The following is a 284375-nucleotide window of genomic DNA, read 5'->3' on the forward strand; positions in this document are numbered from 1 at the left end:
ATTCAGATCAGTATCATAGTTCTGCAAAACCAGCATGTGTTTAAAATATTTTCTACATATTTTTGCCTGTGGAAGCTTGAATTCAAGAACGTGTTTCAGTTACCATCCTTTTTCGCTGATGGTGGGGAATTGTATTTCAGAACGTGGTGGTAGATGAAACCCCACAGAGAATGGCACAAACAGATGTGGCTCCTTAGAACATAAGAACATAAGAACGGCCGTACCAGGTCAGACCAAATGTCCATCTAGCCCAGTATCTGTCTACCAAAAGTGGCCAATGCCAGGTGCCCCAGAGGGAGTGAACCTAACAGGCAATGATCAAGTGATCTCTCTCTTGCCATCCATCTCCATCCTCTGACGAATAGCAGCCAGGGGGACCATTCCTTACCCAGCCCGGCTAATAGCCATTTATGGACTTAACCACCATGAATTTATCCAGTTCCCTTTTAAACGCTGTTATAGTCCTAGCCTTCACAACCTCCTCAGGCAAGGAGTTCCACAAGTTGACTGTGCACTGTGTGAAGAAGAACTTCCTTTTATTTGTTTTAAACGTGCTGCCTATTAGTTTCATTTGGTGACCCCTAGTTCTTGTATTATGGGAATAAGTGAATAACTTTTCCTTATCCACTTTCTGAGCATCACTCATGATTTTATATACCTCTATCATGTACCCCCTTAGTCTCCTCTTTTCCAAGCTGAAGAGACCTAGCCTCTTTAATCTTTCTTCATATGGGACCCTCTCCAAACCCCTAATCATTTTAGTTGCCCTTTTCTGAACCTTTTCTAGTGCTAGAATCTCTTTTTGGAGGTGAGAAGACCACATCTGTACACAGTATTCAAGATGTGGGCATACCATGGATTAATATAAGGGCAATACTATACTCTCAGTCTTATTCTCTATCCCCTTTTTAATGATTCCTAACATCTTGTTTGCTTTTTTGACCACCTCTGCACACTGCGTGGACATCTTCAGAGAACTATCCACGATGACTCCAAGATCTTTCCTGACTCGTTGTAGCTAAATTAGCCCCCATCATATTGTATGTATAGTTGGGGTTATTTTTTCCAATGTGCATTACTTTACATTTATCCACATTAAATTTCATTTGCCAGTGTGTTGCCCAATCACTTAGTTTTGTGAGATCTTTTTGAAGTTCTTCACAATCTGCTTTGGTCTTAACTATCTTGAGTAGTTTAGTATCATCTGCAAACTTTGCCACCTCATTGTTTACCCCTTTCTCCAGATCATTTATGAATAAATTGAATAGGATTGGTCCTAGGACTGACCCTTGGGGAACACCACTAGTTACCCCTCTCCATTCTGAGAATTTACCTAATTCCTACCCTTTGTTCCTTGTCTTTTAACCAGTTCTCAATCCATGAAAGGACCTTCCCTTTTATCCCATGACAGCTTAATTTAGGTAAGAGCCTTTGGTGAGGGACCTTGTCAAAGGCTTTCCGGAAATCTAAGTACACTATGTCCATTGGATCCCCCTTGTCCACATGTTTGTTGACCCCTTCAAAGAACTCTAATAGATTAGTAAGACACGATTTCCCTTTACAGAAACCATGTTGACTATTGCTCAACAGTTTATGTTTTTCTATGTGTCTGACAATTTTATTCTTAACTATTGTTTCGACTAATTTGCCCGGTACCGACGTTAGACTTACCGATCTTTAATTGCCGGGATCACCTTTAAAGCCCTTTTTAAATATTGGCATTACATTAGCTAACTTCCAGTCATTGGGTACCGAAGCCAATTTAAAGGACAGGTTACAAACCTTAGTTAATAGTTCTGCAACTTCACATTTGAGTTCTTTCAGAACTCTTGGGTGAATGCCATCTGGTCCTGATGACTTATTAATGTTGAGTTTATCAATTAATTCCAAAACCTCCTCTAGTGACACTTCGGTCTGTGACAGTTCCTCAGATTTGTCACCTACAAAAGCCAGCTCAGGTTTGGGAATCTCCCTAACATCCTCAGTCGTGAAGACTGAAGCAAAGAATCCATTTAGTTTCTCCACAATGACTTTATCATCTTTAAGCGCTCCTTTTGTATTTCGATTGTCCACTGGTTGTTTAGCAGGCTTCCTGCTTCTGATGTACTTAAAAAACATTTTGCTATTATCTTTGGAGTTTTTGGCTAGCCGTTCTTCAAACTCCTCTTTGGCTTTTCTTATTACACTCTTGCACTTAATTTGGCAGTGTTTATGCTCCTTTCTATTTGCCTCACTAGGATTTGACTTCCACTTTTTAAAGGAAGTGTTTTTATCTCTCACTGCTTCTTTTACATGGTTGTTAAGCCACGGTGGCTCTTTTTTAGTTCTTTTATTGTGTTTCTTAATTTGGGGTATACATTGAAGTTGGGCCTCCATTATGGTGTCTTTAAAAAGCACCCATGCAGCTTGCAGGGATTTCACTTTAGTCACTGTACCTTTTAACTTTTGTTTAACTAACCCCCTCATTTTTGTATAGTTCCCCGTTTTGAAATTAAATGCCACAGTGTTGGGCTGTTGAGATGTTCTTCCCACCATAGGGATGTTAAATGTTATTATATTATGGTCACTATTTGCAAGCAGTCCTGCTATAGTTACCTCTTGGACCAGCTCCCGTGCTCCACTCAGGATTAAATCTAGAGTTGCCTCTTCCCTTGTGGGTTCCCGTACCAGCTGTTCCATGAAGCAGTCATTTAAAGTGTCGAGACATTTTGTGTCTGCATTTCGTCCTGAAGCGAAATGTTCCCAGTCAATATGGGGATAATTGAAATCCCCCACTATTATTGGGTTCTTAATTTTGACAGCCTCTCTAATTTCCCTTAGCATTTCATCATAACTATTACTATCCTGGTCAGGTGGTCAATAATAGATCCCTAATGTTATATTTTTATTAGAGCATGAAATTTCTATCCATAAGAGATTCTATGGAACATGTGGATTCGCTTAAGAGTTTTACTTCATTTGAAGTTACATTTTCTTTCACTTATAGCACCACTCCTCCCCCTGCACGACCTGTTCTATCCTTCCAATATATTTTGTACTCCGGAATGATAGTGTCCCATTGATTGCTTTCAGTCCACCAGGTTTCTGTGATGCCTATTATATCAATATCCTCCTTTATCACAAGGCACTCTAGTTCCCAATCTTATTATTTAGACTTCTAGCATTTTGGACAAGCACTTTAAAAACTTGTCTCTGTTTATTTGTCTGCCCTTTTCTGATGTGCCAGAATCTTTTTTATGTGACTGTTTATCATCTGATCCGACCCTTACATTATCCTCTTCCCTCCTCTGCTTCTGACTATAACCTGGAGATTCTCTATCATCAGACTCTCCCCTAAGAGAAGTCTGTGTCCAATCCACATGCTCCTCTGCAGCAGTCGGCTTTCCCCCATCTCCTAGTTTAAAAACTGCTCTACAACCTTTTTAATGTTTAGTGCCAGCAGTCTGGTTCCACTTTGGTTTAGGTGGAGCCCATCTCTTCTGTATAGGCTCCCCCATCCCAAAAGTTTCCCCAATTCCTAATGAACGTAAACCCCTCCTCTCTACACCATTGTCTCATCCACGCATTGAGACTCTGAAGCTCTGCCTGCGTACATGGCCCCTCACGTGGAACTGGGAGCATTTCTGAGAATGCCACCATAGAGGTCCTGAATTTCACTCTCTTCCCTAGCAGCCTAAATTTGGCTTCCAGGACATCTCTCCTACCTTTCCCTATGTCATTGGTACCTAGATGTACCACAACCACCGGCTCCTCCCCAGCACTACACATAAGTCTGTCTAGATGCCTTGAGAGATCCGCAACCTTCGCACTAGGCAGGCAAGTCACCATACGGTTCTCCCGGTCATCACAAACCCAGCTATCTGTTTCTAATGATCGAATCTCCCATTACTAAAGCCTGCCTTTTCCTAGCAATTGGAGTTCCATCCCCCGGAGAGGTAACCTCAGTGCAAGAGGCAACCCCAGCACCATCTGGAAGGAGGGTCACAACTATGGGAAGGTTTCCTTCTGCCCCCATTGACTGCTCTGCTTCCCTGGGCCTTTCTTCCTCCTCAACAGCATAGGGGCTGTCTGAGCGGAGGTGGGACAATTCTACAGTGTCCCAGAAAGCCTCATCAACATACCTCTCTGCCTCTCTTTGCTCCTCCAGTTCCGCCACCCTGGCCTCCAAAGTCCATACGTGGTCTCTGAGGGCCAGGAGCTCCTTGCACCGACTGCACACATACGCCACCCACCCACAGGGCAGGTAATCATACATGCTACACTCAGTGCAATAAACTGGATAGCCCCCACTCTGCTGCTGGGCTTCTGCCTGCATTGTCTCCTAGTTACTGAAAGGGTGGTTTAAAGAAAAAGGTTTTGAATGTAGTTTGGTTTACAGGTTTTAAAGGGACCAAAGGGGCAAGGATAGGACCAACAAGGGAACCCTGCTTCCTTCCCACTCCCCTGCCAAACTCCCTTGCGAAACTCCCTGTTAGCAGCCCCTGGTCGCAAAGCTCCCTGGTCGCTTGTGCGCGGCTTTATAAAGCCCTGGCCTGAGTGAATGCCCCACCCACTGATTAAGGCTCAGCCAATTACCAGAGGCTTCTAGCTTTCAAAACTTCCTTTGAAGCTCACAGCCTCCAACTGCCAGCCACAGCACATGGTCCTTCAACCAGCCAACCAAACAAACAAAGAGACTGACAAACACAAGCTCAGCATACAGCAAGTAACCCCCAAACACAAACAAACACGCACTACAGACAGTCACTTACCCCACAGATGCTGTATTTGCTCCTCCTTCACCTGGAGAACTCCCTTGCGATACTCTCTGTTAGCAGCTCCTGTTCCCAAAAGCTATCCCTTAGGTGTAGAAAGCTATCTGGGAGCAAGGCTTCTGAAGGGGCCATCCATTTAACTGGATTGGTGCCTGTCCCTTTAACTGAAGTGGTATTAAAAAGCACGAGTTCAGACTCATTAGTAATCCAGGGGAAAGGTGGTGAGAAATGGAAAACTGACTACAGCAAAACCAGTAGAAATCATCACAAATATTTTCCTCTGCAACTAATAGATAAATAATGTATATTTTCTTAATTGCCTTTAATACATATGCATGTCTGACTGAAATATATGAGCTTGTCTAGCAGGAAAATAAATGCCACTTAAAACCAGAGGAACATCTTGGAATGCAATTTCAGTTAATTGATGCAAATTGTGCTTAAGTGCAGTGTTTTGTAATTTGCTATCAGAAGGAATAGCAGGCTTCATCAATGCGAATGATTCAAAGTCGTCACCTCCAGTTGTGATACCTCATCATGACTTTCTTTCCTTGTAATGTGCCATTTGTGTGCTGTGTTGTCCAGAACTGAATAAAATTGTCCATTGGTGTGCTCTAAGAGAAGTCTAGAAATAACTAGGCATCTTTGAGATGCTCTCTTTCCTACTGACAAAATGTTATAATTGGGCTTTCTGAAAATGGAAATGGAAGTGGGCCTTCATGTTTAAATTGGGCTTTCTGGAAATGCATCAGGAATATTTATGTGCAGGACTGAGCACCTTCTAATTACTAAAAATGGCAATGCCCACGCTTACTTTGTGATTCACCGCCCATTGTTTTGATGCACAGTCTGGAGTAGATCTTTCTTGGCTGCTGTCTCCTAAACATTTTCATCCTTTCAGATGCTCAAATATTGTAATGAACCTGCTAGTTCATTACTATGCACTATACAACACAGAGAGCTTCTAGAGAGCACAGGAAAAGGAAGGACCACACTCAAGAGAAGTGAAAGCCAGAGGCTGAAAGATCAGGTGAGAGGCAGCATCCTGGGAGCAGAGAGAAACCTGGGGAGTAAGCAGCTTTGGAACTGGGACCGAAAAGTTGAGAACCTGATTTGTTCCCTCTGCAGACAGGAGAACAGTGTGAAGAGGTTATTCTTATACATCTCTATTTTAGGGCCCGGTTTGTCTCTGACTTTCAATGAGAATTAGACTCCTAAGTGCCTAAATCATTTTGAAAATGGTACTTTGGACAATTTAACCCCATATCTTTTGTATTCTATTTGTTCTGATTGTATTTTTGGATAGACTGAATAGTGCTAACATCACATAAAATCAGTGTAGCCGGTGCCCTAATTTAGGAAAAGCGAATAACCAAAATATAGGGAAATTCTTCTCACACTTTGAGAAGCAAAAATGACATTATATGTTAAATCTGATTATCATGGCATTTTAAAGCACTTTTATGTTGGTATGCATTAGGGAACATGCACACAGTTCCTTTGTAGTGTGTTAAGCTCAACCCTGCAGCCATTCTGAACAAGGAACTCCCATGAGCAACTTCCTATTTCTATGCACTAAGTGGCTACAAAACTGAGTCACTTGTATCCCTTATATAATATTCAATATTTCAATTCACTTTTTCTCTTGCATTCTCTATACCAAGAGTGGCCAAATGTATTGACCCTCCAAGCTGAATAAACAATCTTCAGAAGTTCGAGGGCAGGGCCACGCCTGCCAGGGCTCAGGGCTTCAGCCCTGTGGTGGGGTGGTGGGATTAAGGGCTTCTGCCCTGCAGGGAATAGGGGCTCAGGGCTTCAGCCCTCTGTGAGGTGCCTGCCAGGGCTCAGGGCTTCAGCCTTGAGGGGAAGGGGTCTTGGGGTTCCAGCCCCGCTCCTGCTGCAGCCTTGAGCCCTGGCAGGCATGAAGTCTGGAGATGCCCCTCCCTGCTGGACAGAAGCCAGAAGAGATGCACGTGGGGGCACATAGAGTCACGTGCCTCCTCAGATTTTTACCAGGGTTTGCTGGCCCTGCTCAGACACATGGTGTCACTGGACCCCCTCCCTGCACAGCAGCTGTTGGAGCTGGCAAGCGGCCATGGGAAGAAGCAGCAGCAAACATCTGGGAGCTGCAGGGAGAACTGCTGAGGATAAGGGGGTATATGCCTGGCAGGTGTGTAACTCAAGTTGTTGTGGGGGTGAACCCTGAAATTGTGCCCCCCCTTCTCAGCAGTCATCTCTGGCAGAAGCCCTGAGCCCCAGAACCCCACCACAGGGCAGAAGCCCCGAGCGCCCCACTCCCAGTCTGGTGGGTGGAGAATGGGGGGATGAGAGGGCTCCGCCAGCCGCACTTTAACTCTAAAAGAGCCACATGGAGCTCACAAGCTACGGTTTGGCCACTCCTGCTCTATATGTTTCTGTTGCATTAATGAAAAATAAGTGTGCAGGCCCTCTGGTGGAAAACATAATAGCTCTAAACTCCCATGGCTTCTAACTAATGCTGGGCAAATTGTTATTCAGTGCATTGTTTTTTCACCAAGAAATGCTTTTTTCCAGGGTCCAAAACTCCTAGATTAGATCAGGTGGGGGAAATTATTTTAAGAGTTGAAATCCTTTCATTTTAACTATTTCTTTTGACTTTTCTCTTTAAAACAACATTTCGATTTTAAATTTGGTGGTTTTAAAAAAGAAAACACAAAGGGTGAAAACCACCCCAAATGGCCAAATAAAAATGAAAAACTCAGTGTCAAAAATTTATTTTCAATTGGCTGAAATGAGATTTCCCTGACACAGTTTAGGAAGGCGGCAAGCTGATTCCTGGTATCAAAAAGGTTGAGAAACACTGCTATTAATTTTGCTAGTCCCCGCTCCTTTCAAAAGGCAATTTTCCATGAAATAAAGAAATGTAAGTGCCGCCTCAAATTCAGTTCAAAACAGGAGATATTGTCCTGGAATTTGAGGCAGTTTCTCAATAATTGGGTTGGCTGGCAAACAACCCACACTGTACCAAAAGCATCTACTTTCTTTACATAACTGGGAGAGGTTCTTTTCTTTGGCAACTGATCTGTGTGAAGCTTCAAGCCCCCAGTCCCTCTCCCTCCACTCCATTGAAAATAAAGAGCAGTTCCCTGCTGGGACATCTTAAGGCTTGTCTTCACTACTGCGCTATGTTGGCTATCTGGGATCTGAGATATTTTTTTCTATGAATTAGGATTACAAACTTTTTCAGTGAGCAGCACTGGCTTTGGGGACTGAGTGACAGCCTAACATGTGACTAAACGGGCAGATTGGAGGTTACTTGAGAGAAATCTGTCTTTGAAAATAAAGAAATAAATTAAAACAGTGAACTACCAATCTGTTGCAGCTAGACAGTTTATATCAGACCTAATGTTTTGTGATATGTTATAGCACATCCATGACTTTATGATTGATGCTCAGTCACTGGGAAGGAAATTAAATTATGAAAGATTGTGTTCCAAAGAAAACAAAAGACAAAATAAATGAACATTTGCTAATTGAAAAATGCTAATGTTGGTAGCCAAATAATGTTTGTGTTTATAAGAGGATGTTACAAATGTAAAAAACAGAAATAAATGTCTAAATTCCCTTCTGTAACCTCAGGATGAAGCTAAACTCCGTTCGAAGGCAATAGACAGGCTCCCTTTGATTTCAGTGTGAGGTGGATCAGGACCTAAATGTCAGAACTCCCACTGATATTAATGTGAGTTCTACACAAAGCCTTGATGAGCTCATCCCTGAAAATCAGGAAGAAGAATTTAACCTGAAAACTAAAATAATAACTTTAAAAATTAAAAATTATTTACCATGCTTCTGTAAAAATATTTATAAAACTTATTTAAGACTTTATTCATGAGTTGAATGTTCAACTGGTTCTATATGGGTAAAATTTCCTTTAGAAATTGAGGGTAGTTTCCACTTCTTGCACTAGAATTGGCTAGTGAAGTAATAAGAGGATTTGGGCAGAACATTCATAAAGTAAATCTTTTAAATTCTGTACATTGCATATTTTCAAAAACCATCACCAATGCCACATGATAAGCCTTCAGAGAGTAAAAACCAGTGTGAATAGGCTCTTTAGTGGTACTCTAAAGGGACCATTTCTGTCCTCTGGGTAAATAATTTTAAATTTTAAACCATGAAAGAAAACTTATCTTCCTATAGGCTTGAGCTTTTAGTCAATACCACAACTTGATGTGGACTGAGCTACTTTTTACTACCCACCTAGCATTAAGTATTTTAAACAAATGCCATAATAGTTGAAGGGAGAGGCTTCAGCAAATATGCACCAAAGAAGATCTGTCTAAACAAGATGAATTCCTTTTCTTCACATCCTAGTCCAATATTTCTCAAACTGGGGTCGCCACTTGTGTAGGGAAAGCCCCTGGCGGGCCGGGCCGGGCCGGTTTGTTTACCTGCTACATCCACAGGTTCGGCTGATCGCGGTGCTCAGTGGCTGAGGTTCACTGCTCCAGGCCAATGGGGGCTGCTGGAAGCAGCGGACAGTAAGTCCCTAAGCCCACGATGCTTCCAGCAGCTCCCATTGGCCTGGAGCAGCGAACTGCAGCCAGTGGGAGCCGCAATTGGCCGGACCTGTGGACGGGGCAGGTAAACAAACCAGCCTGGCCCACCAGCTTTCCCTACACAAGCAGCAACCCCATTTTGAGAAACACTGCCCTAGTCTTTTTGCCTTAATCTCACTGCTGTCCTTTAAACCTGAATGACAAGCTTGATAGATGTTCAAAAAAATCAGATCTTCACTAGGAAGATCTCCCCATCTTGGCAATATTTTCTTAAAAACAGAGGGAAGGGATAGAAACAGAAGATAATGAGAAGCTGGATTATATGGGTTATTATTTTATTTCAAATGCATGAATTAGTTTCTTGAGCATTGTGGATACCTAATGTAATTTTAAGGGCATAATTTACCACAGAAAAATGATTTGGATAGGTGAGTTCATATCTTGAAATGCTCAGTGATCACTGTCAGGGTAACTGAACCTATATCACTCTTCCCCTGGTCCACTCCAAGAGTTCCCCTTCTGGTCTCAGATCTCTTAATGTAATCTGTCTCTGGACAGGGAGCCTTGCTCCACTCCCTTCTGACTGGGGTTTTCTAAGGCTGAACAGCTCCCTGCCTTGCAATGTGATATCCTCAGCAAGCTGGCTGCCTAACTGCACCTGTGTATTACTTCACTGGTTACCACAAAGCTGTTTCTAAACAAGCACAGTTATTCATGAAGTAAAAGCATTACAGAGAAAACAAATAAAAACAACAAACAGATTTAAACACTAAATGCACCAGGAGTCACCCATCAGTCTTATGGAGCCCTAGTCAGCCAAAATCTCTCCAACCCTTCCTCAAAGGTTCGGGTCCTCCCTTAGACAGAAGGTCCAGACCATTTTCTGGATCAGAAAGAAGGCCTGAGTCAGTTTAAACCCATCCCCTTCTTTGTCTGTTGGTCTCTGGAAAACCCAGTTTGAACCAGTATATGCAAGCCTCTCTTTCATGTGGTGCCTCTCTGGAGGAGTTTACAAACTAAGGGATTCACTTTAATCACCCCCATTGTTTTTGGTTCCTGGAGGAGCTTTGGTAACACCCTCTAGAAGAGCCTTCACAGTACAGTTAAAGGGACACAGCAGTTCAACAGTTCCGATTGAACCCTGGGGAATGTCATAGTGGTGCAGTGAACAGATATTAATTTGTACAGGACTGTTGAACTGCTGTGCCCCTTTAATTCTGTAGCCCAGCATGTCTTTTACATTGCTTTGCTAGTGAAAAGCACATCTCCTGGCTTTGCTCACACAGAGCCATTAGCATGTAAAGTCACTCCCAACAAAGGTCCATGAATGCTTGCCCAGCCTCTCATGAACTACATACAGGATGACACCTGAAAATTCTTAGCCCTAGCCTTGCACCACAAGAAATGGGCATCTTGTCCTGTCCAGCACACTACTGAGCAATGCAAGCTCATTAATAGTCTGTCATTTCATCAAAGAAAATGATTTTGGGCCAGCCTTTGTACCAGATTATGCACCAGCTAACCTGAGAAGAGATTCCCCAAACATTTCAATCAAAACACACTAGTTTAGCTAAAACAGTAAAACAAGTTTATTGACTAGAGAAAGATAGATTTTATATGATTACAAATGGTAAAACATAAAAGTCAAAATTGGTTACAAAAGATATAAAAAGCTAAAACCGCAATCTAATTCCTAATCTTTCCCAAGCTAAGTAAGATTTGAAATAAAAAAGGATTCTCTCACCCAAAAACCTTCAGCAGTCCATACTAACTGGAAGGCCTTCCATCTAGGACCACTCTCCCCAATTCAATGATGCTCCTATTGTCTTTCAAGTGATCTTGCTGCCATGAGTAGAGATGGGGGAGGATAAGTGACCAGAGGCCTTTTTTCCTCCTTCTTATATTCTGACACTTTGTACTGGAAAACTCTTTGCTGTGTAATGGGGTCAGCATTCCATTACATATGTGCTCTGCAAGCTGTCTATCGGGTGAATTGTAAATACTTTGTTTATATCCTTCCCCACCCCACCTTTGAGGATTACCCCCAGCTGAGATTCAGGTGACAGTCAGTCTGTTTGCACTGGACTGCCCATTGTTTTCCATTGCTAATATGCAAAGTTCTCGCTTACACTCCGTCATAAACAGATAAGTAAGAGTTAATAGAACAGAAGTACTTCATCTCTCTTTTGCCTGTAAAGGGTTAACAAGATCAGTGAGCCTGGCTGTCACCTGACCAGAGGACCAATCAGGGGACAGGAAACTTTCAAATCTTGAGGGAGGGAAGTTTTTGTGTGTGCTGTTAGTTTTTGGTTGTTGTTCTCTCTGGGTTCTGAGAGTGACCAGACGTGCAACCAGGTTTCTCTCCAATCTCTCTGATAAAGTCTCTTGTATGTCCAGAATAGTAAGTACTAGGTAGAATAGGCGAGTTAGGCTTGTGTTTGTTTTCTTTATTTGCAAATATGTATTTGGCTGGAAGGAGTTCAAATTTGTATTTTGCTGAAAGGATTTTAATTTGTACTTGTATACTTAGGCTGGGAGGGTATTCCCAGTGTCTATAGCTGAAAGACCCTGTAACATATTCCATCTTAAATTTACAAAGATAATTTTTACTGTTTTTCCTTCTTTAATTAAAAGCTTTTCTTGTTTAAGAACCTGATTTTTTTTTTATTCTGGTGAGACCCCAGGGGACTGGGTCTGGATTCACCAGGGAATTGGTGGGGAGAAAGGAGGGAAGGAGGAGAGAGAGGTTATTTTCTCTCTGTGTTAGGATTACTTTCTCTCTCAGGGAGAGTCTGGGAGGGGGAGAGAGAAGGAGGGGGGAAGGTGGATTTTCCTCTCTGTTGTAGGATTCAAGGAGTTTGAATCACAGTGATCTTCCAGGGTAACCCAGGGAGGGGAAGCCTGGGAGAGGCAACGGTGAGGGAGAGGGTTTACTTTCCTTGTGTTAAGATCCAGAGGGACTGGGTCTTGGGGATCCCCGGGCAAGGTTTTGGGGGGACCAGAGTGTACCAGGCACTGGAATTCCTGGTTGGTGGCAGCGCTACAGGTTCTAAGCTGGTAATTAAGCTTAGAGGAATTCATGCTGGTACCCCATCTTTTGATCGGTAAGGTTCAGAGTGGGGAATTATACTATGACACACCCTGCTTCCTGCCAAAGGATGACCACTTATCTAGGTGATAGAGGTGATAGTTCCTGGTGGTTTCCTATGATTATGCTGATCCCTCATTGTGCCTTTGTCTTTGAAAAGCTATTTTGGCTCTGCTTTTCTAACCCTTTAACACGCTACAGTGAAATCATTGTTATACAGTAGAGGCTCATAACTTTACATACAAAGTTGCCACATATATTTTACCAGGATAATAATGTTCAGTAGATTATGTGTTTAAAATGATACCTCACAAAACATACGTTGTATACAATATATCATAATCATATAGTAGGGCTGAACATAGGCTACAGAGTGTCACAAGGGCTACAGGCTGTCACACCTTCCACTCTGGAGCTGGCCCACAGTGATGCATAACTTAATACAACACTTTCCTCTAGGGGACTGCATGTGGTTGAAGTATCTGTTGCAATCCCACTCAGCCTGGAATTTTCAAATTGTAAACACCTAAGTGGGGGAAGCTAAGACAGCTACTTGGATGTTATAAGGAGTTATCTAAGATGTCTTATTGAGAGCCATCTTCAAATGCCAAGAGGTTATTCTAGTGCAATGATTGAATATGATGATGAAATGCTTTAATTTCACTGGAAATAAGTAAGAACTATGTAGTGTTGCTGTAGCCTTGTTGGTCCCAGGATATTAGAAACATAAGGTGAGTGAGATAATATCTTTTATTGGACCAACTTCTGCTGGTGAGAGAGATAAGATTTTTAAGTTTACATAGAGGTCATCTTCAGGTCTTGGAATTGAATGTAGTGGTCAGAGTGTTGTAGATGGTGAGAACACTGGGGATGATGTTTTGTTTAATGCATTTGCTCAGGAAATAGATGTGTCTGTTTAATTTTGTTTCCTTTTTCTTCATATGTGAAGTTTGCATTTCAGATGTAAGCTTGAAAGTTTGGCTCTCTCACCAACAGCAGTTGGTCCAATAGAATATATTACCTCACCCACCTTGTCTCTCTAAGGCATGAACTTTAATTTACAGTTTAAAACCCTTGTGGATAATGATATTTTCCTCCTTTGCAAAGTGCTTTGAGAACTACTGATGAAAATGCTATGTAAGCTCTTTTTTGTATTATTATTATTTATTATTAATTTGTTATTATTACTATTTAAGTTTGTTTTACCCGGGTTTAAAGGATACAAATTTAGATTTATAGGGTGGGATTTTCAAAAATAGTGAGTGGGTAAAACTCACATTTACTTTAGTGGGAGCAGAGTTGGACTAACACTGAGCATTCTGTGAAATCCCAACCCCATGAACTAATCCAGAGGTGGCAGAACTGTGGGACAGGGAAGGCTTCCACCTCCCCGCAATGGAAGTATTGTAGGGACTCCACCCCTGTGTAGACTTGTGCATGTTCAGAAGGGATGAAAATGAGAGTGGGATCTGGAATGGTTGCCTTGGGGCCCAGCTGGCAGCAGGGAATAGGTTCTGGAGAAGCTAGAATGGGCCCAGGAGCAGGAAGGAATCCCCAGAACCCTCCTTCCCAGCTGGGAGCTGGCTCCACCCTCATCCCCCAATAAGTATCTGTACCTCCCCATCACTCTCAGCCCTCCACACCCATCGCATTCTCAGGGTGCTGCTGCCCTCCTCCTTCCTGAGCTAACCACTAGTTTGCATCTGTCCTTTGAAGAAAAAATAATAAATACAGGAGTCTTTTTTAATGCAATCAATAGCTGGAAAACAAAGTTGATTATTTTTACCATAAATTGATGGGCTGCTTTTTTTTTTTCTTAATTCCACTGTCTCCGTTCACACAAGTCAAGCAGCAAAGACTGAACATTTCAGTACTACAAAGTGAGTACTCAGTTGTTGGAATATACTCCTTCAGAGCTATCTGGATGGGCAGTTTCCTGGATGGTGTTGTCAAGAATCACTAGCACCTAGATTATTTTAGGGGTATACCATAGATACCTTATTGTAAACCATTACTTTTCATTGTGAAATTGACTGAAGCTTTGCCATAAGCGGAAAAGTTGCTGAACTGGTTTGAAGGCACAGAAAGCCCTTTATTGTTAAATGTCTTAAAGACTGACCTGTTTAACAAGCACAATTGTTGTTGCGGTGAGCACTTACAGGGGCTGGATGAGTTCCAATTGACTTCAGTTTGCCTTATATTTTGCCAGGAAATGAGAAAAGGCTGGGACAATGACCTTGGTGTATTTCAGGGATAGGCAACCTATGGCACGGGTGCTAAAGACGGCATACGAGCTGATTTTCAGTGGCAATCATACTGCCCAGGTCCTGGCCACTGGTCCAGGGGGCTCTGCATTTTAATTTAATTTTAAATGAAGCTTCTTAAACATTTTAAAAACCTTATTTACTTTACATACAACAATAGTTTAGTTATATATTATAGACTTATAGAAAGAGACCTCTAAAAACGTTAAAATGTATTACTGGCACATGAAACCTTAATTAGAGTGAATAAATGAAGACTCAGCACACTGCTTCTGAAAGGTTGCCAACCCCTGGTTTGTTTTCTAGTGTGTAAACAATTAAAGTGGGGGAGGGATAGCTCAGTGGTTTGAGCATTGGCTTGCTAAACCCAGCATTATGAGTTCAATCCTTGAGGGGACCACTTAGGGAGCTGGGGCATACTCAGTCCTGCTGTTGAAGGCAGGCAGCTAGACTCAATGACCTTTCAAGGTCCCTTCTAGTTCTATGAGATAGGTATATCTCCATATGTTTACAGGATAGATATGAAAGGATCCACAATCTCTGCAGGAGTCTTGTCTCCTCTCAGTAGGTACTGTGTAACTAATGTATCTATTTGTCAATAGTAATGCATTGAGGGAGAACACAAACTTTTACATTGGTAACACTTCATCAAATCTTATTATTTCTACTCTCTAGACTACCGCTTAATACATTGATCTAATATTTATAAGTCAAATTTATGTTGGCGTTGCAACAATGAGTACAATGTTATTGATGCAAATTTTGCTTGGTTGCTTAATTATTTCTCAAAGTTAAAGAGGTTAACATAAATATCTTCTGTAATGTATTTTGCTTCTATCACCTCTCTGTAAGCTGTCATTCAATATTGCTGCTGCCAGAGGACATCACCAAATGTGAGAAGAGACCAGTTGATATTTTAAAACTTTGAACATTGAGGTCATAGTTTTTGTTTGGAATTTTAAGTTAAGAGAATATAAAGGTTGCATAGTTAAGCACTAAGAAGTCAGGAAATGCACAGGCAGCCTTAATTTTGGCCCACTATGCATATACATTATGATATGTTTTTTAATTGCATGGTCTGTGACAAAGTTCCTCCCCTATCTTGGTGGATCCTGCACTTATTGGTGGATTTGTTCACCTCAGCGATTCACCATGTGGGTCAGGGAACAGCCCAGAGACCTTCTCCTCTGGTAGAATCCACAGTCCAGGTCAGTTCCTCCTGTGTCTGATCAGAAGTTGGGAGGTTTGGGGGGAACCCGGGCCCGCACTCTACTCCAGGTTCCAGCCCAGGGCCCTGCGGATGCAGCTGTCTAGAGTGCCTCCTGGTACAGTAATAATATCTTAAGGGGGAAAAAAGGGAAACTGAGATCCAGCAAGGATAAATGACTTGCCCAAGCTGGTGGCAGAACCAGGGATAAATCACCACTTTACTTTCTAATGCTCAGTCCCTTGCCATAGCCACAAGACTGATAGAAAAGTCCAATGTTATAAAGTTTATGAATACAGTAATTGCTCTAAAATTAATAATAATTTAGATGATACTTTGCAGGTCACCTTTAAGCATAGGGAAAACTAAATCTGAACATCAAAACCAGTGATACTGAGCTTATGGCTCTTGAACCGCCAAAGATTTCCTAGGGTCTGTCATCCAGTGTTGATATTTAATGGGAATTATTATCACTGGAATACTCACAGCTCTGCTTCGTGCCCGTGAAGTAGTGGGGTTACCAGGAATAATTGGAAAGAAGATACTGAGATTGCTCCCTTTCCTTCCTAGTTGCCAGAAGAGGTAGAGAGTGTATGAGATAGAGAAGAGAAACATCCCTCCATCCCAGCAGCCAGAACTGTGCGGGAGAACACACATACATACCCATCCCTCCTGTTAATTAAACAATTGAAAGTTGGAGAGAGAAAATAAGAGGGGAGACATTATGTGGAATGAGGCCATGAAGAGCCACAAAATAATCAGTGTTTCATTGTAATATTTGGGTGTTGATATTTGCATCAATACTGAGCATTCTGTTGGACTTTGACAAAGAAATACCAACATCATAAGCACAAACATCATAAGGCAATGCCAGGATATCACACAAACTCAGCAAGTTCTTTCCTTTTTCTTTTTTTACATTCTGGGACACTGTACACAGACGTAGTGGTGCCCACATTTTGGATTTACTGGGGCATACATAATCTTGACGATATAGAACCAGGACAACTGCACACAGTAGCACAGACTCCAACATGACTAATTATCTAAATCATTCATATTTTGTACTACTATTGTTTTCGGCATGTTCTTCAGCAGGCATAAAAAATTTAAAAAGCAGTTTAAGGAAACTCTTGTAATCCATTTGCAAATAAATTAAGCTTTGCTAGTCTTTTTCTGTCTGTAAACATGATTACACCATTCTAGATCTCAACATACTTAAGACTTGATAGGATGCCATATTGCAAAGACAATTTAAATAATGTTATTGTGACTAAGCTTAGTGAGCATTAAGAGGAGTAAAGTTAAGAAAAAAGGCAGTTTTGTTGCAAATCAAGGAGGATGCAGATTTGATTAAAATATCAAAGGCCAAGACTTACAAATATCAGTATCACAACACAAGCATATTTAGCTTGATGGCTTTAAGGAAAGACTGTACAATATGTAGCATGGCTTACTATATCATTTTTGGTGCCTGCTAAAATCACTAATCTACAGTACAAAGCAAGATGTTCTGTACATCAGATCAATGTACAACAGCTGGAGCAAAGTAACTGTGGGAAATGAAATCAAGAACTGTGACAGAGTTTTCATGCACAATGTGTACTGGAATATGTACTGGAATCTAGTGTTCGCTAGATAAATCATCCCAGTAGTCTGATATACCAGAACTCTTTGTTAGCCACCCAATCTGACATATATCAGACAAACCTTTTGTGTAGTTCTTTCTTGCTGTGGTTTTCTGTGGGGCAGTGTAGACAAGCTCTCAGTTTACATCTGAGGTAGTGTATAGAAATTGTACTTGATGTTTCTGCTCACTTGAGATGAAAGCCATATTTGTTGGAAAGGCGGCTTTTTAACATTCTCCTGGTATTTACGGTGGGCTAGATTGTGACTTAGACTGCAAACCCATGAAAGGGGAACAAGACTTCCCATCCACACCAACCAGACCAAGTGTGTAGAAGTAAACAGGGTTGCCTGGTTATTCCCTCCCCAGAACCACTGCATGGGGAGAGGGAATGAGCAGAGCTCCACCCTCCCTGCATCTTGGTTAGGGTAGCTGAACCAGCACAGTGCAGGAGGATAGTAATTTACTGCAGGTCTGCACCAAACTACCTTTGGATGTCATGTCCCATTTCCCTCCAAATCAGCAACTACTTTTTAAAGTGAAGAAGGCTCAAGCTTCATAAGAAGAGATTTGCAAAGCATCCACCTAGCCATCAGTTTATGAACCTAAGGGGACATCTACATTGCAATAAAAGACCTACAACATAGCCATGGCTGGCCTGGGTCAACTAGCATGGGCTTGGGCTACAGGGCTATAAAATTGCAGTGTAGACATTTGGGCTTGGGCTAGAGTCCAGTTTCTGAGACCCTGTGATGAGGGAGAGTTAAAAATGCATCTTTGCATTATTTCTCAGGAATCTGGGTGATCAGAAGATTTGCTTGGCTAGACCCTCACTTAGAAATCAGATTAGCTCCATTGAAGTCAATTTATACAGGTTCAGGATGATACCATTTTAGTTTAACTCTAACATTTCTGTTTTAGCACATCTCTTAAAGATCATATATTGGACTTGAATATTTTTCTATTTGACTCTTTGGGTCTCATCTAAAGCCCACTGAGATCAATGGAGAGGCTACCAATTGCTTTCACTGGTCTTTGGATCAGACCCTTTCTCTATTCTACAGCAGACAGTGCATACTTAGAGTCAGATCCTCAACATCTGCTCTGAATTGGTACATTTTTACTGCGATCAACTGAGTGATGTCAATTTACCTCTGCTGAACTATCTGCCTTTTAATGTAAGTCCCCGATTTTGGCCTCCTTTTAAATCCAGTCACACCTTTTTCATTTTTCTTTTTAATTGCAATGACTTATATTAAACAGTTTCAAGATGCTCTAGATGACTTTTGACCCAAAACATGAGTTCATTTATTTCTGCCTCTGAACTTTTAAGTTTCATTAAGAATACAATGTCTTTTGAGGTTGCTTCGGGAACATACCACAAATAGATGCGTGTGGTTTTTAAATGAGACCTCGACAGTAGAACATGTTCCAGCCTATTTCATATCATCCCCCTAGGCACTCCTCTGTGATAAAGGTGTTGAATGTGGAGGGATGGTGTTCTGAGGCCTAATGGTATGTGACGAGATTATGTGTATTCCTTGAGGCATAGAAAGAAATGGCATATGTCAGAGTACTATGAAGCCTTCATCAACATTAAGGTTAGGTATTATTCAAGTTTTAGGATAATAGATACAGATATAAATCTTCCTCTACTAGAAGGAGCCTTCCAAAGTAGGTTGCTTAATAACTGATGTCCATCAGTGACTCTTTGTGATAAGGTTTGTAACTATTTTCTGACTACGCTTTGTAAAACAGTCAAATATTGTCCTTTTCCTAGTTCATGGATCTTTCATGAAAATAAAGTGTTTCCTGTCAACAGTTCATCAAAATTGAATACAACTTTCCCCCTCACTATCTGATTATCAGCATTCAAAATTCAGTACAACTTTTCATGGTCTGTTTTCAAGTTTTGAGTTGGTTTAGTTGGATTTTGTCATATGATCAAGTCGTATGTTGTTTCTTCATGATGCCTGATTGGCTTGAGTATCTACCTAAGTTGCTCAGGAAGGTCAGCAGAAGCCATTTGGACTTTGATTTTTCATGCTTTGTAGAAAATTGGGGACAATGTATGCTCCCTGAAGATGCCAGAGGAGGAAACAGAGCTGCCAAGAAGCAAAGAAGCCAAGGAGGCAAGCAGGTGATGAGCCTCTCCCTCTCATGAAGACAACACGAGATTGGGGGTTAGTAGGTTGTCAGGGGAGTGGTTTGACAGAAGACCTGTTGAAGCAAGGGAGATGAAGTGCTTTTCTTAACAGGGATAGATTTAAGCAAGTTTAAATCTTATGATGAATCAGGATCATTGTATTCATAGTGGAAAGAAGGAATTTATAAGGGAATACTCTCTATATAGACTCATTGACAGAGATTTTGTTTTACTCCCTTGATGACTTGCCAGTGAAACACAAGCTCCCTGTGTCCACAATCACAAAACGATAACAAATTTAAGAAGATATTTCACAGAATAGCTGAGTAGCATAAGGATAAAATCTGGACCCTTTCTCACTACATATTTAGGTCTAGATTGTGGCTCTTCCTTCATGAATGAATGAATGTGGCTCTTCCTCATGAATGAAGAGAACAGAGTGTCAGAGCTGCTCTGTAGGCCAGTGTGTTTAGTGTGCATGTCAACGCACGATGTGGTCAGGACCCTACATCTTCCACTCCTCACCTCTTTCTTGGAATCCTGCTTTCTATAGCAGAGGCTGGTATCAGGAATGCTCCTGTACAGCTAGGAAGTGTGTGTGTATTGGAGTGTGTGTGAAGGTGTGGAGTGGGGGAAAATTGGGGGAAGCTTTTTGACTGCATACAGAAAGGGAATATATCTAAAATATACTGTAACAGATAACAGATCACATCAGTTGCTAGTGAAGGAAACACAAATCTGCATGCGCAGATCATGTAGCAATGGATTTAAATGTTCTCAAATATTTTTTAAAAAATTCCCTCTTTCCATAAATACTGGAATGATGCTAAAATGGCTGTGGCTAGATACAAAATGACAAATACTGTGAGAGTAAATAAATAGTAGGAATATACAGATCCTGTGGGAATGTGGAATTATAAAGTAATCCTGGAAGAAGCACTTAGAGGGCTTAATCCTTCAAGATCCTGAGCAATATGCTGTGCACCCTCAACTCCCACTGACATCAGAGGGAGTTGAGGGCACTCAACATGTCACATGAGTGCTCAGCACGTGGCACAGTGGAACTCAGAGAGAGTAAATATGGTAACAGGAGCATGGCTTCTGTTTAGTTGTGATCCATTTGTACGATTATTTTTTCTTCTTCTCTGTGTAACATGAGAAAATAATGAGGAAGGGTGGCTCCATAGATTATTAGTCAGAGATAAAGCATATTCCTAAAAAGAAAAAAATCTCATGTATTAAAAATGTTTGCAATAAATGTCACCACAATCAATGGGCTAGCAGCCTGAGAGAGGCTTCCCCTCAGATTCAATGATCTGTTGTTTATACAGCACCATTGGTTTGCATGGAATCTTATAGAAATATAAACAACAGACCCCAAGGAGATTACACTCTAAGGGTACGTCTACACTACATGCTGGATAGGTGTGTAGTGATCAATCTATCGGGGATCGATTTATCGCATCTAGTGTAGATGAGATAAATTGATCCCCGATCACTCTGCCATCGATTCCTGTACTCCACCATAGCGAGAGGCAGAAGTGGAGTCAATGTGAGAGCGGTGGCAATTGACCCCATGCTGTGAGGACAGGAGGGAAGTCAACTTAAGGTATGTTGACTTCAGCTATGCTATTCTTGTAGCTGAAGTTGTGTATCTTAGGTCGATCCCCTCCCGCCCTCCAGTGTAGACCAGGCCTAAAAACTTAGCCTACATCTAAGGCCTGGTCTACACTGCGGGGGTGTGGGGGGGAATCGACTTAAAATACCCAACTTCAGCTATGAGAATAGCATAGCTGAAGTTAACGTATCCTAGGTTGACTTACCTCACATCCTCACAGCATGGGGTCGACTGCTGCCGCTCCCCCATCAACTCCGCTTCTGCCTCTTGCTGTGGTGGAATACAGGAGTTGATGGCAGAATGATCAGGGATCAATTTATCACGTCTACACTAGATGCAATAAATTGATCCCCAATAGATTGGTCACTACCCACTGATCCAGCGGGTAGTGTAGACATACCTTTAGGCAGTTGTTCAGTGGGGTAGAGGGAATAAGGAGCTCCTGGAGTAGGAGGTTGTCTCAATAACAACCTCTGAATACAGAGTCACGTAAAAGAAGCTGCCAAGGTTGTCCCCTAGGAGCAACTCACCAAAAAAGGGATAGAGAGTGTCCCATCATGTGCTGATGAGCCAGCCAATCAGGGTCAAGAAAAGTGCACTGTGCTCCTTGAAGACAGCAAATTACTCTCTTGAGAACAGCAGAGGGAGCATTGGGAGGCACGGTGTGTCTCTGAGGCAGAATATTTCCCCTGTGATTTATGGTGCTCAATACCACCCCTCACAAGAAGCTAGACCTTAAAGAAACAATCCATTTCTAGAAAAGTGACAGTATGGGGCATATCTACATGGGGGAACTAAACAAAGTTAAGATAAATCAACTAAAGGTTTGAAGTAAATGTGCCCTGAGTGTCAACCCTCTGTGTGGACTTCCATTGAGGGATAAAGTGGCCTTAGTTCCGTGTAATTTAAATCTTGACTGAGAGTATTGGGGGGATGGGATGTTAAAACACTTTAATTTATGCTTATTGACTTCACACCTTTAGCTGATTCACTCTAAACCAGAGGTAGGCAACCTATGGCACACATCACGTGAGCTGATTTTCAGTGGCACTCACAATGCCCAGGTCCTGGCACTGGTTCAGGGGGTTCTGCAGTTTAATTTAATTTTAAATGAAGCTTCCTAAACATTTTAAAAAACCTATTTACTTTACATACAACAATAGTTTAGTTATATATGACAGACTTATAGAAAGAGACCTTCTAAAAATGTTAAAATGTATTACTGGCACACGAAACTTTAAATTAGAGTGAATAAATGAAGACTCGGCACACCACTTCTGAAAGGTTGCCGAACCCTGCTCTAAACTTTCCTGAGTGTCCTTACGTGGACAAGTCCTTAGACACTGTCCCTATTTCTTTGCCCTCTATAGAGTTTGCGTGGGAGGGAGAAACACTTGCAGTGATGACTGACCGTCTCTCCACCATCACTTCACAAGAGAAGGGGACATCTGTGCATGAAAGGTACTCTCTATGTATGAATGATGGTAGCATTCCCTGAATCCTAAGACAGAGATCCTTGCTGTTTTGAGTTGCTCAGCTAAATAGAGCTATGCATATAAAATAGTGTTATTTCTTATTATGTTTTGTTATTAGATCAAATTTTAAAATATTTACACACTTTTTTATTCAGCCCTTCAATGTATTTCGTCCTTAATCAGAAAAAAACTCATTGGAATTAGCAAGGGCTTTTCCCACAAAGGACAGAATAAAACTCTGATTAAAACTTCAGGATTTGATCCGTTGTTGTTGTTATGCCTCTTGTGTCATTTTTACACATACTTTTTTAAAAATTGAGGACAGGATATTTGGAGGAATGTTTTGAGAAAAACAGCTGCGAAACACAGAAACAGCTGTTAAGAGGTATGGCTTGGAAAAACTTGGCTAGTTAAAAATGTTCAGAACTTATTTTGTTACAATTTATACACTTAAAGTATCAGTTGCTATGTCTTGAATGAATATCTATACATCTGCCTGCCCCTAGAAGCAATAGTCATGTCACAAAAACTATTTAAATACCCTCTGCAAGGAGATACCCGAGGTAGGCAATGATTTCTTTGGCATGACATCCACAAGCATTCCTGAGATTCCTCACATTTTTAAGCAGGTGGCAGTGTAGGTTAAAGAGACATAATAGATATTTCCTGTTGTTGGAAGAAGTTGTTACTTCACAATTTTCCTTCAGTCCAAATTTTTAGGTATAATTTATCTAGCATTATCAGCAACTGCCTGCCTGAGTGTGGAAGCTAGGAAGGCATTTTGAAATGTATGCCTTTGTCTAAGGAGAGAGGAATCCCACTATGTTATGATATTTCCAGGAGAGTCTCCCAGACAGCACTTCCCAAAATGAGATACCACAGTACCAAACATATGGCTTCTCTTGTTTAATACCCTTTTAATCAGAATTATCTGCTGGAGGTGTTGTTGGATGTCAGAGTACAGTGATTCAGCATACATTTGTAATATGTTGTTAGATATTGATGGTAGTGATTTTAAGAAATACACTCTGTCTTTGACATTTCATGTACTGGACCTTCCAAGCTGCGGCTGATGTTGTTGTCCTGGTGGAGAAAGGAGGGGAGGGAATTGTCATAGGTTTATATTTGTACATTTTACTCCTTTTGTGGTCTTTTAGGAGAGTTGTTGTATTATCATAAAGGAGCAGAAAAATCAATGACTGGTAACTTCTATGCCTGGCCAATAAGTCATTTTTTTTAAATGGTACGTACCTGACTAAATACAAACAATTATTTCCAGTTTAGTGAACAATGCTAAATAGCCTTGATCCTTGGCTAACTTGGGAACACAGCAACAGCTCTTCATAGGTAATTTTTAAAGATGATCACAATCATTGGAAAAATGTGTCATAAACTGTGGGTTTTTTCACGTAATGGAAATGAGAAATAACTTTATATTTGGTGTTTTAAAATATTTGTTTTGTGGGAACCTCTTTAAATGAGTGAAATAGTGTTTCTAGTGAACTGAGTTAATGGAGGGGAAGGAGGACAAGGATATAGCTGAACATAAAGCTGAAGTAGGAAAAGTAACTTGTTTGTTTGGGAGATGTTAAAGGGGATAAATGCCTTTTCTTTCTCCACTGATTGATTGATTTCCAGAATGCTAACATAGCAGTTTCAAATAAGTTCATTTATTTACCTAAAAGAAATTACTAAACTATTTTTATGACAGTCATAGGCTCCATCCTCAGGTGTGCTGGGCCCTGTTCAGTGCACCTATGAGGGATAAAGGTGATACTGTGCTACCTTTGTACCCTCCCCAATGCTGGGACCACCTATGGACTGCTTCAGTCCCTGGTGCCCTTCAGGGCTGCTCTAACATGTGCCAGCTTGTAACAACCTCAGAAAGGCCATCAAAGCAGTGATTAGCAATTACCAGTACCAATGTTAGCATTTTATGAACCTCAGATGCACCAAGTGATGTGGCGCATCTTTGCTGAATTAAGTTCTCAATCACACCAGGTCTCACTCCACTTTATCACACGAAGACAGAACAAATAAACAAACAATACAGGGTCTGGGAGATACCTTGGACAGAGCACTGGACTGGGAGTCAGGAAACCTGGGCTCTATCCCTGGCTCTGTCAGAGATCTGCCAAGTGACTTTCAGCAAGTCCTTTCATCTCACCTTCCATGGGAACCATAAGCAAAAGAAGTGCAGGAGTGGATGAAGGAACCACTTCACCTGTCTCCTTCCTCAAGAGGGGCAAAGTGGCCCTCACTGCTCCCACAAATACTCTGGGAGGGTTCTCCCCCCCTTCCCCACAAGCACTCAGATCTTGGGGCCCCTTCTCTCTTTTTCATAATGGCTGAGGAACGGGCCTTTTATGTCTGGAGAGAGGCCATTCACCAGCACACACCACCCCATCAGGCAGAGGGTGCAGGGCTGCATTCCTGACCCACAGTAACCCTTTCGCACCTACAGCCCTCAGATACCTGACCAGAGGTCAGGGGCTGCTCTTGCCTGCTCTTTCCCACTGGGACAAGGGGGCAGCAGTTTTCACCCCCTTCTCCTGGGGCCTGGGAGGCGGTGTTCCCTCTTCCCAGGGGTACTGAGAGCCACAGCGGGAGGGTGATATTTTTTGCCACTTCCCTAGGGGAGCCAGAGCAGGACGCAGCTTCCCCAGCCTTCTCCACTGGGACTGGCAAGGGGGCCTCCTCTCCCCCACCCTTTGCCTAGGGCCAGTGACCCGTCCTGTAGGTACTCTTCCCTTCTCCACAGGGGCCAAAGCAATGGAGGCCCCTGCTGCTTCTGGGGGAGGGAGGCAGGGGCAGAGCCACCCAGGCCACCTCCGCCTTGCCCTTCCCCCAGGCCGTGCAGACAGGTTCCCCCAGTGTCCTGCCTAGGGCCCTGCCCCCTGCCCAGCCCCCGGTGTGGACGGGCCAGGGAAGCGTTCCACGCAGAGAGGCTGGAGATTTCGGAGTTTGTTACTCTGTTTCCACCCCGCTTTGCCTCTCTGCCCTGTCGCCTCCTTCCTCCTCTCCCAGAACAGCTGGGAGAGCCGGGAGAGGCGAGCAACATCTGCAGCATCTGGCTTCATCGGCTGGCCGGCGCCGGCTCCCCCTGCCCCTGCCCCTGGCGCAGGGAAATGGAGCCCGTGCGGTTCTGGAGCCCTGCAAACGGGAGAGTTAGTCTCTCTTCGGGGAGGAAACGGCTCTGAACTCGAGTCACGTTCTGGGCTTGCAGCCCCTCTCTCCCCGCGCTGGAGACAGATACATGCGCACAAGCTGGGCTCGGAGCTGTCCAAGTGCTGAAATTTCTAGGCAGGGTAAGCTCCCGTCTCATTCCGGCACAGGAGCATAGCTTTTTCTGCAGCCCACAACCAATCATTCCACAGCAATATTTACAACTCGCTGCCGGGAGTGGGAGGGAGAAAAGGAAAGAAACAGCCCCACGACGACTCATAGATACTGATTTCCAAAGCAAAAGGGAAATCAAACAAACCCACAACAGATAGAGCTCTCCAGCGGGGCAGCGATTTCCTTTTGCGTGATGTTCTTAAGGTAGCAGGGCAATTTTTATTTTATTTTTTCGTCATTCCGTAAAAGCAGCCGGGGGAACCACCAGTTCTGATGCTTTGTCTCTTTTGTATTGGCTGCTGGGGATGAGCCTGGGTTTGACCTGACCATGATTCCGAGGACTGGCACTTCTTATTTTTTACCCCCAAATTGTAGACATCCAGATCTCCTCTTTTTGATTGTCAAGAAAATCAAATTATTGCTGGATTTGGGAATCTAGGCAGCACAAGGTACTTCCCCCTGCTTCTCTCTGGAATCGTTTCTGGGATATTTTCCATAATCATCACACAAAACAGGAGGAATGAACGGGAAGCTAGTGAAAATTTTGACAGCCTTGTTTGCATTTTTCTTAGAGACAAACCATTTCAGGTAGGTGAAATAACTGTATGCTGATATTTACCAAAAGAGGTGGAAAACATAGCTTTAAGCAACCACGTTATGTTAACCTAGTTTATTTGCTACGTCTGAAAGTATTTCATATTAATTTTGTACAGGCAATCCCTCTTACACAGGAAGAGCCCCGTTGCTTGGTAACACACAAAAAAATCCCAAGTTTGTGCATTACATTTTCCACTTCTCTGATTTAAAGACACGTTTTTATAATGCCATATTAATAACCTCTACATAGCTGAACAACATTTTCATCGTTTATTTCCCCCTTTTGGAATGCAGTTTACTCTCTCCACTCCCACTGGAAGTTATTTAGTAGGTTGCCTTGTTTTTATCTCCCAAGCTGTGGGAATGATTGAACCCGTTTTGTCAGGGATGTGGTTATTTGTATCTAGAGAACCAGTCCTCTGAATCTGGGAAGACCTTGGACCAATCAATAATTCCTTTACACTCCTTACTTCAAGCAGCAGTATATAGGAATGTTCTTGAAATTTCAAAGAAGAGATGAGATATTGCTTCAGTTATTGAGTTTTCCTTACCATTCCAAAAAAGCATTGGAGGATTATTTGTCAAAGGAATGGTTCACCTGAGTTTCATTAATGTAATATGCTGTGTGTGTTTGTGTGTGTGTGTATAGTATATATGTATGTACATATACAAAGCGTGTGTGTGAGTGTACAGTGACAGAGTGAAATATTATTTATATTCACAAGTTTGGGATGGCCACATCACTCACCATGGGGGTTCCAAGTGGAAACACAAGTGATTTGTGTTAGGTCATTCCAAATAAGTATACTGAATGGCTACCCACTTTTTATTATTGTATATTACATTTATACTAGTTAAGTAGGGAATAATTTCTATCATTGTTAAAATATCAAAAGCAGTACCAGGTCATTGTCAGAAAAATGGAACCTGCAAAATATGGTGATAATGTCACAAATGTTGAAGACAACATAGTATTCTGACAATTCAAACATTTTAGTGGGGGGAAATAGTATTTATTTCCTTTAGATTTCAGATCATCATGTTTGTTTAGCTGTTTGCAGATAGGTACACACTCATTGATGATAAAAAATAGTAACAAGAAATACTGCTCAAAGTGAATGATGTCTTTTGGGCACATATTTAAATACACCAATACTGTAGAAGACATGATAGGATTACTTCTGATACCTCTCAGAGATGCTATTGAAATATAAAACAGATAATTTAGGAACCAAATGAATTAGTCATATTTTAAACTCACTGGTTTAATAATGGTTATGACAGAATTCATGTCCCTGCAGTTCAAATTTGTTCAAGTGCTTCTAATTTATTTTTTCTAGGGAACAATCATCTGAGATTCCCTTCCCCTGAAATACCTAATATGCTATATATACAAAGCTACAAAGGCATGGTGGTACTATTAACTTAGTGTTAAAACCTCAAGACACAGAGCTATTCCAAAAAATCTGGATATAAAAACAAATTAAAGGGAAAGATGGGGGAAAGGCCCATTGTCGTAGTTCGCTGTGGGTAGAAGATTAAAATCAGATGTGTTTGCTTCTCAAACCCTTTTCAGAAAAAATCAACACACAGCTGGTAAAGAATTGGCTCTTTAATTAAAACAATTTAAAACCAACTTAGATGGAATCTGTAAAGACTATTGCTGCTCCTATGTTTTTGTTTTGTTCTGGATATTAACAAAGTCAACAATTTTCACTGTTGTGTGATGACTTTTGCCAATCATTGTATGGAAGTTTGAAGCCACCTTAGGACCAGCTTAAAGTGAAAATGGTTTCAGTAGCATACATGTAACTCTGACAATAACATGAATTGGGAGATCAAAGTCCTCAGGATAATGTTTTAAGCAATCAGATAAGTTGAAGACATCTATTTAAAATCATACAGTTTTAACAATTTTCTTTTTATAGTCTAAGTGTTCTGTAGAACAAATTATTTTCACTTCTAAAATAGTCTTCTGATGAAAACAAGGATCCATTTTCTGCCTATCTATTCATTAGTACAATCAACACTGATGAAGATTTTTTAAAGAGTATTATAATTTCCTCCCTAAACATAAAGGCAATGAAAGGTGAATAGTCGCTAATGGTGGCTAATAATTTGTTTAGGGCGACTTTCTGTAAAGAACATGATTCCAGATCTGGAAAATCCCCCTCACAGACCCTGTCTCCTTCAGATTTTTTGGACAAATTGATGGGAAGGACTTCAGGGTATGATGCAAGAATCAGACCAAATTTTAAAGGTAAGTTTCTCTATTGATCAACTAATTGGAAGTCTTCGTGACATACTATGGGTTTTGATAACTTTACATCTGTGGCCTGATTCTCCTTTCCACTATTCCATTTTTGCAGAACAATTATTCCATTGAAATCAATTATTTCATTGGCATAAAACTGGAGAAGCACAGTGGAGAATCAGGCTCCTGGTGCTTTAGATGGAGCCTTCTTTTGGAATGTAGCCATACATTAAATAATATACGTAAAGGATCCAGGTTTTGGTTTTGCTAGAAGTCAGTTCTGGAAATCTCTCTAGTTACTGATCTAAACAATAGACAGAAGTATGTTCCAGATTCCCTTACTAAATACAATTGGATTTGCTGATTTCTGAAGTGTCTAGACAGACAGGGCTAAATCCTGAACTCTCAAGCAAATCCCAAGTAAAAGGGCTGTGCTCATGTAAAACTCCGAGGGAGATGAAGGAATTAGGGGCCAGGGCATCCACATGGTAGACTTCTTCCAGCCATTACTGGCTGTGGGGTACGATAGTGGACATAGTCCAATTCTTTTTTAATATGCTGATTTAGGGTTACCTAGGTTTGTGCTTTGGCTTGGCAACTCCCTGCCCTATTCTCACACTATTTTCTTTGCTGTGTGGCGAATGACCACAAGCATCTTAGCATCAGCACATGTGAGGCTGCAGATGCTGAGGTTTCCACAGCTTTGGCCACTAGTCAGTGGATAAGCAGTGTTTCCACTGCTTTTGCCCCTTCAACATTCATGCCAGTGAGTTCAGGATTTGATCCCCAGAGAGGGGAGATCAAGTTTTCTCTTAAGCATTTAGAATGGCTCAAGAACTCCACAGTTCTACCAAACCTGCCTTTTTTTAACAAAGAAAACTAAGCTCAAAGTGCAGTTATTTTTTGAAAAGTGACTATGCGAAAATGTACTCTCTTCCTCAATAGGTCTGTGAGTATTTCAGATGCATATCTGCTGGATTTGGTGACAATTTTTTTTTACTACTTTTTACTCCTATTAATTCTGCAATGAAAGCTATTGGTATGAAAGAATATTGTTCAGCCAGTGGATGCTGCTAATATGAGAGAGGGAGCTCACACATCAGTGACAGCAATGTTAATTAAATTTCAAATCAAGAACCATTTTCTGCCTTCACTCTCTCCTGTGCAAACTGCTGAATTTGGAATGTGGAATCTTTTTTACTATTTATGATGTATGAGCTAGAAAGAAGCTAGTGTGGCTTCCAGATTCAAAGAAAAGCTGATGAAACTGCCAGTCAAACTGTGGACCCAATTCAGGAAAGCACTTAAGCATTGACATTAATGGCATTTAAGCATGTCTTTTACATTTAGCATGTGCTTAAGAGCTTTCATGTAGCAGGGGCTGTGTTGTTATAGTAAAAACAACAATCCCAAATCATTTTCTGCTCTCACTCACACCACATGCAGTCACATGGACTTCAGAGAAGTTTGACAGTGTGTAAAGGAAGGCAGAATTTGTCCTGAACTGAACAGATAAATAATTGTTAAGGACAGATTCTGCCTGGCCATTCCATGGGGGTATAGCTGGGGAGGAGAATGCAAGAAGCCATCCCATGCTACACCTTGTGTACGTAAGACCAGACACAATAGCAGTCTGTATACACAGGGGTGAACAGATTGCTTCTTCCCTACTTCCTGGGGGACATGTAGCACCTCCAAGGCAGAAAGGTAGGAGCAGAGAGGACTGTGGCTCTCTTTTTCGATGCACTGGTAAGCAGAGCTGACTGGCTGCATAGGAGATAATAAACTACATCCAATAAAAGTGGGGATGCTGTTCCATTCCAAAGGCTTGACATGAGTTACTTCCAATGTCCCACCAGGGAGGTGGTGGCTCCCCACTGAGTCCAAAGGAGGGCTGTGCCTGCAAGGCACAGTTAAGCCTTGGATGTCAATAAACACAGAACTCCACCAGTGCTGTTTTCACAAAGTCATTTTTCAGAGCAGAACTTCACTTTGTAGCATTTTTAAATCAGAAATTCAGCTTCGATATTTGCACAACTTCCCTTCTTCTGAATCTTTCTGTGAAGGGTCTGACAGGTTATGTCATTTTTTTCTATCATCCAATCCTTTCTACAAATCCATCATGTCTGGTGAACCAGAGTGAAGATGCTGGGCATGGAGTTTTGAACTTCACGCCACCAGTGAAAACCCTGAAGAACCATAAGCAGCCTTGTGGCCTATTTACTATATATTCCAGGTCCCAGTTAGTTAGCTGAAAAACACAACTTTGGCCAATATCCAGATCTCATGCAAATTTTCCAGAAAGTACAAAAGTAGACAAAAGCATTGTCTCTCTAGTTTTGCATAATTTCCCCTTAAAATAAATACATGAATAAATAAAAAGGCAGGTGTTTTTGTACCGAGTTCAGTATTATGATCATGTTACAAAACATATTTCAGTTTCTAAGATTTTACTGATCTATTTTACTTTGCTTTTGTGATCGGATCCATCAATACAATAGCAACATTCAGAGTAGCAGAAATGTATTAAAGTGTAAAATGTCAAATTATTACATTATTGATTACATTATATGTTTGAAAACAATATATTAAATCATTTAAAGCCAAAAAGGTGTTAAAAAAAGTCTCTTAAAATAAGTCTATTATTTGACTTTGTATATGATTATGGAACAGGTGAATATTATTAACTGCATTTTAGAAAAGAAACTGTGAACCAAAGTACCTTGGATATTGTTTATGCATTCATCCAGATTACATCTGCTTCATATCAATAACAGTTCAATCACACAGCTTTTTCTCTGGTCTGTAACTGGCATTTTTTGCTTTGTCAGAAAAGAGTCTGGTATTCATGAAGAAGGCAATTCTGTTGCATCCTCTTATTTTATGCTACTGAAAGTACATTAATTTAAATACATTTATATGACAGGTTTCAAAGTTTGAGTCACTGGAAAACAGCTATTTGATTAACTTCTGACATAAAGGCAACTTGCTTTAGCGTAAGAGAAAAAATGATTGTTCACTTAAGCAAAATGTTTTATCCAAATAGAATAATTTTTCTCATTTGCATTCTTGAAAAAAAAATTCAGATGGATTAAGTGAAAGCAACAAGGTGAATATCAAATAATTTAAATATCAGACATTGATGACATGGCGACATTTAGCTCCTTTAGCAGCAATACTGTTCAGTGTAGAGTCTATTCTGCTCTAGTGACCTTATGAATTATCACTGTAATTTGCCATTATTTTGAATAGAAAGTTGTTTTCCAGTTCTTATAAGCCTAATAAGAGATTTTGTGCAAAACCACCAGGGGATGAGAGTGATTGTCACCATGATGGGCACCACAGGGAGCGTTAAGGACACAGTGGCAGTCTCAGCAAAGAATTTCCTTGCTTTGAGCTTTCTAAGTCAAACATGTAGGGTATGTCTACACTTCAATTAGACACCCGTGCCTGGCCTATGCCAGCTGACTCAGGCTTGCAGGACTCGGACTAAGGGGCTGTTTAATTGCAATGTCGATGTTGGGGCTTGTACTGGAGCCCAGGCTATGAGATCATCCCCCCTTGCAGGGCCCCAGACTTTGGGCTCCAGCCCAAGCCCAAATGTCTACACCACAATGAAACAGTCCCTTAGCTTGAGCCCTGTGAGCCTGAGTCAGCTGACACAGGCCAGCTGCGGGTGTTTAAATGCAGTGTAGACATACCCATAGGTGGCCTGCACTTTACCTTGCATTTACTTAATTTGAAGGTCCTACTAGCTTAACAAAGGAAAGTGAGATGAATGTTAAACCATAAATATTTAAAGGCCCAATCCAATTCTGATTGCAGTCAGTGGGAATCCTTCCATTGACTCAAGTCAGCATTGGATCAGGTGCTATCACTCAAGTTGATGTTTCGTTCTTTTAGCTACCTTGTCAGGAGAACCTTGTTTCTAAAAGATAATAAGTGCAAGTTGTCCTGCACACACAGTTCACTAACATAATATTAACATCCTGTCTTAAATTACAAAAACAAAGAAATTCTAAGAGAAGAGGAGAGGGGCACTTTCTCTTTAACTTACTTCATTTTTTTTAGGGACAGCTGAAGTAATGGAAGAGGGCCTCTGTGCTGTAATATGATAGTCAAGGGTATGCTTTCTGGTAGATAAGAGCACAAGATAATGAAGTAATGTTGCAGTGTTCTATCATGGATTACCACTGTTCACCTCAGGCTGACTCAACATGACGTGTAAAAGCACATGCAATGGCATGATGACCATGCATATCAACAACTTAATCACAACATGAGTCATGGGGGTGACAGAAGCCTAAAATTAGAATCTCCTTGCATTTATTGATCTTTAAAGTTATTTTAATTATTTTTTTAATTTCCATTTGTTACAACTGTATAATCTAAAAACAAATCTAAAATTTAAACACACACTACAGCAAATCAAATATGAAAAACCATTTTCCAACTATAATAATCTGTCCTTCACACCAAATGAAGTAGGAATGAACACATCTGACAGTCTTTCAGCAGACGTTTGCACTGGATTCTCACTACGGTTCAGTCCTGCAGGCTGCTGAGCACTGCTGAAAGCAGCATGAAGAGACAACTAAAATGTCATTATTGTGCTGTGTGAAATCCTGGCCCTGTCAAAGTCAATGGCAAAACTCTCATTGTCTTCAATGGGGCAAGGATTTCATGTTCTCTGTTTGCTCAGGACCTGTACACTGAGTATCAGAGGGGTAGCCGTGTTAGTCTGGATCTGTAAAAGCAGCAAAGAATCCTGTGGCACCTTATAGACTAACAGACGTTTTGGAGCATGAGCTTTCGTGGGTGACATGCATCTGAGGAAGTGGGTATTCACCCACGAAAGCTCATGCTCCAAAACGTCTGTTAGTCTATAAGGTGCCACAGGATTCTTTGCTGTACACTGAGGTTTAACAAAATGAGAAAAAAGGAACACAGCCCTCACCAATGTGAGCAAATCTCTACATCTGCACTGAAAAGACCACAGGTGAGGAAGGATAATGGGCGTGAAAGGGAGTGGAGGTAAGATTCTCAGCTGGTGTAAATAACACATCTCCATTCATTTCAGAGTAGCTATACTGATTTACACAAGTTCAGGATCTGGTTCAGTGGGCATAGGTGCTTATATGCAATTCAGTGAATGTCTTAGATTTATTTTAGGATTTTCAATTACTCCTATTGCCAGCTAGGAGCAGCTCGCTCCAGTGTGCTTAATAGTTGCAGCTAAAGGAAAATATGAGTAGGTGAAGCTGTGAGGAACTAACCATCATATTCAGTCTGGTTGTGTTGACATGAATTCAGAGGCAGGGAACCAGTGGCTTTTGCTGGGGGGGAGGGATGGGGGACATGGATGACAAAGTCAGCCCAGCAAGTGGGCAGTGCTGGACAAGACGGGAAAGTGGTCTGGGTGACCTGAAGATGTATTAACACATCTTTTCCGTAGTCTATGCCAATGAGTCTTCCACATAATCCTGCCAGTAATCTAAAGCCTAAGTGGAAATTCTGAGGGAGGGTGGCAGTAAGAATATAGGACCTCTTTGACATGCTGACCTCACAAGACAGTTCCCCTCTGGGGCACAGGAGAATTAGCTGGTGCAGTGGAAAGTAACATGCATCTCTCTGCGTGAGCTTTGGTGAATCGATTTTTCTCACTGCCAATGGCTCATGATGGCTGTTGAGTGTAATGTTCTCACCAGCCCACAAGCACCATCTCCCTTCAACTGTACTCCACTCTCCTTGGCTTAATTCCTTAAAGGATCATGAGGATTAACAAAGCACCAGGCTCTATCAGTGATTCAGAGTCACTCTCTCACAACCCTTCTCAGCTTCCCTGAAAAATCCAGCCCTATGTGTTAATTCACCTTTCCATTTTGCTGGAATTTTATACTAAGGATTTTATGCAACATCCTCAAAATGGAATAATATTTTCGTGTTATTATTGCATGCCTTTGGACCAATCCTACACGTGCCTCTGCAGGAGAGGGTGACCATCTAGATCCAGGTATGTCAGGGGCCTCCCCATCTGGCTGACTAAGATGATTATCTGCCTGCTTTGAGCTGTGCGGCAGCATTAAGCAAGTGGAATGCGGCGGGGGGTGGTGGTGTTTTGTGTGTGGCATGGGGTGTGGAGGATTTGGCCCCATTGTTTCTGAGGATACACTCTATTTTGGCATAGAAGAGGTTAACAGTGTTGGTTACAGTGATGCTGTAAAACCTCATGTTCATAGCTATAGTTACATCTAGCTGTTTTCCTTTAAGTTGTGATTTGATAAAGAATCTTTCCATTTTTCCTGTGCACTTACATTTAGGGGTCCAGCAGCAGGGCACTTTCCTTTTCCACCAGATAGCGTAGTGCTGCTATTACAATATATTGTGCAGTATCTTGCCCCAAAGCTGTTGTTTCTGGGCAAGAGCGCACATGAAACTCATTGAAGCCTTGTGAAGAGAGAAGAAGTTTGGGCGTGTAATGGCTGCAGTTGTGAAAGAGTAGCTTGCTATTATAATTGTGCCATGTCATTTTTTGTGCTTAGTCAGTGGGCTTAAATCAGAATAATAAATATGGACTAAAAATTAGCCTCACAACCGTTACAGGAAATGGCTTATGCACTTTAACTCCTTGGCACCGAGTGTCAAATGTTCCCTTATGTTTGAATCCATTTGTCCACTGCAAGTACCTGAAATAAATTAGCATGTAGCAAGAGGAAGAGAAGCGTTATGTCCCAAGGGAACGGGACTGAATGGAGCCACATGACACATGACAAGTCTTTCTTGATGTGCTAAGAAGAGGCACTGTATGCAAATGACTAAACATAAATCAAAAGATGCCAATTTAAAATAAATACCTTTTTTAAAAGCTCCTGTAAAATATAACAGATAAAAATTGAAAACCTCACCATGCAGCGTTGGCTATGAAACTGGAGAGCTATATTTGAGCATGGCTAACAACCTTCATAAGGCCAGACTTCAATGGCTAGCAGCTAACATCTCTCATAAGACCAGACAAAATAAGTATTAAAAAACTGGGTATTTCTCATACCATTCAAGATCCATAAGGGACAAATCTAACAGATGGCAAAATCCTGTGATCTCTTGATTGGGTGCATCAAAGGAGCAAAAGGATGCAGCTTACCCTCCTGCTAGTGCATCCACATTGTAAATAGGCAGGATTCTCCTTCGAGAGCAGGTGGATGGCCCTGGCCAATGATCTGTCAGCCTGGACACATGGCCACGCAGTCATCCTCCCTACATATATATTATCATTGCCTGTGAGAGTCAGGGGGAACACTGCTATGGGGATAAATTTCATGAACAATATTCTTCCCTGAAATACTTCTAATTGATTTCTGAGGAAGTTGTGTGCATATCTGAGGGAAGAATTTGGCTGTATATAAGGATAAACTATTAATAAACAATTGTTTTATCCTTTGTGTGAAACACAGTAAAAGGAATGCCATCCAACTTCAGTCTGTTGGCATGCATAGCTCATCTTCTGTTTTAATGGATAAGCCTATATTTACCATAGCTATGCAAGGAACATCCTCGTTTCTATTTCTGTTTAAATTCCTGTATACCTGCTATAGTCTGCAAGAGCACTGGTGGGGGCTTATGTTTCATTTCCATCACTCTTTAATTTAGTAAAAGCAGCAAAGAGTCCTGTGGCACCTTATAGACTAACAGATGTTTTGGAGCATGAGCTTTCAGATGCATGTCATCTGACGAAGTGGGTATTCACCCATGAAAGCGCATGCTCCAAAACGTCTGTTAGTCTATAAGGTGCCACAGGATTCTTTGCTGCTTTTACAGATCCAGACTAACACGGCTACCCCTCTGATCTTTAATTTAGGGTTCTCTTCCAATATACCAGTGAGGCCAATAGGAGTTCCATGAACTGAAAGTGATCACTGTCATTATAGTGTGTTGTCTTTATTCAGAATCAGTGATTTAATTAAGTGATATCAGTGGATTTGACTGTTGCTATGGAATATTGGTCTGCTGCTGCCACTTAAACTACAGAGGAAACTTACAAAAAAACAAATGTCAAAGCAAAACCCAAGATCTTTGATATCAAAGAAGGAGACTATGATCTTCTGATAAAATTCTATTTAAATTGTTTTATTTTGATCGTATCAATAGCTAAAGATCCTGCATAGATTTAAATATTTCATGCAATGGAGGTTGATGCACTGGAATTACTCACCCACCTAACATCTTGATGTGTTCTGATTGCCTTAGAAAACACATGTAATTGACATATGTATAATTAATGTGTATAGAAATATAATGTGTTTATGTATTTATATATAAACGTACATATACACAAGAACATAAGAATGGCCATACAAACCACTGGGTCAGACCAATGCTTCACCTATCCCAGTATCCTGACTTCTACTAGTGGCTGGTGCCAGATGCTTCAGAGGGAATGAACAGAACAGGACATTCTTCTCTGAGTGCTAGTCCTTGTGTGTATTCCACACATGGGGTACACATGCGAACCAGGCGCCTGAATCCAGAAATTCTTCAAAGCAGTGTCCATTGGCCCGCACATGCCCAGTAGCTCTCCTTGTGCTCTCAACCAAGGATGTAAGAGGCAATGTGAGTCGATGCCTCTCCTGTTCCTTCTTGTCATTGCATGGCATGAGTCAGAATGGTGTCCTCTTTCATTCTGTTGTATAACTTGCAAAGAAGGAAAACAGTGATGACTCCAAGATCTCTTTCTTGAGTGGTAATAGCTAATTTAGACCCTATCATTTTGTATAGTTGGGATTACATTTTCCAATGTGCATCACTTTGCATTTATCAAAATTGAATTTCATCTGCCATTTTCTTGTGAGAAAATGTGAGATTCCTTTGTTAACTCTTCACAGTCAGCTTTGCACTTAACTATCTTGACTAATTTTGTACCATCTGCAAACTTTTGCCACCTCATTGTGTATGTCTTTTCCCAAATCATTTATGAATATGTTGAACAGCACTGATTCCAGTACAGATTCTTGGGGGACCCTGCTATTTACTTCTCTCTTATCTGAAAACAGAGCATTTATTTCTACCCTTTGTTTCCTATCTTTTAACCAGTTACTGATTTATGAGAGAGCCTTCTCTATTATCCCATGACTGCCTACTTTGCTTAAGAGATTTGGTGAGAGATCTTGTCAAAGTCTTTCTGAAAGTTCAAGTACAATATATCCACTGGATCACCCTTGTTGTCATGTTTTTTGATGCCCTCAAAGAATTCTAATAGATTGGCGAGGCATGATTTCCCTATGCAAATGGCATGTTGACTCTTCGCCAACATATGGTGTTCATCTATGTGTCTCATAATTCTGTTTTTTACTATAGCTTCAACCAATTTGCCTGGTACTGAAGATAGGCTTGCTGGCCTGTAAAAGCCAGGATCCTTTTTTTAAAAATCAGTGTCATATTAGTTATTCACCAGTCATGCTGTACAGAGGCTGATTTAAGCGATAGGTTACATACCACAGTTAATAAATAGTTCTGTAATTTCATATTTGAGTTCCTTCAGACCACTTGGGTGAATACCATCTGGTCCTAGTGACTTATTACTATTTAATTTATCGATTTGTTCAAAAAACTTCTCTACAGACACATCAGTCTGGGACAGTTCCTAAGATTTGTTATTGAAAAAGAAAGGCTCAGATGTGGGAATCTCCCTCACATCCTCTTCAGTGAAGTCTGATGCAAGGAATTCATTTAGCTTCTCCGCAATGGCCTTATTTTCCTTGAGTGCTTCTTTAGCATCTTGATCATTCAGTTGCCCCACTGATAGTTTTGCAGGTTTCCTGCTTCTGATATACTTTAAAAAGTTTCTGTTAGTTTGTGTTTTTTAAGTCGCTCTTCAAATTCTTTTTTAGCCTTTCTAATTACACTTTTACACTAAATTTGCCAGAGTTTATGTTCCTTTGTATTTTTCTTAGTAGGATTTGACTTCCAGTTTTTAAAAGATGTCTTTTTGTATTTAACTGCCTCTTTTACTCTGTTAGGCATGGTGGCATTTTTTGGGGTCCTCTTACTGTTTTTTTTATTTGGGATATATATATATAGTTTGAGCCTCTATTATTGTGTTTTTTAAAAGTTTCCATGCAGCTTTCAGGCATTTCGCTCTTGGGACTGTTCCTTTTAATTTCCATTTAACCAGCCTCCTTGTTTTTGTGTAGTTCCCCTTTTCTAAGTTAAATCCTACTGTGTGGGTTTCTTTGGTATTTTCCTCCCTACAGGGGTGTTAAATTTAATTATATTATGGTTGCTATTGCCAAGTGGTTCAGCTATATTCCCCTTTTGAACCAGATCCTGTGCTGTACTTAGGACTAAATCAAGAATTTCCTCTCCCCTTGTTGGTTCCAGGACTAGCTGCTCCAAGAAGGAGTCATTTGTGGTGTCTAGAAACTATCTCTGCATCCCATCCTGAGGTGACATGTACCCAGTCAATATGGGGATAACTGAAATCCCCATCACCAGGGTCTGCTGCTGCTCCCCAGCTAGAAGCGTGGGCTGCCACACCTGATCTCAGTTAAGGAGGTTTACTCTTTTATAACAAAGGTTGACAAACAAGCAGAAGGCAGTCTTAAGTCAATACCTTGTCCCTGGCTTCAAGGCCACCCCTACCTATGGTCTCTGGCTCTCCAGCTTCTGGAAACTTCCTTGTCTCTTCTTGGAGCCAAAGCTGCCCTCTTGTATTTGTAAACAAGCACTTATAACATTTGTCAGTATTTAGTTGTCTGTCTTCATGTGATGTAACCGAATGGGACTCTTTCTCCTTTGACTTTGGTTCCTACCTGTGTATAATCAATGTCTGTCCTCTCCTCTTTACTAGGATATAGCATAGCCCCTTTAATACATCCTTCCCTAAGGGATGTGTCTATCTGAATTGTGTGCTCCTCCACACCTGTCAGATTTCCCCTAGCCCTTAGTTTAAAAACTCCTCTACAACCTTTTTAATTTTACATACCAGCAATCTGGTTCTGTTCTGGCTTAGGTGGAGCCCATCCTTCCTGTATAGACTCCTCCTTTCCCCAAAAGTTCCCCAGTTCCTAATAGACCTAAATCCCTCCTCTGAACACTATCATCTTATCCATGCATTAAGACCCTGCAGTTCTGCCTGTCTACCTAGTCCTGCACGTGGAACTGAAAACATTTCAGAGAATGCTACCATGGAGGTCCTGGATGTCAATCTCTTATCTAGCAATCCAAATTTGGCTTCCAGGACCTCTTTCCTACCTATCCCTATGTCATTGGTACTTATATGTACCATGACCACTGGCTCTTCCTCAGCATGACATATAAGTCTGTCTAGATGTCTCAAGAATTCCACAACTTTTGCACCGGCAGGCAATTCGCCATGCAGTTCTCCCTGTCATCACAAATCCAGCTATCTTTATTTCTAATAATTGAATCACTGATTACTATTCCCTGTCTCCTCCTAACAACAGGGGACCCCTCCCCTTGAGAGGTATCTTTAGGATATCATGACATCATATGGAAGGAAGGTCCCAGCTGTGAGATTGTTTCCCTCCAGTCCAGTTGGATGTTCTCCTTCCGTGAGACTTTCATCCTTCTCAACATCACAAAGGCTGTGAGACCAGGGATTGGACCATTCTACTGGATCCTGGAAAGTCTCATCTATGTACCTCTCTGTCTCCTTTAGCTCCTCCAGTTAAGCCACTCTGGTCTCAAGAGCCCGGATTGGGTCTTTGAGGGCCATGAGCTGCTTGCACCGAATGCACAAACATGCCACCTGCCCACAAGGCAGGTGATCTTACATACTGCATTCAGTGCAATAAACTGGATAGCCACCACCAGGCTGCTGGATATTTTCCTGCATTATTTTAACTCTTGCAGGGTTGTTTCGTTGTTTATTTGTTCTCTCTCTCTGTGTGCTTGTTTGTTTGTTTTGGGGGGGGCGACTATTGGCTTAAGTTTAGAGAATGTTTATTAAGTGTATCTGGCTCTCATGCTCCATTTCTGAACTCTCTCACAAAACTCCCCTGTTTGCTGCTCCTATTTGCTAGCTCCTCTAGCATTTTCTTAGGAGCTAGCATTTTCTACTCTTGTTCTCCCTGAATTAGTCCTGTCCCCTTGTCAAGGGATCAAAAAAGGGATTGGGATCAAAGGATGGCAGGCTAGAGCCTCCTTAGGAAGTTCTCAGCCTTGCCTAGGAGGTTGCAAGGCTCAGCACACAGCCCCCTCCCAAACAGAGCATATTACAAACTTCAATTAAGCAGGCACAGGGCAAGCAAACAGGCACACAACAACAAACTAACAGAAAACAAACTCACCCCCAGGTTCATGTAGTCTCCTTTACCTGGAGCACTCTCTTGCAAAACTGCCCTGATTTGCTGCTCCTGTTCGCACATAAATGCACACATACTCATAACAAACTGAAAGTGTGGAGGGTCCATGGCTTAATATCATGGGAATTTAGCTGCAATTTTCATTTCCAAATGACAGTAGCTTATAAGATCAGGCCAGTCTGAGGTGTTTTTCTGGGGAACCCCCCAGCATATTTACCCTATGCTCAAATGTTAACTTCCTGTCTCAAAACAAACCTTTTTAAAACTTTGATCAGATTGAATGGACTATCTACAGCCACATAGAAATAGCTGTGAAGAAGAATTTTGCACCTTTCATGATACATACCCCCTTGGAACTACAGTTTTGCCGCGCTTTTAAAGTGTGTGTGCTTATTTTGTATGCTCAAAGCAGAAGGTTAATTCATTTTTCTATAGATGAAAAGCTAAATATTCTTTTGTAAATCACTGCAACTATAATTAATGTAGGTCAATTTCTGCTACTCTTACATTAATTAGCTCCTTATTCTGCATGCAGCTCCGTTGCTCCATGGGGCTACTTGTGCAATAAAATGCTATTCAACATGAATGTTCAAAATGCAAAAAATCTAGAACCTCTGTGCCCATGTGAGCCTCTTTGCAGCATCTAATGAACACTGTCTCCCAGAAGACATAATTTCAGTAAAGCAGGTAATCTAGTACAGATTTAAAATGCACCAGTTAGTTCAGTTTACAAGATGGTCCCATTTCTTTTCACTTAATATACCGGAAGAATTGGTAACAATGACAGTTTATTGGTGAAATGAATCATTGAAGTATGTTTTAAGAAGGAATTTGAATGAAGAGAGGGTGGTTGGTTGGTGAATAGGTAATGGGAAACTGTTCCATGCATAAGAGATAGCACAGAAGGAAAGTATAAAGGTGAGTGGAGAAGGATACAAGTGAGCACTAATGTAGAAGGCTGTGGTAGAGTTTAGGAACAATTTAGAGAGAGTAGGATGAAAAGAGAGCAGAGTTATACAGGGCCATAGAGGTGAAGACCAGTAGCTTGAGAATAATACATAAGTGACTAGGTAGCTAATGAAGGCATTCATATAGGGAGTGATATGAGCTGAGAAGGAAGGGAAATTATTTTCAGAGCAGCATTCTGCATGGATTGCAAAGGGAACTAGTGGCAATACAAGGAGGTTAAAGAGCAGGAGGTTGCCATTACGGAGGTGTTTCAAATGTAGAGAACTGTTCTCGTGGTAGAGGTGAGAAGGTAAGGTGAATTATGAAGAAATTAAGTGAAAAGCTGGCAGACTTTGGAAACAAAGTGAAGGAACAGGACCCAGGCAGAAAGGAAAAGAGTCAAAACTGTTTCTGAGTTTGGATACATGAGTAATAGGGAGAATAGTGGAATTACTGATCAGTACAAGTCTTGATCCTGTGTTCACTGAGCTCCAAGGCTCCAATTCACTTCTTTGGTAAAGGATCAGGCCTTAGAGAATGGAGGGAGTGGGAGGATTTGGGTGTGAAACTAAGGAATTCAGAAATAAGACATCATATGGTTTGTGCAAATGTATATGGGTGAAAGTGATCATGAAATAATACATTTCATTATTCTAATGAAAGAAAGGAATGGGAGCAGCAGAATAAGACAACAGACTTCAAAAAGCAGCCTTTAACAACTCAGAGAATTGGTAAATAAAGGCCCATGGGAAGGAAATATAAGGGATAAAGGAGTTCAGGAGAGCTGGCAGTTTCTCAAGGGAAAATATTAAAGGCTCAACTGCCAACTATTCCAATGTGAAAGAAAAATAGAAATAGGGCTGTGATGGGCTGCCTTCTTCTAAGGTGCCACCTGATGTACTGAGATACTGCTGAGATTGCCAGCCTGAACCCCTTTATGCTGTCTTGCTAAGCCAGGCTCTTAAACCTCTTCTAGCACACACACCACACAGGCAGGGCCACACCCAGCTGCAGAAAGACACAAGCACTGAGATCAGCTCGGGAAGACTCAGTTTAAGGGACTTGCTCAGCACTCAGGTGCCCATCTCCTTTGGAGTGCAGACCCAAAGGGATAGCATCTTGTGCTCTATAAAAAAAATCTGCACAGGGCAAGCTCATAAAAATTCGCCCTCTTCCTCAACATGAAGAGAGATGTTCATACCTTCTTGCCCCTGCCCCCCATTAGAAATGGCACAAACTGGGTTTAATAATAAACCCAATACATTTATTAACTATAAAAGGCAGATTTTAAGGATAGAAAACAGAACAAAGCAGATTACTAAGCAAAAAAACAAAACAAACAAACAAAACAAAGCTAACAAACTAAGCTTGATTCACTAAAGAAATTAGCTACAAATAGTAATTTCTCACCCTAAATGTTTCTCAGGCAGATTACAGAGATTCTTGGAAGCCAGTTGCACTGCCCTGCAGCTTGAAACTTCAGCTATTATTCCTCACAGGCTAGACATCCTTCCAGGCTGGGCTCAACTCTTCTCCCCCAAGTTCAGTTCTTGTTTCCATGTGTTTCCCAGTGTCTCTTTGGGAGGGAAGACAGAGGAGAACCTTGATGATGTCACTCCCCTGCCTTATATAGCTCTTGTGTATGGCGGAAACCCTTTGTCTTCCAGTGGAAACACACTGGCATTCCAAGCGGGGAGAGGGTCCAGTACCAGGTGACCCAGTCACATGTCTTTGCAAGGTCATAGCAGTCATTACCTGCAGGCTGCTTGGAGCATCTACAGGAAAACTAAGCTCTTTCACAGTCCATTGTCTTCGCTGATGGGCCACCAGCCCTGTCTGGCTTTTGCACTGTTGTACCTGAAGGGCTAGTTGCGGGTGTCACGCAAAGTAGCACATTTGAAATACAGATATATGGTCAATATTTCTAGCTTCAGATACAAAAATGACACACGCATACAAATTAGATAAACACATTCAGTAGATCATAACCTTTTCAATGAGCCATTTGCATAAAGTATATGTCAGTTATGCCATATCCATATCATAAGTATATTTCCATAAAGAATATGGAGTGTAACGTCACAATGGCTCCATCGGGAACTCTTTAATGACCTGAAAAGCAAAAACAAATCCTATGAAAAGTGGAAATATTGACAAATGCCCAAACAGTAGGACAAAAGAATAGTATAAGCATGTAGGAGATAAAATCAGAAAGGCTTAGGCACAAAATAACATACACAAAAGGGATGTAAAAAGCGGTAAGAAGTTGTTCTATAAATACATTAGGATGAAGGGAAAGCTGAAGGAAAGTGTAGATCCTCTACTTAGTGGGGAAGAAGAGCCAATAACAGAGAGATCAAGAAAGCTGAGGTGTTTAATACCTCTTTTGCTTCAGTTTTTACTAAAAAGGTTAATGGTGACAGATACTGAAAACAATTAATATTAACAAGGAGGAAGAAATGCAAACCAAAATAGATTCATAGATTCATAGACTTAAGGTCAGTAGAGACCATTATGGTCATCTAGTCTGACCTCCTGCACAATGCAGGCCACAGAATCTCATCCAACCCACTCCTGTAACAAACCCCTAACCTAAGTCTGAGTTATTGAAGTCCTTAAATCATGGTTTAAAGACCTCAAGGTGCAGAGAATCCTCCAGCAAGTGACCCGTGCCCCAGAGACAGAAGAGGTTAAAGAATATTTAGATAAAGTAGATGTATTCAAGTTGGCAGGTCCTCATGAAATTCATCTTAGGGTACTTAAGGGACTAGCTGAAGCAATCTTGGAACTGTTAGTAATTATTTTTGAGAACTTGTGGAGGACGGGTGAGGTCCTAGAGGACTGGAGTACCTATCTTTAAAAAGGGAGAACAAAGGAGACTTGGGAAATTACAAACCAGTCAGCCTATATCAGAGTCCTGGAAAGATACTGGAACAATTATTAAGCAATCAATTTGTAAGCATCTAGAGGATTATCAGGAATAGCGCATGGATTTGTGAAGAACAAATCATGCCAAACCAGCCTAATTTCCTTCTTTGACAGGGTTACTGGCTTAGTGAAGAGGGGAAGCAGTAGTGATATATTTTGATTTTAGTAAGGCTTTTGACACAATCCCATAACATATTCTCATGAGCAAACTAGGGAAATGTGTCTAGATGAAATTCCCATAAGGTGGATGCACAACTGGTTGAAAGACCATTCTCAAAGAATAATTATCAGTGGTTTGCTGTCAAACTGGGAGGATGAATCCAGTGGGAGTCACAGGAGTCAGTCCTGGGTCTGGCACTATTCAATATTTTCATTAATGACCTTATGAAATGTATGGATGACACCAAACTTGGAGGGTTTACAAGCACTTTAGAGGAATGGATTAGGATTGAAAATGGCTTTGAGAATTTGGAGGAGATTGGTCTCAAATCAACAAGATGAAATTCAATAAAAATGCATGTGTGAAGTATTTTGCTTGGAATGGAAAAAAATCAAATGCAACTACAAAATGGGATAACTGGCTATGAGGTAGTACTGCTGAGAAGAATGTGAGGGGTTATAGTGTAGCAGAATTTGAATATGAGTCAACAACATGATGCAGTGTGGAAAAGGTTATTTTAGTTCGGGGTGTATTAACAGAGTGTCATATGTAAGGGGCAGGAGAAAATTGTCTTGCTCTGCTTGGCACAGGTAAAGTCTCAGCTGGAAATCTATGTCCAATTCTGGGCTCCGCAACTTAGAAAAGATGTGAACAAACTGGAGAGCGTCCAGATGAGAAGAACAAAAATGATAACAGATTTGGAAAACCTGACCTATGAGGAAAGGATAAAAACACTGGTTATATTTAGTTTTGGAAAAAGAAAACTGAAAGGTGATCTGATAACCTTCAAATATGTTAAGGTCTGTTTTAATGAGCACTGTGTTCAATTGTTCTCTGTGTCCACTGAATGTAGGAAAAGTCGTAATGGGCTTAATCTGCAGCAAGGGAGATTTAGGTTCGATATTAGGAAAAACTTTTAAGTATAGAGATACTTAAACTCTGGAATAGACGTCCCAGGAGGTTGTGGAATCCTTGTCATTGAAGGTTTTTAAGAACCAGTTGGACACATACCTGTCAGGGATTGTCTAGGCTTACTTGGTCCTGCCTCAGTCCAGATGACTTTTCAAGGTCCCTTTCAGTCCTACATCTCTATGATTCTGTGATTCTACAATTAATTGGAGAGTACCCAGACAGAACATGGAGCAGTGCATATGACTGAAAATTGAATTGTAGAGTGGATTGGTGAGAATTTCAATATGAATCTTTTTCACATTAATCCACACACACAAACACCTATCTTTCTTCACATGCATCTTTTGTTTATCACTTGGTTCTACTATGTGTAGTTTGGATGAGCATTAATAAAAAAATATTTAAAATAATGGTGCATGGGAGGCATTTGGCTGATCCCATGCTGGAATGGATTTTTTATTTGACCATATTAAGGAACTTCTCATTGTAACATGCTTCTGGGGACATCCACAGCTGTGAGCCACTGTGTTACCCCTCTGCCTCAGCAAGAGTAAATTTTTCTGGAAATTAGACTGTGTCAGCTCACTGACACACCAGTCTGTTTTCCTTACTGGCAAACTTCTTTAGACTCTACCAGTCTTAACCTTGGCTAGCGGTAATAATCAGTGAACTCCAGCCCCCGAGCTCCTGGAGATGTCTCTTTGCACTGCACAGCACTTATCTCTGTACATTCACAGATGACATTAAGTTTGCTGCTCTTTGACAGAGTCAATAAATTACAGCTTATTAACTTATCTAGTGGAAGCACATCCTTTCCTTCAAACACAGTGCTGAGGTGGTTTATAGTAAAAATAAAACACATTTATTAACAGAGGGTCATCGGTTAAGTGTTCACAAGTAGAAGGAATAAAGCTAGAAATGGTTTCAAACAAGGAAAAGTGAAGATATGCTTTCTAATGTGTCAGACCTAACTCAGCAAGCTACAGTTTTTGTTCAAGATAGTTTCTTCACCACTCTTCCTTTTCCAGAAATAGCTGCTAACTCTTAGCCTGGGTCCTCAAAGAGTCCAAGGTCCTGGTTTTCCTTGTCTCCTCAGGTAAAGGATAACTTAGTCTTTCAGTGTGTCCATATCTCAAGTCTCTGCCCATGTTTTCAGGGTTAAATTTATCCCCTGGGGTTCAGTCTCCTGTCTCTTTTCAGGGGCTGACCCCATCTTGATTAAGGTGTGCCTGAGGTGCTCCTATATGGTGCTTCCAGATGCAATTTTACGATATAAATGTTCTCTTCCTGCAACTCTTGATACAAATGAATACTCCATTGAATTTGGTCACACCTAATTTGAGGTGTTGGACTCTTTCCTTTGTCTGGAGAAAACCTGTTTATCAACTCCTGACATGCCTGGTTTAAACACCTTTTAGTCACAAACTTTAAAGGATAATATCCATGAGTATCCATAAAGCCGCCCCCAGCATTGTCATATACATTTCCCAAGGATATTATTGACCACTGTGTTATTTCAAATGATCCCTTACAAGGCATATTTTGTATAAATAGCATTGCAGTAGTGTGTATGGTGCTGAGGCTCACACTCATGCCTTGGCACAGATTATGCACTTTACATGTGATCAACAGCACAGAACCATTAATGCAAAGCAACTGGCTGTTTTTCATAGACTATTGGGAAACAACTGCCTTTGCAATCTGCTCATACTGATAGTTCTGGAGCTGTCAGCTCTCATGCCTGAAAAGCTGCTACCTTCCCATTCTCTGGTTCCAATGAGCACTCTGTAGAGACCAGACAAGAAGCACACACATGGGTCTTCACAAGCCAATCAATAATAAAGACAATCAATTCAAATTCCTAAAAGGAAGAAATAAGTGGTAACAATTGCTCTGTTACAATGGAGTAATGAAGACAGATTTTCAGAGCTAAATTGCTTGCAGTGGAGTGGAATGGAAGGGCATGAAAGAAGAGGACTTGCAAGGTATTTTTGGGTTGCAATATATAGGAAGAATTAAAGGTGTAAGACAAAGTTTTCAAAAGTGAGTTAGGCATCTAAGAATCTAACTCCTATTGCAAGTCAATGGGACTTAGGCTCCTAAATCAGCTAGGTGCTTTTAAATTTTTACCCATAGTCTATTTTCGTGCACAGAGATTTATGCATATAACTGTATATTATGAAAATAAGGAGACTGGATAGCTCAGGAGATTGCATATAGAACCTTCACCTCTAGATCACTGGTCTAGGGGCAGAACTGCTAAGCAGAGACTCAATGTTAGACAGCCTAAGGGCTTGTCTACATGTCAAGTTACTGTTTGCTGCACAGTAACGTCCCATGTGATCACTGCTACAGTGCAGTGAAAGTTCTGGAGAGCAGCTTAGCGTACTACTGCTTCAAAGCCTAGTATACTAAGCTGCGCTGCAGGACTTTGACAGCACTGATCACAGGGGATGTTATTGCATGACAAGTTGCTGTGCGGTAGATTCATACATTGGTTTGCTGCAAAATAACTTGCTGTGTAGACAAGCCCTAAGTGAAATGATCTCAGTACAGTAACCCTATAATTGGCTCCTACATGCATTTCTACTGGGAATCTCATCAGAAAGGGACAGAAATTAATAGGCATGGTGAATGTACTCTCCTATAATTCCAAGAGATGGTCCCTCTAGTGCAGAGCTGAGGCTCTTGTATGGCATGAAGAAACTTACCCCGCTCCTCTGGTTCCTGTCCTAGGACAGAGGTCATCACTCTTCAGGGATGTTAATCCAGCAACTTTCAGGAGCTCTTTAACGCATATAAAAATTGGACTTAGATTTTCTTTCCTCAAAACTTTGCTGGGATTTTACCTGCATGACTCTCATTAAATTCAACAGGAGATACTCAGGCAAAACCATATGCAACACTTCAAAACTGTATTGCTGAATGTGTAGTGTTTGACCTCAGTGTATGTCAATATGCAGATAGCTCTGGTAGTAGCTACTGGAGAGAAAATGCTTCTTTTTTGTGACTCATTCTGTAATCACCTTGATCTGTCATGCCTCTGTCTTTGGTGGGAGGACAGGACGTTCTTGGTGAAGAACCTTTAACTCTGGAATTTGCATCTCTTTGGTCTGACAGTCTGAGTCTATTGACATTGAGGGTATATGTTGCAAGGCTGTATATTTGCTCAGGTTTTTTCCTGGGGTCAATCAAAGGCAGGACACATGTTAATCTTTTGTGTGAGGAAAAGAATTCTGTTACTATTGCCCATTATGTTTATTTAGATTGATAGATTGACTGATTGATTTTGTGTATCTGTGTGTAATTTTTTATTGTTGATCTGCATAGGCAAAGGATAATAGGCACATGATCTACAAATTGAAATGTAAGTAAAATCGAAATGCCTCTCAGATAAATAAGGACGTACCTAAATTGTGGTGCAGTATGTCAAAAATTATGGATTATCATGGGGAAGAAAAGCAAAAGTGCCAAGGATGTCATGAATATTTTATCTTACATTTACCCTGCTTATCTAATTGGCTGCAATGATCACAGTGGATGTGATCCAGCTCCAGGTGAAGTCACTGGAAAGTCCCCCACTGGTTTTAGCGGGAACTGGACTCACACACTGATAGAGTGCATGCATTCAGTACAAAACAACAGTAGTATCACACTAAGCTACTCAAACCAACACCATGCAACCCAAACCATCTAGCAACCTGATCTTCCATTTGCCAAATCCTTCCCCCAAACACTCCCACAGCACGCTGATCCAACCATTCAGCTTCTGAACCAGTTTGCCATCCCTGGGTCCCAACAAGTACAATTCACATACAATCAACTGCTGAACCAGGATTCAGCTCTGACAATAAGCCAGACTTCCATTCGAGCTACCAACCCTGTTTTCCCTCAGTTCTGTAGGATAAACAGGACATAATTTATCAGATGATGAACACTCCTACTAGGAACACATCAACCCTACCTCTGAGCTGTGAAGTTAAAAAACAAAGAATTGGCAAAAACATTAAAAAATCACAGGAGATGGAAAAAGGACCACACTGATAAAGCAGTAAGCTGCCAGCGCACCTCAAAACAGATTTTTTTACCAAGTATAAGGATACATTTTATACACACCACATAAAACACATTCAGAATCAGAAGGGCCTGATTCTACTACACTTATTGATTTCAGCAGAACTTCTTGCAGAGCAAGGCATTGGTCAGCGTGACTAAAGGTGACAGATTCAGGCAGTGCCAGTAAAGGGAGAGATGAGTAATTTATATAAACCCCTTTGTTAGGAGCAGCATGGAGCAGCAGTGGCACAAAGAGAGCAGCAGGAGGTGTTCTGACTTCTGACATGTAGGCATAGGACAGGGTTTCTCAAACAGGGGTTGCCACTTGTGTAAGAAAAGTCCCTGGCGGGCCGAGCCAGTGGGTTTACCTGCCCTGTCCGCAGGTCCAGCCGATCGCAGCTCCCACTGGCTGCAGATCACTGCTCTGGGCCAATGGGAGCTCCTGGAAGCGGAAGTGGACAATTTGCATTTGTCTTTGTTAAACTTCTTCCTGTTTACCTCAGACCATTTCTTCTACTTGCCCAGATAATTATGACCCTGTCCTCCAAAGCAGTTGCAATCCCTCCCAGTTTGGTATCATCTGAAAACTTAATAAGTGTACTTTCTATGCCAGTATCTAAGTTGTTGATGAAGATATTGAACAGAGCCAGTCCCAAAACAGACTCCTGCGGAACCCCACTTGTTATACCTTTCCAGCAGGATTGGGAACCATTAGTAACTACTCTCTGAGTACGGTTATCCAGCCAGTTATGTACCCACCTTATAGTAGCCTCATTCTAAGTTGTATCTGCCTAGTTTATTGATAAGAATATCATGCAAGACTGTGTCAAATGCCTTACTAAAGTCTAGATATAGCATATCCACTGCTTCTCCCTTATCCACAAGACTCATTATCCTATCAAAGGAAGCTACCAGATTGGTTTGACACGATTTGCTCTTTACAAATCCATGCTGGCTATTCCCTGTCACCTTACCACCTTCCAAGTGTTTGCAGATGATTTCTTTAATTACTTGCTCCATTATCTTCCCTGGCACAGAAGTTAAACTAACTGTTCTGTAGTTTCTTGGGTTGTTTTTATTTCCCTTTTTTATAGATGGGCACTATATTTGCCCTTTTCCAGTCTTCTGGAATCTCTCCTGTCTCCCATGATTTTCCAAAGATAATAGCTAGAGGCTCAGATACATCCTCTATTAGCTCCTTGAGTATTCTAGGATGCATTTCATCAGGCCCTGGTGACTTGCAGGCATCTAACTTTTCTAAGTGATTTTTAACTTGTTCTTTTTTTTATTTTATTTTCTAAACCTACCCTCTTCCCATAAGCATTCACTATGTTAGACATTCCTTCAGACTTCTCAGTGAAGACTGAAACAAAGAAGCCATTAAGCATCTCTGCCATTTCCAAGTTTCCTGTTACTGTTTCTCCCTCCTTACTGAGCAATGGGCCTACCCTGTCCTTGGTCTTCCTCTTGCTTCTAATGTATTGATAAAAAGTCTTCTTGTTTCCCTTTATTCTGGTAGCTAATTTTGTGCCTTTGCCTTTCTAATCTTGCCCCTGCTAGGTCAGGGCTGGGCAAACTTTTTGGCCCAAGGGCCACATCAGGAAATACAAATTGTATGGTGGGCCATGAATGCTCACAAAATTGGGATTAGAGTGCAGGAGGGGATGTGGGCTTTGGAGTGGGGCTGGAGATGAGAAGTTTGGGGTGCAGGAGGGTGCTCCAGGCTGGGATCGAGGGGTTTGGAGAGCGAGAGGGAGATCAGGGCTGGGGCAAGGGTTCAGGGTGTGAAGAGAGGCTGAGGGGGTGCAGGCTCAGAGTGGCGCTTACCTCAAGCAGCTCCTGGAAGCAGCATCATGTCCTTGTTCTGGCTCCTATGTGGAGGTGCGGCCAGATGGCTCTGTGCACTGCCCCATCTGCAGGCACTCCCATTGCAGCTTCCATTGGAGCATGTAGGAGCCGGAGCGGGGCCATGCTGCAGCTTCCTGGAGCCGTGTGGTGTGGCCCCAACCCAGCACCCTGGCTGGAGCGCCGAAGCGGTACTGAGCTGTGTGGTGCAGCTTGCAGGCTGGCTTAAAACGGCTTGCTGGCCAGATTCGGCCTTCGGGCCATAGTTTGCCCACCCCTGGGCTTGGCAGAATAAGTTTATTCCATTGTTGATACACGTATGTCCGTTCCACAAAATGCAATTTCATAGTCTCAGTACTACAGCAGGTGCCCAGAATTGTGCGTTGTCATAGTCAGATGATACCAGACACAATGTGTTCAGTTAACTAAGCTATTGTAAAGAGGAAGGCACTTAAAGATGATATTGGCTTTAGTTTGATGAAGCAGAATAATAATTTTGGCTCTATTTGTTTGTTCCAGCAAATTAGATCCTCGTAAAATACGTCGCAATTACTGCATTTCAGAGGTCCCTGAGATCTTTGTCCTTTTTTGTGCTTAATGGCTGAAATTGTCATCAATGAAGAACAAAAGAGATTTAAGGGTATTAATGGTTACAATATATTGCACTATGGAGAATGTTTCTAATTAGGCCCTAAAGGAAAGGGATTTCTATTTTTATTAGGCAATATCATACTTAGGGAAACAGCATGATGCACTCGAAAAAGACATCAGAGTAAACAAAGTACATTAGTCTTTGGTGAGCAATGTCACACTTACAAGTAAGCATTCAGGGGACCACATGTGCATTTGGTCCCCCTACTTCTTGCCTCTTGTGAGTGATGTGTTGCTCCCTCTTCGCTCACACTTAACACTCCAGCCAGGTGTCTCTGTTTAGATGGAAGAAGAAGTGGTATTTGTTCAAAGCTCGTGGCAACTAAAATCAATATATGTTGTCCTGGTTCCTCTTCTCGTTTCAACAGTCTTGCTCCTGCAGGCTGGCATGGTGAAGAGGTGGTGCTTTGGCCAGACTTTCTTCTCACCCCTGCTGGGGAGCATTAGACCCCTGTGGAGTGCAGACAGTAAGCAGAGCCTGCATTCTTCTGAGCATAGGCACTGCAATTTACATGGGCCATGCAGCATAGGAGGAAGGCTCGTTGATTTCCCCACTCTTCCCCTGTGCACCTCCATAAAGGCCAGCTACAATCTGGCTCTCAGTTTTTCACCTGGTCCTTAGGCAAACTCACTGATTTCAATGTGAGTTTGTCTGGTATAGGGCTAGATTATGCCTTTAGGTAAATCCTGACCAAATGGGGTGTAAATCGCATCACTTCAGGAAGGCTCTGCACTTCAAAACTGGCACCTTTCTGAAGCCCAGTTACCACCTTACTTCTCCTTTGCTTTGGGAGGTGGAGGGAGTAATTTGCTGCTTTCTTCTATCACCTGCAAACTGCAGAATTCCCCAGGCCAGCTCGGCTGTGCTGTTCTGTATCACCTGCAAACTGCAGAGTTCCGCAGGCCAGCTCGGCTGTGCTGTATTACCTGCAAACTGCAGAGTTCCCCAGGCCAGCTCAGCTGTGCTGTTCTGTATCACCTGCAAACTGCATAGTTCCCCAGACCAGCTCGGCTGTGCTTACTGGCATATTGGTGACTGGAGTCAAGGCTCTGCTTATTCCTTATTCATTCCCTGCCCACCTGCTCCAGGTGGGGGTAATAATGGGTGCTTAGCAGTAGCACTCTCTTATTTCTCTATGCCCAGACCCAAGATGTGGGAATCCCACATTGAGCAATTAGTGGTGTTCTTACTTCCCTGTGAACGCACATAGATCGAGGGAGACTCTAGGCCTAACGAGAGAGTTTACAATGAGTTGTGACCTCAAGGGTAGGCCCTGAATATGCTTGTCATTCTTCACTCAGCCTGTTAGGATTTTCACATTCATTTTGTTCGTATGTGAAAAGAAGTGTTTTTCCTTCTCTATCTCTGATTGTGCTTACGCATCTTTCCACTCCCCTGACCCCCTAGTTCCTGTGCTGTGCCTGTATTGCATTCTTTGATTTTCAATAATTATTCTTTCCTTATATACCCCTTTGCCCAAATAAATGTCCAAGGAAAATTGTCAAACACCTGGGAATTGTTTTATACCTCTCCTATAATGACAACACCATTGACATTGTACTTAAAGAGAATCTGATTCATGCGAAGAAAAAAGTCACCACATGCAGACTGAACACTAGAGAGTACAGAGTTTGGATGAAGGTGAAAAAAACTCTCGAGGGCAAGGAGAAAAGATAAATCTAGAAATGACCATATCCAGTAAATGAGGCACTCAATATAAGACTCCAGCACCAAAGAATGTGCATCAAAGGCCACTGACAAAAGCAGAGTTAACAACTGGAAAAGCCTCAGCAGACAATTCTATGCACACTTAATTCAATTCAGCAGTACTCCTGCGTGATGGAGTGTACAGACCCCCCTCTAGCAGCTAGCAGGGAGAGGCTTACATGCTACTCATAGAGAGGAAAGTCCACAGCTACATATCATAAATATGGGAACTGTCAAAAAAGCATGGCTCAGCCAACTCTGAAGAATTATCTCTGGGATACTGAGGATTCAGGAAAATATTCTGTGAGATACTAAGTAGCCTCTAGTTACAGGAGGTGTGCTGCACTTTAAAGCACCAGGCCTCTTTTAGAAGGCTGCACACTAGGAAATCTGATTAGCTGGCAGTAGGCTCAGGCCTGCTGGGGAGATGATGGGATCGTAAATACTACGAAACCCTAGCTATCTGGCAGACAAGCAGTTCCTACTTCAGCTATCCTTTTTTGGGGCTAACACCATTCAGAAACCAGGATGAAGATTTTTTCTTTAATTTTAAATAATCATAATAATACCTAGCTCTTATATGGATCCAAAATGTATAGGTAATCCAGTCAGCAGAATGTCAAAACCCTGGAGTATGGTTGCGCACTCAGCCATAGTTTATCCCATTCTAGAAGACTAAAAAGTAGCCAAAAATAATGTAATAATACTTAATGAAAGGATTAGCTGCATATCAAAACAGAGGACTTGATTTAACATCCAGTTTTGCTTGGTTTTTAGAGGTAGGGATTTGAGTAGTCAAATCAAGTGAAAGCTTGTGGGTTTTGGAACAGACCCGTATGGGTTTGGAACAGGCTCTGAAACCTCAAGTGCAGTTGAAGTGTTTTTTCTACTGAAATTCCAAATGCACTATTAGATGAGATAATTTTGAAGAAGGGATGCAAGTGTATGAAACTTTTTTAAATTAGAAGTGTTGTGAACACGCTTTCCTTAAAGCCACACTTCCCCTTGAAGGCCAACAAAGGATTATCCCCCACACCCTCTGTGAACTACTAACAAAGCCAACCAAAAAAAATCTTCAAAAGGAAAAAAAAAAAAGGAATTAAGATGTGTGCCAAACTGGACTTCTGAGTCATTTTGCTTTTTTATTACATGTATCTCCTATTCTTTCCCTGTACATTATTTAACTAGGCCCCCATTTACACTGTGCAAACAGACTGACTTCACTGGGGCTCTCTGCAGGTGCAGCCACCTATCTCACCTTATGAATGTTGCAGGACTGGGGCCATAGAGTGTAAGTTTATTTGGCAAATTCCTTTTTTGTCTGTAAAGTACCAATTTTAAATCATATGATGGATTTATAAATAAATGCAAATAAGGAACAACAAATTCATGCCTCACTGATATATTGGAATTATTTCAGGATAGGAAGGCGAACTTGCAGAAAAGGAGAATGGATGCATTGGCAATATTTAGATATACAGAAATTGTTGGTCAATGAATGACTGCCTTCAGTGTGAAGATATGAAATGAACAAAATGTTGGGTTTACTAGACAGAAACTTGGGAGAAGGGAAGAAAAGGAAATGCTGTTAAAAACTACACCTCTGATGAGAAAAAGAAAACAATGAAGCACTTCATTTGCAGTAGCTTGTAGGCTGGTATTTGTTCCAAGACAAAAGAGAAATTTGCACAAAAACCTTTTGTTAATAAAACTAAGATTGCTGGACTCCACTGAAATGCACTTTTAAACACCCTCAAAGGAATGTTACTTTTTACTTTTACAAATATTCTCTGTCTTTCATAAAAATGCAAATGTGAAACACAGAATTTTTAAATATCAAGAAAATTTTAAGATTAAAAAATTGGTAATGGTAAAATAGAAAACAAAGTCTGTAATATTAAATGCATATGTGAAATTTGCCACTGCCTGAATTCAATCATCTAGCCTTAGTCCAATCTGATTGATTAGGAATTCATTTAAAACCACCGCTTTGTTACATCACAGCAAAAGGGCTAGTAGTTAAAAATTAAATATCATTTAGGCTTCCTTCATATTTTTACACTTCAGTGATTCTTAAATAATGAGGAAGGTTGGAGTTGGGGACAGAGGAAATATAGTGTTGCTGTCTACCAAAAGCTGTGCCTAGTCAATTTTGGTAGTGACCAAACATTGTTATGCTTAAGAGCCATCTTGGTGGCTGATGTGAAAAGGGTTGGTTTTCTGAATCCTGTTTTTAATGGACAGGAGTCTACGTTAATAGCTGCCCTTGTTGGAAGTCTCAGCAGAAAGGCCAAGGACTGAATGGAATAGGCATGATGACTGAACTGCCAGAGATGGTCTCTTCATCGCTGGGCTGAGATGTGGGGCAATGTGGGATGATTACAATGCCACTGCCTGTGTTGTTCTGGTTTGGTGGATCAACAAAGAACTTTTGTGTCTAATGTTGTCAATCGAACACTTTTCATAAATCCTTACATGAAAAAAGTAAAACTATTTTCTGACAGAACCAGTCTAATCAAAGTAGTTGTGGTGATATTGTTTCTTTGATGGACATGCACATGACTTTGACTGTGAAATCACACTTTTCTACTTAGTTTCATCCACATCTGTACCAGTCTGTACAGATGTCGATGGATCTGTGCTTTTGCTTCACTGTATATTGCAACATTTTTATTGCATTCCACAGGTCCTCCAGTAAACGTTACTTGCAATATTTTTATCAACAGTTTTGGATCAGTCACAGAAACCACAATGGTAAGTGTTATGATGCCACTGGCAAGAGAACAACAATACTTGATATGTCATGAACAGAACCTGTCAATTTTTCTATTTATTGTTCAACTTGCAGGTCCTCCTGTAAATGTTACCTGCAACATATTTATCAACAGCTTTGGTTCAATAGCAGAAACTACAATGGTGAGTGGGACTGAACATTGAAGCCATCTTGTGAAGGAGTGGGATGTGGTATAGAATGGTGTTATTATATAGGGGATAGTTACTGAGTGCCTAAGCTACTAAGAATGTACCTATAGTATTAAAATACAATAAACTTTACATACCATAGTGCTAAAGGTTAGGAATAGCTACTGCTGGTGTTTGCTTTTTTTGTCATAAACGGTGCTCTAAATAATAAATACTTAGTCAAAGGAGTAAAAAAAGTATGGTTATGACTTAAATAAATGTAACCCCTGGATATACACATGGAAATCAAGCCTAACTCTAAGACAAATGTCTGATGGCTCTGTCTCACATTTGCATGATAATGCTACAATTAGAGCTTTACATATTTTAGTAATCTCCAGGGCTATAAATTAGAGTTGTGTGACATTTCAGTAATGAAACTGAAATGAACCAGATACAGCTCTTCTGACTTCAGGTTTTGTTTGACCATTTCACTAAAATGTGTGAACCTATAGGGGCAATCTTAACTAGATTTAAGTGAATCTGGACTATTTATGGTTTTGATATTGAAACTAGGAAAAACTCAACCTTATATCAGGTAGGCTGAGACAATTTTCTCCCAGATTTGCTTTGAGTCTTTGCTATTGTTTGAACCTGACAACTCAAAGCAAAACTGAGTGGATGTTAATCTATACAATCAGGTTCAAAGAAAAGATTCCCCATAAATCCTTGTGAACCTGAAGTGCTGAGATTCATAATTTCTATTATAATTTAAAAAGAGAATAACTTTTGCTGCACATGCTCCCTTCTAGTGCTCATAATTGCTGTTAATGCTGAAGGGACTTTTTCAAAAATAGCATAGAGCTCCTGACAGGTAGCATTCGACTATCTTTCCAGTCACGGATTCTTACGCTACAAAGAGCCTATAGACTTTGATGGGACTATAGATGGAGCCAAGCTACGGTGATTGAAGGTGGTGGAGTCTTGTCCATAGTATTTTAAGTTTTCAACCCACTACAGAAACTAGAAATGGGTTGGCACCACAGAATGGATTCATATTTTGAATACTTGAACATTCTGGAGTATTTAGATCCAGGGATTTAGTTCAGTCTACTATAGATAAGGACTAGCTATATATTGCAATTTGGATTCAGATGTAACCTTCCCCTGCCCCCTTCCTACCTAAAAATCAGGTGTAGTCACAACCTCATTGAAATGAGAATATACCTCACTCCACAACAAAATCCAGTGAGATTCCTGTGCACCACTTTAAAAGAAGAGCTGTGAGCTATTCTGAAGTAATCACACAGCAGTTCTGACACTGTTTTGTTTAGTCCCCTTATGGCTCCATCTTATGCTGCTGAGTGCCTAATAGACCTGCTGAAGTCAAAGACAGTAGAGATTTCTCAGCACTTGGCAGGATCAACCCCCTATAATCAACATCAAGCACATTATCTATAAAAAGACATGGCAAATCAAGCACAGGTTTTAAATAATATGGTTATAAATGTTACCCTGAAATGTTTGCATTCTGAAAGAACATGTGTGTATCTTAGCTAGTTAATAGATACCCGATTTAAATATTTATTTAAATTATGCCATCATTTTAAATTTTAAAAAGCACTGAAGAGATTTAGGAGCTCAAGTCCTACAGAAATGAATGGGACTTATTCTCCTAAATCTTTTGGTGCTTTTGGAAAACCTTTATCTAACTTTTCACTAAAGAATCAATTAACTGCATTTTTAACAAAATAGGTAACTTTCTAACATAATATGGAAAGAGAGTGGCCCCAGTATAAACAATAAGGGAATACAGCAGAGTGGAGGCAGTATACGTTATAACTTACAGCAGTGGTTTTCAACCTGTGGTCCATGGAGCCTGGGGATCCGCAAACTATGTCTAAGAGGTCCGCAAAAGGTGATGGTGAAAATAAAGTTTCAGATCCCAGAAAAGACATTCCAGTTTTTCTGATCAATCAAAAGTATGTGAATACCCCCACCTACAGGTCAAAACCCGGAAGTGTTGTTGTTACCATAGAAACCCACAGTTTAGCGCCCTTTCTCACACTGCATCAAATGTCATGTCAAGCCCGTGCAACATTTATAGCTGAATTCTGTTCGGTCAGTTTTCAGTGTAAGATTTCTATGGTGAGGGACCACAGGTTTAATTTTCAAAGAAGACCACAACTCCTTTCGAAATTTTTTAGGGGTCTGCAAATGAAAAAGGTTGAAAAGAATTGACTTACAGTATTTATGCATAGTCTTTTAAAATGACCTTGACAAGAAAATCAAAACAACATTGAAACTGAGAGGGAGGGGAAAAATCAGAATGCCACATAATTCATAACAATCAACAGACTTTATTTTCAGTATCCTTAAAGTCTTGGTAAGATTTCCTAAATCTAAAGGATTCTGAGAAGAAAGTTCTATGCACATAGCCATGGTTTTGCATTCAGACACACATTTTTCTGTAGGTCTTAGCAAAGAGAGAGAGAGGCACAGCATTACGTAGCAAAAATCCTGCACGTCACTAGCTTCACAAGATGGCATTCAATGAAAATATTTGCACGACCTAATGCTGATTGCATTAATTAGACCCCTTCATTGCTTTGATTAAATCCCCTCATTGCATTTTATTATCTATCAAATATGTTAATGTGCACCTTTTCAATGTTCATTAACACATTCTGCTGAAAAAAGCTAAACACTCAAGTAAATGAAAACAAAGACTGTTGGCTTCCTTGTTTTGCTTTATTCATAATATCTGCAGACAGTGTTGAATGAGTTCTGTTAAAGTGGGTGCTGTTCAGCCATTTGATATTGATTTTCCTAATACTGTTACCGCATTAATGACTAGTTTAGAGTATGTTTTCAAAATGTTCCTAGAGGCAGGCATCAATTACTACTCATCTACCTCGCTTTCCAAAGTAAATTTAATTATGTGCTAAAAAGTTTTGCATCCTTTGTGATAAATAATGAAGGCTTTTTTTGCTATCTATAACTCATTTTGTTCCCGTCAAATGCTCTTGATGATTTTGACATAAAACTAAAATAAAAAAATTGTAAGTAGGTTATACATTAGATTGAAAATCAAAAGAAGATGCTCATGTCTCAGAGGACCAAAATGCTTAAAGTGCTTAGGTTTTAAGTACTAAAGGGGATATTTTCAGAACATTGCTTGGAAGAGGCATATTGAAAACCTTTGGGGGCCAAATTTGGCTCTCAGGTGAGCTTACTGGGAGAAAGGCAGGATTTGGGGCCCAATTCTGCAGTATTTTCTCAGGCAAAATTCTTATTAACACCAACAGGCACTGTGTCTGACTTCTGAGGGAGTGAAATTCAACCCTGTAGGCCAGCATAAATCCCTTGCCTCACTTTTGTCCCACTCAAGCCCTCTTTTGAAGGTTTGCATGGAACTTGGTGGATATACTGTGTGAATGCCCCCTGCAGAGGGGTGAATTTCATGTGGTATGCACAAGTTTACTGATCTGAATGCATGAGAACAATTTGACCCTGAGTAGACTGATGGAATGGGCCCTTTGTCCTTAAATGGTAACAGTTTTGCATTCACAGCCAGCAGTGGTTTTGAAATGACTGCATAGTTTGATACCTTTGTACTAAAGATGAAAGGTTGGTGGGAAACTGAAGTTAATTTTGTATTTTGTTGGTGGGCTTTTCTTAAAAAAACCCTCCATATTAGTCCAGCTCCACTCTCTTTGAAATCAGTGGGAGTTTTATTGATGTTTTCAGTGGGAGCAGAGTTAAATCAATGCTAAGGACTTTTGAAAATTCCACCTTACTTATTTACTACCTTTATTTACTGAAATTCCTTAGCTTTGGGGTTTTTTTTATTTGTAATGGTGTGAATACAGTTTGCGGTATGCATTTATGAAAAATATTTATTTTAAAAAAATTCAGTTTATAAAACACAACTTGCAGTTCTGCTGTGAGTTTTCACTCTCAATTCTATGAAATGATCCATAGAGACAAAACACAGCCTTGTTAATTCTTCTGAATTGTAATACACAAATGGGATGGTATCACTTTTTTTTTTATTCCAAAGGAAATTGTTTTCTTCCCTGTGAGGATGATGTACATTATGCCAGAACAGTTGTAGATAACAAAGGGCCTGATACAATGCCTTTTTATGTTAATGGGAGTTTTTTCATTGTCTTCACTTTGGATCAGGCCTTATGTTACGAAGAGTGGGCCAAATCATCCTTCATGTAACTCCACTGAAGAAAGCAGAGATACAGCGGGGATGAAGTTGGTCAGCTGACATAACTATTTTGAATGCTTTTACACGTGCAGAATTAATCAGTAAAACCTCAGCACACAATAGCAGTGATTAAATAGCATAGATAAGTAATTTTTCTCAAGCTGAAAGCTTGAGTAATCTTTCTCAAGTTGCCAGAGAATTCAGTTGTTCATTGTAGCTAATGACCAGGGGTTTTTAGCTATTGCCCTTGGAAAAGCTAAGAGCAGTTTATAGATTGACAAACTAATTGTTAATTATAGACATGCCTAATTGCAAGGAGATTGTATTGCTGTTTGACATTTGGGATAAATTTCTCTGCTGGCTTCAGTGGCATTCCACCCACTTACTCCAGCAGATAAATTAGCCCTTTCTTTACAACCGGTAAAGTGCAATAGAACTTTGTTGTGGCTGCATGGACAGTATCATCTTTTCACTATAAAAAATGGGACTACAAGTTAGCCACTTAGGCCCTGGTTCAGCCAGGTATTTAAGCAAGTGCATTACATTAAGCATATGAGTAGTCTCACAGAAGTCGGTGTACTCAAGCACCTGGCTGATTCAGGGCCCTACAACAGCTCTCTGCCAGATAATATTAATATTTAGAATTTATATAGCATACTTCTCTGACCCTCTTGCAAATGCATTGTGCTGGTTAGGCTGGGAGGGGCAGCTGATTCCGCCAGACACCTGAATCACATCCTTGGGTGAATAAAGCCCTGTTGGGAAAAGGATGGGATAGAAAAAAGGCCCTACCGAATGCACAGCACTCTGACAGCTAGCACAGCGGCTAGCACAGCAGCTGTCTGCAGCCCAAGTAATTTAGAACAGTCCTGCAGCTCTTCTAAGTTACATTGCTGCCTATTTTGGTTCCCAGCTGGCCCAGGACCTTCTACCGCCCTTTCCGCTCAGCCAGTTTCTTGAGCTGTGCCTAATATTAATATGATGCATCCATGGGTTAAGCCAGTAATCTTCAAAGAATTTTTGATTATCAACTAATAAATAATAATAACAATAACATTAACAATAATTAATAATCAACCCTCTTTTGTGAAAAAGTGTGTGTGGTTACCCCACTTGATAGTGGGGAACAGAGGTAAACAAGTTAAATGACTTGCCCAGGGCCAGATGGGATTAGAACTTGGAGTCTTTGTTTCCAAGTCCTGTGTTCAGACCTCATTTCTCTGTGAGACCAGCAAATGCAATTAGATAAAATATATGAATCGGTTCTTCAGCTGGTGTAAATCAGCCCTCTGTGAATGGCTTAATAGCTTCCACCCATTCCTGCCTTCAGGAATTTGCCAAATAACTCATGTGCTGTCCGATATGCCAAATTGTGATATCATTCTCGGAAAAGACTGCTTTCCAGGATGATATTCATAGCATCAGCAAAAAAATAATCTCAGAGAAATACAAAATTTTAGACAAGATACTGTATCATTGTACTTAACCTACGGTCCTCCTAGCATTCCGCACCCTCCTGGTCACCCTGTTGCAAAGAGGCAGCAGAGAAAGAAATCTAGGAGTACCTTTTAAAGTTTGTGTTTCATTTTAATTTTTTACCAAGATGGGAAGCAAAAATAATTAGAGAAAAAGAGGGGTTATAATAATGCTATTCTGCTTCTCACAAAAATGTGCTGAGAAAGAATATTTCCAAATATACCAGAACGATCTATCTGAATATTATCCTTCCAGCTGTGTCAGTGAAGGATCATTTAAGGCTGTTGGTATTTAAATTCAGCTTTGGTATAATGTATATCATCCTATACTAACTCTTCTAACAAAAAGTACTTGGCAATTCATTCCGTCTAATCTAAATTAGTGTGTACTGCATCTGATGAAAGCATATTTCTTTTATAGGTTTTTAGGAAATTTAAGATTTAAGTGAACAATTATAGAAGTGTCCTGGAAATAAAAAATCCCTTTGCTTTCATTTAACTTCAGTATGTGTCCTACTTCAGAGAAATTAAAAGCCACTCACATAGTTGAATATATTAACTTTATGTCCTAAACAGTCTCCCCTCTTCCCTGCCAGCACTTCCTCTCTTTCCTGTAGTAATTTTGTTCAAGTATTTTCATATCTTTGTAATGGAAATTGTCCCATATACATTTACAAGATAATTACTGTATCTCTAAAGCCGAGAAAATGAGTAAAGGAGACGCCTAGAGTTTGTCTTGGTATGTGATACAAAGATACTTCGGCAATTTAGAACTCAAAATATGTGTTTAATCATAAACCATATGAAACTCCATAGCACAGAAAAAAATGGCCTGTGAAAAATATACACGGGCTTGTCTTTGAAGAATTCTATCAGTGTCTCTACTGATTGACTTTCCTTGAGCTCAGCTCCCCAATATCAACCCCTTATTACTCTCTGACACTCATGTTTGGCTCATATCCACACAGGCAAAATTAAAAAAAAACATGCTCCCAATGAAATCCCAAAACATTATCCTATGGTTTCAGGAGCTTCATCAGTCGCTATACTTGGAGCTGTTTGAAATGTTTTGTCAGTTCAGCAACACACTTTTCATCACGGCCCTCATGAATGAACAGTGGGAAACTCAAATTTGGAGGGGCTTATTCATCAGAGTTTGCATATTTACCTAATAACTTACTGCATCACTAATCATAAGGAGAATATTATCTTACTTTTCAGTGATGATACATTCTTTAGACTGTGCACTTCAGTGGCCTAAGTAAACAAATGTCAACTCATACATTTTCCAAGTCAAAAGCATATTGTTGCCATTTTCATATATGCTAGCTACTGCAGAATAAATCCTAAATGAAGGATTTTTGCGCAGAAGATGGAATTATTTCTAGTCCCTTTCACTAACATATTTCTTCTTTCAGATATCATCAGGTTTAACATGCTTAAATATTTCTGAAACTAAAATATTCAAGATGAATGGCATGTGGATTTCTGATAAACTATTCTCAGGGCAGTTAAATGTAGGGGGGTTGATATCAGTTAAATATATAACTACAGCAACAAAGCGAGTGATGCCAGGCCTGTATTTGTTAAGCATGGAACCTCTGTAGGAATGATACACTCAGAATATATGTAACTGTCTTTCTTATCAACTTAAATGAGCTTTGGATCAGTACCTACATGCTGTTATAACATTCCCTCTTAATGGCCAGTTTTGCCACAGTACTGATGTTAGCTCTAAATGAACCACTTAATAATTTCTGTGTTCCCAGTTGTGACTAAAAGGCTATTGGGCAGGAGAATGCAATTAGCATAAAGATAAGTAGAAAAGATGTGGAGGAGTAGGAAATTAGAGACCACACAGAGAAAAACATACAGTAGGTACACAAAGGTTATGAACAGGAGCTAAGATGTAGATAGGAGAAATTATATCACTTAATTAGCTCCTATGGAATTAGAATAATAGAATATTAGGGTTGGAAGAGACCTCAGGAGGTCATCTAGTCCAACCCCCTGCTCAAAGCAGGACCAACACCAACTAAATCATCCCAGCCTGGGCTTTGTCAAGCCTGACCTTAAAAAACCTCTAAGGAAGGAGATTTCACCACCTCCCTAGGTAACCCATTCCAGTGCTTCACCACCCTCCGAGTGAAATAGTTTTTCCTAATATCCAACCTAAACCTCCCACACTGGGACTTGAGACCATTGCTTCTTGTTGTATCATCTGCCACCATTGAGACCAGCCAAGCTTCATCCTCTTTGGAACCCCCCTTCAGGTAGTTGAAGGTTGCTATCAAATCCCCCCACATTCTTCTCTCCTGCCAACTAAATAAGCCCAGTTCCCTCAGCCTCTCCTTGTGAGTCATGTGCCTCAGCCCCCTAATCATTTTTTTGCCCTCCGCTGGACTCTCTCCAATTTGTCCACATCCTTTCTGTAGTGGGGGACCCAAAACTTGACACAATACTCCAGATGTGGCCTCACCAGTGCCGAATAGAGGGGAATAATCACTTCCCTTGATCTGCTGGCAATGTACCTACTAATGCAGCCCAATATGCTGTTAGTCTTCTTGGCAACAAAGGCACACTGTTGACTCATATCCAGCTTCTCATCCATTGTAATCCCCAGGTCCTTTTCTGCAGAACTGCGGCTTAGCCAGTCAGTCCCCAGCCTGTAGCAGTGCATGGGGATTCTTCTTTCCTATGAGCAGGACTCTGCACTTGTCCTTGTTGAACCTTATCAGATTTTTTTTGGCCCAATCCTCCAATTTGTCTAGTTCACTCTGGACCCTATCCCTACCCTCCAGCGTATCTACCTCTCCCCCCAGCTTAGTGTCATCCACGAACTTGCTGAGGATGCAACCCATCCCATCATCCAGATCATTAATGAAGCTGTTGAAGAAAACTGGCTCCAGGACAGATCCCTGGGGTACTCTGCTTGATACTGGCTGCCAACAAGACATCGAGTCATTGATCACTACTGTTGATCAATAGTTTAGCCAGCTTTCTATCTACCTTATAGTCCATTCATCCACACCATATTACTTTAACTTGCTAGCAAGAATATTGTGGAAGACCTTATCAAAAGCTTTTACTACCTAGCTCCTGGAGTACTGGAATCTGTTGATTTACAGATTGTGAATGATTGAGTTAAGTTACTCTTTGGATTATTTTCATACCTTTTTATTTTACATTGTGATTACTGAAAACTGTACAGCTAGTAATACTTCGATATTTCTGAGCTTCATGTTAATCCACAGTATTGCATAGGGGGTTGTCGTTAATATTATGGCTGTAGGTGATATTATCTTCATCAGCTGAAAAGGGACTAGCATTTTTGATTTGGAAAATGTACCTGTTGCACTAGTTTGGTGCAGTATGCCACTTGTACTGCCTTATTTTTAAATAATAGCTCTCTCATTCAAAGGGAAGAGTAATATGTACATTTATTATATCATTGGTACTGCACTGAACCTAAAATCATTGTGAGCATCGGGAAAGTTAAACTGAACTCTCACCTTGGCAAGAGATTGACTTTTGTGCATGGCGTTTCCGTAGGACTACAGAGTGAACATCTTTTTGAGACAGCAGTGGAACGACTCACGCCTGGCTTACAGTGAATACCCCGATGACTCCTTGGATTTGGATCCATCTATGTTGGACTCTATTTGGAAGCCTGATTTATTCTTTGCCAATGAGAAAGGTGCAAACTTCCATGATGTTACAACGGACAACAAGTTGCTGAGGATTTCTAAGACTGGGAAAGTGCTATACAGTATCAGGTAAACCCGCTTTTTTGCTTCTTAAGTCCGCTTGCTTCCATGTCTTTCTTGCCATGGCCACACTCATAGAATTTACATCTTTAAGTTTTGTTGCCCCTTGTGTACACTCTAATGAGACATACGCTCAGCAGAGTAGAAGGAAAATCTGTCTTTGTGGTGAACTTTTACTCTTCACAAATTGGAATATAAATGGCACAGCAGTATCTCCTAGGTATGCTGAAAAATGAAGGAGTCTAGTGCCCTATTGATGTGCATCAGTAATTCCCATTAGCATCAGTTGGTATTACTCTCCTACTAGGAGGAGAAAATCAACCTTTCAATCCTTTGTGGGGTGACTTTTAAAAGTAAAGGAGAAATCTTATTTTAAATGGCTGGAGAGCATCTTAAGTAGAGTCGTTCCTGCCATGTAATAACTTGGCATGCAATAAATATGAAAATCACCCAGGTTATCTGCTGGCCTTTGCATGCATTTAAAAATCAGTGGAATTGCTTTTCATTTTTGATACAAAGTGCGATAGTATATGTCATGCTGGCTAAGTTTAGGATGAGTTAATAAATGCTATTTGACACAACATAACTTGATGTGCCCTTATGAAATGGGACACATGCAGGGAATCAGAATGCTGGAGAGGTAAAAAAAGCATTACTTAAGAATCGGCTGCAGCAAATAATCTACAGCACTCATTTTATTTGATTAATTGCTTAACGCTTGTAATGGGATCTGAAGATGTAAAATACTCTAAATGCTATTACAATTATTATAGAAATTAATCATAATTTCTGAATTCCTGCAGAATTCTTTTTTTGCAGTGCTCGGTTTATATAATGTTTACATTCTTTCAGGTGTTTAACTAGTTGCTTGATGAGCTGTTTCCTCTTTGTGGACCTGAACAAAATTCTTATTAGCTATAATAGGAGCTATTCATGTGTCAGAGCTGCAGGAGAGTGAGATATTTCACAGTGTGGATATTTCTGACAGCATTCTGAAGCTTATGGAAGCACAGATTTTTAATAACTGATTATTATTGTTCTGTGTAATGAGAAAGTAGATTTGCTGTGGACAAAAAATTATGCCTACTCAATTTGCTTTATTCCCATGGAAATTCTGCAATAGGAACACCACAGTATGTGGATGGGTTGGTAGGTAATGTAACTGTTCAGTCGGCAGAATTTGAAATCGGCATATCTTAACAGTGGGAGAAAAATAACAGTATGCCAGGGTGAAAACAGAACTCATAGACTGATATACCAAACATTAAACATTCTGTCATGTACGAATACCTCTTATTTAATCTCAAGAAAGAGATGAATGCTTCTGTTCATTTGAGTGACATCAGACATCATCTTACTGGAGGCAACAATGCAGTTGGGTGCCATTCTGAGCACAGATGGATAATTTTCCTGACATTTGTCCATGCTGCAAAAGTAATATTTCAAGCTGTCATATCATATTTGTAAAATTCACAAACTTAAATGAAAGTTAATTTGAAATAGAGTAAACCCTGGTAATATTTTGTGCTAAGGAAAAGTGTATTGTTTCTCATCTGCATTGCACAGTATTAGCATATATTGTACCTGGTGCTTCTACAACACAGCAGCATGAAATTTACACATTAATAACATTTATAGTGAGCAGAACCAAAGTTTGAATGGTAATTGAGAGTTACCAATTAGAAATAGTTTAAAAATAATTCCATAACTCAATTGATTTTAGTGATGTTACACTGGAATAAAATGGAAGTAATGCAATGGTTAGTTAGTCCCATTGCATTAGGATGTTATAGTTGTAATTGCTTCACCATTTTCACTACCATAATCATAGTACTTAGCACTTGCATAATAATAATATGTAACATTTACTTGACTTTGAGTGTTCAAAGCACTTACAAATATGACTGACAAGTTACATCTCAGGCTGCTCTATCATATATTTGTAGATGTCATAAAATTATGAGAAAGTTAATCTGAACTAAACATAAACCATACTTTCTCTAAAATAAAAGTGTAATGATCTCCTATATGCACTAAATTAGAAGCTAGGCATTTCTATTGTGACTGGCCTCCCAATCTACTGCACTGGTAACATCATAAGCGTATTTAGGGATGCTGCGAGATGCTCCACCACAGAGACAGTCAGCTTGTTTTGTTGTGTGCTCTGAGGGGCAAGTCCTGCCCTTTGTTCTGCAGGCACGGAAGGTCCTCTGACAGTTACAATCAGTAGTTACAATAAAGTCACATTCACAGAACAACTTCATCATAAACAGAGGTGCACTATAACTGGGATTGTAATCTTTCGCATTGTGAATGTGTTTCACTAATTGAGACTTTCATTCACTGTCCCTACAAATGGAGTTTCACTATACCAAAGTTCACTGTGTATATTTTATATAATACAAATAAACTGAAAAGCAAAAACAAGTCAAAATAAAAATATAAATCAACAAAATGTAAACCCCTAAAGCTGTGTGGTCATACCTTTCTAAAGCTCTAATCCTGCAATCCATGTGGGTGGATCTCTGAGTAGAGGCCCATCCTCCTACAGCTCACTGCAGCATCTGGGCCAGCGCAATATGACATTGTTGAAAATCCTGTCTTCTGTTCCTATGGCCTGTTTCCCACAGTACATTTTGTTATATTTTGCATTTGCTTTTTGTGTCATGCTCTGTATAGATTTTAAGTACTTAGGGATGTGGATCATGTCTTCTCTAGCACACGTTGGGCATTACAAACCATGGGTGCCGACTCCATGGGTGCTTCAGCCCTGGAGCACCCATGAAAAAAAAAAGGGGGTGTTTAGCACCCACCAGCAGCCCTGCTGACCAGCTCCCCCACTCCGCCCCCTAGCACCTCCTGCCTGTCACAATCAGCTATTCAAAAGCATGCAGGAGGTGCTGGGGATAGAGAGAGGAAAGGTGAGCAGAAAGAGATGAGGAGAGGTGAGGTGGGGGTGGGAAGTGGCAGGCGGTGGGGGCCTGGGGGAAGAGGTGAAGTGGGGGCCTGGTCTGGGGCGGAGTGGGAATTGAACACCACTCCGTCAACTTAGAAAGATGGCACCTCTGCTACAGACAGTAGATAATAAGGAATAATGGTATTATATGACAAAAGGGTTAAAAGAGCTAATAGAATCCCTGAAAGTAGGTCTGTTTAGAAACCTTAAAAAGGCCATCAGCACAGTTCTGATTACTCAGCTAGCTCAAACTATTAGTAACAGCCAGCTAGTGTGGGCTTATTTTATCTGGGTGAGAGGAGATTGAAGACCTTTGCTTAAATAAATGGGTTTCCTTGCTGCACTAGCTGCCTCCTTTGTCATTTTCATGTTACCAAGTGATTTCAGCCATGTCGACTTAATTCAGAATGTGATGCACATAATCTAGGATCTAAGAGATTGGGTGAAGTCTTCTCCATCCAGAGTAAATCATCAAGCAGACCATCACACTTTAAAAATATGAGAAGATATTTGAGTTTTCTGAGTTATTTAGTAAAGGGCTATTTGGAATTGTCTTGGAAAGAACTGTAGGGGAAGAGATTTCTTTTAATTAGTTACAATTCTTTCTCCTCTATCCTCCTAGCTCCAGTTATAAGATACCATTGAGAAGCTGGCCAGGAAACTACTCAAAATATTTCAAAATAGCAGCATCCATTTTCAGATTAGCTATCTGTTTTGTTTGTTTGTCTTCACTGTGTGGATGTGATGTAACTATTTAGGCTATTGCCTCTTTATGGTCTCATGCCCTGACCTTGATCCAACTGTAAAATGTTATTATGGAGAAGGGCAGAGAATCTAATAGGGAAATGATGTCAGTGTAGGGGGTGTAAAAAGGAATAATGCTGCTGAAACGCTGTGGCATGGAGAGGAATCAGACTCGTTGATTCCTTTCTATTTATGCAACAGAACCCTACTTCTGTACCTTCCATACTGTAAAAAACATCTGCTATTGCTAGCTGCAACATTCAAAAGCCATCACTGGCTTGCCCATCCAAAAGAGCTGCTCTATATTCGTACAAATGGCAATCCATCTGGAATACAAGCCCAGGTGCCAGTTGCTTTATCTAGTGCACATCAGGAGATCACAATTCAAATCACAATCAAGTCTCATTCCACAACTTCTTTCTTTTTACTGCCTCTTCTTTCCTGTTTGTTCTTTTTCACTTTCATACCATGGCAATTCTGCTCTGGCTCCATCCCCAGCACATGGTTTTGGCTATATTATGACCAGGGCCGGCTCCAAGTTTTTTGCCACTCCAAGCAAAAAAATTTTCCCACACCCTCACAGTCCCACCCCAACTCTGCCCCTTCCCCACCTCATTCCAACCCCTTCCCCAAATCCCTGGCCCCGCCTCCTTCCCCGGGCGCGCCTCATTTCCCCTCCAACACCTCCCTCCCAGACTTGACTGGAAGGCAGGGGGGAGAAGCGGAGTGGCAGCGCACTCGGGGGAGGAGGAGGAGGTGAGCTGGGGGGGAGCGGTTCCTCTCCCCACCAGGGTTACTTCCTGTGGCTCTCTCTGTGCCCCCACTGTCGCAGCTCACCTCTGCTCCGCCTGCTCCCCTGAGCGCGCTGCCACTGCTCCACTTTTTCCCCCTCCCTCCGAGGCTTTCTGCAAAACGGCTGATTCGTGTGGGAAACCTGAGAGGGAGGGGGGAGAAGTGGAGCGGCAGTGCGCTCGGGTGAGCAGGCGGCAGTGGAGCAGAAGTGACCTGATGGGGGGGAAAGAGAGGTTCCTCTACCCCCTCCCCCACAGGTTACTTCTTGTGGCCCTCCCCACGCCCCCCACCGCCACAGCTCACCTCCGTTCAGGGCCAGCTCCCAGCTTTCTGCACCCCAAGCAAAAAAACAAAAACAAAAACAAGGAAGCGGAGTGCTGCCCCTTGGAAAGCGCCGCCCCAAGCACGTGCTTGGAGCACTGGTACCTAGAGCCAGCCCTGATTATGACTAAGCTTGGCAGAATTCAGTTTTAAATAACTTCAATGGAAAATATCACTATTTTAAGAATTTTTTAATTTTACTTATTCAAATGTTCACTAGTTGAGCAACATTACTGGGATTAAGCATTTTTAATCAATTTTAAATTTTCAGTTCTGGGCACTTATGGGGGACAGACAATAATTATTCTTTTATAGTAAAAGCTGAGATTCAAAAAGTTAATGCTTTAAATCTGTTAAAACACTAATTATCAAAATCAGGTCAAAATATACATAATAAACAGCCTTAAATCAAACTCTAATAATTTCTCCAGCAGCATTTTCGCTCCTTTGCCTATCTGTAAATGTCTGTTATAGATGGAAATATTTTTTCATCACTTTTTGTGTGTACAGTGAAATCAACATTTACCCATAATCTTTCCAAGCCTAATTGTGAATAATAAAGATTACAACATACAGGATACTTAGTGCCAAAAGCAGTCTCTAGCCTTGTAGTATTTTGGATTTCCTACTACAACATGGGCAAGTCAGTGCTAGAGGAAATGCAGTGGCCACAATGAATGAAGCTGCAATCATTTAACAATCCCCTTTGTACCTGTGTCCTTTGTCCTATATGAAGGAAATACACAACAGCTAAAAAGCTGGTAGACTCAAAATTTGTCCTCGGGAGAGAGAAGGCAATATCAGTCAAATTATAAAATCCATTACTCTGGTGGTGAACTTTACTTTAAATATTATTTTTTCAATAGACACTATTAGAAGCATGCCCAGACCCTTTGTCTGCAGCTGCATTTCCTTCGGCAGTGGAACTGGTGTCATCTACTGTGCCAAAGGTTCTGGGTGCAGGAAGGAGGTTCAAGGGACTAGAGCCTGAGTGGCTCGGAACAAAGTCAGAGGCTGCACTGCGACATAGTTCCTTCTGTTCCTGCATGTCCCTATTGGGTGTGTGTGTGTGTGTTTGTGTGAATGGTCGTCATGTGCAGCATTCACTGGGCATTACTTCAGCACTGGGTTGAAATAACCTCTGAGAGCTCTTTAGTTTGTCCACTATAGAAGCTGGTAGTGCAGCAGTCAGCTGGTTTAGGTATACACTTTCCAAGAATGTCTTGGGATCAGATGCTTAGTTGGTGTAAAATGGTGCAGCTCCATTTACTTTAATGGAGCTATGTCAGTTTATACCAGTTGAGAATTTGGCATGTGGTACATAAACCATAATGTCCAGTCCAACAGAACGTACTATGTGAAAAGTCTAGTGTGCTGTAGAGAATATTCCACAGATCTAAAATAAGGTATGAATCTCTGTGCTTACATTTGATTCCTTCAATTTATTTTATAATCTAATGTTAGGATTTAAGAGGATTTTAACTTCACTAGCAGCATTGTCTTGTCAAGGGAGATTAACAGAGAGTGGGAGGAGAGAGGCCATTATTATGACTAACACCACTGTTTGCTATACAAGAAGCAGTGAATGTTGTGAACACTCCTTTCTAATCTCAGTGGTTATACCAAATCCTACCATGACAATATTGTCCAGGTGGCATTTTCCCTTGGAAGCCAAGCTTTGATAGCATAGACTCCCATTTCCTCTGGGGAAATTTCAGGTGCTTTTTATCTGGCACAAGAAAAATAATTCCGTTCTCCTTAGGCAAAATTGTATACAAATTCAGTGTTCTATGCAATGACTTTTAAAAACATAAAGCTCTCCATATGGGCTTGAAGTAACTTTCTGAATTAATGAAAGTACACTCTGAGAATAACAAAGTGCAGAAATGCTCATTGAAGTAGAGCACACTTAAAATGCTTTTTATCATTTTGATAGCTAGCGTACCTATCGTAGAGAGATTATTTGCACATAATATGACTCACGCTAAAACCAACAGGTATTTTTAAATATACCCAATACTACAGGGACAAGGTGAATCCCTGAGCTGTAATTGATTCATACATGAATCTAGCAATTTTGCCAGATTCATCTCCACATAAACCTGATTACAAAAATTAACACTGGTTTCAAATACAGTAAAACCTGCCTTAGAGACCTCTCTGAAGAGAGAGACCACCTGTCAGAAGAGACTATTAGCAGAAGCCCTGGAATACCGTCTGTCTCTGGTGTGCAAACCTTTGAAGAGTGACCACCTCTTACAAGTGACCAGTTTTGCCAACTCCCGGGAATGATCACTCTTGGCAGGTTTTACTGTACAAAAACTGGGATGTCAGCCACTTTCATGATGAAAGAAACTGGTGTCCTCCTGCTACAATCTGATGTCCACAAAAACTCTTCCCACCCATCCTTGCTCTCTTCTTCTTCTTTCCTTTTTGATTCCTTTTATTAAGCTAACTTAGTTTCTTTCCTGATATTTGCCTTGAAACAATTTCCCGCTTTTCTTTTGCTTGTTGATGGTCCCTCTCATCACCCTCTATGGACTCCTTTATTCTCACTCCCCCGTTCTACAGTGTCCAGATCTATATGGAGGATGTGAATAAATTTGTCATATTCCTAACTTTCTATTGGCCCTGAGTACTTGGTTTGATTATGTTAAAGGCTAGCATGAGTGTTTGTTATACAGGCAGCACAGCTATTGTCAAAACCCCATAGACAGTTTTGCTTGAAGAAATATTAGTTTTTTAATAACACCGTTGGTTGCTCTTCTCTGATCATAAGACTGTTAAAGCGAATTAAGGATCCTGACATTAGTAGCTACCTAGCAAAGCCCAATTTTATACTCTTCACACATTGTTTCATTGCTTCAATCAAAACTAGTGTCATTTTAATAAAAAATTATTTTCTTTGGCATATCGTGTGAATAATTTGTACATATAGAGTTGTTCTTGACTGAAAATATTAAAAATTATTGGCCGATGATTAGTTATGGAAATATGTGCTAATAGGATACTGCTGACTGCTTGCAGGCCAAGATACACATCTCTGTACATGAGTTTCTGATAGGCCATGGTTAAGTCTGTACTGAATTGTCAGTGACCCGTGGCTACATCTACCACATGAAATGATCTCCCTATAAACACAGAAGAAGCGAGATGAAATGTAAAAGGGTGCAGCCGTGAGGCTGATTCTAAATGAGGATCAAAAAATCCTGTCCCTGTATCATGCATGCTTTCAGAAGTAACTGACTGTCTTCTGCCAGTTGTATTTAAACATATTGCTAAGGACAGAGGAGTCATGGTGCCAGAAGGAAAACAACACCAGACCAAATAAACAGTGGTGTAGAGTAAATATCCAGGTCCTGAAAACTTAAATATAACTAAGATAAGAAATGACATAAGAAAAATCAGAGATGGCAATTTATTTTTCTTGGAGAAGAATTAGGTGGGTTACATTATTTTAACTATCAAATGAAATCATACTCAAATTTAATTTCATGGCATTGCTTGAGTGATAATTGGAATCTCATTATATTCATTGGCAAGGTGTATCAACAGACAGTAACTGCATTACAATGAAAAATGAGATGGAAAATAATTTTTCACCATTAATGCAAAACCTACCGCACCATTCCAGTCTAGTCACCGGTTTGTTAAGCAATACGTGAACCAAAATGAAGTCCCGTAAACCACTAAGAAAGACTAGACAGAACATCCTGAGAGACTGAAGTATAGGACGCTTCAGTCTGTATTTCATATTTTGCCACAATAGAGGATGTTCTATATTTCCATAAGCCTCAGTTTTTGTTCCATCTCCACATCTCAGAAATGAAGTTACATGAAAAAAAAGATAAAAAAATAACTGGTGTGACAGACTGACCATATCTTGAACAAACCTTATGGAATTAAGATAACCTTGTTTGAATTAGGGTTAATACCTTTGGGGTATATTGTATTGAAAATGCAATTGTGTATGTGTTGCTGTGGCATTGTATGTACCTTCTCTAGTAAGAAGTGGGGTTGCTACTAAACTTCTTTGTTATCAGCTTGTGAAGCTGTCCGTCTCTCACAGATATCCACATATTATTTCAAACTGGATTCTCCAGAGCTCAACAGACAAAGAAATTTTTTTTTGGAAAAATAACCTGGTTTTAGATGTACTCAGGCCCTTCTTCCTGATTCAGCAAACAGATAGGACCCTGCTCATGGAGGGCCCCAATCCTTAGGTTGGAAGGACTGGGCCTGTCCATGTTGGGGTTCCTGGTAAATTTATTGGTATTTGTATAGGTTTTTATTGTTTTTCATGTTTTCTCTGTAGTGCTTCTCCCTTGAGAATAAAGTAAGCTTACATAGGAAGTGCTGTGTGATAACTTATATCTGCAGCAATCCCTCTGTTATCAGTCTCTGAAGAGAAAGTGCACAGGTCTGTTTAGGCAGACTGTGCCGGGAAATACACTGTGAAGGCAGGGAACTGTGGAGCCTGGACATACTCTGCTCAGAAAGGAGTGAGATGTGGGTCTTCACCCAAGAGAGGCAGCAGCTGGGGAGCTGGAAGCCTGAGGGTGGGTGCCCTGGCTGGACCACTGAGGGGAAATATAGGTGCAGTTGCCTTGGACTGTGACAACTGGATCCAGCAATTCTGGGAAACATGAGAAAGCATGCAGGTTGGCTCCATTTTAGAAAGCAAGGGAAACTGCCAGTAGATTATACAAATACCAATTACCATCTCCACAGAGCCAATAGTCATGAATCAGGCCCCAAATAATGAAGAGATTTTTAAAACATAATGAACTTGTTTGTTTTTCTTGGCCTGGTCTCTGAACCATTTGGGTTTACTTGGATGAAATTTTCAAGATTTTCTCATCAATCTTGAGGGCTAGAAACTTTCTCTTTAAAAAAACCCCAAACCTGAGATTTTCACTTAATCACCTGCTTCCAGGGCCGGGGCCTTTAAGAAAAAAACATCCAAAACTGTGAGACTTGTGATAAAATCATGGGAGTTGGCCACATTGCTGTACATATCTGCTTGTGTATCTGGGTCCTTATATCTTACCCATCACTGTCTTTGTGCTAACTCTGTGCTAGTATTTTATCCATATTAGTAAGGTAATACTGAACATTATACTGTTCCCTTTCCCACTAGTAGGTTACAAGTGGGAGTGGTTTGAGAGAGGCCAGGGCAATGAGAATTGACACAAAGCGTTCTTTCTGAGGCCATGTCTACATCTAAAATTTTGCAGCGCTGGTTGTTACAGCTGTATTAGTACAGCTGTATAGGGCCAGCGCTGCAGAGTGGCCACACTTACAGCAACCAGCGCTGCAAGTGGTGTTAGATGTGGCCACACTGCAGCGCTGTTGGGCGGCTTCAAGGGGGGTTCCGGGAACGCGAGAGCAAACCGGGAAAGGCGACCAGCTTCGCCGCGGTTTGCTCTCGCGTTCCCGGAGCCACCCAGCAAACCGCAGGGAAGGAGACCTGCTTGCTCGGGGTTCCGGGACCGAGAGAGCAAACCGGGGAAGGAGACCAGCTTCGCCGCGGTTTGCTCTCGCGTTCCCGGAGCCACCCAGCAAACCGCAGGGAAGGAGACCTGCTTGCTCGGGGTTCCGGGACCGAGAGAGCAAACCGGGGAAGGAGACCAGCTTCGCCGCGGTTTGCTCTCGCGTTCCCGGAGCCACCCAGCAAACAGCAGGGAAGGAGACCTGCTTGCTCAGGGTTCCGGGACCGAGAGAGCAAACCGGGAAAGGAGATCAGCTTGATTACCAGAGGCTTCCTCCTTCCACGGAGGTCAAGAAAAGCGCTGGTAAGTGTTTACATTGGATTACAGCGCTGGATCCTCTACACCCGAGACAAAACGGGAGTACGGCCAGCGCTGCAAACAGGGAGTTGCAGCGCTGGTGATGCCCTGCAGATGTGTACACCTTCAAAGTTGCAGCGCTGTAACTCCCTCACCAGCGCTGCAACTTTCTGATGTAGACAAGCCCTGAGGGATGATGTTGCCTGTCACCAGCTCTAGGTGACGCAGTTGCTATTGGGTGAGTTGGATTGTTTGACAATGTGGTCTTAGCTCATTGCTCCAGATGGGAAACAACCAGAGTTTTCTTAGCCCAAAGCTCTTCCTCCTATCGTAGCCTATAGGTTGGTTTGGGTTAAGAAATTAGTAGAAATTAGGTTTGGGGCCTAAGTTAGTCTAAGTGTAGAGGAGTACGGACAATGGAAGTTGCTAGTATGAGAAAGTTAAAGATAAGATGGAGACGGAGTGTTATGGAAAAGTAAGAGCTAGCAAGCTCATGAACAAGGGCTATGTTACCATTATAACTGGTTGGTTATAACTGGTTTGAGTAAGGTTTTTAGTGAGTGTTTTTAAAAATCGTTGATGTTTTATTAAAATGCTATCTATATTGATAGTATGGGAAGGACATTGGTGCAGATGTTAATTTAAATAATGTGTAATGTAAAGAGCCACTAAGAAGGTGGCAGAAATATAATTATAGTAAAGGGTAGTTTAATGTTAATTAGTATTATAATGGAGTATAAAAGTAGTTTTGTTAAATTGCAATTAACATCAAAAGGACACTGTTAGATTCCAGGATTATAAGGTTGTACTTCACTCTGATGTCAGTGGACTGATCACCCATTGATACACCATTTCAGCTTGGAGTACAAGTGTAATAGTAGCATTGTTTGTCATTGGATAAACTGCTCTCCTCAAATCTATTTTCAAACCACTACATTTTCAGGGTAAAAAATAAAAATGCCATTATCCCTTTTTCTCAAAGTCATATATATAATATCATATTATGAGTTCTAGGGGTCTTTTTTCTTGCAGGATCAATATTCCATGTCTGTATGAGATTTGTCTTTTAGATCAAATGGGATTTTGGCTGTGAGTCATAGCACATCAGGCTAATGAAAAGTTAGCTCCTGATATGACGTAGTTTAGTCAGTAGTTTAATGTTTGCTATAGATTAGCAATCTGTTAAATCCTAATTCCAGTTAAATATTCTGTTTTGCTGTCAACAGAGTAAGCTAGACTTTTATTTGAATTATGTACTGTACATATACAGTAATTCCTTAAAAGATTTAATCCATGTACTAACAGTTCTTGATTTTAGTTTTGCATAGCTAACCATTTACCAGGTATACTCCATACCTATATCAGTTATACACCGTATGTATCTTGAAGTACTTCTCTAGTGCTGCCGGAAAATCAGAGGAAGAAATATAGATAGATAGATAGATAGAAATACACACTATATTACTGTAGTATTTGATCTCCTACAATTTAAATTCCTATGCTGCACAAAAAGGATCCTTTCATTCGCTCATTCATATGTATTCGCTTTAGGAGATCAGCTACTGCCTTAGAGTACAAAACTGCAAGATTAGATAGGGAGACTGGACAATGATCCATTGAAATAATGTGACTAGTTTTAAATATTTTTCTATTATTGGATTTTTCATATTAATGTACCTGACTTGGGCTTGCGGGGCTCAGAATAAGGGGCTATTTAGTTGCCAGGTAGATATGCAGGCTGAGATTGGAGCCCAAGCTCTGGGACTCTGTGATGTGGGAGAGTCCCAGAGCTTGGACTCCAGCCCAAGCCCTAATGTCTACACTGCAATTAAACAGCGTCTTAGCCTGAGCCCTTTGAGACCAATTCATCAGGTATGGACTAGCTGTAAGATTTTAAGTGCAGTGTGGACATACCCTGGGAAGCCAGGGAAGTTTGTGGGTAATAGACAACTATGTTAGCGAAAACACTATATCATTACAACTATATTTCTACAAAGGAAGTTTTCTTGATGACCAGACTCATCTTTTTCAAGAGACATTGATTGAATTTGTTCCCTTATGGCTGATATTTTTCATTCACATCCTATTTGACTCTTCATTTGGGAGAAATATCTTCCATTGGTTTTCTGTAGCACTCATCCCCATAATGTTTAAATGCTAATCTGAAGGCCTGATCTCATTGAAGTCAAATGAAAGCCTTCAGTGACTTCAGTGGACTTTGGTATAGACCCTAAGCAAAGTATTGGATTGATTAGAACTGGGAAACTAATTTGTGATGAAAAATGTATTTCATGAATTTTGCCTCTTTGCTATCAGAATTCTCCAAGAAATGTTTTTCTGAAATTCTTGAATTTCTGTTTAAAATTAATCACTAATTTCTTCAGTGAAGAATTCTTGGTCTTCAGATTGTTTGCAATGAACTATTCATGAACATAAAATATTAATGCGATGTTATTTAAATTATGCTGTACTGGATCTGTTCTATGATTGGAGGACTTCTGTAACTAATCAACAATGTTACAAATTTCAAGTTGTATATTCAGGTGTAAAATCAATTTCACAATTCAATTCAAAATACATTTTCAGGAAATATTCAAACATACAAGCTTAACATTTTATTTTTGTGAGCATTCTCACAAAGAAACGCTCAAAAATACTTCTGAAAAGCACACATAAAAGGGGCACACATAAAAGGGGCACAAAGATATTCAACATGAATTTGTTTTAAATTTTATCCAACTGTAGTTGTGCTAGCTAACCAATCTACTGATGGCATGTTATAGTACAGTAGATTTACTGCAGATACTTTTGTGGATTTTCATTTTGTTTTCGTGTAGTTAATACTTCAAACAATATAGTTTTTTAAATGTGTATGTATGTGTATATATATATATATATATTTAAATGCTAAACCCTGTCCATCTTCAAATCACTTAAAATCCACCTATTAAAATCCACCTATTCACAAGGCCCACCAACAGTGATGCTCATATGCCACTCTTTGTTTGGTAGTTGAAGTGTCTAGATAAGATTGTAAGTTCCATGGGATAAGGACTGTCTCTTTGAGCCCCAGTTCTTCCAGGAACCAATTTATAGTTTGTAAACACGTCTAGAGAGGTACCACCTCCTGGGAGGCTTCCTGATACTTGTTAAAGCTTGATTTTCCAGAGACCAAGAAACAGTGGAAGGGCTTTTGATATAAAGGCTGGGTTCAGACTGACTCAGGACCTTTTTTCTGATCCAGCAAAAGGACAGGACCTTCTTCCAGCCCTCGCAGAAGGGTTGGAAAGACTTTGGCGTACTGGGGCCCTGTAAAACTGATTGGGAACCTCTGGTTATCTTTTAACATGTGCATAGGAACTGTCATTGTTTTTATGTTTTTCATGTAATGCTTTTACCTTAAGAATAGATGCACTTGCGTAGAAAGAGCTATGTAGTTACTGGTAACTGCTGGCAATACAGTGCTCATAGCCCTGTGAGAGAAAGCAAAACAAAGGCACTGGTCTTTAGGCAGACTGGCTTGCTGAGATAACATAGTTTAAGGAAGGGAGCTGTGCAGCCTTAAAACACCCAGTCAGAAGGGAATGAGTTGAGGGTCCCTTTCCATAGATAGTTGATGGTAGGAGACCTGAGACCTGGCTGGGGACTCTTGGAATGGACCAGGTATCCAGGTGTGACAGACTATCTCTATATTTTTGTACAGAACCTAGGCCAATGGCGGTGGCCTGAATCTGATTGGAGCCTCTGGAGTCCATTGCAATATAAATCTCAAATAATATCTCAGAAATAACTACAGCTTAAAATGATCAGACATCCATAACAATAATATTCATTTTGGTGGTAAGAATGATGGCAACATAGCTTGAAGATATGGTATCTTTAAATCTAATCATGTTTTTTTTAATATGATGTAAGTCATTTTGATTACTACACCTCTATATGAGTTCTCCTGTTCATTTTTATGATTTTATCATCACATTTTCTTATTTTGATACAAATGTTTTTCTCTCCCTGCACAGAGGAAACTGACAGACTATACAGGGGAAGCTAGTGAAACTGATCGTAAACAAAGTCCTGTCAAATGCAAAAAGTAAACTAAAAAATATGAGAAAATTTAAAAAGTCTCTCAGTTAAAGTATTCTTGGGTGTTACTTGTAGCAGTAGTAAGTAAAAAAAATTCAGAGCTGACAAAGTCCCTTTAAGCTTACCTTTCCTATCTATGCTCTTTGTCTTTTAACTTTTGCATTCAATGTCTAATGTTGCAGCTTTAGCCTTTACTAGCTTTTTGTTTTTCAAAGGTCCGTGGCAAGGATGATGGGCTCAGCATTCACTTTATATGCATTACACTTTCTGTTTTAAAATATCTCTGTGATTGTGTTTTCACCATTTGCCCCCTCCCCCCTCCCCCCCGTTCCAAAACAGAGGCTACAAGAGTTAAAATACTAGCAGAGATGACCTATAACTCAAGATGCTATGTTGTTTGGGTTCCTTGTTATACATAAAACATACAGATTGCACAATAACACATTGGCATGCCCTGCTATCTTTCTGCAGCCCCTGCTGGCTCTGGGCTACTATAAGCCACTGCAAACAATGAGCATCCTGCTTGCTTATGGGCACTCTGTTTTAGAAGCTAGAATTCTAACACCAGTGCAGGACTCATCCCAAATCACTAAGAGGATGGGGCAAAGGACTAAACCTCTGGGTCTCTAACGCTTGACTGCATCACTTTAAACATTGTTGTCTATAAATGTTGCGCTTAGGATATAACTTGCAAAGATTTCCAACAGCAGTTTCCTTTCTTGCCCATGTTTAGGCTAACATTAACCTTATCGTGTCCAATGGACTTGAAGAATTTTCCGATGGATGTGCAGACTTGTACAATGCAACTAGAAAGCTGTGAGTAACCAGCTGACTTACTTAGTGAAGAACTGTGTTTTTTAAAATCAAATTTCACAGCTTCACTATTGTGCCTTACAGAGGAGATCATCACTCCAGAAAGTCTCTGCAATCTGTATTCTGCATAGTGAAACACAATGCTGCTGTATCACTAGAGAAATGAGAGAGCCAGGAGTGTTTTAAGTGACTGTCCTTTTGCATTTTCACTCTTTTTTCTGTGCATTGTCCACTCTGTTCTCCACTTTTCTCTTTCTGCTGTATATTTCTCTATGCTGATTTTCAAAGAATTATAGAAGTCTTTCAATTTTTTTATCTAGAAATACTCATGTTGGTAGAGTGCAGTAATTCTGTAACCAGAGTGACAAAAATAAAACAAAGTACAGAAACTGATACATAACTACAGTGAAATAGAATTTGTGCTGTGAACATTAATATCTTTGGCAGGCTATTAACATTGACTTTTTATTAGAAATAAACCAAAGCAGATATGCCACACGTTTGAGATTTTAGTTGAATATTTTGCCTCTACTACTATTACATATTTGATGTTATTTCAAAGTTTTAATGATAACTGTAGTCAATGTAGTTCAGCTCCTGGATCAGTTAGAAATGCTTGTATTGAAGTTTGCCTATTCAAAAGTGAGGATATTTTCTGAGTCATAATTTGTTTCCATCTGAAACTGTACTCTATTATCTAATGAACTGCAATTTGTTTATTCTAGTTGGGTACACTATGAATGATCTGATATTTGAGTGGCTAAGTGATGGTCCAGTGCAAGTTGCCGAAGGCTTAACCCTGCCACAATTTATTTTGAAAGAAGACAAGGAACTTGGTTATTGCACAAAACACTACAATACCGGTGAGCGTTCTTCTAATTTTTCCATTAGTAATTACTTCCACTAGTATCTACAAGCAGTTTGGTAACAGATCTCATTTATTAGGTCTGGTGTTTGAAAGCTGCCAAAGTTTAGGCAAAGCAGGAAGACGAAAACAAGTAAAAATGTTGGAAAATGTAATATTTTCTGAGTACTCTTCCTTTAAATATGCTAAATCCCTGTGCTTTATACCTTGTGTCCAGAGCAGGAATTGTTCTGTTGGAGTTTGGATTTGGCTGTTCCTTCTTCTTCTTATGTAGAATCTCTATTACTGAAGGTTTGCAACCATGGTAGCCCATTCTTTACATTTCTCTGCTGATCTTCTTGTGGATTAGTAGTTCTTTTGATCCATTCAGAATATCACATTGTTCAGTCCAGATATTGTTTTTCTTCCTCATGTTCTCCTGCCATTAACTTTCAATTCCACTGCCTATAAATATGTGTCACCCTATGAACCTCTTAAAATGTGCCCTATGAATCATTTTTCCCCCTAGGATCACTGACTGCTGTTTTCTAAATTCTGATAATCTCCAATACTTTTTCCTTGGTTATGTGGTCTTGCCATGATATTTTCATAATTCTTCTATAATACTATAATTTGAAGGATTGCAGTTTCTTTATTATCAATTGTTTGAATGTCTATGTTTCACAGCCATAATTTAACACAGACCAAATATAAGTTTTTAAGCGTCAGAATTAATCTTCAGATTTATGTCCCTTTTCTTCAGATGTTTGTTCTTTCATAATGTCCCTTTTGCTCTCGCTGTTCTGGTGCTTACTTCAGTATCTTATCTTCCAACTTCTGTAATGATGCATCCAAAGTGCCAATCATTACTTACTTTCTCTATGGCTGTGTTGTTCACTGGAATCTTGTGTGTTTTCCCAGGATCCTTACAACCCACCACAGATTTTGTCTTGTCCACATTCAACTCTAGCCCATATTCTTCTACATATTTATAAATAATCTCCACTAACTTCATTGGACCTCCTGAATCAGACAACAACACTGTGTCATTTTCATAGTGAACGTTATTCACCCATTTTCATTCATCTTATACCCTCTTCTGTTTCTGCAATTAATTTAATCAAACATTCACTATAAATGTTGAATGAAATCAGTGATATCATGTAACCTTGTCTCATTCCTCTCTGGATCTCTATTAGATTTTCATTTTCATTTTCATCTCCCATTATAACCACCTTCTGACTCTAGTAAAATTGTTTTATTACTTGGAGTCCATATCAATCAATTCCAACGGATCTTAATATGTTGATAAATTTATAGTAGTAGATTTTGTCAAATGCTGTTTGGAAAGCAATAAAACACAAGTGTATTTTCCCCTATTTCACTTGATATTTCTAATATGATCTTTAAGCTCATAATGACATTTATCATGCCCTTTCAAGTTTGAAACTAAATTGTTGTTCACTTATTTCCTTATGTATCTTTCCTTGTATTTGGTCTTGAACAACTCGCAAAAGAATCTTAGAGGCATGCGATACTAGGCTGATTGTTCTGTAGTCTTTACGATCCTTAGTGTTTTTCTTTTTGGGGATTTGGATACACAGTGAAATTGTAAAATCTTCTGGCAAATCTCTTCTCTCCAATATATTCTTCATTACCTCAGACAGGGCTTTCAAGCCTCCATCTTCTGTGCTTTTTAACAATTCAGCCAGAATTCCATCATAACCTAGTACTTCTCCATTCTGAAGTTGCCACACTGTCTGGAATGGCTCACACTGGTGGTGTGTCCTGTTATTAGATTTCACCAAGCCAGTATAAAAAGTGACCTCCTAGATCACTATTCCAGTCTTACCATGGAATCACAGACAGTCCACTCAGACTCTTCAGTCTATCTTGCCATCCAGATAAACTGGACTTTCTGATAATGGCCACTTTAACCAAGAATCACACCACATCAGGTTTGTCCCAGTCCCAAGGTACCAGTCACTTACCTCAGATCCACTGGTACTCTGGATCTTACACCAAAGACAATGCTGCCAGCCAATTCTGTAGTAAACTAACTAAAGGTTTATTAGCTGAGGAAAAAAATGAGTTATTGAGAGGTTAAAGCAGGTAAAAAATATATACAGGTTGATCACAGTTTGTAATTACAAATAGTGGCAGTGATGTAATAAACTGCCAGTTTCTCACACATCTTTTCAAGGTACCTAAATTGTCTCTGGGGACCTCCACTTTGCATCTGGTACACTTCCCTGCAGGAGTCCAAACAGTCCAGAGGTTAAGACTTTTTTTTCTTTGAATCCCTTCCTATAGCTTCTTCTCACAGAAAATAAGACGACAGTCTCTCTACCCATGTGGGCTTTTCCTTTGATGAGTGAATGAGGAATGCACTTTGAGTCTCTGACCACAGGGCATCACACACAATGGCCATTTGCTTTGGAATTAGCACTTTTTTTCTGATAAAGTCCCTCATTAGCACTCTACAAGGCTTTTTTTTGATGTATGATGAGTTATTTAGTTAAAGGGGTATTTACAATGTAAATGTTTGCTATTACATTATGACAGGACACAGATAAGTAAAAACAATGCATTTAACTTCCTATTCGTTTTAGGAAGTTTTAACACCTAAAATACTCATACATTTAACAATCGCTTTGATCCATGCGAATAAACAAGTGAATTGGCCTGAATACACCCTGACATGACCTGGCCTGCCAGCGTCACAGAAGTCTTTTTGTTGCTGCCATGATTTCTTCATCTATTATTCATGGATGTACTTGATTAATCTCACCATGTCACATCATCATCTTTGGACTTTTATGGCATTTTCTAGGGGCAGCAGTGTCATCTGCTGCTCCACCACACACTGTTAGTACTGGCATCACATTGCCAATGGCTGCTTATTTAACAGTTTTCCCTACTTATATCACAGCTAACCCCCATATCTGAACGCCATTCCATTATCCACCGTCTCTGGACATGCTTGATGGCAGAAACGCTGGGAAGTTTACCCAGAGACAAGTTTGGGTGTTTGGAGTCTATGATATGCAGCTAGTGTTCAGAGATTTTTATGAATGGTTTTCTTGGTAGCTGCTGGGTTGAAATATAAATCCTTCCAATCTAAAAGAGGTATTTCCTTGTGTCGGCAGGAGAGCCAGTCTGGTTGCATCAGTTATATATTTTCATTCAGTGAAATGACAGGACATGAGAGGCTCAGCCCCAATCTGTCAGTTAATGTTACATTGTTTTTTATGAAACAAAACTACTGTTTAATTTTTGTAGTTGTTTGGTTTTTAAAACCCCCAATGCTGCTTCAAAAATTGCTTCTAATTTCTATAGCCCAAAATGTCGGAGGATGAAAACCTTGAGGTTCACTGTCCCCAAGAGCTGTGGAAAGGTTTAAATTCTGCTGGAATATGGGAGAAGACAGGCTGGAGCAGGGAGGGATGAGTAATCTCTGACCAGCAGCTTCCTAGCAAGCCCATGGGGATTCCCTCCATAGGATAATACCTTGTATCCATGGTGTGGCAGTTCCAGTCCAGAGGAAAGATTTGGGGTCAGTTGTCAGCAGAGAACACCTTGACAGCCTGGCAGAGCATGCTGAGAATCAGTGTGCATTCTGAAGGGCTCCTTACATATGAATGGCTTTTGTCTCCAGAAAATCCTCTCAGAACTGCAAGTTTGGAGAGTTGAAAACTGTGGTTGCTCTGAAGGAGACAGATACTGCCTTCCCTCTGAGAAACAGTCCATAGAGAACTCTATAAAAGGAAGCACATGGTGTTTCTTTATTTGGGGTTTTCCAGCACTGGGGAGCACTGGCTACACATGTTGTTCTTATAATTACTAATAATACTGAGAAACAGCTGCTATTAACGTGCATGAAAAGTACATAAGAATGGCCCTATGGGGTCAAACCAAAGGTTCATCTAGCCCAGGATCCCGTCTTCCGACAGTGGCCAATGCCAGGTGCCCCAGAGGGAATGAACAGAACGGGTAATTATTAAGTGATCCATTCCCTGTCGCTCATTCCCAGCTTCTGACAAATAGAGGCTAAGGACACCATCCCTGCCTGTCCTGGTTAATAGCCACTAATGGACCTATCCTCCATGAATTTATCTAGTTCTTTTTTGAACGCTGTTATGGTCTTGGCCTTCACAACATCCTCTGGCAAGGAGTTCCACAGGTTGACTGTGGGTTGTGTGAAGAAATACTTCATTTTATTTGTTTTAAATCTGCTGCCTATTAATTTCATTTGATGACCCCTAGTTCTTGTGTTATGAGAAGTAGTAAACACTTCCTTATCTACTTTCTCTACACTTGTCATGATTTTATAGACCATAATCATATCTCTTCTTAGCCATCTCTTTTCCAAGCTGAAAAGTCCCAGTCTTATTAATCTCTCCTCATACGGAAGCCATTCCATACCCCTAAGCATTTTTGTTGCCCTTTTCTGAACCTTTTCCAATTCCAGTATATCTTTTTGAGATGGGTCAACCACATCTGCCCACAGTATTCAAGATATGGGCGTACCATGGATTTATATAAAAGCAACATGATATTTTCTGTCCTATTATCAATTCCTTTCTTAATTATTCCCAGCATTCTGTTTGCTTTTTTGACTGGTGCTGCACATTCAGTGGATGTTTTCAGAGAACTACTCACAATGACTCCAAGATCTCTTTCTTGAGTGATAACAGCTAATTTAGATCCCTCATTTTATATGTGTAGTTGGGGTTATTCTTTCCAATTTTCTTTTCATTACTTTGCATTTATCAACATTAAATTTCATCTGCCATTTTGTTGCCCAGTCACCCAGTTTTGAGAGATCCTTTTGTAGCTCTTCACAGTCTGCCGGGGTCTTAACTATCTTTAGTAATTTTGTATCATCTGCAAATTTTGCCACCTTACTGTTTTACCCCTTTTTTGAATACGTTGAATAGGACAGGTCCCAGAACAGACCCCTGGGGACACCACTGTTTACCTCTCTCCATTTTGAAAACTGACCATTTATAAGTAAGCAGAATTACCTGTGGATGTCAGGTGATTCCTGTTACCAGCTGATTGAAGTGGCTGAAGTTTGAAGTTATCAACCTATTCAAATTATTTAGTCAGGACCTAGCATAGAAATACCATAGCATAGCATAGAATATACCATTTTTCTCTGCTAAATGTTCACAGAATATTATAGTTTACATTTTAATTTATGAAAGAACAGCAATATTATTCAGCTGCAATTTTCCTCAGCCACTTTCCCACCCTCCATCTCATTGCATGGCTTTCAGGCCTTGTAGATCCATAGAACTTCGGGAAACAGAATTCTTGAGTGACTAGGGTACACTAATGCCCTCTGTATTGTACTTGACCATTCAACTAGTTCCTGGTGAGATAATGCTGTCCAGCACCATCTGTTCAGCCAGAAAAACAGTCCCCTACCCATATCAGACTGTTTACTTTTAGCAGCTTCTTCTCCAACCCCAATAAAGTGTACCAATATAATTTTGTTTACTAAGGAGGAGCAAGTTCAACGTACTTTTATACAGGCAAATGACTGGTCTACTGGTTAGATGGAGAGAGAACCTCTGGATGAGATGGGGCCCACCCAACTAAAGGAGAATGGGACTCATTTGTTTAAAAAGGTTTTCTACCTCTTGTAAGGTGATCACACTGTAAAGTAATAAGATTCAGTCACAAAAATAAATGGCTGCTGTTTCAAGTGAACATTATGATGTCAGCTCTACCAAACTGCAATGTTACCAAAAAGCTAAACCAGAACAATGTTTTCATATTGGGGCCTCTGCTTTTGAGCTAAGACATTATGATAGCATGCTGTGAAATCTGTATATGACTGAGGTCAGGAAGCTAATTTATGCTCATAAAATAAGGCAAAATGTGCAAAAATATTTATAAAAGCAATTTCATGTTCTAGGAAAGTTTACATGCATTGAAGTCAAGTTTCATTTGGAACGTCAGATGGGATACTATTTAATCCAGATGTACATTCCTAGCCTGCTGATCGTCATTTTGTCCTGGGTTTCTTTCTGGATCAACATGGATGCTGCTCCAGCCAGAGTTGCTTTGGGCATCACTACAGTCTTGACAATGACTACTCAGAGTTCAGGATCCAGAGCTTCTCTTCCAAAAGTAAGGAGTCTCTGCTTAATTTACATTCCTTGTTGATTGGTATTTTGCCAAGAAGTGTGTGTACATTTTTTAGAGATTCTGCAAACCCAGTTTAATATTCTTATGGCAAGAGAAAATTGCACCAGTGTAACTAAAGGTGTGATGATGTAGTTAAACTGATGCAAAAGTCTGTGTAAACACTCTTATTTTAGTTTGAACAGGTTATTAGTTTGAGTTTAAATCAGTTAGGAATCTGTTTAGGCTAAACAGAAATAAGCCACTCTTAAACCAAAATCAGTGTCCATATATAGGTTTACACCAGGTTAACTAAAGCAGTTTAAAACCTAATCATAGAATATCAGGGTTGGAAGGGACCTCAGGAGATCATCTAGTCCAACCCCCTGCTCAAAGCAGGATCAATCCCCAAACGGACTTTTGCCCCAGATCCCTAAATGGCCCCCTCAAGGATTGAACTCACAACCCTGGATTTGGCTAATTTAAGTTAGACTGGTGCAATTTTGTTGCATAAGGCATAAGTCTTGTGTTGAAATTGCAAAGATTTGCTTATCAGTGGACATTAATGGTGCAATATAATGGTGTGATGTCCACTACATACATATCCTTGTACTTTCACTAGAAAAAGCAGAGCTCTACAAATCTGAGGAACTGTAATGATCAGTGTAGACAGCATCTCCACCAATAGATGGTGCTCTATCTTAATGTTAAGTTGTTATGTATATTATTATGTTGTTCTATTTGATTGGGGGAAGTTAGTAGGAAGTTTTAGTCCTGCCTGCTTGTGGTAGAGTTGTATGCAGTGTAGTAGCTGTGTTGGTCCCAGCATATTAGAAAGACAAGGTGGATGAGGTAATATCTTTTACTGGACCAACTTCTGCTGATGAGAGAAACAAGCTTTTTTTCCTTACACAAAGCTCTTCTTCGGGTCTGGTAAAGGTACTCAAGAGTTCCACAGCTAAATACAAGGTGGAACAGATTGTTTAGCATAAATAATTAACACATATTTCAAGGAACCATTCTTGGTGACATGGCCAGTTAACACCTCTGCACTCATAGGGAAGAAGGGGAGAAAAAAGGAGGGAGAGTTAGAGGTTATAGATCAATGGTGGGCAAACTGCATCCCACGGGCCGCATGCAGCCCATCCAGGTAATCTGATCGTGGGATGCAAGACAATTTGCTAATGTTGACCGTCCGTTGGCACGGCCCCCTACAGCTCGCATTGGCCATGGTTCCTAGTCTTCTCTTTTGAAGGTGTTGTGCGGGATGAGTATTGAGAGGTCAGATGTAGAGTGGTTGCTTTATGAAAAGTGTTCACCCACAGGTAATATGGTGTTTTTGTCTTTTATCATTTTTCTGCATCAGCTCATTGGAGAGCATAGTGATTTTCTGGTTTCATCTGCACAGTTGTAATTGGGACATTTAGTGCACTGGATGCATATTGTGATAGGCAAGTGTATGACCAATAGATCTTGAATGTGGGGGTGGCTGTTCCATGATGCTATCTACTTCTCTGGTGGAGTGTCCTTGTTTAGTGAAGGTGGTTTTAAATATGCTAAGGTATGTATCCTGGGCATTCTCTTCCAGGCATATTCTGAGGTATCTGAGTTCCTGACTGTAGGTAACAGCTTTCTTGGTGTGTTTGGGGTGATTACTGAATCTATGAAGGTGTGTATAATGATCCATAGGTTTCCTGCATATAATTGCCTGTAGGGTTCCATTATTGAAGCTGATTGTGGTATCTAGGAAGGTCATTCTAGTGTGGGAGTGTTCTAGAGAGAGTTTGATGGATGAATGGTGGTTATTGAATTTATGGTAGAAGTCTATGAGCGAGTTTAAGTCATCTGTCCAGAGGATGAAAATATCATCGATGTTTCTCAGGTGTATCATTGGTTTTGTGGTGCATTTGTCCAGAAATTTTCCCTTGAGGTTGGTATATTGGGGAGCCATCTTAGGACCCTCGGTGTTCCCATAGTTTGAACAAAGTGTTTTTTTGTTGAATATAAAGTTGTTATGGATAAGGATAAGTTTGGCGATGTGTTTGGATGGATATCTGAGTGTTGTCCATTGTCTTATAGACATTTTAGGCTGGCAGCAATGCCATCATTGTTGGTGTATAAGGAAGTGACATCCATGGTGGCAAGGATGATGTTCTGAGGGAGGTTGTTAATGTTATAGAGTTTCTGGAGGAAGTCAGTTGTGTCTGGAAGAAGTTCATCCTTTGTGTGGTGAGTGATTTGAAGATGGTTTCTATGAGTCCTGATAGTCTTTCAGTAAAAGTGTTGTGGCTACATATGATGGGTCTGTCCATGTTCCCTTGTTTCCTTGTTTGTGCATCTTGGGAAGAATGTAAAAGGTTCCTATGACTGCAAGGGTGTTAACTGGCCGCTTCTCCTTGAATGGTCCTTGAAATATATGCTAACTACTTATGCTAAAGAAACTGTTCCGCCTTGTATTTAGCTGTGACACTCTAAGCATATTTCCCAGACCTGAAGAACTGTATAAACTTAAAAGTGTGTATCTCTCACCAACAGAAGTTGGTCCAATAAAATTTTTTACCTCACCTATTTTGTGCTATAGTTGTTATTTGCAGTGTTCCAGTAGATCCTTTGATTCAGTAAGTATGTGTTACAAATGGAGGCAGCTGCTTAAAGATGGAAAAGCACTTTTGCTTGAAGGAGAAAAATTTTATTGTCATGCAATTGAGACTGGAATGACTTTAAACAACTCAAGAGCTGATAGTCCTCCAAAGCCTCCGCAAGTACTCCACAATTACTCCCATGTGCCCAGGGATACAGACAAGTGTTATCACAATTCCCCAGGAGAGAATCACAGAATGAGCCAGCTTACTGCAGCACAAATAATCATGGGAAATGCCCCCAGAAATCCTAGTGCCATACACTGGGGAGAATGACACAGGTGAGAACACAGTAATTTGGGTAGGTTTTTGACTGTGTCTGCTCATTCCTGATGTAAGCTAACCCAAGTGCCAATCATCTGGGCAAACTCAGGAATGAAGACATACTCATGGTGTGTTTGCACAGAATAAGATCCATTCCTGAAAGTGTGTTGTATTCTGTTCTGCTGTACCCTCAGTATCATGTCTTGTTTTATTTAAAAACACTGTAATGTGCTTAAATGGCACATATGTGGGGAAACTTTGAAAATTGCACAGATTTTGTTGCTATTCAGTCAGTAATGTGAACAGGCATTTAAAAATCTGGTGACTATAACAGTTGGTTCAACTTCACTTGTTCACTTAAAATATGTATAATTTTTCAAGAATACTGTGAAGAAGAAAATCTTTCGTGTATGAATTTAGGCTTCCAAGTGGATGATTTCCAAACATATGCACAGTTTATTTTATTTGCAGTACCAAGTAAAGAGGTTGAAAAAATGTTACCAAAAAACTAACTTGATTCTGAATCAGTGTGTGCCAGTGGGCTTCTGGATATCGAGTTAGGAACAGGATGAGACAAAATGTTTCCTCAGAATGAGATCTCATCATGCAACCCCTGCTCCTGTTGGAATATTTCCTCTTTTGTTTGTATCCTCCTTTGTGGGGATGGAGAAATACTGGGCTTGATTCTGTGCTCTTGCTAGTTTTACACATCTGTTGGATAGGGGAGAGGAGGAGATACAAAAGAGCTGGTTGTGGCTCCATGATTCTGCTGGCAGTTCTAGTACAATCTCAGCATAGATTAGACTGCTAGTGGCTCCCAAAAGGGCAACTGCCAGCCAAGGATTGTCAAAAGGTAGCAATGCTCTGGCCATGCTCCATCCTACACCAACACTTCCCCAATATCCTTACACCACGAGATTGGTCAAAGGGAGATGGATCTTGCTAGAAAATCTGGCCCATGTATTTCATTGGAGTTACGATAGCAATGTAAGTGATATCAGAATCAGGCCCACTGTTTGCAGTTAAACCCTTATAACTATGATTGGCCTATGTGAGGAGTTTGAAAAGTATGTGATATAGTTGACCTATGTGAGGAGTTTGAAGTTGCCATTGGAAGAGTGCTCTTATGTGAACTGAGAGAAGGCCCGCATGTCTGTCTGCTGCTCATGAAAGGGTCTTTGAATTTAAGTTAATGAGCAATCAACCATTCAGTATCCTGTATCTTGCAGTTCTTGAGGTTTGTCCAAAATGCCACCCTCAGGATCCAGTCCTGCATTCCCAAATTCACAAGTACTCCTAACTCATGTTAGTACTCCTGTTGATGTCAGTGGCATACTATGTTGAAGGCAATAGGACTATTTTTGTGAATAAGAATTATTCCTATGAGATGAAATTCTGCACTCAGTTACTCTGGTGTGATACCTGAACAAGAGTAAAGTCAATGAAGTGACCCTGGATTTACATGCCTGTAAATGAGAATAGAATTTGGCCAGTGAATAGGCACTTAAATGAGCATAAATTGTGATGTTTTACTAGCTGGAATTGTGCTAATATTTTGGCTTGTCTGTGATTACATGTACTAGTAACATTAGAGCATGTTTAAAACAAGACACGCACATTAATTGAAATGAGTTAACAGAGTACATGAAACGGACAAATCAGGATTAATAGATTATAAATACAGAAGATGTTGCAGATTAATGTGGATATAAACAGTTTGAAATACCTTTATGTTTCTGGAGTTTGAACATATTGAGATGTTGTGTCTTGTTTCCATGGGGATCTTGACATTAATCTAAACAGGTGTGCCACTCTCCGATGTGTAATTAAAGGGATTGCTTCCTACCCTAAGAAATACAAATTCAAAAAAGTGCCACAGAGCTGATTGTACAATACATATGTAGCGAGGTACTTCTATGGTCTCCATCTCTGTATCACCTGCCTGCCTGCAAACAATTCACTGTTAGTAAAAAAAAAAAATAGCCAATTTTTCCTTCTTTCTTTTCTAAAGGGAGACAATGATTTTAAAGGGTTTTGTGTAACTAAGGTCATAAATTATGTTTCTTAATAAAAATTAGGCATCACTTTACCAATGATGACCTAAGTGCCTTTAAAGAAAATAAAACTATGAATCAAATTAGTATAAAATCTGAAATCCCAAAAGACTCTTTAAAAATGATTTTCCAGATCCTATCTTCATATCTGCCAAGATATAAAAAGCTAATCTGCCAACATTATATCATTTTCAAAATTGCTTCAAGCATGAATATCTAGCAGAATAATAGAAGCCCGGAGAATTATTACTGTAAGAACATTGGGGAAAAATAGACACTGCTTTGCACGAAAGCTGTGTGAAGTCAGCCCAGCTTTGAATACATCTTGCTGTTCAATAATTGTTTCCTTCATTGTTTCCCCCACATCCTTTTTATTAATGTGTCCTTATCTTATTTACATCTTACTTTTATTTACGTGCATTTAAAGAGCTTAGCTTTGCCTTTAATTTATACACTGCATCATACGGAATATTTCTTCCTCTTCTTTATTTTATTAGAACATTACCAAACATGCACACAAAAAACAAACATAACTCCCAAAACTTTGGAGGCAATAATTCCTTTCCTTAATGAAGTCTAAGAGAGAATAGACTTAGGAGCTTCAGAGCTAGCTTGCTTTTATATCAGTCTCTGAACAGTTATTTTGAATGACGAGAAGGTGCTGTTTAGAAGCAATCACCCATCATAAGCCACACATCTTACTGTATCAGTATATGAGATTATATAACAGAGCTGCTTGGAGTCACTCTTCCCTACATTAATAACAAACACTCATTTTGACCCACAGTTCTGGATAATGGTAGATCACAGGCAAGCCAGGCATTATGCACTCAAGCTACGGAAAAATAAAACATGAGCTTCTGACTATAAAAAGAAAACAGAGAATACTGTAACCTGAAGCGAATGAAAAAGATGTAATTCCAGTCTGTGATTGTGGATGCTGTGCAATAGGTAAACATTGTCAAAAAGCTTTTCCCAAATAATAGTTAGTATTATCTCTGTGGTAAACTATCATGTTAATTCTGTGGATGCTGTGATCTGTACAGTATACTGAAGTAGTTATATATACATGGCCATGTCAGTTACACTGATCAGAACTTGGCCCAGAATAATATACAAAATGTTGAACATTTTTGAATACTTCTACTTGGTTATAAACAAAATAGCGGACAAATCAGACTCATTTTTACAGAAGCTGCAGGTATTACAGCTCCTAACTTAGCTAGTCTTCTGCGGAGTGAAAGCTGCAGAGCCTGCTTCTGAGTGCATGAGCTTTCTTCTTCTTTGCAGTTCCAGCATGAAGTGTATCTTGGTTTTAAGTAGCCACTTAGACCTGCTCCCTTCCCAGAGTTGGACTACTAGGACTTGTCTACACTACCCGCTGAATCAGCGGGCAGCAATCGATCCAGTGGAGGTCCATTTATCGTGTCTAGTATAGACATGATAAATTGAGTGCTGAGCGCTCTCCCGTCAACTCTGGTACTCCATCAGAATGAGAAGTGCAAGCAGAGTCAATGGGAGAGCATCAGCTGTCGACTTACCATAGTGAAGACACCAGAGTAAATAGATCTAAGTATGAAGACTTCAGCTTTTTTATTCACGCAGCTGAAGTTGCGTATCTTAGATCAACCCTACACAGCAGTGTACACAAGCCCATAGACTCTGTTGCACCTAATTTCCATATAGGGAATGGTTTTGGGGAAGCACTGATCATGCTCACAGCATGCCCTGATATTTTAGTTAGGATTGGGTCCTTGTGATGGGATGTATAAACGCACTCTGAGCAACAAGGGGTTTAGGAACTACTCTGGGCTCAGCCAGCCCCACCTCACCACACCTGTAGCAAATACACCAACTGCAAGAGGAGTTAAAAAGCAGGAAAGTGGCTCTTTTAGGGGCAGACCAGGGAGGAGAGCAAACCTGCTACCGGTAGCTCCAGGGGAGATGAGCTGAGGGAAGGCAGACTCTCTCCCAAAACAACTGCCCAAAGGCCCCTCCCTGAGGGAAGGGAAGGCCTGCTGCAGAGACATCCAGAGAGGGAAACATTCCCTTCTCCTCTGAACTCTGGACTAGATTGATCCCCTCTATTTATGTCCTCAGCAGGGGAAAGCCATTGGACTGGGCTGGCCCATGAGGCTGGCCCATACCACAAGAGGAGGCAGTTGCCATGTCACTGCCAGGAGGTGCCTTATGGTGAGCAAGCAAACCTCGTGCTGCCTTACCTGAGACAGCAACCTTGGGACAATAGCATGGAGGTGGTAGGAAGTGGCCCAGGGAGGGCAGCCTTGTCTCCCCGGCTGCCAGAGCACTGATAGCCCTCAAAGCATAGATGCTGAGTCTGTGGGTAGTCTGTGGCTGGAGCACCCATGGGAAAAAATAGTGAATGCTCAACACCCACCAGCCACAGCTGTTTGGCGGCTGGGGGAGGTGTTTGGGGGAGGATGGAGAGCCATGGGCAGGTGGGGGCCTCAGAGAAGGGGTTAGAGCATGGTGGGAAGAGGCAGAGCAAGGGGGAGAGGGTGGAGCCCCCCTGGGGAATAAGAAAACTCAGCACCTATGTCTCAAAGGGTCCTGAGTCAGAGCCTGGTGTAGTGGGAGGGCCCAGGTTCCCCTAACCCCCATCACGCATCACTGGCCCTAATTACTATGTGGAGCTCCCCTACCAGCCAACGCCAAGCAAGGGCTGTCACAGTCCTTTCCTTGTTGCCAAAGAAGAATCCTAAAGGGTCATGTGACAAGAAGCACAACTCCCCCCACCAACAACTCTGATGGGGTGTGAAGACTTGCCCAGTGATCTGAAGAGTTCCCTCCCCCATCAATAGATATTGGAACAGGGGAAAAGACGAGTGAACCTGTGAGCTCCCTTCTCAAAAAAGGAATCCACAAAAATCCTGGCTGGGTAACAACCCTCCTCATCAATTACCATAGGCAGGAGGCCCACTCTACCCTTATCCACATAACAATCAGAGGCTGAAGAAGTCTCTGCTAATTTTTCATGCCCCTTCCAAGGGATTAAGGCAATGCACCACCAGCAGAGGCCTTCCTAGCTGTTCACTTCATCAGTCAGAGTTGATGGGTCCTCCTCTGCCCATCACCAGGGGTATGAACACACAGGGGGAAAAGACTGTCCCTCCCTCTTCATCCAGAGCCATAACTGAGTGTACATGGCCCCAGCAGGATTTATGCATTGGGAGAAAACTGTCTTGAGTGTAGAACGGTGTAGGACTGCTGAGGAGACGGCAGAGCTGAATCATGAGAGCATAGGTCCCTATCCCAAAGAGCATTGTATGGACTAAGGGCCTGATTCAAAGCTCACTAAGGAAGGGAGGCTCTTTCTATTCACTTCAGTGCTCTTTGAGTCACTAATTGGAGCACTTTGGAGCACTAAATTCTGAGAGCCGCAGAGACATGAAAAACTTAAGTCAGTTCTGAGCATCTACTAAACTGAAGTCAATGAAGTTATAGGTGTCTCCAGTACCTCTGTGGATGTGGCCCTATGTGAGAGTTATACCAACATGGAAAAAAAAACCCATGGATGAGAAAGAGGTGAGGAACAAGAACAGCAAACAAAGTGGAGGGACACTACTCTTGGGGAACATATTCTTCAATGGCCAACTGTTTTCTGTGGGAAGTGTATAGCTTACTTTTTGTGTAACTAATTTCTGATGTTTAAGATCTCTTTAGTAAAGAGAAGGGGTTTTCCCTTGATGTAGTTATATCATAAAAACATGAATAAAAATAATTGAGAATGGAAATTATTTTTGAGGTCATAGTAATTTTAATTTAACCACTGTATTCTTATTATATGAAGATAAAAACTAATAAATAATACAGATTGTGCAACTATGATCAGATTTGTTAACTGGGCACTTGACTTATCAAGATTTCTGAATATTTGAAAGACTCTTTAAATGGTTTTGTCAACCTTATATTTATTGGTGAGCTAAGGGGACATCATATAATGGACAGCCTGATGAGCCTTAAAGCCTACAGTTGCCACCTGTCTTTCTTATTTTAAAATGATACTGATTGTGATTAAATGACCCCACAGCAGACTAGCTTATCAGACTTTAAAGAGTCTGGAAATAATTTTGGGGTCACAAAACATCATCACATTGTACTCAGACATCCTTTGTATCCTGATATTGACACATTTTCTTGGCTTTAATAAATAAGTAAATACAAATGATCAGGGGAGCTGGAACAATTTGTTTAGTGGGGTGCTTAGAGCCAATGAACCAAACTGTAAACCCTGTATATAATGGAAACCAGTTCAAGCCAGGGGGTGCAACAGCTTCCCCAGCATCCATAGTTCTAGCACCTATGAAATGATACAGCAGGACAAAACCCACCTAAAATCATAGCCCATGGCCAGATAACCACCAGCTTCTGCTTTTTTTTGTGCACATATATATGAATAGGTTTTAGTACTTATTTTATTTTGTTCTTTTGTAGTGCTCTTGTATTTTTTTCTCTTGCTTTCTCTATTATGATTTTTATAAGTCAAATCATGTAGTCCCTCCTTTATTCATATCAGTAGCCTTGTTTGTTCTGTGGGACTTGTGCCCTAGCAGCGATCTCTCTTTCTATCTTGCTCTGCCAAGCATAAAACAAAATCTTATTGCATTTGTATTTAGACAGTGTTCTGCAATGTCCATTGTCATTCCCCATGTTGGTAGTTGATTTTGGCTATGGAGATTTGTTCAGTAAAAATCTACAGGACCATGAAGTCAACTTGTTCTCTGAAGACCTTCAAAATAAAAAGAGGCTCAAAACAACCGGATAGACATTTTGGACAATGCAATGAATTGAAACAACTACTTCAGTATAAACAGATTGTCACTGAATCCAAGGCTCTTTGCACAACGAATGCAGTCATGCAAATGGCCATGCAATTCACCTTTGTAAGCTTGCTCATAAATCCCTACTTGTGACTCATAGCCACAAGAATATTGTCTTCTTCTGCCCTTCAGGTTTTCCACTTACCATCTCACCTTTCTGACATCTTGCTCCTTTTGTGGATGTGTTTTTTTTTTGTTCTCTGGTTTCCCAGTGAAGGGGGAGTTCAGTGGATTTCATGTTCTCCTGAGCTGCTGCCCTTAAAAGAACAAATTGGGAAGCAGTGTGAGAGAGAGCCTTGCAAAATGAGGAGATGAGTAATTTCCAGTCTGCTCAGACTTTCTTGCAGAGGCATGGGTCTATGTGAGTGTAAAGCATAAATGTCTGGCTCAGGTTAAGGGAGATATGCCCCAGCTCCATAGTCTCTCCCCTCCTATAGGCTGTAGTAGCTCTGCAAGGGAGCTTGGGTTTCTGAAGGAGAGAGCAGAAGTGGCCAACAGAAGAAGCCATGATACTTGTGGGGACAGCAAACGCAAGATAGAGGATTTGGGTGTCGCATGGAGCTCCTCAATGCAGTTGCAGCAAAGTCGTACTCCCACAAATTGCATTTCGGTTCTAACACAGTTCTGATACTTCTGCGCTGCCTTCAGAGCTGCCTTTGGCCAGCAGCCGCCACTCTCCAGCCATCCCGCTCTGAAGGCAGTGCAGAAGTCAGGATGGGAAAACCGCGAACCCATATAATAACCTTGTGACACTCCCCTTTACAGACCCTTTTTGGGGTCTGGACCCCCAGTTTGAGAAACGCTGGTCTGTATAGTATAGGGTAAAAGTACACAAAAGACCAGATTTCATGGGGAGACCAGATTTCATAGTCTGTGATGTGTTTTTCATGGCTGTGAATTTGGTAGGGCCCTAGTTATATCCATGTTCCAGATGTGGCTGATCCTGCAGTCCTTGCCCATGTGAAATTTTCATCTGAAGACAGATTGCCTGAATAGCCTGCTGCATTAGACCCCTATTGGACTCCGCTGGATGGAGAAGAATATCTAAGTGCTCAATGAGTACGTCGGCCAAACTTTTCATTGCTTATGCATTACATTTACATTGTACTGTAAAACTGACTAGGCTTTATAATAAATATTCTGGTATTTATTGTACTACAAAAACGCTAGTTGCTGTTGTGCATGACTGCTAAAAATACACAAAAAGATGTGTCTGAATACCTCTGGGATGGAGGTTGAGTACTTCTGGTATGTTCTCTGAAGGTTTGATAGTGCTGACATTTAGCAAGGCCCATTGCAAGCCTCAGACAAGACCCACGTTGTTGTGTTTTATAACACTGGTGAGATACTAGTGTTCTTTGCTTTATTCTGCACACCCTCCGGTACCTTCTTACAGCTTTTAGCAACTCTCAGAGGGGTGTGCAGTACCACTATTGCATACACACTAGTGCCATGAACCTTCTTTGAGATCAGCAGTGTACAAGACTGCAGCTCACTCATTTACATTAATTATCAGTTCTTTGGGAACATTACTTATGAAAATTTTGCTGTTAATATTTTATTTGAAATAATGCTACTAGAAACCCTCCTGGGTTCTATGCAAAGCATTTTCCTATGTAGACCCCAAGGTAACAAGCCGTTGCATTCCAATCAGTACATTATTGTAAAACAAAGTGTACTGGGCAGTTGGCCCATCTAAGTTTTATTCATCAAATATTTCTTGGGACATGTGACAGGGAGCTGACCTCTGTCATTACAGCTCCAATTAAGGGAGGTGAATTGGAGCTGACGCAAGGAACCTGAGCCTCATTGGCCGAGGCAGAACAGCTGCCAGCCTGATTAGCCTGGGGCAATATACAGGCTCAGAGTAAGGAAACAAAAGGGAGGAGAAGAAGCCAGTGAGTGGAAGGAGAGGGGTAGCTCTCCCCCTTCCTGGCTGCAAGAAAGGCCGGAACCCCTTGAGATACGTGGTGAGAGGTGGTGGGTTTGCACTGTGTAAATAAACTACACCAGTGACTGCTGAGCCAGAAGGTGTCAGTCTTATTGGGCCCCAGTTTATCGAGTGATGCTGTGTAATGGGAATTTAAATTTCTGAAGATGGCTTCTCTATTAGTTATTTCAAACTGAACTGCACAAAGCACTAGAAAATACAGTGTACAGAACAGTCTTGAACTGGCAGGAGGATGAACTAGGTGACCTAACATCCTTTTCTTCTATAATTTCTGGGATATGACCTCACTAACACTTTGTTGCTGGTAGTGCCAAAATATGCTTTCCTATCCAGTGTTAGGGATGCCAGGTGTTGCTGCCGCAGAGTATTCTAAGCATGGTCTTGGTACAAAAACAATTTAGTTTGACTGCTAAGGCATGAAAATATGGTATGTGTCTCAGTCATGACTGCACTTTATGAATCATTGTCATGATGTCTAGATAGTAAAGCTAAAACCACAACAAAGTTCTTTCTTTTTCTCCTTAATTAACCTTTCTAGAAGTTGGGAGTTTGCTATTGTTTCCACTTATGATATTTTATTCAAGGGAGAGGGAAGACTAGGCAAAATGAGCCTTGTTCTTCACTGCTTGACCTCTTCTGCAGTTCTTTATGCCTGTTGACAGTTGGCATAAACCATTGTCATTCTGATTTGCTCTACACAAGAAGCAAGGCAGTGGCAAATCAGGTCCTGTGGCTGAACAAATTATATTAAATGAAAAGGTTTAAGATAATTATGTTCTGAAAATATTAAATTGGAACTGATTTAAGGAGTTGGTTTGCATGATCAACAAAAAAAGTAAACAAATAGAATTTTTTTTAAAGTGGAAAAAGTTTTTTTAAAAAACCCTTCTGAGTACATGTATATGTATAAATTAGTGGTGCATGCATATCTAATTATAAATCATTAACTTATTGTAATGGGGTGGACAAATCAACATGTGGAATATATGCATGAGAGGATTTTTTTGTCAAACAAGTCTCTAGTTTTCATTTACCTGAGATTGCAAAGAATTGGGTGGGGGAGAGGAGGAAGGGTGTGTGTATGTGTGTGTGCGTGCGTGCACGCACACATGTGTAAAAACACCCATACTCTCAAAGCCAGGCAATGTGGTCAGTCGCTGTTCATTATTCAAACAATCAAATCACTTTCTTTTCTTTAATGGAGCTGTGATTGTCTGAAAAGTCCTGTTTTATGAGGGTTTTTTTGTTGTTGTTGCGTTGTGCTAAATCTCCTCAAAATGAAAATAAAATCCTGCACTGGGAGAGACTCAAGTTAAAGAGAAAATTCAGGCAGTACTGTCATTGTTACTCCTTGCCATTTTGTCCCTAAGGTTGGGATGATATTTAGTGGTTATGCATTAAGAAACCAATGCACAGTAGCTTGTTTATGCACACATCTAGTAGGATCCCTGGATGTGCAGACAGGAAAATAGCATTACCTGTCCACATCCAGAAATGGCTGAAATAGTGATCCACACAGCAGTCTTAGCTTCTTTCTATGTCTTGCCTTCTCTCTTTGTCCTTTCTAATAAGTGGCAAGGGTAATACATTATTGTTGTTTCTTACCCATTTGTGCTGTATTTGTCACTTTTCAGGTGGTGTTTGTAGGGTGATAAGAATTCATGTTTTCTAGGTTGGCAGCTGCAAGAGACAGATGTTTTGTACCTGTTTGTCCAGTACCTGTTAAAAACCTTGACAAGACAGTAACAGCAAGTGCTTTTTATTGGTAAATTGGTTAATATAAAAGTCTCTTGGTGAGTGTGGCTATGAGAGTTGATTAGCTGCACATCTTCCGTATATTAATGAAGTTGCAGTGAAAGCTTTTTGCAATTTACAAGATAGGCTCAGTCCATTTATCTAATCTAAAGACTTTGGGCTTCTTGGATATGTGTAATGCACTACACAGCAAGTTCATTTGGTCAGGTTCATTCATGATTTGGATGATTAGACTGGCTTCCTCCAGATGTACTTGCCTTTTATTTAAAGAATGACAGCCTTAATAGCAGCTGTTGAACCCAACAGAGTTCATAAATGTCTTCACTGATTTCTTCTCCTGCCAGCCGTTAAGCAGTATTTTTAAACAAATGCCTGCCGCTGCTAACCATCATCATCATCATCATGTTCTTGTAATTCATACGCTTTTCAAAGATGAAAGCATTGTAGTAATTGCAAATCATCTTGAATAAAGAATGAATGTGAACTCTGAGCCATAGTATTAGAATTTGCTCTTAACTCCTCTTTGCATACAATACACATTCTACCAGTTTTGAGTTTCTGTTGTAACAGAGATGGGTATTAGTGCTGGTTGGGGATTTTTCGATGGAATGTTTTTTCATCATGAAATGCTGATTTGTCAGAACCAAAGGAAAAGTTCTGTTTTGATTAATTTTCATTTTGAAATAGAAGAATTGTCCCATTTTGACATTTTCAAAATGAAAACATTTCATTTTTCAGTTTAAAACAACTTTTTCTTTGAAATGTTAATGTAAAGTAAAAAAATTAAACATTTAAAAGGTTGAAATTGAAATGAATTGTTTCAAAATTATTGAAATGAAACATTGATAGACAAGATCTGAAAACTCTTTTGGATGTTCGATTTGTGAAAAAAAATGAGATTTTGGTTTTTTTGTCATGATTCAGGACAGGAAATATTTTTGAAATCTTAAATTCCCAAGGGATGGGAAAACCATATCCTCGCCCTCTCTGAGTATTAAAATGCTTGTGGGTCATTTTTGTGCTTGGAATGATATTAGGAGTCTAGAGGCACACTTTAATAACAAATCTTACTTCAACCACATGAGTAAGCTAGAGAGCTGGAATGTTCTGAGTTTGAGAATGAGTTCCAACTGGTTTAAGGAAACCAGGTCAAAGAACTCCATCCAAACAAATTCTAGCAGTATTACATTATAAGAAGAAAATAGTGTTGCTTGGCAACTTCTGAGATTCATAGAATTTAAGTCCAGAAGGGGCTACTAGATACTCTAGTCTGGTCTCCTGTGTAACATAGGCCACTGAATTTCATCCAGTTGTTGTTGTTTTTAACTTGTCTCTTATATAGTGTTTTTCATCTTTAAATCTCTCAGTGATTCTTGTAATGAGCCCATGTCATAAACAGATAGCTAAGGGTTAATGTCTCTTTCACCTATAAAGGGTTAACAAACAGTGACCTGCAAACACCTGAGCAGAGGACCAATCAGGAGACAAGATACTTTCAAATCTCGTGAAGGGAAGCCTTTGTTTGTGGGTTTTGGGTTTGGCTTTGTTCTCTCTGGGTCCTGGACGGGACTAGAGGTGCAACCAGGTTTCTGCCAATCTCCCTGCTACAGTCTCTTATCTATTCAGAATTGAGTGAGTAAGAAAAAAGGCGGTTCTAGTCTTTTAATTTGTTTTCTTATTTGCATATGTGTACTTGCTGGAAGTAGCTTAAATTGTGTTTCTGCTGGAGAAAGAATTTTTTTCTTCTAGTTAAGGTTCAAGGGAGGGTCTTTCTATTCACTTCAGTGCTCTTTGAGTCACTAATTGGAGCACTTTGGGCCAGATTTTCTAGCAAGATCCTTTGTTGTGAGACTCAAGGAATTTGGGTCTTGGGACCCCCAGGGAAGGTTTTTGGGGGAGACCAGAGTCTATCAGGCGCTCTACTCTAAGTCCTAATTGGTGGCAGCCTATCAAATCTAAGATGGTAATTAAGCTTAGGGGAATTCATGCTAGTACCCATATTTTGGACGCTAAGGTCCAGAATTGGGAATTATACTTGACATGGTGGCTTCTGGGTGAGGGGCGAGCCAGGGGTAATGGAAATAAACCATTCCCTTCCCCCTCCCTTCTTCCTCCCAGCTCCTTCCCACCCTGGGAACACTAGGAGATCGCCTGATTCAACTTTTTGAATCACCACACCGAGAGGAGTGTTACCTTCCCCCTCACCCAGAAGCCGTACAGATTCAAGCTGCGTGAATCTAACACAAAGAGAAAATTTATCCTTCCCTTCTCCCCACCAATTCCCTTGAACCTTAACTAGAAGAAAAAAATTCTTTCTCCAGCAGAAACACAATTTAAGCTACTTCCAGCAAGTACACATATGCAAATAAGAAAACAAATTAAAAGACTAGAACCGCCTTTTTTCTTACTCACTCAATTCTGAATAGATAAGAGACTGTAGCAGGGAGATTGGCAGAAACCTGGTTGCACCTCTAGTCCCGTCCAGGACCCAGAGAGAACAAAGCCAAACCCAAAACCCACAAACAAAGGCTTCCCTTCACGAGATTTGAAAGTATCTTGTCTCCTGATTGGTCCTCTGCTCAGGTGTTTGCAGGTCACTGTTTGTTAACCCTTTATAGGTGAAAGAGACATTAACCCTTAGCTATCTGTTTATGACAGCCCAATAATCCACGTTTGATTAAAGCACATCTTCCAGAAAGGCATCCAGTCTTCATCTGAAGACATCAAGAGATGGAGAAACAACTGCTTTGCAGTGATTACTCATCTTATCCTCATTGTTAACATTTTTTTACCTGATTTAAATTTGTCTGGCTTTAACTTTCAGCCAATGGTTCTTGTTATGCCTTTCTCCACTAAATTAAATAGCACTTTAGTACCAATATTTTTTCCTCATGAGGGTGCTTATAATCCATAATTAAGTCATTTCTTAGTCTTCTTTTTGATAAGCTTAATTCTTCAGTCTCTTACTGGTAAGGCATTTTCCCCAGTCCTTGAATCATATTGTGGCTCTTCTCTGCACCCTTTTCAATTTTTCCATCATCCTTTAAAAAAGGTAGCTACCAGAATTAGATACTGAAATACTGCATCTGTTTTACCAGTGCTGTACACAGATTAAAATCACCTCTCCACTCATACTCACTATTCCTGTTTATACACCAAGGACTGCAATTAGCCTTTTGTGCCACAGCATTTCACTGGGTGCTCCTGTTCAGTTTTGTCCACTATGATTCCTAAATCCTTTACAGAATCACTCTTTTGGAGGATACAACCCACCCATTTTATAAATACGACCTGCACTATTTGTTCCTAAATGTATGACCTTGCATTTGGCTGTATTAAAAAGCATTTTGTTTGAATGGGCCCAGGTTACCAAGCAATCCAGATTGCTCTGTATGACTGTCCTGTCCTCATCATTCATCTTTGCCATCCACACATTTTATCAGCAGTGATTTTATATTTACTTCCAGATCATTGATAAAAATATTAAAGAGTGTTAGGCCTAGAACTGATCTGAGTGGAGCCCCACTAGATGATTCCCCATTAATCAGAATGTCATGCAGGACCAAGTCAAATGCCCAAGCAACATCTAAGTATGTTGCATCTACATAGTTACCTTTATCAACCAAATTATCTCATCAAAAACTGAAATCAGATTTCTTTGGCAAGACCTATTTTCCAGAAAACCATGTTGACTAGCATTAAGGACATTTCCATCCTTTAATTTTTTTATTGATTGAATCCCAGGTAATTTATTTCGTTATTTCCACTTGGACTGATGTCAGGCTAACTGGCCTATAATTACCAGGTCATCCCCTTCCCCTTTTGAATATTGACACACCATTAGCATTCTTCCAGTCTTCTGAAATCTCCTCAATATTTCAAAAATAAATAAAAATTAATATCAGTGGGCCAGAGATGTCCTTGGCAATCTCTTTTAGGGCTTTTGGATGCAGGTTACTGCGCATGCTCACTTTAAAATGTTTCTCCCTAGGCCTGAAGAGCTCTCTGTAAGTTCAAAAGCCTGTGTTGTCACCAACGAAAGTTGGTCCAATAAAAGATATTACCACACCCATCTTGTCTTTCTCTAGAAAATGCTGTTTAATATCCTACTTAATTACCAATAGACTGGAAAGTAGTTCATTATACTCATGCAATATGAATATATCATTCTGCATCCTTCCAAATATAGAACAGAAATATTTATTGAATGTTTTTGCCTTTTCTGCATCCACATAAACAATTTTACCATCTCCATCTAGTAATGGATATACAATTATGTTTTCTTTTGTTTCTGATATACTTAAAAAACTTTTATTGTTCTTCGCCTTCCAGTTATGGATTTGTCCCTGATCTCTTTAGCTTTCCTTATCAATTTCCTACAGTTCATAACTTCTACTTTATATTTATTGCTATCTACTTTTCCTTTTTCCCATTTGTTAGATGTTGTTGTGATTTTTTTAAAATTTCTAATTGCTGCATTTATTTTCCCACTTAGCCAGAATATGCTTTTAACCAATGTTGTAGTCTTTTGCTCTTGTAGAATTGTGACTTCTACAATCTTTTATACCTTTTGTGGTTAAAACATTCCTCACATCACTGAAAAATAAAATGTTTTGCAATGACTTACACTTGTCCAGAACAAATTAAAGCCAAGGTCCATTTGCTGTATAGCCATTTCAGCAAAATTGGCTAACTTTAGCATTCTTAATGGGAGGAAAGTAATAAAACTCAATATCATCTGCATTTTGATTAGGAACAGGGTGTTTTGTTTTGTTTTTTAATTGTAGTGCTCTGTGTGTTTGTATCACTATACAGCAATGGTTGCTGGTATGTATTTGTTGCCGCAATGGGCTCTAACAGTTTTTACTTTCTTTAAGGCTAAGCTTGTCCATGGCACTGTATTGACTCATAATGAAACACAAACTGTTTCATTAACTTATTGTATAACTTCCACACAGGCACCAAATAGTTAAATATCAAAATCCTGATGATAAAGACAGATGTATTAGAACACTAATAGGAACAAAAACTGGACTTTGAAAGCTTCTATGACCATTTTCTTATCAGTCACAGAATATGTAGATGTTGTACTGCTGCTGAAACTGAAATCAAAGAGCAGAACAATTAAGTGAAGTCAAGTAATAACTTGCAAAGGATATAAGAGCAGTTATATTGTACAGTGATTCAAATTCATTTAGCTAATGAAATGGAGATCAACTCCAATACTGTATTAAGTACCATGCAGGTACACCCCTGAACCTACCAAATCTCAATGTGCTAAATGGAGCTCCAACAAGGGAAATGACAATGCAGTACCAAATTCCTAGACTGAAGTCTATCTTGAACATTAAATTCACTTTAAGAAACAAGTGGATTAGATCTCATACATCTGCTAATATGATGCTGACCAAAATAATTTCAGCTATCTAAATGGACAGTGGGAATGTTTAGTAAAGAGGATATCAAAAAGATATGCTTTATTGTTTGCCTATATTTGTGTGTGTTATTCATTGAGGTGAATTTAAAAAAAGGGCAAGTATATGTAACATTAAATGTGAATGATAGGGATTAGGAAAAATAAATTCAAGTTTCTGGTTTTCATTAATTATGAGACAATGAAGTGCCAATGGCAATTTTAGCCTTAGAAGAAAGAAAACCGAGAGAGAGCTTTTCAGCATCAAAGGTATGTAGACAACCATTTTGGCAACTTGAAATGAACAAAGACTATTACAGTCTTTCTTTAAAATATTGCCAAAATAAAAATGCACATAGGCTTGGGCATTTAAAACTAGTAAACTTACAGTGTAGAATTTAGCATGTGTGAACAAAATAAAGAATAAACAGTAAAAAGAAGAAAACTGGCCAAGCATAAATGAGAGGGAAAAAAATAATGAACTAGTCTTAGTGAAGCGCATTTAAAATAAATCAATAACTATACATGTATAGAAATTGCTCGAAGCAAATCTAAATTAATATTTAGGAGATGGGTATGAGATTATTTTTTCTTATGTGCTTCATAATAGGAGATTAAAGGGAGAGTAATGAACACAGACTTTTGCCCCATGGGCTATTTTACTGGGTTTTCATTTCTAACACCTAAACCAAAAAGGCAAAACTGGGTCAAAGCACCTATAGTAATGACTTTTTACATGGTTTCACAAAAGCTTCTATATATTACAACCAATTTTAAATCAAAGGGCAAATACAATAAATTTTAGACCAAAGGTACAATATGAAGAAAAAGTAGAAATTCCTGCATAATGCATAAACACTGAAAATACTAAGGTTCAATTTTTACTCTACAAAGTGGCCATTTATAATTGGTACCTTCTTACCTAGATATGGTCCTTGTGTGTAGTCAGAGTCTGATCCACTGATAAAAATGTTTTCACAAAATTTGTTTTCACTCCTGTTAGACCTACAGAGTCAACACAGCTAAGAATGAGAGAGTTGTGGGTGATATTCCATCTCAAGTATCATCCGAACAACTCTTTTAGTTCCAGTCTGTTACACTTCGATAACCCATTGAGGACAAGTGGGTTACAGAAATGACACTGCAGATCTGATATAGAGACAAGGGGGATGCATAGAGTGCATAATTCAGCATGAAGAACTTTTACTACAGGTGAAGAAATGTGTGACCAACAGGACTCAATTTTACTCTTGCAGCTGGAAATGAGAGAAAAGAAAGAGTCATGTTTACTTGTAAACTGAGGACATTTGAACTAAAAATTACTGAAACAACAGGTAGCTACATGATTGTTGCCCCTCCCACCCGCCTCCCCCAAGTGGCCTGTCCCTTTAAAAAAAGCTCTTGTATGGTCTAGTCAGTGACCGCAGAAAAGGGCTGTGATATTTCTCAGATATAAAAATTGTCTTGCAAGTTGAAATCATTATACATTTCCAGAATTCATAACCACTTGACTGTATTTGGCCCAAAAACTTTGGTTTATAAGCTGCTTATATTCCATCTTGATTATTGTTTGTTTGTGACCCAGGTTGATACTTTTGCAAAGCAGAGAGTAGTGTGCCAGAGTCCTTGGCTTCATGTCTGCATACATCTGCCTATATTTTGAGGGCATTTATACAATTGTAGATTATAAAGCCAGAAGGGACCAATGTTATCATCTGTCTAGTCTGACCTCCTGTATAACTAGGTCAGACTTAATTTTCTGAATTAATTCCTGTTTGAACAAGAGCATTTCTTTTAGACTAACATCATAGTACATTTCACCATGGCATCAGAGTACCTAAGGTCTCAATTATTCGCACACTAGCTGGAGGACTTTGTAGTTCATCTGCATGTCTGAATGAGGATGAAGTCAGATGCCAGCATATCCCGGTCACTGTAACAGGGGTGGCCAACTCGTCCTTTTGTAACACCCATACTCGTTTTTTACTTTCTATTTTTACACAACTTCAGCAGGAGTTCTGGATTCAGGATGAGGGTAGAATGAGGCTCTCAAGATTTGATGTAAGCTTATGGATGCTCCTATGCTTTAGTTGGCCCAGTCGCCTATAGAACAAATTGTAGACGCTCTCTGAAAATCAAATGCTGAGCTTGTCTGGATAAAATCTTGCAGTTTATGAGCACTGTAGCTTTTTTATCTGCACAGAACACATGCAGAACATACCACAGAGATCTGCTCTGTGGAAAGTGGGACAGATTCTCAGCTGGTATAAACTGGCATGATTCCACTGAGTTCAATTTACACCAGCTGAAGACCTGGCTGGAGGAAGCTGGTTTTTTTAATGGAAAATTGGGTTTTTGATTAAACTAAATTTTATTTGAGAAAAAGGTCTGCTTTATGTGAAAACTTTTTGGTTTTATTTTTCAGTGACAAACCAAAAACTTGAAAACTAAAATATTTGGGCCAATACCTGTATATTTCTATTTGAATATGCTGCCACAGTGCCCGACAGGAGTTGGAGCTCCATTGTTTTGTGTCCCCATTCTCCAATACGGGCTTGACGCTGAAGGTGCACCACCTCCCTTCTCAAGAGGAGAAACTAAAGTGCACTGTGGAAGATGTAGTCTGACCAGGAAGCACAGTCTATACAGAAGAATGGGAGCATGAGGCACTGAAACGACAATCCACAAGTCATCCCACTAGCACTTCCTAATAGATTTTGTTGTTGTTTTGGTTGTCTTTAGTATAGCTTATGTACCTACCCCATGAACTGAGCATTTGAGCTTGTTCCAGAATCTGGGATGAGCCTATGTTGTGAAAACTGAAATGCTCAGAATAGCATATCCATGTGAATGGACACAGAGTGCTAAAATTAAATTAACCCAGAGGTTCTCAAACTGGGGGTCAGGACCCCTCAGGAGGTCACAAGTTTATTACTGGGGGTTGCGAGCTGTCAGCCTCCACCTCAACCCCTGCTTTGCCTCCAGCATTTATAATAGTATGAAATATAAAAAAAGTGCTTTCAATTTATAAGGGGGGGCACACTCAGAGGTTTGCTATGTGCAGGGGGTCAAAAGTACAAAAGTTTGAGAACCACTGAATTAACCCCTCTGAAGCCTCAGGGAATGTAGGGGAGGTGGGGGTCTCCCTTGGTAGGGTTGGGAAGGATATTGCTCTTCTCATGTGATCCCTCCCCTAGTGGCTAATTTTTAATGAAGTCACCCTCCCCTGACATGAATCTCCCTATGACACTGAAATTAAATATAGACTATAATTTGGCATTTGAGAAGTGAAAGGGATGGTAGCCCTAATGGAAAAGCTAACAGCTTGACTCTTCTGTTCTGCAAACCTGAAACTGCTGAATGAGCTTTAGGGTAGGGAAGGCTGTGCTTCTCAAACAGCCTGGCCCTGCCGCCTACCCAACCCCCACCCACTTCCTGCCCCCTGACTGCCCACCCCCAGTCAGAATCCCTGACCCATCCTGCTCCTTGTCCCCTCACCGTCCTTCAGAGACCCCACCCCACGCCTGCTCCCTGTCCCCTGACTGCCCCAACCCCTATCCACCCCCTCGCTAAGTCCTGACAGACCCCCGGAACGCCCATGATCCAACTCCCCATTCTCTGTCCCCTGAGCGCCCCCCCAACCTCTGCCCCCTCCCTATCCCCTGACTGTCCCTGGGACTCCCTGCCCCTTAGCCAACCCCCCCAGCCCTGGCCCATTACCCCTGGCTCACCCCTCACCCAGAGCCTCAGCTCATCCAGGAGCGTCCCTTGACAGCTGTAGCGTGGCTCCTGGGGCGGCCTGAGCTCCTTCCCACTCAGAGCTGCATGGTAAGGGGGCGGGGAGCTTGCAGCTCCACCCCCTTGCCACATGGCTCTGAGCAGGGAGGAGCTCAGTCCCCCACCAGAGCTGTCCAGGGCACTGCTGGATGTTCTGACGCTCTGGGAGAGAGGCAGAGACGGGGTCGGGTGGGGCCAGGGAGGGAGCCTCAGCCATTCTCATGGGGGCCCCTGCGGAGCCTGGGGCAAACTGCCACTTCCCCCCCCTCTGGACAGCCCTGGGGGGCAGCATGTGGCATGGAACCTGTTGGCTGCCCCACACATAGGAGCGGGAGGGGGCACATGCCACTGCTTCTGGAAACCGCACAGGCCCTTACATCTCAGCTGGAGTGCTGGAGCAGGGCAAGCCCCAGACCCTGCTCTCCAGCAGGAGCTCAAGGGCTGGATTAAAATGGCTGGCAGGCCGGATGCAGGCCATGGGCCATAGTTTGCCCACCCCTGATGTAAGTGATCTTAGTAGATTAAAAAGGTGGGGTTTTTTTTGTTTAGTTTTGTGAATATTCTCCCCAACAATGTAATACAATTCAATAATGGGAATAAAACAAAAGTAAGTGTTAAAGTATATTTGACAAGTAAGCATGCAGTTTGCCAGGGAACTGTTGCAAACAGCTTTCTCCTGCTATGGGAATATTGCCAGGGCAAGTTGTATTATGTTACATTTAAATACCTCTGCTTACAACAGTATCACAGTAAAGTCTTCCAAGAGGACCCAGAATACTCAGTAATCGCCATTAACACCTAAGAATAAAAGTTATGTGTAATGGCAGTTAAAAGCAATACAAGAAGGACTTTCAGCTTTACATTGGAATTTACATCCTTTTTGTCTTTAAACAGATTTCTGAAGGTGACTGTGCTGGCCTAAAATTTATAAATTAGATAAGGTGGCTTCAAAAGTAAGCAGAAGTAAAAACAATTCACTCCACTGCTTGCTAATATGCCCATTTCTAGAAGCAAAGTTGAAGTGAGCATATTTATTTTAAAGTTTTTGAAAACATTCTGTCTCTCTCTCTCACACACACACATTTCACTTTTTCTGTCTAGAAGTGGAGTTGCTAGGATACCATAAGAAAGGTTGTTCTCTCAGGCGTTCCAGCTGTGACCAGAAACAGAAGTGACTTATATCTTTGGAGAATGCCTGTTCTCATGAAATTTCCAGACCACCTTTGCAGACCCAAGCGATCCGAATAGTTTAAATGAGTGTCGAAGTGGAGCTATTGGAAGCTTCTCCTTTAGCATCATTCAAGTGAGATATTGCAACATGAGTAAAGACTGAAGCATGCACTTCTTGAGAACTGCTTCTGTAAGCCTGTCTTTCTCTTCCGTCTGTGATAAATATTGTTCAGCGAGAAGATGTTGATGATTACATGAACACCCTGTGCTCCAGTCATGATCAGGGCATGATTCTGTTGGTGTTGTACAAACACACAGGAAGAGACAGTGCCTGTCCCACAGAGTCTTCTAAAATCTAAAACAATAAAAAAACAAATATAGAGTTAATGGAAAATCTGCTCATTATGGAAATTTAGGAACAATCTTATATTTGGAAGTTTACAATTAAAACTCTAAACCAAATTTAAATAAAATTGGGAAACTAAGTGTTTCATCTGGTTGAATAGGACCTCACCTTTTTACGAGACAAATATATATTGTGAACAAGATGACTGAGGAAAAGCAAAGGAACTGTCAGAAGTAGTTGTAATATACTAGACAACTGGAACTAATTTAAAAAAAAATGTTTGCAATCCAGCCATAAGTCACGTGAAACTTGTCTGCATGAAAGTTATCAGATGTGTATGTTTTAGTCAAAATCCTTTGAAAATTGTGATTTCAAAGTGAAATTGGGTAAAATGTGGTTACTGCTGAGTTTATGAGTTTTTATTTGCTTGTTTTTCAAATCATTGCTGAAAACACTGGTATTAGCTTGAAGGAAAAGTGAAAATGTAATTTCTTTAACAACCTGCCTCCCTCCCAAAAAACCTCCAAACATAACCCCAATCAACCCCTCCCCACACAAACCTTTTCTTTAAAATTAATCACTATATAAAATGTTACCTATACATTGTTTGAAAATGTAACAGACTTTACAGAACAGGACTTGTACATTCCATGCAGTATTTTACTAGTAATATTTATAGTTATAGATCATGCCCAGCCCAAGGTACACAAGTAGAGGGATGTAGTGGAAGAGGACACAAGGAGTCATTCTCCTCCTTTGTACCCTGAACAGTATCTGTACTCAGTCAGTCTTTGTATTCCTTGAACATAAGTCCTGGACCAGGCTAGCGCTGCTACTGGCACAAGCCACATCAAAAGGGGCTGGGAGAGAAAGTCATGTCCCCTACACCAGCTATTAGAACTAATCCAGCATAGGATTGGAAGAGCCCCTTTACAAAGTGGGTGGGGGGGGGATGTGTGTCTAGTCTGCACTCTCCCAAGCTCCAGGAGAAATTCTGCCGAAGTCCACAACAGTTCCTCTAAGGGCTCCTGCTGTAGAATGGCCTGTCAACATCACTCCAACTACCAACAATATGGACCTCAATTTGGCCCAGAATCCATAAACCACTCCCTTAAAACAGCCTCTTTTGCTTTGTGCCAAGTAAAGAAACAACAGATTTGAACTCATGCTTGCATCATAAAACTGAAAATGATGTTCATTGTCTAATGCTGATAGATTTGGTTTGACTAACATCTGCTTTTCGTGAGATGGGTGGTAGGGGCTTAGTCTTCTATATTCCATACTGAAATCCCTCAAGGCTTCCTGCTCTCTTTCTTGGCAAAGCTTTGCGTAGTGCGAGACTCACATGAGAAGCTTCAATTTATAAATGCACATGCCAACTATCCACAAAGCATTAAACACAAGTACTAACAAAACAATGATCTAAGGGGGGGGGGAAACCTTAACTTTCTCCCCTTGTTCTTTGTGAGAGATGTGATCCAGGGTTTAAACCCATATAGACAAATTGTTTTTATAGGAATTAAACTTCTCCATTAACTAGGTTTACTCAGATTAGTTAAAAACAAACTCTCAATCAAAACCTACTTAAGTGAAGAAAATCTGTTATGTCAAACATTACAGAGAAAGTCTCATGTTAGTTTCAACTCTTTTTCCAGGAATACCACTGAAAACATAATGTCCCTTCCCAAATGTAACTTTAAAGAAAAGTTGGCCAAAACCATACCCTTCCCACAAGCCTACAACCAAATGGAAACATTTCAGTCTCCCTCACTGACTCCAACCCTAAACCAAGAAAGGAAAACTCCTCCTTCACCTACAAACTGTGGAATGCACTCAACTTTCACTTGGGATTAAGCCAATGAATGAATGACATCTATGCCAGTGCTGACTAATTCCAGTAATTTCAAGTAAAATGCTAACAACCCCCAAAACTTTCCTTCATGGCAATGCAGAAAGTTTGATGGAGACATAGCCTCAACTCCACAGAAGTCAATAGAATTACAGCAGGGATGACTTTAGCTCTTCATATTTTGTCTGACGATTGATCTATGACCCATTTCTGTTGTAATAACTCCAGCTATTTAAAAGAAAACAATCCTCCAAATTCTTTCAGGCAGTTATTCATGATTTTAATGGAACCTTATGGTTACCAGCTCCCCTCAGGAGCAATGAAGCTCCTAAAATTGGCCAGAGAAATATCTGACTAGCAGTAGATATATTTACACCTGTCTTTGGACTGAAGATACAATGTGGAACTGTGAATTGGAAATCTGTATGGATAAAAATGAAAGAACATATCCAAACACTAACCTGTGAGAAGATGTATTTCATACATCTCTACTTGTTTGCATGCTGTCTTGGGGCTATCTTATAAGAGATTAAAGCTCTACTGCTGCTATGAACAGAGATTGAGAGATTGTGCCATTTAGAAGCGGTCTGTAGCAAGGGTCCCTGCAAAGCCACACTACCCTGTGGAAGCAGTAGGAGACATTCTTCCTCCCAGAACTACTGGGCCTACTGTACTCTTTTATGGGGTGCAGCTGAATCCTGCCCTGTGCAGCCAACTATCTCTTATAGTTGGTGCATGTGGGGGTGGATCTAATGAATTGAACATGATCCCTGTGCCTCTGGAGCACTCTGCACTCCCTCTTCTCCCCTGAGTACAAGGATTGGAATTTGGCCTGGCCTTTATGGCCACCATAAAAGGGGAATGAGGTTCCTTATACCTGATATGCCCTGCCCCCCAACCTCACCCCCTCTCCAACTCCCCAGCCATTATACACCTGCTTAAGAGTCAAGCTGAATCTGGCTCAGATAAAGAATGTTCTGTCTTTGGCTCTTCCTCCAGTATTGCTTGTGCATGCAGTCTGGTGGCTATCGGCATGTTTGCAGCCATGAATTAATTGATCCTCTCATGAACAATATCTACAATGGCATTAACAGAGCTGATATTTTTAGCCTGTATAAGGAGTCAGTAATTGTAAACAATCCAGTCCACTCACATGAATGATCTCAAAAGAAAAGACCAGTTATGTGCTGCAGGTAGCTAAGCTGCCAAAAGAAAGTGAGATTTAGATAATAGTAACTAAAACTTGCAAAGCAAAAGAAGTGTCATTTAAAAGAAGAAGAATTAAGCGGTGGCGTCACATACAGGAACACTAAGAGAATGAGAATGAACAGTTTCACAATGTCTTAGCTTCCCAAAAGCAAAGTTCACATTGTTTTCTATTATGATTTCAGTAAGGGTGTGCAGAGAAGCTGGCTGAACCTCAGACTTCCCATAACAGTGAGGACACCAAAGCCTGAGACAGGGTAGAAGCCTGGGGCAAACACTGAAACAGCACAGTAGGAGAGGAAGGATTTGGCACAAGTGTGTAGACCTGGCTTAACATGAGTACTTGAGTGGGGTGAGACTTCATTTGTTGGGAGTCAGGATTAGAGTGGTAAGTGGATCAGCAGGCTGGAAACAGAATGGCTGTACTAGCTAAGAGAAGGGGTAACGCAAAGGGAACCATTTACAGTGGACAGCATAACAATGGATAAGATAAGCCTGGAGTGTGAGATGAGGTAAAGAGTAAGTCAGGCATGGACAGAGCGTGCTGTACAAGGATTACTTCCTACAAAGTCAAGTATCAGAGGGGTAGCCGTGTTAGTCTGGATCTGTAAAAGCAGCAAAGAGTCCTGTGGCACCTTATAGACTAACAGACATTTTGGAGCATGAGCTTTCGTGGGTGAATACCCACTTCGTCAGATGCATGTGACGAAGTGGGTATTCACCCACGAAAGCTCATGCTCCAAAACATCTGTTAGTCTATAAGGTGCCACAGGACTCTTTGCTGTTCCTACAAAGTGACCAAGCCAATCCCAAAGCATGCAATGCAACATATAGTCAATGCACTGCAATGTGTAAATGTATATAAAGGAAGAGGTTATCTGCGTAACTTTGGATGTGTGGTATGCCTTATACGCCACCTCTGTGCTTGAGTCCGATCAACTCAGCGTAGATTTGCTGTATGCCAAATAAAGGACATTCTTGAGGAACTGAGTGGGAGTGGTCTTGATATAGACTGAAGAGTAAAAGTGAACAAGACCTCAGTCCCCTTTTGGAAAAAATGACAAGCTCCAGCTGCTGCTGACTTGTCTGTGATTGATGATAAGGCAAACCCCTGAGAACATTTGGGTATTCCTTTCTGACATAGTGCTTGTAATAACACTTTATCACTTGCTTAAAGACAAAGCAGATTCCCGTAGTTTGTCTTATATGTTAGCTCCTAGAACTAAGCCAGTGTTCACACATCTGCCACAGAGCTATCAAAATTACACAAAGACAGTCTATCATACGGCTAGGAGAGTAGTAACCCAGAGGGGGGACTTAGGTACCCAGCTGCCACTTTAGGCAGTTAAGGCCAACATTTAGGCACCACTGGCATTCATAAAACTCCTGCTCAGCTGCTGTAATGGAATGTAAAACTGCATTAGAATATTCAGCCATTAGGCAGTGCCATGTTTAGTATCTGAGCTGGTAATAGCCAGAGTGAGCAGTGTATTAAAGTGTCTAAAAGGGTAAGCATCTCTTGTATCTCTCTATAATGGAAGCTCTGTAACTAGTCCATATCTGGTACATCACATGATGTTGGAAGTAAAGGCAACCTACATGCCAGAGGAAAACAGAAGCAAAGCAGCAACAAATTTTGCAAACAGGAGAAAAAAAAGTTGCAGGCTTGATCTCATCAACATGCCACTCTTCAATGCCCAAGAGAACTTCGGCTTTCACAGGCCTTTAGAATGGACAGACTGGAAACAACATTTTGCAAGATTTTCCATTGCAATCAAACTCCACAAGGAAACTGGAGACATCCTGGTATCTCTTTAATGTATGCTGTGGGGAGAAAATAGGGCATATCTTTAAATCTTTGACCTTTACTAAAGACAGTTACAAAGATGAGTATGAAAGGGTTCTTGCTATGTTTGATGCATACTTCATACCTCAGAGATATGGGGTTTGTGAAAGGGCATGTGTTACCAGAAAATTCAACATCCAAGGGAATCGGTTGAATCTTTTATCAGAGCTTTACATACATTGGCTGAAAACTGTAATTAGGGGCCTATAAAACATGAAATTATGAGAGCGAAATTAATAATAGGGTTTGCAAATAAAAATCTTTCACAGCAGCTACAATTACAAGCAGAATCTAACCCTGCACACAGCTATTCAATTAGCAAAGCAGTCTGAGCTGGCGAAACAGCAAAACCAAGAGCAAATTACCAGACTTGAGAAACAAGAAGCTAGCTTAGAAGATATAAAAAGACTCAGCATGAGTAGTAAAATTAAGTATCATAAGACCCATGAAGCTAAGAAGGACAAATCAAGATTAACTACAAAACCTTTCAGACTACGTGCACAAGATGTGGGAAAATTCATAGCCCAAGTGATGTGTGTCCAGCCAAAGGCAAAAGATGTAATAAATGCACAATTTATGGATATTTTGCAGCTGTTTGTCACACCAAAGCAGTCAGGAGTTGACTAACAATATAGACAGTCAAAAGTGATTGTTTCTGGAATCGATCACATATAATCACAGAGACTGTCTGGAGAGTGAAACTGAATAGTAATGGAAAGACTGTTGACTTTAAAATTGATTCACGAGCAGACATGACAGTCATATCAGAAGGGACTTACAAGCACCTTCAACCCTTCTTCCTCTGCTTTAGCCGTGGAGGTATACTGAACTATATGGGCTAGTTTACCGCAGAACAACTTACACTCTGAATGCAAAGTTTTTGTCTTTGTATGTGATCAAAGGAACAAAGACCAACAACCTTCCCAGCCACAATGTGACAGCGATGTTGGGATTGATGAGAAAGGGGGAAGAATTCTATGGAGTATTTGGTGATATTGGACTTTTTAAAGAAGATCCAGTACAAATAATCCTAAGTGACAATGCTGAACTATACGGAAAAACAATACCTGTATCAGACAGACCTTGGAAGAAACCAGCTACAGATTTCTGTAAATTCAGAGGACATTATTACCTGGTCCTAGTGGACTATTTTTCCAGAATAACGCACATGAAAGATATAACATGTTGCAGTGTTATTGAGAAACTGAAGTGTGCTTTTGCTCATTTTAGTATTCCTGAACAACTAGTGATGGACTCACAATTCACTGTAGTGGAATTTGTCAGTCCAAGTGAGATATGATTTTTATCATATTATTAGCAGCCCACATTACTGACAAGTGAATGGAAAGGCTGAGAGATCTGTACAGACAGCCAAGAAAATCCTTCAGCAGGAAGATCCATTCCTTGCTCTTCTGAGGTATAGACAACACCGACAACAGCTACTGGATGTAGTCTATCACAGCTCCTGATAGGAAGATCATTCAGAACACTGTTCCAATTTTGGAAAAGAAACTATGTCCAAAGTGGCCAGACATGAAGAGAGTAGCCAAATCAGACAAAAAGGGGAAAAAAGCTTACAAACACTTGCATAAGTGCATGAACTGCTGGATCTAGAACTTGTTGACCAAGTTTCTGTCACACTGGCCAAAATTAGCTGCCTGAATTTCATGTGCAAATATATTCTATTCATCCATCGCGTACAAACACCAAGTTTTGTATCCCCATAGAGGCATTTGCACATTCAAACTGTGCCTACTTATCAGTTTGTTTGTCTAAATACAGACTTGTTTGCATAAAGGAGAGCTTCAAAGATCTATAAGCATTTTTGAAGGGTGTATTTTATATCAAAATTTGGTCCACTAGCTTCAGGCTTCTAAACCAGTCAACTTCCATGAGTTTTATTACTTGTAAAAGATTTAACATAATAAACTCCTATTAAAAAAGCAGATAAGCAAAATGCTGAATAGCTTATTTCTAATGTTTTTTCTCTAGTATTTGGGGCTTCTCAATCACACAGCATATTTAAATACAGTGAATGTGCTTCTCTCTTCCTTCTTTGCAGTTCACGGCTTGTCTACACTTAAAATGCTTCAGTGGCACAGCTGCATCGTTAGCACTTCAGTGAAGACCTTATCTATGATGACAGGAGAGCTTCTCCCATTGGTGTAGGACTCCACCTCCCAAGAGGTGATAGCTATATCAATGGGGAAAGTCCTGTTACTGACATAGCACTGTCTACACCAGGAGTTAGGTCACTCAGAGGTATGGATTTTCCACACCATGGAGTGACATAGTTATACGGACATAAGTTTCTAGTGTAGACCAAGCCTCAGGCCTGGTGTAGACATCCCTGGTGTGATCAAGAGTGTGCAGAATAGGCCAGTTGCTAGAATGGAATGTTTTAAACAGGCTGAAAGGGTAAAATGTTCTCTGGAGAGCTGAGGAAAAGTCTTTTGGGGTCTTATCTTTACTAGACAATTTTTTGCATGTGAAAATTGTGAAAAGTCATGTTAGCTGAGACAATGGTGAGCACGAGTGACCAAAGAGTATAAATCAGGGAAACTGATTTCAGGATTGGATCAGCATATTGTGTCATTAAATAGTTAGCTGACAATCAGAGATATCTTCTTAGATGATTCTGAATATGATCTGCTCTCATCTACAGTAACCAGCGTGTTATGATTAGCATCATGTCAGCTAACTTGGCTGTTCATGATAAGGTTTGTGCATTTTGTAATGTAAGCCAGCCTACAGAATCAGTGTGGTGGTTGACTTATAAAAGCATGCTTAAAAGTTTCTGGAGTAAGTGTACAGAACATATTACAGGTTGCCATGTGGCCAGTTTTGCACTAATGGGGCTTGATTATCCCATCAGTTGCACACATATCCTTTTGGGAGCCATGTCCTTAAAACTGGCAGAATAATCAGTCCCCTGAACACAGATTATTTTTCCAGATTAAAACTTGAACAGGAATTGTAGTAATTTAAGCAAAGGTTTAAAACTAAACATTGTTTTTAGAGAACAACAGAAAAAGCAGTGAATCAGTATGTGCTAAGAGGCACACTCATTCATTCCCTTCCCACCACCTACCCACATTTTATACATAGGTAATTCAGAAATGTCATTATGTCAGAAACAATAGTCATTTAACAAAGCCCCTTACAAAATGAGTGCAAATGATGCTACCATTGTCATTATTTCACCGGCGTAGTTTCAGATAACTTACTTGAAGGAACAAAATGCCAGCTGTGAATGTTAATATCATGCTGCGTTTGTTAAAGGTGCTGAACAACTATCTTTATTTTTGCACTTAGACCATGTGTCATGGTACAATTCCCCACTCTGAACCTTAGCGTCCAAAAGATGGGGTACCAGCATGAATTCCTCTAAGCTTAATTACCAGCTTAGAACCTGTAGCGCTGCCACCAACCAGGAATTCCAGTGCCTGGTACACTCTGGTCCCCACAAAACCTTGCCCGGGGACCCCCAAGACCCAGACCCTCTGGATCTCAACACAAGGAAAGTAAACCCTTTCCCCCACCGTTGCCTCTCCCAGGCTTCCCCTCCCTGGGTTACCCTGGAAGATCACTGTGTGATTCAAACTCCTTGAATCACAAAACAGAGAGGACAATTCACTTTCCTCCCTCCTTCTCTTTCCCCCTCCCAGTCTCTTCCTGAGATAAAGTAATCCTGGCACGGAGAGAAATCAGCCTCTCTCTCCCTCTTCCCTCCTTTCTCCCCACCAATTCCCTGGTGAATCCAGACCCAGTCCCCTGGGGTCTCACCAGAATAAAAAAAAATCAGGTTCTTAAACAATAAACTTTTAATTAAAAAGAGAAAAACAGTAAAAATTAGCTTTGTAAATTTAAAATGGAATAGGTGCAGGGTCTTTCAGCTATAGATACTGGGAATACCCTCCCAGTCTAAGTATACAAGTACAAATTAAAATCTTTTCAGCAAAATACCAATTTGAACTCCTTTCAGCCAAATACACATTTGAACTCCTTCCAACCAAATACATATTTGCAAATAAAGAAATCAAACATAAGCCTAACTCGCTTTATCTACCTCCTACTCACTATCCTGGATCTATAAGAAACTGTATCGGAGAGATTGGAGAGAAACCTGGTTGCACATCTGATCCCTCTGAGCCCCCAGAGTGAACAACAACCAAAACTAACAAGCACAGCACAAAAACTTCCCTCCCTCAAGATTTGAAAGTATCCTGTCCTCTGATTGGTCCTCTGGTCAGGTGACTGCCAGGCTCACGGTTGGTATTAACCCTTTCTGGCAAAGAGATATGAAGCACTTCTGTTCTATTAACTCTTACTTATCTGTTTATGACACCATGGCATTTAAAAATATTTTAATTTGGACATTATTTTTAAGACTTTCTTTTGAATCACTGTTGTTTGGGCATCTTTCACTCCATTTTCTTACTGACTTCATACAACCTAAGAGTTTCTTCTTATAAAATTGTTTTTCAAAATGAGCTCAGGAGCTATAACAGGAAACGATTGTGCCTGTTTTCCATAATGCAAACTGTCTGTTCTATTTTTCTTGGGAAGACAAGTTGACTTATATAGATGAGATTCACATTTGCCCTGCTCAGTAAAAGAATGAAAGAGAAGAAGTCTCCAGTTGTAAATGTGTCATCATTATTCACCCAAGAGTCATGGTGTCATTTTTCAAACATTGGTAAATGGGAGCAAAAGTAACCAAAGACTTTGGGATGCATCCTCAGCCACAAAGCGGCTTTGCACCATTCCAGCACCACAAAACAGCCCTAAAGACAGTTTACCTGTCTACTTAAGGAGTCACCAGTGTGAGATCCTTGGGTGGCGTAGAGCCTTTGTAATGGTTTCTATGCTCCCACACACACACATACATACTTACACCCACATCACAATGAATGGAACATAGCCATGGGAAAGTGGGTCAGAGTGTCCTTACAAGTGCAGTGTACAGAACTGCAACCAGGTAGGGGACTGGCTCAGGACTGGGCCAGCTGAGAATCATCGAGTGTAAATGGCACCTTTGTACCTTCCCCCTTGATGCAACTCAGGATCTGGGTCATTATTCTGACATGCACTACCACAGACAAAAATATACATATAGGCAAGGAGGGATCTGAGTTTCTCCTGTCTGCTTTAGGCAAGGAACTAACACTTTGACAAAGGAAAATAATAATCATTTGAAATGGCATTAGATGTTACTATTTGTTTAGATCTACTCAAAGGAGGCTTCTGCTTGGTGTTATTCAAAAAAAATAAAGTAATAGCACCTGGAAATATTGCAAGGACTTCCATTTGTCAAAGGTCACCTTGTCGTCTTTGCTGGCATGGCTCTGTTGGGGCTCAATCTTGTCATGTGATGAGCACTCTGGCCCTGTTCCAGCAAAGCCCATAAGCTTTGTGATTGGTACAACTGGAGTCTTGTAGTGTGGCCAGGAATCTGTTGTCTAAAGGTGTTTATATGGCGAGGTGAGTGCATGTTTCTATGTGGTTGCCAACTGCTGAAGGAAAAAGACCTTAATAGGGCTGCATAATATCACATGTTGCCATGACATCAGGTTTTCTCAGATGCTAAGGCACCATCATTTTACTTCACTTGTCTTAACACAACTAAAAAAGCAGTGTAGATAATATGTTACAATTCTCAATGAAGACAAATGCAGTATTGAAAGAAACAGTCACTACCCACAAATGATGGGTATTGTGCCATTACCTAATGGTAGAAATGGAGACAGGAGATTCCACTATTACACATGAATGAAGATGAGCCCATTAATGGCAGTGATGATGATGAGAAGTGAACTACAGTGAGCTGTTCACCAGAAAATGTAAGGTCAGGTAAAGAAGCCCCAGCAGACTCTCTTAAAACTTGCAATTATGACATCTTTTCACATGTATATTTTGGGTCAGGCTCACAGGGGATTGGGGGAGAGGGAAATTCCATCTGCGGTTGTGTGACCTGCCATACAGGACTCACTAAAGGAGTTTAAAAAAGAAAGAAAGTCTTTAGCTGGGGGCAGAGTCTTCTGGGAGCCTCAGACATGGGTCACTAGAGAAGTAAAGGTTGAAATAACATGAGTTTGGGATTTATTGTATTCAATCCTGGACCAGTGCCAGAAAAGTATCTTTAGACTGAGTAATAAATATGCCCATGCCATAGCTTTGCAGTCTGTGAGATAAGCAGAAAAGTATTTTACTGAACACACACAGCTAGAATGTAATGTGTTGTGCTTCTTGAAAACACAGATTTCATATAGTATAAGCATTCATTATTACTACTGGTACGTTGCAAATTATGAGACCTTAAAATCATGTCATTCTGATTACCAGCTTTTCTGCTTGAATTCTAACATAATTCCAGACATTATCTCAAGATTCATTAGAGACAGAAACCAGTTATTTATACCTCTTGAATACTTGGAAATCCAGCTCTCAAATAACGTATTGCACTGATCACCAGTAGTTTCAAGATTTGCAAGACATCTGTTGCTAAAACTGTAAGGGAAAGACTTTTAAAGTTCACAGAACTAGATAGCTGCATTTAAGATGAAAATATATTGGTCCTGAACTATTGATCAGAAAGGAAACTAGTTCTCTAACTATAAAAGGGGATTAAAAGGTAACATTTGGGTAGAGTGGGAGAGAACGGTTGTTCAATTAAACAAGGAAATATTCATTCAATTATGGCATTATTTGGGAGCAGAGAGAATAAGGGTAAAGCCTGAAAAATAAATCAGAAAGTTCCCCAAAGATCCTCTCCTTCCATCATAATTTCTTCTTCTGAGGAGAAGAAAGGAAACTGAAAACAGTTGATCCACTGCCCGAGGGGCCATATTAGCCTAAATAGGATGTCTAGCAGCACAAAATTCTGTGTAGGTGGCAGAAAACTTCTAAGAGGTGAGGCAGTGTCTTTATAGAGTATTTGCTGTCTTGCAAAGTCTTATAACTCTAGTGATATTGTTGACACATAGTGGAAACAGTGACTTAGCACTCCTGATGCAGTGCTCATGAATATCTTGACATAAATTCTGTATATTAATAGTTACTGTTTGTGCTGTTAAAGGGGGTCTTATGTTGCTATCTATTTGTTACCAGGAAGAGCCTCGTGTTACAATGAAGTTGTTACTAGTTCTTCTTTCTTTCTCAATATTGAAACTATGTACAAATTGGTGTCCAAAATCATATCCCAATTCCCTATGAATTTTCTCCAGGCTCACTAGTTGAAAACACTGTGACTGCACGGATGGGTACATACCACTGCTTCTGCTGTTAGCAAAATGCCCCCTCCCCCATGAAATATTGGTCTTGGGTGGGATCTGAAAGAATAAAAGCAGTAATTAAACAATACATGATAGTAGTTATCCACTTTTCATTCTTAATACTGATTTACACAATTGTCCGGACTCCAAAAATAGACAGTTTGTATATGTAGCATTGCATAATAGGTTATATACTGATTTGTACTCCAGTTTACACATGCAAGAAATTCTTTGTGAAAAATACACAGAGATATTGACAGGTGGACATCACATATGATGTAAATCACAAATGATAACAGACATTTATTTACCTTTTTTACATTAGCAGCAATTTGCTAGTGTTGAAGGTATATTACAGCTCATGAAACCATGTCAGCCTGGACTCATCTGCTAATCCTCACAGTTTAATGAAGCAGAGATAAGCATTAAACTCTGCAGTGATCAATGCAAAGTAGCAGAGCTATACAAGGAGCAGGCCAATCCTTGTAGCCGAATGTCTCTGAGAAGGGCTCATTAACATAGGTGGAAGGAATCTGGCTGTTTACAAGACTTTTTAGCATGGATTTTGTGATTTAAAAAAAACTCTAAAACAATTCACAGATCAAAACAGTAATTACAAAAATGTTACAAAAGAAACAAAAACAAAAGTCATGATTATTTTTCAAACTAGAAAAGTGAGCTGCAAATACCATGAGAAAAGCACATCATGTCAGGGGCTATGTCAGTAATCTATGAAATTTCATAGATTATTTATCTGAACATCTATAACGAGTAATTCTTGTATGATCATAACTGCTCTGTTAGTGGACTTGGAAGGATTAGATTTTTATTGGGAAATGCTGGTAAACATCAATTTCACCATGCAAGCACAACCGACAAAAAAATATTTCCACCAATAATAATCAAAATCTACTGATAGGCAAAACAAGAAAAATGCTCCTTCAGAATATATTAGAATTTTATTTAACGTATTTACTTTGTATATTTTTAAATGTGATGTTAACAATTTGTGCTTTAAAAAATATAAGCTTTAACTTTTTGAGTCTCAACAGCTATTTTCTTTTATTATTGTCTGACTCCCCATTGGCTGATCCCACCATAATTTCCTATAACTGTGAAACTTTAAATAGATAAAAATTAAAAAAAAGATTAAAACCAATAATTTTGTACAACTATGAAAATTTAAATTGCTGCAAATCTAAAAAAAAATGCTTTAAAATCAACATTGATATCTGTCAAAATTTTCTAAAAAAAATCGAATTCTGCCAAGCCAATCAGCCAAGTGCTTTGTAGAAGAACACTTCCTTTAAGTGTCAAGTATTGGTCATTGCCAGAAGTAAATTACTAGATTAGACGGTGAGATCTTCTGCAACAAATACTAGGTATTTAGGCATAAACTGTATGACAATGCTTCCATGACATTTAGTATACATAAGAAGGTATTGTATTTCAAAATGTTACATTGGGAGAGGAGGGAGGAAGATGGCTTTGAAATTCAGAAATATCAAATTAAGCACCAAATGATGTGATAGATCAAAGAATTCTGAGTAATGATACTTGTGTTACGGTTCTTCATATTATTCTGTCTCTCTGTGTTAATGGGGAGTTATACTTCAGGGATGCATGCTAAGAGGCATAGTCCCATCTTAATGTCCAATGATGTACAGGTTACACCCTTAAATTGTTCCAATTTGTTGTCCTACTGACCTGAAATACAAAACTATTAGAAAGGAGAAGGTTTAGCAGTACCTCTATTCTACTTCAATCAATGAAAGTAAAAGGCTTGTCTGGCTAACACATAGCTGGTCCTTGTCTGTAATCAGGGATTCTGGTTTTCAGTTTAAGCCAAAATTTGTTTTTAAAAAATTGCTATTAAAAAAAACAGGAAATGACAAGGTCCCTTTAAAGGGTCATTCAGTGGAGTTAATTATTTTAACATACAACTACAGTCTATTGCATACAATTTCATTAAATATATTTGCAGTGAAAAGTCATGATCCTAAAACATAGGTAGGTAACAAGGCTTCCTGGTTTTGATAACATTGTAATGAGAGAAAATACTTTTAATAATTCCCCTGAACATCATATGCATGCACAAATTATTAGATTAGACTATCATATTATTTGATTATTACAAGGCTTCTGCACTAATCACACCAAACCACAATAAAACACCAATTAAAAAAACTCCAAAGCCTAAGCATAAGAAATCTGTGATTAAACAATATCATTTATAATAAATGGAAGTGTTGAAAGGCTTCTCAAACTGTGTTTTAATCATGTTTGTCTCTGTAAAGCCCTGAAGTTAATTAAATAGGTATACCAGCTTATAACAAGGGAATTGCTCTTCTCCATAGGAGGCTTTGTCTCAATATGGTCTTAAGAGGTAAGAGGAGGCAATCAGTTATGGAGCAATATTTCTTAATGGTTTGTAAGTTAAACTGCAGCTTGGTAAATTTCAATAGAATCTTCTTTCCTTAGTTCCAAGCTATTTTTCATAGGAATGCTGGAATTGGCTCATCAGAAGGGTTGCTGATACAGTTCAGTGTCCTATCTCCAACAATGACCAGTGCCAGATACTTTAGAGGAAGTACAAAAACTCCATAATGGACTACTGTAGCATAACCTAGCCACAGGGGTAGTTTCTTCCTTGCTCTAGTTAGTGGTTGGCTTATGCCGTGGGACATAAAGGTTTATAGCTCTTATTTTTGTCTTATCTAATATTAATGTAGATGTTCTCATTGATATATTTTTTTATAATCCTACTGAGCGCTTGGTTTGAATGCAATCTTGTGATAATGTGTTCCACTGTCTAATTAAGCATTCTGTAAGAGAAAGTATTTCCCTAAATGTGTTGCTTTTCAGTGTTATTGAATGATCCCTTGTCTTTGTTATGAGAAGCAGTAACTAGAAGCATGAGACGTACCTTCCTTATAACATGCATTATTTAATATACCTTTATCATGCCCTGATCATTTCAATCTCTTCTCACTCAGAATGACCTCACCATACCTTTAAGCAGGAAGGAAGTTGTCTGGCTGGCCAAAGCAGGGGAGGGAGAGGGAGAGGTCAGAAACTGCTGCAAAAGGGGGAGAAGGGGTCAGCCTGGTGATGTGGACTCATCCCCTGAGAACTGGAAGGGTGGAAAGGTTTAAAACAGGCAGCCCAGTGTGGTGAAGCCCCCATTTACATGAAGCAGACTGAGGCAGTACCCAGCCTCCCTCCCTTTTAGGTGATGAAATACCAGGTTCGGTCAAGACCTGCTGTGGGTATTGTGCTAGCTGCCCCTTTTTAGGGGAGCTGGGAAGGAATTTTTCCCTCACCATCAGATTGGCCTAGGTGGAGTGTATGTGTATGTGGTGGGGAGGGTTCACCTTCCCCACAGCGGGTTTGGGGAGGCCTCTGTTAAGTTGTGGCATGAAGGGAATTAGGCTGTATGTTGCAACTCATCATGTAAGTGTGGGGTGGATGTCCAGTGCAGTTACTCCACAGGGAAGGTACAGTGACCAGACGAAGGCCTTGGTAAAGGACTTAGAAAGGAGATGTTGGTTAGAGCAATGGAATGGGGCGGGAGGGGCTCTTATGACTGGTAAGGCAGGGAGTGCACCCCTCCTTCTTAGCCCACCTTAACCCTCCTATGAGGGGAGTGGATAGCAAGGTCCCAGCAATGGGTTGGCTGGAGGACCTGGATGGAAAAAGAGTGGGGGCCGGGGGAAGGCCATTGGGGAGTTATTGAATGAACATGGGTTACCTGCACTGTACACTTTTATTTGCCAGGTAGTTCCAGACATCTAATGATAAAGTTGCAGCCTGATTAAAACCATATCAAGTGTCTCCTGTCCTTTCGGTATAGCTGGACAATGATATGCAAAATCTTTCCAGGCTTTTCCATGTCACAGTCAAATAAGTATTGCATTAAAAGTAAAATCTAAACTCTGCTAAAGATTGAGAGACATGCCCCTCTGCAATGTGTAGATCCATGTTGTTAAAAATCAGTGTTCACAAACTCTATTTACAATGCTACTTAGCCATCCACTTGGGACCTTCTGAAAATAACTGTATAGAACATTCTGATCAAATATGATACAAGTCTATCCAGTCAGAAAATCCATGCAAAACCCAGGCTTTCATTTTATGCCTTAACCTTGAATTAGGTTGCATCTAAAATTCTGTGTTTTCCATTCTGCACAATTAAAGTTCATTCCACAAAATACATTTACCTAGTTATTTCTAGCTTGTACGTTTTCTTCAGTGTTTAGAAATGGCCTAATGAGCCTGTATATTCACACACATACTGGAAACAAATTTAAGTGCTTTCAGAATAAGAATGATATGTAGCGCTAAGGTGGGGGATTGCAACCAATAGGTTGTGATCTGCTGAGATGTCATGAGGCCTTGTAAAGTAGGAAATAAAGGCGATGGCATTCTATCAGCCATCAGCACTAGCAGCAGGCTGGGTCTCTCTCTCTGTGGTGCCTCCTGCTGTCTTTAGGACAACAGGAGCTGTTGCAAAGACAGAGACATCATGCTGCCACTAGTCCAGCCAACTGAGAAAAAAGAAAGGAGACCAAGGTAGGTCCCCTAGGTTGAAGAGGTTGAATATCTCCAGCTGTTGCCTATTGCATGCTGGGGAATGAGAAGATATTGCCTCTGCCTTCCTCCTCAGATTTTTGATAAACACATTATGAAAGGAGAGGAGCTCTTACATTGAAGTGAAGGGGGCTCATCTAGTAGCTAGCTAGGTTACACAGAGGTAGGTGTGGTCGGTCATTAAACCTGCAAGAGACCAGAAGAAGATACAAAAGGGGGTACTGGGCAGAGAAGAAAGTAATGAAGTTCTCTTCTTCTGTTTAGCTACCTTCTGTTCCTCAGTGCAGCCTCCAGATGGAGAGGAGGAGAGCACCTGCTGAGATGAGTTGGGGTTGAGGTGGGGAAAAGACTAGAGATGTGAGTGAGCAAATTTACTTACAGATCATCAGATCAAATGGACTCATGAGTGACTTGAGTGGGCTTTTGAAAAAAGTAATGTTTTCACGAGGAATGGGAATATGATTCTTTCAGCACCATCATCTCTCCTTTCACTTGGGGCCACATCTTGGGGGATCACCTCTGATTCTTCTATCTCCCTTGTCTACACTTTTATCCATGTTCCGATCCTGCTGCTTTTCCTTTTATAACATTTCTAACCTTTCTTTTCTCCCTCCCCACATTAAAACATACAAAGAAGCACAAAGCACACAACAAAATTCCTCCCACTGACACCCTAACATAGAATTTGAACTCAGGCCTTAGACTTTGCCCATATAACATCAGACCGCAGTCCAATGCACATGTTTACAACAAATGAATGTTAATGATTTTGGTTGGTATTATGGTTTTAGTGTTAAGAGTGTGAATTACAGGAATTTGGTGAGTGCAATGTTTGTCTTTATATGCTGAAGAACAAGAGTTGCAGGTGGAGCTCCGTGTCTGTGCAACTGGTTGCCACATGTGGGTGTTAAGATATTATGTTAAAAAAAGCTTTCCTTACATGGATATTTCCTTGCTGTCAAGTGATTGTGTCAGCAGGTCCTGCACTTAAGCATCCTTAACTATAATCAAAGGTATGGAGGTTGGAACAACATTCAGCTCAAGGCGCTTTTTAGAAAGGGGAAGTGTTATGAACCTGACAAATATGTTTACAAAATAAAAATTAAAGTGAAAATGAGACCTTGTGCAAAATATATCTCTTGCAGCTGTGAGGAAAGAAGCACTTAAGTGTTACTGTAGCCTGTGCTTAAAAAAAATGGAAAGTCCTTTTGAACATCTTTTTACTGCTTGACTGGTCTCATGTCATAGCATAGAGAAAAGTACCATAAACAATAAAAAAGCACTGAACATATTTATGTTGAGGGTTCCTTTCCCTCTTGTAATCTAGAATATTGTTTACCTTACAAATACTGATTTTCTCCCAAATCCCATTTGGAATGGGTTCATGATGCAGTGATCTCACCATGAAAGTTATCCTGGGTTTCAGCAGCTCCTCAGAATTCCTAAAAGTTGTGCTCAGCAAATTGTAGCTGGATGGTGAGGATAGCCCTGTGTTTAAAGCACTAGTTTGGTAGGCAAGAAAGCTGGTTTTCTATTCCCAGCTGTGTTGCTGATTTTCCATATGGACCAGGGCCAGTTGTTTAGTAATAATTTCTAACTTGGTTTTCCCATCTGTAAAATGAGGGTAATAGTACTTTCTAGTCATGCACGGATAATATGAGGCATAATTAATGTTTGCAAAATTGCTGTAAGACCCTTGGTAGGAAAAGCTATGGAAATTCTGAGCGTTGTTATTTAAATCAGTGGTTCTCAAACTTGGGCTGCTGCTTGTTCAGGAAAAGCCCCTGGCGGGCTGGGCCAGTTTGTTTACCTGCTGCGTTTGCAGGTTCAGCCGATCGTGGCTCTCACTGGCCAGGGTTCGCCGCTGCAGGCCGATGGGGGCCGTGGGAAGAACGGCCAGCACAGCCCTCATCCTGTGCCACTTCCTGCAGCTCCTATTGGCCTGGAGCGGCAAACCATGGCTAGTGGGAGCTGCGATTGGCTGAACCAGTGGATGTGGCAGTTAAACAAACTGGTCCGGCCCGTCAGGGGCTTTCCCTGAACAAGCAGCAGCCCAAGTTTGAGAACCGCTGATTTAAATAACCACTAAGTATAGTCTACTCCCTCCCAATGTGATCTTTCATGCAAGAGTTTTTATTTCTCTGGATCTTCTTCTGGCTTGGTGGCCTGATTTTTAATTTGTTTGTTTTTCATCACAAGCGTTGTAGACTCATAATGGCAGGTAGCAAATGTCAGCTTATGTGAGAAACATTTAAGGGTTCACCAACAAGGCAAACACTTCACTGCAATGCTAATAAAGAATGATAGTGGAAGTGTTACTGAAATTCCTGACATCTATTAATAACTTATCGGCCATAAAAATATCTTTTGCATATAGCTTTGAAGTTTTTCTCTTCTAGCCATGTGTCACTCCTCTCTTCAAACTGTGAGCAGGGTCATTATTTTTAAACAACAATTTTTCAGACATACTTATCCTTAATATATACATTATAAAAAACATATTCTTACCAGGATGGTATGTTCTGCAATTCTGCATAGAGATACAAGACTCTTCTTTTGGTCCATACAGGAATTAGAACACTGCATGTTGCTGCTAACTCTGATGATTTGTTATGGAAGATGCGGCTTATACATTTCAGCTGGCTACCAGAGAGGTGGGTGTGAACCTTTTCTCTGGTCAGAAGGAACTAAAGGCAGAAAGAGATTGGTACTGCAGGAAACCACAGGGCCAGCTGGTGTTGCTGGGAAAACTCAGGGTGAGGTCCTGCTGTTGTTCGATTTACCAATAAAACCAATGCCCGAAAGTAGGGTGGGCATGACACCTGCTCACAATTAACATTCGTCATCTTCTGTACCAAAATTAGCATGTCCGGTGAATAGAATTTTCTAGTAAACAAATATGAATGTTTTAAAATGTCAGGAAAGAGTTGTGATTTCAAAACCCGAGGTACATGATTTAAAATCCTGTGCAGTGTGTTTTCTGAGCTTCTTTGAAGCGTTGAGAGTTAAAGAAAGAGTTACAGTGACTCATTACATTGCTGGTAAAGCTTCAGGCCTTCACTGATCCCTGAGCAGGCAAAAGGGAGGCAACCAAAGCCATTTTCTAACCTGGCACAGATTAGGTTGGCCCTGACTTTCTTCTAAGTTACACTTTGACTGCAATAGCCCCTATGAGCCATTGCAGAATTACCTGGACATAAGAATGCCTTGGCCCATCCCCCTTATGCACTTGACATACCCCCCCCCATCCCCACACACACACACTAGTCCATGCCAACTCTGACTTGTCCCTTAGGCCTACTGTGGGGAGCGAGGCACAAAGCTGACTCTGTGACATCCTTGGAGGATCTCTTGTGCCAATGACATTTGGTTGCCTTTTATGCTGGCACTGCAGGGCAATAGTGAATCATAGTCTTGGTGAGCAAAATGTCTTTCTTCTTGCTTAGAATCCTAGAATATCAGGATTGGAAGGGACCACAGGAGGTCATCTAGTCCAACACCCTGCTCAAAGAAGGACCAATCCCCAACTAAATCATCCCAGCCAGGGCTTTGTCAAGCCTGACCTTTAAAATCTCTAAGGAATGAAATTCCACCAACTCCCTAGGTAACCCATTCCAGTGCTTCACCCTCCTAGTGAAAAAAGTTTTTCCTAATATCCAACCTAAACCTTCCACACTGCAACTTGAGACCATTACTTCTTGTTCTGTCATCTCCTACCACTGAGAACAGTCTAGATCCATCCTCTTTGGAACCCCTTTTCAGGTAGTTGAAAGCAGCTATCAAATCTCCCCTAATTATTCTCTTCTGCAGACTAAAAAATCCTGGTTCCCTCAGCCTCTCCTCATAAGTCATGTGCTCCAGCCCCTAATCATTTTTGTTGCCCTCCGCTGGACTCTTTCCAATTTTTCCACATCCTTCTTGTAGTGTGGGGCCCTAAACTGGACACAGTACTCCAGAGGAGGCCTCACCAATGTCAAATAGAGGGGAATGATCACGTCCCTCGCTCTGCTGGCAATGCCCCATCTTATACAGCCCAAAATGCTGTTAGCCTTCTTGGCAACAAAGGCACACTGTGGACTCATATCCAGCTTCTCGTCCACTGTAACCCCTTCTGTCCTAAGTACAGGACTCTGCACTGGTCCTTATTGAGCCTCATCAGATTTCTTTTGGCCCAACCCTCTAATTTGTCTAGGTACCTCTGTATCCTATCTCTACCCTTCAGCGTATCTACCACTCCTCCCAGGTTAGTGTCATCTTAATAAAACAGTAGCCCAGAGAGCATAGAGAGGAGAAGCAATGAAACACCTACTAACTCCATATGTAATACATGAGTAGCTGGGGATCTACCACAGGACATCATGACTTTGTGCTCTGTGAGATGGTATGTACGCTCAGCAAGTGGCACAGCCCTGGCCAACCTGCATTGACAACCCAATATGTTAGATGTAACAGCACAGGTCTGCCACTTTACAAGTATAGGTAAGGGAACCTGGAGGGGTTTTGTGTGTACTGCAGAGTTCAGTGAGCCTGAGACTGAACGCTATCTTTTCCCTGGCAGTGGAATACACTCTTCATCAAACAGGGGAGTGCAGAGAGTGGGTGGCTTCTCTCCAGCCTTATTTGCTCTGAGAGTTTGTGCTGCAATATAATGAAGTTGTATGGCAAACATCAAGTAAGCTTAAGCTTTCCTTGTTCGGGTTCAGCAGACTTAAACATGTCTTGATCATGTGTGGTTAGATTCCCATGCAAACCATTTCCCCCAGCTCTGGTTACAATGCTGTGGTCCTACAGTTTCTAAGACAACTCTTCATTGAGGGAACTGCAAAATCCTGTTCATAAGCATACAGCTGTGGTTTTGATGCATCTGAAGAAATGGGTTTCTTACCCACAAAAGTTTATGCCCAAATAAATCTGTTAGTTTTTAAGATGTCACCAGACTCCTCGTTATTTTTATAGCTGTACTTTTGGACTGTCTCTCTCTGTGGAGAGGAGCCCCTGCAGACACTTTTACAGCATGGTGATATTCAGATATGGGCTCTTCCAATCCAGAGGGAAGAAACTTTCTAAGCTGGAACTTTGGCTGCAGGAAATACAGAATATTATCACACACCTGGTATGTTTAACAGCAGCCAGTGGGTTAGGAACAAAGGATCAAATCTTGAAGCACAGGCCTCTCTGTTAAATCATGCATTTCTGTCATGCCGTGGGATCAGGAGGGGAACTACCAAGAACCCAGCCAAGGCATCCTTATGCCACAAAAAGTGACTTATTTATTACGCTGGAATGTGGAAGGGAGAAAGTAGATTTATTCCCTACAAATGAATGCATAGTTAATGGGCCTCTGCACAACAGACACCAAACATCCTTCATGGAGGAGGAGCCTGCGCACGCCTCTCATCAGCCTCAGCAATTGTCATGGTCAGGTCACCTATGCTAGATACCTGGCCCTGCAACATCGGTTGCTGCTGAGGATTCCTTCCCTGAGCCTTGCTTTGAGGTAGCACAGTTTCAAGCAGACAAAGCTCTTGGTAATAAGAGTAAAAATGAGAACATAGAGTTCAGATGAAAATATTATAGTACAGATCAGAAAGTAGAGGTGAGAATGGAGTTTTAACCAAAGTTTGCCACTTGCAGACAAAGCCCTATCACTTGGCTCTGCTTCCAAACATCCAAATCCCTGCCAATCTGAACTGTAATTCAACAGACTACTTTATACCCCTAACAGCACAACAGCTGTGTTAGCATCAGTGTTTCAGAAAGTGATTCTGGTCAATCAGCATCATTAGAGAAAATGAATATAAAGTGTGGTGCAATCTATTCTGTTCTACCTTGGCTGCAAGTGCATAGTGGTCATTAGCACTTCTGGGAGTTACACATGCACACTGAGAGGAGAATATACTCCCAGTCAATTGGTTTTCTGCTTCTTCCTTCCAAAGGCTGAATTTATTCTCTTTAGGTTTGTAAATACAGCTGGATCATAACTAACTTTAATTAAAAAACAGAAAAGAAACAAGCTTCTGAGTCAGACATCTCAGACCATCCAGGACAATTAGATCTTGATTAAAAATACTGCTCTGAAATTGAAAAACGAATTGATTGAGTCATTCAATCCAGCATAATGTGAACAGGAAAAATATCATGTTGGATGGTTGTTCATGGTCTCAGATCTGCTTTGGGTTGTTTGGGTCTGCTTTGATCTCAGAGGCATGCAACCCAGGATGCAGACCATTGGCCAGTTATTTCAATTGTGTGGTAATGCAAGCCACTCATAATATCCTGTTTGTCAGTCTTTTTTTTTTCCAAATATAGGAAGAGGATAATTTGATAGGATGCATATTCAGATACTTTTTGTCACATGATCATTATCTAAAAATTCTTAAACTACCCACAAAGAACATACTTGCCTGGCTTACATGCTTTGATCTGGTGAAAGTAGCAGTTCAGAATATAATTCTAAAAGAATCAGACAGGCTTACATCTAAGAATGATAATGCTTAAGCCTTCCAAAACCATAAGTATGTGTTCAAGTAGCAGATTAGGAAAACAGTATGTGTGGACAAGAGCATAATGTAATGGGGCATCTGATTTCCCCATGCTCAATTGTTTAATCTGATTTTTTTGTTAGTGTTGGTAGGGCAATTGTCACTAACCAAAAGATTTGTTTAAGTTATCCATTACTAATAGGGAGAGACTGACAGTCACAAAAATAAGCAAATGCCTTTTATCTCCAAATTATGCCTTGGAGGACATCTACAATTTAGGGAAGAGAAGGAGCAGAATGAGAGGGGGGAAATACATGAGTCTTTTGTCTAATCACAAACAGAAGAGATCAAGAGTTAAAAAGCGTATTGCCCTTGGCATACTTTTTCTAACTTTAGGTTCTTGTTTTTTGGTTCAGTGAACTGGATCACTTTTAATGGTTCGCTTAGTTGTGACTACCATAGAAATTACAGTATGGTAAATGTGTATTCGAATGTACTGTAGTTACCTGAACAATAGCACTATTTTTGTGCTATCCAGTAGAAAAAACAATAAATACGTGTATACGTACACACACCTGGTATCAGTCACAACAGCTACGTTGTCAGTTGTCAATTTTGTGGTTATTATTTGGCTTACATGGAAGAATGGGGTTCATTTATTCTGACTTCTCATTATTTGAAAACAGCCATGCACGAGGTCATTCTATTCAAAGGTCAAAGAATACTAAGATCTGAAGCAATTCTATCCAACCAGGTAGCAAATATAATGACAGCATGCTAGCTGGCAGCAGCTGAGTTGAATGAAGATTATTATTCACCTCAGATGAATCAATCAGATAGAATAAGTAAATGCACATATTCTGCTTGGTTCTTCAGAGAAAAATAAAGAATTTTCTGGACTTCAGTTAATATCCATTTTGAAAAAATTAAACTTCAGAAATTAGTGACCACAGCAAAGAAATTTACTGATATTTCTGATGCAGCCATTCAGAATGTATATAGCAATGCATGCACAGACTTCTTATTTCAGTGAATCTTAAAAATGTTTAAGTATATTATCTCTCAAGATAAATACTTGCCGTGATCTTGGTCAAATTGTACCTCTCAAGTTAATACATTTTTGCAGTGGAAGTTAGTGTCAGTATGTTGCTCTGTGTATGATTTTTAACAATTGTGTTTTTGTTTCAAAATCCTATTAGCGGTCTTTGTTTTCTAAAGCATACCATGGTGTTGTATCTTCTATTTCATCTTCAGAGTTGTTTTCATCAGTGGTCATTCTACCCGTGTCCATGTCTACCTAGGAACTTAAAATTTAAGGCCTACATTTTCATATGTGAGTACCTAAATAAGTGTTGACTTTATTGAGAGCGAGGGTCTTTGGCATTTCTGAAAATCAGTTTAAGTCCTTAAGTTTAGGCAGTTCTTGAGTGCTGTAGCTATCTCTGCTGTGCATACTACACTGATTTGCAAGAATTTTAAAGTTAAAAATTGCAACTATCATACTCCAGCAGTAGCATGCCCAGGAGGACTCTGGGAGCACAGCTGCAGTGGAGCTGCACTGCTGGAGTGAGAGGGGGCTTCTGAGGGCTAGAGTTGGTGTGGAGGTACAGGATCTACACCATGGATGGCCTTGTCCTTCCATCATCCTGCAGGATCAGCCAGGTTTGGGGGTAGGTCCCAGCACGCCCAAAGGAACAGAACTCTGCAAGTGATCTTCATGGAGATTTCCTCACAGAGTTCCATCCCATGAATTTTAATATTGGAGGGAGTGGTCTAGGCTAATGTATTTACTAAGGCAAATCCAGTATATACTTGATGTCAGAGTTTAGTACTGGCATAAGTAGGTACAGCCTTATTCTCTTCAGTTATGTTTCATTTTATGCTGGCTATCACCCAGAGAATCTGGCTTTTGAAATTAGAGGGTACAAATCATGATAATCTAGGAAGTATTGCAAAGAAAGAGACTAGCACAATATATCAGGGAGGTTAGGAACATGGACTTGAATTAACAAAATAAGATTCAGATTGGGAAAATGCAAGTTAATACATTAGGCCCAAAATAAGTATAGTTACTAAGCGGGAGACATTTGGAAAATAGTAAAGCCAAAAATGTACAATCATCCACAGAACCCTCATGATAAAACCAGTCTTCGAACCCCGAAACTACAACTGGTGCAATCACAGCCATTTTCCATGCCCTCTCCCAGGACATAATTTCCAGCTTATCCTCCCATGAGTCTGTTCCTAGACACTTTCTGCATTTGTTCCAGGGCTACGCTTTCCAGGACATCCACTGAGAGCTCTTCTTTCCTGCAACTCTTGGATGGTAGGTAGCCCCAAGTCAGGTATCCCATGACTGAGACATCCACTCACTCAGCCAGGCAGCCCTACCTGTGAATCGTGTGAATTCTGTCCCTGCCCTGGGAACATCCCCCCTGGATCAGCTCTTGATCTGGGCTCAGTTTGATGCAGCCCTCCATCCAGGCCTGCTTCCTGCATGTGAGTCCTACCCTTCCAGCATCAACCCTCCTGAGTTGGGCTCAGCTGCTCCTGCCCAGGCTGGTTCTTCCCCTTTTTTTTCAGGGTCTCTCCTGTAACTCAGCAGGACTTCCCAGCCTGGCCACTCCTCCAAATCAACCTTTTTGTTCTTCCTAACAGCTCTCCTCTCAGCTTCTGGGTCTTTCCTTTCCTCCTCAGGCAGCTCTCACCTGCCCTCCTCTGTCTATCTCACTCAGTCTATTGTGAGGCAACTCTATCCTGTCCATCTCCTTGTTCTCCCATTATAAGGTCCTGTTGCCTTCTTGTAACCCCAACTGGGAGGCAGTTTATAAATCACAGGTAAACTGACCCCTGCTTCCTCTTAAAGGGGTCAGTCACCCAATGACAGCTTGCAAACACAGCTGACTGAAATTTTTCATTCATAAAGTTTTTGTGAGGAAAACATGGTTTCATTGAAACCAAAGAATTAAGCAAATTGTCAGTTCCAGTGGAAATTGTTGATTTGTTGTGGAAAGAAATGTAAATTTTCATTTCAAATTGATATTTTGAAACAAAACAACAATTTTTATTTTGTTGTCACACAAAATGTCATTTAGGTTTTTAAAACTTAAAAAGAAATGACATAAAATGTTACCATTTATACTAAAATGTTAATTGACTTAACTATTTTTATTTAGTTATGATCAAAAGTGACACCTTTCCAATTTGAAACTTTTTAGAATTTTTCATTCCATGACATTTTCCAATTTGGACCAGAAACTAATTTCAAAGTGTCAAAATTTCCCACTGGATGAAAATTCAGTTTTCTAAAAATCTCAGAATGCAGTGTGAAATGCTGCAAAAACAAGGCCTAACATGATTTTGTACTTCATATCACAAATCTGAGAGTATGTTTTTGATGCAATTCTATCTAACAACGCAGGTATTTATATGGTTCTCATCACTACAGCATCTAAGCACTTACCATCATTAATGCAGTTACCCTCACATCTCACCTGGGAGAAAGGGAAGTATCTTTAATTCCCAGTTTACCACCTACTGAACTGAGTCAGAGAGAATAAATGATTTGCCCAAAGTCACACAGGAAATCTGTCCTGAGCCAGAAATTGTACTCTTATCTCGACTGATCCATGAATGACAAGTCAGTGAATTATAGAACAATGCCTTAACAGCAAGATCCACGACCATTCTTTCTCCCACATTCAACCAAGAAGAATTCTGCATTCAGTTTATGGCACTTGGATACAGTTAGCAAGATATAAGATGGAGGAAATTCACTGAATTAAAATTAAAATGATTAAGAAGTTGGGGGATTAATTTGAGGAAACATTTTTAAAGGGCCAAATTCTGTGCTGACTTACAATTTATGGAACTACAAAGAAGTCAGTGGGTTTGCAGAAGTATGAGTCAGAGCAGAAATTAGTATAGTTGGCCCAATATCAACTAAGAGAAGATAACAAAGGTGTAAATGCTAAAAAGGAAGAGGAATTGCTCTGTCACATTTATTATGTTCAGCCTTATCATGCCTAGTTCTTGGTGCAGACAGGCTCATTCTGAAAAACTTTCCTCATTAAGTCATCCTAAAACATTTACAGAGCATCTGAATAATTTATATCATTTATGGTGTGATTGGTAGGGAGCCATTAACTCTCTAAAAAAGCCACTAGAAGGGAAGCTCTGCAACATAAGGTACATGGCAATTGAGTAAGTTAAAGAAAGAAAAATACAAGAAATCCTTAATGGACTTTCTGAATGTGATAAAACTGAACAAGGTGATGGTTCCAAACATCAAATTCTAAAAATACTCTAGAGTAGGGTGAGCCAATGTGCTAGGACTTTTTAAAGGTTTTCTGGAGGTCACTCTTCAAAAAAGCCAAACCTTTCAATTACACTAGGGAGAGAGAAAATATTTCCTCAGAATTTGCAGTGTTTCCTATATAAGGAATAACAGGAAATACTGAAACTGCTGAGGTAAATTGAACTAGATCTCAAGGGCAAAAGTGGAACGTTTTCAAAGGTAACCACTGTGTGTTTTGTGTCCAGGAATTACCTTGGGGTATTAGCTCACTGTAGACGGATAATAGCACAAGTAGGGAACAATCCCACCACATATGCAGACTGTGGCAAATAAACTACTGGGCTTGTGGGTATGGAAATCAAGGAAGCTGGAGAAATAGTGCTGTTTGGTGAGGAATAGGGCAGAACTGAAGAAAGAGAAAATAGACTTGTAGTGGAGGAAGCCCATAGGACCTCTTCCATTACTTTTTTTTTTTCACCACAATGTGACTGCCATGAATTAGTTTGTATGGGTCTGGAGAAGAAGTGAGTCTTTTAGAAGGATTTGAACCAGCAGAGGGAAAGGGCCAGAGACTGTTCCATATATTGGGGAACTTGGAAAAAGGCACAAAGATTGATTTCAAAGCATTACATGGGGTTTTTAACTACATCAGTCACTTTACTAGGATTACATAGGTAAAATGATGCGTAATGCTTTGGAAATGAAGGGACTGATGTTACCCTCTTGTAGGAATTTTGCCTTTTTTTAATGTGGCATTATATTGTGATTGCTTTCTTTTTCTCATTGAGCACTGTGTAATGCAGTGGCATGGAAGTCATAGAATTATACATTAGAGTGGTAGCCATGTTAGTCTGTATCCACAAAAACAATGAGGAGTCACGCGGCACCTTAAAGACCAACAGATTTATTTTGGCATAAGCTTTCATGGGTAAAAAATACACTGAAAGCTTATGCCCAAATAAATCTGTTAGTCTTTAAGGTGCCACTGGACTCCTTGTTTTTATAGAATCATAGAAGAATTAGGGTTGGAAGGGACCTCAGGAGTTCATCTAGTCCAACCCCCTGCTCAAAGCAGGACTGACCTCAACTAAATCATCCCAGCCAGATGAGTCAATAGAGGGTAATACAAGTTAGGGAGCTATCAAGTATGCTGCTGTTGCTACTCGCGTGATTCTAGCTGAGCAAGATGGAATTAAAATAATCCAGCTCAGCAACTGTGTGGATGTAATTTATAGCAGCACTACATAAGTGGCAGGAAGGCCAACTCAGGAGTTCTTTTATTATGTTGCCCTCAGTGCCTTATGCATATGAGCACAGGATTTGCTCAATCGGAAATGCTGATCCTTGGGGCTTCATGTCCCATAATGCAATGTCTCTGGCAGCACATTCCAGGTGTTTGTGCATTCCTAATATGATTATTAAGGTATTTGTACATGAAAACAAGCTGCACCTTTAAAGATGGTAACAAACAATCACAATGCCAATTACAACTACGTTTCTGAAGAAATTATAGTGGCTTGATAATTAATATATGTCAGCCTGTGGCCCATGCTTTCCAGGTTACCTGGAACATGGAGGGGTTTGCACTATACTTTGCAGAATGCCTCAATACTGCTGCTGAACATTCCTACAAGGGTGCGGCCTGCAATTTCAAATGCATGTACTTTGCCTCTAATTTAAATGCCTGGTTTCCTAACTTTATACCAGGCTACTAACCCCACCATATCTCACCCTACTGACATATCCAGTTTGGCCACTATACACTGTGGGCGGCGGGCATGACTAGGCTCATATGCACTGGGCAGCATGTGAGCCTACAATGAATGCTAAGTAGCAATGCTCAGAATCTCTGAAATTCTCTGCATGCTGCACAGGACAAAGCCCTATATCCTTTCTACAATTCTTTAAATATTTAATTCCTCTGCACATAGGGCCTTCTAAGCCCTCCATGCATAGGGCCATCCTTAGCACACTGATATTAATGGAAATGCTCCCATAGACCACTATGGGTTTTCAGTCAGACCCATAAGGCTGAAGCTGTTCATATGCAAAAACAAATGAAATTGGCATGCCCTGTTAGAAGTGTGAAAAGGCGACCAACAGCAAAGAAACAAAGTAGCTTTGATAATATGTGCAAAGGGGCCCACTGTAGAGAATTAGCCAACGCATCTACTAAAAGTACTGAAGAGTTAGACAGATATGATGTGTCCTTACCTGTTTTGTCATTCAGACAACTGTGAGTACTTCCTGAGTGCAGATGTTCACTTTGCAGTATATTGTTCAGCCGCTAGATATGTCAGTGTGCTTTATAGTGTTCTAGATACAGTGTGGAGACAAAGCTGGAACTCATGCTATGTTGAAGTCTGTTTGTTTGTGGGCTTGTCTACCTCAGAAAGTTGCAGCGCTGGTGAGGGAGTTACAGTGCTGCAACTTTGAAGGTGTACACATCTGCAGGACATCACCAGCGCTGCAACTCCCTGTTTGCAGCGCTGGCCGTACTCCCGTTTTGTCTCGGGTGTAGAGGATCCAGCGCTGGATGTAATCCAATGTAGACACTTACCAGCGCTTTTCTTGACCTCCGTGGAAGGAGGAAGCCTCTGGTAATCAAGCTGGTCTTCTTCCCCGGTTTGCTCTCTCGTTCCCGGAACCCCGAGCAAGCAGGTCTCCTTCCCTGCGGTTTGCAGGGTGGTTCGGGGAACGCGAGAGCAAACCGCGGCGAAGCTGGTCTCCTTTCCCGGTTTGCTCTCTCGTTCCCGGAACCCCGAGCAAGCAGGTCTCCTTCCCTGCGGTTTGCAGGGTAGTTCGGGGAACGCGAGAGCAAACCGCGGCGAAGCTGGTCTCCTTTCCCGGTTTGCTCTCGCGTTCCCGGAACCCCCCTTGAAGCCGCCCAACAGCGCTGCAGTGTGGCCACATCTAACACCAGTTGCAGCGCTGGTTGCTGTAAGTGTGGCCACTCTGCAGCGCTGGCCCTATACAGCTGTACTAATACAGCTGTAACAACCAGCGCTGCAAAATTTTAGATGTAGACATGGCCTGTGTTTGTAGTTGTAGATGTTTTCTGTAAAATAATCTCCTATTTAAGAAGAACTGTGATTCCATATGTGAGCCTTATCAGTCATTCTGTTTCTATTCTCTTTTAGGTCTCCTATGTAAAAGCTATCGACATCTGGATGGCTGTATGCCTTCTCTTTGTGTTTGCTGCATTACTGGAATATGCAGCAGTCAACTTTGTTTCAAGGCAGCACAAGGAGTTTCTGAGGCTTAGAAGAAGACAAAAGAGACAAAACAAGGTACTGCTACTTTAAACTCACATTCTAAAGCTTACTTTCCAGTGACTGATTACTCCTTGATAAAAGGAGTTGAAAATTTGCAACAGGTTCCATCTGCAGTTCATTATCCTTACAAATAGGCCTCAGTGGACTGGTCATTGCTCCTGTGTGTCTCATTCTCCAACCTGACTTCCTGAGGCAATTGTGACTTCATGTGTTAAATGTCAGATATATTAGGCTGTAGATATTTTTAATCTTCAATTTTTGCACTACCATGGATGCAACTTCATTGGTAGGCTGGAAACTGGGAGTGCTATTGTAAACAGGGCAGCATTTTTTGTTTTGTTTTACCTATGTGCCTTCTATAATTGCTGAGGCCAGAACCTTCCTGAGACTTGTCTAATGCTCCCACTGTACTGCTACTAGCTTTAAAAAAAAAATCTAGTATAGGAAAGGTCACCCTTCTGCTTCAGTTGTACTGGTTTGAATGAGGAATGATTTCACTGAATTCAGTGGAGTTATGTGTGAAACTGGTAAGAGGGGGATCAGGACCAGGGATTGAGCTTTCTTGTCCAGATTCTACTACTTTGCAATTTGTTGACCTATACAGACCTGAAATTGCTTAAAAACACAAACAAACAAAAAACAAACCAAAGGATCAAGTCATTCCATAACATTAACCTGAAATGTAGATCAGAAACTTGTTTTATCCTGAATACCAATCTCTGAGCATTTCCTATTTATTTAGGAAAGATGTTTCTGTTTCCTGAAGTTTTATTGTAATATCAGAGACTGAAATACTTGGAAATAGGCATTACACTCAATTTTAGGACAGCAGAGCTCATTCCCACAATTATAAGAACTTTGCATTATCCAGCTTCTTTATTTATATCTAAAGCTGTCTCCAGTGCAGCTGGAAGCATGCTTCCTGGCATGGGTAGACAAACTCACACTAGCTCTGCTGGACCTTGTGCACTAAAAATAGCAGGGTAGCTGCCTGAGTGCAAGTCCACCCTGGCTGACTAGCCTGAGCATCCATCCATGCTACCCTGGCTACACTGCTATATTTAGTGCTCTAGCTTCAGCACACTCCCAGCTGCACTTTAGACGTACCCTTAGTCATCACAGTAGGAACATTCAAGTTTAACCCTGTGTTTGAGTTTATAGTAGGTTGTATAAATGTATCAGGCAGGAAAGGGGCTGACAACAATGGCACAGAAACATTTGTGTTTGGACAGTTTTGTTTAACAAATGATCTGTAGTTAAGGTGTCACTGTGTTACTTAAGGGGTGGGTCTTGGAAGGAATCCAGTCTTGTCCTCTGATCTACTGTTATTGTCAGGTGAATAGAGATTCCCATTAAGATTCAGTTACCCCAATAGGTATGTGTAAGATACATTTCCAAATCTCCAGGCATGTATGCCAGAATTGCTGCCACTGGAGGAGTTTATTTCCAAGAGTAATGTGGTGGCAGCAGAAACTGTTTTATTTGTATTATAATTCCAGTTTGAGAAATACTGACTTCTCTGGAGGGAAATGAGTTGTTAACAGGCTAAAATTAGCAAGCGACAGTACTATAGCTACATAGGCCTAAAAGTGTGTGTATTTAATAGCACTAGCAATAGTAATACAGTAGTTGTGCTGCTCTTCTTTCTTCACACAATAAACAGCCAACCTGTGGAACTCCTTGCCAGAGGATGTTGTGAAGGCCAAGACTATAAGAGGGTTCAAAAAAGAACACGATATGTTCATGGAGTTTCAATTGCTATTAGCAAGGATGGGCAGGGATGGTGTCCCAGCCTCTGTTTGTCAGAAACTAGGAATGGGCAACAGGGGATAGATCACTTGATGATTACCTGTTCTGTTCATTCCCTTTGAAGCACCTGGCATTGACCACTGTCAGAAGACAGGATACTGGGCTAGATGGACCTTTGGTCTGAGGCAGTCTGACCAGACTTATGTTTTTATGGTCTAGGATCACTTGCTGTGAAGACCTGTCTTTACTCTTTGCTAATTTGATTCTTGTAAATAAATCAAATGTGAAAGATACAGGATTTTTTTTGTAATAAAATAATGTCAAATGAGACAAGGGCAGTTATCCATTTGGGTTGGTTTTGTTTGACTTTCCTAGGAACCCTGATGCTAGTGTTTCACAATGAGGAATAAAATTTCTAAGACATCCTTTTTATTTTATTATTTCCACTGTTATTTGTTTGTTTGACTTTCTCGATGTATTTCCTTTTGAACTGATCTATGCGGTTTTGCATGGTGGTCTTCTCTCACTGTGCCTGCCTTTCTTTCTTTCTTTCTTTCTTTCTTTCTTTCTCACTATTGTGCTATTTCCATTCTCACTGCTGCTATCTGTTCTGACAATCTGGAGACAGGCACAGACTCTGACTGTGGAGAATAAAAGTGTCCAGTCAGTGCAGCACATGAATGGTTTGCAAAGTAAAGAGTCTTCAACATATAGGAAAGTGAATCAGATTTACAATTCAAACTCAAGGGTAAAACCATAGAGAGAAAGAGGGAGCAAGAGAGACACTTGGTGTGAAAACAGTGTCATAAACCAGCAGCGCAGCCTGTTTTCATGGCATCACATGTAACCTCTTGTGTTCTCTTTACTAAATGCCACAGTGAAATATATAGTACTATCCCCAGCATGAAAAGCTGGTTCATGCTATACATTTTCACTTCTCATGCCCCATCTTTATCCCCCACTCCTCCCTGCCCCACCACTACATTCATGGTACTGTCATCACAAATTTTCTCAGGAAAAGTGCATGTTCATTGTGTAGCCTGGTTCCCCTGTAAATGTACTTACTGTATAGTGAGTGGAGGCAGGAGGTAGACAATGCCTGCAGACAGAAAAAGTCTCTTTTAGCTCATCTTTCAAATGAATGTATTCCAACAAAACTAGGTTTGTGTAGCAAAATGCACTTTGACAAGACATTCATTCCTAAACCTGAAACCCTACAGTGTTCCTTCTCAGTATGCTCTGACTCTTGTGTATGGGGGTGTGAACACCCATGAATTAAAAAGAAACTGGTTTACTGATTTTTTTTTATTATTATTAATTCTTTTGTGAGGAGCAGTTGGTCCGAAACCTTTTATATTTACCATATACACCACCCAGAGCGAGTGTTATTTTAGCAGTTTAGTTTTTCATTATTGTACTGGCAGCTGATAGACCCAGATTACGGGTGAGAAGTGGGGGTAATAATTTCAGCGCTAGAGGGAGAAATAATTTTGGGGATATTGCTCATTTTACAGTGCTGGTGGCTGACCTACAAAACTCTGGTGGTGCAGATAAAATTGAACCAGAATCTAAACCTCCTTGGCTTCCCAAAACAAAAACACAGCTCATCTCTGCTCTAAAACTGGCTATTGTTTTATGCTTCTGACTCTGACCAAGGTCAGTAAAAAGGTGATTTCAGGGGATTTTGCTGCATTATAAAAGCAGAATCAGCTTTCATGATCAAGCAGAACCACACAGCTCCTGGTGTGAGTCCTTTCTTCTATTTTCCATGTATAATTCAATAAGCTGATTGTTGTCAGGTGGAGCCACTAGGCAGGCTGGATTCCATATGCAACCCAGAAGATTGAATAGTGGCATTGCAATGTGAACAGAGTGGTTTTGCCCTAGGTGTGACCATATTTATACATACACAGAACTGACAATAACAAGAGAATTGTCAGGTTCTCTTTACAAGGTAAAATTAATCGGTTTATACGGCAAACATAATGTGCATTCCTGGAAAGCACACTCATTATAGCAAAACTTGTTGTAATGGGTGCTCTGCTGTACAGTTCTTATAAACCTTTTGGAGACACTAAGATGAGGCCAGTGTAGGGCCTGATTTCCCTTTTTCCTAAAGAAAATCCACAGAGCACTCTCTCCTGATTTTTCCATGATGGCATTTCCCCTACTGTACATAAAGCCAGGATCATTCATATAGAGGCTGTGTACTTCTGCAGTATTTTTGGCACCAGATTTTGGCAGGTTGGGCTCCAATAGAGTTGCATTATCAAGGTTTCTGTAGCCATGAACTGGGTCCAGAGAAAGTGGCCTGCTCTTGGGGAATCTTCACTGGGACAGTGGGATGTGATGCATATTCCCCAGGGTCACACACCTGGCCTGCCACTTCCTCCCCCCCAGCACCAGTTCACCAGGCGAAGATCTCCAACAAGTTCCTGTAGAGACGCTGCCAAAGAGGCAGCTGATCATCCATTTGTACAGTGTAGACGATTGCCAAGCAGAGTGAAACATAGTATAGCCATTCTTATGTTCAAGATCTATGTTTCATTCTGGCAAACAGAGGCTAGGGACACCATCCCTGCCCATCCTGCCATTTTGTTGCCCAGTCACCTAGTTTTTAGACATTCTTTTGTAGTTCTTCACAGTCTGCTTGGGACTTAACTATCTTGAGTAGTTTTGTATCATCTGCAAATTTTGCCACCTTATTGTTTACCCTTTTTTCAGATCATTTATGAATATGTTAAATAGGACTGGTCCCAGTACAGACCCCTGAGGAACACCATTATTTACCCCTCTCCATTCTGAAAACTGACCATTTATTCCTAACCTTTGTTTTGTATCTTTTAACCTATTACCAATCCATGAGAGGTCCTTACCTCTTGATAGCTTACTTTGCTTAAGAGCCTTTGGTGAGGGATCTTGTCCAAGGCTTTCTGAAAATCTACATACACTATATCCACTGGATCCCCCTTGTCCACATGCTTGCTGACCCCCTCAAAGTATTCTAGTAGATTGGTGAGGCATGATTTCCCTTTAAAAAAAAATGTTGACTCTTCCCCCAACAAATTATATTCACTTACGTCTCTGACAATTCTGTTCTTCACTATAGTTTCAACCAATTTGCCTAGTACTGGAGTCAGGCTTACTGGCCTGTAATTGCCAGGATCACCTCTGGCGCTCTTTTTTAAAAATTGTCATCACATTAGCTATCCTCCAGTCATTTGGTACAGAAGCTGATTTAAATGATAGTTTACAAACCACAGTTAGTCGTTCTGCAATTTCACATTTGTGTTCCTTCAGAACTCTTGGGTGAATACCATATGGTCCTGGTCGCTTGTTACAGTTTAGTTTATGAATTTGTTACAAAACCTCCTTTAATTACACCTCAGTCTGGGACAGTTCCTCAGATTTGTCACCTAAAAAGAATGGCTCAGGTTTGGGAATCTCCCTCACATCCTCAGCCATGAAGACCGATGCAAAGAATTCAGTTAGTTTCTCAGCAATGGCCTTATCATCTTTGAGTGCTCCTTTAGCATCTTGATTGTCCAGTGGCTCCACTGGTTGTTTAGCAAGTTTCCAGCTTCTGATGTACTTTAAAAAGTAATGGCAATTTTTTTTTGTCTGGCTAGCAGTTCTTCAAGTTCTTTTTTGGCCTTCCTAATTATATTTTTTTACATTTCTTGGGACCTTGAGAAGGTTCACAAACATGTAGCTGGTTTGCTGGGTCATCATTCACTGCACTGATAGGCTTGGACAGAGTTTACAGTGAAATGCACATGCTGCAGTCAGAAGACAGTTTCTAAATAACATACCTGCAGAGGAAGGATTACAAGGCCTCTTTCATTGAACGAATGGAAATCTCCTTTAATTGCCACGAGCTCTTGTTCCTCTCTGAGGCAACTGCCAGAGCACACCATGAATACACACACAAAACCAGTCTGTTACAAACATATATACCATCTCCATAGGTTTACATGTGGTATATGAAAAACGGAGTAACCAACTAGGTTCCTACACATCCTTAGTGGGGCGGCCTCTTAACTTTCATAGGAGTTTAATGCTTCATGCAGACATCCACCTTTAAACAGAATGCACAAACATCTTGCTAACCCTCAGTCTTCACTAGAGCCTCTCTTTATGGTTTCATAGCACTTCCTGCTTCCTCCCTTCTAGGCAGGGCTAGAGGAGAAAAACAGATTGTGATCTACAGGAGTAAAACCATCAGATGGGGCCAAAGGGGAAGAAAACTGTAACAGTTCCACTCATTGAGTTTGCTCTGAGGTCTTCTGTTTGGAGTGAAGGGATTGTCTCTCCATGGAAGAAACAGTAAGCATGACCTGCACACTAGAGATCCCCCAAGATCTACATATATCTGCATAATTTCAAAGGGACCTGCTGGAGAGCCTGGACTTTCATGTGCAGGTTCTGCATATCCACTTTACCTGTGGAACCCCTGAGACTTCTTACAACAGCTGCCTCCAGGTTCTCTATGAGTAGGTCACCAGGAACCGTCTTATAGACTTTGATGATTGGTGAGATATATATAAAAACACACACACTCTAAGAGAAATAGGAGAATTGTAATTCTTCTGTGGAGAAGTGGCCCGTGGAAAAGGTAGTATAGTTGGAGGTGGAGTTCCAGTGGAGAGCCAGGAAATATGAGCTTATTTGATGATAGTTGGACCCAATCAGTACTTGGCTAACTGATCTCCAAGGAAAACCTAAGTTGCTCCAGGAAGCAATATTGATAATCCAGTAAGTAGCTTTCCTCTCTCTGCTTCAGTAGTGAACCAATGCCTCACCATTGCAATGGAGAGCATTGAGTTATTAGAGGGAGGTGTCAACTTTCATACAAAAATAAAACCTGAGCTGCTCCCGACCATTGTGATCATTAAAGATCCCATTGTATTTTCCCAAGAATCAGGAGATTTCCCAGTATCTAAATGGGATTCTGGGTGATCACATTCTCTCTTTGCAGTTTCAGGTGGCTATAGTAGTCGTTTCTTGTCCTAAACAGTTGTGTAGTTTTCCATGCAGTGTTAAAAACCTGCAGATTTTATTCCATGAGTGACTATGTTTAAGTGACAGGCGAAGTTCTTCAGCTATATTAAATATACTATTAAAGTTAATTATTTTGTAAAGTAAATTTTGGAAACCATTTGCAGTGATATATATTGTAAATATACTATAATTTTGTTTATTGCATTAATGTGTTACTTTGCAAAACTCCCAGATTGTTTGGCTGTGGAAGGCTTGTTTTTTTAGTATTATTTGTGATAATTACATATAAAGTTTGCTTGTATTTCCAAACTGTATGATTCTAAGGAAGCATCTGAATTTAGTTTACATCAGATTTAATTTCCCCATTATAAAAGGAATACCAATTACATATATAAAAAGGAAACAAGGCGAAGGTAATAGGAATAAGTGGAGTGTTTTGTTCTCCTCTGTGTACAAGTACATTGCAAAGGATTTGATAATTATTCCTCTAGCACTAATGTATATATTGTGGCCGCCATCTTGGCTAAAACCAGGGATTGAACTGATGACTGGCAGCACTAAAAGCACAGCTTTCCAGGGCTTGAACTAAAGAGCTCAGCTCTGCAGTGGGAGGCTATAATGGACTTCCATCCCCTGTGGATCGGGCCCAGAGGGCTGTCTCTAGCCCCCACTAACCAGTGGGTTACATATACCTACATATACATTGGCATGAGTGGGCACGGTTGACTTGTTCTACTCAAATTAAAGAATTAGGCCTGAAATTAAATTGTTACAGCAGAAAAAGACAATTTTACTAAACCAGGACTGAGATCTTTGGTAGAGCAGAATAAAGGGTATGTTTTGCGGGTGGGATGGTCAGTTGATAGGCGGCTGCAGTGCTCAAACAGTCAGTGTGACTAATTGTCAAGATAAACTATTTACTAGCTATAACCTGAGAGAAAGTAAACACAGACTAAGGTTGTTTATAAAGAAGTGTTTTTACTTGCATTGACATCTCTCTATCGGACCACTAAATAATTCATTTTCTAAGGTTTCTTAGCCTTGTATGTAGTAATAGTCAACTCCTGAAGCCTGACTTTGCCTTTAAAACATTCAGTACTACTGTCCCCAATGGACATTTTTATACTCTTAACATCCTTGTGTACAGCACTTTGTGGCCTAACACGCACAGTTTGCATTATGTAACATGCCGCATCATGTGAATAATGGAAGTGCTTGAGGAAAACCCTTTTTGCTGTGCTATTTTTGGCACCCACATAGCAAGCTCAGGCATGTGAGTTTCATTGTGAAAAACAAGAGTCCAAATCTGAATGACTTTCGCTCTCTTTAACCTCTCGTTTACTTAATGGAGCAAAGAGGAAATAGGTTTTGTTGTAGATAAACACCCTAGAGCTATTCTGGTAATTTTTCTTTCTGTAAGGCAATTACATTAGCACTCTACTGTAACTACACAGGAAGGCTAGCGGAAGATAAATACACCAAAATTGGTGTTTAGCTCTGAATTACAGTGAGATTTATACTACTGCATAGAGCCAGGTGAATAGGGGGACAAACTATTGACAAACATGTTAGCTTAAGCCAACTTGTGATTTCATCTGCCTATGCATGTCCTTTTTTGTGTGAATGGGGTATTTGTGTGGGAATGAACATATTCACACTAGAAGGGCTTTCCCAGCTACTCTGTATTTCTTGTTTGTGTGTGTTAGTCAGGGAGGGTCTCAATAGATGAAGGAGAATAGGAGACTGAGAAAGCCAGTGATTTTGAAGCAAGAAGGGCTCTGAGCCTAACGAGTGAGTTTTGGTGGCTCCCACATCAGGAGGATAGCATGGGCTGGATCCCACAACAGTCCCAGCCCCCACAAGTCTTCTGGGATGGGCTTGAGGTCTTGTGGGATTTGGCATGAAATTTAGAGTCACGATAGGAGCCTTGTTCCAGGGTCACTTACTGTTTGTTGGTTTCTAGCAGCCAAAGAGGACTATAGCATGCAGATAACACGGATCATAGGCAGCAGTCTGGCAACGACCAAACCCTGCTTGATTAGAACAGGCCAGCAGACCCACTGCAGCCACTTGATGCAGGGAACCATGTGTTGCTTTTCCTGGACCAGGATGCAGCTGAGGAGATCAGGAAGGAGAGAGAAAAGAGCAAGAGGTCAGGAAGGAAATCACGTCCAAAGTGGCATGGGATAGGGCAACTCATGAAGATGATGCAGTCCATTTCAAATGAGCTTGTTGCCCAGGTGCAACATGAGACTCCTGATTGCTACAAGGTCAACAAATTCTGATCACTAGCACTGGAGGTCACAGAGGTGCCCAACCAGATGCTGGTGGCCCTACGGAATCTTGATTCCTAGAAGCAGTATCCATGGCCAAGGGATCACGAGTATCATGCACCTTTTTGGCTCACACTATGGCTTTTGAAGAGTTTCAGACATTCAGGGGGCTGCGGGTCTACCCAGGGCCTGGCTTATATCAAAACCCCATATCTGACAGTTCATGGTCTTGCTACAGAGGCAGGGGTTGGCCCCACTGACAATAATAGCTAACCAGTTAGTTGAGGTGTCCTTTTATTGCAGGTCTGTGATTCATCTAGACCACTGTCAAGGATTCATGGCCTAGAGAATACTGGAGGGTTGGGCCCAGGCTGCTGAAACATGAAGCAATGTCTACAAGCCAGTGACTTGTAGATCCTTAAGCAATTAGTTGAGGTTCTTCCTCAGATCTGCCTTTCAGGGGGTGATGCTGAACTCTTCAAGGCAGCCTTTCTGTTGGCTTTCTTTGGGGCCTTTCAGGTCACTGAGCTGGTTCCTTCAGCCAAGGGAGTGTCTTCAGGGCAGACTCTTGAACTACACAACATCCAGTCAGAGGATGACTGTCTACAGCAGAGGTTCTTAAATGTATTTGCTCGCATCCCCCTTCTTTGTTTTTGTAGTATTTTAAGTAGGGTGACCATATTTCCCAGAGAACAAGGGACACCCCCCAGCTGTGTGCAGAACAACCCCTAGTTCAATATGTTCATAAAAATGATTCTCTAGTGATTCTGAATAATGAACAAATTTCTAATAATCTTGAATGGCTCACATACAATTTCCAAACATGGGGGTGGGGTGAGGGACAAAATCCAACAAATAATTCACCTACAATGGCTAGTTGAACCAATTCTATTACTGTACATATGAATGCACAGTTGTCATGGTACAATTCCCCACTCTGAACCTTAGCGTCCAAAAGATGGGGTACCAGCATGAATTCCTTTAAGCTCAATTACCAGCTTAGAACCTGTAGCGCTGCCACCAACCAGGAATTCCAGTGCCTGGTACACTCTGGTCCCCACAAACCTTGCCTGGGGACCCCCAAGACCCAGACCCTCTGGATCTTAACACAAGGAAAGTAAACCCTTTCCCTCACCGTTGCCTCTCCCAGGCTTCCCCTCCCTGGGTTACCCTGGAAGATCACTGTGTGATTCAAACTCCTTGAATCACAAAACAGAGAGGACAATTCACCTTCCTCCCCCTTCCCTTTCCCCCTCCCAGACTCTTCCTGAGAGAGAAAGTAATCCTGACGCAGAGAGAAATTAGCCTCTCTCTCCCCCTTCCCTCCTTTCTCCCCACCAATTCCCTGGTGAATCCAGACCCAGTCCCCTGGGGTCTCACCAGAATAAAAAAACAATCAGGTTCTTAAACAAGAAACTTTTAATTAAAGAGAGAAAAACAGTAAAAATTAGCTTTGTAAATTTTTTTAAAAATGGAATAGGTGTAGGGTCTTTCAGCTATAGACACGGGGAACACTCTCCCAGCCCAAGTATACAAGTACAAATTAAAATATTTTCAGCAAAATACCAATTTGAACTCCTTTCAGCCAAATACACATTTGAACTCCTTCCAACCAAATACACATTTGCAAATAAAGAAAACAACCATAAGCCTAACTCGCTTTATCTACCTAGTACTCACTAGTCTGAACTTATAAGAGCCTGTATTGGAGAGATTGGAGAGAAACCTGTTTGCACGTCTGATCCCTCTGAGCCCCCAGAGTGAACAACAACCAAAACTAACAGCACAGCACAAAAACTTCCCTCCCTCAAGATTTGAAAGTATCTTGTCCTCTGATTGGTCCTCTGGTCAGGTGACAGCCAGGCTTACTGAACTTGTTAACCCTTTATAGTCAAAGAGATATAAAGTACTTCTGTGCTATTAACTTTTCTTATCTGTTTATAACAGTCAATTTGATTAATTAATACTTGTGACAGACCAGTGTATGCTCATATGTATCTAGATCAAACTACAAACTCCATGTTCTTTTGAGTGACATCTTGATCATAAAAAAGTATTTTGCCTACATTTTTGCCTTTTGCTTCCTTGTCTTGAAAGCTACATGAAGGTGTCAGAAGAAATTCTTATGCCTAGCAGTAGGCTAGCAATGCAGAGCAATCAAGGGCTGTGAATAGAGCTGGGCAGGAAAGTTTTCCTGGCCCATTAAAATTTTTGAGATTTTGAAAAAGTTTCCTTTACCAAACTAGGATGAAAAGTTGAGACCTAGGGGATGGGGAGAAGCCAGCCAAAAATCCCCTAACAAATTCAGTTTGGGGCTATTGAAACATTTTGTTCTGACAATCTGGAAATTTTTCATTTTGACCATTTTCTATTTTTTTTATGATACATAGCTTACATATTAAAAAGAAAAGTCATTTCAAACCAGAAAACTGTATTTTTTTCATTTTGAAAATGTTGAAACAAAATGACTGAAATAGATTGAGCGGTGTATATACTGTGGAAAACAACATGAAAGATGTAATGAAAAATGCCCCACCTATGGGCAACAGTGCAAGGGATGTGGGCAACAGACCACTTTATGTCCCAAGGCTACAGCTACTCCAGGCACTAAAAAGCAGCAGTAAATGCAGTGATTGAGAATGTAGAGGAGGATGTCTGCAGTGTGACTAGCAGATCCAAAGACTCTCAATACGCATGCATTGCAGAAGGCTGACAGCCATCTGAAACCGGGCTATTAGACTGATGAACAATTTGATTCCGGATGGATTGTGAAGCCAGCTGCAATATAATCTCAGCAACACTGATAAGCAGCAACATTACACTGGAGAAATGTAACCGAGTGCTGGTGATGTACAGTAAAACTATTCTGATGCCCATTCTGAGGCCAATGAGCAAATGTAGGCTGTTGATAAGAAACCCATGAAAAAAGGGATGTTAGTTGACACACCGGAATACCTCCCACTGTTGGACACCAAGGGTAGTACAAGCCATGGATTTGATTGCTGGACAATACCAGAATATCCTCAGTGTAAGAGGGGAGAGAAAACAGTCACCATGGGCCCTGCTCAGCATTCTAATTGAATATGAGTTCATACTGCAAGGAGATGGACATTTAGAGGGAAAGCTAAAGTTAGACTGTGCAACCCGTGAGACTACCAAAATGCAGAGTTCCCTTAGCCACTGAAAAAGGAATTGGCAAGCTTCAAAGAAGAGGCATTATTACACCAACTGAAACTAGCACAGAATGGATGAGAGCCTACTAGTGGTGAGAGAATCTTCAAGTAAACTGAGGATCTTGCACTGACCAAAAACAACTGAACCATGCATTGAAAAAAAATCACTACCCATTACCAATGATTGAGGCCATGCTACCCAATTTATCCAGGGCAAAATTGTTCATTGTGAAGAATGGATTCTGGCATATTGAGCCATTTGGCAACCTTTCCCACACTTCTTTTCAGGTACTTATTTTGCTGGGTATGAATGCCTATGGCCCTCAGTTCAGACTCAGTGGCAGAGCCAACAGGTGTTGATGGGGCCATACGGGGTCACATACCTTCCCCCTCCCCCTCGGTTTGCAGCTTGCCTTGTACTGAGCATGCTCACATGGACCGAACATGCTCAGTAACACTGCTAAAGCCAGCTCCCTTCACTCTGCCCGCCTATTATCAGCAGGCATGGGTCATCTCTGCTCAGAGGTGTTCCAGTGTAACTGAACCAGGCACTACAGGGGCTCCCAGGCATCCAGATTGTAACTGATGACATTCTTATCGTAGTAGAAGGAGATGACAAGGAAGAGGCAATCCAGGACCATGATACCAAGCTGCAACATCTCCTAAATAGGTGCTGGGAGTAGAATATTAGGTTGAATCTAGAAAAGCTGAAACTGAAGAGAACTGGAGGTCCCCTATATTGAACATCTGATGACTTCTGTGGGACTCCAGTCATATTGTAAGATGCTGAGACCCATTAAGGAAATGAACAAACCAAAATATGTTGAAAGGAGTCCAGCAATGTATAGTGATGGTCAACTATCTTTCCAGTTTCTGTGCGCTCCTATCAGAAGCCTGTGAATTCTTGACACAGTCAACACACCATGATGCAGCGTGGGAATGGCCAGAGATGCAAGAACAGGCATTAAAAGAGTAAGGCAGCAGTCTTGAAGTATTGCAACCCGGGGGAGCAGCTAGAGGTACAGTGTGATGCCAGAGAAGAAGGCCTAGGAGCAGCACTGACGCAAAGTCAGTAGCCCACAGCATTTGCCAGTAGAGCCTTGACAGAAAGAGGGTATACTCAGACAGAGAAGGAGCTGCTAGCGGTTCTCTTGGGAATGGAATGACTGGGCACAGGTGGACATGCAATCTGAGCACAGACCAGTAGAAAGTGCCTTGAAGATGCCACTGAGTGCACCCACTTGACTATAACATGTTATTGAGACTGCAGTGCTATGAAGTGAGGGTAAGATACTGCTCAGGAAAGTCACTACTGGTGGCAGATGCACTGCACAGGGTAGACAAATGGTTCTGTGAAACTGGAACTAGAATCCATAGACATACTATAATAGCTTTGCATCTCCGATGGGAGGCTCCAAACAATCCAATGCTGCACCGGAACGGATGGGGTGCTACAAGCAATAAAACAATTCATTACCTAGGGTTGGCCAGATCACAAGGAGCAAATGTCACAGGAGGGTACTCCCTATTACTAGGGGACGGATGAGCTGTGTGTGCAAATCAAGATTTTTTTATTTTTATTTTTTTTATTATAGATAGGACCAAGAAGTAATCCCATCAGATTTAAGAGCTGATATGAGATGGATGCATGTTTCAAACCTGGTAACATGTTTGAAAGATAAAGACATGTCTGAGATGAGCCCGGGAGTGTAAATTAAAGTGTATCTCTTAATAAACAGCCAGTTTAGCTTTAGAAACAAGTCATATTGTGTTATTAGCAAACATGTAGTGCATGAAATAATAAGTGTTAGGGTGACAGGCCTAAATTACTCAAGAGTTTGCACTTCACTTGGGTGAGTTTGTCATAGAATTTACTCATAAACAGCAGGGAACACATCAGAAATGAACTCCTCAGTTCTCCAAATTGTGAAAGGTGCTCTCCTGCTGGGTGCAAATGTCTCATTCTTTATTGTACCTAGAGGAGAGTGCAAACTGAAAATAGGGCAGGCTAAACTGGAAAAAAAAAGCCAGGAAGCAAAGTGAAGATTTTAATGTTTAAAAGCAACAAGAACAGACTTTAAATGCACCTGTTTGAAGAAATGTGTTATATTTAAGGCCCTGCTTAATTCATGAAATTGTGGATCCTGCAATATTAGGCTTCCACTGCAATTTTGATGTTAATTAGCTCTGGCTTTCAGTCCTGCCATGCACTGGGCTCCCACTGTCATGTGCAATGAATAAAGATCCATTTTCCATGATTTTCCATGTCTTGTCTGCAACTCAGCCGCAATTATTTGACAATCATCCTGTGATTCAAGTAGGGCCTGAGTTATATTAGCAAACTCTTATTTTTCCCAACATTTTAAATCAGGTAATTATAGCATTCTTCAGCTCAGATAATTGCATTCCATCTACCCAAGCTCCAAGTCTTGCTCCCACTAAGTCAATGGCAAAACTCATTTAATACTGATTACTTTTACTCATCGTTTGGAGTGAACCTGGTTGGAAAAATTGTCAACATTTTTTTTTCAACAACAAACTGTGGGGAGCTCCAGGAAGTATCTCTGACCTTAGCTGCCCCCAAGACTCCTGGGGGTAATGGACACCCTATGGAAAAGATAATGCACTCCTGGGATTTGTTACCTTTTTCGCTGAAGCTCCATAGGGCTGGAGGGGAGATGCTGTTTGCCCTAAACCTGGCCCATTCACTCACCCCCGCACCCTACTCAATCTCTAGCCCCTTCCTTGCCAAGATCCAGGACCCAGGGAACATCATCCCTAGGTCTCAGAAGGATTAGTGCTGTAAAGATGGCTGAGCCCCCACTTGCATTTGGGAGTGAGGAGATCCATGTGAGAAGGGTCTCTTCTGAGCTCAGATTATCTGGGGACAGTCCAAGCCATGGAACTGAATACATGTCACCTTCATAGCACTTCTGAATTTAGCATTTTTTTTAAACCAGAGTGTTTCAGAATAAATACATTCAACAGGATTCCTGCAGGAAAGTGAGGGAGCAACAGACAGCATTGCAGCCAGGCATCATGTAGGAAAGGCTTGTGCAAGTTTACCAATGTATTTCAATCCTGACCCGCAACGAGTCCACCACACCAGTGCTGAGCCTCTCCAGAGCATATAACATCAATTGTTTCAAATTATGTGGTAAATGTGGGAGGTGGGCAAGTGTCTAATAGGATCCATGAAATGCACTTACATGTGACCCAATTAATCCCATTCTCCAGAGGGGAAAAAAGGATGCTGATTGAATGCTGATTGAATGTAATCAGTTGTGAAGCATTCTGTAAAGATTTTGTCCAAACAACATTGTGCAAAACCAAAGGGTACATCTACATCTACGCTGTGATAAACAACCCGTGGCACAGTCGTGGCTGGCCCAGGTCAGCTGACTCAGGCTTGCAGAGCTTGAGCTGCAGGGCTATAAAATTGCAGAGCAGACATTCAGGCTTGGGCTGGAGCCCTGGTTCTGGGATCCTCCCACTTCTGGGAGCTCAGAGCCTGGACTTCAGCCTGAGCCCCAGCATCTGCATTGCAGTTTTATAGCCCTGCTGCCCAAGCCCCACGAGCCCAAATGAGCTGACCTGGGCCAGCCATGTGTCTTTTCTTGCAGTGCAGACCACACCAAAAGTGTATTGTATTAATTAGGCTGAGAATTTGATAGTTTGCAAAGATTCTTGGGTGAAATTTTGGCTCCAATGAAGGCAGTGGGAATTTTGCCATTGACTTCAACTGGGTCAGGATTTCACCTCTTAATCATTATTATGTTTTTGGGAAAGAGCGAAAGACTGTTGGTTTTGTAAATCTGGTTCAAATTTGAAAGCCTTATGACTTGTAATTTAAACTCATGGAGCCAGAGTCTGCCACCTGTACTCTGATTTAGTTGTACTTCACTTCTTGGTCAGTCCTCGCAACCCACCCTTCTGTAGGTTCTGCATGTAGTTTTCCAACATGATATTTCTCAGCTGTCCGTGTGGAGTAATTTCATTTACTAGAACACTCTGTGAGTCGCTCATTCATTTTTAATGCTGTGCCTTCTTGAGCAGTAACAGAAAGTTGCCTCCTGGTGCAGTAACAGAAAGTTGCCTCCTGGTGCTCCATAATCTTCATCTGCCAAAAGAATTTCTAATTAAGAATGCAGATTGCAGTCCATGTTCATTAGAGAGGAGCTAAATTACAAGAATCTGTTACAGTCAAAGCTCCCATCTTTCTAGAAGAATAAGTTTTGTTTTTTTTATTCTCCTGGATAAAAAGTTCTTACATCTCTAATTGCGCAGAGCCGAACAGACACCCTCTGGCACATCTCTTTCCAAGAGATTCACCTAACTGCTCCCTAGTAACCTGTAACAGGTTCCTCATCATGCTTGCGTTGAGGTCTCACCCCTGTAGTGTAGTTTACCTGTGTTGTCAAGCTGATAAGAGTGAGCTATACAACAGCTTACAATTCCAATACTGTGCTTTACTACTCTTTCTCCTGTCTTTCTTTAACATTTCCTCTGGTGGCTGCACAACCTCTCTTTATGTATTTTCTATCTCCAGATGTCCTCCTAGCTAGCCATATTTTCTTATGTGTGTGTGTTTGTGTGTGTGTGTGACTAATTTCTTGTAGCAATCACAGCAGAAGTGAGTCATCATGTGGGATTTGAATAAGAAGAGGGGAGTAGTAATAGTTATTTATTATGAGTAATATCATTATTGCGTGTAATGTCTGTACTTGAAAACAGTTTTAATAATGTGGCCAGAAATGCATAACTGTGAAAATATTAATTCAAATTTCACAACGAGAGCAAAAGGAAGGTGTTACCTGCTTGAGCGAAAGTCTATAGTCCTGAATTGTAATCCATAGTTAGAATACAAATAGGGTTATGTCTACAGAGTGCTTGGAAGGGGTGTCACCTCTTGGCTATTTCCTGTACTTGCAAATAAACTAGACAATGGAGCGTTGAAATTTGCAGTGGAGTCATGCAGCAGTCTGCTGTGTCTCGTCAGCATGGAAAGCCCAATCCTGAAAGGTGCTATGTATGGCTAGACCAGTCAACTCAGCACTACCATTTATGAATTATTTAGCACCTTTCTAAAATTGGTCACGAAGTACTTAGTAATACTTAACCTTAGTGGACTTAGAACTGAGTGAGTGTCCACTGGGGCAGCTGGGAATGTGCACACATCCCACTGTGAATGAAAAAGGGATGGGGAGGAGAACATAGCATGTAACATTAATCAAGAGAGGAAATAAGAAAAATAAAGAAGCTAAGTATTAGATGAAAGCAAGCTGGACAGATTAGTGATACAAAGTGTTTGAACTCTGATTTTGCAAATGCTTGTGGCTTGTTAGTGAGTGCTGGATTGGGCCCCTATGCACAAAAGTATCACTGACTTCAGTCTGCTAGGAGAGCAGATGTGACACTGGCAGACGAGGTGCCAGCTCTTGCCAAGTCTGTAGGCATCAGCTGAGCACTGCTTTAACCTGTAAATAACTCTCTAATTTCTTTTTCGTAGTTAATAAATCCATAGGTAGTTTACTGTAGGATTGCCTATCAGATTTATCTTTGGTGTGAGGTCTAAGGTACCAACTGATCTGAGGTAAGTGACTGGTCTCTTGGGACTGGAAGCAACCTGAATATTTTGTGATTATTGGTGCAAGTAACCATTTATCACTAAGTCCAGCTTGCCTGGGTGGCAAGATAGATGGAGTGCCCAAGGGGACTGTCTGTGACTCCATGGTAAGACTAGTACAATAATCCAGGAGTTCACATTTGTTACTGGGTTGATGACATCTAATACCACCAGTTTGGGATCTCTGCCCTGCTTTTTGACTGTTTTCCCTGAGGCTTGCATTCACAGTTGTGATCTACTCCAGATAGCAGGATTGGGTTCCAGCTGTGCAAGGAGTTCCAGTTCTTTGTATTTTCTTTCCTGGATGTGTTTGTGTGGGAGGGAGAGAGAGAGAGAGATTGGGGATGATGCAGATTGTCAAGGTTTTTACATCACACCTGTGATATCCAAGCATTTGGAAACAGTTTCCAGTTTCAGCCCTTTGCTGTGACTCCTACTTCATACAAAGTTAAAGTATGACATAAATGCAATATAGTGGCTAGCAGTAGCAATTTTCTTTTAAAATGCATTCATGTCCTACATTTCCTTGTTTTGGAGGTGCTGTAGATTTGTTTGTCATGCACAGCAAGTGAAGCAGTTCCATTTTTTCAGACATGGGTTGAGCTCTTCATGTTCTCTTCTTGCCATATTTATGTTCTGGATGTCAGCGCAGGGGATTAGTAATGCTGTTCCTCCTTCTAGTGACCCTGGGGATTGTTGGAGTATTAAGAGTCTGACACAAGCAGATTTTGCAGGCACAAAAAATGATGTCCAGAGTTCTTGCTGCAGATAAAAAGATTCTTTTTGAGTTTATACAAAGAAGGACTTATGTGTCTATTTTTTTCAAATATGCAACAGCTCTTTTAAGTTTCACTACTGCTGCCCACTTCTATTCCTTTATTATTTTTATATGCTGGAGATGCAGCTTTATGTTGTCTGTTTCTCTTATTTGCTCTTTGATTGTAATTATCTTTTTTCTTATGGCTCATGTTGTGTTGTTTTGAGGTAAATATAATCATCTTGTATTTTGATTTCTGGCATGTGAAGACTCAGGACTTTGTCATCCTTCTTTGTTCTGACCTTGTGTTATTTTGTGGGTATTTGTGGAATCTGGGCCTAATGGCAGACACAGGATCTTTTTTATCAGCTGCATAAGTTTGATCTCAACATTTGTTCTTTCAAGAATACTTTTCTCATCCTATATGATCTTATGTATTGTTTCATTCCAACAAAAAACATATGTTCTTTGAGTTCTGTTTAGTTTTTCCTCTCACATTTCACTTACTGATATCCCCCTGTTCTAAAGATAATGCCATACACTGTCTCTAGCCTTGCATTGTAAATGTACACCTAAGTTCCAGAGGGCCAGATCTGCAGCATTGAGACCTACTCAGCATGCAAGGGAGAGAGAGGTGAGAGCTGTTAGGGAGCAGGTTACAGCTCCTTGATTCTCACATTGCAGCTGCTCTGGCCTTGGTGCAAGTTAGAGCAGGCTAAGAGCTGCTCTGATTTGTGTCAGGTGATTATGTTCCCTAAGGGATCTTATGCCAGCTGACAATTGGCAAAGCACTGTGGAGTGGAGATTTTATTCTGTCCCTGTTCTGTGCCCTCCTTACCAAAAGGAGGCAGTGGTGGTTGTCGGAGCTGGCACTAATAATCTTTTTCATTCTAGGACTTGGTCTCTCCAACTTTTCTTTCTATTGTAACAACAGAGGCTAAACAACTTTTGATACTCAAATAATGTGATGTGAGTTATATAGGGATATGATTTCATATTTGAAAAAATCCTTGTCAGTCTCCCATCAGCGTGTCTGTCTTTTTTAGCCTTGCCTGCCATCTCAGACTTGAGAACTGCTCCCCATTATCTAGACCCTTTTAGAAGTCTAATTTCTGCTTTGGTTGGAGAAGCAATTTTCAAGTTTTGCGTCATGAGCAAAGATTAATCCAATAATTATTTTATGGTGGGATACAAAAACTTAAATGCACAGTGCAATCTCAGAAAGCCGATCTAACTGTACACTTTTTGCAGTTAGTTCAGCAATCAGAGCTCTGTAAAAATTGGTGGCAAGAAGGCAGAACTATGGATTAAAGTGCCCAAATGATTTTTTTAAGGTATGTGCAATTTTCATTATGGTCAGGCAACATTAGGCAAATGAAAAGAAAGTAGAGACTATGCTGTGCTTCTATAATTCTATAAATGGCAGCAGCTAGCCATACTGGCTACTAACATGACACTTGCGGTTTGAGTCAGAAGGACCTTTACAAGACTTTGTAGACAACACTGGCAAATTGGTAGATTGGAACATGATAGCAATTTCATTTTGGGCCTTGCAGCAGTATGCGTTTTAGATACATGTGTGACAAGAGGGCAGTATTGGATTTCTGCACAAGGATTTGACAACTCAAACAAACAGCAACCATGTATAATGGCAAAAAATCATATAATTTATCACCTTTGAAGCAGCAGGCAAACTAAACACATCATCTTATAATGATCTAAGGAAGAACTGCCTCTCTATTTTTTCTTGGTTACATATAGTTATTAGAGCAGGCCCTGCTGAGCAGAAAGGGAGCATATGACTATATGTCATACCTTAGATATAATCTCTTAATCAGAGAATCATAGGACTGGAAAGGACCTTGAGAAGTCACCTAGTCCAGTTCCCTGCACTCATAGCAGGATTAAATAGATTGTTGTATTTCTTATATTTGCATTTATTTTAGGAGCTATTCCAAGACAGAGAAGTTGAAGGCAACTGTTTAAACATGACAAACACATTTAAAATGTCCCCTGCATAGCTGTCCCTCGTGGTGAAGCCTTAGCGGCCCAAGCATCACATTTTGAAATACCTAGATTCTCTCAAACCAGTGCCAGGGATGACAGAGCCCTTCATCCCTTTGAGGCAGAGGCATTGTGTTCCATGCCGCCTATTTGTATGTGGGAGTTAAAAAACAGAGGCTATTAGAGACTCCGTGGCACTTTTTGTAAGAGTGCGGCTTTGCCTTGATCTCCTTGGCTAATATCCCCCCCTCTCCCCTTGTTGTTGTGCAGTGTGATCTCAGTTTGGCAGCTGCATTTAGCCCCAAAGGTGGCTTTACTTGAAGGTTGATATATTTTCCTGCACATTGAGACATATATTCCTCTATATTGAGAGGCATCTGAAAATGAAACTTTGCTTTGATGTTAGCTCTCACAGGCTTATACTTAATTTCAAATTGAAATCTGCCTGTCGTACCTGCAACTGTGCTTTGGAAACTTGCAAAGGAACATCGGGGGGGGGAACAGAAGGGGAGGATTCATACAGTAGCTGGTACACTACATCACTGTAAGATGGGCAACTGCTCTAGATCTATACACAATGTCCTCTCATTTTACTATCTGTCCAGTTACTTGGTCCCCATCACTGTAGTATCTAAGTGACTCCCAGGGTCATGCACAGGAATTTAACTTTCACCCCTTTTGACATGGCCAATGGGAGTTAGGCACCTACATACCTTTGAGGATCTGGACCTGCGAGATTAAGAGACTGCTCAAACTCAGAATCTGTGGCAGGGCCATAAATTAAGCTCAGATGTCCTAAGACTTGGTCCTCTGACTTGCAGCATGATGGAGAATGATGAGAGGGAATACCAGAGATGGTCTCCTGCACGTCCCCTGCTGATTACATGCTTGCAGGGAGATCTGTACCTGTTCTGTGGAGGCCCCGGCCTCTCTCAAGTGATCAGACAGGGACAGCATTTCCAGCAGCCTCCTTCCTAGGAGAACCCCCAGGAAACACGGGCAACACCTTAGCAGCAAAATCCTGCAGGGCCTGGCACAGGCAACAGCAGCACTTCAAAATCAGCCAAGAGAGGCTCCTTCCTCCCTATCCCCCATGCAGTAGGAGTGCAGATTGATTCAGAGACTCAAAGAGCCAGGGAAGCTTCTGACCCAGGCACTGGGTCACATCACATCACAGCCACCTTGTTAATCATGGAGCAGCTCGCCAGCTGCTCCCCGGCACTGCTGCGGTGGCAAGGAGCTATTGGCAGGGATCTAGACACAGACAGAGCAAGGAGAGCCTTGTAAGGAGCCCTCAGGCCCAACCCCTCCCTCTAGTCCACAGCACATCCCTGCCTAACCCTAAAGTGGCTCAGGGATACTTCTTACCAGCAATGTTAGCCCAGCGCTGTCTCTCAGTGCAGCAACCAGGCCAAGGACTCCCTGCGAATGTCTAAGTTTGGAGCCTGTAGTGCCCCTGGGGTTGGATCCAACTATCTCCAGGCCACTTCCAGGAATTTCTCTTTAACAAAACATAAGACCCTATGAAGCCCCCTTCCAGGCATACTTCAGCACAAACCCCTCTTCCTCAAGGCAAGAAAGCTTCTCAAAAGAGTAACTGTAAAATGTGCCCCCCCACAACACACACACTTCTAGAGAACCATCAATCTGAGGAGGATCAAGTGGAGGCATAATAAAGAAGTCTCACAGATGTTCAGAGCACTTTCATCACCTTAAAACAGGGATCGGCAACCTTTGGCATGCGGCTCGCCAGGGTAAGCCCCCTGGTGGGCTGGGCCAGACCAGGCAGGTTCGGCCGATCGCGGCTCCCACTGGTTGCGGTTCACACATCCCTCAGCCCGCGCATCTTCCTGCAGCCCCCATTGGCCTGGGACGGTGAACTGCGGCCAGTGGGAGCTGCGATCGGCCAAACCTGCGGATGCGGCAGGTAAACAAACCAGCCCAGCCCGCTAGGGGGCTTACCCTGGCGGCCGTGTGCCAAAGATTGCTGATCCCTGCCTTAACATAAAGCACAAGAAAGCCCCCAATCTCCATCTTCCAAAGAATTTGATTCAGGAGATGCCTCTAGCACAGGCGTTCCTGGACTTTTTTCCCTGAGGCCTACCTGTGGATCTGCAATAGGCCCTGCAACCCACTATTAATACTTCTGGAGGAAAATTATTTTTTATTATTACACACACAAAAACTTTACTGGAAATAAGCAAAGTATATGTTTCCTTTTCATTTTAATATAAACAATTGTAACAATAGAATTCCCTAGCACTATGCACTCAAAGAAATGCTTCAAGATCTTTGAAACCAAACAGTTTTAGTAAAACTACACTTTAAAAAAATGTTGAGAGCAAACTGTGGTGTTCAAACAGGGAAAACACCAGATTTATATAAAATTGGACAATAAGCAACATAACAAAGTTAACAAAATTGTTAAAAACCACATTGTGTTATTATTTGTTGGGTTTAAAACAAAACAGTTGTCCACCTTTGAACATGATATTGTGTTTTCAATTTTTTTAAGTGTAAAATCTGAATTTTCTGTGCTGTGTAAGTAAGGACCCAATCCTACTCTCTACTAATTTGAAAAGAATCAAATATTGTAAATAAAAATATAAAATAACTTACAGACTAGGAGTCTTCTTAATGGGATGGATGTGCCTGCTTCTCCTTACAGTTTTTCCAGCTGGGGACATATGTTAGTGAGGTTCAACCTGATCTCATCTTTAAGTTTCAGCCTCCAGCTGACTCCAGCCCTTGACAGGGAGGGCAAGTATTCGGGGCTGTGTGCTCTGGAGCTGCACTGATGGGCTAGGACTGGAAGGAGAGTGAAAAGATGCAGTTTGAGGGCACAACGCCCCTACATGCCCCCCTATCTCCACCTTCGGCTTGACTGAAGAATGTAATTGTGCTGGTGGACCACCTGGGACTGTGTTGTGGCCCACAGTTTAGGAACCTCTGTTCTAAGAGGTGCGCAACAGGCACAAAGGGAAATTGGTTTCCTTCAAATTGCATAAATCTCCAGACTGCAGCATAGCCTGGTTCCCTTGCTCACCTTCTTGGAGTTCAGCCTGGGTATAATTGTCAGTGCTGGGTTCCCCACTTGCACACAGAGTGCAGCATGTCCAATCAATGCAGAACAAGCCAGGCCATAGACATGTGCTGTTTCCTCTAGTATGCATGCACACAACCCTACAAAGGGAATTCTCCCTCCTTAGGGGAGGAGGACCAAAACTCCAGATCAGAACTAAAGACTCAAACAATAAAATATCCTGCACAAGAAAAGCCCCACATCACGCACATGGAGAACAGACTTCCAGGAAAAGTGTACGAGGTACAGCTATGAGGTCTGTTGTTGCCTTAGAAAAATCTATAGCTATATATCTCTGCTTATATATCCAGTGAGTGTGTAACAGTGGGATACGGATTTCCTGTCCCACCTGAAGACTAGGACAGCATCAGGCTATCAGCCTCAGCTGCTGCTGCAGGTCACCATGTCTTAATTATAAGGCTATCTTTCCCAGCTGTTCCATGATCACTAGGGCCTAACGTATTGGTCATTGCTTCCAGCTTTGGTGGTAGGTGGCCATGCCTCACTACCACCTCCATCTCCTTTTCCCAGCTGATGGTTATGGAGTGACAGGAGGGACAGCAGTCCAGGTGAGGAAGAACGGGCAGGCATTGATGGGCCTGTTGGCCCTCCTTTTCTTTCTTCTACCCATCCACCATCCTATAAGGCCAGAAGGTTCCTCAGCGTGCACCAGTCAAAATTTATCCTGGTGTCATTTCCAATGATAAAGTGGTCCAAGTCTCATCATTTATAATTGGGAAAATATTTTTACCTGAAGAGTGGATTCCTCATTATATAGGCCCTTCACAGGCAGCCACGTTGAACCAGGCATAATCTCTGCTCCTTCCTGAGGGAATGAAAATTACTGAGGACATCAGGCCCACAAGAATAAACTAATAGAAAATTGTGCTGTGACACCCTAAGTGCCCCCACATGCTTTCACAAGCAATGCTAACTTGGGTGGATGGTATTGCAAGTATGGTCTCTCACCACCTATTTAAAAAAAGAGCTTTGAACCTGAGGAGGAGTCAAGGTACGCAGAAAGCCATCCTAGAACTCCTACAAATGGGAGCAATTGAACCCATTCTGTCTCTTCAGAGAAAATAAAAGCTTTACATTATACTGTTCCTTTTTTTTTAAGTCACAACAGCTACAGAGCACATCTCGACATCAAGTATCTCTACAGATCATTAGAATTAATAAATAAAATAAAATATCAAAATGGTGACCTTAAAATCCATACTTGCTGCCTTCAATGGGCAGGACTGAATGACCTCTTTATATGTGAAGGATGCCTGTCTCCAGATCCCAATTCAATAGTCTGACAGATGCCTCCTCAGTTGTGCTCTCAGATCACAACATTACCAATACAGTCCTTGCCCTTTGGTTTAGCTACAATGATGCAAGTGTTTACAAAAGTGCTGGTAGTGTTAATAGCAGCTGTCAGAAAACAAGGGTTCTATGTTTCTCTCTTCCTGGGTGATCTCCTTATCCAAGTCTCATCCAGTGTCAGCCATAGCCTGTGTCATCGAAGCAATAAAGATGCTACAGAGCCAGAGTTTTGTGAGTCAGTTACCAGTTTCAGCATATTCCCAATCTCTGAATGGGAATGGTTACTGTCCTCTGCAAAGTTGCTTATTGAAGGGAAGGCTGGAGAAGCAGAGAAATCTTTTCAAAACAGCCAAGGGAAAGCATATGAATGCATACTCAAGGACAGTACCCATTCATATGCCTCTGTCTCAGCTGGGATCCATGGTCTCCCATGTAGATATTCTTAGTGGGTCAATGCTCACATGAAGGCATTATAGAGATTTTTCTTATTCCTCTCTCAGTTATCTTTTATCCACCCAACAGCAAAGGCATCTCACCCAGGAGGATTCTAGGGTCATTCACACTGGTTAAGGACTGTCCAAGGAAGACTGTCCAATCACATCCAAACAAGAGAGCAAGCACAGCATAAACTTGTGAGAGCTCAGGGCAATCCATATGCTCTCAAGACTCTGCTCCCATATTTGGACTTACCTCAAGTTCTAATCGTGGAAAACCACACCTCAGCCATGTCATACATTTACAGACAAAGGGAACAAGGTTTGCAGTCCTTCAAAGAGAAGCTAACCTCCTGATGACTTGGGAAAAGGACAATGCGAGTTAATTTGCTCTCAGATCCAAGGCAAAATTGAATGTTACAGCTGACTGGCTTAGCAGGCAAAAGTTAGATCATCCAGAATGGGAACTACACCTAGAGGTGTTTCATCTCCTGGTAAAGAAATTTAGTCTCTCAGTGACAGATCTGTTTACCTCCTATCTAAATGACAAGGTTTCAGTGTTATTCTTTTGCTGGTGGGATCACAAAGACATGGTAAAAGATGCCTTGTTGCAAAGATGGCCAAGAGGTATTCATGTGCTTTCCCACCCTTTCCTTTCCTCATCAAAATGCTACAGAGAAGCAGCACTGGTAATTCTGGCATCCCCATTTTGGCCAAGGAGACCTTGACTTTCTGATCTCCTTGACAGCGTACAAAGACTTCCATCTACTTTCTGTCAAGAAGGGATATGATATTAAAATTGCCAGTAAATCCCATGCATCAAAATGCAGACAGTCTGAGCCTAGCTGCCTAGTTCTTGAACAGAGCCTCGTAAACCAACAAGGTTATGCAGAAAGCTAATAGCCAGTAAATCTACTAACTGAGCATCTCAAGAACTCCCCCAACTCCACCCTCTCTCAATCTGCATTGGCACCATAGACTCTTGAATTTCTTCTAGCAGTTCACACTCGCAAAGAGCAAGTTACTGCTTTGTCTTGCATCCTTTGTGCAGCAGAGACATCATGAATCTCTTTGGACCCAGATGTCCAACATTTTTCTTATGACAGCAGCATCTCTACTACCTCCTTCTGACATATGTAAACTTCTTCTATGAAATCTTTCCTGGTTCTCAGTGCCATTACAGACCCTCTATGTCAACCACTCATGAAGGGGTCATTACTTTTTAATAATTAAATGGCTTGTTTTATGACAATCATGTCTGTTCACAAAGGTTTGGGGTTAGGAGCTCTTTCCCTGGAACTTCCACACTGCACATTCCATAAAGCTAAAGAGGTCCTCAGAACTGACCCTGGCTTCATACTAAAGATTAGTTCCAGGCTCTATAAAGCACAGGGGCATTGTTCTTCCATCCTTCTGTTCAGCTCCAACCCACTCAAAGAGAAACTGTGGCATACTGTGGATGTCTGCAGAGCTCCCAATGTATCTATTCACTGCACAGCTCAGGCCAGGACAAAAGCTTTGTGCTCTATTATCTGGTGTCAGTCTTTGAAAACATCCATTTCCAGATGGCTGAGATACTGTATATCAGAAATTTACAAAAAGCCTAGCTCCATCTTCCAATGTCAGAGCTCACTCCCTCAGAGCCATGGCAAAATCATGGGCAGAAAGATCATATTCCTCATACAAGTAAAGCAGCCACCTGAACAACTGTTCATGCTACCTTCAAAATTCTACAAGCTGAACATCCAGCCATCTGATGCTGCCTTCAGTAGAGAGATGTTCTTTACCGTAGTATCCCAGTAACCATTAGGAAAAGGTTATCCTCTTTCACATCTGTACATAACTGAATGTTGTTGCCTCACCTCCACCCCCCAACTGGGCACTACTATGAAAATCTCAACGTCATGGATCTATGGCCCTCGTTACGCATAAGAATAGGACAGTTTTTTCTGTCCTACCTGAACATTTTCCTTTCTTGGAGTATTGAGGTCCACAGATCCCCCTGCCCTGTATGGGGTATTAATTGGAAAAATATATTAAATAATTAATTGGCACTCAGTGTTTGTTGTTCATTGAATTCCTTACTCTTCAGGAGAGTTGTTCTATTTTGTCTCAAATCTTAATTTTCCTTACTAATATAAAGTGCTAGGCTATGGAAGTGTCGCAATTGGCAGTTTCTCAGAGGTGGCGCCATAACTCCCCTGCCTCTGATTGACAGGTTTGGCCTTCCTCCGAGGCTGCATAGAGCAGAGTGCCCAATGTCCTGGATCTGGGACCTCATTACTCCAAGCAAGCACAGTTTCAAGTAAGACATGGATAAATTTTCTTATTCCTTTGAACTATCCAGGCAAGCATAAAGTGGCTTTATAGAAACCCTCTCATGTTTTTTTCCTTTATTGGTACATGCACTCTGCAATCCTTCCAGACTACACATCTGTGTAAGAGGAGGAGGGAATATGTGCTTAGATGCTGTTCTCAGTTTGGATCTCCCAAAGATTTAGTGGTGCCATGCACTACTTTGGATAAAGTTTGTCATACTGAGATCATTTTGACCTGCATCACATTAATAGTTTGATCTCCAGCTCTGTACAAAAAAACCCCCAAAAAATAAAAAAAAACAAACCCCAAACCCCCACATCACATTTAGAAACTTTTTGAAAAAAATGCTATTTTAATGGCTTACCTCTCCATGATCCCTAGCTCAAAGGACCCCAAATTTGGGTCACTAACCTTACCCTCCATTCTTCTGAGACGCACCAAATTTTCAAAGGAATCCAACAAAACATATTGATTTTAAATGACTTTGAAGGGTAGACTTTTAACTAGAAGGGTGGGCAGGGATAGCTCAGTGGTTTAAGCATTGGCCTGCTAAACCCAGGGTTGTGAGTTCAATCCTTGAGGGGGCTATTTAGGGAACTGGGGTAAAAATCTGTTTGGGGAATGGTCCTGCTTTGAGCAGGGGGTTGGACTAGATGACCTTCTGAGGTCCCTTCCAACTCTAATCTTCTATGATTCTACAAACCTTAACTGTAGTGGCACTGCTGCACCACTTTAATAACAGAGATGCTTCCTGCCACAAAGAGCTACAGTCTGTGGATGTGTGCAGAGTTTGTGCATGGATTGGGGTACATTGGCAGAGCTGTGAGGTACAGGAAGGTTGGGGTGCACTGGGGGCAGAGGGAATTTGAGGCTGCATGATTGAGGTGCATTGGCAGAGCTGGGGGTACCACACCTCCCTCATCTACTTCCCATCCTCATTTATCCATAACCCCCCTATTTTTGCTGCAGCCCCAAATCTCTCTCTTCTTATTCCCCCACTCCTTAACACACCATCCCCCAGGAAACATTTATATGTCTATTTCCCCCGCACACACACACACAAAGACTTTGATTACATTCTCCCCTAAGTAAAACTGCCACCCATGACTCACAGCTTGTATCAACCTCCATCCTCTCAGCCCAAAACTCCTTTTTCTGAGGCAGGGGCTTGTAATTTTCTTATACTTAGTTATGTTAATTGGAGGGTGAGTTCACAGTCATCAATCTCAATGAGTTCCTGATCCAGCCAGTTGTCATCTTAACTACACAAGGCAGCAGAAAATTACTGTTTTAGGTGGAGCCCAAAATACATTGATCAAGTATCAGAGGGGTAGCCGTGCATCTGAAGAAGTGGGTATTCACCCATGAAAGCTCATGCTCCAAAACGTCTGTTAGTCTATAAGGTGCCACAGGATTCTTTGCTGTTTTTACACATTGATCAAGTGACCCCAAATTTGCTACTCCCTCCCTCACGAGACACAGAAAATTTCAGAGCACTGTGATTAACCTTTTGGATTTTAGAGCACTTGTATCATACTTTAAAGCCTATAAAGAGGCAGGAATGAACCCCTCTAGTCATTGTTCTGTATTGGCGCATGCACATTGTAAAAAGAAGTACCTTTTCTTAAATACTGTTCCATGTTGGGTCTCCCAAAGCTTTAGTGAGTTCCTTGCACCGACTTGGATAAAGTTTGACAGACTGAGACCACTTTGCCCTGCATCATGTCAATAGTTTGAGCACTAGTACTGCACGCACACACACACGCACAGAAACATTTTGAAAAATGCCTATTTTTTCCCATGGCTTATATCTCCACAATCCTAGCTCAAATGACCTCATGTGGGTCATGACCCCACACAGTCCTGAGGCACACCAAATATCTGGACTAACTATGTCAATTTTAGAGGACATGGAAAGGTTGACCTTAAAACAGAAGTCGTGATACAGCCTTAACTATAGTGGCACTGCCATGCCACTAGAATGTGTTTATAGGATTGTTGGCTTACAGTGTGCCAGTCAATAAGGCAGTAATTTCTGTAGCAGAAGACAGAATTAACATCAAGATTTCTGTTCTGTTTGTTTGGGTTTTTGGTACAGTTAAAATGGCTTCTGGATACATCATGAGTTTGTTTTCAATTAGCTGTGTGAAGAATAGTGCTAGTATACAAACCGTAGCTGGAAGGCAAATCATCTTGTTGCCTTTTAAAATGATGTCTTCTTGAAATTCCAGCCAGATTTGAATAAACAAGCACCCTAGGGATATAACTATCCCATTTCAAGACATTGACATTCCTTCAGGGATAAAAAGAATATATGCAATCAATGTTATTGAGTGCTAAATTTCTTTCTCTAAGAATAGAACCAACAGTAGTTGAAAACACATCTGTTTGAGCCTTATCTTTAGAAAACACCTAAAGCTTAAACAAGTATTGCTTATCTATTAAGCATGTGTTCCTGTAGGTAGCGTGTATGCTGATATAGTATTTTAGCACACAGTTATAAATTTAGAACATATAAGAAAAGGCAGATGCCATTACTGTCCTGTTATTACTGGGCATGGCACTGCAGTTCCAGCAATATGCTGAATCATTAATCTCTCCTCTTATGGATAATTTAGCAAGTTTTTGAGTTTTGCGTAGCATAAAGCAGCACCTAATATGCATGACTGGCAACTCTTTTTGTTAATCTCCAAACTTAGAAAAATAGCAAAATCCCACATTCTGGGTTTGAATACTTTTAGTATTCATTTTCCAAAATTCACTAAGCAGATGATGCAGCAAGTTTCTGAGCCATCAGAACAAGCCAAGATAAGGAAGGGTCAATAAACGTGATTCAACTATACTTCAGTTTTTCATGTCAGGATCTGGAAATGTCCTATTTAGTGAAATGTGGTACAAATAAATCATGAGCTGTTGCAAAATGTCTTGCGTAATTAGAAGTATTTTGAGATATGGGAAATGACATGAATTTTCAAAAACAGATGTGTTTTCCTCTATTTAACTATTTTTCTATTCAACTTCTATTTATAATAAAAATAATAGATAATATATGGAGATATACCTATCTCATAGAACTGGAAGGGACCCTGCAAGGTCATCAATTCCAGCTCCCTGCCTTCACTAGCAGAACCAAGTACTGATTTTGCCCCAGATCCCTAAGTGGCCCCCTCAAGGATTGAACTCACAACCCTGGGTTTAGCAGGCCAATGCTCAAACCAAAGCTATCCCCTACAATCACTGTAAACATTCAAGCATGTTTAGTTATTCTGAGACATTAAAGAGAGAAATTCATGTACCTTATTAGCCATGTCTATATTTTTTTCACTAAAACAGTTTTGGCAATCAACAGCCCAGGACCCAACATTTTTTATGCTAGGAAATGTTAGTGTTCTTAGGAATCCAACTGAACCTCAGAAATATTCCTCTAAGAGCAATAGCTTTTGCCAAAGGATGAGGGTGCAGAAATCTGAAGTCAACAAGAAGCTCGAATGTTGACTGTGATGGCACTGGGTGAGGTTATTGGACTAACAAATATCTAAAGGTCAAATTCATCAGAATGCTCCAGCTGCTTTGTACCATCCTAAGTAACCCAGTGACAGAGAAGGATGATAATGGAGAGGATTTGGAGGGGGAAGATAAGGAGTTTGTTTAGGAGCAAGTTAAGAAAGAGAAACTGAGGTGCAGGATTGGATGGACAGACATGAGTTGGGGTACAGAGATAGATCTGAGAGTCATCAGCATAGAGATGATGGTTGAAACTGAGTGAAATGATGAGAAAGGGTGTAAATCATGAAGGCGGGAGGAGAGAGCCCCGTGGCACTCCCACTGACACTGGGAGGATGAAAGAGAAGGATCCACCAAAAGAGATGATGAAGTACCATTTAGAACATTAGGAATAGAACCGGGAGAGGACAGAATTGAAGAAGCAATGGACAGGTCAAGAGTGAGGATGCTGTGGGGACCTTGAGATTTGGCCAAGACGACATCACTAGAGACCTTTGTGAGGTGGTTTTGGTGGAGGGAAAGGGACAGAACATGGACTGGCAGAGATCAGTGAATTTTAGGCAATAATTGTAAATGACATATTTAAAGAGATTAGAGATAAAGGGAAGGAAAGAGATTTGGTGGAAGCTGGACAGTCTGGTGAATCCAAGGACATTTTACTGAGAATGCGGGAGTCCCCTGTATGCTTTTTTTTTTTTTTTTTAAGAGAGGGAGAATCCAAAGAGTAAAGAGAGATTGAGGAGGAGGGAGATGTTTGGGTTAAATCAGGTTAAGAGGCAGGAAGGAATGGACTCATAGGAGCAGGGTGAGGGATTAGAAGTATTCGGTACATAAGAGCATTAATCCTGGAGGAGAATGAGAAGAGTATTGGCATAACTACATCAGTGCGTGCCCACCCAGTCTAGTCATGGCCTTAAAGAAGGAGAGGAAAGGGGCTAGAAAGAGAAATCATGGAAAAGCTTGTTGGTCTTTTCTTTGGAAAAGCTAGTGAGATCTTGTATGGAATGGGAGGAAGGGGCAGGAAGAGAAGAGGATTTGTGAAGGGAGTCGTATGTGGCAAATAGACAATGGAGGTGATTATCACTGGCTCCCAGGCCCATGGCAACACGATGCTGTTTGGCCAGGACCATTTTGGAAATGAAGGATGAGCAAACCACCCTGGGGAAAATCTGCTTGGTCTTTAGACTTTCTCCAGAGGCAGTGGTATGGAGTGGGAGCAGAGAAAACAGACATTGGGCTGGGCTGGGGGTTAGTAAGCAGATGATGTGATGGGAAAAGGAGTAAAAGGGAGAGATTGGACTGCTGAGAATTAACTACAGACAGCAGAGACAAAGGAGGGGACAGCTGGGAGGAGGGAACTGTTAGTGACGTAAAATGTCTCCTATTTCCATAAACGCAGCAAACAGTCCTGTGGCACCTTATAGACTATTTCCAGAATTCCCTTGCTTCCATTAAAGGCATACGTATCACTGCTCCTGTTCTTAAGACTGGTAAGTAATAAAGTGGGCTGGCGTTTGCCTACTATACAGATGAGTTAATTTTTATCCTATTGAATATTCCCCAAACTCCTTCCAAATCCATCATATCATAGACAACAAGTAAGGGATGCAGACCATTATAGCAAAGAGATGCCCAAACACAAATACATGCAATGCAGTCTATGTGGTAAACTATCAATTTTACAAGAACATATGTCATATGGCAAACTAGGGCTTCGTGTGCAATCTAGGATTGGCAACCTTTGGCACGTGGCCCGTCAGGGAAATCCGCTGGTGAGCCAGGATGGTTTGTTTACCTGCAGCGTCCTCAGGTTCGGCCGATCGCAGCTCCCACTGGCCACGGTTTGCCATTCCTGGCCAATGGGGGCTAGGGGAAGCAGCGGCCAGCACATCTGTTGGCCCATGCCGCTTCCCGCAGCCCCCATTGGCCTGGAACAGTGAACCACGGCCAGTGGGAACTGTGATTGGCCAAACCTATGGACGCTGCAGGTAAACAAACCATCCTGGCCTGCCAGTGGATTTCCCTGACAGGCCATGTGCCAAAGGCTGCCGATCCCTGAGTGTACATGATTACGGCCAAATTTTACACAGGACCTTATTTCATTTCCATCCTATGGACATCATTAATGACCTTGTGGGAGTTTGCATCTATCACTTACCCAATGAAAAAACAATTGTGTAAAAGGTTAGCAGATGAAGTTGCTGTAACTTTGAGTGCCTATTGATTTTTAATCTTATGATGTCTCATTTGCTATGAATAAAAAATTGGTTTTAACAGAATGATCCTTTTAGTAAAGCAAATCAAAATGAAAAGACAATGGAGAATTTATGGTAGTAAAATTTCCAATAGCATCAAGCTGTGAGGATATTTTTTAGATGCAACAACTTTGTTTCACCCAGTCTCACTTCTGAGCCATCTAAAAACAGCCACTGAAATCCAGATGATTGAGATTTTGGCTAGCAGAATATAAATGATATGCAAAGCCAGGAAGGAGGATAATCTGCGGTATGGAAGATATGAAGAAAACCCAACACTTTAGTTATGGGAAGCTCAGTGCTTAAAACTGATAATTGGAAAAGACATTGATTTGTCAATTGTCTTTATTTGCTGCAAAAAATCCAAACAAGCCTAATGGAACTTGCATTTGAGTACTTTTAAGAGTGTGCAGACATTCCTGTCTATTTTTAGCTGTGTATTTTAAATTATTAATATCATTTGAAATGTTTAATTAGTTTTGAGAAGCATTTGCATAAATTAAATGCATGAGGTCTGTCTGAGGAAGCTGTGGTAATCTCTCTCTGGCTGTCTGTGGTTTTAGTAAATAGTTTAAAGGAAAGCATCCATCAATGGAGGAAAAAAGCATGTTCTTTTCCTTCTCCAGATGGCTAATCTTTAGCTGGAGGAATTATATGCACACATTTGTTATGTTTGACCGAAGCAAGTGGCAGTGATATGGGGCACACTCAAAGATGGCAGGGGAATTCAGTTTGTTTGCCACATCCCCCCCCAACCTGGCATGGATTGTCCTCTTTTATCATTCCTTCTTTTGCTGTTGATAGCTGCCAGGCTTTCTTCTTTGCTGGGGAAGACTATTGCTTGCTCAATGCACCTACAAGGGGAGTACGGGTGCATAAGGTACTCCCTTACTTTCCTGTATAGGCTACCTACATCATGGGTCACAGCTCAGGTTGGGGAGCCCTCTATGGGGTTGCCACTCTCCTTTCCATGCATATGAGTGGGGTGTAGGTAGGCAGGCAGGGCATGGATGAGGCTGTAAATCCACCCTCCCTCACCCATTTCACCAGCCAGCAGGCATAAAAAGGGAAGTCATCAGTGTCTAGCAAAACGCTGCTTCAGATGATGCTACTTCCCTAGGGACCACACAGTGACTCTGAGATAGGTGCTGCCCCTTACTTAGGACAGATTGTATTCTTACAATCTAGCCTAAGTACAGTTTCACTGAAAAGAGGGAAAATTGAAAACCAAGGCTGAAAAAATCAGAAAAAGATTCTAATAGTGAGATCAGTTGGGCTACCAGCCACATTAGAACTATAACCAAGTCCTAGGAGTCAGTTAAGGCACTACAATACACTCAATTGTTGGCTCTGATGGAGGTGTTTTCCTTACCAGACTGTAGCGGTGAGGGATACATGGGGGTGGTACCTGGAGCCTGCCATGCAGCAGGTGCACAGGGTGAGCAAGATTAAAGCCCCTTTAAAAATGGCACCCTACTGACGCAACCATTTTCCATTCACTGAGAGCAATTAGGATGGTCAGAAATTCATTCTCCATAGAAATAAATGAGAAAGCCAGGCAGACTTGTGTCAGGGAAATTCCTCCTATTTATAGTTTTAGCAAAGGTAATTGTAAGCTAAATTGTATTTGTTTGCCTTGTTGGCAGATAGGGTTCTGGAGTTTGTCACTGACCAAGAGACTTCATCGAAACTGACCTGGTTTTACATTGGTCTAACCACACTGACTTCTGTGGAGTTAGTGCGGCTTTAAACTTAGAGTAGAATCAAGCCCAAATCAGCTTTGCTCCCACCACACCACTTCCCTTGAGTCTCTGTGCATCTCTGATCTCTGCCTCTCTGTCCTGGGTTCTTCAGGCATTTGACTCTCTTCTCTTACGAGCTTCATCTCAGCTGGGATCTCTGTGTTGAAGGATGTTCCTGCGTGCAAAGTCACTTAATTAATAAAACTCCCCGTTCCCTTTTGTCACAATTTGGCAGCCCCGTTAATGATTGTCTCACATTTTAATTAAAATGCAACACTAATTACATACATTTAAAATAACCATGCTATAGTCTGCTCAGACCTGCATAAGCCCAGGCAGGAAAAGGAAAGTGAGGTGGTTATGCTGTGTCCATCTGTTGCAGAAAGGAGAATAACCCCCAAATCAAAATAATGTGAATTAATTCTTCTGCTATGTATATCCAGAGGCAGACAATTGTGAGATTCCCACTGAAATGCTGACCAGATGTCTTTGTGTACATCACAAGTGGACTGGCAGAACTGTTGTCCAACCTGGTAATGAAGTCATAAGAACAGACATACTAGGTTGGACCAAAGGTCCATCTAGCCCAGTATCCAGTCTTCTGACAGTGGCCAATGCCAGATGCTCCAGCGGGAATGAAGTCTCCAAACTCCATTGTCCTGAGAGCCTAACATCCAGGCAGGTAGTGCCCAGACAGAATCATTCACATACCACAGAGGAGCTCAGATAGTTGATTCTCCAGGCAACCCACTGGATTTGATCAAGCACAGTAATTATGCCATATACTATGGTGACGCCTCCTACAGACGAGTGTCAAGGTTTTCCCTTTATTTCATCTAGGAGGTGGACTGTTCATGTTAGTCAACTGTTGAAGAGTCACAGATGCAGCGAGTATCCAGACTGCTTTAGGGGCCACATTACCCAGCTGTATTAGCAATGTACCGGTAGACTGGTCAGATACCAAAACCATAAGCTGGCTACATCCCTGACTCCAAAGTCTCCTCTCTCTACCAGAGACCAACTTGGTTCTTTTCTCCACAAGGAAGGTAAAGAGCCACTGAAGAGTAACCTCCCTCCCTTAGCCCCCAATTTTCACTACAGTGTCTGGAGTATCTCATGGTGAGCCACATCAATGCCTGCCAATAGATTACAAGCATGCCTCATCAGTAGCTCATAACTAGTTCAATACAACATTGATTTATTTTTAATTATTAACACCTGTCTAAGCAATGGTTTATTTCAGTTTTGAAAATACTGATCTGAGTTCATCATTGTCATTGTACAGTATAACTATAGCTGACATCTCTAGAAAATACATTCTAGTTAACAGTCCTGAATTGGCTGGGAAATGGTCTGGATGATCTAACAAGTCTTCCCTATCTCTTAACTTCCACACAAGCTAACCATAGGGCCCAGACTTGCAGGCAGAGCTTTAAGCAGGCAGAGACTGCAGGACTAGACCTTAGAGGAATCAATCCATAGCACCTTTCATCCAAAATCAGTGTTATACACTGAGCTGGGGAAAGGAAAGCAAGAGAGTTAATTTTCCTGAAATGTGCCCTTATATGAATATCTCCTACCCCATTCAAGATCTAGTTCAATAGGATTAAAGACATTCACTTGTGTAGAACAAAAGCTGATCCCATTCATGAAGAAGAAAAAATAACACTAAATGTGTAAAAAAATCTCCCACTTCTTAGTATTCTCTCTTTCCATTATAAAAATTGTTTAGAGCCAGCACCTAAGACACAAGAAGAAAATATAACTGCATTAGGAAATAGATTCCTTTGCTACATTTTCAATGTTATGTTACTAGCACCTAGAAAATATATTTAATTTTCATAGCACAATTCTTCTGAAAGTCTGAGAATGAACAGTTAAGGGACACAGCACTTCAGTCTTGCTCATATTTCTTTTTCATTTATGATAACCCCCTGCAAGTTACAGCTCTCCACACAAACTAAACTACACCCCTATCCCCTTCTCCCTTATTTCCATAAATGGACATAAAGTTAAGAAGAATATATTACAGGGAGACTGTTATGTTGCATTTCCATATCATTGAGCCTGTTTCTGAATGTTTCTTGGTCACAGTTCAGGATCTGGGCCAACAGCTATTTCTCTGATTGAAGGTGCATGTCTATTTGTTACTTCAGTGAGGAATTTGGGAGTCTTCTTAGACCATTACCAGTGAAAATGGCTGCTTTTTTTCTGTCTGTGCCTGGCTAGGAGATTGGGACTGTTTCACTCAGCTGTGGCCCTCCTCTCCATAACTCACATCTTTAATACATTTAGACTGGCAAGTGGCAATGTGCTGTACTAGACTAACCTTGCATACATTTTGCAGCTGAAGCAAGTTCACTTGTTAAGTGAGTACATGACACTGATGCATTTTCTTCTGCAGTGGATGTTTGTTGGCTTCTAGATGGAGTTTAACAGATTTTTAATTTATAAAGCCATAAATAGTGTGGGGCATGACTATCAGAGGCCTTATCTACACACACAATTGAACTGGTTTAATTAAATCTATTTAAAAACACACAACTGTAGTTAAACTGGTGCAGGTTTGTGGTTAGCCAGTTTCTCAGGTCTGAGCTCTCTCTTTCTGGGCTCCAAGTACATTGAGGAGCTTGAGCTGAAAGGCACCTTAAATTTAGAATACACTCCCTCCCTTAGTCTCATATAGCCTGAGTTTGTTGATGCAAAAGGCATCATTCTGAGAAGAGCTAAAGTGTTTGAGATGGAGAGAGCTGGGGGTGGATAGAGAACAGAAGGATGTGAAGTTGGGTTATGTTTCCCGCAGAAAGGCTTGGTTTGTTGTTGCTATTTCTCTATTGTTTTATTATAATGGATTGTATTTTGCATGTCATCAAGGAACTTAGAAACTACTATTGTATAAATTCAGTAAGTAAAATAACTATACCTCTCCCACTCTTTGTGCTGTTTGGCAAGAATCATTTATCATGCAACAGAGAAAAACCAGTTTGTCACCTGTTGTAAGAACATCTTGCTGCTTGCATTTCTATGTATTTCTTTGGTATTTTTAAAGGTTACTTGAAAAGCTCTTTTTAAAAACAAAATAAAGGTAATACTTCTGTATTCCTATGGTATAGTATTTTCTATCTTTGATATCCTGCACATATAACAACTTATTCTTTACAATTCATGAGGTAGGTATTTATTATACCCCTTTTGCAGATGGAAAAAATGAATACAGGGGCTAGAATCTGCACTCAGTTACACTGGCATAAATTGGAAGTGACTCCAGGGGTGTTATCCTGGATTTACAGTAGCATAAGATCAGAATCAGGCCTGGAGCATTGACATGATTTGCCCAGTGACACACAACAAGGCAATGGCTGATTTGGGACTAGAACTCTGGAGTCTCCTAGTCCTGTGCTCAGTCCAATAGGCTATTCTTCCTCGTACAGCTCCCTCACAAATTACAGAATATATTTAAAATAAATACACGTGATAACACTACTGTCCTTTAATCATCTTCCACATCCTGCGTTTGTATTTTGTCTACAATGGCTAGTGACACAGAGGGCACTGCAGGCAGTGCCTCTGCCTGCATTGTAGCAGGGTTTAGGAATGTCATTAACTAATGCAAGAGAAGCACCGTGCCCTGAACTCACGTCTCAGCAGTCTTATCTTTAAGCACTTTACTTATTTATAATAATAGTAGGAGCAGAACTTTTACCTTTTTAGCTTTTCCCAGAAGGACTGAAAACTGTAAACAAATCGCAAAAAGAGAGCGAAACGTTTCACTTTCACACTGCTGAAGATTTGAGATGAAAAGGACCCAAGTGGTAACAAGCTCTGTGTTAATACAATTATACACCTACTGGTGCGTATAGCATATAGCAGTCTTCACACCAAAGTACTTGGTTCTCAAAGGCACTATTTGTTGCCTTCACTTCTTTTATCCTCACTCAGTATAATCTATTTATTTTATTATGGCTTGTGATGCATTGTTATTTGCTCACATCAGTATGTCAGCTCTAAGGTAAGCAAGGCAAGCTTGATGATACAGGTGGTACAGATGGGTGACACTCAGCTGAAGAAGAGACAGTGGAGTTATAAAGCTTCACATCAGCTGTGGCTATAGCTCACTGTTTTTTGCAATCCCTTGCTCTGTATTGGCATCAGAAAGCTGTAGGTTAGAGACATGAGAGAGCGCTCTGCACTCGTGAACCTCAGAAGAGTTTATTTAAAATAAAAAAAAGTGAAATAATAATAATAAATAATTAATAACAACAACAAAATAAATAGCACAGCAAGTGGGCTGTCTATGCTCTTCCTGACTTTTCTGGTCCTCAGCCACATCAAATTTAGGAACTAGGGCAGCTTCTGGGCTTGCATTTCATCCTGAGTAGAATGCAGAAGAATGGAGTCACTTGTTTGGTGGTTTGGAATCATTCATGGACGGCTGCCAGTAATTGTAGCTCAAACATTGTTATTCTATCAGCTTGGCAAAACGGTCATGAAAATTTACCAGCTCAGGCACTAAGTCTTCATCACCTAGTTATCAGGATGATGATAAAGGGCATGATATTTACTCACCTGTCAAAAAATATTATACAGCTTAAGCCAAGTGAGCCAGTGGAATTTTGTAAGGCAGTGTTATATTAACTCAAACCAAAAAGCTTGTCCACTGGTTTGTTAAGGAGCTTTGCAGTGCTCCTGGATGCTACAACCTTAATTGTGTTCTACACAGACAACTGATTGTTTCTTATTTCTGTCCTTTATCCTCCAGGAAGATGATGTTACCCGTGACAGTCGATTCAATTTCAGTGGTTACGGGATGGGTCACTGTCTCCAGGTCAAAGACGGCACCGCAGTCAAGGCCACTCCTCCAAACCCCCCTCTTGCACCACCAAAGGATTCAGAGTCCATCAGAAAGAAGTTTGTTGACCGTGCAAAAAGGATTGATACAATATCCCGAGCTGCATTCCCACTAGCCTTCCTCATTTTCAATATCTTTTACTGGATTACATACAAAATTATACGGCATGAGGATATTCAGAAGAAATAGGCAACTCTCTGGGGGTTCTGGGACCGTGTAGCCAAAGCAACTTGCTTGTAAATAAACAGTGAAATGTCTTTCTGTCATTTGGACTGAGGATTTTTTTTCATCCATGCTACTGAAGAGAATAAGACAAAAAAATGGAACGGAAGAAAAAGCATAGGAAAAAAGTGACTGACAACAAAAACAAGATGCCGTGGGACCATGCAATACGGATCCCTTACATACACTCAATATTGTTCTTCCAGATTCTGCATTGATCAGACGTTCTTAAACAGGGCCAAATTTTACTCAACAATGTCACTAAGATACTGAAAAAAATAAAAACAACCGACCAACCTGAAACACCTACTATGGGACTGTAGTGGCTATCGTGCAGTGAGTTATAAGAGGACCAAACTTATTCAGGATAATGCTGCCTTTCTATTTGAAACAAGTCTATTGAGCTACATTCCATTCAAATGTCTGTAGTTAGCAGCTCACCAAGAAGTCCTTTTGTGCGTTGTAACTTATTTCTACTAACAGGGAAAAATGATTTATACTTTAATATCCTTGTGCGTGGGTATTTTAATATTATCTTGCTTTATTAGAATTGTAATTTTGGGGTCAAACTTGTGTATTGTGCTATTTATTTGATAGCTGACAGTCACAGAAACCAGTTAAACTGCCCATTTTTTGTTCTAAGAGAGTGCACTTATTTCATTTAATTTCTGCTGTTTTTACATGCAACTTGAGGTGCCAAACTGTATTTTACCTGTTGTGCTAACCTGTACCACACTATTTATTAAGAACTTGTTTCCTGGCTGGTGTAGCTCAGTTTAGCATTGACTTTCTATTTCTTTCCATTACTGCTCTCATTGTAACTGCAACTGATAGCTCTGTAGGTAAACACAACTTGTTTACAGACTTCTAATTTGTATCTTTACTCGAAGTGGCGATCATTTTAAATATCATTGACTAACCTAAGAATTTTAAAACTGTACTGTGATTTTCATAACCTGTTACCTTTTGGTGCCAGAGCTACGTGGTTCAAATCCTTGCTACATGTTTTAAAGTAGAAAAAAATAAAAATTGAAATAAAAAAGGTATTTTTGCTTACACAGGAAAAGAAACTAAGATAAAACATAAGATCATTAAAAATTTTACACTTGCTGTAAAAGCATTTATTAAAAAAATTATTTGTTCAATTTCAATAAAGCTAAATGTGCTACTAATTTTTCTTTTCTTTTCAAGCTCCTTTTTCATTTGGGGTAGTGTTATTTGCAATAAAGGCCAGATTCTCAGTCACTCCAGCAGCAGAAAAGGGACTTAGAGCAGCAGTTGGGGGAACTCTAGGGAGGCCTACTTTAGTCCTCCTGAACTCCCTGCCCCCACCCCAGCAGAGGAGGGCTCCAGGGAAGGCTAGGGGGGTGAGTATGGATCTTAACACCCTTCCAGCAATCCTGTTTGAGCAGAGCCTTGAGGGCTTTTATTCACCAGCACAAGTTATATCAGCCCTGTAGTGCCTTTGAGAAGAAGTGTGCCACCCAGGCAGACCCCTGTATTGCAGGGCACGAAGGGAGGAAAAGGAGACCCTTCCCCCTAATAACATGTAGCCTTAGGGCAGTGGTTCCCAAACTTGTTCCGCCGCTTGTGCAGGGAAAGCCCCTGGCGGGCTGGGCTGGTTTGTGTACCTGCTGTGTCAGCCAATCCCAGGGGCCGTGGTTCGCTGCTCCAGGACAATGGGAGCTGCTGGAAGTGGCGGCTCAGCCTGTGCCACTTCCAGTAGCTCCCATTGGCCTGGAGCAGCAAACTGCGGCCACTGGGAGCTGCAATCGGCCGAAACCGTGGATGCGGCAGGTACACAAACTGGCCCGGCCCGCCAGGGGCTTTCCCTGCACAAACGGCAGAACAAGTTTAGGAACCACTGCCTTAGGGAAAGGTACACTGAACTACAAGTAGGGTGACCAGATAGTAAGTGTGAAAAATTGGGATGGGGTGGGGGATAATAGGAGCCTATGTAAGAAAAAGCCCCAAATATAGGTACTGTCCCTATAAAATCAGGACATCTGGTCACCCTAACTACAAGCCAAAAGCCTCTTGGCTCTAATCTTCTCCAAACTGGTCTTAATATTTCTGTGCACTTCACAACCTTAAGGCCTCACATACCCCCATCTTAAAGACTATCACTTGCCCACTTAACAGCTAAGACAACTGAGAGGTTGGATGTGATCAGTGCAGACAGACTGAAAATAGAAGCCAGCTTACTCACAGGACATAGCCAAGTATAATCCAGTTTGCCACACCTCCTGTCAGAGAAAATGGCCCAGATTATGTACTTGTGTAGCCAACAGTCACAATAAGGACCTTTGTCCCTCTCTAGTGGCTACACTATATATAGAGGTTAGTGAGTCTGCTACAGCCCCCAGGCTAATAAGCATTAATTTTTAGGGCAAATGGTAGAAGCTCATGCTCAGAGATTACAGGTTCATTCTCAACAGCCAGCCCAAAAAGGGTGTTGTTACACTTAGCTCCTCTCTGTCTAACCACTAAATCATATCTGTGTTCCCATAGCCAGGAAGAGAACCCAGGAATCCCGATGACTAACATTCTAATTCCACAAATAGTTACATAACTCACTGATAAACTGTATTGTCGTCCCCCCCACACACACTGGACTTGCCCACCAGATACTCATATGGTTGAAATGTAAGTGGTCTTTGTTATGTATTGTGGCAGAGCTCCGACCTTGTCCCAATGGGTCCTTCACTTCTAGGAGGTTTATGCTAGCCTCAGAGGCTCATTGCGACCTTCCACTTAGCCCTTCTCTCTCTAGGGTCAGGGTTACAGTCTACTGAGCCCTTTTCATCATAAGAGCAGCAAAGAAACCTGTGGCACCTTATAGACTAACAGATGTTTTGGAGCATGAGCTTTCGTGGGTGAATACTCACTTCGTCAGATGCATGTAGTGGAAATTTCCAGAGGCAAGTATATATATGCAGGCAAGCTAGAGATAATGAGGTTGGTTCAATCAGGGAGGATGAGGCCCTGTTCTAGCAGTTGAGGTGTGAAAACCAAGGGAGGAGAAACTGGTTTTGTAGTTGGCACGCCATTCACAGTCTTTGTTTAATCCTGAGCTGATGGTGTCAAATTTGCAGATGAACTGAAGCTCAGCAGTTTCTCTTTGAAGTCTGGTCCTGAAGTTTTTGTGCTGCAGGATGGCCACCTTAAGGTCTGATATAGTGTGGCCAGGGAGGTTGAAGTGTTCTTCTACAGATTTTTGTATATTGCCATTCCTAATATCTGATTTGTGTCCATTTATCCTTTTCCGTAGAGACTGTCCAGTTTGGCCGATGTACATAGCAGAGGGGCATTGCTGGCATATGATGGCATATATTACATTGGTGGATGTGCAGGTGAATGAACTGATGATGGTGTGGCTGATCTGGTTAGGTCCTGTGATGGTGTTGCTGGTGTAGATATGTGGGCAGAGTTGGCATTGAGGTTTGTTGGATGGATTGGTTCCTGAGCTAGAGTTCCTATGGTGCGGTGTGCAGTTACTGGTGAGAATATGTTTCAGGTTGGCAGGTTGTCTGTGGGCGAGGACTGGCCTGCCACCCAAGGCCTGTGAAAGTGTGGGATCATTGTCCAGGATGGGTTGTAGGCCCCTGATGATGCGTTGGAGGGGTTTTAGCTGGGGACTGTATGTGATGGCCAGTGGAGTCCTGTTGGTTTCTTTCTTGGGTTTGTCTTTCAATAAGAGGCTTCTAGGTACATGTCTGGCTCTGTTGATCTGTTTCCTTATTTCCTCGTGCGGGTATTGTAGTTTTGAGAATGCTTGGTGGAGATTTTGTAGGTGTTGGTCTCTGTCTGAGGGGTTAGAGCAGATGCAGTTGTACCTCAGTGCTTGGCTGTAGACAATGAATCGTGTGATGTGCCCGGGATGGAAGCTGAAGGCATGAAGGTAGGCAAGCAGTCGGTAAGCCACCGGTAGGCCACCGGTGATAGTGTGGCTGATCTGGTCCTTAATTCTTTTCATCATAGGCCAGCAAGGAGGTTGGTGAGAGAACTCCCACAGTCTCTGTTGTCCCTATGGGCTTATTCAAGAACAGTTTAGCCTCCTGTCCGGACAGGGGCCGTCTTCCCTCCCAGGAGGTGTTTCTGTAGTGGCGGGTTGGGGGGAACCCAGACCCGTCCTCTACTCTGGGTTCCAGCCCAGGGACCCTAATGGCATCAGCTGTTGGCAGCCGACCTTTCACCACCAGATTTGCTACATTTCACTGGGCCACTTCCCCACAGCTCTCCCACTTCGCTCTCTCTTAACGCCTTCTTCACCCTTACCTTAGGGCTCCCTTTCCAGAAGCTTAAGGGTGTCTTCATTACCCAGCCTTCAGCTGCACTTCCTCTCCTCTGGCTCCCTGGCTTTCTCAGCCTGACCTGAGTGAGCCCTTTCATAGTATCAGAGTGGCCTTAATTAGAGTTAGGTGCTCACATTAGCCTAACAGCTTCAACTGACACTCTGCAGGCTAATTGGAGTCATGTGCCCACGCTAGCCTGGAGCAGCCCCTGCTCTGGTCTGTCAGGGAACAGAAAACTGCTTATCCAGTGGCCAGTATATCTGCCTTCTACTACTCTGCTGTACCCAACTGGCCTGGGTCTATCACAGTATCTAAAGGTTGTGACTTCAAACCTGACCGATGTGAATCATGGGGATAAAATATGTAAATTAAGGAGAGAATGCTGGAATAATTGTCAAAATTACTTTTTAATTACACAATTATATTTAGAGGTGAATAAGGATATTATGTTTCTTTGTTATATTTATAGGATTAATATTTCAGGAAATGGGAGTCAGGGTGGCTCTAGGTATTTTGCCGTGCCAAGCACAGCAGGCAGGCTGCCTTTGCCAGCTTGCCTGCGAGAGGTCCCTGGTCCCGCAGATTGGCGGCAGCCTGCGGGAGGTCCACCGAAGCTGCAGGACCAGCGGACCCTCTGCAGACATGCCTCTGAAGGCAACCTGCCTGCCGCCTTCGTGGCGACCGGCAGAGTGCCCCCTATGGCTTGCTGCCCCAGGCACGTACTTGGCATGCAGGTGCCTGGAGCCGCCCCAATGGGAGTTAATGTCCTTTTAAGAACTAGGTGGAGCACAAATTACAGGGATGGCTTAAGAACACTGAAGGTGAACTCCTGGCCCCACTGAATAGGAGTTTTGCCATTTACTTCAACGGGGTCAGGATTTCACCCTGACAGAAGTGGGTGAAATATGTCTCTTGTATGTGCAGAGTGGAAGATCCTGCCTACCAGAAAGTGCACTTCAGTCTCCAAGGTGTGACAGTGTTTGAGAGACATGGATGTCTCAAAACATTGCAAATGAGCTTCAGAGCCTGTTGGTGACCAGTATGAATCCAGTCCAGTTTAGTAGAGATTAAAAATTACTCCTATCGAGTGGATGTTTGGTGATCCGTATATGAGATGAGTTTGGTGGGTCTCAATGGCTGTTAGCAGTGGCTAAACAACTACTTATTTAGATGTTCCCAAGATCGGGAGAACTGTGAGTGGGAAACTTACTTTGCTGTTGCCCTGTAGATAAACCAAGGGCATTCATTACAGAGATATAAGCTCTAAATCTATACAATTTTTTTAAAGATAAAGTTTATGGCTATAAGGAAATTAATTGCAGACACATGGATTAGCTCATTAAGTAATTTACATACTTGTCACAGGGAGCAGCACAAAACATGTCAGTTATGCTAGAAGTGGGGAGGGAAAGACAACAGCCTGTTTTGTGTACTCCTTACCTCTCCCACACCAATGAAAATAAAACCTATGCTTTTACTTAAAAAGTTCCTGGTAATATAGAATTGCCAGCAGCGAGATAAAAGATGAACCACAAAAAATGGACCATACGGATCAAAAAAAGTGCGTCAGAGGACTTACCTAACAAAGAAACAATGGTGACTCAGCATCAGGAACTCTCTCACAGGAAATTGTGGTGCTCAGAAAAATGATGTCCACACAATTAGCCCTGAATTCTGGGGACATTAAAACCCTCTCAAAGGCTGCTTCCCATATGAATGCTCCTATGGGTTTATCTGGGGGAATGAAACTAAAAAAATTAAACAGCCACAGGGCAGATGGATTAAATGCTGAAGCAGCTTCTTTTAAAGGCACATATGGTGAAAATGGAGAGAAACAAGGATTTTGAGAGTAGGTCTTAAAGGAATAAGCTTCACATATTAGAACTGGCAGAAGGGGTAGGGGGGCGGAAAGAGCCAATGTCCTTGCTACAAAAACTGCTAGCTGCCTTGTTAAAGTTGCAGAGGCACTTTCCTCCAGTTGAAATAGAGAATATCAAGTTCAGATAAAGAAGTCAAGAAAAACCAAGCCCCGGGATATTTAAGCTACTCACATTTAATGAAAAAATGATGATAATGAATGCAGACTTCCCAAAAGAGCTTAACAAAAAAGGAGCAGCATTCTACTGTCTGAAGAAAAGCCTCAAAGGAACTGACATCACGTAAGTAAGGCTGCAAGTCTGTCACAGAAGTCATGGATTCTGTGACTTTCTGGGATGTCCGTGACTTCTGCAGCAGCTGGTGCGGCTGACCTGGGGGCCACTTGAGCAGCTCGGACAGCCTCTGGGCCAGCCGCACCAGCTGTTGCTGGGGCGGTCTCGGGCCACCGTGTGCCCCCCACCAACCCCAGAAGCGGCGGGGGGCTCCGGTTGCCAAGCTCCCCTGGACCCCATCAGGAGCAGGGGGGGATTCCAGCTGATGCGCCCCACCACTAGCAGCAGTGGGGCTCCCAGGCCACCTCCTGCCCCAGAGTACCCACAGTGCCCCCAGGCTGCCCCTTGCCCCAGAGCACCCGCAGTGCCCCAGAGCCACCCCAGAGCACCCAAGATTTAGTTAGGGGAATATAGTACAAGTCATGGACAGGTCACGGGCCATAAAATTTTGTTTACTGCCCATGATATTTACTAAAAATACCCATGACTAAAACGTAGCCTTACACATAAGCTTTTAGGTATTTTGCTATTTCACACTGTACTTGGGTAACTCTACTGAGTGCTTTAGGCGTCCAGAAGAGGTTTTAGCAAGTGCTTCACTAACAGAGACCAGGTGCTGCCAAGAACAAGAATATGGCTATTCAATTTAAATCTTGTTAACTGATTTGTAAAAAAAAAAAAAAAAAAAAAGACATTTTTTTCTCCTCATAAAGCTATTCAGCTATTTCAAGCTTACAAAAAAAGAAGGCAGTCTTTTAAAAGACTACATTAACTGGAGGAAAGTGGATAGTAATAAATTCACATTTTCTTCCCTCTCCTACCCCCTTTTTTTTTTTTCCTCTTTCTTCCATTTTGTTCATTCTCTAAGACAACGTCCGAGGAGATTGAGTTATATTGTACAAATAGTGGGTCAGACGGATTCTGGAGTCTCAGTCATGAGTTAGGGGCATAGCTGTGCTTCTTCTAGGAGAAGCTCCAAAAAGGAACTATGCCTCAGAGAGTCATTATTCCTCCTCTGCCCCAGAGGCAGGAAGTAAGTCTCTGCAGTGCAGCTCATCTCATTCCCTGCCTATCCCATCCTCTCCTCAATGACAGATGCTTAATTCAGCAAGAATTAATACAACGTATGACAATAATACAAGGTTCACTTACTACATACAGGCCATGTTCTGGTTTTGTACAGTACTAACATAGTGGGGTCCTGGTACGTGTCAGGTGCTACAGTAATATAAATAATAAATTTATCTTCCCTTGATCTTTGTGCAAAACTGCTGTTGGCATCAATGGGAAATGCAGTGTGGATTAAGGCTCGTATGCCAGGCTAAATTTATATGTTATCTTATGGACCATCGTTAAAAATGGAATTTGACCCTCCCCACAGAATGAGTTTGATTCTTCAGGGTTAGTAATAACATTACACTTAACACATATAAGGCTAGATAGGTAATGCTGGAACCAGCAACATCATCAACCCAGTTCTAGAAGCTCCACAAATTTCTTTTTGCTACTAACGGATATTCTAAGCAGTGTTGGTTTGAACACCTCATGAATACATTTGATTTCAGTGCACTCTCTGAGAATCAGGTGCATCAAATAGATAGGTTTATAATACTCAGGGAGATGGAAAACACCACACAGGACCCAAACACAGGAATAATACCTGGTGCAGCTGACTTTCTAGCTAACATTTTTTTAAACATTCTGGGCACAGCTGGGACGAATCAGACAATGGATTCATGGAAATTTCTCAGAAAAGAATCCTGTTATGTGGCATGAGAAAGGCATTTTGATCTCACTCATTTAAAGCAAAAAGATAAGGATGAGCCTGTCATAACATTTCTTCCCAGATCTGCACCTTAGCGTCCAAAATATGGGTGTTAGCATGAAAACCTCCAAGCTTAGTTACCAGCTTGGACCTGGTAATTGCTGCCACCAGCTAGGAATTATACAGTGCCTAGCTCACTGTGGTCTCCCCAAAACCTTCCCTGGGGGACACCCAGACTCAGATGCCTTGAGTCTTACAACAAAGGGAAAATAACCCCCTCCCCTTGTTTTCTTGTTACTTCCTCCCAGGCTCCCCTCCCTGGACGACCCTAGGAGATTCCCTGCTTCCAGTCCTGGAAACACAAGTACCGAGAGATCTAATCTCTCTTCCCTCTCACCCAGAGGGTATGCAAAGTCAGGCTTAGTACATCTAACACAAAGAGATTTTCCCTCTGACTTCTTCCTCCCACCAACTCCCTGGTGAGCTGCAGACTCAATTCCCTGGAGTCCCCACTAAAGAAAAACTCCAACAGGTCTTAAAAAGAAAGCTTTACATAAAAAGAAAGAAAAAGGACATTAAAATAGTCTCTGTAATAAGGTGACAATATACAGGGTCAATTGCTTAAGAAAAAAAGTGAATAAACAGCCTTATTCCAAAAGAATACAATTTAACACATTCCAGCAACTACACACATGTAAATACAAAAAACCAATATAAACCTATTGTCTTACTATCCTTGTACTTGCAACTTGGAAACAGAAGATTAGAAAACCTGGAGATAGAAAAATCACTCTCAGAGCCGAGAGGGCACAGACACCAGACAAAGAACTCACACCCAAAACTTCTCTCCACCCAGATTTGAAAAAGTCTTGTTTTCTGATTGGTCCTCTGGTCAGGTGTTTCAGGTTACTGTCTGTTAACCCTTTTATAGGTGAAAGAGACATTAACCCTTAGCTATCTGTTTATGACAGAGCCTAGCTATGGCAATTACTGATCCATATCCTTCCTGCAAATGGCATGTAAGGATGCCCAGGAAATTAGCAATGTGATTTAGGAATAATTTCTCTATCCTAATACAAGAGCACCAAGCAGGGTTTGTAAAAGGAAGGCTTGAGGCAGATAACACCCACAAAAATATTTCACTTAATGTTCCAGGCACAAACTGTCAAGAAATCCATCTGTAGCCTTATCTTCTTCATGCTGACAAGGCCTTTGAGAGGACTGACCGACTGTATTTGATGGCAGTGCTAAGCAAATCTGGATTTAGTCCATGATGGCTAGAGATCCTGTAAAGCTCCATGCTTATATTAGTCTTAATGACTGGTGTTATGTCAGAGGTCTTCCAGCTACAGAGTGGAAAGCAGCAAGGTTGCAATGCTAGTAAAACACCACACAAAATTAAAAGGCATGCAGAAGACATTTTACCCAATCCAGCTACCTCATTTCCACATCTAATGGATTTAATTGAAAACTTTGGCTCTATGTCAAGATTCAATATCAAAAGGAAGCCACACTTAATGGCTATATTCATAAGACCAGACCCAATACAGTATTAACTTCTACCCTTCTGTATTTGGAAGTAGACTAGACATATGGGCATAAAGGTGTGTACGCAGATTTTGACTCATCCACTTGAATTTAGATGACAACATAATAGAAACAAACAAAGCTACAGAAAGATGTTGCAGCTACCCTTGTATTACTGAGTAGGAGGGAAACAGCTGAACTGAACATAGGTCTTAAAAATTATTTGCAACCTGAGATTATTGCAAATGAAAATTTCTGCTAAAATTTTCAACCAACTAAAATTAATTCAATCCTTTTTAATGGGAAAATTAAAATCCTCTCCTCTAAGATTTTTTTTTGGGGGTGGGGGGGGTTGGGGCCAAATAAGACTGTCTGGAGAAAGAGTCAGTCTTACCAGACTCATACTTCTTTCCATACCTGCCCTCTCAAAGAGGGCTTTTTTAAAACTAGTAATCTATCCCAGTTTGGCTGCAACTAGATAATATGTTCATTACACTACCTGGAGCACCACATGGACTTCCCTAGTTAGGGTGACCAGATATCCCAATTTTATAGAGACAGTCCCGATTTTTGGACCTTTTTCTTATATAGGCTACTATTACCCCCGACCCCCATCCCGATTTTTCACACTGACTGTCTGGTCACCATATCCCTACTCAATCAGACTACCAGCTTCACTGCCTATGAATCCAATTTTCACTGCATTCTGAGCTGAACTCCAGTGCACCAAGAACATCACCAATTCCAAACTAGTTAGTTTGCTTCTAACAGCTACATGAAAATACTTACACTTTCCAATTCAATTTCAGACCATTTGTAAAAAATATTGGAAAGATAAGATATGTTAACAAAACTGAATAATCATCCTTAAGGCTATGTTTATGTCATGGAGGTCAGGGAATCCCTGACTTCCATAGACCTCTGTGACATTCTCTGCTTCAGCCCCAGGGGCTGCAGGACCAGAGCTGACAGCCAGTGGGACTGCATTGGTATAATTCCCCACTCTGAACCTTAGCGTTCAAAAGATGGGGTACCAGCATGAATTCATCTAAGCTCAATTACCAGCTTAGTACTTGTAGCGCTGCCACCAACCAGGAATTCCAGTGCCTGGTATACTCTGGTCCCCACAAAACCTTGCCCGGGGACCCCCAAGACCCAGTCCCTCTGGCTCTTAACACAAGGAAAGTAAACCCTTTCCTTCACCGTTGCCTCTCCCAGGCTTCCCCTCCCTGGGTTACCCTGGAAGATCACTGTGATTCAAACTCCTTGAATCTTAAAACAGAGAGGAAAATCCACCTTCCCCCTCTCCTTCCCTCTCCCCCTCCCAGACTCTCCCTGAGAGAGAAAGTAATCCTAACACAGAGAGAAATTAACCTCTCTCTCCCTCTTCCCTCCTTTCTCCCCACCAATTCCCTGGTGGATCCAGACCCAGTCCCCTGGGGTCTCACCAAAATAAAAAAACAATCAGGTTCTTAAACAAGAAAAGCTTTTAATTAAAGAGGGAAAAACAGTAAAAATTATCTTTATACATTTTAAAAAATGGAATAGGTACAGGGTCTTTCAGCTATAGACACTGGGAACACCCTCCCAGCCTAAATATACAAGTACAAATTAAAATCTTTTCAGCAAAATACCGATTTGAACTTCTTCCAACTAAATACACATTTGGCAAATAAAGAAAACAACCATAAGCCTAAGTCGCTTTATCTACCTAGTACTCACTATTCTGAATCTATAAGAGCCTGTATCGGAGAGATTGAAGAGAAACCTGGTTGCCCGTCTGGTCCCTCTGAGCCCCCAGAGTGAACAACAACCAAACACTAACAGCACACACAAAAACTTCTCTCCCTCAAGATTTGAAAGTATCCTGTCCCTGATTGGTCCTCTGGTCAGGTGACAGCCAGGCTCACTGATTTTGTTAACCCTTTACAGGAAAAAGAGATATGAAGTACTTCTGTTCTATTAACTCTTACTTATCTGTTTATGACAGGGCACTATGAGTGTTCAGGTTGTCAGGATTCCTCCTCTCTTATCATGCTCCTTCATGCAGTTGTTCATTTTGAGTTGGGGAACAATGGCTGGAGATGATACCCAATAGAGCAGCATCTGTCTTTTTATAGCTTTCAGGCCCTCTGTCAGGTGGCTTCTGGATTCATCTCCTCAGGTGATCAGAGACATCTACCAGGTGATTTTATTGCCAGGTGACCTCTCTGGTTAGCGAGCCAGTCTAGTATTTAGAGCTATTCCATTGTAATGGCAGAGCCCTCAAGAGTTAATGACCTTCTACTGTCAGCCTTGTACCTCTATCCTGTTGGAATTTCAATCCAGTCTGGAGGTAAACAACAGAGAAGGCAAGGGCTGCCCATTCAAAATGGAGTTCACAGCTTGGTAAAGACACATGCAGAGAGCTCAATCTCACACAGAATTCATAAATTGTACAGATTCCCAAATCATCACAACAATCTCACCAAAACAGTCTTATTAGGCCTTCTAGGAGACCTGAATCTGCCTTTCAGCATCATAAAGTGGATTTTTGTTGCAAAGGTATTGGCAAATACCAGTCAAACTGAGAAGAGGGTAACTGGAAGCATCTTCCATAAACTATATGGTAGAAAGAACTGTATGGTAGAATACAACACATGGGGTCACCTGGAAGGACTACACTCCTTAGTATTTTGTGCAATATTCTTATAAATATAGGGTAGGATTTTCATAATCTCTCTCTGTGCTTTGGCTTAACTTTGTTAACACTGAAGTTAATGGGTGTTTTACTACTAACATCAATGGTCACAAAATTAGGCCAGTGCTGATCACTTTTGAAAATCCCATGCCTGTTTTTTTCTACAAGATGTCTATTTTCATCACCATCAGTTCCAACATTGGTTGCCCTTTCTTTTGATCAGTGCTCTCTTTGTAACTATGATAGAACAATCTGAACGGTCCTTCGTAAAGTATGCTATAGTACTGAATGTTGTGATCTAAGGCTCTGAAAATATATTTTTTTTGTTACATGTATTATATATGAAGGATACAATGACAAAAGCAAAAAAAATCAGGTTATTACTGTGATTTATTATTTACATTACAGCAGTTCTGTGAGGCCACAACTGAGATCAGGGCCCCGTTGTGCTAGGTGTTGTACAAACATACACAGAAAGGCAATCCCCGCCCCAAATTCTATAATCTAAAAAGACAAGACAGACAAAGGGTAGGAAGGGAAAAGAGAACCACAAGGATGTGAAGTGACTTACCCAAGATCACTCAGTGGGTCAATGACAAAGCCTGCAATAGAACCCAGGTCTCCTGACTCCCAATCCAGACCTGAAACTTTTTAACACAACTGGCATATCTTCTGAAATGTTTTGGTAATAGGGAAAACTCGTTTGCAGTACTCTAAAATACATATTTACAATGCTATGCTAAATAGCATTATCATTTCTTTCAGGATATCTTCTAGGAACAACTTTCAGCTAATGTAATATAACTGAAAACCCCTATTACAAAAAGCCTAATGAGACATAAGGTGCCACAAGCAAGAGAAGAATATAACGCCGCAAATAGGAGGAGAGAGTTTTTAGCAGGGATTTTCGTTGATGAATGAAAGCACTAGTCATTTATTTCACGTAAGAGACACCATGTCTTCTTTTTGTGTTAGGCAGAGGATGTTAACGAGCATAGGAATCTGGAAATGGAGAAGTCTGCCACTGTGCGGTAAAGAATGCCCATTAGACAGCAGCTGTGCAAAAGAGAGAATAGTAATTTTTTTTAAGAGACTAACAAGACCAGACTTTACTTGCACCTTCAAATGCCTGTGATGATCAAATAACCCTTACCTGACTGGGAATTAGTATATGCCTCCCATGATAAGCTAACAAATGCACGTCTTTGGGGGAGAAATGGAAGGAATAAAGGAATAAAGAGGAAAGGGTTCATTGTTCAGCAATTAGAACAGGAAGAAAGAGCTGAAAGAATTACATGCTACAGGTAAATATGATGTCATTTTTGGTGGGAAGAGGGGAGAAAATCTGTCCCTTACACTGAAGAATATCACAGTGCTCTACTTACACATGAAAGGAGTAAATCTTGAACCTCAGTTCTTGAGACCCTTCACTCTTACAAGCTCAAACCAAAAACAAAGGAGGGCTCATGCACTTACTAGGGAAGAAACCCTGGCTGCCCACTGAAGTCAATGGCAGAACTCCCATTCACTTCAACAGGGCTGGGTTTTCCCTCCTCATCTCTACTAACTTTTCACACTGTCTTTCCACTTTGGTATCCAAGAATCTCGAAAATCAGCTCTAAGAATTAAGGTCCACTGCTTTCTGAAAAACAAACAAAAAACAAACTAACTAAAACCAAGAATTTGCTGAGAACATTTACTATGTTTAACCTAATTCTTCTCTGATCAGAAGTTGAAATTATACTATTGCTTTAACAATATATTTCAGTACTGTGGTTGTGGTTTTTTGTTTTTTTGTTTTTTAAGAGAGACTGTTTCCAGCTGTTTCTTCACTGCATCTACAAATTGATGAATCTTAATGGAGGCTCATTTCAGTATACAAATGTTTTTCTTAGTTTCTTGCACTCAACATTTCTAGTGTAGCTTTCTCTGTTCAATATCAGTGTTTTGTTCTGATCTTATGGCACTAAGGCTTGGTCTAAGCTACAAAGTTAGGTCAACATTAGGCGGCTTATGTCGACCTAACTATATCAGTGTACACACTACAGCCTTGCTCCCACCAATGTAAGTGTCCTACTGCACCAATGACTCCACCTCCACAGGAGATGTTGGGATTATATCCATATAGTTAGGCAACACAGTGTCTGTGTAGATACTGTGTTCCTTACATCAGATGTTCCTTACATCAGATGTCACTGAAATTAACAAGAAAGCCAGCTCCCGGCTTCCCAGCTGAGCTGCTGTCAGGTATCGGCTCCAAGTCGGGCTGCCACCTGGACTGTCCACTCCCTGCTGCTAGGAGCCATGATGCCCCCAGGGTCCCTGCTATCTGCTTCCTGCTGTGAGCATGGCAGTTGACTGGACTCCGGGTGTGGATCTCCCCCTCACCCGCCAGAGGCGAGAGCCCCGGGCAGCTTCCCCACACTTCCAGCTGGGAGTGGGAAAGTGAGAAGCCCCAGGAGGCAGCTGGCCTCCCTGTGGGGAGCTGCATGGGGCTGAGATCCTTGGCTCTCAGCCCCTCCCCACAGACCCTCTTAAGTCAGTGGAAGCCCTTCTGTTCAGGACGTGCACCACCAACAGAGGCAGGGTACTGTGAACGTCAGCCACCACAGTAACGTCAAAATAAGATTGTAGTGTAGATATTCCCTAAGTCAGCAGTTCTCAAACTGTGAGTTGGGACCCCAAAGTGGGTCACAACCCTGTTTGAATGGGGTAGCCAGGCCTAGCTTTGACTTTTTGGGGCCCGGGGCTGAAGCCGAAGCCTGAGGGCTTCAGTCCTGAGTGGCAGGGCTCAGGTTCCAGGCTCCCACCCCAGGGCTGAAGACCTTGGGCTTTGCCTCATCCCCATCTGGAGTGGTGGGGCTCTGGTGGGCTCAGGCTTCATTCATCCCTCCTGGGGTCATGTAGGAATTTTTGTTGTCAGAAGGGGGTCATGATGCAATGAAGTTTGAGAATCGCTGCCCTAAGTCAATGGAGGGGGATATATTATCAAAGCAAATTTGCATATTTACCAGTGTAACAACAGAGAAAATGTAAATGCTAAGTAAGTGAGACTGTCTGAAAATGTCAATATCCCAGTCACGCCACCTTCACTTTGCTTCCTTTAATCTCTTTAGTCTATCCTGCTGGCTGATGTCCCTGAAAATTTCACTTGCTGTAGATATTGTAGCACAGAACAATCTGCCTTACTTAGCTCTGACCTGTTTATGGAAAAGGTCCAAAAGCTCCCTTAAGACTGATTAAGTCTGATCTGCTAATATACTGCAATAGATTAAAATACATAGATCAGCTGAAATAGCTGAGGTACAGCTTGGATATCCAGCAAACTACAGGATACAGATAACTATAGTGTGTTTTGCTAGGCAGGCATTTTGTCCAGTGCTCTTGGATAAAATTTCTGGGTCACGCTTTAAGAGACAAGAGTCTAAAATAAAACATTATTTCAGTTACTAGTACAACACATCCTTTCAGCAAATTAAATACCACTAACATTACTGAACCAAAAAAGAAATGTGTACTCAATAAAATCCAGAGAGAGATCCTTACCACCACCCCAGCCCCTTTATGGTGGGTAAAAGCGTGAAAGTGGAAAAGGGAGTCTACAAACCGTGGGTTCAGCCAGGGGAGGAGTCCCAAGGTGCAGGAACTGAGAAATCCTTCCAAGGATCCCATTGAAAGTCCTGGCATACATAGGGGGTGTGACAGAGTGTGTGAGACGAATGGGTGGCAGGTCTACAGCACACAGGGCATCATGTTGCAAAGATTCTGAGTAGTGCTGCTGCCCACAGGGTAGCCTGGGAAGGCTGCTGTAACCAAGACTGGCCCTCGGGGCTGTCTAAATTCAGCCAGGGGTCATGCCAGTCACTGAAGCAGTTTAGGATCAAAAGGGCACATAAGTGGTTGAAAGCCATCACAGCCACCTCCTAGGAATGCAGCACAGTATTTCACTCCTGAAATTCTACCTATGTGAACTGTTCTTTTGAATTGCAATTAAATGTTAGTATTAAATATTGTTACGCTGGAAGGTGTTAATGGCTACCATCAAGCCTGATTTTGATCTGTGGGCAATCGCAGACCTTGTTAAGGTAACAAGTGTGCTAGCCACCTGCGTTCAAACTAAGGCTATGTCTATACTACAGCCTATGTCGATATAACTTATGTTGCTCAGAGGTATGAAAAAAAAACATATCCCTGAGCCATACAAGTTACACCGACCTAAATGCTCACATGCACAGTGCTGGTCAGCAGCAGAGCTTCTCCAGCCAACCTAGTTTCTGCCTCTCATGGTTTTATTATGCCAACAGGAGAGCTCTCTCCCATCGGCGTAGAGCGTCATCACCAGACGCACTGCAGCAGCACAACAGTATCAGTACAGCTGCACTGCTTCAGCACTGTATGGATAGACATGGCCTAGACCAGTAGTTCTCAAACTGTGGGTTGGAACCCCAAAGTGGGTCATGACCCCATTATAATGGGATTGCCAGGGCTGGTGTTAGACTTGCTGGGGCCAGGGGTCCAAGCCCAAGCCCCATGGTCTGGGGCCAAAGACTGAGCCCCATTGCCCAGGGCCAAAGCTGAAGTCTGAGTCCCACTGTCCAGGTCCGAAACCTGACAACTTCATCCTTTGCTGGCAGGGCTCAGGTCACAGGCCTCTGCCTGGGGCTGCAGCTCTTGGGCTTTGGCCCCTCTTCCCAGAGCAGTGGAGATCAGGCTTTAAGCTCCCCGCCACACTTCCAGGGCAGCCGGGCTCAGGCTTCAGTCCCCGCTCCAGGGGTCATGGAGCAATTTTTGTTGTCAGAAGGGGGTCATGGTGTAATTAAGCTTGAGAACCCCTGGCCTAGACAGAAGAAGCAATTCATCTTTTTTATGGAGTAAGATAGCTGAAACAAGCTGTCATAAACAGATAGCTAAGGTAACAAACAATGACCTGCAACACCTGACCAGAGGACCAATCAGGAGACAAGATACTTTCAAATCTGGGTGGAGGGAAGTTTGGGTGTGGGTCCTTTGTTCTTGGGCTGTTCTCTCTAGGTTCTGAGAGTGACCACACATACCTACAGGCTCTCTAATCTTCTGTTCCAATTTTGTAAGTACAAAAGTAGAAAGACAGTTTAGTCTTTTTTAATTGTTTTTCTGTATTTGCAACTGTGTATCTGGCCGGTAGAGTTTTACTGTGTATTTGGGTGAAAGTATTCTAAATTGCATTTCTGCTGGAGAAAGCTTTCTTTCTATTGTCTATAAGCTGAAAAACCCTGTATATTTACCATCTTGATTACAGAGACAAGTTTTATGTTTTTTTCTTCTTTTATTAAAGTTTTCCTCTTTTTTTAGAATCTAATTGATTCTTTGGTTATCTTTTGTAAAACTCCAGGGAATTGGTGGAGGAAAGATCTGGGAGGAAGAAAGGAGAAGGAAGAATCCCTTTGTTTAGATTCAAGGAGCTTGAATCTGTATATTTCTCCAGGAGCCCAGGGAGAGAACACCTGGAGGGGAGGAGGGGGAAGGGAAATGGTTTATTCCCCTTTGTTGTGAGACTCAGGGAATCTGGATCTTGGGGGTCCCCAGGGAAGGGTTTGGGGAGACCAGAGTCTATCAGGCGCTCTACCTAAGTCCTGATTGGTGGCAGCCTATCAGATCTAAGCTGGTAATTAAGCTTAGGGGAATTCATGCTAGTACCCATATTTTGGACGCTAATGTCCAGATTTGAGACTTATACTATGACACAGGCCTCTTCTCTACTGAATAAAAGCTTTGATGTTTAGAAATACAAATGTATTAAAAGACAGAAAATAAGGTAGTCAATAATTACATGTATTGTATTCAATACTATTTTTATTATATTAAAATACTATTCATTTACTGATGTTCATATTTCTGGTTCAAAAGAATCATTCCCTCACAGAGATGAGCCAGAACTTTAAGAGAATAAGAAGCCTGCTACTACTAGCTAATGATACTACTCTTTCAGCTCAAGAAGAAAATGTTTTTGGAATTGAAGACTCTGGCTTCAATTCCCACTAAAGAACCATGTTGGTGCATTTTTATAATAGCACCACTGGAATAAAGGCTATTGAATATTTCTATTATAAACTCTTATTTTAAGGCATATATCTGTTGGCTGCAGAAATCCAATACATGCTGAAATATGGCATACAAAATTTCAGCCCAGGAGTAACAATTTTACCTACTGTAATACCCACTTATAGAAAGCAAAGGATTTATTGAGAGACTCAGAGCAACAACTCCAGCCCACCTAGCCAGAACTAACTTTCTCCTAGCACCCCTTCTCCCCCAGCCAAGACAACCTCATAACATCATAACATGACAACACAAAGATAAATATATAGCACCACCTGGTGGAGCTTCTGTCTGCGCTGGGGCTTTGAAGATGAAAAAGTGCTATGTAAGACTTAAGCAATATAATATTATAGTCTGGATTTATTCTGGATGAAATTCATCCCTGTACAGAGGGAGGGCCATACAAGGTCTATAAACTTAAGGCCTAAAAATAGGACTTCTATGGGAGTTATGTAGCGTATTTCTAGCCCTTGTGCCAGCTCTCTGCACAGGCCTTGATTCCACCCTCTCCATGCAAGCCTTTCACAGACATGAAAGAGTTCTGCATACACACTACTCAGCAGCTGAGACCTGTATATGGTTAAAAGATCAACAGTGGCATTCAGAGAGGATAACTTTCCCATACAGGCTATTTTTCCAGTTTTCGCACCTTTAACTTCAATTTTCATAAGGAAATATTGCAAGTCATTATTAGCCTTTAATACGAACTTATATCTTTGGGTATTAAAACCCACTAAATCTCATTGTAAACAGCTGAATTTCATCGCAATTGCTTTTCTGTTCAAGTATAGCAATTACTCAACTTTTTATTTTAAAAAAAGAATCATGTAGCTAATACAGAGTTATAGTGCAGATCCAATAGTTAAAGACTTTCCAAGCATACATTGCCATAGTCAATTACTGCAGCTCCTTTAAAACAGGTGTGAGCCAAACTATTCTGTCACTGTTCCAGGAATATTGGCTGTCTGTGAGATTTTTTTGTTAAACTATACCTTTCAGACCCTGCTGCCAAAGTTCTAAGATGCAAGATTTTTTTTCAAGGCATCTTTAGAGCACTTTAAACTGTGTCCCATACAGATTCAGAAAATCAAGCTGCCTAGAGTGAATAAATCCTTCAAAAATAGTGATATGATTAGCTCTTTCATGTCACTGAACAGACAAGCTAAACACTGAAAACAGCTATTTCATTAAAGATTAAGGGAATATCATTTCATATTTCACCTGCTCCATTAATATCAAATAAAAACTCTGTCCTTCCTGATACAACTAAAGTACAGGATAAGATATCAGAGATAATATTGTTTAATCTGTCTTCCAGAGAAAAAGCTTTCAAGGAAAACTCTTTCGAAATCCTTGATGGTTGGCTCTCAGAAGGTGTCTAGAAGTAGCATTATTCTCTTTTTAAAAGATTGTGCAGTTTGTTCATTCTGAAAATACTAGGTCAGATTTTCAAAAATCATTAGCTGATTTTAGATACTTCTGTTTTTTGGGATGCCCCTAAACGGACCTGTATTTCAGAAAGGGCTAAGGGCTCTGTTATAAACAGATAGTTAAGGGTAATGTCTCTTTTACCTGTAAAGGGTTAATAAACAGTGAACCGGACACCTGACCAGAGGACCAATCAGGAAACAAGATACTTTCAAATCTCGGTGGAGGGAAGCCTTTGTTTGTGTTTTTGGGTTTTGCTTTGTTCTCTCTGGGTCCTGCAAGGGACTAGACGTGCAACCAGGTTTCTTGCCAATCTCCCTGGTACAGTCTCTTATATATTCAGAATAGTGAGTATTAAGTAAAACAGGCGGTTATTGTCTTTTGATTGTTTTCTGTATTTGCAAATGTGTAGTTTGCGGGAAGTATTTTAAATTGTATTTTGCTGGGGGGGGAGGGGCTTCTCTCTAGTGTCTATAAGCTGAAAGACCCTGTAACTTTTACCATCTAAATTACAAAGACAACTTTTACTTTTTTTCCCTTTCTTTTTATTAAAAGTTTTGCTTTTTAAGACCTGTTTGATTTTTTCCCCTTGTTGAGGCTCAAGGGAATTGAGTCTGTACTTAACAGGGAAGGAGAAGGGAGGGGAGAAGGGTGGAATCCCTTTGTTTTAGATTCATGAAGCTTGAATCTGTCTATCTCTCCAGGATAACCCAGGGAGGGAGAGAGAAAGGGGGAGGGGAATCAACCTGATGTCTCTGTGTTGTGATTCAAGGAGTTTGAATTACGGTGATCTCCTAGGGTAACCCAGGGAGGGAAAGCCTAGAAGAGGTACTGGTGAGGGAAAGAGTTTACTTTCCTTGTGTTAAGATCCAGGGGGTCTGGGTCTTGGGGGTCCCCAGGGAAGGTTTTGGGGGGACCAGAGTGTATCAGGCACTCCAAGTCCTGATTGGTGGCAGCTATCAGATCTAAGCTGGTAATTAAGCTTAGGGGAATTCATGCTGGTACCCCAATTTTTGGACTCTAATGTTCAGATTGGGGAAATATACCATGACAGGCTCATTCTCTGAAAATTAGTCCCCTTTAAAATGTTTCAAGTTGGGCACCCAAAATCATTAGCCACCATTGAAAATGCTTGCATTAAGTTTTACATTTAAATAATATATTTTAGCAAAAACTTCTGTTACACTATGCACTGTAAGGAAATTCCATCTTAGAGCATTATTTTGTAACATTCTTCCGGGATTTCTTTCACAATAGTTTGTGGACAAAATTCTGACACCCGCAGCAGTGCAAAACAACTGGAAAGCTGTTGGATCCAGCCCTCTGAGAATGCTCCTTGCATGGGGGATTCCCTTATGGATACTAGGCACTATTCAAGAAGGCATAGAGAAGCTCATGAGAGAAACTAGTAAATTGACAGAACAAGCGGGCGTCACTGGCACAGCAGAGTGTCGGGGAGGAAATGAGAAACAAGATGGAGGCTGATATTTATATTACAGTGGCATTCAAAATGTACTATGCACTTTACAGATACATAGGAAGACACAGTTACTGTAATGAAGACCCCTGTGGGACGGTTAAGTTATAGCAGCCTGACCTTGCCTGCCTATAGATAGCAACACTATGTATCTCCTCCCACCTTCCACTTACTACCACACCCTCTACACCAGGGCTTGTGTGAGCCTGTCTACTTCAGTTCCTGTGTGCCCCCTCCCCCACAGTTTATTTTAGTCTACCCACTTTTTTTAAAACCACCTGATACATTCACACACATACACCAGCTGCATTTGTCCCTGTATCTAACCATTATTAGTTCGACTACTGATTTCAGTGAACCAGAATGAACAGGCACGACCCCAAAGCTGGTCTATGGGTTTGTAATGAGTTTCAATTACGGGAAATCCGTATTCATGTGAATTCATTTTTTCTAAGCTCAGGGCCTCTGAGCCAATTTTGAACAGATCATGGCACAGCTTTAGACTCCTCTGTTTTCATTCTGAACAGCAAAAGTTTGCTGAAGACTGATTACAAAATAGGTCTTTCACTTAAATACGAATCAAAATCTGGAAGGAATCTGGACATTTGTCACAGCCTACTTGTTCTTTATTCTTCTGCTATGTTGCAGGACCCAAGTCCACAAAAACTGAAGCCCAGATCCTAAACTAGTATAAATTGGCAGTGGAGTTATGCCAATTTACACCAGTTGAGATTTTAAATCCTTCAAATTTCCAGGCCCCTCTTTTGTAGAATTGCAGACAAGACTTTATCCAGCCTCATAAACCAAGAAGTATGGTTATGCTTTCACAGGGCCCTTCCACTTTTCAAATCTCACTTATCTCTGTCTGTATTTCAGTTTACTCATTTGAATTTATAAGAACAAACGTGAAGAGATGCCAAGGCAATCTTGGCCTTTCTTTGAGAACACACATCTTACCAGGAAGAGAAATCCAGCAGGAGACCCCGCTATATGCTAGCAATAAGCGGCAACAGCCTCACAGCAAAAAGATTTTAACAACACCCTCCTGTCCACAGATCTCCCTAAAGCAACATACCTTTTCTCCCCACTCCGGGGGCACTTTTCATTCCAGGCTTCCTTACAGTAGTTCTTAGGAATATCAATATCAAAAGAATACTTCCAGGACAACACTGAACAGTGCACTGATACACGGGTGCCCTCCCACCAACAGCACAAGAAAAAGAACTCCACATGGACTCCTCCTGAGGGTCGAAATGACAACCTGGACCTATACATTGAATGCTTCCGCCGGCGTGCACAGGCAGAAATCGTGGAACAACAACATCGCTTGCCTCACAACCTAAGTCGTGCAGAACGCAATGCCATCCACAGCCTCAGAAACCACCCTGACATTATCATCAAAGAGGCTGATAAAGGAGGTGCCGTTGTCATCATGAACAGGTCTGACTATCAAAAGGAGGCAGCCAGACAACTCTCCAATACCAAATTCTACAGGCCACTTCCCTCAGATCCCACTGAGGAATACACTAAGAAACTACAGCATCTACTCAGGACACTCCCTACACTAACACCAGAAGAAATCAACATACCCCTAGAGCCCCGACCAGGGTTATTCTATCTACTACCCAAGATCCACAAACCCGGAAATCCTGGACGCCCCATCATCTCGGGCATTGGCACTCTCACTGAAGGACTATCTGGATATATGGACTCTCTACTCAGACCCTATGCCACCAGCACTCCCAGCTATCTCCGCGACACCACTGATTTCCTGAGGAAACTACAGTGCATTGGTGACCTCCCAGAAAACACCATCCTAGCCACCATGGATGTAGAGGCTCTCTACACAAACATCCCACACACAGATGGAATACAAGCTGTCAGGAACACTATCCCTGATGATGCCACAGCACAACTGGCTGCTGAGCTCTGTACCTTTATACTTACACACAACTATTTCAAATTTGATGACAATATATATCTCCAGATCAGTGGCACTGCTATGGGCACCCGCATGGCCCCACAATATGCCAATATCTTCATGGCCGACCTGGAACAACGCTTCCTCAGCTCTCGTCCACTCACACCCCTTCTCTATCTACGCTACATTGATGACATCTTCATCATCTGGACCCATGGGAAGGAGACTCTGGAAAAATTCCACCATGATTTCAACAGCTTCCACCCCACCATCAACCTCAGCCTGGACCAATCTACACAGGAGGTCCACTTTCTTGACACCACGGTGCAAATCAGTGATGGTCACATTAACACCACTCTATATCGAAAACCCACCGACCGCTATGCCTACCTTCATGCCTCCAGCTTCCATCCCGGGCACATCACACGATCCATTGTCTACAGCCAAGCATTGAGGTACAACCGCATCTGCTCTAACCCCTCAGACAGAGACCAACACCTACAAAATCTCCACCAAGCATTCTCAAAACTACAATACCCGCACGAGGAAATAAGGAAACAGATCAACAGAGCCAGACGTGTACCCAGAAGCCTCCTACTGCAAGACAAACCCAAGAGAGAAACCAACAGGACTCCACTGGCCATCACATACAGCCCCCAGCTAAAACCCCTCCAACGCATCATCAAGGATCTACAACCCATCCTGGACAATGATCCCACACTTTCACAGGCCTTGGGTGGCAGGCCAATCCTTGCCCACAGACAACCTGCCAACCTGAAACATATTCTCACCAGTAACTGCACACCACACCATAATAACTCTTGCTCAGGAACCAATCCATGCAACAAACCTCGATGCCAACTCTGCCCACATATCTACACCAGCGACACCATCACAGGACCTAACCAGATCAGCCACACCATCACTGGTTCATTCACCTGCACATCCACCAATGTAATATACGCCATCATATGCCAGCAATGCCCCTCTGCTATGTACATTGGCCAAACTGGACAGTCTCTACGGAAAAGGATAAATGGACACAAATCAGACATTAGGAATGGCAATATACAAAAACCTGTAGGAGAGCACTTCAACCTCCCTGGCCACACTATAGCAGACCTTAAGGTGGCCATCCTGCAGCAAAAAAACTTCAGGACCAGACTTCAAAGAGAAACTGCTGAGCTTCAGTTCATCTGCAAATTTGACACCATCAGCTCAGGATTGAACAAAGACTGTGAATGGCTTGCCAATTACAGAACCAGTTTCTCCTCTCTTGGTTTTCACACCTCAACTGCTAGAACAGGGCCTCATCCTCCCTGATTGAACTGACCTCGTTATCTCTAGCTTGCTTGCTAGCACACATATATATACCTGCCCCTGGATATTTCCATTACATGCATCTGAGGAAGTGGGTATTCACCCACGAAAGCTCATGCTCCAAAACATCTGTTAGTCTATAAGGTGCCACAGGATTCTTTGCTGCTTTTACAGATCCAGACTAACACGGCTACCCTCTGATACTTAATATCAAAAGAAGAATTTCTTCATATAACTGGGTTAGGCTTATCCTTTCTGGTAGGAACACAGCATATCCAGATGCTTTTACATTTGATCTGATCCTTTCTGAGTTCAAGCATTCTGTCAGTAGCCATATGTTGTAGTACCAATGATTCTTAATGTTCTCCATCCCTGTCACTACATTAAAAAAAAAAAAAGTCTGCAGTTTTCATAGATATCAGGGTGGAGTGGGGGTTTCTGGAACTGTTGTGCTTCCAGCCCTGGAGAGAGGGGAACAGCCTCCTGAATGACCTACTGCAACACTGCAAGGGAGCTAGGGGAGGGGAATAGAAATCTACTTCAGAATAATGCCAGAAGAACTGACCAAACAGCATTTCGGCAGGGAAAGTACCTAATGTAGTGACAGTGGAATAGACAATTTTCCAATCAATTTATCAAAGAACTTGTACAGTAATTTACATTTTAAGGAAAGATTAGCAAGCATTAATACTGAGCCAAGAACCTTCATCTGTACATGCAGAACTGTTTGTAAGTCCCTGCCCTTAGGAGGGCACTGGAGGGATTGTGCCTCAAGAGATTCAGTTTCTCACAGACCAGCTTGGCGTGGTCATTGTGCCGTCCCTACGGATTGTTCCCCCCAGTGCTTCAGCCCCACACTCCATGCAGAGAGATGAGAATTCAGGACTACAGCCCTACCTTTTCCCTTTCTGTTCCAGCCCTTTTCTTGGTACTTGCTTCTTGGAGGGAGCCAGAGTGGTCTCACAGGGACTATTATTGTGTCTCCCCTTGCACAGGCCACACAAGTGGGGAGAAGGCCTCCCACTCTATCTGTCCTTGCAAGAGTGTACAATCTGTCCCTAAGCACTCCTACCTTTCACATCAGCGTGGATCACAGATGGAGGGAGAGTTCAGACAACGCTGCCAAACCTGCAGTGACAGATCAGTGGGTCCCTATAAATGTTAATGTGATGTTTACTGCTCATACTCCAGTGCCACATGGAGCGCAAGCTGTTTCATGCTGGCTGAGGGCTCTGAGAGGATAATAATTTGAGCTTCATAGGGAATCAGGACATCTCCTATCACTGCCGTGGCTGGTGAACATCATGGGTTCTTTCTCCTATTTTCCAGGAAAGCTCAATCTATCGTTCCCTTATCTCCCCTCACAGACACACACACCAGTTCTGGACACATCATTACTTCTCCTTTCAGTTCCCTGCAAGACTCAATCTCCTGGAATTTGCATGACACAAGAGTCTGTGGCAGGTGATGTGAGAAGGTCATACGCAACCTTGGGCCTTGCAGAAAGAGATTGCAATTTCCTGACTTCACAGGGAACTCCAGATTTGTTTGAATTGACTCTACATAAATAAATACAAGCCTTCCTTTAACAGAGTGATTACAGTGCCCACCATTTGGTAATAAACAAACAAACAAACTAACTCTCTCTCGGCCTCCTCCAAATCCCGATCTAATGCTTTTTGATTCTTTAACTGCTTTGCCAGGAAGATTGCTGAAGTGGTTCCACTCAGATCTTAGCCAAAGAGCCGTGGAAGAGCACCTGGGGTGCTTAGTCTGGCCTAATTTACTTGTAACTAGGTGAATTATTCAGCAGTACAAACAGAAGAAAAACAGTTTTTAACAGAGAAGTATGAGCAAATGTAAAATATTCGATAAGGAGGAGAGAAGGGATGTAGCCTCTCGTTTTCCTCATAGAACAAAAGCCGAAGATTTGTAATGGAAGAAAGGAATCCCAGAGTGTTTGCACAAGGATTTTGGCATTAAGTCTGTAGCAATTCAAAAGCATGAGTTTAAAGTTATCCTGAAATTGTTTTAGAATCGTGTACATTATCTTTCAAATCCTTCTACAAATGTTGTTATCCTTCAGAAGTATATCAGAAAAAGTTTTCATTAAACCACTGCTGAAAGCTTTTAGGAATAATAAATGTAACCTTCAAAAATAATACAGCATTCATTAAAGAAAACTATTAGCATTATGGTAGTATAAGATTGCTTACCCAGAGTATGTTTAGAACTATTGGTTTAGCTCTGATAGCTCATGAAAAATACCATCTACTGGAGACAAGAGCCAAAGGCAAAGGGCAAAGAGCAACTCACCACAGAGGTGGTGGGCTTTCATCACTTGAAGTGTTTGAATCAAGATTGGATGTCTCTCAAAAGAGATGAAGTAGCTCACACACACTGTTGGACTCACTGGGTGAGTTTTCTAGACTGAGTTATAAAGGAAGTCAGACTAGATGATCACAATGGTCGCTTCTGGCCTTGGAATCTATGCATTTAGACAAACAGCTTGTGCCTCTACTTTAGCTCTGGAACTAAACCCTTCTGGCAGGGTTGTTCTAGAGTTCTTCAGGAGGCGTACTAACAGTGTTTCTTCCAACAGTGACTGCCTCTAAGAACCTCATTAAAGTGTGTTTGCATGCACAAAGCGCCACGGAAAAACCTAAGGACAGTGGGTATTATGTCTAGATACACATGTACATTTGCAGCCATACCATCTCAGGCTGTGGTCTAATCAGCACTTCAGCATACATTAAGCAACACAGGTTGGTCAGTATTTTGATGGGAAACCTTCTTGGAAAAGCTCAGGAAGCTGCAGACACTTGGATACTATACTATGGAGATAGATTAGATAAATATATTAGGTAGATAGATGTGTTGAATCACTTTCTTCAGAGTCAGCACTGAATAGAATGTCTCCATCTTGGTTCTAGGAGACTGAATGATGCAATATCTTATCAGGCTTCTCTGTATGATCCTGGAGATCTGGCCAATTTCAGCTTGGATAATTGTGTTTTGCCTACCTCAGATTTCCCACACTAGTCAGAGTAGATTCAAATCAATGGTTTAAACCAGGGGTTGGCAACCTTTCAGCAGTTGTGTACCGAGTCTTCATTTATTCACTCTAATTTAAGGTTTCATGTGCCAGTAATATACTTTAAGGTTTTTAGAAGGTCTCTTTCTAGAAGTCTATAATATATAACTGAACTATTGTTGCATGTAAAGTAAATAAGGTTTTTAAAATGTTTAAGAAACTTAATTTAAAATTAAATTAAAATACACAGCTCCTGGACCGGTGGCCAGGACCCAGGCAGTGTGAGTGCCATTGAAAATCAGCTTGTGTGCCGCCTTCGGCACACGTGCCATAGGTTGCCTACCCCTGGTTTAAACAAATTAGTTACCTCTTTTTATGAGACTATATTTTTTAATTAGACTTGTTTAAAACTCAGATTATATTTTACAGCCATCTCTTTCAAATATGTTCATTCTAAATTATCACTTAAATGAACTGAAAAAAAAATTACTTCCATAAATTGAATCAATATGTCATGAATTGACATGCAACAGTAAACAAAGCAAATACAATTGGCTAGAGCAATTATATATCCCAGACTACAAAATGACTGGTAGTGTTCTCTGAATCTCAATATTTGCAACTTAATGATGGTTGAAGAATTGAAACAGTTCTTTGTAATTGAGTGGGCTCATCACATTTTCTAGAATAGGATAAATAAATCCCTGCACATCCTCATCTTTTATTTTGCTTGAAACATGAAGACTAACTTTGCTGCTTTGTCCATTTCAATCAGATTCTGAAGTTTAAATGAAGTAATCCAACTAGGAAGAAAATTATCTATTTCCCTGTATTAGGCTTTTCTCAAGGCATCATCAGCATATCATCTAGCACTGGGATTTTTGAGGGAATTTGATTTTCAATTTAACATGATTGCTCTTCAGAGGCAAATTGAATTTTCTTGGATGAAATAATTTCTCATGTTTCCAGAACATCTGAAAACCTTTTTTAAAAAATTCATCATGAGTTGTATCTTATTTTTTTGTTTGAATGAGCCTAACAAAGTAATAAAATAGACTCTTCAAATTTTCTTCATAATTAAATTGCACCGAAATCTGAAGCATAGGCTAAATTTGAATAATTTAGGTTGTAAGTGATCTATATTAATGATTGTTGTAGCTAATCTAATTGTCAGAATTATAGTCAGAACTAGGTCAATAGCTCATGTCATTCTTATTCTTTAAATGCCTATATGTTAATGCTAGGATCCTGGGTAACAAACAAGGGGAATTGGAATTATTCATTTTTCAAGCATGAATTTGATCCGGTTGGTATTACTGAAACCTGGCGGGATGATTCGCATGATTTGAATGTTAAAAGTCAATGGTTATAACCTATTTAGGAAGGAGCTCTGTATGAACAAAATGACATGAGCTGTTTTCAAGTCACTGACAACTCAGAAGAAAATGATCTTGAATGCATGTGGATCATCATCCCAACAGGCACAAAATGGGGTATTTGTGGTGTCTGCTTCAGGCCACCAGATTACACTAGGGAACAGAATGACCTAATCCTTCTGTACCTATCTGTAACATGTAGAAAAAAATGCTGCATGATCACAGGGGACTTCAACGTCAGTGACATGTGCTGGCGGTCTCATGCTGTCTGTACTAAAACATTCTTGGAACTTCTAACCATTACAGATGACAACTTCCTGACACAAAAAGTGTTGCATCCTCAAAGGGAAAATTCTATATTGGACCTCATCTTGACAGACAAAGATGAATTCATCACAGAACTAAGAATTAATGGTGGCTTAGGTGTAAGTGATCATAACTTGATTACTTTTATATTTTGTGCAAATCGAATAAAGTTCAAACCAGTAATATATATCATGATTCTTTAAAAGAGCCAGTTTTACAAATCTGAAAACATTTATGAGCTATAACAGTTGGGAAAATAGAAAAGCATGAATAATAATCGATAATTGTTTAAGAACATTTTATTACACTCCCAAAAAGCCAACATCCTGCAATGAAGAAAGAAGGCTGCATTGTTTAAAAAAAACAACCAAATTTAGAGGGGAAGTGAAGGCAGCTATAACATATATATAAAATAAAACAGATGGAAAAAAGGAAAATTTATAGTAATGAATACAAACCAGAAGCTCAGAACTAAGAAAATTGATAAGGAAAGCAAAAGGACACAAGGAGCAATCTAGATTTAAGGCTAAGAAGAAGTTTGGTATGTATATTGGACCAAAGAGAATCATAATAATGGTGTTGGCTCATTCATGGGCCGTGGAGCTAGGGCAGCTACCCCAGCCATGGCCTGATGACCTTTTGGCTGGGTCAAACCTGAGTAGTATTGATACCCCACATGCCAGGGGTCACAACACTACTCACTCAAATTTGGGGTAGCCACCACTCACTCAGACTTAGCCTGGCTGTCCCTCCATTATGAGGAAGTGCAGCCGGGTCAAATCTGAGAGAATGACATTGAGACCTGGCCTCAACTGCTCCTCCATCATGACCAGGTCGGGGGGCAACTGGACCAAAATTTGCGTGAGTGACATTGCAACCTCATGCAAATCTGGTCCAAACCTGAGTGGCACTACCACCCCATGTTCCAGCTTGCCATACCACTCACCAATGTAGGTGCTAATGGGCTTGGGGCGGGGGGGGAGTCAGACTGCTGGTGGAGGGGAGAACACCTCATGGGGAAATGGAGGTTCAGGCAGGCAGGCTATTTGCGCGCCCCCCTCCACCCTTTAAATGAAGCTCCACAGCCTATGGGTCCATTACTGGATAGGAGTAGGTAAAGTTGTCAATAATAATTCAATAAAGGCAAAAGTGTTCCATAACTAGTTCTGTTGTCTATTTGGGTGAAAAACAGATAATGTTGTCATGATGACGATGATGAAACAAAACACTTTTCATTCCAATAGGAACTCAGGAGAATGTTAGACAGCAGTTACTAAAGTTATACATTTCCAAATCAGCAGATCCTGATAAATTGCTTCAAATAGTTTTTAAAGAGCTGGTTAAGGAGCTCTCTGGACTCTTAATGCTTATTTTCAATAACTCTTGGAACACTGGGATAGTTCCAGAAGACTGAAGGAAACCTAATGTGCCAAATATTAAAAAAGAGTGAATGGAACAACCTAGTTAATTATAGGCTTATAAGTCTGATATTGATCGCTGGGAAAATAATGGAACAGCTGATACAGAACTCCATTAAAAAAATTAAAGGAAGCTAAAATAATTAGTGCTAATGAACAGGGCTTTATAAAAAAATAGAACCTGTCAAACTAATTTGACATCTAATGCAGTCCTTGGATGAATAAACAGGGGAATATCAAATAGGAGTAGGGAGCTTCTGTTCCCTCTGTATTTGTCACTGGTGTGACTGCTGCTGAAATGCTATGTCCAGTTCTGGTATTCCCAGTTCAAGCAGGAGTACACCAAAGCGCACTAGAGAACTTTTAGTGCGTGGTAGCAGGGTCCCTAAGGCCAGTTAGCGTGCAGAAAGCTAGTGGGCTGTTGATTCACACCCTGGCCAGCCACACATTAATTCATCACGTAGACAAGCCCTCCAACTAGAAATAAGGTAGAGGATTTTAACAGTGAGGGCAATTAACTATTAGAACAATTTACCAAAGGTTGTGGTAGATTCTCCATCACTGGCAATGTTTAAATCAAGATAGGATATTTTTTCTAAAAGATCTGCTCTAGTTCAAATGGGAACTAATTCCGGGAAGTTCTATGCTTGTGTTATACAGGCGGTCAGACTAGATGGTCACAGTGGTCCTTTCTTGCCTCTTAATCTGTGAATCTGATATGAGAGGAAATGACCAATCCTCACTTTCCTGCTCCAAATAATTTGCATGCTGCATTTCTATTGGTTCTGTTGCATACAGGTTGGGCCTGTACATATGTGCCAAGACTTTCTAGTGGTAGATTGCTTCATCATTTAAACACAAACAGAAGGGACACAGGACTGGTCCCATTGTCAGGGCTCTATGAGGCTCTGTGGCCCCATCCCCAGGCTCTGGGCAGAACAGAAGTTATAGCAGGTCCATAGCTGCCCTTTCTGTGGTCAGAAATTGGATGTGACATGTCTTGGCTCTTTCATCTTAGCTGGTGTCTGGCTGCTATGTGCTGGAGACAGCAGACTTAATGACGAAGGTGCTTCAACAATGGAGCTACCAGCTTCACTCCCAAAGCAGCTTCTCTTTCCATCAAAGTTCCTGTGAGTCCCAGGGGATCTCCATGCTATCATAACAGATAAGATGCACAGGAGAAAATAGCCTACTGGGAAAGAGGAACACTTCTTCTCAGAAAGCAGTGCCTGCAGGTAACCTAACGAGCACAGCTGGCCTGTAGTAGGTTGCCTAACTGGCTACACTGCCTGATGGACGAGAAGAGTCAGCAGACTGGCTCTTAAGCCTAGCAGTAGTAGCAGTTCAGAGGCTGCTCAAAAGCATTTTCCCATGGCTGTGATAGTTCCTGTGCCAGCTTGTTCCCAGCTCTGCTCTTGTATTGGCCCCAACTAAGGTAACCCGGTCCTAACTCTCAGCTATGATTCCTGACTTTGGCTCTCATCCCTAGCCTCTGACTCCAGTTCTGACCCTTGGGTCCTATTTCTGACTTTGGCTCAGAGCTTGGCTCTGGTGCCTGGGTGCTGACTCCTGCTCTAACCATCAGGCCCGACTCCTGGCTCTAACCACAAGGTGAGACTGCCCAGGTCTAGGACAGTTTGAGTAGCCCCAACACAAACTATAAGAGAACTAGAGCTGATATGGCGAGCAAGGATTCTACAAAGGCCTCTCTCTCTGATGAAGATAGTAGTAGACCTACAGACCTTGCTGGTCCAGCTTGCCACTGTATAGGTGCAGAATATGGTCCTACAAGCTCAAGCCACACTGCCTTCATCTCCAAGCCCCGCTCCCCATGAACCCAAGATCTCCCCACCTCACAGGTTCAGTGGCAATTGTGACAAACGTCATGTGTTCCTGGGGCAGCGTTGGCTCCTTATTTTTGCTGCTCCTACCATCCTACCACACTGACCAAGCAATTGATTATCAGCCTGCTTACTGGGGGAGGCTTTGTCATCTCCAATCCTAGAAAAATCAACCCCACTTCTGGGACAATTTGAGGACTTCGTTCGAGCTATTGCAGTGATCTTCAATGTCCCGCTTCAAGAACATATGGCTGAAGGCAAGTATCAAGTGTTGCCGCTGTGATGCCAGCCAATTGCTAAATATGCAGCAGTTCCAATGCCTGGAAGTAGATATGAAGTGGAATGAAGCCACTCTGCAGTATCATTTCTGGCTCAGCCTAAAGGATAGTATTAAAGAATCGAACCCCTGTCTGGCCTGGATGCTTAGCCAACCTGTGTGTCGAAATCAATGACTGCCTGACCAAACAACATCAGCATAAAAGATGATCCTCCCAACTCCCACCAATTCTGGCCCTGCCATCACCAGCCCCTACTCTGTCACCTGGAAGCTTGCAAGTTGGTCAGGTCCAGTCTTTCCAACATTGAGAAGAATCTACACTTGGCATCGGGCCTATGGCTATACTGAGGGGAGCAAGGACGCTTTGCAACAAGCTGGCCTGCCTCGGTCCATAGTGCCCCCTGGTTGGGAAACACCAAGCCCCAGCCCCAATAGAACAGACTTCTCCTCTCCCTAGCAGAGCCCACACCAGCTCTTGTCTGCTGGTACCCTGGTGAGGGCCAATGAGCATCCAACATATCTCCAACTCCCTCTCCAGCATCCCACAATGCCCAACATCAATCTGCAGTGCTGGGTGTACTTGGGTCCCTCGGCAATTTCATGGACTTGGAGTTCACTGAAACATACAATATCCCCACTAAGTGCAAGGACTTCCCCAAGTTAGTGGAGTCCAAAGACAGGTCACTCCTTTGTCAGGACTGGTTACCACGAGACAGCTCCCCTAGAGATAATTGCCCTTTGAGGTCACTGAGAAATTCTCCTGTTTGGACTAATTTGTGCACTGCATTCATCAGTTGTCCTTGGCATCCCCTGGAACATTGCCCCGGTCCATGTGTCTACTGGCAGTTGGGCACGGTATGCTTTAACTCCTCATCTTGCTGACAATCCCGTTTCCCAAGAGCTAACCCAAGACCAGCAAACCCTTTTGGCAGACTCAGCACACCAAAGAATTCAGTGATATGAAGGAAGAGTCCAAAGGGAACCCCTAACAGCTCTTGGGATTCCTGTTAAATATCAACTATGCTCATGCGTTTGACAAAAAGAAAGCTGACTCTCTACTGTCCCATTGCAGCTATGACTGCCCCATTGACCTTGAGCTGGGAGAAGAGTTACTTTTGGATGCATTTACTCCCTCTCCGAACCCAAACTATAGGCTCTCTGGGGTTATCTTGAGGTAAATGTGCAGAGGGGGTTTATTCATCCCTCCATGTCCCAAGTGGTGTGCCAATCTTCTTTGTGGAGAAGAAAGACAGCTCTCTCCATCCTTGTGTGGACTACTGAGCTCTGAACAAGATTACAGTTCAAAACCAGTACCTCTTATCATTTATTAAACGAGCTGTTCAAAAGACTCTGCTCTGCCAAGGTCTTCACAAACTTGAATCTCTCCAGAGCTTACAATGTGGTGAGGACCTGGAAAGAGGCCAAATGAAAGATCACCCTCTGTACCAAGTATGGCCATTTTGAGTATTTAGTCATGCTGTTTGGGTTGCGCAATATCCTGGCAACCTTGCAGCCCGTGCTTAATTTGTGCCAGGGCTTGCCAAGACTGAGCCCCCCACATCTCTAGGCTTCGCCGTTCGTAACCCCCACACCTCTGGGCTTGCTGTATCAGTTATGAAAGTAAAAAAATTGCTTGAGCCCCACATCCCTTTTATTATAAATTAAGCACTGCTTCCAGCATTTCATAAATGGCATCCTTAGAGACAGGCTGGACCAATTTGTTGTCATTTACCTGGACAAGACCCTCATTTTTTTCAAAAGTCAGGACCTCCATAATCATGTGTGCACCGATGCCAAAACCACCTCTACAAAAAGCCCCAGAAGTGAGAGTTCAATAAGGACACTGAATTCCTGAGATGTATAATCTTGCCCAAGGGACTCACCACAACCCCATGTAAGGTGGCAGAAATATCCAACACACCCAAGGACATATGCAGGGTGCAGCAATTTCTGGGGTTTGCCAATTTCTACAGGAGATTTATTGAAAAGGATTCACTAGTCTCTAGCCTTGCAACCATACAGGCACTCCTTGCAAAAGGGGACCCAGTTTTCCTGGTCTGTGGAAGCCCAGCCATCCCCATATCAACTGAAGAAAGCATTCACCTCAGCACACATTCTGATTCACCCAGATCCTACTAAACCATTTATGATTGAGGACAATGCCTTGAACTTTGCCATAGGTACACTATTATTTCAGCATGCAGGCCCCTGCAATCTACTCCACCTCTGTGCATTTTACTCTTGGAAGTTAACCCTGGGAAAAAATATGATATTTGGGACAAGGAACTACTGGTTATCAAGGTGGCTTTTGATGAGTGGCACCAGAAGGAGCCAGATTCACAGTCCAAGTCCTTATGGACCTCTAGACGGACTCCTAGGTGCCTTAACTAACACCAGATTTATTAGTCCCTCTTCATTCTCTTCAACGTTGTTGTGACCTGTCACTCAGGGATGAGAAATGGGAAGGCAGATGCCCTATCCCACAAAAATGAATATCTCGAACCCAGAAAAGAGCCCTCTGCCACCATACTCAGAGCATCCAACTGTGTCAACAGCACAATCAACAACAGTGTGATGTCCTCCATCCACTCCCTACTCTCCAATGACCCATTCACATCCTAGATCTGTCAAGACCCTGCACAATGTGGGTACCCAAACCAACTCTAAGTTCTGACTACAGAATAGCCTCTTCTATTGAAAGGATTGTATTTATGTTCCAGAGGGACAATCTAGGTTTCAGATATTGAAACTATGCCACAATTTGCTACTTGCAGACCATTTTGGACAATTCAAGGTCTGTAATTTGGTTGCTGCAGATTAACCTACACTGGGTACATCAGGAGCCCAAGGAACACTTCCAGTCTGCCAAAGAAGCCTACAAATACCACGTGGACCAAACCTGTCATGCTGCCCCAATCTGCCCACTGGGGACAAGGTGTGGCTGTCTGTCCAGAACCTTAAATCAATCCATCAAACTAGACTACCTATACATTGGCCCTTTCAAGATTATACAACAGGTAAACCCAGTGGCCTTCAGATTACAGCTGTCTGAGTCTGTGAAGATCCACTCTGTCTTTCACATCTCACTTTTAAAGCACTAAACTGAGAACCCATACCCAACCCTCTCCTATCCTTCATTGCTATCCATAATAGCCTATGGACAGCAGAAGTACTAAGTCCACCGAATCCTCAGTTCTTGGTGAATTAGGGCAAGGCTCCAGTACTCAGTGAAATGAGAAGGCTATGGGCCAGACGAGCAGTCGTGGGAGCCAATAGAGAACATCAGCACCTCAGAACTATTCTGAGAGTTTCTTCAGACTTACCCCAAAAAACCAGGCCCCAAAGAGGTACCCTCGGGGGATGGAGAGTACTGTCAGGAACCAGGGCTTGCAGCAGAGTGAGTTTGGAAGCAGATCCTACAGCAGAGTTTGTCTCTGGGCAACCTAATGAGTGCAGCTGGCCTGCATAGGCTGCCTGATTAGCTATACTGCCTGACTGCTGGAAAGAGTCAGCCGATTGACTCATAAACCCAGCAGCAGATCAGCAGCTGCTTAAAGTGCTTGCCCACGGCTGTTGATAGCTCCTGTGCCTACTTGTTCCCATACTTGTCCTGCCTTGCTTCACTCTGGGTAACCCAGTCCCAACCCTTGCCTCGGTTTCCAGACTTCTGACTTGGCTCTGAGCCTTGGCTCTGGCACCTGGCCACTGATTCCTGCTCTTAAATATAATTAGAAAGGCCAAAAAAAATCTGAAGAACAGCTAGCCAAAGACTCAAAAAGTAATAGCAAAAAAAAAATGTATGTATATTAGAGGCATGAAGCCTGCTAAACAACCAGTGGGGCCACTGGACGACCAAGATGCTAAAGGAGCGCTCAAGGACGATAAGGCCATTGCAGAGAAACTAAATGAATTCTTTGCATCAGTCTTCACAGCTGAGGATGTGAAGGAGATTCCTAAAGTTGAGCCATTACTTTTAGGTGACAAGTCTGAGGAACGGTCCCAGACTGAGGTGTCATTAGTGGAGGTTTTGGAACAAATTGATAAATTAAACAGTAATAAGTCATCAGGACCAGATGGTATTCGCCTAAGAGTTCTGAAGGAACTCAAATGTGCAATTGCAGAACTACTCACTGTGGTTTGTAATCTATCATTTAAATCAGCTTCTGTACCAAATGACTGGAGGATAGCTAATGTGACGCCAATTTTTAAAAAGAGCTCCAGAGGTGATCCAGCAATTACAGGCCAGTAAGCCTGACTTCAGTACCAGGTAAACTAGTTGGAATTATAGGCGGTCAACAAGCATGTGGACAAGGGGGATCCAGTGGATATAGTATACTTAGATTTTCAGAAAGCCTTTGACAAGGTCCCTCACCAAAGGCTCTTAAGCAAAGTAAGCTGTCATGAGATAAGAGGGAAGGTGCTCTCATGGATCGGTAACTGGTTAAAAATAGGAAACAAAGGGTAGGAATTAATGGTCAGTTTTCAGAATGGAAAGGGGTAAATAGTGGTGTCCCCCAGAGGTCTCAATTAGCTGTTACCACTCAAGAAAGAGATCTAGGAGTCATTGTGGACAGTTTTCTGAAAACACCCACTCAATGTGCAGCTGCAGTCAAAAAAGCAAAGAGAATGTTGGGAATCATTAAGAAAGGGATAGATAATAGGATAGAAAATATTATATTGCCTCTATATAAATCCATGGTATGCCCACATCTTGAATATTGCATGCAGGTGTGTCAACACATCTCAAAAAAGCTATATTGGAATTGGAAAAGGTTCGGAAAAGGGCAACAAAATGATTAGGACTATGGAACAACTTCTGTATATGGAGAGATTAAAAAGACTGGAACTTTTCAGCTTGGAAAAGAGATGACTAAGGAGGGATATGATAGAGGTCTATAAAATCATAATTGGTGTGGGGAAAGTAAACAAGGAAGTGTTATTTACTCCTCATAACACAAGAGCTGGGAGTCACCAAATGAAATTAATAGGCAGCAGGTTTAAAACAAACATAAGAAAGTATTTCTTCACACAACGCACAGTCAACCTGTGGAACTCTTTGCCAGAGGATGTTGTGAAGGCCAAGACTACAACAGGGTTCAAAAAAGAACTAAATAAATTCATGGAGGATAGGTCTATCAATGGCTATTAGCCAGGATGGGCAGGGATGGCGTCCCTAGCCTCTGTTTGCCAGAAGCTGGGAATGGGCGACAGAGGATGGATCATTTGATGATTACCTGTTCTTTTAATTCCCTCTGAGGCACCTAGCATTGGCCACTGTTGGAAGACAGGATCCTGAGTTAGATGGACCTTTAATCTGACCCAGATTGACAATTCTTATGCTCTTATGTTCTCTAACTGCTAGGAATGACTGTCCACATCCCAGTCTCTGGCACTCTTGGAGCATGGTGTGGGGGTGGGAAGGCATTATGTGGGAGGCACCTTTAATTCTGTAAAAGCAGCAAAGAGTCCTGTGGCACCTTATAGACTAACAGACGTATTGGAGCATGAGCTTTCATGGGTGAATACCCACTTCATCGGATGCAGATCCAGACTAACATGGCTGCCCCTCTGATCTTTAATTCTGGTATTTCCTAACTTTTGAGTGCTTGATTTGTTACATTGAATGTTCTTTTAATGTAATTTGTGTGTGTAATAGTTTGCATAAACTGACTTAAAACAGCCATCACAACTGCAGTCATGTAGGGAGGCTGAACTTCACATGTCATAATTGAAGGCCTCTTTATATTTCAGACAAGTGTGCTTTAACTCACTACCCCAAGTAAAGAGATCTACTCAATCAAAAAAACAGGTGTGAGATCTTCAAAACAGATTATGACAAAATTAAGACGCTATCGCAGCCGGAATAGGAAGAAGAGACGAAAACTGCGCAAGAAGAGGCGGGATAAAAGGCACAAGAAGAAAAGTCTCGGGAAGAAGAGGAGCGGTAAAAGCCAAACCTACTTTACAGTGATATTTGGATTATTACTGTAGCTCTTTAATATGATTTGGAAAAGGTGTGCCAAATAGTTGGATAAGCAGATTGGATAGCAAAGGGGCCCAGACTGAACAGAGCCCTCGTCCAGACTAACCCGCGGCATCGGCGGGTTAAAATCGATTGCTCGGGGATCGATATATCGCGTCTAGTCTGGACGCAGTGTATCGATCCCCGAGCGCGCTTACATCGATTCCGGAACTCCATCAATCCGAATGGAGTTCCGGAATCGACATGCAGAGCCGCGGACATCGATGCAGCGCCGTCCAGACGGGTGAGTAATTCGATTTTAGAAATTCGACTTCAGCTACGTTATTCTCATAGCTGAAGTTGCATATCTAAAATCGATTTTAATTCCTAGTCTGGACGTGGCCAGAGACAAAAGTGCACAGAACAGGATCAGCATGGGTATTACCAGTACAAGCTTTCCCTCCCGCTGCCAGGATATCTTCATGGACATAGAGCCTCAGACTAACATGGTAGTTCAGTCTCCATGCCATGTCCAAATCACACTTGCATCTCTACTGAAACTGCCAGCAGAGGTGAAAATTAGTTCCTGCTGCTGCTGTGTTTTCTGTGATATGGACAGCTGTCCGTTGGGAACTGAACTGGGAGCATTCACTCATTATATGCAGGGTAACACACTGCCGTTAGATGGTCACTGAGCAATATATGAATATCAATTGAGTGGGCTTTATTCACTTCTCCCCTTTTCTGTCATCTACACAGCGTACAAGTGCTTCTACAGGAGGTCTTAAAGAGTCAGCTGTATCCTCTCACCTATCGCTGCAACATGAAAACCAGCCTTTCAAGTCCAAAGCAAGCTGAGGAGACACTTTGCAAGATCCTGGAGCTTTTGTAGCATGAGACTTAACTAAACCACATTTCTTATTCTGACTGTTTCCTGATGTATTTTTTTCCATAGTGAACTGCTGAAAATGAGTGTTCCAACTTTAGGATAAGTAATAAATGACAATTTGATCTGTTTTGTTTAGTCATGTGTGAATTGCTTTATACAAATAAGACTTACCCATACTGCTTAGAGCTGGGATTACATCAGATCTAAGATACAGGACTCATTACAGATCACCAGACACAGTTGAGTCAGTGATGCAATAGAGTGTGTAGCAATCTCACCACTGAGTCAGTATTGAAACACAATGTCCCAAAGTGACATTAAAGATCATTGTGATGCTGGAAAATGTGCTGTCCTTTAGATGAGAAGTAAAACCATTGCCTTGACCACTCATTATATTAGAGACATATAATAATGTATTCCCATTCAAAAAACGATATGAAAGTGAAGGTAAAGTTGAAAGGCCATATCAATAATTTAGGGGAAACTATGCTACAGCAATGTGTAATTATTTCAAAAAACAAGCATTATAAACCCGGAAACTTCGTAGTTAAGTTTACACTTAAAAAAAATCCAAACATGTTATGGTATGGAAATATACAATTAGAGCACCCAAACAACCTTAACTCTGCCCTGTAATTACATCTCGAGGGGAAAACAATATTTATAGCAAACTGTATCTTTAAAGAAAATCAGTGTAATCTAATCTTGGATCACAGACAAACTGTGTTTACAACTGTTTTGTGGCTGCGGGGAAGAGGCTGGGGGCTAGCCTCCCCGGTTGGGAGCTCAAGGGCTGGGCAGGAAAATCTAGCGGGCTGGATGTGGCCCACGGGTCGTAGTTTGCCCACCTCTGATCTAGATAATACTTAGTCCTGCCATGAGTGCAGGGGACTGGGCTAGATGATCCCTTCAAGTCTGCCAGTCCTACACTTCTATGATTAACAGTTATTTTTTGCCATTGTATTCATCTGGAAGTTTATCTTTTATGAAGAACCATCTCCCATTATTCTCAATGAGACTGAAGCCACAGCAATCCTCTGGCCCTCCTCTGCTGTGAGGAGGTGGAAAGGCAAAAGTTTCATTGAAAACAAAGGCCTTCTCAAAATGGCCACAAACTAAGGGCACCTGTGGCATCAATCTTATTGAGAACAATGGAAGATAGGTGCCATTTTGAAAGAGGGCAGTTCGTCATGGAATTTCTGTGTCACAAACATAAACCATAGTCTCCTTTAGCCTCCGCTGAAGAATAAACCTTTAGTTATAAAGAATAATGGGGGAAACTGCCATTGATTTTTAAAAAATCTAAAGTAGTATACACACAAGATTTCCGTGAGCTTTAACTATCTAAGAAGTACAGTATGAAGAATCTGGGTGCAATGCAGAGGCATAGGGTACTATCCCTTTAAATAATTCTTTAAATAGAGCTAACTTTTTTCTATACTTTAGAAGCCAGAGTAGCTATGTATTTGTGGCTAGGCCTTTCATGTTAGTGTATAGTTAGTAAACACAGTTATTACGAATGCAACTGTGCCTGGCAGGTTTCTTCCTATTATTATTATGTAATGAGCAAAAGACAACACAGCCATTTTACTACTGAGATTATTAAGGACTCATAAAAAAGTTACATTAGGTGAAAATTTCTTAAAGTCCTCATTTATATTAATTTTAATTCCTAAATTAACAAACTGACCTGTAAATTCTCAGATAATTCATTTTGACTCAGAGTAATGCTCTAATTTGAAAAGGCTATACAGTATTTTTCATACATCAGAAGAGGATAAATCCCTGCTTTTTATGCAAAACTCAACACAACCTTAGCTATGGAGTTGCTACTGACACCTCCAGAATTTAATATTAACAAGACATCACACATTAAACTTAGCTCAAACCAGCAAACTACCAGTATCAATAAAAGAGCAATCATACATGCCTCAGATATTTGCTGGAACTGCAGGCATGAGAAGGGAATCTTTTACACTTAATGTGGCATTGGCCACAATTCTCTTGAACTAAACAAACAGTAGACTATCAAAAAAATCCATCCCATTGTTTTTGGTCCCACTTTATTTTAAGGTTATATTTGTAAATAACTTATAAAGGGTTAATAAATGCTTTAATAAATGGTTAATCAATTCTTATAGATTGAACTGTTGGACTCTAACAATATGGTGCTTATAACTAGGCCTTAGATTAAATTGATTAAATTAAACTGATTTTGATACATTGTTTTTATCTGTCTCCCCTCCTCCAAATGGTGCTACTATGTTTGTGTGCTACAAGAGTCTTAAGAGAATTTCATAAAGCTGTTAACATTTTCTTGTGCAATTATGTGGATTGCTCAGGACTGGAGTACATCTAATGCCCCCTCCCCCCCCCCAGGAGCCAGTAGCATGCCAGGTGTACAGCAACTTGGAGGCAAACACTGTAGGTGCTTCAGTAGCTACCTTTACAGGTGGTAGCCCTGGTGGATTCCACCAACCACTCAGATATATGGCTCAATGAAAGGGTGTTTTATTAGGGCTGGCAGGAAAGGGAAAGGTAGCAGATACCCCAGGTACTGAGGCTTAAAGAGTTCTAGTCAGGGGCATGTACAAGGGGGAGCAAGCCAGGACACCCCCCCATAATTGATGAGAGCACAGCACTCCCCTGGCCCCGGGACTGCGACGGGGGTCACAGAGCCTGGTGCTAGAGGAACTCTGTGACCCTGCCGATGCTAAGTACTTGTGGATACACTTATTCAGATGGCTCCACAGCATGTTGAAATGGTGCATGTACTGCTGTTTATTTCTATGCATATGATGTATGTGCATGTCTTGATAGGGTTTAATGTGTACAGTATGTGTGTTTAACATGTCTGTCCAACAGCGATCAAATTTAAATTCCTGATTCCAGTGCAAATTGAGCAATAGCAGAGGGTGGGGAGCTGCCGCAGGGGGGGAGGTGTGTGCCTCAGGGCGGAGGGGGGGAGCACCTCAGGGCGGGGGCTTGGGACGGGGGCTGGCACAAGGTGGAAGTTTCGCCTGGGGCGCAAAACATCCTTGCACCGGCCCTGCCCTGCACTCAGCTGTAACATCTGGCACTCACAGCCTGTTCCATGTGTGGCTCTTCATTCAGCACCTGGGTTTCCTCTCTGCATCTGGCTTCTTTGCAGCTCCCTGCTTTCCATGTGGCTGCTGCTTCCAAACACAGCCAACTCACTTCTGGGTTCAGGACCTTAGCATGTCAGAAGGAAAGGGATGTGCCATGGGGAGGGACTGATCAGAGTTGTACCTGATCTATTGCATATAGTAGAGGGTTGCACAGGAAGGGATTTGTCACCCCTGTGCTGTTAACAAAAGCTGAGCTTCTAAGGTGTTTGCTGCATAGGGTTGCCAATTTTAGTTAGGCGTATTCCTGGAGATTTCATTACATGACATGATCTTTAATTAAAGATTAATCTTTAACTTCTGGAGACCCTAGGACAATCCTGGAGGGTTGGCAACCCTATTGGTGCATGGTGCACCAGGGAATACAAAGTTTTTTGTGTAATGTAGCCAAGGCAGAAATATATTCAGAAATCGGAGTTTACACCAGAAAGTGATGATTCATCAAAACTGAAACATTCCATGTGCGTGTGTCAATTTAGATGAAATTCCAGTGGAAGCCACACTGGTTTCCAATGAGTCCTTCCCTGCCAGGCAGGTTTCCATCTGAATCCTGCCTAGTTTCCTGCAAGCTTGCCCACCTGGCTCCTTGGCCACCTGGCTGGTGAGTCCTGGCTTCCAGCAGACAGATTGCTCCATCACTGAGGCAGCCTGCCACGTGGACTGTCTGGAAGCCAGGGCTTCCAGGGTCACCTGCCCCAGGGCAGCCTGCTAGGCAGACTGTCCAGAAGCCAGGGGTCCCATAACTTCTTGATTTCCAGAGTGTGGTGTGTTTGAAAACAGTATTGGAATTTTAGGCTGTCACTTTGATTTGTAAGGTGTTTCCCGGTCCTTTTTGCAGGCTAGAGGGCACTGTAGGAAAGCTTGCAATTAGAATCAGACTGGACTGGAAAAAGCCAGGCTAGAACAGGGTGGAGTCAGTTGTGCCTCCTTGGCTTAGAGAGGCACCTGCTTTCTCTCTCTTGGTTTTTGGTTCTTGTGTGTTAAAGTTCTGGATTTTAAAACATAAAGCAGTGTTACGTTGCAACCTTTCAGAAAGAGTATGTCATGATTTAATCTAAACTTGTGTGTGCATATGTGCTGTGAGTATAACACAGCTCCTCAGCAGCACAAGGGGCCCCAGGCTCCTAGCCTTACCAAACTCCCCAGCTGGTGGGCTGCAGGAGCTCTGGGCAACTCTGTAAGCCACAGAAGCAGTTAAAAAAAGGAAACAAAATGTTCTGACTTTTTCAAAACAAAATACTGGAATTCCCATTTTATGGAAAATTTCAAATTTTCATTTTATTTTGGAAAAAAAATAAGTTTTGGAATTTACCATAGTATGGGAATTCCAGTTTCTAACCAGCTCTGCTGGAGAATGCACTCTTCCTTCCAGAGTCTGGCTGCCTGGGAGAAGGAGGGAAGCAGAAGAGGAAGATCAAGGTGCTTACCCCATGGAGCTGTCAAGGAGCAATACAAAGGATTAAAGGTAAGGCAGGAGCCCCTTGTCACCCAGCCCTAGAATGCCAGCCTCTGTCTCCTTTGAGGTATGTTTTGGGGGGGGTGAAGAGGAAGGAATCAGTCTTACACAGGCAGAGCAAGGCCAAGTAAGCCCCACTGAGACAGGCTACCACCTCCCAGGAGCAAACCTCACCAAGCTCCTCATATCGATAAGGAACTTGAGGGCGCTCGCAAGTCCTTCATTCATAACAGGCTGCTCTTTGTGTTTGCAGTGGGGATTGCCACAGAGCTGTTGAACTGTCTTCACAGAATATTTTACTCTATAGTGTCATGATGGTCAAAAGTCACACCCAGAGTGCAAGGGGCCATTTGAAGACTGAAAGATCCTCTCCTTCAACCCCCTGTTTTTGAGGGGGGAGCAGTGTGTGGAGGAGGCATTGCTTTTATTTGCCTTCCAATCACTTTGGGCCAGATTGCAATAGGGCTGCTGGATAAGATACTACTCAGCGTAGTAGAGGGTAGCAGAATCTCACTTTTTCTGTGTTTGAAGGAGAGTTCTCTTTTTTCCTGTCTTTTATTTCCAGCCACTTTGATTTTAGATGCATAGCAGCCTATTGCTTCTGGGCTGCAGGAGCTCTGGGCAACTCTGTAAGCCACAGAAGCAGTTAAAAAAAGGAAACAAAATGTTCTGACTTTTTCAAAACAAAATACTGGAATTCCCATTTTATGGAAAATTTCAAATTTTCATTTTATTTTGGAAAAAAAATAAGTTTTGGAATTTACCATAGTATGGGAATTCCAGCATGCTAGGCATCCAGATGGGGAGGAGTTTCAGAAGCCTACTGCTTCTGAAACTCCTCCCCATCTGGATGCCTAGCATGCTGTAACACAGCCTTCTGAGAACCAACTGTTTGTGTTGTACAAGATAGCTGTCCGTGATTGGGTGAATGGAGCGGAATGCTGCTGAAGCTATCACTTATAAGCTTCCTTTGAGAAAAGAGTACTGTGCAGACCTTTCAACTGCGGGTGAAAGAACAGCCTTGAAACATACAAACTGCAACAAATAACGTCTAGCAGTATGTATGCCAGTCTTTGGGCCATAGGGAAGACGGATATTACAGATGCTCTGTGACCCCATTTCATCCTCTTTATGTAGCTCTTTTCCACCATTTCCTCCACTGCTACAGTAATGGTGTTTAATAATGCATATGTAATTCTGGTTGTAGAACTGATAAATGAAATTGTTTTCAATTGTTCACTTTATTAATGTAACTTCTGTTCACCATTCACTACACTTGCCTATACTGTAACTTCTGTTCCATATTATAATTCAAACCCCATTTTAAAACACTCACTCCATTTTGTAAAAGCTTCCTCCAACCTTCATTTTTGCAAACCCTGCTGTAATCTTATTAGTTTAGTTTAGATGTGTGAATGAGGTATGTATGAATGATGGAATCAACCTCCAGCCCCAGTCTGTCCTGATGAGATAAAGTTCAAATACCAACGGCTGAAGACCTAGACAACACCCCTAAACAAAGTAAGAAGCATCCACCCTAAAAAGAAAAGGACAACAGAACAACAGAAGGAAGATCAAAGCCAGGTCCAAGGCTGAAAGTCACGCCTGCAATTGATGGGTGATCAATCTAAACCCAGAGGCAGCGTGACACAGCAAGACCTATAGACTTTGAATCCAAAACTAAAAGCCTATAAAAAAGAAGGGTGAGATGAGAAACTCTGGGTAACATTCTGCTGCCAACATGGAAGAACATCGGTGCCTGCCCAACAGAGATCCAGCTCAGCCTTGTGCCCAGCTTTCCTGGCCAGTTAGCTGCCACAAGCTACGAACCCAAGCTGCAAAATCAAGCCATAAACTTAAGCTATCTTCAGGACTGGTAACTATGCAGCAGCTGCAGAACACCTAATGAATGTGGATGTGTGTGTGTGAATGTGTGTGTGTGTATAGGTATTAGGTATAATGTAAATGTGTGTGTGTGTGGGGGGGGGTAATAGGTATAATGTGTGAGTATAAGAATTAAGATATTAGTTATTAGTCATAAATTGTTATAATAATAAATGTGGCATCTTTGCCTTGTCCCCTTTAATAAGATCCTGCTGGTTTTTATTGGTCTAATACAATTGGTGCAACATGGTGTTTTATGTGGTGGTTTGCTTGTAAAAGCAGGAATGAAGCCCTGTTTCCTTCCCGCCTCCTGGAATTCACAGTAGGGAATATACGATCCTATCTGTCATTCCTTCAGTACTTCAGGAAACAGAAGACCTTATTTAGAACAGACCTCACTCTTCTCTGTCATCAGTATCTCTGGGCTTAATCAAATGTCAAACTTCGTTATACTTTGAAGCGTCTGGTGCCATCTTTAGTAAGTATCGCAGATATATATACATATAGATGATGCACCAAACAGAGATCGTCTTTGACAGATTTTATTCAGGAAATAGATTTTGAGCACTTAGTTACCAAATTATGAACTTTTACTATCTCTGCCTAATTATCATATCAACTTTCTAACCTTTTGGAAGAGAGAGTTATTTAAAAGGAAGCTGCTCAGTTCCTGTAGAATGAAATTCCTAGTGAGACTTTTTAATGCATCATTGAAGAGTAAACCAGCAATTCAGATACTTTAATTTTACCATAATGGGGCTTTCATCTTGTATGATAGATGTACTCATAAGTGTAGGGAGTAAAATTATGTAAATGGGTACTATGAGGGTCAACTTCAACATAACCTGACAGGGTTTCTGCTCTGGTGCACACAGAGTAGTCACATAAAGGACCACATTCTTCCTTAGTGTAACTCCACTAACATCATTGAAATTGCAAGAGGAAAAAATTTGGCCCAAACATTCTAATTCAACCCTGGTGCTGTCTATGTGGGGTTTTCCCCATCCTTTTCTCCTCTGTAATCTGAATCAGCAAAAAGATTTTTATTCAGCTGAAGAATGCATGTGCTTCTCTGGGTCCTGGCCCAGGAACCCTGTAGATGGGAGCCATGTGCTGCATCCCCTCCAACCTCTCTCTACTTCCCTGTGCCACTTCCTTGCAGACCCAGCACCTTCTCCACCCTTATCTCCAGGACTCACCATACAAGTCTTAGCAGTCAGCCAGGAGCTTGCTTTCACTCCCCTGATTCTGCCCAGCACTGATCTGTCTAATATGCTAGCTTTCTTCTTCCTGAAAGGCAGCCAGTCCTCCCTCCTTGAGCTCCAGGGAGCAACTGAAGCTGCTGTGCCCTGCAGCCCTAATTATATGGGCCTGCCTGGCCCTGAATGGCTGCTCCTCACAGCCCATCTCTAATTGGCTGTCTCCTGTGCAGCCTTTCTAGGACTCTAATAACCCAGCCAGTGTGGGGCAGACACCCCACCACACATCCTCCCCCTCAAGACCAAGTGCCTTGGGGACAGTAATATAACCTTCCCTACTTCCCACGCAGCTGTGCCCACAGAATGTCTGTTTTCTGCTTCAGGTTCTCCACTAGGACCAGCAATCTGCCTCCTTTCTCCAGGGTCTGAGTCCCTATCACAGCCTGCCCTGCTCCTGTGTGGGTTCCCTTGTCCGTCTGAGTCCTCTCTGTCCCAGTCATGTTATTCACTACCTCCCTACTACCCTCTGCTGGGTGTGGGAGCTAGCCCCCCACCAGGTCACAGTCATCATTGCCACATCCATCTTGGCAGTCTCTGACCCAGCTTGCCCTCTGGGCACCCCTTTTCTACCCCGCCTTCACCTAAGGAGGAAATGCCTATTCATATGGCCCTCCTTGTGGCACTGAAAGCAACCTCTTAGCCTCCTCTTGGCCATTGGCCTGCCATTGTCTTTCCCTTGCTCAGCCCCTTCCCTAGGCTAGTTTTGACCCTGCACCTATTGTTCAGGCACTTCCTCTATAGGTGCCCTTGCTGCCCACAGGTCCAACATGCTCACCCCCTTCCTGTTCTCTTCACAAGTGGGACTCTCTTGGGCTCTTGCTTCTTTCCACTCTCTGGGAGAGGCTTCTGTCCCTCATCCCAATAGGGGCAGTCTCCCTTCCTGTTTCCTTGCTGCCTACAGGTATAACATTCACTTAACCCCGCCACTGGCCTCCTGGCTCTGATGTGTTGCTTCCCCTTTTGCTTGCTGCAGCCTCTATTGACCCCCTCTCACAGCACTTTAAGTATATAGAGTTGCTGCTTAGCTAGCTGGGCCATATAGACCCACAAGGACTCCTGTATCTCCCACTGTCTCTGTTGGGTCTGGAGTGCCTGCAACAGCAGGGCCTGAAGCTGCCCTTGCTGCTTGTCAGCCCCTTTTCGCAGGGGCACTGACTCTGGAGTCCAGTCCGGGAGGGTGTCTGAGGCCTCGGCAAAACATGCTTCTGCATATGGTGGCTCCGTTATCTCTCTGCCTTTACTGTCTCTGAAATAATGTTAGAAGTTACCAGACGATTGAACTGACTGATGAGTGTTAAACTGTGTTGGGAAGTAGTAACTATCCATATAGTAAGTGGGTATGCAACACAGTTAGGAGAGGGTCAGAAGGTAAAAGAGGAGCTTTTCCATTGAGGAGTTGTTGTGCCTTATTGGAAACATACCACCCAACAAGAAGATAATGACTGGAAAAGACCTAAATGCACACTGGGACTCTGAAGGTTGGATACAAACAATCCCTGGAGGGCATGGCATTGGAACCTGAAACTCTGAGGGATAAGTGGTCCTATGGACTTTTCCGGCACTGGACATGATAATTGTAAACTCACACTTTCAGAAGAGGGAAAGCCACCTCAATTATGCCAGTGGAGGACACAAGTCCCAATTGATTTCTTTTAAACAAGAAGAAGTGATAGATCACGAATAATCAGCTGTAAGGTAATACCCAGTAAGTACATTGTGAACCAGCACAGACTTCTTCTTATGGACTTCAAAATGCAGAGACCTTGGAAACATCTGAACCCCTAGACTCAGAGAGATCCAAGAGGTAGAAACTTAAATATCGGAATAAAAAATATTTAAAGAAATAATGTGCAAGCTTCCAGACTACACACAGGGATGGATGGAGGATAGCTGGTACAAACTAAAGTTATCATTGTTGGAAACAGCACACGAAGTCCTAGGACTGATGAAACCAGTCCCGAGAAGGATAATAAAGGAGACTGGTTGTGGAATCCTCAAGTTAAAGAATTCATTGAGAAGAAAAAGATAACCTTTAAAAAAATGGCATGCCAGTGACTTGAACAGTGATAAGATGGTGTATGTGGAGGTGAAAAAATAAGGCCAAAGGAAATGTTGAGATGGCTAAAAATTTGGGTTGTGATGAGATATATAGCTGACTAGGAAGCTCTGAGGTAGGAAAGACCATTTGCAAACTCACTAAGATGAGAAAGGAAATGAGATGGGATATGAACAAATTTATTTATATTAGAAATGAACATGACAAATTGCAAATGAATGGTGACAATCAAAGTCTGGAGTGATTATTTTGAAAGAATGATGAATAAGAACCACCCAGGGGAGGAATCAAGAACATGTAAGCTGAACCAAGGCATGGTAGCCTCTTCCTCCTATATGCAGTCTATAGTGACATTTAGGAAAATGAAAAAATAGAAGCAACTGGGCCAGATGATGTCCTAGTGCAGACGTTGAATTCATTGGGAAGGGAAGGAGTCAAGTCTATTCAATGATATTCTTAAGAAAGAGAATATACTGGATAATGGTATGTAACCCTTCTGCCCCTCTAGTTGGCAGCAACAAGGGCCGGGTTCAGTATCCAGGGGTTCCGTTTCAGTAACACAATGCATAACCGGCTCGAGCCCCCACCCAGTGACCTGGGACACTCACATACCACACCCCCCTGGGCGCCTCTAGGAGGCAATACTTCCCCTCTCGCAAGCACGGAGTCTGAGTGTAGCAAAATCTTTTTTAATAAAGGAAGGAATCAATGTGGCATCCCATTGGAGAAACACCACAAACAGGGTTATAACACAAACCATAAACAAAAACCCACCTCCAAGTACGTTTGCCACTGTCCTTTTTCCGCTTAGGGTTTTAAGTCCAATCACCCCAAAGTCCAACAACCCAAAAGTCTCTGGTCAATGCCACCCCAGAGTTCGAGAGTCTATCTGTAGAGGTCCCTCCCCCCCAGCCTGGGTAGAAAGGGGCACCTTACGTGGTCCAGGGCCAACTGCCCTGCCTCTCCGTGGGTTCTGCTTCCGCCTTCTCCAGGAACTGCTCCGCTTTACCAGCTGCTCCACTCTGCTCCTCCAGCCATCCTCCGGAACTGCTCCGCTCCACCAGCTGCTCTGCTCCATGAGCTGTTCTGCAAAACTGCTCGGCTCTGCTCACTCTGTGGGCCGCGCCACCCGTCCCACAGCTACTCCGCTCTGCTGCCACCAGCTGTCCCATGATCCGCTCCAGCCGTCCCCGCAACTGCTCCACTCCACCAGCTGCTCTGTCCACAGCATATCTTCAGGCTCCCCCACTAGTTAGCACAATGCTCAGTGCTCTCAGCTCAGTCATTTCAGCTCTTTTTGTGATTTCAACTCTTAGTGATCTCAGCTCTTAGTGGGGGAGCCCCAGTGCTAGTGCACCATTAGCCCAAAGGGCATTCAGCTCAGTAACCTGTATTTAGATTCTTGAGAGAATAAAAAAAACCAACTCTGACATTCCACAGTGGAGAGAGGAGGGGGTGCAACTGGTGCTTCTAGCTCCACAAGGAGACTGCACCACCAGGCACAGATACCTGTCCCCAGCCTCTCTCAATTCTCTGGGTTTTGGAACCCATGTCCCATGTCTAGCCAGTACTACTCAACTGAGGGTGAGCAATTTGTCACCAAGCAATCCCACAGCTTGGGAGTCTGGGATAGGGTGGGCGTACCTATGCAAATACACTCTCTGAACTTCTTTCCACCAGATGTCAGGGTAGAGCTTATCCTGACTCTGCTTACATCCTCCCCCCAGCCAAGAATTTGTCGTCCCGACAAATCACATTCCCTACTATACCAACTTATTGGTCCCCTCCAAAAGGCATTAGTTAGCCCACTTTAGCTTTCACAAACCTGTGTGCTAAATGTATAGGCTCCTCACTAATCACCCCAGGTGCATCGTAAGTTAACCGTTTCACTGGTCTTATTACCCTGTCTCGCCTATTGAGAATCTCTGTTGCTATGGTAGGGGGGACATCCTCTTGAGTGACGGATGGGGAAGTTTCCTGTGAGTTCCCCTCGGGTACTGGCATAGGCCCCTGCATTTCTAGTTCTAACAGTGGAGGGTCGCAGGTGCTCTGGACATCCTCCCTCTGTATGTCACCACTGTCCAATAGTCTGTATAAGTCATTACACGGGGGTCCCACCAGTGGCTCAGGGATGTCAGGAATGGGCCTAAATACTTCTGCCATAGGGTTTAGGGCGGAAGAGGATGTGCTCTCTTCTGATTCAGCGGATCGAGACTGAAATCTTGTCTTCATCCCAGGATACACCATGGTTGTGTCTTCCTCCTCAGACTCACTCTCAGATGTGCTGAGTAGGGGTAGGTTAGCTGCAGGGAGCCGGCTGTCCACGTTGGAAGGCGGCTTTGGCACAGCACCTTTGTTCTGCCCAGTTGCCCGGTTATGGCCAATCTCATAAGGGCTGCCTACCAATTCCCCCACAGGGAGCAAAAGGTTTCTGTGCACGGTCTTGGTCTGCCCTGTACCCTCTTCAGGTTTGATCTTGTAGACCGGCAGGTCTCCTAGCTTTTCCATCACTAAGTAAGGTATTGCCTTCCATCTGTCAGCTATCTTGTGCTTGCCAGCAATACCCAAATTTCGCAGCAGGACTCTGTCCCCTGGCTGGAGTTCTTGCAGACGCACCCTAGCATCATATCGATGTTTGTTGCGGCCTGCATTCTTCTGAGCTGCAGATGTAGCTAAGTGATAAGCATCCCGCAGCTTTTCTCGTAGACGGGATAGATATTGCTGGTGAGTTTCATAGCTATCTCCATCCTCGGATACACCAAAGCACAGGTCTATGGGTAATCTTGGTTCTCGCCCAAACATTAAGAGATATGGGGTGACTCCCGTAGCGTCGTTCTTTGTGGCGTTGTAGGCGTGCACTAGAAATGCGACATGTTGGCTCCAGGTTGCCTTCTGCTCTGGCCGCAAAGTCCCTAACATATCTAAAAGGGTTCGGTTGAACCTCTCTGGCTGAGGGTCACCCTGTGGGTGATAAGGCGTTGTCCTTGACTTTTTAATTCCTGCTATCCTCAGCACCTCCTTCAGAAGGTGACTCTCAAAGTCTCGTCCCTGATCCGAGTGTATCCGGGCTGGGAATCCATAAACTGAGAAATATTTTTCCCATAGTACTCGAGCGACGGTAGTGGCCTTCTGATCACGTGTGGGATATGCCTGCGCATATCGCGTGTAATGGTCGGTCACTACTAGGATGTTCCCAATATTCCTCTTGTCCACTTCTAAAGACAAGAAATCAATGCAAACCAGCTCCAGAGGTTTGTTGCTGGTGATGTTCTTCAGATATGCAGCCCTCGTGGGCAGAGTTTTCCTTTGCACACATCGCGCGCAGGTCTCACATTTCCGGCGAACATCTTCAGCCATCCGTGGCCAATAGAATCTACTGCGGATAAGTTCCAGGGTCCTCTCCATCCCTAAATGTCCAAAGTCATCATGCAGGGCCCTCATGGCCAGGGCTCTGTAATCTTTTGGCAGCACTAGTTGATTCCGTTGCTTTTGTAGAGGGTCTGTGGTCGTGCGGTGTAGCACTCCCTGAATCAGTTTTAGTTTGGTCCATTCTCTCAATAGTAGTTTGCCCTCTGGGGTAGGTGGGACAACCTCAGCTGGGCCTCGCCCCTCTCTTTTGGCAAGTAGTGTATCACGAATGTCAGCATCTTGTAGTTGGGCCTCTTGCCAGTCAGCCGTATTGAGCATGGGCAAGGGAGATTGGTCCAAAGCAATATAGTTCACTGAAGCAGAAGGCACGCCTTCAGGGGGTAGGCCCAAAGCTTCAGCAACACATCCATGAAGGCTCTCAGGGGACTCCGGCTCTCGGCGACTCACACTGCAAATAGCTCTCACGCCATCCGTGGGTATCACAGCGACATCAGGTGCCTGCGGACGTCTGGACAAGGCATCTGCATCTACATTGCTCCTCCCTGATCGGTATTGAATGCTGAACTCATAGCTAGCCAAGGCGGCCACCCATCTCTGGCCTGTAGCATCCAATTTAGCACTTGTTAACACATAGGTCAGTGGGTTGTTGTCTGTCCACACCTGGAACTGAGCACCGTACAAGTAGTCTCGGAATTTCTCAGTGATGGCCCATTTCAAGGCCAAGAACTCCAGCTTGTGGATGGGGTAGCGAGTTTCACTGTCAGACAGTCCTCGGCTGGCAAAGGCTACCGGTTTGCGTTTGCCTTCCACTTCCTGATACAGTACTGCTCCCAGACCCTCCAAACTGGCATCAGTATGCAGGATAAACGGTTTGCTTGGGTCAGCAAAGACTAGGACGGGAGCATGAGTTAAGCGAGTAATGATTTCTCGAAAAGCTCTCTCACATCTTTCATCCCATCGCGGCCCAAATGGTTCGAAGGGGCCATAGTGTCTCTGCAAAGGCGGCTTTGGAGGCCTCCGCTTATTCTGAGTCTTAGATTTGTTCTTGTTGGACTGGTATCCCCTGGTAAGATCATTCAGAGGTTTTACAATCGTAGCATAGTTCTTCACAAATCTGCGGTAGTAACCACTAAATCCAAGAAACGTCTTGAGTTCTCTGTAGTTAATGGGACGTGGCCAGGTAGTGAGTGCTTCTATTTTATCGGGGTCAGTACTCACACCCTCTTGGGACACGATGTGACCTACATACTTCACTGAGGTTTGGCAGAACTGGCATTTATCAATTGAAAGCTTCAAACCGTATGCCTCCAACCTGTCGAGCACTTTAAGAAGTCTTTCTTCATGTTCCTCCAGGGTTCTTCCAAACACAATCAGGTCATCCAAGTAAACTAACACCTGCAGCAAATTCATGTCTCCCACGACTTTTTCCATAAGACGTTGAAATGTGGCAGGTGCTCCAGAAATCCCTTGGGGCATGCGTTCGAACTGATAAAACCCTAATGGGCAGATGAAGGCTGTCTTCTCCTTATCTTCTTCACCTAGAGGGATCTGGTAGTATCCACTCCGAAGATCCAACACAGAGAACCACTGACTACCCAGCAAACAGTCCAAGGCATCTTGTACTCGAGGCATGGTGTACTGATCAACTGTAGTGCGCCTGTTTAGGGTGCGGTAGTCAATACACATCCGGATTTTTCCACTCTTCTTACGAACGACCACAATGGGTGAGGCATAGGGGCTTCGTGACTCTGTGATGATACCATTCGCGATCAGCTCTTGAAGATGATGGCGCACGTCTTCCATCTCAGAGAGGGCAATCCTTCTAGACCTCTCCCTGAAGGGTCGGGGATCTTGTAGCCTGATATGGTGTTCCACTCCCTTTGCACATCCCACGTCCCACTCATGTAGTGAGAACACTTTGGATCTCTCGCAAAGCTTCTTCCTCAGGCAATCCTTCCACTCCTCAGACAGCGGTGAGTCTCCGAAGTCAAACTTCGCAGGATCTATCATTGGAACTTCATCTTCACACTGGGGTCTCACAACGCTTTCAGGCTCAAAAATGTCTGCAATCTTCTGCCCTGGTTTTACAAACACATCACAGCGTGTTTCATTAGCAACCAGTATCGTCACCTCCTCCTGGGCTTCAGCAGGTAGGGTTATGACTCCGCTGAGAACCAGCACTCCTTCTGGGAGCCCTCCCTTGGTTGGCTGCTCTACCACAGCTAATGTTCCCTTACTGCCTTTTAGGCAGGTACTCCTGACAATCACCTCCTTTTCTGACATGGCAGGCACCACTAAAGGGACTGGGCCCTCATACCTCAGTGCTCCGACTGGCAAATCAGGCATCACTTTTCTCGTGTCCTCAATTTTTCTGTAAGCCTCGGCACAGTGTGTGTGTGTATCACCAAGGTATTCAGATATTGGTCTCCTGCTCGCTGTCTGCAGTAATCGGCCAGTATCCTAAAGAGGCTGGAGTTGGTCCCTATTAGCACAGACACATCAGAGGCTCCTTTGGGGTCAGGGCATATTAAAGCTGCAGTGTCCACCTCCTGTCTTACCCCAGCAATCTCTTCTGGGAATTCCAGGTGTACTATGACATAGCCCTGATAAGGGTATTCATCCATGCTGAGGCCACACAGACCAATGCCAGTCAGTGGCTGTATGGGCAGGTGCCTAAGCATCTGTTGGTAGAATGACTGAAATATAATAGTCACTTGAGATCCAGTGTCAAGCACGGCTTTACACTCCGCCCCTTCAATCCTCACCATGACCTCTGCTCGAGGCCCTATCAGTCCTGCAGGGATCCCAGCTGGTTGGTCTCTTCTGGGGGAATCTTCAAATCCTCTAGGCCTAGGTGGTCTCCGTCCCCGGACCTTCTGGCAGCTACTGGATCTCTCCCAACTGATCCTCAGCTTTTCATACACTAAGGAGGGGTTCTCTTCCTTATGGCAGTTAGCAGCACTGTGCCCATCCTGACCACACCGGTAGCAAAAGAAGTGTCCTTTCTCCATTCGGCGAGGTGGGACGGTGACTCTAGATACTGACTTCTCTATCATCACAGTCTGAGGCTCCTTATTCCTGGAAGTCTTAGCTTGGTCAATGATGCTTTGCAGCTCAGCTATCCGTTCTGTCAGGACCTGCATTTGTTGGGCAAGTTCCTCTGTGGTGCTCACCATCAGTACACTGGCCATTGGCGGTGGCGTCGTACTGGCTCGTTCCAATGTTTGGGCTTCCCAACACTCGCTGGCTGCCTGCCTTTCTTCTTCTTCCCTGACCTCCTTTATCAGCTGGGAGTAACTTGGGGGATGTTCCTGCCGTTCTCTTAGTCGGAGATGAAGTAGGATCGGGTTCCAATACTGAGTCCCTCTTACAACTTGAGCCAGTCTGGTCTGATCCATCTGCTCAGCAGTCACTGCTCCCCTCATAACAGCTCTCTGAAGTAGTCTCTCCAGCCTCTGTATATAGGCTGAAATTTTCTCACCCCTTTGCTGTCGGGAATTAATGAATTTACAGTAACTGTCCGCAGGGCCCTCTACGCTCCCAAAGGTATTATCAAGGGCCTCTAGGCAGTCCTTCACACTGACCTCAGGGTCAGTGAGCTTCAGGGTGCGAATTACATCTAATGCTGGGCCACTAAGGCTCTCTATTAGACATCGTCGCTTTTCTACATCGGGTACGGCCCACTCCCGCAGCATTTCAGTAGTATGCTCCGACCAGAGTTCAAACTCCTCTTCCCCATCAAATAACCTTAACTTACGACAAGAGTTCGACGTAGCATAGGCCAACACAATCTTGTCCAATATATGCCCCAGTGCTTTTGCCCAATCATAGGCTGAGTCTGCCGCCCCTGAGCTAGAGGCTGCAGGACTGGGGCCCACCAAACCCGACATATTAGCCATTATACAAACAGTAGTTTCCTCAAAATATAAACATAATTATTTCCCAATACAGTGGAACACTCAACAAGTGCTTGCGAGGGGTACTGACCCAGGGATCCCGGACGAGCCCCCAAAAATGTAACCCTTCTGCCCCTCTAGTTGGCAGCAACAAGGGCCGGGTTCAGTATCCAGGGGTTCCGTTTCAGTAACACAATGCATAACCGGCTCGAGCCCCCACCCAGTGACCTGGGACACTCACATACCACACCCCCCTGGGCGCCTCTAGGAGGCAATACTTCCCCTCTCGCAAGCACGGAGTCTGAGTGTAGCAAAATCTTTTTTAATAAAGGAAGGAATCAATGTGGCATCCCATTGGAGAAACACCACAAACAGGGTTATAACACAAACCATAAACAAAAACCCACCTCCAAGTACGTTTGCCACTGTCCTTTTTCCGCTTAGGGTTTTAAGTCCAATCACCCCAAAGTCCAACAACCCAAAAGTCTCTGGTCAATGCCACCCCAGAGTTCGAGAGTCTATCTGTAGAGGTCCCTCCCCCCCAGCCTGGGTAGAAAGGGGCACCTTACGTGGTCCAGGGCCAACTGCCCTGCCTCTCCGTGGGTTCTGCTTCCGCCTTCTCCACGAACTGCTCCGCTTTACCAGCTGCTCCACTCTGCTCCTCCAGCCGTCCTCCGGAACTGCTCCGCTCCACCAGCTGCTCTGCTCCATGAGCTGTTCTGCAAAACTGCTCGGCTCTGCTCACTCTGTGGGCCGCGCCACCCGTCCCACAGCTACTCCGCTCTGCTGCCACCAGCTGTCCCATGATCCGCTCCAGCCATCCCCGCAACTGCTCCACTCCACCAGCTGCTCTGTCCACAGCATATCTTCAGGCTCCCCCACTAGTTAGCACAATGCTCAGTGCTCTCAGCTCAGTCATTTCAGCTCTTTTTGTGATTTCAACTCTTAGTGATCTCAGCTCTTAGTGGGGGAGCCCCAGTGCTAGTGCACCATTAGCCCAAAGGGCATTCAGCTCAGTAACCTGTATTTAGATTCTTGAGAGAATAAAAAAAACCAACTCTGACATTCCACAGTGGAGAGAGGAGGGGGTGCAACTGGTGCTTCTAGCTCCACAAGGAGACTGCACCACCAGGCACAGATACCTGTCCCCAGCCTCTCTCAATTCTCTGGGTTTTGGAACCCATGTCCCATGTCTAGCCAGTACTACTCAACTGAGGGTGAGCAATTTGTCACCAAGCAATCCCACAGCTTGGGAGTCTGGGATAGGGTGGGCGTACCTATGCAAATACACTCTCTGAACTTCTTTCCACCAGATGTCAGGGTAGAGCTTATCCTGACTCTGCTTACAGGTATAAAAAAAAGTGTGGTGCCCATTTTTAAACAAAGGAGATATTACACTGTGTGCTAACTACTGCCAAATTAAGTGGATATCACATGCTGTGAAAATATGGGAAAAGATTATTGAAAAATGTCCATGTGGAACAGTTGAAATTTAGAAAGGTCACTATGGATTTATGCTCAGGAGTACAATTGACCTCATATGTTCTCTATGAATCCTCACGCAGAAAAGACATGGCAACTGGTCACGGTCTTTTGGATGTAAAGGTGGCAGACAATCATGTAGCAAGACAATTAGTTGAGTGGAGTTTTCAAGGGAGAGGTATGCCAGAAGCATATGGAGTAACCACCATAGTCAAAATCTAATGCGGTTACACCAGAGAATTTCCAGTATTGAATCTTTTTTTATTTGTGATCATCTTGGATGTGACAAGAGAAAATATACAGGGAGCCACATTGGAATATGTGGTTCACTGATTACTTAGTTATATGTGGAAGATCGTGAGACCCTGCAAAAAACAACTTTGAACAGTGCCAACACAGTTTTGAGCAGGCAGGACTTAGAGTGAACATTGCTAAGACTGAGGCTTTGATAACTGAGGGATGAGGATTCACCATAAAGGATATCACAGGCAGAGAGCTTAGAAGAATGAAAGAATTTAAATACCTAGGATCAATGGTTGCTAACAATGCTGCCCTCTTGAGTGATGCCTGGCATTATACCAAAGCTACTTGGTGCAAATGGTGGCAGCTGATCCCAGTTCTCTGTGATAAAAAGAGGTCAATAAAGTTAAAAGGTAGAGTGTATAAAACCGTAATTCAGCCCATCCTAATGCACATAAAGATTTCACCAACCACAAGAAAGGAAATTTTCATGTTCTCTACCATGGAAATGAAGATGTTGAGATGGTCAAATGGTTGGACACTCTGTGACAGGAAAAAAAAATGAGGTTGTGAGGTCCTAATGCCAATTGTCCCAGTTGAAGACAAGTTGAGAGAAGCTAGGCTGCATTGGTATGAATGTGACCAACAGGGACCTGAGAGTTATATTAGTAGGATGGCCCTTGCAATGACTGTGAACGGAAGACGACCAAGTGGGATGCCAAAAACTCAGATATCAGCAAACCTTAGAGAGACCAATCTGCATGACAGCAAGGCATACAATCATGAGTTTTGGAAGAAGGCTATAAAAGTCACCGACTGCAAATAGGAAAGCAGCAAGAAAGAAGACAGGGCCTGGAGAAAGAGAGAGTGTGTACACATTGAATCTCTCTCTATGGGCCATAGTAAAAAAATCTAATTGAGTGGCAGAAATTATGCCAGAGGAAAAATTATACTACAAGATGGGTTGAACAACAGAGATGAGGTGAGGCTTCTTGTTACATCAGGTGCAGTTCATAGCAAAAAGTCATATGTAAAGGTGTGGAGTGGGCAGTTGGCTCGAGGAGTGTGTATTATAATGGACAGCTACACAGTACTCTCACTGAACATGCACAGAACTTTGTAACCCACAGCAGGATTGGACAGGATACAGATACCGACCAGTGGAAGCATTACAGAAAGTGGTGTCATAGTAAAAGAGCAAAATTACATTATTCATATCATTATCTACTGTACCAGTGGAAACAAGCATGATGAAAAAGCAATGCATAACTTATACCCATCACAAGACTGTCCTCTAAGCAGTGCAAGATGAATGACATTCAGTTATCCTGTGACGATAAAGCCAGATACCATCTATAGAATTCCTCACAGAGCAAAGGAAGTATACTCCCTTTGTTTACTGCTCACAAGTTACCCTTGAAGTGAGCACAGGCTGAAACATCCAATGTAATATCCTTTTTAAATGGCAAAGCATTCAGTCTCCCACTGATGGCAGAAAGGTTTAGGCCTAGGATGACTATATTTCCCTAAACTGAAAATGGGCCCCTGGGCCCCACCATGCCTTGCTACCCACACAGGGCCCTACTGGGCCAGCCTGAGCAGACATCAAGCCTTTTTTTGGCAGAATTGGGCATTTGTCCCATTTGCTCTTGCCTGAATGTTCCTCTACACCCCCTTAGGACAAGAGCAAACAGGACAAATGCAAAGTTTTGCAAAAGAAGGCCTCATGTCCGGGACAGAGTTTGAGAAGGGGAGCGTCCCAGCCAAACTGGGATGTATTGTCACCCCATTTAGGAAACACATACTTATTCACCTACTGAAGGCAGCAGAATAGTGAAACATGTACGAGTTCCAAAGGAAGGGTTGTGGTGATGTAATTTTGTCAGAACAGCTCCTACACTAGATTGGCACTCAGAACCCCACTAAGGGAGGGGACAACATTGACTCTATGCTGATCCTGACTCTCAGAAGTCTGTCTACGCATAATGTGGAAATATTGAAATACAAGGTAAACAAAAGCTTTTCAATAATATTCAACATTGTTTTATTCTCCAGAAGAGGCCTATCTGGGCAACATCAGTTCTTCACACAACACAAGCTCAAAAATGTCACCCATAAAGTACAAAGTTAGAAAAATGCTAAAAATGTGTATAGTACAGTTGATAAACCCATCACGATAGAAACTTGTTTGGGAGATGGCTCTCTATATCTTCTCTGGAACGTATATAATATTTTTGGTCAAATATAACATTTGGAAATGTTGCCATTTTTCACTGAATGATTTTTGAGCTAATATATTTTTTCTCATACTTAACCAGCTTTAATCATCCCTAAGCATAATAGTCCTGGCTATAGTCATCAGAGAACAACAATGAAAGACAAAAAAATCACTGGTTCTCTTTAACCATGAGTTTGCTTCTGACACAATATCACATGTCCTGTGGCCCATGTATTCAGACTGTTTTTAGCCTGCTTATTTTTCACCTTGACATGCTCACTTTTGTGCAGTTTCTCCTTAAGTCTCTACTCAAATCACAGTTAAAACTGATAGATCCATAACAACTTCCACCACCATTTATATCACCAGCATATTCAGTCTCCCTGGTTCTCTCTGACCACTTTCCCCTGGGTGACTAGATAACTTCCACCTCTCTCTAACTGTATAACAAGAGCTAGAGGTCAAAAATGCTCAGGTAGCTGGTATAAAGTTGCATAGCTCCATTGGAGCTACCTGAACATCTGGCCTAAGTTCTATAAAACACTGAGATTGTCATGAGTATAGTGTTTGGTCCTGTTTTAAACAGAGTTTATTGATTGCCAATTCATTCAAGTTAGGTAACACAACTGTAAATGCTAGCTAGACACTGTACAAAGTTTTGCTACAGGACACAGCTCAGCCTTGGTTAACCATAAATATTTGCATCCTGGAATAAAGTCTTATGAAGTGCCTAGACTAGCATTTACAAGCAGGGGAGTTAACTCATGTTAATTGATAATCAATTAAAATCAAATGTAAACAAGACCCAAATTCTAATCAAGATAAACCCTCTATGAATGAGATTTGGATAATTATGCATCAGTCTCATATGTTAAACCCTTTCTCACGTACCTGTAGGAGAAGACCCCTGCTCAATCTGTGTCTACTTCATATATGGTACAGCTCCAGGATTAAGCTCCAAGTAAAGCAGGAGTTAGAGATGTTCTCAGAGTACAATACCATCAGCTCTCCTCCTGAACTGTCACCAACATATTGACATCTCCTGCTCAAAAACAGACAAGAAAAGTAGGCTATTGAGTAAAGAAACTGTAATTTTTAGACTCTAAAATTACACTTGTAAACACTGAATTGCATCTTTGTAGAAGCAGTACAGTGTAAATGTCTATCCAAGGAATTTATCCCCAGTCACATGTGTGCACATCATTGCTCTGACTCAGATTGCTCCTTCCTCAGCTATATTAGTAATCTCACATGGAGCCAGATGTGTTGTCTTTCTTGACATTTCGATGCACAGATTGGAGAATAGAGCACCAATCAGAGATGATGGGGCAGGCCCACCATCCCACTCCCCCACAGCAATACTTACAGCAGCTTAGCAGGATGCAACCAGGAAAAGAACCATACAATGGATGTCTGGAGAGGTGTGGCTAGCCAAAAGCAGGACATTTGAGTGAAATGGCCAGCACACAACAGTACCAAAAGACTTATGAAAAATATTTCTCACCAGCAAAACAAAACAATGTTTTCCAGAGGTTTCCAGAAAAATAAAGCAGTTGTCTGTTTTGAAATGAACTTTTAATTAAAAAGGCATATTCTGCAAACAGGAAACTTACAATTCTTAAGAACCAACTCTTTCCCCTTCCCTGACACTATTTTTACTTCAAAAATGATTACATCGTTTCTACTCATGAGTTTGGCAAGGTAAACAATCATTTTGGAGGGGAAATGATGCTGTACTCAGAGGCAGGTATGGCTAAATATCACTTAAGGACATAGGAACAGACATACCTGACATCCAATCCTTTATCCTGTCTATTACACATACTAGAGGTACCTCACACAATATTTATATGAACATAAATTCACAAAATTTTAGCAAAGTAGAGATGAGACTACTAAGAATATAAGAATGGTCATACTGGGTCAGACCAAAGGTCCATCTAGCCCAGTATCTTGTCTTCCAACAGGGGCCAATAGCCAGGTGCCCCAGAGAGACTGAACAGAACAGGTAATCAGGTGATCCATTGCCTGTCTCCCATTCCCAGCTTCTGGCAAACAGAGGCTAGGGACACCATCCCTGCCCATCCTGGCTAATAACTATTGAATTTATCTAGTTCTTTTTTGAACTCTGTTATAGTGTTGTCCTTCACAACATCCTCTGGCCAGGAGTTCCACAGGTTGACTGTGCACTGTATGAAAAACTTTGTAAAGCTACTGTGATTTATTTATGATTTATCATAAATCATGACTAGCTACATTACTATGACTAAAATAAAAATATATTTTGTAACTGCAGTGTTTTTAATTGGAGGATTTCAAAGTACTTTACAAACAATTAAATAGACTAATAAGTTTTTCATAACAGATTAGTCAAATCACAATGTTTAATTATCTGCCATAAAAAGGATGGGAGCTAGATTTGGTGTAGTAATTGGCTACACAACCAATTCTTAAAAAATTACAAATTGCAATTCTAAATCTGGGCAGTAGGTGGCATGAGGCTGTGTATTGTAAAAGTTAAGTACCATACAAAGGGAAAACAATAGTATTGCAAAAAAATGTAAGAATTCTTTTAATGCCATTGATATACATTTTGCTGGTCCATCAGTTGGCTCTCACTTCCCTCAAGCCAGGAATTCAAATACATGCATTTAACATAGAGATTTCCATACTAAACTACACCAGCCACACAAAAATTCAAGTACCAATATTCAAGGAATTAAACATTAAAGCCCAGTTCAAAAAAGCATTTATGCTCATGCTGACATCCATCCCTATTCAGCAAAGCAGTTAAGTACATGCTTGTTTAACTTTAGACATGTGCTTAAATCAAATTGTGGGGCTTAAGCATACGCCTGAAATTAAGCATGTGCTTAGGTGCTTTGCAGACTAGGGACAGACTTTAGCACCTGATTCCCCTTTCACAAGAGTGTAAATCAGGAATAATTCAGCTGAAGTCAATGAAATTACACCAGGGTGAAAATGGTGTAAAGTGGAAGAGAACTAAATTTTAGACTTCAGGGGTGTCATTTGTGTGAGTAGAATGAGTGGGATTTAGCCCCAGGAGGTGTGGCTATACAATAGAGTTGCCACCTTTCTAATGGCTGATAACTACACTCCTGAGGCTCTCCCCTCTGCTCCACCTGTTTCCCCCAAGGCCCTGCCCAGTCTCCTCCCCCAAGACCAACCCTGCTACGCCTCTCCACTCCCAGATTTAAAAAAATGGACATTATGGCTTGCCAAATGGCACCCAGACACACAAGCTGAAACCCAGACTGTCATGGTGAAAACTGGACAGGTGGGAACCCTACTACTCAAGGATGCTGTTTGATTAATATGGATCCAACTAGAAACAAATATGCAAAAAGATTTTATAAAATAATCAAAGTTAGAGAATCTGTCAAGGACATTATAATCTGATAGCACCCACACTGTGTTAGGCACAAAGAAACATCCTGAAGCACTTACAACTGATACAGTTAAATATTAACATATATCATAATTTTGGTATTATATACACTACATAGAAATCTCTTTGATAACAAGAAGACTGGAGGTGCGCATGGGGAAATAGTCCTTCAGTTCATTCCAGATTTGATTACATGTAAAAGTGGACCTGAAGGGTAAATTGTAGACAATAAAAGCTTGCCCCCTCTCTGACTTCCCACCCCCCAACAATTATTCCTTGAAGGACTCTGGCACTCTTTATAGAAATGGAGTTTGACACCACAGAGGTGGCAGCTAACAGGGTGCTAACACACACCTTTTAAAAGTCTAATATAGATAAAACACACTGTCTTAACACCTGCTAAGCCTAGTGGACAGCCTATTGTACACATGCTAACATTGTCCCTTTAAATCCTAGTCAAGACAAGGTCAAAAGTGCCACTCATTCCACCATTCAGAGGATGGGGAAATGCTAATCCTTAGGGTGGAATTGTGGCATTAAAACCATGGGGCTGAAGAGCTGGGTTCCTTGAGTGGGAACACTGAAATGCATTCTGGAACTGATCGTGAGTACAGCTGCTGCACTGCCATGACAGTAAAAGGCAAGCAGCATGCACGCCCCTTCATGAGCAGGCCAATAGGAGGGTGGAAGGCCCATTGCCTCATCTCCTCCTTACCCCTTGCCAGCAGTGATGTGACTCCTGTCCTGTGGTGTCCTTGCATGGCCTGAGCATAATTCCCACTGTGTCAGGCCCCAGGAAGACCAGCAGGAAAGAAAGGGGCAGGGCATAGCCTTTTTCTTAATGTGAGACATCTCAGATTTCAAGCTCCCTCCACACTGTTCCCTTCCAGATCTTCCACACCATATCCAGAAAGAGAGAACAATATTTTATTTTAAGCAGGAAAAAAAATGGAAAGGAAAAACAAGCTCTCTCCATACTTCCTAAATTAGCAGAATAGGCACACAAAAAAAAACCACTTCCCTTTTCACTTGTAGTTCAGACTTCAGTAGCCCTAATCACAGCCAGGGGCTCCATTTGACCAGCAGTAGTTCCACCAAAATCATTGTGGCAAGATTAAACTCTCTGCTCTGGGGTTGTGGGAGGTTATTTCTTTCAAATATGCAATATTGTATAGTGAGCATAAATTCTTCACCATACCAAAAAAACCCCAAACACAGATGACCACCATGAATTCAATTTTTATTTAGTAAATATATTAAATAAAAAGTATTCCATAATGTCAAAGAAATATAATTAGACAGACAGACATGATGATCCCCAAAAGCTTCATACTGCCTTCTCTGTTGCATTGGGAAACATGCAGCTTGTGCACAAAAATAAAGAAGACTGAGTTCTCAAGTCCATCCTCCAGTTGTTACATAGTAGTACGTTAAAGCCTTATGATTATCTGCTAAATGGAAAGATTAATAAAAATGAAGTCCTGAGCTCAAACTCCACACTAGCTTCTCTCTCCTCCCTTCTCCTGTGTACACATGGCTATCAAATGGTTCCTTTTAGTTTAGAACTTTACCACTGAATATTTCCCAGGTCTAATTTAGATATCTAACTCTCTTCAATTTAAATACAAATTTATCCAAGAATGATGGTCTGAGCAAACTCCCATTTAAAGCCAAGACTCCCATAGAAAGGTTCTTAAGAAGCAGAATTTTTCACATATGTATAAGCCTTATGGAATTGCTTAACCTCTTTTTCCTTAGTATCACACACAGCACTTAATGAATAATCTAGTTAGTTAGGCAGATGCTACATGAAGAGCAGATGTGTTCCTTTTGGTGGAATTTAGGAGAATCAAGATTCAGACTTTGTTTGAACCATAACTCAGTTCAAGATCAAGTACTTTCTCAGAAATCGTTCCCAGAAAGCTGTTTCTACATATTCTCAAAAAAATTTGTTGTTTCTCTTAGTACCTGATCTGGGTCAATTCTTGTTCATCTTATTTAAATGAGCAGTCCCTCTAAAATCAACATTTATGAACAATATTTGTGAGGGTGACTAGTGACCTGAAGGGCCTCAATGTTAGGGTGCCCAACTTGAAATACTAAAGGTGTCTGACAAAGGTTGATTGTTCAGCACTTTCTGAAAGTTAGGTCTTTTTAAGGTGTCAAGTTGGGGATCTAAAAACTGAGCCCCCATCCAATTATCTTTTGAAAAATCTGGCCAATGATGCTTGCTTGCTTGAGTAAGGCGAGAAGAATTTGCGCCTTCAGTGTTTATTTAATAAAGTAATGCAGGCTCAGCTTCAACTGGAGTGTAGGATGCCATTTTTAATAGAAGCCAGTTTTAAACAACTGGATCTCTGCAATAAATTGAGAGACTCTCTGAGATCCCAGGTTATAATTCAGATATAAGGTAGATTGTTATTCTTGTGTGTTGGATTTATTGTAAAATGTTACTGCCTTGCAAAAAACCTGAAGCAAATTATATGGCCATGGAGTGTGGGCAAAGTCAGTCACACCATATCTATTCACCTGCACACATTGTGGAGTTTGCTAGTATGCCTTAGGAGAGTGGTGTTACAGTGATTTACATCAGAAAGATTATCTTCACAATACAAATGCAGTAAAGAAACATTTTATTTTAGATAAAGAGGCAATTTCTCAGAAATAGACCACATGGACTCCATTTGCATTGCTTGCTCCCTATTACATTCTACCATCTCTTAAGGAAGGCCCATAAATATTCAATTGGGACTAGTAAAAACTAATTACTGAAATAATGTAGTCACTGAATTACAGTAATTTGCTACTTTCCACTATTGTACCTGTAGGCTGAATTCTAGCTTTTCAGAAATCTCAGAGAGAGAGAGAGAGAGAGAGAGAGGTGAAGCATAAGGTTCATATAAAGGTGAGACAACTACATAATACATTCAGCTGCTCAAAGCAAATTTCTACTCATCTCAATCCCAATTACCGCACACTGTCAATCTCAATTCAGAATGATAAAAAAAATTATCACATGCTTTAAATGACATCATTTTGTATCCACCGATTACTAGATGGAGCCTCTTGGAAATGGAACAGGCAGTCAAGTGCCAGAGACTGAATCTGGACCATAGCCCTAGGGTGTTTTAAGACTGGAAATATAGATGTCTGTTTTGTACCACTCCACTCAAAGGTAGTATCTAATCATTGATTTTATAAGTACAGTTTGGTCTTCAAGTCTAAATCACCCAAACAATCTAGCCAAGATAGTCAACAGGTCTTTTTACTAGCCCTATTGTGGCTGCAAAATGCAGGAGAAAGACCACATTAGGGCATCCCAGATTGTGGCTGTAGGACCCCTGTGAGCAAGCGGGTGGCTCTGACTTTGCCTGCGGGTACCATGCAAAGTACTCACTGTCACAGTTCAGGACCACTTCCCTATAACTCCCCTCAGTAGTCCACCAAGGACAGCAATTTGCAGGCTTCCAGTTCCCCAGCCATTACCTTCCTTGGGTGCAGACCCTGTTTCTCTGCCTTGCTGTTTGGGGTATTTCCAGGCTGAACAGTTTCCTGCCTTCACTGTGTTATTTGCAGCAGAAGATAGTCTACCTAAACAGGCCTGTTTGCTTCTCCTCTCAGAGATGGCACACAGTGTCATTGCCCACTATTACAAGTTATCACACAGCTCTCTGAAGCATGCATATTTTATTCTTAAGGTAAAAGCACTACAGAGGAAACATTAAAAACAATAAAAGAACCTACATGCTTGCTAGTAAGCTTACCAGGGTTCACACCCTCCAACAAGGGCTCTGGCAGAAGTTCTTCAAAACCTCCAATCAGGAGTTTTCTTTTGGTTGCAAGCTCATAACACCTTCAGCTCAGAACTGGTACCCTTGTGAAAATTTAGTCCCTCCTTTATATGGCGTGACAGTCTCTGAACTGGAGTTTTCAGGAGTAGGTAATCAGTAGACAATTGATTTCTTTCCTCAGGGCGTAGCTTCTAAAAGATAGCTTCAAAATGAGTCATTTGCATTCCCTCACCTTCAAATATTTCCTTGGAAATCCACTTCAGATGTATTGTCTGGAAGAGTACTTTGAAGTACATATCTCCCAGAGACTGCATTAATGCTGCCTTCCTGTTTAAAAAAAAGTTCCATACAATCCCATCATTTTTAGTACATCAGACTCCAGAGATGTTCAACTTAATTCAATGGTTTAATTCAACGTGGTTTGTCCAGGATATTACAGGACATTGCCATAATTTGTCAAACTCACATTTTGGAAGTATCTCTAGAAACTCTACAGATGAGTTAGGCCCATGTTCACTGTTAACAAGAAATCAGGATCTTTAAAAAGATTGATGAATTAATTTGAGGGGGAGAGAAAAGTCAAACTAATTCACAAAACACATCTGACACACTGCTACTAAGCCCACCAAACTTTCAGAGATCTAAATAAGCTGACATTTAACAGCATGAAGAGCAATTTATATGAGTGGGAGATCTATGAACACCACTGTTTGTTTCAAAGCAGTATATTTGAGTATGACAAAGACTCTTGATCAAGTGGTAAATGATGTCCATGGGGACTGCGGGTAGGAAAGACCCACATCCCAGTTGAACCAGTGCAGTCCTGCTGCATGATATGAGGGGCAGACAATCTGTGTACATCTGAATGTCCTGTGTATCACTGAGCACAGCTCCACCAAGGCTCCCTTCTAAGCTACTGGGGAGGAGGAATAGTAGTAAGGGACAATTGTGGACAGTGGAGTTGCAGCTACCAAGATCCATTGGCCAACCCTTTTACCTCCATCTCTTCCGAGAGGTGGACTATTGCTTTGTGGCTTTAGGGTGTGGGGGGATTCAAGTTCACTCTTTTCTGTTCCTGTTGTGGTTTGGGTGAAATGGCATTGAAGCTGGTGGATGCAACTGCTGTCCTTCATTTAAGATGGCTCCTCTATGAAATAGTAGTGGCCTCTATCCCAAACACAGGCACACGTCACTGCCTCACACAGAGGTACCTATGGACTGTTCAAGAATTTGAACGGTGTGGGAGAGGCGCTTAGCTGATTATTGTTTTTAGGACCAGGGCAGGTGTGTGTGTGTGTGTGTGTGAGTGACAGAAGAGAAATAGCAGAGAAGTGAGAGAGAGAAGGCTGCAAGGAAGCACCAGACACAGCCTGAATAAGCATTGTGTCTGTAGCCCTATACACTATACACTACATAGAGAGAAAGCTCTTTGGCTGGGTGCTGTGAACAAAGAAACTCTCTCTTTTGTTTGATCCCTCCTATGTTCAGGGGAACAGGACTTTGTACACCCTTAGTAAACAAATAGAATTGCTTCAGAGATACATGATTCCATCCTCAGTTTCTTCTCCTAATGGAGGCAACCTGGATGACTCTAAACTTTGCCTAGCTGTTTGGGTCAAAAGGGATAACAGACCACTGCAGTACACAGCAATAACAGCATATATGCCTTTGAAAGTGGGATTTGTGATCTCAGGGACAGTGCAGCATCCTCGAGCCAAAATATCCATGACAGCAGGGCTTAAATTCAGCTAGAGCTGTCTGGAGCGGAGCGCCGGTAAATATTTTCAAACTAGCGAGGAGTCCTGGTGCGTCTCCCCAGTCACTGCAGGGCTAAAGCCCTGAGCCCTGGTGCCCTGTAGGGCAGAAGCCCTAAGATCCAACCCCTGCATTCTTTCCTTTCCCACCACCCACCAGTTGGGCCCTGGTGTTTTTATAGCATGTTGTGGAGGGCCTGAAGAGCTCTGGGAAATAATCTGAGAATTTAAGCCCTGCCTGGGAGTATACACTTCAGAAGCAGCATTTCTGTTAGACTATAAGATCAGTTTAATGAAATGAGACTTAAGTGGGGCATAGGTAGGGACCTACCAAATTCATACTCTATTGAATTTCATGGCCAGAAGGTTTTAAAATTGGTCAATTTCATGATTTCATGTTGTAACTGTGAGGGTCCTGACCCAAAATGGGTGGGGTGGGGGTTACAAAGTTGTTGTAAGGGGGTCCCAAGATTGCCAACCTCACTGCAGTGCTGGGCTCTGAAAGCAGCACCCCCCCAGCTTCCTGCAGTTAGAGGAGGTTCCTGGAGGTAGGTGGGATCTCTCCCATGCTGCTGGGCGCTCCCCAGCTGGTGACTCCTGGATGCTAGCTAATGTCAGGGACAGATTAAGGCAGGGCCCCCCAGTGAATTTGCCCCCCACCAGGAAAAATGGGTGCCCCAGCCCTGGAAGAAGCCCCTACTGGTTCAACACAAATCCTGCTGGAGCAGCAGGGGGAGGAAGCCTCAAGCTCAATGCCTGGAGCTGTGGCAGAAGCTGGGGGGGGAAGGGCAGGGAGACAGAAACCCAGAGCCCAGGCTGCCCTCAGCCCTAGCTGGAGTGGCAGGGGGCAGAAGTCCCAAGCTTGGCACCGGAGCCGCAAGATTAGCTGTGAGGGGCACAGAAGCCCAGAGCCCAGGCTGCCCCAGCTGCAGCCACCAGGAGCGAAATCCTCCAGCCCAGCAGAAGCTGCTGTGGGAGATAGCCATGAGGCCTGGACCTAGAGTTGTGGCAGCAGCCACAGCAGGGAAAAGGAAGCCTGGAACCCAGCTCCTGAGTTGCTGAAGTGCAGAACTGAGAGTGTACCACTCATTTCTGCGCTGCCTCTGAAGGTGGGTCTGATCTTGCCACCAAGAGTGGCTGCGCAGGGGAAGGACAATTTTCCCCATTCCCAGTGTGGCTGGACTAACTGCTGGAAGCCCCAGGCTCTCAGCAGCAGGAGAGATCACATTTCACAGTCCGGGACATGTTTTTCACGGCACTGAAATTGGTAGGGCCCTAGGCATAGGCCTTTGGACAGTGTAGACCTCTGGAGAGGAGTGGATTTCACTCAGACTGAGCAAGGTTACATTGCTAACCTTACACAATACACACTGAATGAGGTATGGACTTCTGTATAGTCTTGCTTTATTGTCTGAATCCATTACAAGATATGCAGTGAATAAGGCACCAGACAGAAATTTCATTTTAAAGACACTATATCCATGTCACAGGGCAAGATTTACTCACCCCAGATTCCTTGCTGTAAACAGTCCTCATGCACTCTTATGTACGTTCACCACCGTGTGCTTTTTTTATGATATGCTATACGAGTCCTTGTCCCTCTACAAGATAAGGCTGTTACCCTCTCCCTACACATCAGGAAAAAGGGGAGGAGAGAGCTAACCTCCCAGAGATCCTGGACTTCCTTGGCTCTTCCTGTCTGTCTGAAGTGCCCTCAGCTGACAAGCTGAATCACCTCGTTAATGGGTTAATCACCTTGTGCTTAATCAATTATCTCATCAAATTGGCCCATGTGGGGATGCTTACAAAGCACACAGAATGATGAATCAGCCTTAGACTACTCACTCTATCACAACCCATTTCAAAAATGCTCCCACAGAGCTCAACCTCTTTCAAGGTACATAAAGTTGCATTGTGTCAGGCAGGCTTTTGTGCGTTAGACCAATATACTCTTGATAAAGAGGGTGCATTCCCTAATGCACATTTATAAGATGCATAGACTACCTTTGCTTTGAACATAGCTAAAAAATGCTAAACAATCATCCTACCAACCTCATTGTGTGCAAAGTTGTTTTCAAATGCAAATAATTTTGTTAATGCAAATCCAGTTTTCGCCAGGACAGATATTTCTCTGCAAAGACCCTGCCAAATGTTTACATACACACCTGTTGACATCCAGAATGAATAAAAGGCTGAGAGAGAAATACCCAATTTCCTCAATCAAACTTGGCCACTGTATTTTGGCTCAAACTTTCATAAAGTTATTCATATTCATGGAAAGACCAAGAATGGAAAATTTCAGCCTGAAAGATGAAAAATTTGGAAAAGCTATAGGCAGCTGAAAATGGGGGTTTATAGTAAACAAAAACCAAAACAAAACCAAAAAACCCTTCAATGAAATCCTGACCTTCATTGGGACCAGGATTTGTGTCCTTGTCTTCAGCTATTACTCTCCCCAGACACAATGCCTTTATAAGATGGGGAATTCATTCAAAGGACCCCCAAGAGATTTACAGACTTATTAGGCCCCAATCCTGTAAGTGACTCTGAGCAGATGATCCCCTGGATGACAGAGGAGTCAGTTTCAGGATCTGAAACTTAATGACTATATAGGCTACACACAGGGATTACTTCATTTTCAACTGAAATACAATCACTAATGGAATGAGAGGTAGCAGCTGTTTAATTACATGCAGCAGTAATTCTCAACAGTTTAGGAAAGGGATTGCATTTATAACTACACCAACCATCCTAGTTAGGCAGAATGTAATTACTGAAATTTAAATTTGGCCAGACCACCAGACCACTTTTGTGAAAGGTGCTATAGGATCTTAAATGACCAAAAGTCTTTGTGGTTCTTGGCTTTATATCTTATCAGAAACAGGTCATCTCCAGCAACATACGATTCCTCAACATTATGATGGAGCAGTACTTCAATATGAATTCAGAGGGAAGAATGCCACCTGTCAAATCATCCCAGCATTCCAGTGAAATCTAGCCAAGTAGGCAACACTGCTTGATTATGAAAAGTGGCAGGATCACAGAAATGTGCACTATGGCTGCAGGAACAATAGCCTATTTATTCCTCCCTAATATTCAGCCCAGAAATATTTTTATTGTTTAGTATTTGGATTCAGATAATGCTAATAATTTGTACTAATGGGTAAAATTCAAGAAAACCAATTGGTAAGCACCAGGGAACACTAACAAATGAAAAACCCTCCATATACCTTCGTAGGTCCTTGGAGAAGGTGGGGGACAAGGAGGGTGAGAGAAACGAACATAGCCCCTCGGAAGGGAATGTGTTCAGCAGTGTTCATATCAAAGAAAGTAATAAATCACCACACATGCACTGCATGATCCCTTTGAGAAACAGAGCAGAGGATATTTGTAAATTAATAGTGGTGCTGCAGAATAGGAAAGTTTATTTTTCGAAATGCCAACTCTGTACTTGACTTGGGAATAACTTTGAAGGATGTGGAGATACTGCATGCCCTGTATCACTAAAAAAACCCTTTGAGGACACATTCATCAGAGACTGGGGTGAGAGATTGGAAAGGCAAGAAGTGTCAATGAGAGAGAGAGTTTTCTGCAGAGTGTGTGCCCTGATCTGATGAGAGAGAATGAAAGGGTTCCTCATCAAGGGGCATCTCACATTAATATTCACTGGAGATGTTTGAACGGTTACACTGTGCACCTCCCATAAGCTACAGGGATTGAGGCAGAGATATCCCAAAGGCCTATGGCAGGAAGAAAAGCTGCATGCAAGGACATGGGCATGATGAAATTAAAAGATTCACAGAAGCCCAAGGCAGGGAAGCAGACCCACAGGGAACAGGAATAGAAACATTCAGGACTGATCAGACAGAAGCTGCTTTGGGCATTATCTTACAAATTGGTTAAAACAAACTGCAGGGCTAGCCCCATACGCTTACTAAATCCTCTAGATGACAAAGTATACACACAAATAACTACAGTTAAAATGTAAATGTTTTTACTGGAGTTTTGTCTGTATAGGACTGTTTTCCTGAAAGAGGAAGCCATGAGTTTTACTTGACCATTCCAATATCCATATCACAATCAAAGATATTTCTCCCACAGTCTCAAGGCAACAATACTGTGCAAAAGTACTACACTATCCAGTGTTCACACTCATACACACAGCACCACTTATAACACCTGTAATTATCCTTATTTCTAGTTTAAGCACTGTTAGAGGTCCATTTCAGACAAGTGCAATTTTAGTGACTGGAGCTTTAATAGATGCATCAAATAGTATAGTTGTTGCAATCTGAACTCACATAAAATGCACAGTGAGGTTTCAAGACAATTTTTATGATAATTCCATAAGGAGCTTTTTTTTGGGCCATTCTAGAACTCAGTTAATTTATTGAAGTCAGATTAGATATTTCTTTTAGTTGGTTTGTTTGTTTTCTGGTAAAAGCTTTGCTTTTATTTTAATGAGACCAGACACCATGTGAACTATACAACTCCTTTTAGAGAGTATGCTCTTCTTCAAGAATGCAGGAGAGTGAATTCTTGACTAGTTTTTTCTTCCCAAGTGAAATATTCATTTGTAATTGACTTTGCTATTCCAGTAAATTACAAATTGACAAGACCAGCATAGTTTATAGAGATGGGATTTACTCCAATTTCTGTTAGATTGATATGGGATTCTAGCAGTGAGATACCTGTAAATCAGTGCATACTTTCTGCAATGAAGAGAAGACTACTATCTGAAAAGGAAAAACAAAAACTGTTTAAATGTAAAAGACATGGTGAGGAAGATATACTGATCCTTTTTATCTATTTCATTAAGTGACATGACAAAGTTTATTACCTTATAGTACTTTGAGATGAGTGGCCCCTCTACCTGTATTCCACTGTCAGTGTTCATATGCTCCATGTGCTCAAAGTAGAAGAATTCTTGCAAGCAGTGTCCATTGGTCCATACATGCACCCTTGGTCTCCTTGTGCCACAAATGAAGCGTATAAAGGGAAGAGTGGACCGATTACCTATTCAGTTACTTTTTGTACCAGGAATCCAGGAATGATCTGAAGCAGAGGGGAAGGAGGGTGGCACAGGGACCAAGGAATGGGTTGTCAGGTCTAATGGTTAGAGTCAGGGTCTTGGAACAGCCGGAGTGGGAGCCATAGTCAGGTGCCAACTCAGGATCCAAGCGTCAGGGGTAGGGCATATGAGCAGGGACCGACAGTGAGGCAGGAAAGCAGAAACTGGAACAGAGGTGGAATCTGGGATAAGAAGGGCAGGAACCAAGAACAGGGAAGGCAGGGCTCAGGAGTCAGGCAAATAGACAAGGTCCTGTAGTAACAGCCAGCCAGGGATTCATCTAGTTGCATGGACAAAATGCCTGAATTTCTTTCTGGTTTAAATCCTGCATCCTAGACAAATCAGTGGGGCTGGACATCTCTTCCAATCAGGAGCTTAATGGGCAGGGTCCCATGAGCTAGATCTTTTCTAACCCCTTTCTCCACTGGTTTGGGCTAGCTCCTTGGTGGCAGCCATGGTCTGAGCATGACCTGGGAGCCTGGGTTCCAGGCCTACGATCCCTCACAGGCAGGTAGTGGAATACATATGGCAGCCACACATCTCAAAGAACCTCCAGTTACTAGGTAAGTAACTTTTTCTTCTAGTGCTGATCCTTATACATATTCCAATGCCAGACAGAGAGTAGTCAGATAAGAGGAAGATGCGAGAATTCAGGCAGCAGAATAGCTTGAAGGACTGCTGTCCCAAAGGAAGCATCAGCAGAGGAGTCCTGTACTAGAACATCTCACAAATGTGTGGATGAATCTCCATGTAGCAGAGTTGCAAATGTCAAGTAGGGTACTTCCTGAAGCATTGCAACTGATGTTGCTTGTGCTTTTGTATAATGAGCCTTTACCCCATTAGAGGGAGGAAGATGTGACAGCCATTAGCAGAATAGGATGCAGCCCAAGGTCTATTTAGAGACTCTCTGGGAACATATCGCTTGACTGGTGAGAAACAAGCTAAGTGATTTTTTGATTGTTTTTGTCCTTTTGGGTAAAAAGTCAAGACTCACATGTCAGGCAATGAAATCACCTCTTCTCCTGAGATGCATAAAGTTTCACAAAAACCACAGGTAAGGAGATGGACTGATTGAGGTGGAACTCTGAAAGTACCTTGTGGGTGAACTTTGGGTGTAGTTGTAATGAGATTTTGTCCTTATGGAATATAGTGTACGGTGGATCTGCCTCTAGGGCTCCAAGCTCACCTGTCTTTCTGGATGAGGTGTTGATCACAAGGAATGCAACCACTGATAGGTGACACATGGAAGGTGGGACAGTGGTTCGAAGGAAAGCTTAGTGAGTGCCAAAGTATAAGGTTAAGTTCCAGTGTGGGGTAGGCTTCCTTATTGGTGGGAAGGTTCTGATTAGGCCTTTCAAGATTTTGTTAGTCAACAGGTGAATGAAAATTAAGGAACCATCTAATGGTGGATGATAAACACTGATTGCTGTCAGGTGGACTTAGAAGTGTGGGAGAGAAAGATGATAGTCCAAAATAAGGGGAATATCTGCTGACACAGGAGATATGTGTTTCAGCTGTGCGCAGATGGAAGAAAACACTTCCACTTAGTTGAATAGCATTTCCTAAAAGAACTTTTTCTGCTGTTACTAAGGATAGTTTTATGGCTCCACAGAAGGAACATTCTAAAAATCAACCCATGAGTTTAAGTAGAAGTGCTTTGGGGCTGGGAAGCTTGATCCTGCTCTTTTCCTGGGTCAAGAGACTGGGAAAGGAAAGGAATGGATGCTAATTGGAGGACGAGATTACATTAGAAGGAGATATGAGACCCAAAACTGTCTAGGTAAACTGGGTGCGATGAAGATGACTCATGCCCTGTTCTGTCAAACATTCTGTAGTACTCAAGATAGGAGTGGTAAGGGAGGAAAGGCATAGCTCAGATGTCCTGACCAGGGAGGAGAGCATTGCCCTGAGCATAGATTTAGAACTTCCCTGGAACAATAGATGTTGCATTTCCTGTTTATTTTGGAGGCAAACAGATCCCAAATAGGGGTTCCGCATTGAGCAAAGATAGTTCACTACCATATCATGCATCTCCCATTCATGGTCAATGGTGAAATACCTACTGAAAGTATCTGCCAACAATGGAGTTCCTGAGAAGGTAAGCTGCTGATAGGTTGATTCGATTCCTGATAGACAGAGTATCCCAACTTTGTAAACCCAAATTGTCAATCTGATCTTGACAGATTCATACACCCCTTCACCAGTACCATGAGAGAACCTTTCCTAATGAGTAGAGGCTTGCTCATCCAATTGTGAATTAAAAAGTTACTCACCTTCTCCTAACAGTTGGTCTTTGAGATGTGTTGTTCACATCCATTCCAATCAATCAGGTGTTTGCGCACCACATGCATGGTCGTCAGAAAGTTTTCCCTTAGCAGCTCCTCTTGGGTCAGCTGTGGAGTCCCTTAGAGTGGTGACTTCATGGCACTCAATATATGACCCTGCTGACTCCTCTACAGTTCCTTCTTGCTGGCTACTTTGACAAAGGGAAAGGAAGGTGAGTATTGGAATGGACATGAACAATACATCTCGAAGAACAGTTACAAGAAGGTGAATAATGTTTTTTTCTTCTTTGAGTGCTTGTTCACATCAATTCCACTCAGATGACTCCCAAGCTGTACCCCGGAGGTGGTGTCGGAGTTAAGGAATCACTGACTGGAGCACCGCCCTGCCGAATGCTTCATCTCCTCTGGCATGTCAGGCGATAGACTAGTGAGAGGTAAACGCATGCACCGTTGCTCAAATTGCTGTCCTGCAGATCTCTTGTATCGGGACCTGGGCCAGAAACCCAGCTGACGAGGCTTGTGCCCTTGTGGAATGTGCCATAAGGGTTGGGACTAGGACCTTGGCTAACTCGTAACGTGTGTGGATGCAGGATGTGATCCAGGATGATATTCTTTGAGATGAGACCAGGAGTCCTTTCATCTGGTCTGCTACTGCCATGAACAGTTAGTTCGCCTTCCTGAACAGCTTTGTGTGCTCAACATAGAATGCTAGCGCTCTCCGAACGTCCAGTCAATGCAGCCTCTGCTCTTGGGTACTGGTGTGAGGCTTAGGATAGAAGACAGGTAGAAAAATGTCATAACCAGTGTGGAATTGTGATTTTGGGAAGGAAGGCTGGATGAAGCCTGAGCTGCACCTTGTCCTTGTGAAAGACTGTGTAGGGTGGGACTGGAAGGCAGAGCCTTTAATTCAGACACTCAGCTGGCTGATGTGATGGATATCCAGAAGGCCACCTTCCCCGACAAATAAAGCAGGGAGCAAATTGCCAGTGATTCAGAAGGGGACCCCATGAGCCTGGAGAGGAGCAGGTTAAGGTCCCATGTGGGAACCGGTTGCCTAATCTGTGAATATAGGCATTCCAAGCCCTTGAGGAAACATCCTACCATGGGGTTGGCAAATATGGAATGTCCAGACGTTCCCAGGTGGAAGACAGAGAGCAGCAAGGTGCACCTCGACAGATGCTGCTGCAACGTCCTGCTGTTTGAGATGCAGAATTTATTACATGATGGGTGGTATAGACACCTGGAGTGGAGGTGTGTGTTGCTGGGCACACCAGCAAGTGAATCTCTTCCACTTGGCTAGAGAAGTAGTCTTGGTGGATGGTTTCCTGCTGCCAAATATAACCTCCCTTACTGGCTCCAAACATAGGAGCACCATGGGGTTTAAACCATGGGGTTTAACCCATGTGGTTTCACTTCATGGGGTTAAACCCCATGTTAACTCCAGGCTGTGAGGTGGAGGGACTGGAAGTCTAGATGATAGAGGCGACCGTGGTCCTGAGTGATCAGATCAGGGCAGAGTGGTGTCCCCTAACAGCTCCAGAAGTGTGGTGTACCAGTGCTGATGAGGCCATGTTGCAGCCAGCAGAATTTTAAGCAGCAGCTTGTGTACAAGTGGAACTGGTGGGAAGGCATATGTGAGGTGGTCTCCCCAGGATAGCAGAAACATGTCCTCAATTGAACCCAGCCTGTGTTTCTGGAAGGAGCAGAACATTGGGCACTTCCTGTTGCTCCAGATTGACCTGGGGAAACCCCCACCTTTGGAAGATGGGATGAAGAACATCTGGATGGATGGACCATTTGTGGTTGCAGAACGATCTGCTGAAGTGATCCACTAGCTCTTTCTGCGCTCCTGGGAGATAGGACGCCTCCAGGTGAATGGAGTGATCTATGCAGAACTTCCATAGTTGGAGTGCTTCTCAACATAGCGGGGAGGAACGGGCTCCTTCCTGTTTGTTGATGTAAAATAGGGTAGTAGTTTTGTCCATCATCACTGCCATGCTTTGGCCTTGCAGCCAGGACTGGAAAGTTTGGCATGCCAGTCACACTGCTCTGAGCTCCTGATATTGATATGAAGGGAGAGCTCATCCTGTGACCACAGGCCCTGTGTTTGGAGATCTCCCAGATGTGCCCATTACTAGGGACAAGGAGGGCGGTGGACTGTTGAAGGGGACATCTTCGCATACCATCTGAGGGTTGAGCCCCCAGTGTAGGGACTCAGGCATGTGTCCTGGTACTGTTATTACTGAGCCCAGACTGTCATGCTCCAGGTGGTATATCTGTGCAAGCCATGCTTGAAGGGGTCTGAGCCTCATTCTGGCATGTCTGACTATGTACGTGCAGGCCACCGTGTGTCCAAGGTGACTCAGGCATCCCCTTGCAGTAGTGATCGAATACTGCCTGAGGCTTTGAATAATGTGTGTCGTGGCCTGGAAATGGGTCTTTGGCAGGAATGCCCTTGCTTCTACCGAGTCCACTAAGTCCAGTTCCAATTAATTCTATTCTTTGGGTTGGTGATAAGGTTGACTGGTTCATGTTGAGGAGGAGTCCCAATCTCTCCAAAATGGACCTAACCAATCATACATGAGACTCTACCTGTTCCCTGGTATGGCCCCCGAGCAGCCAGTAGTCTAGGTATGGGTATACCTGCACTTGCCTCCTCTGGAGGAAGGCTGCTACAACTGACATGCACTTGGTGAATACTTGGGGGTTCTGCAGACAGACCGAATGGAAGGTCCATGAACTTGATAGTGTTTGTGGTTGAGCACAAACCGGAGAAAATGTCTGTGCTCAGGTCGAATGGCTATGTGAAAGTATGCATCTTTCGTGTCGAGGGCTAACAGAGATAATAGTGCTCAGGGAGACCATGTGGAACTTCAACTTCAGCATGAACTGGTTGAGTTGTCACAGGTCTAAAACGGGTCTTAGACCCACCCTCTCTTTGCCTTGGAGATTAGGAAATAACGGGAGTAGAAACCCTTGCCTCTTAGCTCCAGAGGAACCTCCTCCACTGCCCCTATGGTGGGGAGCGATTTCACCTCCTGGATGAGGAGTTGCTTGTGAGAGAGGTCCCTGAAGAGGGATGAGGAAGGGGGGTGGGAGATAGGGGAGGAACAGAATTGGAGAAGAATAATATCCCACTTCTACCATGTGAAGAACCCAGCGATCTGGTGGGACCAAGGATGGTAAAAGTGGGATAGATGATTCAGAAAACATGGGTAAGGATCCAGTGGTGTGACAGGTGCACCAGCCTCGGGTGCATCTTCAAAAGGCCTATTTAGAGCCGATGAAGGTTTGGACTGGCTATGACCTTGCCCCAAAGGAGGGTTGGAAGGTTTTCACCTGCCGTTCCTGCCCCTTCATCTACAAAAATCCTGCCTCAGCCGAGGAGGATATATTGTTGTGGTTGGGGCTTAAAGTGGTTGCCCTGGGTTGCCGGTGTGTGCATTCCCAGTGACTTCATGGTCACTCTGGAGTCTTTCAAGCGATGCAGCTTGGAATCTGTCTGCTTAAGAAGAGCCCCACGCCCTACAAGGGAAGGTTCTGCAGAGTTTGCTGCATTTCCGGGGTTAGCCTGGATGCTTGAAGCATGATGTTCTTCTCATGGCTATGCCTGAAGAAAGGGTATGCGCAGCCACCTTCTCTTCCTCTATGATGGCAGAGAATTCGGCCCTAGAGTCCACGGGGTCAGCTCTTTGAACTTCAACATGGAGGTCCATGAATTGAATTTATACCTACTGAGGATAGCTTGCTGGTAAGCCCCTGGTGGCATAGAGCTTTCTACCAAATAGGTCCACCCTCTTTGCCTCCTTAGATTTTGGGGCTGGTCCATGCTGTCCCCGATGCTCTTTCTTGTTAACCGCTGATACGACCAGAGAGCGTGGCTGCAGGTGTGAGAATAAGTATTCACAGCCCTTGGAAGGGACAAAGTATTTGCGCTCCACACTCCTGGTGGTCAGAAGAATTGAGGCCGGGGTCTGCCATAGGGTCTTCATGTTATTTTGAACAGTCTTGCTCAAAGGCAGAGCTACACATGATGGATCTTTGGGAGTGAGAATATCCACCATGGGGTCCTCAGCCTCCACCACCTTCTCTGCCTGCAACATGGGGTTGCAAGCGATCGCCTAAGGAGGTCCTGATGTGCCCTTTGGTCAATTGGAGGAGGGTCTAAAGCTGACGCCCCAGCACAGCTTCATCGGGGAAGAGGATGAAGTGGCCAGAGGGGGTACTGGGTTCCCCTGCCCCTTTGGCTCTCTGACCTCTTCTTGGTCACTGAATTCCCCTGCAGCAGTTACTTTCTGGGGGGCTGTAGCCTGACTCTGTGGCTGGTCCTGTGTTGGAGTCGCCTCTGCTGTGACCAAAGCCTGAAGGGACGGTTGGGACAGAGTGGCCTCGGATCCCTGAGGCCTGTCCCTGGGAGACTGGAGTTGCCAGTGTTCTGAGGCTATCGATTTCGACCCCCTTGAAAAGGTATCCTGGGCCTGATAATAAGCCCAAGGGGTCCAAAAGGGCCACTGTGGCTGCCAGGCTGGCAGCAGCTTCCTTCGTCACGTCTCGGACCTATGTCGACTGTGCCTTGAGTAGTATGAGTTGGCATCAGACTACAAGGAGGTGGATCTCAATTGTGAGGACCATGGCAGTGCCAAGGCACCATGCACCAATGACTGGTGCCACGATGAGGTGGGCAACTGGTGCCGGGAGAATCTAGCTGGGGACTGGTGCCTGGGATCCAGCGATGGTGACTGGTAGCAGACATCCAGTGCTGGCAATCGAGGACAAAGGTCTGGTGCTGCGGGTTGGTGTCAGTCCTCTGATGTCATCGTGAGTTAGTGCTGGTCCTCTGCTGGTGCTGAGGCTTCGTGCTAGTCTGGCCTCAGAGCTGGGGAGGGGAAGTGTCACATCGCCAGTGACAGAGGTGCTGTTGTGGGGCTCGATGCTGGGGAGCGGTGTTGTGACGAAGGCGACCGACAGCAGTTTTGGATATGGTGCCAAGCCGGGGACTGTGAGAGCTGCATCATAGCAGACTTGCCTCTCAGCAGTATCGGTCTTATTGGCACTAGAGGCTTGTCCCTGAGAACCAGGGGCAGTGCAGCTGTCATCTCAATGAGGTCTCTGGTGGCTTCAAAAAGTGTCTGGAGTGGAGGGTGTCTCTAGCATCTCTACCTGGTACTGCCCTGCTAGAAATTTGTTATATGCTGGACTCAACAGTTCCCTCTAGGGCATCCAAGTCAACGGCACTGACTTCTGCTGACTTGGCGCCAGATCCTTTCTGAGGAGCACCTGTGCATCCCCTGACGGTCCCGTGGGTGTCGGGGCTGATGAGTGCCCTCTTTCAGCCTTCTTGTGTCTCTTGTGCAGCACGGGGGAAGTAGATAGGTGCCGGGCTGCTATCCCTGGATGCGGTGCCGGAGAGCGCCAGTGCTGAGGGTCTCTTGTGCTAGAGTCCTTCCTTGGCACCATGTTGGAAACGGAAGTGCCTGGTACCGGATCCTGGTGGTCCGCAGCTAGCTGTGGGCAGAAAGCAGATTCCATTAACAGTTGTTTTAGGCAGAAATCATGTTTCTTTTTGGTTTCTTGGCTGAAAAGCCTTGCAGATGTTCTGTTCCAATGGCCACAGAGGATCAGAAGGAACTGAAGGGGAGTCGGGTCGACAGGATCCTATATTGAGCACCATGAGGGCGCCACTCTAGAGGGCTCCATAGCTGATCCAGTGGGAGCTGCTAAGGGAAAACTTTCTGACAACCTTGCACAGCGTGTGCACAACTGATTGGAATCAACGTGAACAAGCACCTGAAGAATTTAAACTTTCATTAAAAAATAAATGTGGGATCCTTGAATTTGAGAATCAGGGATTCCAGAATGGGAAGTTTTCAGTCAGAGTGACTAAGTATGAAATCCTGGCCCCACTGAAGTCAATAGGGCTTTTGATACGGACTTCAGTGAGGTCAGGATTTCACCCTAAAACCATAACAGCTGTAAAGGTGTCATAAACAGATAGCTAAGGGTTAATGTTCTTTTACCTGTAAAGGGTTAACACAGGGAACCAAACACCTGACCAGAGGACCAATCAGGAAAGAAGACTTTTTCAAATCTGGGTGGAGGGAAGTTTTGGGTGTGAGTTCTTTGTTCTTGGTCTTGGGTCTGTGCCCTCTCGGCTCTGAGAGTGATTTTTCTATCTCCAGGTTTTCTAATCTTCTGTTTCCAAGTTGTAAGTACAAGGATAGTAAGACAATAGGTTTATATTGTTTTTTTTTGTATTTACATGTGTGTAGTTGCTGGAATGTGTTAAATTGTATTCTTTTTGGATAAGGCTGTTTATTCATTTTTTTTCTTTAAGCAATTAACCCTGTATATTGTCACCTTAATACCGAGACCATTTTATGTTCTTTTTCATTCTTTTTATATAAAGCTTTCTTTTTAAGACCTGTTGGAGTTTTTCTTTAGTGGGGACTCCAGGGAACTGAGTCTGCAGCTCACCAGGGGATTGGTGGGAGGGAGAAGTCAGGGGGAAAAATCTCTTTGTGTTAGATTTACTAAGCCTGACTTTGCATACCCTCCGGGTGAGGGGGGAGAGAGGTTAGATCTCTCGGTGCTTGTGTTTCAAGGACTTGAAGCAGGGAGGGTGGAATCCCTTTGTTTAGAGTCACGGAGCTTGCTTCTGTATATCTCTCCAGGAACCCAGGGAGGGAGCACCTGGAGGGGAAGAGGGGGAAGGGAAATGGTTTATTCCCCTTTGTTGTGAGACTCAAGGAATCTGAGTCTTGGGGTCCCCCAGGGAAGGTTTTGGGGAGACCAGAGTGAGCTAGGCACTGTATAATTCCTGGCTGGTGGCAGCAATTACCAGGTCCAAGCTGGTAACTAAGCTTGGAGGTTTTCATGCTAATACTCATATTTTGGACACTAAGGTCCAGATCTGGGAAGAAATGTTATGACATGGTGGCACTGGTAGGATAGATAGAATCTAGAAGCCAGTAGGAATATTATTTTCTTTTTCTCTGCTAGGGCTTTTATGCAGAGAGAAAGGGTGGTTTTAAACAGAGTCAGAGAGAATTTTTTTTCTGCTCTCTCTTGCAGTTTTTGGCTTGCATATTAAGCAAGGAACCATTAAGAATTAACAAAGGGTCTTTTGTTAGACAATAGCACTCCAATTGAGAGTCAAGTACCCAGCACATTACACATGCAAATAAAGTGGTTTTTCTGGTTTACTTTACATTTAAAAGATTAGCTAGAGGGAAAAAAAAAGGCACTGTTGCTAGGCAGACCCCAGGAGGCAACAGAGAACCTGCATTTCAGACAGTAAACACCAGAGGGCGCCTCAGCACAAGAAAGCAGGAACCATGAGTTCCCAGGAAAGCCTGAGACAGGAGCGAGCATGGCAACAAGCCAGGGACAAAGAAAATGAACATAGGAAACGGATGGAACTAATTAATGCAGAACTAGCCAAGGAAGAGGCAGCCCACAAAAGAAAAACAACAAGAAGAAGAGGTGGCCCACAGAAGGAAACAAAAAGAAGAAGAGGCAGCCTGCAAAAGAAAACAAGAAGAAAAAGAGGTGGCCCTCAGAAGGAAACAAGAAGAAGAAGAGGCAGCCTACAGAAGACAGATAGAACTCCAGAGGGAGACCCACCGACAGGCCATGGAATTAGAACAGGCTAGGCAACAGAACACAGCCAATCCTAACAACCCTTCGCCAATACTTGTTCCACAGCACAGGAAATTTCCCACCTACAAGGCAGGTGATGACACCAAGGCCTTCTTGGAAAATTTTGAAAGAGCCTATCTTGGGTACAGCATCTCTGAAGACCAGTACATGGTAGAATTGAGGCCACAGCTCAGTGGACCTTTAGCAGAGGTGGCAGCTGAAATGCCAAAGGACTGAATGAACGATTATAAACTGTTTCAAAACAAGACCAGATTAAGAATGGGGATAACCCCAGATCATGCCAGTCGGCGTTTCAGAACCCAAAAGTGGAAACCAGATGTGTCATTTCCCAAACACACCTACAACGTTGGAAAGAATTATGAGGCCTGGATATCAGGAACCAAGGTTAAATCCATAGACGAACTGCACCTCCTCATACAAATGGAACAGTTCTTGGATGGTGTTCCTGAGGACATAACACGGTACATACAAGATGGAAAACCCAAAAATCTCACCGAGGCGGGGGAAATTGGAGCCAGCTGGATGGAAGTGGCAGAAAGCAAGAAAGCTACTTTCAAGGGGAACGAATACCCCAGGGGGCACACCGACAATAAACCCTACAACCGAGGGCAGCCAAAGACCCCACCTACAACCCAAGGAAAGCCATAGACACCCTATTCGTCCACCTCACCAGTCTCCAGTAACTCACCTCGACCCAGTGACCAGTCAGCTGGAAGATGCTTCAAGTGTAATGAACTGGGACATATAAAGGCCAACTGCCCAAAGAACCCCAACCGAGTACAGTTCATTACACCACCATCACACCAAAGATCCCCAGGCCCAGATGCCTCTCAAATACCCTTGGAGTGAAGGGAAATTTTGAGAGTGGGCGGAAAGAAGGTTACTGCGTGGAGAGACACGGGGCACAAGTGTCAGCTATCCACCAATCCTTCGTAGACCCCAAATTCATCAACCCAAAGGCCCAAATGACAATTTACCCCTTCATGTCACAAGCTGTAGACTTGCCTACAGCTGAACTGCCTGTCCAGTACAAAGGCTGGTCAGGAATGTGGACTTTTGCAGTCTATGACAATTATCCTATCCCCATGCTACTGGGGGAAGACTTGGCCAACCAGGTGAGGCGGGCCAAGAGAGTGGGAATGGTTACACGTAGCCAAACCAGGCAAGCTTCCAGACCCATTCCTGTTCCTGAGCTGTCCACAGGGGCCCTGTCTGTGTTACCAGAGACCCAGACAGAGGTAGTGGACCCTGATCCCATGCCAACAAGGGACACAGCCACAGTGCTTCCAGTCCCAGACCAGGAACTGGAAAAGCAGCCAGCACCAGAACCATTGCCAGCACTGACGACAATGCTTGCAAATCCATCTTCAACCTCAACGCCAGAGGGCGCCAGCGAGCCTGAACTGGCAGATGCAGCAGACAACCATACCCAAGAGGCTCAGCCAGAGCCTGAAATAACCCCTGGTGCACCAGCGGAAAGCGGCTCACCAGCAATGGAAACAACCCCATCACCTACATCGCTTCCAAAGGGACCAAGCCCAAGTCCCCAGTCTAAGGAAGAACTGGTGTCCCCAGCCTCAAGGGAACAGTTCCAGACTGAGCAGGAAGCAGATGACCACCTTCAGAAAGATTGGGTGGCGGCACGGAGCACCCCACCGCCTCTCAGCTCTTCTAATCGATCCCGGTTTGTTGTAGAACAAGGACTTTTATACAAGGTGACTCTTTCTGGTGGACACCAGGAAGACTGGCATCCGCAAAAACAGTTGGTGGTTCCAACTAAGTACCGGGAAAAGCTCTTGAGCTTAGTCCATGATCATCCCAGTGGCCATGCTGGGGTGAACAGAACCAAGGACCGGTTGGGGAAGTCCTTCCACTGGGAGGGGATGGGCAAGGATGTTGCCAAGTATGTACGGTCTTGTGAGGTATGCCAAAGAGTGGGAAAGCCCCAAGACCAGGTCAAGGCCACTCTCTAACCACTCCCCATAATTGAGGTCCCATTTCAGCGAGTAGCTGTGGATATTCTGGGTCCTTTCCCAAAAACGACACCCAGAAGAAAGCATTACGTACTGACTTTCATGGACTTTGCTGCCCGATGGCCGGAAGCAGTAGCTCTAGGGCTACTGCTACACCAGGGCTAAAGCTGTGTGCCAGGCACTAACAGACATTTTTGCCAGGGTAGGTTGGCCCTCCGACATCCTTACAGATTCAGGATGTAATTTCCTGGCAGGGACCATGAAAGAACTATGGGAAACTCATGGGGTGAACCACTTGGTTGCCACCCCATACCACCATCAAACCAATGGCCTGGTGGAGAAGTTTAATGGAACTTTGGGGGCCATGATACATAAATTCGTCAACGAACACTCCAATAATTGGGACCTAGTGTTGCAGCAGTTGCTTTTTGCCTACAGGGCTGTACCAAATCCCAGTTTAGGGTTTTCACCATTTGAACTTGTGTATGGTCATGAGGTTAAGGGGCCATTACAGTTGGTGAAGCAGCAATGGGAGGGGTTTACAGTTTCTCCAGGAACTAACATTCTGGACTTTGTAAGCAACCTACAAAGAACCCTCTGACACTCTTTAGCCCTTGCTAAAGAAAACCTAAAGAATGCTCAGAAAGAGCAAAAGGCCTGGTATGACAGACATACCAGAGAGCGTTCCTTCAAGGTAGGAGACCAGGTTATGGTCTTGAAGGCGCAACAGGCCCATAAGATGGAAGCATCATGGGAAGGGCCATTCACGGTCCAAGAGCGCCTGGGGGCTGTTAACTACCTCATAGCATTTCCCAATTCCTCTCTAAAACCCAGAGTGTACCATGTTAATTCTCTCAGGCCTTTCTGTTCCAGAGACTTACAGGTTTGTCAGTTTACAGTCCAGGGAGATGATGCTGAGTGGCCTGAAGATGTCTACTACGAAGGGAAAAAAGACGGTGGCGTGGAAGAGGTGAACCTCTCCACAACCCTGGAAAGTCTGCAGCGGCAACAAATCAAGGAGCTGTGCACTAGCTTCGCCCCATTGTTCTCAGCCTCCCCAGAATGGACTGAAAGGGCATACCACTCCATTGACACAGGTAATGCTCACCCAATTAGAACACCACCCTACCGGGTGTCTCCTCATGCCCAAGCTGCTATAGAACGGGAGATCCAGAACATGCTACAGATGGGTATAATACGCTCATCTACCAGTGCATGGGCATCTCCAGTGGTTCTGGTACCCAAGCCAGATGGGGAAATACGCTTTTGCGTGGACTACCGTAAGCTAAATGCGGTAACTCGTCTGGACACCTATCCAATGCCACGCACCGATGAGCTGTTGGAGAAGTTGGGACGTGCCCAGTTCATCTCTACAATAGACTTAACCAAGGAGTACTGGCAAGTACCACTAGATGAACCTGCCAAGGAAAGGTCAGCATTCGTCACCCATGCGGGGGTGTATGAATTTAATGTCCTTCCTTTCAGGCTCCAAAATGCACCCACCACCTTCCAGAGGCTGGTAGACAGTCTACTAGCAGGACTGGGCGAATATGCAGTTGCCTACCTCGATGATGTAGCCATTTTTTCTGACTCCTGGCCCGAACACCTATAACACCTGGAAAAGGTCTTTGAGCGCATCAGGCAGGCCAGACTACCTGTTAAGGCCAAAAAGTATCAAATAGGCCAAAACAGAGTAACTTACCTGGGACACCAGGTGGGTCGAGGAACCATAAACCCCTACAGGCCAAGGTGGATGCTATCCAAAAGTGGCCTGTCCCAAAGTCAAAGAAACAGGTTCAATCCTTCTTAGGCTTGGCCGGGTACTACATGCGATTTGTACCACACTACAGCCAAATCGCTGCCCCACTGACTGACCTGACCAAAAAGACCCAGCCAAATGCACTTAAGTGAACTGATGAGTGTCAAAAGGCCTTTACCCAACAACGCAACGCTCATGTCTGACCCTGTGCTAATGGCCCCGGACTTTGACAAGCCATTCCTAGTAACCACAGATGCATCTGAGCGTGGTATAGGAGCAGTTCTCATGCAGGAAGCAACGGATCACAACTTCCATCCTGTCATGTTTCTCAGCAAGAAACTGTCTGAGAGGGAAAGTCACTGGTCAGTCAGTGAAAAGGAATGCTACATCATTGTGTACGCCCTGGAAAAGCTACGCCCATATGTTTGGGGACGGCGGTTCCAGCTACAAACTGACCATGCTGTGCTAACGTGGCTTCATACTGCCAAGGGGAACAACAAGAAACTTCTTCGTTGGAGTTTAGCTCTACAAGATTTACATTTTGAAATTCAGCACATTTCAGGAGCTTCTAACAAAGTAGCTGATGCTCTCTCCCGTGAGAGTTTCCCAGAATCCAGTAGTTAAAAAGTGTTCTTAAAATGTAAAAGTCTGTCAGTTATATACTTAGTGGTATATGTAAAAGGTGCATGTTTTGTATTAATCTGTTTATTTTAAAGTTCTAGGAGTAAAATCGCCGCCAGTGAGGTTCCCACTGTCTGCAATTTGGGGGGCCGTGTCATAAACAGATAGCTAAGGGTTAATGTTCTTTTACCTGTAAAGGGTCAACACAGGGAACCAAACACCTGACCAGAGGACCAATCAGGAAAGAAGACTTTTTCAAATCTGGGTGGAGGGAAGTTTTGAGTGTGAGTTCTTTGTTTTTGTTCTTGGGTCTGTGCCCTCTTGGCTCTGAGAGTGATTTTTCTATCTCCAGGGTTTCTAATCTTCTGTTTCCAAGTTGTAAGTACAAGGATAGTAAGACAATAGGTTTATATTGGTTTTTTTGTAGTTACATGTGTGTAGTTGCTGGAATGTGTTAAATTGTATTCTTTTTGGATAAGGCTGTTTATTCATTTTTTTTCTTTAAGCAATTGACCCTGTATATTGTCACCTTAATAGAGAGACCATTTTATGTCCTTTTTCATTCTTTTTATATAAAGCTTTCTTTTTAAGACCTGTTGGAGTTTTTCTTTAGTGGGGACTCCAGGGAATTGAGTCTGCAGCTCACCAGGGGATTGGTGGGAGGAAGAAGTCAGGGGGGAAAATCTCTTTGTGTTAGATTTACTAAGCCTGACTTTGCATACCGTCTGGGTGAGGGGGGAGAGAGGTTAGCTCTCTCGGTGCTTGTGTTTCAAGGACTTGAAGCAGGGAGGGTGGAATCCCTTTGTTTAGATTCACAGAGCTTGCTTCTGTATCTCTCTCCAGGAACCCAGGGAGGGAGCACCTGGAGGGGAGGAGGGGAAAGGTAAATAGTTTATTCCCCTTTGTTGTGAGACTCAAGGAATCTGAGTCTTGGGATCCCCCAGGGAAGGTTTTGGGGAGACCACAGTGAGCTAGGCACTGTATAATTCCTGGCTGGTGGCAGCAATTACCAGGTCCAAGCTGGTAACTAAGCTTGGAGGTTTTCATGCTAACACCCATAGTTTGGATGCTAAGGTCCAGATCTGGGAAGAAATGTTATGACAAAAGGCAACTGAAGAAATTGAAAAAAAAACAACTATATTAAATCCTTAAAAGACTCCAGGGAATATAAAATGATGCTTTCCCAAGACCCAGATGGGAGCTGGAACTGTATTTGTTTCTGGAGGAATAGCTGATTATTATTATTATTATACCTAAAGAAAAAGCTGATATACCCCGATATAACGTGACCCGATATAACACAAATTCGGATATAATGCAGTAAAGCCGCGCTCCAGGGGGGTGGGGCTGCACGCTCTGGCAGATCAAGGCAAGTTTGATATAACATGGTTTCACCTATAACATGGTAAGATTTTTTGGCTCCCGAGGACAGTGTTATATAGGGGTAGAGCTGTATTCCAAGAATTAGAAAACATCTACATGGAACTTAAAATACTTATTTTCACATATGTACAAACTGTTAGAGATCACATTTAAAATGCTGACATTACATGTATGGATATCTCAGAGGTGGATTTAAGAATGAAGCCCAGTTCAAATTAACTGGCAGCGAAATGGGAGATGGCAACGGCAGGACTGAATATGGGATTCTACATGAAGTAAGGGAGGTGGCCATTTTTGCAGTAGGGTGAGAGATGTTTGCATGCACTTTACACAAGCTAGAAAATGACCTGCCCACAGATTAATTGTATCTATCCATTGGCTAGATTTGCTTTCTCATATAAGCTTTCACATATACTAAAAGGTCTGATAGCTTGCGAAATCACAATTCAAACAAACATAAAAAACAATCTATTCTGATAATCTCATGATATTCTTGTACTACCTCTTAGTGACTTAAAATTTGACTCCCTGACACTCTCCATTGCTAGATTACGACTGTTCCAACTTTATACAAAAGTGTACAGAAATTAACGTAAATTTATATAAAGCCCTAGGAGAATATTTTAAGCAGACAACCTAACTAAATTGTTTCTACCCAAGCTCTATTTTATACCCCTGTGCTTTGGGGAAGAGGGTTGTTCCTCTCGCCACCCTGGTGAAAATGTGTCCAAATTTGGCCAAACCTTTGAAAAAAATTGCAGTTCATACTTGCTAGAGATAGGAAAGGCCATAATTAAAGTTGCCTACCTTTTAAGTGCTTGACTTTGCAACCTTAATGTTCTTTTAGCATACTGTGTGTGTGTAATTTTATATACAGCAGCACTAAAAACCATACATATTTTATAGAAAATTTTATTAAAATGAAGGTTACTCAGTTGTGACTGGAGCTCTTTGAGATGTTCTCCACACTTTCACACTTTTGGGATGCACTGACAGTGCAGTCTGGACTGGTGGAATCTTCTAACGTCAGTGGCTCTTGGAGCCCCCTTGCAACTATGGACATTCAAAGGGCAATATTATAAAAGGGAGAACGGCTCATCAACTGTTTCAGTTTCTTTCACCATCTCCTCCGATCCAAAGCTGTAACACACACTGAGGAAGAAGGGAAGGCAGGCAGGGAGTGTGAGTGTCTGAAGTCTACCTTGAAGAAATCCAGTTACAGGAGAGTAGCCTTTATTTCTCCTTCAAGTGGTCTCGGCACATTTCTGCTCTTGGAAGTCTGGCAAGCAGTACTCCTCTGAAGAGCAGAGAACTATAGGAGAAATTTGGTGCACTACCTACAGCTCCAGAAGAGTGATAGCCTTTTTGACCATGCTGGAATATGCTCCCCACTGCTTGTTCCCATAAAATATCATTGCAGTGTTCTCGGGAACTACTTGGATGACTTTCCCATGTAGGTGATGAAGAAAAGACTTAAGAGCAACAAATTGGGCTTTCAACTTTAGAATGCTGATGTGGAGTATTTTCTCCTGGAAACCCCAGGGACAGTGAATTGTCAAATTCTTGCAATTAGCTCCCCAACCAGACTGGAGAAGTCAGCCAGTCACCTCTGACTGAATTGGGCAGTTGAATGCAACTCCTTAGACAGCATTACATTGTTGAGTTTACAGCATAATGGATAGGAACACATTCCTGGCTAGGGTCAAATTTCATAAATATGCTCTCTGTATTTGGAATGTAGTGTGCTTGCCAGTGCTGTAGAGGGTTCATATTTAGATGTGCATACAAAGTTATGTCTGTTGCTGAAACAGTAAGATCCATTAGTCTGAGGAAGAACACTGTGAGATATGAACTCTCCTGCAGTATTTTGATTACTGCTATAGGGTAAGCATGTGGAATTTGAACTTCCTGATCAGAGTTGAACATCTGAAGGTCTAGAATTGGTTGGAAACCTCCATCTTTCTTTGAACCAGGAAATACCTGGAATAAAATCCATTTCTCCAGAACTCTTTGGGAACTTCCTCTATGGCATCCTACTCTATTAGTGAACTTCTGATCTTAGCAAGAATGATGTGAGGGGCAAACAGCTCTACTGAAGGTATCCTCTTCCAAATGAGATGCCAAACTAATATCCAGTCCAATTGTGGTCATTTAAGAGTCTATTTACTTTAGGGGGGAAAAGTTAAGCCTGGTGCTCTGGCCAAATTCAAAATTTAATAATTACATCAAGGAAATCAAATGATCTCCTACTCTGCTGAAGTCTTATGGTGTAAATGTTCAGCAGATTTATTTTGGCAGATATTTTTACTGACTAGGGAGTTAGCCATCCTAATGAACAGCATCAAACAAAACCGACTCACAATGTATAGATAGTTCATTTTTTAAAACAATCTCATGGATATGTAGTTAGGCATGATGACAGATATTGACCAACAGAGAGTGAGCAGAAGCCACAAGTCTGTTCAGACTGGTAAATGATTCCTAAAGTAATTTTGATACAGCTAATTAACAGAGTATTTTTTCTTTACAGGGTTATGGAAAAAAATCTTTAACCTTATTGTTCTTATGGAATTTTTGTGATTAGAGTCAAGGTTCTAGTATCCACATAAGCTAGAGACAAATATAAAGCAAACTCAAAACTCAAAAGAGCTGATGATCCACAAAATAGCTGGAGAAAATAAGAATAATATCTTTCTATAATTTTTGGGGTAAAACATCTATTGAGAGTTTCAAATAAATATTAATCACTATATCATTACTAAAAGTGCATGAAGATTTTCTTATTTGTAAAAGCAAGCTACACAACATTTCAAGTCCAAAATTTTGTGAGAGAAATGGAAAACCACCATTATTGGCATAAAACAGGATTTTAATCTATTTAGGTATGTATTAGTAGCCACATGCAATTAGTATGCAATTTATAAGCCAATATGCAATATGTTTTTAGTCCTTTGATGCTCCTAGGTATTTTTCTACACAGACCGTCCTTTTGTGTTTGTACACACCCTAGCATAATGCATTCTTGGTCCCTAGGCACTATCTTAATACAAATAAAACTTATATTTATTTTGCTGAAACGAATGGCAACATATCATCTAAGATATTGAGTTTCAGTAATAAAGGAAATTAATTTAATGGAAAAAATTACAAGTCTAGATAAAGAATTAGGGTACTGATGGGTGGAAAACTAACAGTTACCACTCATTATGATACAGATAGCTCATTTTGGGGCACAGTCTGCCACTCTTATATTGATTAACATTTTATTCCCCAGTTGCAATATTATTACTTACTCAGTAAGGATCTATGCAACAGAGTAAGGATGGCAAAACCTGACCCTTGGGAAAATTATTTAATCTGAGCTGTTTAGATAAATTTACATTATTAGACATCCATTCAGGAAACTGTGCTGTTTGGCTTCTGGAAAGAGAGTCATGCACAATTTTTTTTGTACTGCTAAAAGAATTTTTTTTTAAACTCAGCATAACTAATTTCTACTTAGCACTTACAGGGCTTTGCATCTTCAAAATACTGTACAAACATCAATCCTCACATTGTTATCAAGTTGATAGGTTTCATACCCATTTTACTGATAGGAAATAGGTTAGGTGATTTACCCAAAATCATGCAGCAAGCCATGGGCATCAAAACTCATGAGTTCGTCTCCTAGTCCTGATTCAGTGGTCAGAGCATCACGTACCCTGATGAATAGGTCATCTTAGAATGCATTTAGAGGAGACTGTAGATTCCTCATCTGATTATCATCACTATCAAGATCTTCACAAACACTCTGTAGTGGATAACACACCAAAGGGCAATTGTATTAATAATTAAAATTTCCAAATAACTTATCAGTGACAGGGTTTGACTGGAATATGCAGATAAGTGCCTACCAGGTCCACATAGGAGAGATTGTAGTGAGAGCAGTAGTTAATTAGTTTTCATCCTGACTTTCATCTTCATTTACCAGTCAGCCTCCTGAAATTTAAGATGGCAGGACTCCTCCTGATCTTTTTCTTATTATAAACATGAAGTAGAAACCTTAGCACCTTTCTGGCCCAGTTACTAAATCACTCATTTTAGAAACCAGATAGTAAAGATAGCATGCATCAACATTATCCAGAAGTTAGCGGGAACGAGCTGGGGATCAACTGTCCCAGTTCTATGAACATCAGCTTTGGCCCTGTTGTACTCAGTTCACTGGTGTGAACAAAAAGCTGCCATATCCAAATTGTGGATAGGCAGGCTGAATCTGAGCATGCGAAACATTACAGGAACTTTAAAATCAATGCCTTTACCATGACTTTCTGTATTAACAAATATTGATCCTCCATTTAGTTATATAGCCACAGCATGAGAACTTAAACATGTCAAAGACTACCCAGAAGTTCCCATCAGGCAGGTTATGGACAACATACACCAACAACAGATGAAATTGTGAAAACCACTATGGACCTGACATGCAACCACTTCATGTCTTTGGATCTGGCCAGGGAATGGCAAAGTGCCTGGACCTCATCCACCATTCCAAACAAGCACATTATCACTGGCCCAACAAGCCACCCTCTCAGTTTCGATCTGTCATGCAGACTTTGGACCACATGGAACTGCACGCAAACAAACCATGGCAGATGCAGCTACTTGATGCACAAATGGAAAATCAACGTCTCCCCTTTGTGCAACCACAGTGAACATCCAAACCATCACACGTCGTAATGCAGTGCCTCAAATAAAGATTCCAAGGTGAAATGGATGATATCCACATCACAGAGATCTTGAAATGTCTTATGGACTTTCAACTGTATCTACAGAATGTTGCTCTGCAGATACCATAGGCATGTGGAAGACAGAGTTGTCATAAACAGATAGCTAAGGGTTAATGTCTCTTTCACCTGAAACACCTGACCAGAAAACCAATCAGGAAACCGGATTTTTTCAACTTTGGGGGGAGGGAAGTGTGTGTCTGAGTCTTTTGTCTGTCTGCCTGCTTCTCTGAGCTTTGGAGAAGTACTTTCTACCTTCTAGTCTTCTGTTTCTAAAGTTAAGGACAAAGAGATCAGATAGTAAGTTATATGGTTTCTTTTCTTTGGTATTTGCATGAATGTAAGTGCTGAACTGCTTTGATTTGTATTCTTTTTGAATAAGGCTGTTTATTCAATATTCTTTTAAGCAATTGACCCTGTGTTGTATCATCTTAATACAGAGAGAACATGTGTATTTTTTCTTTCTTTTTTATATAAAGCGTTCTTTTAAGACCTGTTGGAGTTTTTCTTTACTTCAGGGAAATTGAGTCTGTACTCACCAGGGAATTGGTGGGAGGAAGAAATCAAGGGGAGAGCTGTGTGTTGGATTGCTAGCCTGATTTTGCATTTCCTCTGGGTGAAGAGGAAAGTGCTTTTGTTCCAGGATTGGGAACGGAGAGGGGGAATCACTCTGTGTAGTTTCACAGAGCTTGTGTCTGTGCATCTCTCCAGGAGCACCTGGAGGGGGGAAGGGAAATAGGATTATTTCCCTTTGTTGTGAGACTCAAGGGATTTGAGTCTTGGGGTCCCCAGGGAAGGTTTTTCAGGGGGACCAGAGTGCCCCAAAACACTCTAATTTTTTGGGTGGTGGCAGCAGGTACCAGGTCCAAGCTGGTAACTAAGCTTGGAGGTTTTCATGCTAACCCCCATATTTTGGACGCTAAGGTCCAAATCTGGGAATAAGGTTATAACATGGTGTGCAGCGTTGTGGGAAAGATACAATCCAGAAGCCAGTAGGAATATTATATTTTTCTTTTCTCTGCTAAGGGCTTTTTAGCAGAGAGAAACAGTTTGGTTTTAAAAGGGAACCAGAGAGAATTTTTTTTTCTGCTCTCTCTAGCAGTTTGTGGTTTGCATGTTAAGCGAGAAGACTGTTGAGGGTCTTTTGTCATGCAATAGCCCTCCCATTAGGTGGCAAGTATCAGCACTTATATGCATGCAAATAAAGTGGTTTTTCTGGTTTCCCTTCATTGAACATTAGCTAGAGAGAGAAAGGGAAAAAAGCACTGTTGCTAGGCAGACTTCAGGAGGCAACAGAGAGCCTGCAGTTCAGAAGAGAAACACCGGAGGGCACCCCAACACAAGAAAACAGGAACCATGTCTACCAAGGCAAAAATGGAGACCGAAGACCAATTCAAAGAAGCTGAACACAGGCGACAGCTGGAAATGAAACAAAAAGACATGGAGATGAAAGAAAGAGAAGAACAGATCAGACAGGCAGCCTACCAAAGAGAACAGGCAGCCTACCAAAAAGAACAGGCAGCCAAAGAGGCAGCACACAAACGAAAACTAGAAGAAGAAGAGGTGGCCCACCGAAGGAAGCAAGCAGAAGAAGAGGCAGCCCACAGAAGACAGATAGAACTCCAGAGGGAAGCCCACCAACAGGCCATGGAATTAGAAAAGGCTAAGCAACACACTCCAGCCAATCCTAACAACCCATCGCCCATTATTGCTCAACAGCACAGGAAATTTCCCACCTACAAGGCAGGTGATGACACCGAGGCCTTCTTGGAAAATTTTGAAAGAGCCTGTCTTGGGTACAGCATCCCCGAAGACCAGTACATGGTAGAATTAAGGCCACACCTCAGTGGACCTTTAGCAGAGGTGGCAGCTGAAATGCCTAAGCAGCAAATGAATGACTATAAACTTTTTCAAACCAAGGCCAGATACAGGATGGGGATAACCCCAGATCATGCCCGTCGGCGCTTCAGAACCCAAAAGTGGAAACCAGAGGTGTCATTTCCCAAACACGCCTACTACATTGCAAAAAACTATGAGGCCTGGTTAACAGGAAACAACATTCAAACCTTGGAAGAAGTGAACCTCCTCATACAAATGGAGCAGTTCTTGGATGGTGTTCCTGAAGACATCACACGGTACATACAAGATAGAAATCCCAAAACTATCGCTGAGGCGGGGGAGATTGGAGCCAAATGGATGGAACTGGCAGAAAGCAAAAAAGCTACTGTCAAGGGGAACGATTACCCCAGGGGGCACACAGACCATAAACCCTACAACCGAGGACAGCCAAAGACCCTACATACCACCCAAGTAAAGCCACAGATACCCTACTCTTCAACCTCACCAGTCTCCAGTAACTCACCTCGGCCCAGTGACCCATCAGATGGAAGATGCTTTAAGTGTAATGAACTGGGACATATCAAGGCCAACTGTCCCAAGAACACCATGCGAGTGCAATTCATTACACCACCATCACCCCAAAGATCCCCAGGCCCAGATGCCTCTCAAATACCCTTGGAGCGAAGGGAAAATTTGAGAGTGGGCGGAAAGAAGGTTACTGCGTGGAGAGACACGGGGGCACAAGTGTCAGCTATCCACCAATCCTTCGTTGACCCCAAATTCATCAACCCAAAGGCCAAAGTTACCATTTACCCCTTCATGTCACAAGCTGTAGACTTGCCTACAGCTGAACTGCCTGTCCAGTACAAAGGCTGGTCAGGAATGTGGACTTTTGCAGTCTATGACAATTATCCTATCCCCATGCTACTGGGGGAAGACTTGGCCAACCAAGTGAAGCGGGCCAAGAGAGTAGGAATGGTTACCCGTAGCCAAACCAGGCAAGCTTCCAGACCCCTTCCTGTTCCTGAGCCGTCCACAGAGGCCCCGTCTGTGTTACCAGAGACCCAGACAGAGGTAGTGGACCCGGATTCCATGCCTACCACTGAAACAGCCACAGCATCTCCAGTCCCAGGCCCGGAACTGGAACAGCAACCAGCACCAGCAAGTGCAACCACATCTTCAAACTCAACGCCAGAGGGCGCCAGCGAGCCAGAACTGGCAGAAGCACACGACAGCCATACCCAAAAGGCTCAGCCAGAGCCTGAAATACCCTCAGGTGCACCAGCGGAGAGCGGTTCACCAGCAACGGAAACAACCCCATCACCTACATCGCTTCCAGAGGGACCAAGCCCAAGTCCACAGTCTGAGGAAGAACTGGTGACCCCAGCCTCAAGGGAACAGTTCCAGGCTGAGCAGGAAGCAGATGACAGCCTTCAGAAAGCGTGGGCGGCGGCACGGAGCACCCCACCGCCTCTCAGCTCTTCTAATCGATCCCGGTTTGTTATAGACCAAGGACTTTTATACAAGGAAATTCTTTCTGGTGGACACCGGGAAGAATGGCAGCCGCAAAAACAGTTGGTGGTTCCAACTAAGTACCGGGAGAAGCTCTTAAGCTTAGCCCATGATCATCCCAGTGGCCATGCTGGGGTGAACAGAACCAAGGACCGGTTGGGGAAGTCCTTCCACTGGGAGGGGATGGGCAAGGATGTTGCCAAGTATGTCCGGTCTTGTGAGGTATGCCAAAGAGTGGGTAAGCCTCAAGACCAGGTCAAGGCCCCTCTCCAGCCACTCCCCATAATTGAGGTCCCATTTCAGCGAGTAGCTGTGGATATTCTGGGCCCTTTCCCAAAAAAGACGCCCAGAGGAAAGCAGTACGTACTGACTTTAGTGGACTTTGCTACCCGATGGCCAGAAGCAGTAGCTCTAGGCAACACCAGGGCTAACACTGTGTGCCTGGCCCTAACAGACATCTTTGCCAGGGTAGGTTGGCCCTCTGACATCCTTACAGATTCAGGGTCTAATTTCCTGGCAGGGACCATGGAAAAACTGTGGGAAACTCATGGGGTGAATCACTTGGTTGCCACCCCGTACCACCATCAAACCAATGGCCTGGTGGAAAGGTTCAATGGAACTTTGGGGGCCATGATAAGAAAATTCATCAACGAATTCTCCAATACTTGGGACCTAGTGTTGCAGCAGTTGCTGTTTGCCTACAGGGCTGTACCACATCCCAGTTTAGGGTTTTCACCATTTGAACTTGTGTATGGTCACGAGGTTAAGGGGCCATTACAGTTGGTGAAGCAGCAATGGGAGGGGTTTACGCCTTCTCCAGGAACTAACATTCTGGACTTTGTAAGCAACCTACAAAGCACCCTCCGACACTCTTTAGCCCTTGCTAGAGAGAACCTAAAGGATGCTCAAGAAGAGCAAAAGGCCTGGTATGACAGACATGCCAGAGAACGTTCCTTCAAGGTAGGAGACCAGGTTATGGTCTTGAAGGCGCAACAGGCCCATAAGATGGAAGCATCATGGGAAGGGCCATTCACGGTCCAAGAGCGCCTGGGAGCTGTGAACTACCTCATAGCATTTCCCAATTCCTCACTAAAGCCTAAAGTGTACCATGTTAATTCTCTCAAGCCTTTCTATTCCAGAGACTTACAGGTTTGTCAGTTTACAGTCCAGGGAGATGATGCTGAGTGGCCTGACGGTGTCTA

General features: G+C 42.1%; 1 protein-coding gene across 7 annotated transcripts; it reads left to right on the plus strand.

Moving 5' to 3' along the window:
• Nucleotides 1-25995: 25995 nt before the first annotated feature.
• On the plus strand, nucleotides 25996-185714 carry GLRA2 (glycine receptor alpha 2). Of its 7 annotated transcripts, none has more exons than XM_030573266.1 (10): nucleotides 25996-26644; nucleotides 28780-28913; nucleotides 57122-57189; nucleotides 66583-66806; nucleotides 82216-82298; nucleotides 83021-83158; nucleotides 89066-89280; nucleotides 132819-132903; nucleotides 144169-144318; nucleotides 184293-184374. In XM_030573266.1, exons 1-9 carry the CDS (start codon nucleotides 26577-26579, stop codon nucleotides 144291-144293), a joined length of 1140 nt encoding a protein of 379 aa, XP_030429126.1. In that variant the 5' UTR covers nucleotides 25996-26576; the 3' UTR covers nucleotides 144294-144318; nucleotides 184293-184374. The 7 variants fall into 7 exon arrangements, with proteins under 7 accessions (XP_030429126.1, XP_030429093.1, XP_030429102.1 ...); XM_030573250.1 differs by lacking the exon at nucleotides 132819-132903 and adding an exon at nucleotides 57284-57351 and having other exon boundaries at nucleotides 26577-26644; nucleotides 28848-28913; nucleotides 57162-57189; nucleotides 184293-185714; XM_030573233.1 differs by lacking the exons at nucleotides 57122-57189; nucleotides 132819-132903 and adding an exon at nucleotides 57284-57351 and having other exon boundaries at nucleotides 184293-185714.
• Nucleotides 185715-284375: the final 98661 nt, after the last annotated feature.

Source organism: Gopherus evgoodei, chromosome 1 (genome assembly GCF_007399415.2).
Source record: "Gopherus evgoodei ecotype Sinaloan lineage chromosome 1, rGopEvg1_v1.p, whole genome shotgun sequence".
In the NCBI taxonomy this organism is placed as follows: Eukaryota; Metazoa; Chordata; order Testudines; family Testudinidae; genus Gopherus; species Gopherus evgoodei.

Excerpts from the sequence above, each read along its gene's own strand:
- GLRA2 (XM_030573233.1), top strand. The coding sequence starts at position 26,577 with ATGAACGGGAAGCTAGTGAAAATTTTGACAGCCTTGTTTGCATTTTTC. Across the intron at positions 83,159-89,065 it reads CACAAAACACTACAATACCG|GAAAGTTTACATGCATTGAA; the intron begins GTGAGCGTTCTT and ends TTCATGTTCTAG. Across the intron at positions 144,319-184,292 it reads GACAAAAGAGACAAAACAAG|GAAGATGATGTTACCCGTGA; the intron begins GTACTGCTACTT and ends TTTATCCTCCAG.